This window comes from Apodemus sylvaticus, chromosome 4 (assembly GCF_947179515.1).
Source record: "Apodemus sylvaticus chromosome 4, mApoSyl1.1, whole genome shotgun sequence".
Classification (NCBI taxonomy): domain Eukaryota; kingdom Metazoa; phylum Chordata; class Mammalia; order Rodentia; family Muridae; genus Apodemus; species Apodemus sylvaticus.
The window spans coordinates 40,486,432-40,744,102 of NC_067475.1; the positions used below are offsets into that span (position 1 = coordinate 40,486,432).

The following is a 257,671-nucleotide window of genomic DNA, read 5'->3' on the forward strand; positions in this document are numbered from 1 at the left end:
GGTGGCGCCCCTTGTATGAGTTTCCCTTGCTTCCAGTGGGAATCCCAAGGCACTGACAGCAAATCCAAGGTCTTCAGGACACCTGTGCTCCACCCCACGAACTTCTAACAGAACCAGCTTGGGTAGAGTTGGAATGGAGCAGCCGGGCCACGCTGGGACCCTGGCACATCTGTTCTTCAGATGTGCAGCGTGCCATCGGTACCCTTTAAACAGAAAGCATCTACGTGGTGGTCTTTTAGAGAGCAAAAGCAGACAGAAAGGGAAAGAGAGAGAGAGAGAGAAAGCACAAAAAGCAAAATATCGCTATTATTATTTTCCATGGTAGATATGGATCTATTCTTTCTAAATCAGAAAACCTCAAAGTCAAATACTTGTGAGCTACAAAATACAGCAAAGGAAGTAGTAAAATACGTTGCTTGGCAAATAGAGAACTTTTTGATGAAATCACCCCTACACACAACTCATCTCCAGTCTACAGGTGACCTAAGGAATGGTTCATTAAATGAACTCAGTCTTCTGATTGTGACTAGAAGTCCCAAATCCACAATTTATCTTTACTTTATTTATTTATTATAATTAATTTATTTTAATTTATTTAAATCCATAAATTATCTTTAAATAATGTGTCAGCAGCGCTGGGCAGTGGTGGTGCACACCTTTAATCCCAGTACTTGGGAGGCAGAGGCTGGTGGATTTCTGAGTTCGAGGCCAGCCTGGTCTACAGTGTGTTCCAGGACAGCCAGGGCTATACAGAGAAACCCTGTCTCGAAAACAAACAAAAATAATAATAATGTATCAGCTAAAGCAAGCATGTACAATGAGCCACCTCTGGATATGTAGAAAGAACTATAGCTACACCCTAGGGCTATAAAGTGATTACATTGAAACAGAAGCTAAAATAATTTATTTGTGAATACACACAGAGTGAAAAATCTATAAGCATAATACAAAATAGGTCTAGTGAAAACCAGTGCTGCCAAGGACAGCTGTAATATTGTCTTCTGTCCACGTGCTACTTCTAAGACATCGCTATGAAACACCTTCTCTCAGGTGATGGGGGCCACATCTCCTCCCCTTTAACTTGAGTGGGTCTTTATAATTTCCCAAAGTCATGGCTTTAGGAAATGGTGAATACATGGTAAATCGCCTCTGCATGTGGGCTGTAAATCAGCCATACTGTTCTGCCTTGTTCCTGTAGCCCAGAGGCACAGAAGTGAACTGACTTCCCTATACAGGAGGAAGCGAGGGGGTGCTAGATCAGTAAAGAGTGTCTTATTTCAGAACGTGGCATTAAGACAAGTATTCGAAGCAAAACCACTTAAAATTTGCCTCACAACAGGAATAAGAGTGGCCAAGCAAGGGGCATGTTATGCTAATTTCTCATTATGAGCTCTTTGCTATCATATAATTTTATGCTATTTGCATATATTAACAACTGATTCATTAATGGAGCACTTATTTCCACAGTAAGCAGAATGTAAGATTAGAATATACTGGTTGCAGGATAAAATATGAAATATATGAAAGCAGAATAAAAATGAAGCGGCAATTAGATGTTATCTCTAGGTCCTTGGATAACATTATTTTACATATGTATATATGTATATATGTGTACATGTGTATGTATGTGCGTGTGTGTATATGTATGTATATGTGTATGTATGTGTGTATGTGTATATGTGTATATATATATATATATGCAATCTTCAACGGTAGTACTTACTTTTATAATAAAATAATTCTGGAATATCATCCTCTTATGTTTCTCTTAGGACACAGGGAAAGTATTGTACGTGGTCAATAGTTAAGGTAGTTATTTAGGCCTCACTCAAGATGTCTGCCCCTCCCCAAACCATAGACCCCTCCAAGTCAGACCATCCATTGGGAAGTCGGTGTGAATAAACCTTAGGTTTCCTTCGTACTTCAAAACTCCTCATCTCCCTTCAACATCAGCCTCTCCAGGTCAGCAGCTGTGAGGTCAATCACCATGACAGATACCCGAGAGAAAGCCTTCCTGAGGTGGATACGTTCGCTGGCCTTGTGGTTTCAGAGAGTCTGGCCCATTGGCAGCTTTTGGTTCCTGGGACTGTGGTGAGACAGACCCTCACGGCTAAAGGGTGGCGCCGAGGGACATTGGTGGACAGGAGGCCGGAAGAGAGAAGCAGAAATGGGATCAGGTAAATAGCCTTGTCTCTCATCGTGTGACTCGATGACCTTTTCCTCCAGCTGGCCTCCACCTCCCAATAACACCATTATATTATAAATCCCACAAGGGGATTGATTGATCCACTGATTAGGTCAGAGCCCTGAAGAGCCAATCACTGTTGTTTTTTTGACACGGGGTCTGAGGATATGACTCACATTTGTTTAACATATGGGAGGCCTTAGGTTTGATTCCCTGTCACCACGAAAGAAAAAAGGGGGGGAAGTATATACATATATGTATATGTATGTGTATGTGTATGTGTATGTGTATGTGTATGTGAATGTGTATGTGTATGTGTATGTGAATGCGTATGCGTATGCGTATGCGAATGCGTATGTGTATGCATATGCGTATATGTATATGCATATGCTAAGCGTATGCGTGTGTATATGTATATGTGTATGTGTATGTGTATGTGAATGTGTATGTGTATGTGTATGTGAATATGTATGTGTATGTGTATATGTATATGCATATGCTAAGCGTATGCGTGTGTATATGTATGTATATGTGTATGTGTACATATATGTATATGTGCATATATGTATATGTGTATGTGTATATGCATATGTATACAGATTATCTTCCCAAACTTGACCGTCTCACACCCCTTTGGTGGTATCCCAGGACAGGAGTCTTTTAAGATGACAAGGAGCCCCTGTGGAGCTCAGCTCCCCTCTCAGCTACAGTGCTTAACCTCCTGTTTCCTCAGTGACTCACCGACAGTGTCTTGCTCCAGGCCCTTATCTCACTGGAGCCTAGGGCCTGGATCTCCTATCTCGTTTCCCCTCTCCTGGCCACCATGTCTTTTGAAGGTGCTGCCTCTGGTCACGTCTCCTTTAGAGGCTCACTCTATACCAGCAATAGCAGCCCCCTGCCTCAGTGCCACTGCCTTTCTTCCCATTCTTTCCCTCGGGAACTCAGATGAGGACCCCTGGGCCTCGCTCTTGCCGTCTGCTTTTCTCTCTCAAGGACCTGCCTCTGTCACACACACACTCCGGATCTCAGCTTGAGTTCATTCATTCATGATGCTGTCCTGTCCTAAGACCTACTGTGCACCCTGAGGAGCCCCAATTCCCCTTGGATCTCTTAAAATACTTTTAATGCACAGTTTTAGCCATGGTGGAGAGACCTACCGATGGCCGGGATGGTCATGTCTTCTGCCATTGTGACCGCTTGTGGTCTAATCGGGTGGCTTGTTAGAGCTGTAAATGTTCCGTTTCCATATCCCAGGCCTATATGAACCAGAATCCTGAAGGCAGGAGAGGTCACCCTTAGGCTCTGTCTCCTCTCCAGTATACCATGGGCTCTTCCTGTCCTGGGTCCTCTCTAGTAGCTGCTCCTGGCAGCAGCGTTTTCGTGTTAATGTTTTACTATGACTATCACCTGATGTAGGGTTTCTATTCCTGGGCAAATGTCATGACCAAGAAGCAAGTTGGGAAGAAAAGGGTTTATTCAGCTTACACTTCCACACTGCTGTTCATCACAAAAGGAAGTCAGGACAGGAACTCGCACAGGTCAGGAAGAAGGAGCTGATGCAGAGGCCATGGAGGGATGGTCCTTGCTGGCTTGTTTCCCCTGGCTTGCTCAGCCTGCTCTCTTATAGAACCCAGGACTACCAGCCCAGGGATGGCACCACCCACAAGGGGCCCTCCCCCCTTGATCATTCATTGAGAGAATGCACCACAGCTGGATCTCATGGAGGATCTCACTTCCCCAACTGAAGCTCCTTTCTCTGTGATAACTCCAGCCTGTGTCAAGTTGACACACAGAACCAGCCAGCACACCACCCATGCTCAGATTCTAGGAGCCGTATGTTCTGGAAGGACTAACCCAGAAACGCAGCAGGTAGCGGCTTTACCCACCATGCCTTCTGCCTTTACTCTCTACTGCACAGACCTTGGAGTGTTCCTTCTGACCCCAACTGCTCCATTCTGCATTTGTGGGGTGCAAGGGGCAAGGTCCCTGCTCTCCTGCCAAGTACAGGCACGTATTGCATTCAAAAACATGTGCAGTGGAGGTCCCTGCTTGTCAGGAGGTTCTCTTATCAGATAACTTTGCACACAGGTGCCCTGGCCAGCCCAGGGCAAAGGTCAGTGCTCTGCAGCGGGCCAAAGCCACACTTTACTAAGAGGCCTCTCTGTACTCCCTACCCCACTGAGGGAACGTTAGAACTCCAATCAAGTAGGACCAGGAGACTCAGCTCTTCAAGAATAAGATGACACACACCTTTCTTTGCGCGTGTGTAACTTTTATTTGGATATAAGTTTGAAGTTATAGAAAAGTTGCAAGTCTAGCATATGGAATTCCCATCCTCTCTTCCTATGTTCACAGTTTACATCTGCTTCTGAGTTTTATTCTTGGGTGGGGGTGGCAAGGTATCATTCAAAAACAGGTTAAGGGCATTATGCCCATTTCCCCCTAAATATTTTTGAGAGAAACATGTCAAAACACAGCACAGTTAACAACTTTTGGAAACATAATATTGACACTATCTAACCCACAGTCCAAATTAAGATGCTGTCAACCACCTCAATAACAACTTTTATGGCTATGGCTTTTTTCCCACCCAAGGACCCATTGAAACTATTCATTCATTATATCTAATTGCTCCATCTCTTTAATTTTCTTAAACGTGGAACTGCTATTCTTTAATTTTTTGCCCCTTGCTATTTTTGAAGGCTATCAGATGGTTGCCTAGTAGACTGATCTTTTTTACCTTGTATTTCAGGATTCAGTTTAGGTAAGCATTCTCTGAGAGGAAAAATCACCAAATAGCATTTTATCTGGTGAGAAAGCCCCTGAATGCTCTCTGAACCAATACCAGCAAAGTTAGCGGTGCTCTCTATAAACACTGCTTACAACCGCTTGTGGAGGGTGCCCTCCGCTGGCCATTCGCAGCACTGCAGCTGCAAAGTTCTAACAACAACCCCGAGGTATGACCCCAGGAATTATTCCTCCTTATTAACTTTGATTCCCTCACTGATAGAATGGGGATGTCTGTGTCTCCTCTGCTTCCCTTACAAATTTCAAGGTGGTTGAGTGTGAAAAGGATTTACAAAGATGGTCAGGTGTGTCACATTCAGGGTTATGTTTATGCTGGCTCCTATGACTTTTCTAAGGATCCACGATTGAGGTCCCTAGAGCGCCAAACCTGCTCTTCGTGATTCCCACTCACGACCTGAAAGCCCTCCAATGAGTTTGGGCTCTATGGACACCATGATAAGAGCCGTATCCCTGCTGAAGAATCCACGGACACAGGTCAAGGACATAGTGAACTGACTTTCAGTGTGTCTGTCCTAGCGGGCCCACTGCTGGTCTGCATACCAACCATTATACCCTTTGTTCACCGTGGTCACAACCTCCTGCTCTTCCCAGGTGGTAAGAGTGAAGGCACAAACCCTCTGACACCCACCAAACGTACCCTCTCGGCTGGTATTGTCCCCCAGTGTTTTCAGTGACTCTACAGCTGAGGAATTGGTTTTCAGGATGAGTAAAAATTCTCTTTATGCAGACTTCTGATTTTTGTCCATATTCCCCCCCCCACACACACACACACACACTTCTTGGAAGCCTAGGTCTCTGTGTACACAGTTTCTCCCTGGCTCCCTTCTTCCCTGGTTTAATAAATTATTTGTGGAGCACCAGCTATGCTCCAGGCGCTGCGGTGGGCGGCCGACATGGAGAACTGGAGGGACAATTTGCATCCATAAAGTGAATATAGTTATGGGGTGGCAGAGGCGAGCAGGGCAGCGATTTCATTACAGACAAATGTGGCCCCCCAACCCCGCCTCCTGAGGTGGGAGGGAGGCGAGGGTGGCCCTGCTTTGCTTCTTAAGCACAGAGCCACCACCTCCTCCTCCTCCCTCTCCTCCTCCTTCCTCTCCTCCTCATCTTCCTCCTCCTCCTCCTCCTCTTCCTCCTCCTCTCTGTGTTTATTTCCTACCTTCTCAGGACACAAGAGAGAGTTACTTCACAGGCTCCAGGGAGCTCAGAGAAGAAGAAATCAGCAGATTTAAGAAAGAGTGAATCAGCAGGGCGGTGGTGGCACATGCCTCGCACGCCTGTAATCCCAGCACTTGGGAGGCAGAGGCAGGCGGATTTCAGAGTTTGAGGCCAGCCTGGTCTACAGAGTGAGTTCCAGGACAGCCAGGGCTACACAGAGAAACCCTGTCTCGAAAAAACCAAATCCAAAGCACACACACACACACACACAAAGAGTGAATCTATTTCTCAACACAGAAATAACTCTCTCTAGAGGGGGGTTGTATCTGTTTTACATCTCAATTTTACCTTCAGAGCAGACGCATCTGGAGTAGTGAACTTGACCTGTTTTCCCACCTACGGGCCCTTCATGTTTTAGGGTCCTTGGTGTTCTCAGGATGTGGTGGAAGCACATGGAATTAGTGACGTGAGATGTTCACGGGGTGCAGTCTTACACACTGTGGGGGGGGGGGGGCGGTCAGTAGAGGTGTGCGGAATGGCTGAAGCCTCACCTTGTCATTTTGGAGCCACGGGAGGACGTGAGAGGGCAGCTTGGCTGGGGGGCAGGCAGAGCAGCAGACAGGCAAGGCCTACCCAGACCAGACAGAAGCCAGTCCTCACCCACCTGAGCGATTCCAAGGGCAGTTTCAGGCTGCTTCCACGCTATCTTCTGAGAAAATGAGGCAGGATGTGCTAGGGTGGGGGATGCCCAGGCGCCCCACACTCTTAGAGGAGAATCGGGGTGAAGGGGCTGTGAAGGGGGGCTGAGGGGGGCAGTGTTCGGGATGTAAATCAATTAATATATTGATTTTTTTAAAAGCCAAGAAGTATAGTTATGAAAAAATCAAATTTTAATAAAAGAAAAACTAAGGGAAAAAATTGTTTCTCAAAAACTAAGTGATGCAGAACATTGTAGGCCGTCCTTTGAGGGACATGGTGAACGGCCATTTTGGTTTGTTGGTGACGCCGGGGGTTGAACATAGTTTCTCTCACACATTAAGAAAGCAGTCTACACTGAGTGAGTCCTCTTGGCCCTGGCAGTTATTTGGAAAAGTATAGGAGAACTTTATCCATGAGAATAAAAAGCGTGTTGTCTCAGTCACTCCTATGAGCCCAGAATCCAGTGCCCCGTCTGCCACTAGATTATCGAGCAGAATTAGTCACAACGGGTACACGCCATGATGGAGTGTCTTCTATTAGAGTGACGTAATCTCCCTGAGAAGCTGAGAGAATTCTTTGGTGTGTTCTCCCAATAGATTCCCCCAATGATTGTTTAAATTTATGTTGTAGTTTCTAGCTTTACTTTCACTAGTGAGTAATTCATAATTCATAATATCCGTTGGATATGAAATCTGGCCCAGCAAGCAAGCGCTGGTCACACTGAAGGCGCTTCAGCTGCGGCCCAGCAAGCTCAAGGTATCCCACCAACATCTTAAGGAATCTGACAAAAACAAAGACAGAATCAAGTACCCCCAACTATCTAAGCTGTAATTATAAAAACAGGCACCGACCTGTCTTTTACCAAAGTCCTGAAATTGCCTCCAGGTGAGCAAACACTGTGAGAAATCGAAAGTGTGAAGCGCCAGAGACAAAAGGGACACTCACAAGAACAGAACCAGCTTGTCCGTCTGGAGCCTCGCAGGGACACACCTTCCTGGACTATTCCTCTGCCTTCTATCTGTTCCCTGGTCCCTACACATCCTGCTAAAGCAGCGTAGACGTGCTGACAGGAATCCCTGCTGCGGCTTTTGTGGTTTCCTTCCTGTGTAGGTTCTGTGAGGCTGACTTGGCCTGTGTGTGAGTAGGCACAGTGGCTGACATTACCCTCTTGTACTGGCTGGTTTTGTGTGTCACAGGCTGGAATTATCACAGAGAAAGGAACTTCAGTTGAGGAAGTGCCTCCATGAGATCCAGCTGTGGGGCATTTTCTCAATTAGTGATCAAGGAGGGAGGGCCCCTTGTGGGTGATATGCTCCCTGGGCTGGTAGTCTTGGGTTCTATAAGAAAGCAGGCTGAGCAAGCCAGGGGAAGCAAGCCAGTAAGTAACATCCCTCCATGGCCTCTGCATCAGCTCCTGCTTCCTGACCTGCTTGAGTTCCAGTCCTGACTTGCTTTGGTGATGAATGACAGTGTGGAAAGTGTAAGCTGAATAAACCTTTTCCTCCCCAACTTGCTTCTTGGTCATGATGTTTGTGCAGGAATAGAAACCCTGACTAAGACACCTCCGGTTCTAGAGGCTGAAAGTTCATGACTTGAGGTTCCTCTCAATCTCCCTCCCTCCTTTTGTCCCTCCCTCAGTTATTTTATAGATAAAGCCAAGGAGATTTTGAAGAGAGGAATCTGAAGTCAGGCTGCCTCTGCAGACGGCTCTCTGAGGCCTTGGGTCTTCCTGAGGCCTCAAGCCTTCCCTAGGCCTCCATGTCTCCCCTAGCAATAGTCACTCTTAATTCCTCCATTCTTTCCTTTTCTACCTGACTCTGGGGTGCTGCCTAGTCCAAGACCGACACCCTTCCATACACATTACAGATTCTCTTCCTCCTGCTCTCCAAAGTCCTTTACCATGTCACTGGGCTCAACTCCTCAGCCTCCGGCCTCCATCCTCCACAGATCCATCCACAGAGGCATCTTACCCTCCCACACCCAGCCAGGCAAGCCTTTCTCCCAGGTTTCCCTCCCCTCTCCCCTCTCTGCTTTCACACATACACTCTGCCCTCACTCTTCCCTAATCTCTAATCATCATGGTCTGCCAGGCCCAGGGAAACGTCCACGTTCCCCCAGACAGCTTCCCAGTCCACCCGGGCTGCAGCAGCTGCCCTCTTGTGAAGCAATGCTTCTTAGGCCTCGGGACTAGCTGCAAAGCCTGTGGGGTTTGGCACCCTGACCCCCTCGGACTTTGCTATTTAGTTAGATACTTAAGATCTACGTTCATGCCTGCCCTTGACTTCCCGGTGCTGTGCACTTGAGCTAACATACTGGTCAGTGACACTGCCATGCTGGTTTTTGGTTTGTGTCCCAGAGTCGAGTTGTCTGGCTTTGTACCCCAGTTCGGTCTGCGCTTTCTTACCTGTGATCATGGATTCTGAAAACAACTTCAGTCCTCGAGTGAGAACCTGTTCAGTGGGTCTAGTACTGCTACTTTTTAGCATTTGTCAACCGCCGTGGCCAGACTCTATTCTACAACGAGGGCAGCCTTTTCCAGTTGGAGGGTATGAGAATCCTCACCATCCGGTTTATATTCCAGAGCAGAGTCCAGGACAAGCCACAAAGCAGGTGTGTAGCAGTTTGAGGATGCTAGGTGCTGCGGAGGAGAACGAGGTCGCGAGACAAGAAACCGTGGTTTTTAAACACAGCCCAGTAACCTTGAGAGACAGGCCACAGCCTTCAGTAATTCTCTAAGTACTTACTTACTTAGGACTCAATAAGAGCTAGACAATGATTGCCTATTAGGCACTGTCGATGCTTCTGTAAATAGGAAAGCAGGGGCTGGAGATGTGACTCAGGACTTATGTACACTAACAGCCTCTCCACGAGGCCCAGGTTCAATTCTCAGGAAACAATTGTGACTTCATTTCCAGGGGGTCTGGTGTGGGCACATGTGCTGCACAGACATTTCTTCAGACAAAATACCCATACCCAGAGAATAAGGAAGAGTACCAATTAAATGTTACAATCATTTTAAGGAGAAGCGAACCAATTTGGCTTCGTGTTACAACTGGGTCTTCTGTGGGTTCTCTATGGGAAAATGACTTTGCTAATCAGTTCATGCGAGGAATCATCTTCCTTGGTCACCCCTCCCCCTCTGCTGTGATGCCCACTTGCTTTTAACTGTCCAAATATACATGCATGCCCAGAGAAGGATACAGAGGTTCTTTCATCATCCAGTCTCCCAGAAACTTCAGTCCTTTTTTCTCCTCTCTTTTGTTTCTCACTCTCTCAAGGATTAGCTAACCACTTGAGACGAGCTAAAACCCTCAGACATAATCTGTGTCTCGGAATGCGCCTTTGCAGTGTTTAGATCAGAGATTGTCAAGGCTAACGCTGGGACCCTTTAATACAGTTCCTCGTGTTGTGGTGACCTTTAACCATAAGATTATTTCCATCGCTAATTTTCATTACTATAATTTTGCTACTGTTTATGGATTGTAATGCAAATATCTGGGTTTTCCGATGGTCTTAGGTGACCCCTGAGAAACAGTCATTTAACCTGCCTCCCCGCGCCCTCCCTCTTCAACCCCACCAGCCCTGCCTCCAGGGCGTCCGAGGCCCGCAGGTTGAGAACTACTGGTACACAGGACCTCCCCACATGGCCGACAAGTTAGTTCTTTGAAACTTGAAACGCTTGATCCCAGCCCAGAACATCTTCACACAGTGAAGCTTAAGTTGTTACTAGAGGACTCAGAGTCCAGGCATCTCTGCAGAAACTGATAAGAACACCAAAATACATTTGTCCCCTCTACCCAGCAATTCTGCCATCAAATGTGGGATTTTCCGCAGCAAGCAGGACTTCAGGCCTCACCTTGGTTTCCTACAATTTAGCTTGGTTCTGACACTACCCACAGGTTAAGGGCTCTGCCTCACAAGGCTACTCCCCCCCCCCCCCCCCGCCCCAATCACACATGCTAAGTGCCTCAAATCTTGGGTAATTAGCTATGAATCAGGGCATCCCACAGGCCCTTCCTTAGCTCCATAATTTGCTAAAATGGCCCTCAAGGCTCAGGGAAACACTTGTCTTGCTATTACTGGTTTGTGATAGAGAATACAACTAATGATCGGTCAAATGAAGGAAGGGAGATAAGGCAAGGTATGCAGCTGGGCGGGCACACACCCTCCTGGGCACACACCCTCCTGGGCACCTGGGCATGCCCACAAACTCAGACCCATTGTTTCAGAATTTTACGGTAGTTTTGTGACGCAGGCAGGATTGGCATATTGCCTCCAAGTTCACTCATTGAACTCAGTCTCCAGTCCCACCTAAGAGGGTGGGGGATGGGACCGAAAGCTGAAAACTGCTAGTGACCACCATAAAGTGCATCTAGTCCTCCCTTCTCCAGTCAAGGTAGCTCATTAGCATACAAAAAGTCACACCTACCTCTCTACTGAACCCCAGGGTCTTTCAAGTGTCAGATACCAGAGAGACCAAGTAGGACAATGAAAGAAGCGTTTAGCACTGATCATGCCAAAACCTACAAGAGTCGCAGTAACTTCAGGGGGTGGGGCAGAGATCAAAACGTGTGCTTGTTACATCACAAGTGCCCAGCAGATGCTGAACCTTGTGACCATCTACTTCCTGGGGCGGGGAGGGTTCTCCTACACTGAAGAGTTTTTGATGGAGATTTCCCTAGACATTTTGCTAACCTGGAATCCTTTAAGGTTCAGAAAGTCTTGGTGTATCCTGCAAGAACCAAAACCTCCTTATTTTATCTAGGTGACCACTAAGGGGCACCAGAAGGGGCCTGGAGGAAGGGGAGCATGGCCAGACCTCTTGAATGTCTGTTTAGAGACAGCCCTTAGACATGGGCAGTGGTCAAGGAGGCTTCGGAGATGTCTGCGGTACACATCAAGCCACCCGCCCGTGTACACTGAAGAACAGCACCCTAAAGGCTGCGGAGAGGCTGGGGCGCAGCACCGTGGCAGAGAAGTTGCTTAGCATGCTTGCGGGTTTGGGTGAATCCCCCTAACACCGAAAAGGAAAACAAAAGTTAAAAAAAAAAAGAAGAGAGAGAGAGAGAGAGTTATAGGGCCTGTGTTTCAGTACACGGATCCTGGGGGCAGGGTGAAGAGTGAGGATTATTTGCGAAGTGTTCAAAGGTCTTTAGGACCGCCTGGCATTCGGCTGCCCCGGGCGTGTGTCCACAAACGCCCTTCTTTGAAAACGCTAATCATGGCCAGAGCTACGTGAGGGCTGGCATGCCCAGAGCGGTCCTGATGTGCTAGACAACTGTGCTGAGCACGCTACATACGCTCTAGCCCTCGCAATAATCTCATAATGGGAGCAAACAGGAGTAAACCATCACGATACGTGGACATGAAAATGGAAGATGTGGTAATGCAACCCATTACATCATATATTAACTAAAATGACAAAAACAGAAAAAAAAAAACAAAACAGAAAAAAAACCCACAATAAAGTAAATCCTGTGATCATTAATAAACTTGCTTTTACTATTTTACAGAAGAATCAATTGCTTTGCTGATAGCATTTAAAAATTTGGTTTGAACCAGGCGGTGGTAGCGCACGCCTATAATCCCAGCACTCTGGGAGGCAGAGGCAGGCAGATTCTGAGTTCGAGGCCAGCCTGGTCTACAGAGTGAGTTCCAGGACAGCCAGGGCTATATAGAGAAACCCTGTCTCGAAAAAACCAAATCCAAAAAACAAAAACAAAAAAAAAAATTTTGGTTTGAGGTCATCTAGCTCGTGAGCTTCAGAGTGGGAGTTTCCACCAGGGTCCGCCTCGGACTGGGTGTGCACACCGGAGGCAGCCACAGACGGTGTGGGAAGGCCTTGGGACGGTGTGAGCAGAAGAAAGCTGTCTGGGGCAGTAAGACAATCAATGATCAAAGGCTCGGCACTTCAGAGAACAGAGGGCTCAGGTCGTGCGGTGCGGTGCGGTGCGGTGCAGTGCGGTGAGGTGCGGTGCGGTGCGGTGCGGTGCGGTGGCTGGAGCTCACAGTTATGCGTAGTCGAAAGCTGGAGCTGCAGGCAGCCACCTGATGTTCGATGTCTTGTTACAAAGTAAGGTTTCTGTGCTGAAAGAGAAAGTTGCCTGTGACAGACACGGGTGGTGACCTATCATAAACCTCTCACCCTTCACTTCCTGGGCAACAGAGCTTTTTTTTTTTTATTTCAAGACAAGGTTTCTCTGTAGATCAGGCTGGCCTCAACTTACAGAGGTCTCCTGCTTCAGCAATCCAGGTGCTGGTATTAAAGGTGCACACCACTATTGTAAGCCGTTTGTTTTGTTTTGTTTAAAAACAGGAAATCTACACTGTCTTGGTTCTTGCTTCTCCGAGGCATCCACCAAGTAGCTGTTCCCTTGCCAGTGACTTCGGAAGACTTTAGCCGGTATAGCTGTTACTACAATCCGTTCTCTGGGAGGAAAACAATGTCTGTGCCTCCTCCCACTGTCAAACCGAGTACAAGCTCACCAAAGTTTCTCCAGGGAAACCTATGAGCTCATTAGGTGTACTTACAGAGCATTGGGTGAGGGGGCGCAGGCAGAAGCAGAGGTTACCTTAAAGTAGCCACTCTGGAAGGCCATCAGGGATGATGTAACCTGAGGCCACAGACCAAACCACCTCCCCCCTCTTCCCCTATACCTCACCCCTCCCCCACAGCCATATGCAATTAGGGAACAGCATACAGCTGGTTGGGAGAGGTGGCTGGATGTTCAAGTTGAGGGTCCCCATGCCCTCTGCCCCCACTTTCTTCTATGAGGGAAGTTGGGAGCAAATGTCCCGATGATGGTGGCAGTTTGGCTCAGTGGCTAACATTACATATAGTCATAAAGACAATGAGTCCTTGGATAAGGGTCTCGTTCCTGTTGCAGATTCATGGCGACAAAGCACCCCACCTCCTCCCAGGCCCTGTGATGTCCAGATACAGTAGCTACCCTGCCAGCTCAGACAGAGTCCATCCCAGGAATGCCAGAGCCAGGGGCAGGAAGGACTTGGGCTCCTGGCGATGGAATGGCCGATTGCCTCCTGGGGGTCACTGATCCTGAGTTACTTGTCATGTGAGATGACAAATCTTCGTGGTGGGGGGCAACGGTTTGAGCCTTCTGTTTCTTGGGACTCAAACTCATTGCGACTGAATATCATCCAAATGTTTTTTTAAGCAGGGAGTTCCGGGGTTGACGTGAGCCAGTTCTAAAGATTATTCCCCAAGAGAAGGTAAAACAAGAGAAGCTGCCAGAGGAGAAAAGTTAGGATTCTGGGTGAACAGACATCTGAACGCTTCCTTTCCCTTCACTGAAGGCATTTGTGTCTGGGAAACGGGAGAAGAAAGCACACAGAGGTGGTGTGTCAACCCCGCATAATCCTGTCAGAAGAGTCCTGACTGCGCTCTGTCCTTTGCCATCAGAGCTGAGCAGACCTGGTTCCGAGCAGCTTTGATCTGGTGGGGGTGGGGTGAAAAGAATCGAGCAAAGTGTATTGAATATGCATAAAATGCATCCCACTGCTTGCTGTCCATCCTCTCCTTAAAGGGTAACCTAGGCTACAGAGGCTGTGGGTGTGGCTTGGTGGCCGAGCACGGACCCAGCACTTGTGAGGGCCTAGGTTTGACCACCAGCACCATTTACTTTTGAAAAATCTCAGCAGTAATATTTGTCTAGAATGTAAGTGATCCTGGGTTTGATTCCCCAGCCCTGCTCAACACTGTAGTAAATACATACTCACACACACACACACATACACACATGCATGCATACATACATACAGACACACATGCATATAGACACACATACATACATATACACATGCATACACACATACACACATGCATACACACATACATACATGCATGCATACATGCACACATATACACATGCATGCATACATACACACATAGATACATGCATACATACATACACATACATACACATACACACATGCATACATACATATACATACATACATGCATGCATACATACATACATATATACATTCATACATACATATACACATGCATACATACACATATATACATGTATACAAATATGTATTCATTCATTCATACAGGTATGCAAGCATACATATATACATACATTCATACATACATATATGCATGCACACATACATATATACATGCATACATTCGTACATGCATGCATACATACATATATACATATACTCATACATACATGCATGTATATATTTGTACATACATAATATGCATTCATACATACATGCATGTATACATGCATACATACATAAATTCATATATATGTGCATATATACATACATGCATGCATATATATACATACATACATTTGTGCATATGCACATGCATACATACATTTGTGCATACATACATACATACATACATACATTTGTGCATATATACATACATACATACATACATACATACATACTCTACCCTCTCTCCCTTTGTTCTCTCACACCCTCCCAGCACAGGCCCTTCTTTCTTCCAGATCTTCCCCACCTACACTTCCTGGCTGTCATTCTCCCAGGCCTCTGTCACACTAACCTCATTGTCTTCAGTCCTTGGTTCTCAAATGACCCCACACCCATGTGTCCTCTGAAGCCCAAAGCACTTCCCAAGGCTCCCCTTCCTCTTTTCTTCTGTTTCATCCACACAAAAAAAATGCACCTACTCCGGATTCAAACAAGTCTCCCCTGGCGCTTTGTTCTGTGTGCCCAGGTAGCCTGGGGACATCCCCTTCCACAGAAGAACCATCCAAAGCAAACCTCTGTGCAAGGGGAGCTTTGTGGGCTTACTGTGGGCGAGCACCTGGCTTTGCTTGAAGCCATTGTCTTCATCCGCTCCCTACAATCCACCAAAGCTCACAAATACTAAGATCCCTCCGGGGCCTAGCCAACTCTGGCATGGAGTCTCTGGGAGATATGAATGTATGACACTGTCTCCACACACAATTGCCACAATTATATCTCCCACCGGCTTCAGGGCTACAGCCTCCCTTCCTGGGTTGTCATCCCTGGGTCAGCAGCCTTAGCCTGCTGGAGTGGGCCTGCAGTGCGGGTCGAGGCCCTGAGAGGGCGGCCTGTCCTACTGCGCTTTGTCCTCAGGAGCTGCCTGGTTGCAGCTTCCCTTTGCAAAATCTCTCTCCTTCCTGCCAGAGCGGGTGAGCCCTGGAGGCTCCTCCCTGCCAGATAAAAGCAGCACGTTTAAACCTCAGGCCTCAGGCCTCAGGCCCCGTCTGGGGGTGCAGCTGAGAGGCAGAGAGCTTGCTGAGTAAGCACAGGGCCCCGGGTCTGACCTCAGCTCTTCGCACCCGAGGAGATGACACATCAAATCTCTGCAGAGAGAAAACCAGGGCTCACCCCCACTCCCACCCCTCCCGGCACATTTCTGGCGTGAAAATGGAAAGCTCACAAGGCCCCGCTCCTCTGGCTCTGTGTTCTCTGCCTACCCCTTACCTTGAGCGTGAAAATGCCCCCTCCTTGGGCCCGAGCTACACCTCAGGCCCTTCTCCTGCCCAAACCCTCAGAGGAGGCGTGACCTGCCAGCTGACACTTTGTCAAACAGTTTCAGGCTGTGGGAGCGCGAGGTGGGCGGCACCTGACAGCTTCCCTCAGGGCACCGCCTTGTTCTGCCCTTTCTGCCCAGCTAACCTGCCCCTCCTATATCTGTGCCCCATTTTGGGAACCAACAAGAGCCTCCTTTCTGCCCTCGGTGATCCACTAGGCTAGGAGCTAGACCTGACCAGTGTCTCTGGCCACTGGTGTGGTGGTGGTGGCGGTAATGGGGACCCCGATGAAGAGACAGACCAATTTTAGCTTAGGGCTCTGCTCATCTTTTTTTAAAAAGTAAGAAGAAAACACTCTTTGCAACTCTTGAGATGTAGAAAAGGCCCAACAAAGGGAATTGAGTCTGGTGAGGGATGGGGGGGGGGCATGGAGGGAGGGCGAGGGAGAAAGGGAGGGAGGTGAGGTGAAGTCTCCTCTCTAAACAATGTCCTGTCACCTTAAGGACTCTAGAGCCGAAGATTCTGGAAGCTTCTCCAAAAAAATATCCAGGGAAGGGGATGAATGAGCACTGAGAAGGGCAGAGAGGAAAGGCCAGCGCTGCCTAGCGGGCCCTGCTGCTCCTGGGTGCCTGCCTCACTCTTGCAAACCCAGCTCCCCAGGCCCTGGATCCAGAGGCCTCCGCCCTCTGTCCTCACTTAGACAGTTTTCTCCTCTACACCTTGCTTTGTCCTATCCCGCCTTGACACCAGCGTGAATTTCTCCTGAGAACTCCCGCCATGGTCCCTTCCTCAGCCGGGTGGCCAGGCCTCTTCCTCACACTTCTCTCCCCCACAGTGTTTCCACCCTCGCAGCCACCAGTCCCTCACTTACAGGTATCCGCTTGGGCCGAGGGTGCTAGGTGCTGATCTTAAACTGGCCGAGACCCTTGGATTCTCACGGTGTCGGGTAGTATACAGTCCAGTGAGGGAGGAAGACACTCACAAAGGACAAATACCCTCCAGACAGTGGGTATTTGGAGAATCAAGATGCTACACGGATGTACAAGAAAGGATGGTGTGAGGGACCGGAGACTGGAAGACGTTTGGGACGGTCTCTCTCAGGAAGGAATGTTGAAGATGAAGCGTAATATGAGGCAACTAAGACCAGAAAGACAGGTGGAAGTGGCAGTGTGTGTGCATCAGTGTGTGTGTGTGTGTGTGAGTGTGTGTGTGTGTGTGTGTGTGTGTGAGTGTATGAGTGTGTGTGTGTGAGAGTATGTGTGTGAGTATGTGTGTGAGTGTGTGTGTGTGTGAGTGTGTGTGTGTATGTGTACATATTTGTGCATGTGAACGCCCTCATGCACATGCTTGACTGCATGCATTCATACCTTTGTGCATGTATGTTATGCTTGTATGCACATGAGTATTTGCATAAATATGTCTTGCGTTGGGAGTGAGGGCAGGAGTCCCTGGTCAGGATGGACATGTACGTGCCCAAAGCCTCCACAGGGAAAGAGACAGGAGAAACAGAGTGTGGCGGGACAATGTCCCCAGTGAGGGGATGTGAGCCAGGAGAGTTGGGAAGGAAGAGCTGGGAGGAGCCACAGAGGTCATGGCCGGTGTCAGCCCCAGAAAGATGGGCAGCGCTTCATTTTTATACTGAACCCCACAAAACACCCAGCCCAAACGGGTGCCTGGGGGTGTTCACTGAACTAATAAAGCAGCAAGAACAGTTTAATCGAGAAAAGTTCAAACAGGGGAAGGGGGTGTGATGAGTGGCATGAAACCTCCAAGCCACCTAGGTAGTTGTGTCGCCCTGAGAGCCGTGTCACCCCTTAGCTGGCAGCCAGGAAGTGCCATGTCTGTCTGGCTATCGTGGGGGCAGGTTTGCAATGAGACACAGATGGCATGATTTGACTTGGTCACATTTACTTGGACAATTGTGCCATTTATCTAAAGCAGGCTTCACTGGAGGGGAGGGGAGGGGAGGGGAGGGGAGGGAGTGGAGAGGGGAGGGAATGGAGAGGAGAGTGGAGGGAATGGAGAGGGGAGGGGTGAAGACACCTGACCTCTGCCAGGCTGGGATTTAACTTGGCAGAAGGTTTGGAGGAAGGGACAGAGACTAGTCAGGCTCCATCTTGGCAGCCAACTCACCGAGAGGGCCTCTTTCTGCTAGTCCCTCTTATAAACGTCAAAGGATGGAATCATCTTAGAGTTGTGGAGGAAGGAGAAGACTGAGAGGAGAGAAAGAGTGGGGATAGAAAAGAGGGGGGTAGGTGGGTAAGAGGGAAAGAAGGAGAGACCGAGTGGGGGAAGGAGATGGTCTTAATTATCTCATGTGGACTCTAAATTAAAGAGCTATCCCTAGACAAAGGGGCTACGGTGCCACTGGCTGTGCTTGGGATCACGTCTCACCCGGTAGCTAGAACCTAGAACAAATCAGCCAGAGTTGAGCTGAGTCCTTGTCATTGCGTTGTCTCCCAGTCTCTCTCCTCTCCTTTCTCCACCAGAACTCCTGACTTTTAGCCTGGTGAAGGATTACCCGGAGTAGTGATTGCATTTCCTAGGCTGCTGCCTCTGTGGTTAAGGTCTAAGCTGCAGTCTGTAAGCAGGGCGATCACGGACAACCTTGGAGAAGTCAGCTGAGAGCATTGACTCTCAGGCCCGGGGTGGTTCATCCCCTAAGTGGCATCCATCAGGTGCCTGTAGGCACTTCTGCTTGTCACACTAGGGAAAGTGGACAGTGTACTAGCATTTGGTGGGTAGAGGTCACGGGTGCTGCTAAGTGTCCTAAAATGTACAGGACAGCCCTTCAAGTGGGACAGGACGTGTGTATCTTGTTCCTTCCTCTATATATTAAGTGTAGATGTGATGGTTGGATTCTGGGCTGCTATCTTAGACCATGAGATAAAAGTCACATTAGTGATGGATAGGAGTCTAGGTTTCTGATGACCCTGAATTTACCGTACTAGTGATGAACGGCTTATTTCCAGATTATGCCTCCTAATCTAGAATAAAGGTCTAGGTCACATGCAGCTGAATCTGATACGCCATTCTTGCTACTTCTTTATTCCCCTCAACCTGAACCAGTCTCTTCCTGCTCCACTCTGGCCACTGGTCTCTTCTTGTAGTACTTCCAGGTTTTGTCTCTGTGTCTATTAAAGAGCTGTGATTCATTTATTTCTAGTTTGGTCTACTTTTGAGTTCTTATTCTTGTTCCAAGACCCATCTTACCGAATCTCTGAGACTCCCCACGTCCCACCCCTTTCCAGATCCACAGTCAATCAAACACCACCGTTCTCCATTAGCTGATCCTATCAGTAGGCTGTATCACATTGGTTTCAAGCTCTTCTTTGTAGCCTGGTTTGCCATGAGGAGCCATATGAGGGTCAACCCACCAACACAGAAGCCTGTCGGAAAGAAACTGGTCTAGCCCTTGTGCTGTGTGAGCACCTGCCAGCAAAGTATAGCCTGGGTTACTTTGTTCTTGAGTTAATGACTCCATCCATTCAACCAATGTATCAACAGCTCCATGAGTCATGTTTGAGGCTAGAGCAGAGAATCTATTGGGACAGTACCTTGAAGGTCTTACTGCTATTGTTATTGGTTTCCACAGGTTAAAAACAAACTCTTGCTTACTAGGAAAAATCTCAGGGAAACGGGAAAGACTGGCCCTTCCATTGCTGTACTGGAGATTTTGATAATATACTGAGCACTTTACACCTGCTACTGGGAAGATGAGTAACCTGAATGTCTCTGCCATTCTACAAATGAATTCAGTGATAACAGCCATAGCGTACAGAATTGAAGAAATCATTTGTGTTTAACTATGACTTTTAGAACACAGAGGGTCATCTCAGCCAGCATATCTCCTACTAGTTATGACTGTGTAACAAGAGGTCTTAAAGAATAAATAGAAGAGAATGGATTATTTTGGAAAGAGAGTGAGAAAGTACTAATGAAGTACCATGTCCTTCAAACTAACAGATAAAAGTTAAATCTACTTCCAAATTTCTGAATCGTGACTGTGCCTTATATGAAGATGGGAGTTTCTAGCTCAGTCAAAGTAATTATGGAAAGAATCAAGTCATTTCAACTGTCTTCCCTTTCAGTGTGTTGATTGGAGAAGAGGGAGACAAATATAAGTGCCAAGTTGTACCCCAGCAGGAGCTGGGCCAGGAGTGATGGCATCGCTTGGGATACGCGCACCAGGGGCTCACATCTTAAGCAGAACAACTGTGAGTTTGAGGCCAGCCTGGGATCCATAGTGAGAGCTTGACTGAAAAAAAAAGTAGGCTCTAATATTATCGATATAAACAGTGTGGAAGCCAGCCTCCAAGACTGGCCTCACCCGCTGCTCTTCCCAGCCTTTACGGTTCCCCATGTACTGTGGCATGGTGGATACGAGTGAGGGTTTGTGACTTCTGAGGCTAAGTCAAAGGGATATTGTACTTTCTTATTCTCTCTCTCTCTCTCTCTCTCTCTCTGTGTGTGTGTGTGTGTGTGTGTGTGTATGTGTGTGTGTGTATGTGTGTGTGTATTCCTACTTTCCTCTGTCAGATGGATCTCTCTAGCAGATGCATATAGACCCCTATAGAGATGTCTATATGGCAAGGAACCGATATCTCCTTCCAACAGCAGTGTGAGTCATCTAGAAGGCAGATTCCCAGCTTTAGTGAAATCTTCAGACAATTACTGTCCTAGACAACTTAGAGAGTCACCCGAAGCGGAACCCCTCAGCTAAGCTGCTCCTTGACCCACGGCAACAGAGACGATAGATTTTTGTTTCAAGCTGCTAAACCCTGGCATAGTCTGTGAACCAACACTAAATCACCGTTCTCGGCTGTGGCAGGCACGTCAGTGTGTCAGCACCCCAGCGCATCCTCCCGACAACCTGAGAAGTAGAAATGATCTTCTGTACCCAAGCAGGGCAACAGAAGCCCGTAGTCCCAGTATTTGAGAAGCTGAGACAGGGGCATTAAAAAGCTCAAACCCGGGCTGGAGAGATGGCTCAGCACTTAAAAGCACTGACCACACTCTTCTGAAGGTCCTGAGTTCAAATCCCAACAACCACTCGGTGGTTCACAACCATCCATAATGAGACCCGACACCCTCTTCTGGTGTGTCTGAAGACAGCTACAATGTACTTACATATAATAATAAATACATCTTTAGGGGGGAAAAAAAGTTCAAACCCAGCTTGGGCAACGTGGTGAAATCCAGGCCGACCTTTACTACAAAGAAATCCAATCTCAAAAACAATCAGGGACAGGCAAGACAGCAGTGGACAACGGTGCTTGCTGAGCAAACCTAATGAACTCAGTTTGATCCCCAGTGGGAGGGAGGAAGGATAAACGGAACTTCTCTCTCTTAAGATGTGGGGAAAAAAATTTTTTTCCCAGTGTCCTACAGCTACCAACTCACCCAGCCCATCATTGTGCCCGATCCCCACCCTAAGCCAGGCATGTCTGAGACATTCTCCTCCTCTTTTCCCACTCTCTTCAGAGACTAGCCAGGCTTCCTCAGCAATAACTGGTCTTAACTTTAATGATAAGATTATATGATCCCAGGGTGGGGAATGGATGAGGTTTGAAAACTGCCGCTGCCTGCAAAAGTCCAGTTCTTACATAACTTGCCTGAGCTTGGCGGAGACAGGGTAAAGCAAATGGTGTTTGAAAACTACAGCGAGTCGGGCTGAGCACGTGGAATGCTTGCCTAGCGCGCACAGCAGCCGGTTCATCCTCACCACCATGTACCAGTGGGCTTGGTGGTGCAAGGGCAGGCCTGTAGGACCAGCAGTTGGAAGGTGGAAGCAGAGGGTCAAAAGTTCAAGAGCATCTTGGGCTACATAGCCAGGTTAAGCCAGCACAGGAAACTATTTCAAAAACAAACCGAGAAGTGATTCTTAAGAAGCAGCTGCAAATGAAGGAATTTTAAAATGGATGTTACTTCTAGTTAGATTATAAAACCTAGCCAGGTGGTGGTGGATGTGACTCATGCCTTTAATTCTTGCTGGGAGGCAGATGTAGGTGCATCTCCGGGTTCAAGGTCAGCCTGGTCTACTAAGTGAATTTCAGGACAGCCAGGGCTACACAGAGAAACCCTGTCTCCAAAAAAGAAAAGGAAAGGAAAGGAAAAAGGAAAGGAAAGCAAAAGGGAAAGGAAAGGAAAAAGAAAGTGACATGATGACAAAAACTGAGACAAGGGTCTGCTGGGGTCATCTGTGAGGTCTGCTGGGGTCATCTGTGAAGTCTGCTGGGGTCATCTGTGAGGTCTGCTGGGGTCATCTTGGGGGTCTGCTGGGGTCATCTGTGAGGTCTGCTGGGTCATCTGCAAGGATCTGCTGAGATCATCTGTGAGGTCTGCTGGGGTCATCTTGGGGGTCTGGTGGGGTCATCTGTGAGGGTCTGCTGGGGTCATCTGTGAGGTCTGCTGGGGTCATCTGTGAGGTCTGCTGGGGTCATCTTGGGGGTCTGCTGGGGTCATCTGTGAGGTCTGCTGGGGTCATCTGTGAGGGCCTGCTGGGGTCATCTTGGGGGTCTGCGGGGGTCATCTTGGGGGTCTGCTGGGGTTATCTTGGGGGTCTGGTGGGGTCATCTATGAGGGTCTGCTAGGGTCATCTTGGGGGTCTGGTAGGGTCATCTGTGAGGGTCTGGTGGGGTCATCTATGAGGGTCTGCTGGGGTCATCTTGGGGGTCTGCTGGGATCATCTATGAGGGTCTGTGGGGGGTCATCTGTGGAACTCTGTGATAGAAATGTGGCAAGGGGAAACAGCTGGAAGCCCTGAAAGACAGCCCCTCTGGCTCTAGGATCTTCTTTACCATCATCTCCGGAGCCCGGGGAAGGTCGTGACCTAGTTGAAGCCCCGTGCTCCCTCTCGTCTGGCTCACCCCGCAGCTGCTCTACATCCTCTGTATCCGTAACCTAACGATGTACTGAAGGGTTCAGGTGAACATCATTAGTGATAGATGTCTCCTTCCTCAGCCAGCAACCTCCTTCCGGTACAGCGCAAGGGGCCACAATTCCTCTAAGACCATGGAGGGGCCGCAGGGAGGAGGATCAGATTAATTCTGACATTTGAGAGTGGAATCTTGATATCTGCATAATATGGATTTAGAGCTAAGAAGAGAAGCCCTAGCAAAATAATGAGTTTTAACACCTGACCCAGCAGCCATTTCCTGTGCTTCTCTGCGCTCTTTTGTCTGCCGGTGCTGGTTCCCAAGGCTCCTCCGGGAGAACAGGCAGAGCATGTGTCTCCATCAGTGATCCAGAGGCAGTATATCACCACCAAGAATTCCTGGAACGATTATTGCTCATGGAAATCGTTTCCCAGGGACCAGTAGGGCACTCTGGCTTATCTGGGTGCGATGCTTGTCTAGTCTGGAAGACCTAGGTCAGGCTGGGCCTTAGTAACAGCTCACTGGCCCTCTGACCACGCTAGCGCCTCGGTTTCCCACTGCCGACTGCACTAGGTCCACATTTAGTCTGAATCAAGCCTGCTCCAACTCCTCTGCCAAGCCTGGCCTGCACTCCTGTCTGCCACATTTCCCCTCCTCCCAGTCTCCCCTCCCCCACCCCATACCTTCCACTAGGATCCATTCACCTCCATTTTTCTGCTCTGCTCTCTCCTCTCCTCCTCCCCACTCCCCTCCCCTCCCCTCCTCTCATCTTTTCTCTCTCTGTCTCTCTCTGAATTTCTTTAAAATTGTGTGTTGGGGGTCAGAGATTAGAGGACAACTTTCAGAAGTCAGTTTTCACCTCCAGCCTGTGGGTCTTGAGAACTGAACTTGGATCCTCCTCAGGGTTGGCCACGGGTACAAGCTAAGCTTTCTCTTTGGCCTGATAACTACGTTTCTTCACCTTTGACATTTTTATTCTCTTCCCTTTATTTGCATCTTGATGCTGAGTATAGTTCAGTTGCTTGCCTGGCTGAAACTTAGCACTTTAATATTTTAGGAAAAAAGTTCCAACTCTGAAATGTTGCTCCAGGTTTTATCTGCCAAGACACTTGTCTTCCAAAGTCCTTTGGGGTGGTCTGCACCCTTGTGGGTGGGAATCATGTACTTGAATAAATGGAAACAATTAGCTGTTAAAACTTAAGAGAAAAACTTTGGGGGAAACCTTGAATTTGAATCCCAGTGTTTTCAGGCAGAGGAGGTAAGTGGTGACAGGCTCGGGGCATGCTGTGTCAGGAGGGGCAGGGAGGGGTATGGCAGGGGCACAGGGAGTTGCAACAAGTTTAACTGATGCTGTATCTGAACTCTGTTTCTCCAGGACCTGAGAGGTCTTGCTTTCTTGATTGACAGATGAGTTGATATATTGATATAACAATATCAAAGCCAGCTGTCACATTTACATTGCGCCAGGACTGAGGTAAATTTTTGCAAGCACTAGTCCTCACAGCATTGTTATAGTTTCTCAGAGCAGGAAAAGAAGGCTCAGAATCACAGGGCAGTGATGGTACACGCTTTTAATCCCAGCACTAGGCAGGCAGTTTTCTGAGTTCAAGGCCAGCCTGGTCACAGAGTGAGTTCCAGGACAGCCAGGGCTACACAGAGAAACCCTGTCTCGAAAAACAAAACAAAACAAAAACAAAACAAAACAAAAGATGAAAAAAAAAAAGACTCATAATCAAGTCTTGAAAACAAGAGATGGAGTCAAGAGCCGACCATCAGTTCATGAGCTCAAACTCCTACCACATATTTTGTTTCTTCTTTTTTTTTTTTTTTGAGACACTGCTTTCTAAGAATTTATCTTTTGCAAATTTTACAATCAATATAGTAGTCTGTACTTATTATTTGGGGATTCAAGCTAAAAGATACCCAATTGCAATTTGTTACTTTTCATATGTTACCTTACATATGAAATTTATATTTACATTATAGTTATGCTGCCTCATATCCATAGGCTACACATCTCCCAGGGAATGTGCAGTGTCCTTGATGATAAGTTTATACTTTACCTCTCATAGTAGGCCTGTGTCATACCAAATACTCACCAATGTTACCCTCTAGAGTAAAGCAAAGCCAATAAAAATGGCTAGCAACACAGATCTTCAGAGATTCAGGAGGATGCGGAAATGCATCCAAGCTCACCTAGAACAATGCAGCAACTTGGAAAGAATCCTTCCGGACAAACATGAAAATATTACTGCATACCCCTAACGCTATCTATGTATGGGGTTCGAACACCCAAACAAGAGATTGTTGTTGAGTTACAGTTGTCTTGTCCAGAGGGAGGCGAGATCTCTAGGGAAAGACAGAGCTGGGCTGTGGAAGGCGACTGTAGCCCATGCTCTGGCTCCCCCTGCTGACAGGAAGAGGTTGCTTTTGTCCTTGTAGGAGTTCTCGGTTCAGCTCTATCAATTGCAGTTTATTCTATATCCCCAGTCAGCCCCTGGTTTATAAAGGAGAACTAACTCCCATTAAATTATTCTCCTCACATAACAACCCAGTACACATGCCCGTTATTTTTCTAGGATAGCACACCTGACTCTGGGAAAGAGACGCAATAAATTGCTTGGCGGCAGAGAATCACCGCATATGTGCTGTACGACCTTGATTGTCTCAAACGCTTCACACAAACATGGTTTCCCCACAGTCTCTGCTAATTCTGTCTCAGTATTGTGGTTCACAGAGACAATGCTTAAACCTCAGCCAGCGGAAGGAATCAACCTTGAAATGATTACCTGCACATCTTTCCTTAGCATATGCTTCTGTTCTCTTCCTCAGGACGTTTGAGTCTGAGTCACACTGGCTAAGCACGTGGATGACGTCTCAGAATTACAGATTTTGCACCGATGCCTTCAGACAAAATTTCTGTGCATGTTTTTCCGCACAGATTGTTGAGAATCTTTTTCCCTACTTGAGCTGTAAACAAATCTAAGAACCACTGGAGCACTTAAGCTGTGACCAGTGCGTGGCACATTGCAGTCACCAGTAAAGATACTATTTATACATAGCTGGTTTTATTGTATTACTCTATTTTAAGGCGTATCGCCCATTTTAAGAGGCATAACAATGTTTAAGGAACGTGTTCTTATGGAATGAAATCAGCCTGGAATCAGACAGAACTCTGTCACTGTTTGCAGATGCAATTCACCGTCAGTGTCGTTTCATGCCCTTGCTGGGTGTGCCAAAAAGACAAGACTGATCACTTTCTTTGGGCCCTTTTTCAGAGTTGTGTTTGCAAGGGGCAATTTTGAGAGATGAGGTAATGTCTCCCTGCAGAACAAAGAACAGGCTTGCTTACCGCTGACCATAAAACATAGTTGTTTCTGAGCTCAGCCATCCTCTCCTATAATGAAAACCATTTTGTATGCAGGCATGCATCTGGGGCTCATATGCCTTGCTCCTCAGAGAATCTGAGTTCAGGGAACCAACATAAACATAAGACCCTGGCTACTGCTATTGTTGTCATGTGTTCTGTCAATATCGATAAAGCCGCGAAAGATAATGTATTTGGCCCGAAAGGTAAAATAAAGTCTGACTCTTCACAGTTTGTCTCAGTCGCCAGGGTATTCTTGTGTGATTTAACTGCGGTTTTCCTTTCTATAACGGGGACGCTGATACTTATTCCTTATCATAAAGATGCCCTCCCCCACTGAGAATTCCCTCTTCCCCTTTAGCGCACCAGTGCCAGGCAAGGACCCTATCCTTTGATGCCCAATTCTGCCTGGCCGGGACCACCCCGTGGGCACAGCCTGATGCTGGTTTGGTGCAGAGGTGTCAGCGTCAGGTCGCGCCACGCGAGTCCTGTGCAGGCGGGACCGGGAGAGCCGCACGCTGATTGGAGCCGGAGCCTGGGCTTTTGTCTGGCAGCGGCCGTCGCATAGCAACCGGGTTTTTATTTAGCTAGTTCTCTTCGCGGGGCTTCGGGGGTCGCGCTGATGGAGGTGGGGTGGGGAAGGAAAATGATGACCCACGGCTTCCCACGCCGCCGCCGCTCACCTTCATGGTGACCCCGCCCTTCGGAGCAAAGAGGTGGCGGGGTCCGGCGCTGGCACCGGGGTGGGGTGTGGGGACCCCGCCATCGCGCTCGGCCGCGCGCCCTGCAGCCGAGGCGCTCGCTCCCGTGCCGTCCGCCTCCGGAGGCCGCGCACTCGGACGCGCGTGGGGAGCGCGCGGGCGTCGGCGGCTGCGCGGCGGCCGCTTCTCGGCGGCGTAGCGGCTAAGCTCCCGGGAGGATGCCTCGGTGCGGGGCGCGTCGCCCCCCTCAGGCCACCAGAGCCCGGATGCCTCCGAAATTCGGCTCTGGGTCTGTGGGGAGCGAAATGCAACCCAAACCCCGTTTCCCCGAAGCCCCGCGCAGATAAACACGCACAAGCACGCACACAGACGTCGTCTCGGCCGGCAGGCGCAGCCGCAGGTCCCGCCCGGCGTGGGGCCCGAGACCGGTCGCCGCCTTCGCCGCGCAGCTCCCCGGGCGCCGCCGCTCGCCCTCGCCGCTCGCAGGTGCGACAGAAGTGCCCGGCCTCTCCGGCCCGGCGAAACGGCGCAACGGCCGGTCTGGGCCTGCAGCCTCGGCGGCCCGGGCCGGACCGGAGCGGCCGCCCGACACAGCGGGTAGGCGGGGCAGGCGGGGAGCGGGGGAGGGACAGGCGCGGCCGGCGACGGACGACGGGCTCCCGCTGCGCTCTCCGGACCCGCGGCCCGCAGCCGCCGCGCGGCCGTTCCGGGGCGGTTGGGCGCCCGCCGGCCTCGCCGTTACGGTTGGAGGTGTCTTAGGCGCGGCGGCCGAGCTCCGGCGACGGAGGCAACAGAGGTTGTATCGGCCTGGGAGCAGGGCCGGGGCCGCTGGCTTAATACGGCAGATGCGCGGAAACTCCAACAGGTGGCTCCGTGGCGCAATGGATAGCGCATTGGACTTCTAGAGGTTGAAGGCATTCAAAGGTTCCGGGTTCGAGTCCCGGCGGAGTCGCAATACTTTTGTCATGGAGAAATTATATTTGATTTCTGTCTTTTTTTTTTTTTTTCTTTATAATCTAACCAGCTTAACTCCCCGGCACAGCCACGAACCACTCCCGTTGCTTTCCGCAACCCTTAACTGGAGTTCCGGGAGCTCTCAGACCCATCAGCCGACGCGGGCCGATCCCAGTCCGCAGAACAGGGAGGGAGGCAGTAGAGAATCCAGGCGCACGACGTAGGCCTAAATGAAAGAGTAGGACAGACCTGGGCCTCGAGTGACATCCCCAGTGACATCTGGAGCTTGCCAGTGGCCGCCAGCAGGGTCGGAAAAAACGGAATTCGTAGGCTAATCCGAAGGCATTAGAAGCACACTACCGCCACACCCCACCACTCCTCCGGAATCTCGAGTGGATCCTGTAAAAAAAAAAAAAAAAGTAGATCTCTGTGGTCATTTCAGGATGCCATTTCGGTGTCTCTGGAATGGGGCCCAGAAATCTGCATTTCTAGGGCTGTCCGCTTTCTTCCTCGAGTTTTGTGCAAAGGTTGGAGTGGGCACGCTCTGCCTGCCAGCCAGAGGCAAGAGCTACTGTCTTGTCCCCTCCGCTTCACCAAGTGCCAATATGCGTAGGAATGAATGGAGTTTAAAAAAAAAAAAAGATGTATCGACATAAACCATAAAAAAAAAAATCAAAATTGTAGGTCAAGTCCCGATAAGAGTAGACATCCTTGGTATTCCTGTATCAGAGACTTGAAATTCTCTCTACAAGACAGTAGTGGATAATGGTGCGGCGGGCGGCGGGTGGCGGGCTTTAGACAATGCTTTCAAATTAAAAATGTTTTCAAATTTTAAAAAAATGCAGAAGTTAGCACTTTCTGCACACCAGTTAGCCTTCCTGATCATATATAATCTTATAAAACACACTTTTGCAGGCTATTTCACCTATTTCGGTTAATACAGGAAGATCTGCACTGTGCCATTGTATCCTGTTACAATAGCTAAATGACATTTAGCTATTTTCTCCTTGCAATCCTTGAGTGGACATCCTGTTCTTTGTGCCCAAATGTATCTTTACAGTAGATTCCTGGGAAGTTGTCCGGCCAGCCGGCTCCAACCTGTTCCAGCGCTCGTGATCTGGGCCTGCTTTGATAAGGCTCGGCAGAGTCTCCTCGTAGACTCAGCTCTCTCCAGCAGTGTGGGAGAGAGAATGCTTGTTTCCCAACACCCGAGCTCCCAAACACACAAAAACTAATCGAAGTTTTGAAGCCACTTCTTCACACACAGGGTAACTTGGACTTTCTTTTCTGTGATTTATCTGCTCTATCATTGAGCTGCTTCTCCTGTTGTGTCACTCACACCCACTTAGGATGACTACGATAGGATGTTTGTATTAGTTTGTAGTTCTTTACCTAGGAGAAAAGACAGCCTTATGCTTTTAATAAATGATATTTATTTTCAAGTCTACTTGTGTGCTTGTGAAACTTTTTCATCTCACAAAAAATTCATATATTGTATTTTACCAGTGTTTGCTAGCTTCTAAGTTTGAAGGCCCCCAGAGTGTTAATTTCCTTTTAATGGTTTTATTTTTAAACGGTCGCCCATCTGAAATAGCTTTTATAATGGGAGATCTGCCCCGGATTCTGGTGCTGAGCCTTGTGCCTTCTGTACTCATTTGAAATGCCACCTTCACCGCTGTCTAAAGCCCTGGACACATTTCACTTTCTGGATTTTCGAGTTTGCTGCATTTGTCTAAAATTTTTATGTGGTATTTTATAGTCTAGTGGGGTCAAGTCTTTTTAAAAAAAATATCTCCCTTGAATAATTATGAAATGTTCATTAGTATAATAATAAAGTAGCTTGGTCAAGGCTACGAATGCTGTGATTTATAAATTATAAATAAGTCCCCCTCGTTTGATAACATGGACTTGGGAAACAAGCATTCCACCACATTGTTGGGGAGACAAAGGGGAGCCTAGTCTCCAGGTGGGACATTAGAGATCTTTTTGTCTCTGCCGGAACAAGATAAATTTAAGTTCATTTTGACTCATGGTTTCAGAAGCTTTGAAAAAAGAACTACCAACTTGTCCAAAGAAACGAAGGCAAATTCTGGACCCTTTGTGTTTCATTACTGGCCTGCTCAGCAGCTTCGTCATAAAACAGTGGATTAGGCCAAAGGCCGGGATGTTTCCCCACCTAGCTCTTTTGACCTCACCGACTGAGAGCCCGAGGAGAATGAGGAAGTCAGGCAAGGAATCACACAAGGAGACGCTGTGCCTAAGGGAGCGAGCGTTCCGAAAGACTTATTGCGTAAGCCTCCAGAACACCTGGGCCGACACCTGGTCAGCATTTACTCTTAGCTGACTGAACTCACATAGCCAGGCAGTATACGATAGCTTCCTGCTAGCCTGAGAAATAGCACCTCTGACATGGATTCTGGGAACAGTTGCCTGGGTTACTTTGCAGAAACTTGAGTGAACTTTTGCTAAGATAGGAGTCTCCCGTGGAGCCTACAATACCTGCTGGATAAATAGAATAACAAGGTAAAATAAAAAGGCTTGGCGTCTGTCTTCCTATAGTGTCTGTCCTTTTGCTGTCTTAACTCCTGGATCAACTCCACATATTGATAAATGTTTACCATTTAAAGAAAATGTTGAGGTATAACTTGGCCTGTTGCCCGTTGGAGCTGCTGTTTCTCCTACCCTGCCCTTGTGTTTTCTAGGCAGCTTGTGTGTCTACAGTCTCTGCCCTGAGCCCAGAGCGCTTGGTGGATGAGTAACTGCAGTTTCCGAGCAAGCTCACCACCGAATAAAAGGGTAGTGTATGCGCGCAGAAGAAGCACGTCTTTCGGAAACATTTGGTACTCAATGGACAGGGACCAAACTTTAGTCTGTCCCAGAGAAGTCAAAAGCCACTCCTTTGCCAAGCGAGCGCCACAGCCTCCTTTTTGGTCAATGTCCTCCCTCTTTTACTCTTATTCTGAAGAGCCAATAAATGGAAGCTGTGCCTTGCTGTCCAGGTTCCTACCAGAAGCTTGGAGCCTGCTTGAAGGCTCAGATTTAGACTCTGAACTGCTCCTGAGGCTCAAGGCCTGCCTGTAAAAACACCTAGCCGGGCAGTGGTGGCGCACACCTGTAATCCCAGCACTCTGGGAGGCAGAGGCAGGCGGATTTCTGAGTTTGAGGCCAGCCTGGTCTATAGAGTGAGTTCCAGGACAGCCAGGGCTACACAGAGAAACCCTGTCTCAACAAAACCAAATCCCAAAAAACACCTTGTTTCAAAAGTCTGCAGAGGCCTGAAGATAGAGGCTCAGAGCCTGTATACCCACCACCCGGAAATGCAAAAAAGCAAATATTGTGACTTGGTCTCATTTTCTGTTGTTCCCAAACCATCCTGCTATCTAATCTCAGTTCACAGTTACTTGGCTTGGATGCTTCTGTGTCCGTGTTGAGTCAGAACACCATGAAACAGGTATGGAAGAGCACAGGTCACATCAGCAGACAGGAGGGCAGGGGTAGCAGAAGCAAGCTAATAGACCTCCCCAAAGCATGTTCTCATATACCCACTCTCAACAGGTCCTAAGTTTTCACAATCTGACAGTCCATCAAAGGATTAACCAATAGATGGCTCAGAGTCCTCAAGATACAATCTTTTCCCCAAAGCTCTGCATTTACATAGACATGCAGCCCAGCCTGCACTCACACTCTGGAGGACAAACTTAAACTTTTGACCCTCTTACCTCTGTGAGTGCCAGGGTTACAAGCGTGTATAACCAGTTCATGTGATGTTAGAAATCAAATCCAGGGCTCTGGGCATGCTGTGGGTTTCAGTCTGCATTGATGGCTTCTGTATTGAGGCTTCAGTGATTACTGGGCTCTCTGGAAGCGCACCTGTTAAGTTACTAAGCTGCGGGAGCCCGTCTGATAAGCTCCTGCAGGAATCTTTAGAGCTGGAGAAGCAGCTGGGTGTGGTTGGAGTGCTTTGTACTTTGATCATGGCCAAGCTGAAGATGTGAAAAGAAGGAAAATCTTAACCCTGAGGAGACAGAGGCAGGCGCTTCGGACTTCCTTAAGTGATCTGCTGCTTCTCCACACTTGGCTGTGGCAGTCAGTCCGACTTCGTTAGTCACTGAGTGAGTCAAGGTTTGGGGACATCACTAAACCAAGACAAAGTCACCCACTATTCAAATACAGATGGTCCCTTGCAGGTGTGACTTAAACTGATTACAGTGGAGAGAAAGCAACTTGGATTGCGCAGAAACTGCTTTGCATTGTTTTCCAGGGCTAGTGATTCTCGTCATGAGGGGCTTGTTACTAGGACTCTGATCTCCACCCCCACAGTTACCTGGCTACAGCCAGGTATGCCCCGCCCCACAGTTACCTGGCAACAGCAAGGTAGGTCTGGCCCACTATAAAGGGGGCTGCTTGCCCCTCCACTTTCTCTCTCTTGCCTCTCTTACTCTCTTAGCTTCTCCCTTGCCCTCTTGGACTCTTCCCTTCCCCCTTCCCCTCCGCCCCTCCACATTGTCATGGACGGCCTCTACTTCTCTACTTTCTCTTTCTCTCTGCCTTTCTCTGCCTCTACCACCCTCTTAACTCCGTTCCCATGTCCTAAATAAACACTATACTATACTATACTATACTATACTATACTATACTATACTATACTATACTATACTATACGGTCATGTGTCTGTTCCCTTGGGGAAGGGACGCCTCAGCATGGGCCCACTGAGGCACCCTCTCCCCCCACACTGCGGTAGGACATAATCTTAAGCCTATTTCTCTTTATGATCACAACACATTATCAGTTTGTACAAGTACAGAGTAACCTAAATGTTCTGAACACTTCAGGGAAACTAGGTAAGGCCTTGGTATACTACTTTCCACTTAAACTCTGTTTCTTAGAACAGAACCCCATCCTAAGTTGACATATCCTAAGTACTTGTAGGCCAGGATGCTAGGGAGCAACAGTAGAAGTTTCAGGCCGGTGAGATGGGTCAGTAGGTAAAGAAGCCTGTGGCCACGGTTGATGGACCCACATGGTGAAAGAGAACAACTCTCACAGTTGTCCTCTGAGCACCATGCAAGTGCCTGCACATGCCCTGACACACATCTACAAACCAAAGTGTGAGGGGAAGAAACCACAAGTTCCTACCTTCGTAACGGGACCACAGACTTAGTACAGCTGACACCATGACAGAAGTACAATTCAGGCCTTAAAATCCAGCACGTAGGCAGCAGCACCTGCCAAAAGAGAGCAAAGACCTACTCCACCGAGGTCTATAGTTCAGAAAAGCTCCTAAATATACTAACCTTGCTCTTTGGCTTCTGTAGTTCCACATCTGGGTGTTCTCGCTGAGGTGTGCCAACCCATATGGTTGTTATGTTTAAAGGTGGACTCTGAGAAAGGCTCAGCGCTGCACGAGAGTCCCCACACCCAGGGTAGTCACCAGCTGACTAATGAGTTTCTATGGCTTGAACCCATGCTGGAGCAGACTTCTCTGTGGATACTCTGAGTATCCACGCTTTCTTACAGTTACACTATGAAGACATCATTCTTTATGGTTTGGAATGGTTTTTGTTATTTGGGACAGCACTGCATATAAAACAAACTCATCATGTAGCTGAAGCTGACTCTCAGTGTCGGATCCTGACTCTAGCACCGCAGAGTGCTGGGATTTCAGGCTTGTACTACTACTCTGTTTTGGAAGATTCTAAATAAACTTTGAATGTTAATAGGCGGCTAACAGTTATTTTTAGGTGATGTCAGTTTACTTAATGGAATTATTTTGTTAAACATTGCCTCCGTTTACTATAAATTAAATGGAAAATGAAGGAACTTTCCGTTGTTGTAACTAAAATGTGATATTAAAGGAGGGGAGGTTCATTTTGGCTTTGCTCCATGAGTTGTAATCTGTGACGCCATAGCAAAAGCCCATTCCATACCAGGCGGGAAAGGCGTAGAACCAGAGCTAGCACCTCATGGCTGCAAAGAAAGGTGAAGAGGCCTGAGAGTCAGTTCTCTCTTGAAAGGACTTGTCCCCAAAGACAACTTCACTAGGCTCTCCTGATGGTCTCACCACATCACAGTAGCACCATAGGCCTTTGAGGTACATTTAAGACAAACTACAAGTTGCTTATAAGAAAAAGTTTTCAAAAAGTTGAAATCAATGCAAAGTATTAATGGAAATGTAACAAGTCAATACTCAAAATTACTTGTTTTGAAGCAAAGAATTGTTCAACCCTCTTCATAGGATAGAAAAATCATATAGCAACAGTTTGCCCCTTAAGTCTTAGTCAAGAAATGTTTACCAGGAGTCTCCTGGTAAGTGTGTCAGGAGACTTTACCTTTCTCCTCCCTGCAATTATCACACAGAGGCAACCCTCTTACTGTTTTAATAAAGGAAGCACAGATGCTAGGTTGCTTGCGACCCCCAAAGAGTGAAGGTAAAATGTTAAGATTTTATAGTTACTGAAATAAGGGGTCCAATAAATAGCACAAAGGAGCTACAACCAAGAAGCATTAATAGCATAGTAATAGCTGATCAATAGCATTGATCAGCACTTGTTGGATACCAGAAAGCAGGTCAGGTCGAATGCCTGCCTAGGCCACTGGATGAGGTAAAATCCTATTAGCCAATGAAAACCCTATTGTTTAATCCTGTTTTACTTAGAACAGAATGAGTCATTCCTCTGGTTTCAGTTGCTAAGGTAAACCAGCACTCTTGCATCTTCCTTTACCCCATATTTTCCAGGGAGGGTCTATGTCATCTCAGGCTAGAGGTTCACTTCTTTTTTCTGTACGAATCTTATGAGTTTGCTCCAGGAATACTTTTACCCACACAGCATAGCTTGCACACTGGCAGCAGGTATGCATAAGACTTGTCTGCATCCGCCACACACACACCTAGGCAGTTTTATAACATTTCCACATTTTTTGTTCATTTCAAAAAGTTTTAACACATTTATGTACTTTTTTTGGTTTTGTTTTTTGAGACAGGATTTCTGTGTAACCTTGGCTGTCCTAGAACTAGACCAGGCTGGCCTCGAACTCAGAAATCTGCCTGCCTCTGCCTCTCAAGTGCTGGGATTAAAGGTGTGCATGGCCACCACAGCCCAACTATGTACGTAATATTTAAATGTAGTAGTGCTCTGTCTGCACGTACAGACATGCCAGAAGGCATCAGATACTTTTACAAATGGCCACGAGCTACCAGGACTTCAGGAAGAACAGCATTTGTTTATCTTTTAATTTGCTACCTGGATATACCTTTTCTAAAAGTTATTATTTATTTTGTGTATGAGTACACTGTAGCTGTCTTCAGACACACCAAAAGTGGGCATCGGATTTCATTATAGATGGCTATGAGCCACCATGTGGTTGTTGAGAATTGAACTCAGGACCTCTGGAAGAGCAGCCAATGTTCTTAACCGCCAAGCCATCTCAGCAGCCCTCAAGAGTTCTTTAAACATAACTGATTATTATTTATTTATTATTTGGTTATTTATTTTCCTTAAATAACCAAATGCTGAAAATTGGACAAATATTAAAATAGTTGATATTCATTTTCCCTTTAACAGTCTAAAACCAGACATTTCATTTTATACACACACCTACTTTTATTCCAAGGGGCACACAACCGATTTTGTCAGTAAACTTTATTTCTAAATAGAAATCACTAAATATTTATACATATTTATATAAATTATGTGATAACCTTCAGCAAATCAAGATCTATAAAATGCTATGGTTTGCTTTGTAAATTTTAGTTGCGAAATTTCTTCTTTTTCCGGAACTTCTTTCCTTCTGCATTTGCTGCTTTTTCAGCCATGATTTCCGAATACTTCCTTCGATTAAATCTGAAAGAAAAAAAAAAAACCTTTATGCTCTAATCTAAAGCATGACATATCGAGTATATCATGTATTAGCAGTTAATACAGCTTTAGGGAGGAGGCTCAATCCCAGAATGCTTTGTACTGAATCCTCTTGTAGAAACCACATTGTTCCTAGGTGTCTGGAGGCCGAGGGCAGCAGTGGTCTCTGCCCTCAGTGTGGATTCCTTCACTTGGGCTCTGAGACTGTGTCTCCTTCTGGCTGGCTTTGAACCTCCCTCTGCTCTGGACTTTGAGCCGGGTGCAGAGGGCAGGTGGGAGAGGCAGGCAGAGGCAGTCCATCTCCCGAGTTCCAGGACAGCCAGAGCTATATAGTGAGGAGACACCCTGTCTCAAAACAAGACAAAAGCTAAAACCTTAAAAAACAAAGAGCAATAACTTTCAAAGTCTGCTCTCCAGATAAGCGGTCTGTTAAGAAGTTTTCCCAAGAACAGTAAGGCACTACTGCTCCTCGCCCTCGCTCTCGTGAGGGTGCAAGCGCAGTGGAGAGGGTAAATGCAGGTGGCTTGGCAGAGATAGACAGGAGGCTCTGGCTTCCTCACACCAAAGACCAAATTATTTCTGTTGTGGTAGTCTCATAAAAACATAGTCACCAAATGTTATCTACAAACTTATATGTACTTAAGAAAAACACACATATTACAAAACGTGAATTACCTCCTGAACTCAGAGTCAGCCAGCAGCTCTTCCACAATAGTCTTTTTCCTCTGTTTCTTGGGAATTCGTGAATGATAGAAGTCAGCTGGATTATCAACGATGGTTCCAACCTACGAAAAATTGAAGGAAATAAATCCTGAAGTACCTGGATGTTAAGTTGCTCCATATTTCAGTATAGATCTAAGGCTTTTTGTAGAAAGGAACAGAAAGCACAACCTATTTTAGACATGTATTAAAATTATGCTTTTTTTATAAAAGCAAAAATAAACAATATTAGCCACAACATTGGTACTACAGATATTTCCCTATTACAGTGTACAGTAGGTCCAATTTTTTTAAATTATATATATATATATATAATTTATATATATATATGAGTACACTGTTGCTGTCTTCAGACATACCAGAAGAGGGCATCAGATCCCATTACAAATTGTGAGCCAATCTCACAAATGTGGTTGCTGGGAATTAAACTCAGGACCTAAGAAAAGCAGTCAGTGCTCTTAGCCACTGAGCCAGCTCTCCAGCCCATAGGTCCAAATTTTATATACTTCAGTGCTAAACAGTAAATTCATGATGAATAACACAATATCATATAAACTGTGCTTTCTAATTAAATGATGTACATATAAATTCTACATGCCATTTTGATTTTAGAGGTTATAAACACTGCCTGCCTAGAACCTGTTTTAATAAAAGTCTTCATTTGTTCACTCAGCTGACTGCAGTTATAGGAGGGTTACTGTGTGCCAGGCACTATGCTTAGGAGATGGGAAACAAGGACCAAGATGACCTAGTCCGTGCCAGTGAGGGGTCACAACCCCAAGGCAGAGCCAGACACTGCAGAACCGAAAACATACATGGAACTCAACACTATACCTGTTTCTAAAGATATAATGACCTAGTTTACTAAAGGAGTTAAGAATGACAAACATGATATTTTAACTTGGCTCTATATAGTTCAAAGTTCACCAAGCAAACAAGGGAGAATAAAGGTCTAAGAACAGCAGAAACAGGGTAATATAAACCCCATTTGTCTCCATTTTAAGGACCAGGTCTGATTTCAAAAAAGTCCATAAGGTGCCAGCTTCAGGAATAGACCATACATCCCAGAAACTAGATCATAAGACTCCAGCTCCTTCTAGAAAGTTCCCCCAGTTCCCTATAAGAAGGCCTGCATGCCTTTGTCTGGGGTGGCCACTTTGGAGACCATGCCACCCCTGCATGTTGGATGTTTCTGCAGAACAAACAATCTTTATTTTTGCATACTGAGTCTGGGGTCTTCAGTGATTTTCAGACCCTTACAGCACAAGCCCTGAGCCAGCTGGGTGCTGAGCGTGGTAAAGGTTATGAAGGCTTGATAACAAAGAGTTGGCAAGTTAGTTTGGGTGCAGATTGTGATGGTCCAACGGAAGTGAGACAGAGTACCCCAAAAGTCACTAAGAATTACCCAGAGTTTCTCAGAAGTACAGCCTGAAAACAAATATTTAAGTAAATTACAGAACACAGACTGGCCACAATGAAGCCAGAGGGCAAGACAGTTAACTTATAACCCAAGTGAGCAGAAGAGGGGTGACAAGAGTGGAAGCGCTCATGGGAGACATCCACAAGCAGTGTTTGAACGCCTCTCTACCTTGCAGAGGAAAAGGAAGGCAAAGTGTCCTTTCTCCGCATCCTGAATGAACTTGTGCTCCTAGGTCAGTGCCATCAATCCACTCGGACACAGATCCTAGTGGTCCCAGCTGCCATGTGTGGCGTTGCCTCTTTATATGGAAGACCCGTTACAAATGAGGGCTATCTGAGTTGTGTTCTAGACAATATAGAACCTGCGAAGGCACTGACCACAGGCTTGGTATGCATGTGTAAATTCTTCCTTATTTAGTAGTAAACAGGACACTGCTAAGCCACTGTCCACAGAACACAACCACTATTCAGTACCCTACCTGGAAGTACTTGGGGAACCCATCTCTGTCGTTCTTCTTGTAGAACCGCTTTGGGTCCATGCTCGCTCTCATCTTCAAGGCTTTGAGATCGTTCTTCAGTTCCTCTGTTAGCTCTGGAGCTTTCATGCCAAACCAACCATTACCGGCTGTTTTTTGTCGCTCTTTCTGAAACACAAGTGTTAAAAAAAATTAAGGAAAACAAGGAGATTTGTTTTACTTTTATGTAGATGAAGAGTGTTGGATTTTCTGAGCATGTGGATGCTGGGAACCAAATTTGGTCTTCTGTAAGAGCAGCAAGTGTTCTTGACCACAGAGTCATCTCTCCAGCTCCCCAATAAACCCTCTGGATTTTGTAAGAGTACAGAGACTAATCTCCCCTTAGGCACACTGCCTACTGTGCTTTAAGGTAATCTCCTTTAAAATCATAAAACAGAAAATTATGTTAATTACCTGAGTGTGACAGTATATATCTGTGACCTCAATATTTGGGACAGATTGATGTTGGATGATTTTGAATTCAAACTACCAACCTGGGCTACTCTTTCTGGCTCTGGGTAGAGGAGAATTTACAAGAACTGGAACCATAACTCAGTTGGTGGAGTTCTTGCCCAGCAAACATGAATCCCTGGGGTTAATCTTTAGCAATGCATGAACTGGGCATGGTAATGAACACCTATAATCCAAATAGCCAGCCTAGGATATGTGAGACACTGTCTCAAACAAAACAAAACAAAACCCAAACCCCAATTTTACTGTAAGCATTAATCCCCAGGATACAGAAAGAAAGAAAGAAAGAAAGGAAGGAAGGAAGGAAGGAAGGAAGGAAGGAAGGAAGGAAGGAAGGAAGGAAGGAAGGGAAAGGAAAGAAAGGAAAGAAGGGAAAGAAAAGAAAGGAAAGAAAGAATTAAGTCAAAAAACCCAAAACATTTTTGGCATAGAATCAGTTTCATAAATGAAGGCTCCCTGGATGACTTGCAGGGAAAGGAACACAGCTTCCACTTTGTCTAAAAGAGCCCATACAAGAGAAAATGTTTTAAGTCATTTTAGAAGCTGGTATATAAACATTATTTAATTCAGTTACTTAAATCTTAAGGGTCTTAGAAACTATTTAACTTGAGAGTCTAGAACTTCATATTATGTCAAAAACAACAAAAAAACACACAAAAAAACCCCACAAAAAACCAAAAAACCCCTGCCATTCTTTTGAAAACTCTACCTAACATTTTGTTTCATTCATTCATCCAAAATTTAGTGCCTGCTGCATGCCAAAATTTAGTGCTGTATCAGCACCTTTTGACCTGTTTATTAGTTCAAACACTGAAACAACGCGGTTTGCATCCACTCCCCCATTTGGCAGACTAAGATCGGAGCTTTAGGCTGGCTGTAGTAACTCTATGCCATAGAGCACCTAACCCACAGCAATGTGTTTAGAAGCCAAATGATGTGGACGGTGACCCTGTATGCTGGCTGTCACTGTTTAAGGTATGTTTTCAAAGCTGTATTTGTGGGGCTCAGTGACAGGGCACATGCTTACAACATGTGCAAGAGTCCAGGGTTCACTTCCGAACAGAAATAAAAGACTTTATATGTGCCATTTGGCTGCAAAGACATAAACATAAAAAACCACATTAAACATGTTGATGAAAACACATTTTATGGCCCTAGTACCTAAGAACTTTGGTCCAATCTATAATAGACCAATCCATAGATAACGCTTAAATGTACAACTGCAGTATCACACAGCCTGAAAACACAAAGACGAAGCACATAGAAGCAATCTAAATATTAAGTCCCCACTTACCCTGCGCTGTTTCTGCAGTCGATGCTTTGACTCATTATACGGTGGGACACAATAGTTTTTTTCAAAATCAGGTGTAATGACAGCTTTCTGCAGAAGCTACAAAAATACAAAATAATTATTTTCTCTTTCCTCCCCATTTACACTTAGGCCTTCATATTTTATATAGGCAAATCTGCTAATCTACTCCTGCATTATTTTTGCACTTATCCTGCATGCTGCCCTCTGACCTTCTACATCACAGCACACGTGCCCACATACACATACACACAAAATACAAAAGGGGAGTGTTTAAAAAAATACAAGAAAATAGGACTCCCGGAAGTAAGTGGTGGATGAAAAAGAAAATAATCATCTTGATTAATTTATCTCAAGTAGCATCTCTTACAGATAAAACCCTATTCATAAAAATTAGGTATTCTAATAAGATGGAAAAAGAGCAGAACATATTGGTGTGGCATGGCCTTAGTAGGGACAGAATGACATGGTTTTTACCCTAGAGCAGGGCCAGCAGGCATGGACCTTCAACAATGGAGGACATAAGGCTTCTTTGTATAATGTACACGTTATGTTCCTGCTTCAAGGAAAGACGGGTTAATGTTAACGACTCCATGATAATCAGAATCCAGGAGGTGAGGGTGTGGTTAATGTCTCAGCAAAATGATAAATGCTAGGATCTTCAGGAGGGCCCTTAAGGCTGTGGAAAAGAACTCTAAAAACAAGAGTATGAAAATATATAATTTGTCAACCATGCAAAACATAAGGATGCCATATGCACTGTGAGGGGCTTCATGAATCGAAAGGAACAAAGGCAGCTGCAGTGTGAGCCAGCTTGTCAGACATACACTGAGAAAGGAAATAAAGGGATTTAGGGAGTGGTGATCACAGGAGATCCCACCCAGCTAGGGTTGGTTGGTTTGCTTGGCTGCTTTTGCTTATAAAGGCAGTCGGGTTACTGGGTTCAGGATCGGCCCAGGACAGAGCAAGGTTAGGACCTGGTGTAGTGAAAATGGTAATTCCAGGATGGAGTCCCACCCAGCTAGCATCTTCCGTGCTTAACAGAGGCCGGCTGAATTCTTCTGCAAAGTTAAAAGAAAACGTGGACTTGCTGTTTTCTAAGAATTAAGTGCTGGGGTTAACGAACGCTGAGTCACAGAATAATCAAAAGGAGACCTAGAGCGAATGATTGGATGATATGTAAAATAAAAGATTGGCTTACGATCTCCAAGATCATAGAGGTGAGCTATCCAGAGAATTTTTTAGAATATCAAAAGAGAACTACTTGGAGAACTGTCTTGGACAGAGCCTAGCAAGGGAAAGCTGTCTAGAGATGGCTGGAGAGCTCCAGGGAGAACTTAGAGAAAGGAGGCTGCAGAGCAGAGCATGGCTGCCATCTTGGACGCACAGTCTGACCTGGAGTCCTTTGTTTCTGCGGCTCCCAGACACCCCTTCTCTCAGAACCCCTCTCCAAGCCAAGGCTGGTTCTTGGCAAGAAAAGACCAATGTAGTTTTGCCTTAAGAAAAGTAGTCATTTTCCAAGGACTGGAGATGGGACAATTCATGTAGCTTACCTCGTTTTTCTTTTTCTCTTTGATCTGGGTTAGAGTTTTCTTGTGAGGCTGCATCTTGTCTACATTGAAATTAATATACAAGCCACCCAACTGCTTGATGTTTAGTCCAGGGTCTATGCTGCTACTTGTCAGCTTCAGACTAAAAGAGAAAAGATCACATAGACAAAGTAATTAAGACAAAATAGAAACCAGATTGCATGTTAAAAATCACACACAGATACAGAGCATCTTTTTTTTTTGTTTTGTCTTTCTGTTTTGTTTTCTTGTTTTGTTTTGTTTTTTTGTTTTTTGGATTTGGTTTTTTCGAGACAGGCTTTCTCTGTGTAGCCCTGGCTGTCCTGGAACTCACTCTGTAGACTAGGCTGGCCTCGAACTCATTAATCCGCCTGCCTCTGCCTCCCAGAGTGCTGGGATTACAGGCATGCGCCACCACCGCCCTGCGGATACAGAGCATCTTATCTTTAGAATGTAATTACTTAAATACTGAATAAACCTTTATCACATACATTCATTCAGAAGAGTCTGGGATAACTAATGAATCAACACCACCAGAGAAGACATCCAAACAGAGTCCCAAGATTTCATAAAATGATTAAGCATGTATCATATCCATAGATTTCATAAAAAAAACTTCAAGAAAAACAATTCAGTTCAACCTCAAATTGAAGGACAGTTCAGAAAAACCCACTATATCTCTAAACTCACAGCCTTGTCAGTCCCTAGAACTCACAGGGTGGAGACACCTGGATCTTGTAGGTTGTCCTCTTAACAATAAACAGCTTCAGAGACAGGGCATCTTTTTTGTTTGCTTCTCAAGACAGGGTTTGGTGCATGCCACCACTGTGGGGCACCTATTAACAGCCTTATACGGCTGCCTACATTTCTAGTGGCTAATGCCAAACAAAGCCTAATCTAGGAATACCAAGTTTTAAACAAGACAGCTACTAAAGAAAAAGCCTCAGCCGGGCGGTGGTGGTGCACGCCTGTAATCCCAGCACTCTGGGAGGCAGAGGCAAACAGATTTCTGAGTTCAAGGCCAGCCTGGTCTACAGAGTGAGTTCCAGGACAATTAGGGCTACACAGAGAAACCCTGTCTCGGAAAAAAAAAAGCCTCAAACATTAGAGCTTTCAACATAAAAATTATGTTCCTGTTTTTACTCTTTCGTACATTTATGTGTTTGTGTGTTTACATGTATGTATGTAATGTGCATGCACATATGCGCATCTAGAGTTGACTTCGGGATTCTTCCCTGATCACCTCCACCTTCTGTATTTAGGCAGGGTCTCTCTCTTGAACCCAAGGCTCACAGACAGGCAGTCTAGCTAGTGGGCTTGCTTGGAGAGCCCGTTTCTACCTCTGAAGCACTGACATTATAGGCAGGCCATCATGCTGATCAGTCATTTTACATGACTGCTGGGGATTTGAATCCAGTCTTCATACTTGCATGGCAAACTTTTTACCTCTAAGCCATTTCCCTACCCCCACAGATGATTTCTAACTGGTCACCAAAAGAACATTTTAGCTATCGCTAGTGAGATAAATACAACTGCCAAAAATCTCACAAATAAATCCAAGGGAGATGTCAGGTAGAACTCATCCACAATCTGATGTGTATACTAATATACTACTGTTTGTATCTCTATGGCAGATCAACCACTTGACAGATTTATCAAACCTGACTTGTAAATGGATGAATAAAGCTGCTCCCAGAACGGATAGGTTTATCTCCCTATTAGTTTTTGGTCACAGAAGTCCTTGAGACTCCACAAAACGACATATGCTATTACTATGACTCTTGGTTGCCCACCAAGAACAAGATGTTGAGACTGTACTGCTTAAGGTTATCACAGGCTTTTGATTGTAGGACATAGAAGTCAAACTGGAACTGAGCTAGAAACAACTTTCCTGTTGCAAACTTTTAGTGCTGGAAGGTACTATATAGGCTGCCTGGGAAGAAAAGCCATCATTGGCTTTACTCGGCGGCAGTGGATCTACATGTTATACTACTGACTACATGGTATACTATTGCCAGAGAAGTTATACCTGCCTATTCGTGTAACTGGGGTAACCAACCGCTTTCTAATTGGGTTTGAGGCCCACTTACTGAAATTCCTATCTGGTACTATAAAGCCTGTCAGCAGCCTGTGGTTGGTGAGATAGGCCCAGGTGGGGCATTTACTATTTTTGCTAGATATGATGAACCCATTAAAAATACTTTCTAAATGTTTAGGTTTATGCTTAGATAATGGTGAGCCAGGCTTCCCCTCTCCCACTTTTGGCAGTGGATAACAGTTACAACTAAGATTCAAAACTGGCCGAAGTGCTGAGAAGAATTGTCTTAAAATGGCCATTTCTAAATGGGACAGTTATGTCACCTCTTCCAAAAGAGGGGACTGAATGTATAAGTGGGAGGAAGGCAGGGAGCAGTGATGTGGAATACTGTCTTCTGGGTATGATGACATGGTAGCTACTCCCAGAACTCACAGCAGCTGTTGATTACCTGCACAAGACTGGAGCAGTCAGCATTTTGGATTTTTGTTTGTTTTTTAACTTTCGATTGATTCTCTCTGAGTTTCATATCAGGTACAGAGAGATGAGTGGGACTGAGGTGCATGAAGTGAAACTCACCAGTCCGAACTGTGTAATGGAAAGTCCAGGAGCTCACGAGGCCCCTTCTCTCCCTGAGGACCTACAGGCAGTTAGTGATGACTACAGACGGAGGAGAGGCATTTTCTTCAATAGTATAGCACTAGTGAGCTTCTCATGAGCTTGTAAATAACCCCTAATCCATAGTCCCATAAACATTAAACTCACTGGATCACCCACGTCCCCAGAAGACCTGGAAAGCAGAAAGAGGACTAGCTGTGGAAAGGGGCATCAGTGGGGATGCGAGTCTGAGGGGAGCTTAAACCTCAATCCGTTATATACACATAGGAAAACATTAGGTGAGACATTATTATAATACATGCTAATAAAAATGACTTTGGAGGTTGAGGTATACTCAGTGATAAAGGGCACGCCTGTCATGCTGCAGCCACAGGTTCTCCTCAGCATGACCTCTCCAATTTCCCTTCAAAGGTTATACTTACAGCTTGGACTTGGTGTTACTGAGTAAGTCTTCCTCATCACTAGACTCATCCTTATTCTCGTCACTGTCTGATGAGTCTTCTTCACTATTTTCTTCCTCTTTCTCCTCCTCCTCTTTTTCTTCCTCAATAGCAACTTCACTTGGAGCCTTGTCTTCTAGGTAAAAGTTTTTGTCAGCACTCAATCCAGGAGTTTTGTCAATTACAAACAGTGCACTATCACATGCAGCACCTTCACTTGGAGCCTTGTCTTCTAGGTAAAAGTTTTTGTCAGCACTCAATCCAGGAGTTTTGTCAATTACAAACAGTGCACTATCACATGCAGTATCTTCCAAGTCCTCAGTTGATGCCTCCTTTTGGCCACTGTTTTCCACAGAACACAAAGTGTCCCTTTCATTCTCACTGCTGTCAGACTGTTGGCTTTCATCACTACTAAGAAATAATAAAACAGGACTATCTGTATTCTGAGACACGTTGAGTTCAGACCCGCATGGCTTGGTATTACATTCAAGAGCAACGCCACTTTGGCTGTTGCTGTCCTCACTGACACCTGCACTTGTGGGCTCATTGCTATCACCACGATCACTGGACTGTGCCAAGTCACTCTTTCTTAAGCTGCCCTCTCTCTCCTCATCCCATTTTTTTATTTCTACAACTGCAAACCTGTGCTCTAATGATTTCATCAGAGCCTCCCTATCCGGACTTGAAAGCTGGGATGTGGGTATATTTGGGGTGCTTGAATGATTCTGAGACACTGACTGCTGAAGGCCACTGTCTTGAGCTTCAGAAAGACTCAGCTGGGAATCTTTCTCATTAATTACTTTTTCCTCTATTATTTTGGGGTCCTCTTCATCCAGACTCTCACAATTCTTCTTTCTGACTTCCGTAAGAGACACAACATCGGCTTGTTTTTCCACTTGGATATGCAAATTTTGATGGTTTTGGGTTGTCAGTTTTTTCTCTGAAATTCTGTGGATGGAATCATCAAAGTCATCATTATAAGTTTCATTATCAGAAATATTTGGCATATTTATCTGAGAAAGTGGTCTTGCTGATAACTGAGAGGCCTGTTTAGCATCTGAGTCCTCTGAATCCACACACATACCCACAATTTGCTTTTTATTTCCTGGTGTAATCTTAGTATCTTTTTTCTCAGCTTGGAACTGTAATTTCTTCTGCACATTCCTGGTTGTTCTCCTGGATGAGACCTCTAATGATGAGATGCAGGAGCACTCAGCATCAGATATAGTTTCCAAAGGTGACTCTTGGCTTGAATCTCTTTGAGATTTAGCCTTATTCCTGCTTCTTCTTTCTGTGGAAGGCACAATCATAGTAACCTCTGAAACATGAGACTCTGCTTCAGAAACAGAAACTCCTTCATCAACAGATTCATGTTGAGGGGTTACTTTCCGCCTTTTCCTAACACTGGGCTTTGGGGTGGGTGTAATTACAACCTGCCGTTTCCTAGTTACTCTTATAATGGGCTCTAACACAAAAGAAACCCCAGAAGCATGAGACTCAGGTTCAGAAGGCTCTCCATCAGAAATCAGTACAACGATCTCCGCTGGGCCTGTAGTTCTGCTGTTCTTGCTTCTAGCCGGGCCCGAGCTTTGAGCCCCAGCAGACTGTGATTCAGCAGTGCTGCCAGTGGATCCTGATTCTTTTTTGCTTTTTAGATGTGTCCTAGTTCTCCGAGGAACAGACCTCTGAAAACCAAAAACAAACACATTATAGTTTAGATAGGGCAGGGACAAGAGCAAAGGTGGCATGGCCTAAGGAGCAAAACTTAAGAAGGTACTAAACAAGGCCAAACTATTTCTTACTTGCCTCATCCTAGGCTTCAGAAAGCAGAACTAAAAAGAGAACTTTCTCTACTTAAAAAATGAGGGGGAATTTTTTAAATCATTTATAGAGGCTTAGGGAGCGGGAGAATTAAGTACTAAGAGAGCACGTGTTTAGTAGTGTATACGGTGATCCGATACTTGTCTGGATATTTACATATAGTAAAGGGCTGCTCTATAACCCTTACCACACAATCTAAAGAGCATGGCACCAGAAGACAATCAGAGGCTCTGAGAGACACCACTGCGGTCCTTCATGAGCCGAAGGATTATGTGCTGGGCCACTGCCAGACTCTCCACGTGAAAACGATGCTCCTTCCCATCCCCAAAACTACGCTCGATCGAGGTGGCTGGGGTTAACCTTCCCTGGCATTATCTCAACAGTAAACTTAAAAGGCCTAATCTGCGCAAGGCAAGCTACCTAAACTCTCGTAAGAGCCCTAAAAGACCCCGGGGCCCAACCAAGTTCCGAGCCGGCCCGACGCAGTACCACGCGCGCATGGCTCGGTTCCTCCTCGCTCTCCTCCGCCCCACCGAGCTGCTCTGCTTAGCGGCGAGGAGACCGGGAGAACCTGGGAGCCAGCTCACCTTCTGCTGGGAGCGTTTTTGGAGTTCGGTCCGAGACACCCCGGACCTGGTGACCACCATTTTTCCGATTCCGTATTCCCGGCAGTCAAAGCGGCTTCCTCTGTTCCGACGCTTCGGAAGTGCGTCAGAACAGGAACTCGCTTAGGATTCCCCGCGGAAACCGCGGCTCGGAAGAATCGTTCCTACCCGACTCCACTGCAGTTCTAGACAGACACCTCCGCCATAGGGCTAGTGCGGGTCTGCCGGGTGCCAAAGACCGATCATCCTCGAGTTCCGGGAGAGGGCTTCCTCGCCATTTAACACAAAATGGGTAGTCTCGTCATTTACTCTGCTTTCCATCTGTCTACCCCGGTGCAGTAATTGTGAGATCTTTAACGTGTTTATGAAGCCAAAGGACACTTTAGTCCTTTTCGAAAACAGTATTTTAATAACGAGTATTTTAATAATGTAATAAATAAGATTTCAAGTTCTTGGAGAATAATTAGAAAGCTGTGAGATTTAACTAAAATGTCTCGGAATTTGAAGTACTCTTCTTTAAAAGAAAAAAAAGTGAAAGAAATTGTGAAGGAGAGGGATAAAAGGTTTCGTCTTGTTTTTACAATGGAAGGAAGAGACTGGCCAGAATCAAGAGTTTTAGTTGTAGTTTTGTCTCGTTGAGACACGATCTCTCTACATAGCCTTGGCTGTCCTAGAACTCACTATGTAGACCAGCCTGATCCTGAACTCAGATTCCTTCGGCCTCCCAAGCGCTGGGATGCATGGGCCACCGCACCTGGCTGAGGTGTTTTAGTTTTGTTAGATGAAAGATGGAGAACTAGAATATGTTAAAAGGCCACAAAAGGGATTGAGGAGGGGATAAAGGAATTGGTTTTTTCAAGACAGGGTTTCTCTGTGTAGCTCTGGCTGTCCTGGAACTCTGTATGTAGACCAGGCTGGCCTCGAACTCAGAAATCCGCCTGCCTCTCAGAGTGCTGGAATTACAGGCGTGCCCCACCACCGCCTGGCTTTCCTTCACTTTTTAACACAAAATAATTTTCCCTAAAACTATTTCTTTCCTGGGCTGGAGAGATGGCTCAGCAGTTAAGAGCACTGGCTGCCCTTCCAGAGGTCCTGAGTTCAACCACATGGTGGCTCACAACCATCTTTAATCGGAATCCAGTGCCCTCTTCTGGTGCGTTTGAAGACAGCAACAGTGTACTCACATACATAAAATGAATAAATAAATCTTTAAAAAATTTTTTTCTTTCCGTGGATACATTACTTCTCTATTAGGTATCCCCTCTTCATTCCCCTCGGAGCCAGGTACACGTAGTGACCCAAGTTTTGATTATTAGAGGTTGTCTTAAAACACTAGACTCAGGCTTACTTAGTAAGGTGGGGGTTTTGGTTTTTTGTTTTCATTTTTTGTTTATTTTTCCTGGAGAACTGTGGTCTCCGGTTTTTCATATAGCCATTGTGTGCCTTGAGGAAACAACCTATCTTTAGGAGTGAGGTAAGGGTGAATAAGTGAGTAAGAGTTCCTACTCATCTGTGGAACTTGAAGACACAGGCTAGGCTTAGTGAAAAACCCTATGACAAGTGCGGCTGTTACTTTTCAGTTTAGGCCTTAAAGGGTTCTCTCTGCCATCTGGTGGTTGGGGGTGGGGGTCACTGCACGATGTGAATGCAGTGAGGACTATTTCTGGCCAAAATAGTCAGTGAGAGACTGAGGTCTTTATTTTGAAGAACTGTCTAGGAGAGGATACTGTTTAAGAATGGAATTATGTCATATGCTAAATGTACACGTGACTTTACAAGAAATGCCAAAGCCAGGCATGGTAGTACATGGCTTAAAACCTCAGTACTTGCAATGCTTAGACTGGAGGACCCAGGCCAGTCTGAGCTACAGAACAAAACTGTGTCTCAAACAAGCAATAAAGGAAATGCCTGGGTAATTTCCATAGTGACAGTTCTAGTCTCACCAGCATCTGAGTGACATCTGCAACATGTTCTCATTAACACTTGTCAATCTTTACATTTTTCATTAGTGACATCTCACTGTAGTTTAACCTGCATTTCCATGATAATAATATTAATACTGATCATCTTTTAACAGTCTTCTTGGTTAAACAGTTTTGAGGTAGGGTGTTTTTTTGGGTCTGGGGTTTTTTTTTGTTTTTGTTTTTGTCTTTTTGAGAAAAGACTATATTGATTTTTCATATATTTTTATTAGGCATTCTTACTAAATTATAAGATCTCTACAGAAATTCAGAAATTTTTGTCCAGTGTCTTATTTTTCAAATATTTGCAAGTTTTTTGTTTTTGTATTTTCTTTCTAAAGAAGCCAAATAGGGTGATGGTGGTGCACATCTTTAGTCCCAGTGGTTGAGAGGCAGAGGCAGGTGGATCTCTGGATTCAAGGCCATCCTGGTCTACACAGTGAGCTCTAGGATAGCCAGAGCTACAGAGAGATACCCTGTCTTGATCAATGAACCAGCAAACAAAAGAAGTCAAGGAAACAGTTTTAATTTTAAGTTCCTTTGTGTTCATCAGCATATTATTTTGGAATTAATGTTTTTGTGAGGAAGCTTTAAAGTTTTAATTTCCTTGCTTTGTTATGACACTACTAACACTAAATAATAATAAATAATAAAGAGAAAATGTTATAAAAAACTAGAGAGAGGACAAATTGCTGCCAGGAAGAACAGTCCAGATGTCTATCTGCAAGAACGAGCGTTCTCTGCAAGTAGATGGAGTGTTCTCCTAAGGTGCTGCGGGAAACTACCTGGGAATTAAGTAAATGATCATTTGAGCGTGGGTTATGTAACTCAGCGGGAAAGTCCCTGCTGTGCAGTTGTGGGGGCCCAGGGTTCAATCTCCAGCACCATTACAAATAAAGATTGACTATGAAATGCATTTTTAGACAAACAGAACCAACAATGGTTACTGCATGTGCTAGTCAGATGTCTGATACTATGACAAAATTCTGACCTAACTTCAAAGACTTACTTTGGCTAACAGTTCAAAGGTTGTAGTCCATGTCACTTGTCTCTGTCCCTTTAGGCTGACAGCAAGACAAAATATGGTGGAGTATGTGACAGCAGAGCTGTTCCCCGCATGAAAGATGAGATGTATACAGGAAGAGGGGCCAGGGCCCTACCCCTCTTCAGGAATTCTCATGGCCTAACTTCCACTAGGCCCCACTTCCTGAAGTTTCTACCACATCCCCACACCACCATCAGCTGAGGACCAAGTCTCCAATACATGACCCTTTGTGGGACATTTAAGACCCAAACTGTAACACTACTCCCAAGATGATGGTCAAACAAATTACTAAGGATATAAGGGGGAAACGTCAATTTAATGAGCACAGTGCAAAAATCAGGATTGATCAAAGAAAGGGAAAAAGCACTCACAGTAATAATTAAGATATATGAACCATCTTAAAATAATGGGAGGTGAACATACCCAAACCATTATCTTGCATGATGTTTCCTATCCGTTTTGAGGCAGTGAGAGGCCAGTGATTGGAGGGGAGAGAGGAGGAGCTAAGGAGGGAGAGAGGCTCAGTGGATGCACAAGTGCAGGAGATGGAGACATGGATATCCAGATGGCTTCAGACATATTTCTGGTGTTTTGGAGAGGTTAGAAATATTGGGATAAGACTTTATCATTGTAAATTGGCATTATGAAATTGGGAGTTTCTTATACATAAATATATTTGGTTAACTATTCAAGTTTAAGAGTCATGCTTTATCAGATACTTGGAAGGAGTGGGTGCTGGGCAGAAGCCTGGGACTCCCACCGGTTAGAGTCTATGGCGGGGAGGAAACACAGCTGGGATGCTGTGAGAGCTAGCTGGAATAGACCGGCTCAGCGGCGACAGTGAGAGCTGCCCTGAATGAGACCCGCTGGGACTTGGTGCAGAAGCTTGGTGGGGTGATACAAATTTATAATTAACACTAGAACTATATATGACATACATGCTAACAAAACACATTTTAACTTTCTTGCAATGCACAGTCAACCATATCCTAACTTTGTGTGTGTGTGTGGGGGGGGGTAAAGGGGGTGTTAACAAGCTTTAGTAGTCTCTTCTACATTACGTTTCCAACCTTACCCAACAGACCATCAAGCCTTTTGTATGCGTAGCTGTGTCCATGTACTTGTATGCCCATACACGCATGCACAGACCAGAGGTCTGCACTGTCTCTATTTCTCTAATACACGCCAGCCACCACAGTGTTTTTTGAGATATTTTTTGAGTGGACCTGAAGCTCTGGTCGGCAGAGCTGACTGCTTCCCACCACTCGACTGCCATGCCTGGCTTTCTCTGTGGCTACTGGGGATCCAAACTCACATCCTCCTGCATGTGGGGTATCCATGGTGCCACCTCCTGCCCCAGAGTAAGATTTAGAAGATGCTTTCATTGTACTGACATGCTTACCTATAAATTACTCATCATTTCATAAAATATTTACAAATCAGGCAGAGGAATCTCTACCCACAATGCTCAGCAGCACACCTTGTCCCAACCTGATTCTAAAAGCTGATTTCTTAGGAAGCCTTCTTCCACATCCCCCAGCCTTTCCCTCACTTCTACCATCAACCACGAGAGCCTTTCTGCTTGTGCCTCCTGTCCTCCCTGTGGATAAACTGTGAACTCTGAAGGACTGTTGATGTGCCCATCTGTAGGATCTTGCACACAGCACACTGCTGACTGAATGAATGGCTTTATGGTTTAGATATTTTTCAAATAACTCATTTATTTTCAAATCATAGTGTTTGAATTTTAAATGGTTCAAAATCACTGTGTTTTTAGGATGTTCCCATTATTCACACAATCCAAATTAAAAACACAATTCACATTTTAAGTAATATAAGCAAAATAGAAATTATCTTTAACAATGCCTTATATTTTGTTTTACTATACTACTATAGACATATAATTATTTAATCACTTCCATTTTCTGCTTCCCTCAATGTGAAAACTATAAAAATATTGTTACATAGTTTTGAAAACTCAAACTCTGCCATATTCCTTCATCAATTTTATGTTGAAAGAGAGGGAGTTGATTTTGAAGCATTGGAAATTAGTGTTGGAAAAATAGGTTTAGTCAAAAGCTGGCATATTTGCAAATAATAAAACAAATTGCACAAGTGATCTGAATTCATTTAAAAGCTTCCCAGTTCTGTGTACATTTGGCAGAAGGATGGACTGCCAGCCAGCATCCATCAGTGATCAGCGCTAACATTTCAAAGACAAAGGACCTGGTGGGAAGTCTAGGAGGAAAACACTTAAAGACACATAATGTCTTAAGATGAGCCTTAGAACTCTTATCTCTGAAAAGCAAGGTCCACATTTTAGTTACCACTTGGCCCTGATATAGAAAAGTCTGAAGTATTCAAAGTAGACAAAATAAGCTTCATGGTTTTCACAGAAAATCTGAACTGCCTATGCAATACAGAATAAGTTTTCACTTTACATTTATATATTTTAAGAATAATTCATAATTTATTTTTAAATTATACTGTTTAAATTCAAATAGTTCAGATTTAATGTGGTGCTTCAGGTCCTAGATTCTCCCATCATTGACAACCAAATGAAAGCATGAACTCAGATGTCCACGTGACCCCTTCTCAGGACTGAACATCTATTAGCTCGAGCTGATTCACGTTCTCGCTCTCCTCACTCCTAACTGGATGCTGTATTCGTGTTGTGCTAACAATATTCTTGACAGGGGCAGAGTGCGATGGCACACGCCTGTAATCCCAGCGCTAGAGAGGCGGCAGCAGGCAAATCTCTACTGGAGGCCAGTCTGGTCTATACAGCAAGCTCCAGAACAACCAGTCTACACAGAGACCCTGTCCCAAAATACAAACAAAAAAGTTCTTCAGCCTTTGAACCTAGCTTGTGAGACCTGGTCCTTGGGATGTCTACAATTGCTCTGGTGGAATTTAAGGTAAACAGGAGGGATGAGTACCAGGTCGGAGTGCTACTGGATACAGTGCCACTCCACTTTGGGAATGGAGTAACTTAAAACCTTTTTAAATGTTTACTTAGAAAGTATTCACAAAATCTTCCTACTCTGGGTCACTGCATTCAAATATATCTTTCATACACACCACTGATAACTTAGCTTTTCATATTTATTTATTTATTTCCCCCTTTCCTTTCTCCCCCTTGTTCCAGCCTCTGCTCGCTCCACCCCTCCATCTCCTCCAAGCCCTGCTCGCTCCACCCCTCCATCTCCTCCAAGCCCTGCTCGCTCCACCCCTCCATCTCCTCCAAGCCCTGCTCGCTCCACCCCTCCATCTCCTCCAAGCCCTGCTCGCTCCACCCCTCCATCTCCTCCAAGCCCTGCTCGCTCCACCCCTCCATCTCCTCCAAGCCCTGCTCGCTCCACCCCTCCATCTCCTCCAAGCCCTGCTCGCTCCGGCCTTAGCTCTTCATTTTAAAGCAGTTATTTGGGGAGTATTTTTGATATACATAGATAGATAGATAGATAGATAGATAGATAGATAGATAGATAGATAGATAGATAGATAGATATGCATGTATGTATGTATGTATGTATGTATGTATGTATATAGATGGGTGTGTGTGTGTGTGTGTGTGTGTGTGTGTGTGTATTTTGCCTGTGTGTATATATGTGTACCATGTATGTCAGAAGACACTAGACCCTGCAGAGCTGGACTCACAGATGTTCATGAGTCACTCTCATGAGTGACTAGGACCTGAACCTCAACCCTCTGCAAAAGCAGCAAATGCTCATAACCACTGAGCCATCTCTTCAGCCCTGAAAAGACTCATTTTTAAAGGTTATCCAATAATGTAAGGATTTGGAGTAAAACAATAAAATCATTTTAAAATTCCATACACACAAAATTTCTTCTGTATCCCTTCACAAAATGAACCTATAATTGTATTTCCTTCCCTGTTGAGATTTGATGTCATCACAAACACCTGGATACCTCAGCACAGGAAGGTTTTGTTTGGTTTTCTTACATCCTTAAAGTAACTCTTCAAAAAAAAATTTTGTGTGCATATCTTGGGTTTTAAAAACAATATAGGAGATGTTAAAGTTTTCCTTCAGAGTAGCTCAGATACCTCACTGCACAGATTTTAAATACAACATATATTTAAAGATATATGCTATATGAAAACACACACATTTCCAAATTTAACCATTGCCTATATATTTAGCATTCTATACAATCAATATAATTATAGGCTTTCATTTCAAATTCTCTTTTAGTAGGCAAATCCGTTGTTTTCACATAATTCTAATTGAAAATACCATCCAATCAGTAATCAAAAAGTCTTACTTAGGAAAAAGATCTACTACTGTATGGGCTTAACATAGAACTCTAATTCTTTTCTCTATATTGAAATTTTCTGAGCAAAATTAGTTTTACAAAGGTTAATGGTTTAAAAATATTGGCAGCCGGGCAGTGGTGGTGCACGCCTGTAATCCCAGCACTTGGGAGGCAGAAGCAGGCGGATTTCTGAGTTTGAGGCCAGCCTGGTCTACAGAGTGAGTTCCAGGACAGCCAGGGATACACAGAGAAACCTGGTCTTGAAAAAAAAAACAGAAATAAATAAATAAATTTAAAAAATAAAAATAAAAATATTAGCATACAAGATACTTTTTTTTTTAAAGAAAAACTGAAACTGGGTTACAGACACACATTTATAGATTAAGACCCTTTAGTGTGCTACAGGTAAGGATCATAGCCTCTTTGCAATTCCTTCCTTGTCAGTAACTGGTAGGTACAGAGATCAAAAGTTTTACTTGGCTGATTCCTAATTCATCTCTCTGGGGCCCACAGAGCTAAGCATGTGGTGTGAGTCCAACCGACGTTGTGAATATTCCTGAAGGAGCGTCAGCACACTGAGAGTGCGTGAAGCGGGCCGAAGAATCTGAAGATGACAGCAATGGCTGCTGTTATGAAACTCCTTAAAGAATCAAGCCTCCTCCTCAGATACACTCTACCTCTGTAGGTAAGAGGTGGGAAAAACATAACCCAGGCACAGCTACGCTGTAAGCAAGAACACACAGATTAAATTTCCATTCGTGGATCAAAGAATGAATTTTATTTACATTTCTAGTAGACTGCTATGGTTACTCAGATTATTTTGCCAATGACAGGGAAAAAAATCTAGTATGTTTAAACAACTGTAATGCAATTGCTTAGTTATAGAAGTATAGAGTAAGAAGCAATTAATGAATTTTTGGAAATAAAAAATATGTATATACATCACCCTGATGCCTAAGCCAAAATATATCTTAAAACAAATTTTCTTGATTTCTATTACTCATAAAAATAAAGGAAATATATTGCAAGTATTTTTCTTTATAGACGATTTCAGTTAGAAAACAAGAGTTTAATGGACAGAACACAATGGTCCCTGTGAGTGTGCTGCAGCAGAGGCAGGAGTACTCAACACTCAGCACTGCCAAGCAACTGTGTTCACACCTCGGGGACGCTTCTTGTAATTGGGAGCTAGATTTTTTTTTTTACACATCTCAATTTTATCATGAATTTTTATCTTATGTTCCTGATAAATACAAGGTGGCTGAGTTGTGGGCTTGAGCTGTCGTTAGGAACCCCTTCTTTTGGCCTGCAGAATGTAGCCCTTTGACTTGATGATCCCTCTGCTTTTCACGATGACCGAGTACCTCAGCAGCCACAGCGGCACCCACTCCTGGGCTGCAATGTCAGGGATGCTTTCTTGAAGAGCTTCCTGGAAACTCGCCTCAGAGAGCAGCTCTAAAACAACAACCCAACAGGTCAGGTCTGAAGACAGAAGCTCCTTACTATGTAAGCAAGCATTTAAACACAGCCTAGCTGACCCCAGCGCCAGGGACTAGCGGCTGGTGGGACAGCTGCCTGGTGTGCACTTGGTTTTGTTTAGCTCTGAAGGCACAGCAGTGCCTCAGCACTTGGGGACAGTGGCAGGAGGGTCAGAAGGAAAGTCATTTGTGGCTACATAGTGACCTCCAGCCCAGCATGGCTACAGAAGAGCCTATTTCAAGAAACACAACAAAACTGAATGTATGTGTTTCCTAGTCTATTTTAACTCATAACTTCTGATTGAGACTAGAATTTGCACAACCATACAAGAAATATACAAGAGAGTAACAAGAAAATAAAACATTCCTAACCCTATCTACAGTATTTTATTACTGTGTATTTCATCAACATTTTTTTTTTCTGGATATGTATGTTCATTTACATACACACGAGAGAGTCACACAATAGTATACTTAATTACAGGGAAAAATATTAATAAGTGCAAAAAGGTGTAACTACAGGAGGACTTGAAGTCCCACTATTCAACCCCCCATTAGTTATTAGATATATGTTGTAACCTACTCCTCATCACTGGCAAAAGGAAATCTACTTTTTTCTATTACGTTGAACTTTTGCTTTGGCCACAGCACAATACTTAAGTATATTCATCAGAGCATTACGTCCATTGCTTTCTTAAAACAAAACAAAACAAAAACAAAAATATGCCATCTAAAGAAATAGTTTTGTTCATGTCTCTTGCATAGGACCCTGCCAAATGGTTTACAACTCCACCATTGCAGAGACAAAGATAAAGACATGTATGTATTAAATTTGCAATAATATTTCCATTTAACAGCATTGTACCTTTATCATAGCACACACTTAAAATTAATTTCAACATTTGTTATCTTTTTCTTAAAATGTGTATGTATAATGCTGGGGATCAAAGCCAGGCCCCACATGCTAGATAAGCATTCTATCACTGGCTTGCACCTCCAGCCCACTAAACAGTTTGTCTCCCAAAAGCTCAGGATCAAAGCTTAAAGATGAAAATATTAGTCTTACCTTTTGGGTCATTATGAGTCAGCAGCTGTATGTCAAACTGTTTAGCAAATGCAGTCAGATCTGGTGGCATCACGCAGCAGGAGGCAAGATTAACTTGATTACTATTGGGTTTTACCTAAAAATGGAAATAAAGTGAGCTGTATTAAATTATGTTACACAGAAAATACAAAGCGAAAGCATCAAGTTAATATTCACGGTTGCTAGGAAACACACCCAGCTTACGAGTCCATCAACAGAACTCGTGAAGAGAAACTGATAAACACAATGGAGTCTGAGCTCCATAAAGGAACTGAGACCATATTGGCAGGAAGAGAAACAAACTGAGAAATTATTATGTGGACTGAAAAGTCAGACTCAAAAAGGTAAGACTGCATGCTTATCTGATATGTGGGACTTTCAATATAAGACTATGTATATGTGTATGTGTCTAGGTCATGAAGCTAGAAAGGAGAGGAAGAAATCTTGAGGGGTGGAAAGGGAATGGAATACAATGAGGAGAAAGGAAGAGGCCCACAGGGAGAGTGGAGAGAGGAGACTCAATTTGAATGTGGCACAGTGACATATGTATGGAAATGCTGTATTGAAGCCTACTGCTTTGCACGTGTGGTTAGACAATGAACTTTGTGCCTTTAGCTGCACACGTGTATATACTGGTGCATGTCAAAGCCAGAGGTTGGTATCAGGTATCTTCCTCAATTACTGTCTAGCATATTTTGTGAGAGGGTCTTTCACTGAACCTGGCACTAACTAACTCAGAAAGACTGGCCGGCCATCCGTCAATCCCTGGGGACTCTCCCTGTCTTAGCCTCTTCCGGCGCTGATGTCAGAGGCAGGCATTGCCTGGCTAGCTAATTTTATGTGTGCTTTCTGGTGCTAGGAATTGAACTCAGGTTCTCATGCTAATGCAAGCACCTTACTGAGCCATTTCCCTAACCCCTACTTATTTTTTTTTAAAAGATTTATTTATTATTGTATGTAAGTACACTGTAGCTATCTTCAGACACTCCAGAAGAGGGAGTCAGATCTTGTTACAGATGGTTGAGAGCCACCATGTGGTTGCTGGGATTTGAACTTGGGACCTTCAGAAGAGCAGTCAGTGCTCTTAACCGCTGAGTCATCTCTCCAGCCCCAATATTTTTTTTTTAAAGAGAGCAATAAATTTTAGAATATAAAAGTATATTTGACAATTCTCCATTGTCAAATACTTTTGTATGACCATCTGTATTAATATATGCCTTCTTAATCCATGTTAGTAATAACAAGGAAAGAAGCTCTAGGATGGGAGAAAAGCCAACAGAGAATTACACTTACTGTCAAGATTCAAAATAAAGCCTCCTGTAAACATTAGCAATCTAGCACATCTGCCTCTGAAGCAGCTATTCTAAGGGTAATAATGGTTTAACAACAGGGAAAATATCTTCAAGGTAGACACTGAATGCCAAGGTATGATCTGTGGCTACTAATGCGGCATTCAGGGAGACTCATTCCTTCTCTAGCTGCACTGGCTAACTGGTCTATATTTCCTGGATCACTACACCTCCAGCTGCACTGGCTAACTGGTCTACATTTCCTGTATCACTACACCTCCAGCTGCTTCTTGGCCACCTATCACTACCACGTCAGGAAGAGAAAGGACAGTGTTTCCTACGGTCCTCCTGCTTGTCACGGTTCTGAAAGGTCTGAGGAAGCAGCTGAAAATGAAGTAAAAGGAATAAAGACAAGATACAGAAAGTAAAGGCTACCGTGCTGCTAACCTCCCTCATAATTTTGTAGGTTATTAGAACAAGAGTAGGGGGGCAAGGGTTTTATGATACCTTCCCATATCATGTTCTATAAACTAAGTCTAATCATCTTTGTGGACTAGAAAAAATATGTAGCAGTGTCACGCTCGGACGTGCTTACCTGAGCCCACTGATACAGCTGCTCCAGCTGCGTTTTGTCTAGGTCAGACGTGCCTATAGCAACAATTTTCTTGCTCTGAACTAAGTTTTCTAATTCCTCCCAGTAAGGCTGCAAATGCTCCAAGGAAAGATTAACTCCATCTTCAATCGGAGGCGAAGCCATGATCACAGAGTCCAGCTGTGCAACCCCAAGGACTGAGCAGGCTGCAGGAAGGGAAGGCACAAAGAGACCGAGAGAATGGTACATACGAAAACAGTTATTACTGCCTTCAACAGGGCCCGCTCACCAACCACTTCTGGTGATAGATTTCTGCATAATTTGTCATTTAGGACACGTCTGCAAGTGCCCACTCACTTGCTTCTCTGCAGCAGACCAGTGGCTGTCTGACCACATTCCTTCATTTTTAACTAACCAGCTGCTGAGAATGATTCCAAAGTATTTGTATTTTGCTGTCTCTGATTATAGTATTTCATCTATAGTGTAATACTTAAAGGGATAATAATGATTAAAGAATAACTCTCTCCTCATACAGATAACATTAAATACATCTTTTACATTTCTATCAAAATATCACTGTAAGTGAAGACTTACTCTATTCAAGTCTTAAAAAATTAGGTTAGAATTTTAAACAGTAAAATTGAAATCAGCTCATTTATCTAGATTGGTTATGACTAATTCACGTAAAAAAATAAAAAATCCATTATTATGAAAAACATAAATTTTTGCTTACCCATGTCAACTGCGCTCCTAGTTGATGATGAAGAATTCGATCCTACGATGAACAGTTTTGCTAGAAAACAAAAAGATTGATTAGTGTGCATAGCCACACTTACTGTGCAGGATTACCTTGATAGGACTTGGCTTTCTCTTCCTAGTTTTGTAATTGTATAGGTCTACTTTAAGTCAGATACATACACTTTAACTCCCAATTTTAAATTACAGGCTAAGTGTTAACATGTCTGTTTCTCAAGAATAAAACAATTCCATGTATTACAGGGCAGGGTAAATAAACAGGACCTGAAATGCTTTTAATGTCTATTTTATAGGCTTAGCATAATAGAGCATGTTTTAAAAAGATTTACTTTATGTGAGTACACTGTCCTATAGCTGTCTTCAGACACACCAGAAAAGATCCCATTACAAATGGTTGTGAGCCACCATGTAGTTGCTGGGAATTGAACTCTGGACCTTTGGAAGAGTAGTCAATGTTCTTAACCACTGAGCCATTTCTCCAGCCCCATAATGAAGCATTTTACATGCCTTCTACAATAAGCCAAATGTAAGAAAGCCTCAAAGTGTGCAATAAGAAGAAAACTGAAGGAAAAAAAAAGCATTAAAAAAGTATCTTTTAAAAATTAAAAATTTTAAAAATGTAAATGTCAAATGAGTGCAGGTGTTGTCGGGCATCAGGATGGGAGCTGCCTCTGCCTGGCGTGAGTGCGGGGAAAGCGACTCCAGTCCTCTGCAAGGAATCTGCCCTTCACTGCTGAGCCAGCTCTCCAGCCCCATTTGGTTTATCTTTGTGTGTTAAATATTTTGACTGTGTTATCTTATAGTTTTCTTAGTAATAACGTGCGTATTACACAAATGAGGAAGATCAATAAAAACAGAAAGAGCAAGCAGACGGCACGCAGTCCCATGGCTCAACATTTCTATGCAGTCATTTCTTGGTTACCCCTCAGTGGAAACACAAACAACCCTGGGAGGCAGAGCTTTTGCCTTACATCGTGAAGCCCTGGGTTTGATGCTCCTCCCCTCGCCACAAATAAAATCCTCTCACTACCAATCCCTGGTCCCTAAGTTTTGCCATCTGAAATGGCCTTCTCTCTTCCTCTTTGAAAGATGGGGTACTCTGAGATTGAAAGAGAAAAGCTTCTTAGGGTTTATTCCTATTAAATTCTCTAATGGCACAGGAATGGAGGACAACGTGGAGGAGGCCCAAGGCAATGATGAATTACTACCATCAACCACACAAAAATGCTGGCTTTACTTCCTTTCCTGCACAAGCATCAACGTGAAGTTAATAGAAGAATCAGGCTTTGGAGTCAGGCACACCTTCATAGCCTGCCGTTTCATCAATTCACTCGCTGAGAGAAAGCTTTCCCTTTTTTCCTTTTTACCTGGTGGCGTCTCAGCTGTTGCCAGGCCAGGCCAGGTGAAGCTTCTGGTCTCCCTGTCCCAGCCTCCCACGTAGCTAAAATTACTGTTGTGTGAAACTACTTCACCCAGGTCTGAGCTAACTTTAAAGTTACTTAACATCCTGGGCAGTAGAGAGAATAAACCTTCTTGGTACATTTGTTTGATGACTATATGAAGAACTATAATCATAAGGGACCATTCAGTGCTTCACATAAAGCACAACTCAACAGATGGTATTATGATTGGAATGAACATGTCCATCTCAATATGTTAATAAATAATAGCTATCCATCATTACTTTGTGGCAAGTACTGCCCTAGCTACGTGCATTTCATCAGTATTATAAAGAAGCCTGTGAAATAATTGTATCCCACTGTATAGATAAACAAATTGAGGCTCAGAGAGGTTGAACACTTGCTAATCCTAGATTATTTTAGTCAGTAATCTACACATGCAGGAACCTAAATCTAGGCAAGATTTTAATGACTCTGCTATGCTATGTAAGCCAAGAACAGAAATTGTTAACTTTCACTGCTGCTTCTGAAATGTAGCAGTCACTGACATATGCTGATGTATATAATACGAATATGCACTGTCTGTCTTGTTGCCCAGACAACCTTCTGTACTTCCGGGCAACCCCAGCACTGCATACCACTCTCCCAGGAAGGGAAGGTTTATGTTTGCCTTCACAGACACTGTTCCTGACTGTTCCCTTTATCCTTTCTGTTTTCCCACCTGAATCATTCTATTGCTGAGTACTCACAGATCACACAAAAACAGTAAGGTTCACCCTGACTGCATGGCACTCAGCGTGGACATCCTGTGACTCCCCCTAAGACATGGCATTACATTATGGTAGAGTCTGTTTTCCACACTAGTGACTAAGTCATTCACTACAGAAGGATTTCCCCTCTCCTCCCCTATCCACTGCTCAGGAGAGTGTACTATAGAGAGCGGGAGCTTACCAGAAACTTTCATTTCTTCTCTTTCATCGGGATTTATCTTCTCCACTGCATGGGACATGGTGCATTCCAAAACATCTGGAAACTCCTGCAGGAAACACAACATACAATGGACATAAAATTAGCACTGTTGATTGTACTGTCCTAAGCACTTCAGAAGCAAAGAACTCATGGACAAGATTCTTTGTGAGGTCTATTAGACTACAAGTGTAGTACATATATAAAGGTTAAATATGTGTGTGTATGTTTCTATTCTCTGGAGTAAAAAGGTCTCATTTTAACCAGTTGTTCAAAAGTATTAATGACAAAAAATAAAAATCATAAACAAGTAGAAGAGCACAGAGTTGGCACAGAAGTAGGTTTACTTTAAAATTAATCAATGAAAATTACCTGTCTTGAATAAAGACATGCTAAAATCTTTTTAAAACCTTCTGTATCAATTACCAACCATCTTAGTTCTATTGCTGAGAGGCCATGACCAAGGCAAATGTTTTCTTATAAGAGAAAACATTTAGTTGGGGGCTTGCTTACAGTTCTGGAGGTACAATCATGATTCTCATGGCAGGAGGCAGACAGGCATGGCATTGGAGCAGTAATGATAGCTTTACATCCTGATCCACAGGCAGCAGGCGGAGGAAACACACTGCAGCTGGCATGGGGTTTTGCAACGTCCACACCCACACACACTTGTATCAGAAATTGTGTATTAGGAAATAATCCAACAAAAATTCAAAGGCCTTCTATCTCAGTGAAATTCCACTGGTGTGGGGCATGCAGACATATTCCTTATAAGGTGAAGAATAAGTTATTGCACCTGGCCTTCCCACCACCAAGAAAGAGGTCAACATGTAGTAGGCTTAGGTGGAACCTGGGGACAGCACATTACTCATTTTAGGCATGTGACTTTGGCCCATATACTAAGACAAGAAGAGCTGCTAGCTTTGTCCAGGGCCTGGAACAGGAGAAGGCTCTTCAACAGGTCCAGGTTGCTGTGCAGGCCGCTTTACCACTTGGATCATATGATCTGCAAACCCAGATTGTCAGATTGAGGCGTCAGTGGCAGATAGGAATGCTATTTGGAGACTTTAGCAGGCCCCTATAGGTCGAACAACAGAGGAGATCCTTAGGATTTTAGAGCAAGGCTCTACCATCATCTGCAGACTATTCTTAGTTTGCTTTGGACCTTAATAGTAACTGAATATTTTACAATGGGCCACCAAATTTCCATGAGACCTGAACTGCCCATCATGAACTTAGTATTATCTGCCCCACCAAACCATGAAGTAGGACATGCACAGAGGCAATCCATTATCAGATGTAAGTGGTATATTTATGATCGGACGGAGCAGCTCCTAATGGCACAAGCAAGTTACATCAAGAAGTTGCCCAAATGTCTATGGTTTCTGCTTTTGTTCCAGTGCCTTCTGCTCCCAAACATGGACCTTTAGGCTCACAGGGTGAGCCCTATGATAAACGGACAGGCAGAGACACCAGACCTGGGCTTACGAAACTCAAAGCCTGCTCTCCAGTGGCATACCTCATCCAGCAAGCCTGAATCTCCTAATCCTTCCCAGTAAACATAGGAGCTGGGGGGGGGGGGGGGCATTCTCATTCAAACCACCACAGCAATTTAAACAAACAAGCAAGCAAACAAAACATCTGATCTTTCTTTGCTATTTCAAAGTTATCAAGTTTTAACCTGTTAAGGTAACATAGCTGCATTTTCCTCAATAGATCTTTAAAAAAAAAAAAAGAAAGGAAGAGAGAGCATTGTAGGTTCACAGCAATACTGAGCAGGAAGAACAGCGAGTTCTCATTCACCTCTGCTCCCCCACTATCAGCACCCCATCAGAGTGCTGTGCTGGAATCATTCAGAATGCTCCCTCTCCAGACTGACTTCTTTCGTTTAGCGATACACATTTCAGGTTCCTTCAAGTCTTTTCTGGCGTGATAGCTCTTTGTTTTTCAGGACTCAGTAATATCTCATTGCCTAGTTGCACCACAGTTTTTGTGTCCATTTGTCTACTGAAAAACATCTAAGTTACTTCAAACTGTTGTCAATTATTAATAAAGCTAGCACAAACATCCACGTAGAGCATTGTATGCATAAATACTCAAGTCCTTTGACAGTAGTATATTCAGTTTTGTAATTGCAGATATTTTATTCTAAAATATTTTATTTTCTCTAGTATAATTTTTAAAAAGGCAGGGGCTATCCCAATGAATGATCTATTAGAATAATGGTCAAAGGATCAACAGAATCTAGCACTCAGAAACATACTACTTAACTTTTAACAAAGCAGCAGTGTCTTTCTTAAGGTCTCCCCACACATTACAATACCTACCACAATTCAGTACAGGGTGTTGGAAAGTCAGGCACAGAGAGAAGAGACAGTTAATGTCACATAAGCAGACAACCAATTTCTGTACAGCAGCTATATGGCTTGAATGAGAATCCCCCCCCCCCCCCAATAGGCTTGTTGTTTACTGGGAAGGATTAGGAGATACTGGGAAGGATTAGGAGATTCCAGCTTGGGGCTGGAGAGATGGCTCAGTGGTTAAGAGCACTGACTGCTCTTCCAAAGATCCTGAGTTCAAATCCCAGCAACCAAATGGTGGCTCACAACTATCCGTAACAAGATCTGAAGGCCTCTTCTGGAGTGTCTGAAGACAGCTACAGTGTACTTAAATAAATAAATCTTTAAAAAAAAAAAAAAAAAAAAAAAGGAGATTCGGGCTTGCTGGATGAGGTATGCCCCTGGAAAGTGGGCTTTGAGGTCTCATAAGCCCAGGCCCAGTATCTCTGTCAGTTTATCATAGGGCTCACCCTTTGAACCTAAACATCCATGTTTGGGAGCAGAAGGCACTGTAACAGAAGTAGAAACCATAGACATTTGGGCAATTTCTATATGCCCAAAGAAACCAGTATTTCCAGCTGCACTGGCTGGTTTTGTGTGTCAACTTGACACAAATTAGTTATCAGACAAGAAGGAGCCTCAGCTGAGCGAATGCCTCCATGAGACCCAGCTGTAAATTATTTTCTCAATTAGTGACCAGGAAGGGAGGGACCAGGCCACTGTGGACGGTGCCACTGCCTCAGGCGGTGGTCCTGGGTTCTATAAGCAAGTTGAGCAAGCTATAGGAAGCAAGGCAGCAGCAGCACTGCCTCCATGGAGACACCAGGTCCTGCCTCCAGGTTCCAGCCCTACTTGAGCTCCTGTCCTGCCTTCCTTTGGTGATGAACAGCAATGTGGAAGTATAAGCCAAATAAACCTTTTCTCCCCAACTTACTGTTTGGTCATAGAAACCCTAAGACATCAGCATGTGTTTTTTGTTTGAAACAGGATCCTACTATGTAGCCAAGGCTACTCTAGAACTTTTGTTATAGCCCAGACTGGCTTCAAACTCAATCCTCTTGCCTCAAGCTTCCTAAGGGCTGGGATTACAGACATGTACCATGATGCCTGGCTGCTCTTCCATACTTTTAAAGTAGTATATGACTAAAGACAAGCAGCTGCAGAGAGTTATTGTCTCTGTTAACTTTTTTGAAAACAGCCCTGCACTGACATTTAAAGTCCTTACTGTTTCACGAAGAACTGACATTTAAAGAATCATTCCTAGCTGTAATATTGGAGTGCTATTCGAACAACCAAGGCTGATAATCATTTTTATACTAGACCAAACAGTAACTAGAATAAAACACTGATGTTTTATCCAGGAAAGTGCAGTGGGAACTAAGCAGGAGAAAACTAGATAAGGAATGAACTAGAGAGCAGATCAGATACTCTGCTTTATGCTCAAGCCTACTGGACCTGACCAACATTTCAGCAAAGAGCCACAGAGCGTATGGCCAACTGCCTGCCGGGCCTTATTCAGCAAACTGGAAATTAATTTCACATCCGCTTAGGACTGCAGAATTGCTGCATTCACACGGCACTCACCCTGACCAAATCAGGACTGATTTGGGAACTCCATTCATTCAAGGTCTTCTGGATACAGTCTCGAAGCTGCAAAAAGAAGCATTTTCAAAGTTGATCAACAGCTCTTCACACCTAGTACTTCAGTAAAGATGCATTAGTAAGTGGAGGAGGGAAAGAGGTAGTAATAGAAAACACCATACAAGCCCATGTTCATTAAGACTTTTTGTTTCCTACACCATAAACAAACCTTGTTTTGTTCTCTCTCTCTCTCTCTCTATTTTTTTTTCTTTTTTGGTCTTTTTTTTCCAAGACAGGGTTTCTCTGTGTAGCCCTGGCTGTCCTGGAACTCACTCTGTAGATCAGGCTGGCCCCGAACTCAGAGATCCAACTGCCTCTGCCTCCCAAGTGCTGGGATTAAAGGTGTGAGCCACCACAGCCTGGCCAAAAAAAATGATTTTTTTTTCCGAGACAGGGTTTCTCTGTATAGCCCTGGCTGTCCTAGAATTCACTGTGTAGAGCAGGCTAGCTTCAAACTCAGAGAGACCTACCAGCTTCTCCCTCCTGAATGCCCCTTTAAGGCATAGATCACCATTCTTGACCCTTGACTCCTTGGCTAAAAGTAGTAGTCTAATTATTTTGATGGTGATTTTGTGTTGTAGAGAGCCCTGGGCCTGTATTTTGATGCTAATTCCACTCCTCCTTGGAGGGGCTGCAGATTAGTAGCCTGGTGAACCTTCTCCCCACCTTAACTTTTCAAAAAAAGGCTTCAGCCAATGATTGGGCAAGAGGAAGGGGGAGGAGCTGGGAGTCTAGGGGAGGAGCCACGGGGAAAACCAGGAGAGAAAGGAGCTGGGGGAGGGGGAATCAACAGAGACAACAGAGAGAAGCTCGAAGCTGGAGGCCTGGAGAGACCGCAAGTGAAATGGGACAATATAGATGGGAATCGAGTAGAGTAGTGGGAGATCTGACCAATCTAGGCTTGTAGCTTGTTCTGTTAACTGATTGAGTTGAGATTTCTTTTACTGGGGAATTGGGTTGGGAACAAAGTGCAACAATTTTGTACCAGTGACATTTTAAGACATTAAAGTATTCATAATTTATTATTACATATACAATTATATGCCTGTAATGGCTCCAAGCTACAATCCCAACACCCAGGAGGTGGACGCAGGAGTACAAGTTCTGAACTAAAGCACTGAGAACTATGCATGGAGAGTCTGAACAAAATTCACGGAAATCACTTTTCACTATGTCACAGTAACGGGCTGCAGAAAGGGCTCAGCAGTTAAGGGCATGTGTAGCTCCTGAAAGGCCCCAGGTTCAATTCCCAGCACCTACACCAGGCAGCTAACAACCAGCAGCATCTTCAGTACCAGAGCACCCAACATGCATTTCTGGTCTAGGCACCTGCATGCACGTGGTGCACGTAAGACAAGCAACACATGCATGCTATACATAAATAAAAACAAGGTTTTAAAAAACAGCAAAGAATGGCCAGAGCAACTTCTACCTAGACTCACCTGTGTTAAATTATTAAAAATTCAAACCTAGGACTGTAGAGATGACTCATTGGCTAAAGCTCTGGCTATTCTTCAGAGGACCAAAGCGAGGCTCAATTCCCAGGACCCACAAGCAGCTCACAACTGTCTATTAACTCCAGTCTCTGATGATCCAACACCCTCTTCTGGCCTCCATGGGCACCAGGCATGCAAGTGGTGCCCTGACACATATGCAGATAAAACACACATATACATTTTTTTAAAAAAAAACAAATCAATCTTGGTTTGGCTCAGTAATGGAGCAGTTGCCGAGCGTCCCTGAGGCCAGCCTCTGGTTCAGTCCCCAGCACCAGAACTCAGCAGTCAACCTGCCCAATCAGAGATCTGCCAAACACTCTCTTAAGAACAGCTAGAACTAGCTGGGCAGGTGGCACACGCCTGTAATCCCAGCACTCTGGGAGGCAGAGGTAGGTGAATTTCTGAGTTTGAGGCCAGCCTGGTCTACAGAGTGAGTTCCAGGACAGCCAGAGCTACACAGAGAAACCCTGTCTTGAAAAAACCAAATCCAAAAAAACCAAAACAAAAAACAAAAAATGAACGAACGAACAGCCAGCACCTTCCTTTTAACATCCCAAGTAACTGCTGTATAATTCTACAGTCTGAAAACCACTAGCATGGATCTACTTGCAACACTGACAATCCAGAAGTTATTTCCTAACACATAGGATACACTTCTTAATTTACCTTCACTTTTTTTTTTTATAAAATATTTTTATTTTAACATCACTGCATGTTATAAAATACACATCTGTATTTATCTCAATGTCAGCAATAGTAGTCTCATATAAGATGCACATTTATTTAATGAAGACCTAGATATACATAACAAAAAAATTATAAAATGCTATTTATCACTATACACCAAGCATGCTAGGGCTACTGTTCTTTTTGTTTTTGTTTTGTTTTGTTTTTTCTAGACAGGGTTTCTCTGTGTAGCTCTGGCTGTCCTGGAACTTACTCTGTAGACCAGGCTGGCCTTGAACTCAGAAATCCGCCTGCTTCTGCCTCCCAAGTGCTGGGATTACAGGCGTGTGCCACTACTGCTTGGCTGGGGCTACTGTTCTATTAGGGAAAATACACCATTTCATTATTCACTAAGCTTTTTTTTAAGCTTTTTTTAAAATTAGATTTATTCATTTGATTTTATGTATTTTGCCTCTATGCGTGTATGTGCACCATGTATCTGCTTAGGAGATCAGAATAAGCACTGGATCCCTTGGAACTGGAGTTGCAAATGGTTGTGAACCACCAAGTGGGTGCTGGGAATCAAACCCAGTCCTCTGCAAGTACAACAAATGCTCTTAACTGCTGAGCCATCTCTCCAACTCCTCTCTAAACTAAAAAACAGAAAAATAACAAAACACATCATTGCATTCCTTTACTGTGTGGGAGTAGTCAAAGGACAGCTTTTAAGAATCAAATCTCGGTCGGGCAGTAGTGGCACACGCCTGTAATCCCAGCACTCTGAGAGGCAGAGGCAGGCGGATTTCGGGAGTTCAAGGCCACCCTGGTCTACAGTGAGTTCCAGGACAGCCAGGGCTACACAGAGAAACCATGTCTTGAAAAAAACCAAATCCAAAAAAAAAAACAAAACAAACAAACAAAAACAAACAAACAAACAAAAAAACAAAAACCAACCCCCCAAAAAAAACAAACCAAAAAATCCCCCCAAAACAAACAAACAAACAAACAAAAAGAATCAAATCTCTCCTACCATCTAGGTCTTAGGAATCAAGCTCAGGTTGTCGGCCTACAGGCAAGTGCCTGCTTAACCCATCTTGGTAACCTGACCCTAAATTTATTTTTTATCACTAATTAACCAACTCTGGCACAACCAGTGATTAACAACCAATCTCTGCTTTAAAGATAACCAAGGGCACAGTGGTTCACATTCTTAACCAAGGGCACAGTGGCTCACATTCTGCGAGCAGTCAGTGACCAAGAAACTAAAAGCCCGACTGCAAAGGCACTTTCTTACAGCAGTGACTCACTATCTCACTATGATAATGAGTCTTTGAACTCACTGTGACTGCTTATGATCTGATAAAGACTGATACAACGCGTATCTTACCACTTCTTAGTACAGATAGTTACAAGGGGCAAGAGGGTACCCAGGCAAGGTAACAGAGCCACTAAGTCAAGTTCTGTAGTCTGCAATAGTACTTCATGTGCCATTTACAACTCCCCTGGACTCAAGTCACAAGATCTGCACTGCTAGGCAAAGCACAGTTAAGTTAAACTGGTCAGATAGAAATTACAAGTCAATGTATTCTTTTGTTGCTTATTCTTTTTGAAGTTTTGGAGTTCTTTGTTTTGTTTTTAGTTTCATTACTATGTTTTTCAAAATAAAATCCGTCTCTGGTATTTCTCTCCCCCTTATTCCCAGTCTCTCTCCCTCCACCCTCAGCTCCTCTCCAGAGTTTCTGATGCACATGACCTTTGACCTTCTCCTTTGTCAGCTCCTCAGGTCCCCACAAAGGCCATCTAGTTCAGTCTATACTCATCCTCACAGCTCCTTATTTACACAGCCTGTGCTTGTGAATAAGTCAATATTCTCTTACAAATAAGCAGCAGGACTGAGTAGAGCTTAACAATTCTACGAGCAGTACTTTAATTCAAATCTTGGAAATGGTCTAAGGTGTTTTTCCCTGGTAAGATGACTAGTTTACATATTAGGGCTCTGCTGATGAATTCCCCGATCCAAGATATTAATTTAACTTCAAAGTAGTAGCCCCTTTTCTGAAACTATTTCTTTAATCAATCTTTCTGAACAAATTACAGAAGATTTCCAAAGTTCATTACTTAAAAAATTCATTAGCGGGGGCTAGAGAGATAACTCAGCGGTTAAAAGCACTGACTGCTCTTCCGAAGGTCCTGAGTTCAAATCCCAGCAACCACATGGTGGCTCACAACCATCTGTAATGAAATCTGACACCCTCTTCTGGTGGGTCTGGAGACAGCTACAGTGTACTTACATATAATAAATAAATATTTAAAAAAAAAGAAGAAGAAGAAATTCATTAGCTTTACCATAAAAATAGTGATTTTTAATCTTATAAATTACACATCACCTATAGTGCCCGGTATTTTTCATTTCCTGTTGTCTCTACTCTTACAATACTCATATATTATCACTAAAGATAAATATCACCACAGCTGAGTCAGTCATTAGATCTGGAATTATGTAACAACTTAAAAAACAAAATAACTATCATGTGCAGCAGGGCAATGGTGGCACATACCTTTAATCCCAGCACTTGGGAGGCAGAGGCGGGCGGATCTAAGAGGCCAGCCTGGTTGTCAACGTTAGTTCCAAGACAGCCAGGACTACACCAGGATTTGTTTGAAACCCTGTCTCAAACAAACAACAACAAAACTATCACACAGTTCAAATGTCAAATGCCATCATGGCTGTCCTTTGGGGGCTAAGGAGTTGTTTCGTCTGACCGAGCCCAGGCGGACACCCAAGAACATCCATTTATAGGTGACCACCACCAAGCCCAGTTTTCCTGTCCAACTTCTTGCACTGCCACACTACAATGCTGTCACCTACAAAAGGCAGGCTGCAGATTCACACAACAGAGTTACAAATAAGTGTTCTGAGTATACATACAGTTGTGTTTTGGGCCACATGTTTGGGGAGCTTGAGGGATGGTTCATTGGTTGAGAGCACTGGTGTTCTTTAGGAAAACCAGGATTCAATTCCCAATGCCCACGTGGCAGCTCACAACCATGGGTAACTCCAGTCTCAAGAGTTATACCTTCTTCTGGCTTCAATGGGCACCAGGTATACATGTATGTACAGACATGTACAGGCTAACCACCCACACACTAAAATAAAAAGAAAACAAGTAAATGAACTCCTTCAACATGTGAATTTGTTTTAGTTAGGGCATTTTTTTGTTACATAAGTATATAAAATACATAAATATACAAAATACATAAATGTATAAAAAATTAAATAAAGTAAATTTTAGGGACTAGAAAGATGGCTCAGTGGTTAAGAGGACTGACTGCTCTCTCAGAGGTCCCCAGGTCAATTCCCAGCACCCATTTGATAGTTTACAACTGTCTATAACACCAATAGCTAATACTCTCACACAGACATGCCTGCAGACAAAACACCAATGCACATAAAATAAAATAAAAAAATAAAATCAAAATAAATAAGTTCTAAAAATCAAAAAATAAGAATCTATAAGAAAAAATGATCAGTCCTTGAAAAACAATAGTGGTTATTTTTGTTGTTTTCCAGTTTCCTTAATCTCTGCGGTGAAGTTGAGCTGTTTTAAACAGCTCACCCCACTTTGATCTCTGGTTGTTCTTTATGCAGGCTGAGGGTATGGGTCACCGGATGAAGCACTTGCCAGACAAGCATGAGGACCTGAACTCAGATCCCAGCACCTCCTGAAAAGCCAGGCACAGCGGTGGGTGGCAGCAGGTAGTCCTGGGGCCCGAGGGCAAAGGCACGGGCCTGTCTCGCCAGTCCCCGAGCTCTGGGCTCAGTGAGACACCCTGCCTAAAAGAAGAGTGTAACAGGGGAAAATATCAGACAGCAACCTCTGACCTTGGAGCTCACCCACAGAAGAGAAGTCTGTGTACAAACAGAACACAGCCCCTGCATTCTAATGATCTACTGCAGTGTCCTTACAATGCACGACATGTCTTCCTCAATGTTTCTTGCTTTAGTTTTCATCCTACTCTTTTTTTGTTTTGTTTTGTTTTTTTGTTTTTTTCGAGACAGGGTTTCTCTGTGTAGCCCTGGCTGTACTGAAACTCACTTTGTAGACCTGGCCTCAAACTCAGAAATCCGCCTGCCTCTGCCTCCCAAGTGCTGGGATTAAAGGCGTGCACCATCACCGCCTGGCACTCATCCTACTCTTTAAAAAGTCAATTATACTTTTATTTTATGATCTGGAACTTTCACTGTAGACCAGGCTGGCTTCAAACTCAGAGACCCTCCTGCCTCTCTGCCTCCTGAGTGCTGGGACTAAAGGCCTGGCAACCATCCTCACCTTAAAAAGTCAATTTGTACAAAGTGCAACAGGATAGAAAAAGCATCTCCCACACAGTATGCAAGGGTTAGTAATATCCTTTCAACGCAGCCTGTTTCTAATATGTTGCTACACACAGAAACTGACACATCTGGACTGAATGAATAAAATGCATTATTTTCAGTCAAAAAACACTGAACGCCTCTCTGATGGTGACAGTTGAAAGATGCACTGAAATTCTCAAAGAATAAAAACAAACAAGCGTTGAAAGCCACTACGTGGTGTGGTGAGATAAGGCGCACACCCGCACTCGTGGCCAATGCTGGACCTGACTCAGTGCTGGGAAGAACTATGGCTCTCAGAACCAGCATACCTGTGAAACAGGCAAAGCGGGCAGTTCAAACAAACGGACCAACTGAGCTGGAACCCGAGCTCGGGCCAGGCTAGGAGTTTGATCCCTGAATCTGACCAGTGCAGGCTCTCAACTCATAATTAGAAGGATTCCAGGTGCTGCGGTATAGCCTGCCTCATTGAAAGAGCAGAAGCTTGCCTCTGGTCACAGATACTAACATTACAAGATGGCATAACTTAGGAAATGTAGTCTTTAGTCAGGATTTGTTTACCTTTCTGATGATCCAGTTGATAAAAAGCTCGTGTGCAGAGTATTTTCACACACCATCTTTTACTTACCACAACTACTTGATGAGAGGGTATCCCTCAAGGTTAAAGTTATTGCTAGGAAAAGTCTCAAAGTCATATAGCTGCTAAGCGCAAATGTTTCTTTCCAACGCATAATACTGGCACATCTGTTTTGTTTCTTAAGAAGTAAACGTGTTCCATATTATGGAACTCTGCATTTAGTTGCACTGTCCATGGAGAACTACTGCCTCAAGAATGGCCCATTAACACAAAAGTAACCCTTTTTAATTCTAGATTTATCTCTGTCACTTCCAACTAGTAATTAGGGTTTTTTGTTGTTGGTGGTGTTTTGTTTTTGTGGGGATAAGGGTTGGGGGTTGAGACAGGGTAGCCCTGGCTGTCCTGGAGTTCAATATACAGACCAGGCTGGCCTCGAACTATGAGATCCTACTGTCATTGCCTCCCCGGGGCTGGGATTAAAGTACCACCGTGCCCCTCTTTAATGGTTAGTTTTGAAGCAAATAAAATGTTAACTTCTAGTAAGTATTTGTCCCAAATCCAAATCCAGCACAATAGAGAAAGCAAGGTCAACGATATCAAAGTTAAGCGTATTGTTAGTTCATCTACCAAGCACTAAACTAATATTCCTTTATCCGGCTAAGGAAGAGGGAAGAAAATGAAGACGCGGGGCTGCAGTGGCTCTGTCCAGCCAGACAGGGGACCCGGTGAACCTCAGAGTTGCGCGGTCAACTGCGACCGGCGGAGGCGCCCCTCGCCCCGCAGTGGCACCTGCCAATTCGGGATGGTACCCAGCTCGCCGCGGTACCTCCGGGGATAGCCTCCGGGGCGGATCGAGCCCGGGAGAGCCCTGCTCGTCCCCACCGCGAGGAGACCCTCAGCCCCCGGGGCTCGGCCCCACCACCGTGCTCACCTCCTCGCTGTGCGTGGACGGGCACTTTTTCCGCAGGCGGCCCCAGTTGAGCAGGTTCCCGGTCTGCAGGTGCAGGGTGCTGGCCCGCGCCAGCAGCGCCCCGGCCGCGCGACTGTCGGTGCCCATGGCAGCTGCCGCCCGAGGGGATCGGGCAGCGCCGGGGCCGCGGAGAGAGAGGGCGGGCGAGCGGGCGGGAAGACGGCTGCCTCGCAGGGCACGGCGGTGCCCCAGGCCCCAGAGGCGAGCGCGAGGCTGCCGACTCCGCGCGGCCACAGCCCGGTGTGCGCTCGGGCCCGAGGAGGCCGGGCGGCGACCGAGAGGCGGTCCCGGAGGGAGGAACGGAAGGAGGGAGGGAGGGAGGCGCTGGCGCCGACGGTCGCTGCGGCTTCTGCGGCCGCCGCTCGAGCCGCCGCCGGAACGCCGGAGCTGTTTCCTGGAAGACAATGACTAAGCAGAAACCTCACCCGAGAAAGTGCTTCGTAACCGTTACTCGTCCCGCGGCGGGCCAGGGGCGGGGCGCGGAGGGCCGGCGGGGCTCAAGGCCCGCGGGTGACTGGCCCTTGGCCTGCGGCGGGCGTGGCGCCGGGCGGCCGGGCGCGGGCGGCGCCGCGGGGAGAGCAGCGCGCGGACGGGCGCCCCCTGCCGGTCTGCGGCCGGAGCACGGCCTACGCCGGCCGCCGGCTCCTCGTGAGAGTTGACGGAGCGGGGAACGCCGCTCAGCCAATGGCCGCCGCGCTGCGGCCCTGGACACGCCCTCTTCGGCAGGACAGCCAGAGGTCCGTCCTCCCAGGCTTGGAGAGCCTGCCTGCTTCTGGGTTTTTTTTGTTTTTGTTGTTGTTGTTGTTGTTTTGTTTTGTTTTGTTTTCCGAGACGGGGTTTCTCTGTATAGCCCTGGCTGTCCTGGAACTCACTCTGTAGACCAGGCTGGCCTCGAACTCAGAAATCCGCCTGCCTCTGCCTCCCAGAGTGCTGGGATTACAGGCGTGTGCCACCAAGCCTGCCTGCTTCTGTTTCCGACGTGAATTAGCGAGTGCCCCCTTCCCTGCGCCCTGCCCTTCTTTTTCTTTTTTCTTTCTTTTTCTTTTTTCTTTTTTTCTTTGTTTTGTTTTGTACTAGAACCTCCCCCCCACACACACCCACCAAAACTGATTTTTCCTCCCAGTGTGTTAATTTACCTATTTGCTGGCACTGTATGAAATTAGAGAGTGCAACTTTAATTTTTCCCTTTCAGAAGCCTAATCCTTCAAGAGAGAGACCTAAGCCCATGGATGGAACTTAAACAGTAAAAATACCACAGGGCAGTTAGTTTTCAGGTAACTTAAGCATAAGGAACAGATGATAACAGAGGATGCTTTATGACTCACACTTTTACAAGCTGTGATTCTTCACCATTCCGGGTGGGGTGGGCTGGGTATAATAGCAAACTGACCATGTATTAAGTTTTTCACGGGAAACTTAAACTTTAGTTGAAACAAGTCAGGTATGTTAGAGCCAAATAAGGTTTTCATTATAAGGGAGCAAAAATCTTTCCAAAAGAAAAATGAATCTGAATCGTTAAACTAGTAAGAAATACGAAAGGCTAGATCCTTCCAGAAAAAGTGAGACTGATGTTGAGTACATATTTGTGCACCTCCAATGAGCAAAAGTCCCTGGAGGAGAAGAGGTTTCCCAGAAGCAGTCCCTCACATGGCCTTACTAAATATAAACAACTGATTCTTTTTGCTGATTTTTTTGTGGTCATTGTGAGACTTTTGATTATATTCTCTTGCATCCATGTAAATATTTGGTCATGGTTAGTGACTTAGTGGTCATGGTTCCTAAACTCATTTCTCTCTCTAAAATGATCTCTCCAAGATCCTAGGATCGTTTTTTTAAAAATCGGTTTAGCCTCCAGGTAGTGTTGGTACACTCCTTTAATCCCAGCCCTTGGGAGGCAGAGGCAGGTCCATCTCCGTGAATTCATGGCCAGCCTGGTCTACAGAGGGAGTCCCAGAGCTATGCAGAGAGACTGTCTCAAAACAAACATATAAAAATATTGTTTATGTGAATGTATGTTTTCCTCTATGAATTTCTGTTCAGGGTCCCTGGAGGCCACAGGACATGAGATCCTCGGTTGGCAGGTAGGTGTGATGAGTCAGTAAGAGAAGGTTGGTGAGGTTTTAGCTCAGTATCTGGCTTGTAATAAATGCTCAGTGAGTGAGGTCTATCACTCATGTGCTAGGGTCGGAAGCGTACACGTGCCTTCTGACCATGAGCATCTCTCGTCCTCAAAATTGTTGTCCTGTTCTACTCTCTCCTGTTACAACCTAGCTGTCGCAGGTTGACAGACTCATAACAGGAATACCCAGCAGGCTTCACATTATGTTTCTGAGATTTACATATGTAGACCCTTAGAGACCATGTGTGGTAGCACACACAGTTCCTCCACTCAGCAGGTGGAGGCCGGCTGGTACTACCACTCTGGAAATCAGTCTGGCAGTTCCTCGGAAAACTGGGAATGATACTTCTGGAGGATCCTGCTATACCACTCCTGGGCATATACCCAGAGGATTCCCCCCGCATGTAATAAAGACACATGCTCCACAATGTTCATAGCAGCCCTATTTATAATAGCCAGAAGCTGGAAAGAACACAAATGTCCCTCGATGGAGGAATGGATACAGAAAATGCGGTATATTTACACAATGGAGTACTATTCAGCCATTAGAAAAAAAATGAATTCATGAAATTCTTAGACAAATGGATGGAACTGGAGAACATCATCCTAAGTGAGGTAACCCAGTCTCAAAAGATCACTCATGGTATGCACTCACTGATAAACAGACACAATGCACACATCAAATGATGCCAAAGAAGAAGGAAGGAGAGGCCCCTGGTCCTGGAAAGGCTCAGTGCAGCAGTATAGGGGGATACCAGGACAGGGAAGAGAGAATGGGTGGATTGGGGAACTAGGGGGAGGGAAGAAGGCCTATGGGGCTTTTGGGGATGGGGGGATTCAGGAAAGGGAAAATCACTTAAAATATAAATAAAGAATATATAGAATAAAAAAAATTAAATTAAAAAAAAAGGAATCCTGTTAGCCTGGGCCTGCTTCAAAACAACCAACGACAGGCGGTCGGAGGAACCTAAGGGCTTTACTGGTCCAAATTACAGGTAATTTAAATTCTTGAATGTGTCTGTGCATGATTTATATGCCTTACATATTTTACTTAATGATACTGTTGCTGAAGAGAAGCGTAATCTACATTTCCTCTGGGTGCAAAAGAAAGGAATACAAACCAGAAGAACTCGGTTGCAGAGTCATTGTGAGTCTCCTCTTTTGTCCCGGGGAGAGCAGAAGAACTCAGTTGCAGAGTCATTGTGAGTCTCCTCTTTTGTCCCAGGGAGAGCGAGCTAGTCTTCCTCCTCACAGGTGTACTGTGAGCTTTGTTTGCAGGAGCCTTAATCCCCTCCTGTGTAAATAGGAGGAGTCACTAACACCCAGTGCCTCTGGATTCTTTTCATTTACCTTGACTTCGGTAGGATCTCATAGCACTGCTAGCACTTTCCTTCCAAACCCTGTTCCTCTGCCTGGCCTGTGACAAGCTCTGTCACTCTGAAAGCCTAACCAACTCACGAGTTCTAAGAATTTAGATCAAAGGAGACAAGAAAAAAAAAAATCCATGGAGAATTCATCGCTGTAGAAATAGATAACACTTTCCACCCAGTTTTTGTTTGGGGATTTTTCTTTTTGTTTTGTTTTTGAGAACAAACAACATCTGAGGATTTAAATTCCTGTTGTCAATAGTGCAAGAACCATCAAACAGCAGTCTTTTCTGACTGGCAACCATCCTGATCCTTCTCACCCAGTGAAATCTTTGATTCATATAAGGTCTGCTGCTCTGTCCTAGGGCTTGGTGGCCTGGAGCAGTGACCCCTTTCTGTTTGGAGCCCTGACACCTTTCCGACTTTCCATTTCCCGTGGGCCAGCTCTTTCCAGACTAGCCCACTAAGATTGTGAGCTCTGATCCCAGTCCGTGGGGAAAGCACACACTCACCACCTTCCTCGGAATAAAAACTGCCCCGGTGTGTTCTCTCTTCCTGAGTATACCCTATTGATCAAGAGCAAAGCGTTGCCCAGATGCTTCAGCTGGAACAATGATTTTTTTTTTCTTTTGTGACCCTGAATTTAATTCTAGCATTAGGAGGCTACCTGATGTATTTTTCTTATAAGGTAGATTGAAATTCTCTCTCTCTCTCTTTTTTTTTTTTTTTTTTTTTTGTTTTAACTCAATTGCTGTGATTTCGTTTCCATGCCTAGGAGTCACTAAGTGACATCATCTTAAGGATGTGGTCTGTGACAGAGCTAGGCAAGTGCCACGAAATGGATTGGGACTGACAACAGGAGAAAGGCCCGTTCCTTGAGCAGCGGTACCCTTCACTGGCACGAACAAGAGTGTGTCTAAGGAAGGACCAAAAGGAGGCTTTGGGTTTGGTGTCTGAGGACTACTGTACCCTTGAGTAAGGTAGAATTGACAGAACCAAAAAACTTTCAAAACATCTTTACTTAAACTGCCACTCAGCAGATATTTCTCAAGTATCCAGGATTTGTCAGTGTGAGGCTATGCAGGCAAATTGCCAGTAAGTGCACAGTGCTCCCTGTTCTGTTGTAACTTGCAGTCCAATGCCAGTCATAGAACAGACGCAAGGCAAATTATCCTGTAGTTGTTGCTACAAAGGAAAGGTACAGATATGTTAAACCCACAAGTGATTTGTCAAATTACAGTAGGAAATGACTTGATCTGGAGTCCTGCAAGAAGACTTTGGGCATTATCTAGCATGGCTTAATGAGAACCACAGTGAATAAAGGATCAGAAGATGTGTCAAAATAGTGTGTGAGCCTTCATCTTGCCCTGGTTAGAAAGGAGACAATAACACTGCCATGACAGTGCTAACAAGCACTAAGACCGAGTAAAGAAAAACAGTCTTTCCCAAGAAAAGAATTGGGGGTTGAAAAGGAAACTGGTGCGACAGGACAATGTGAGGGTTGGGATTGAAAAGGAAAATTTGGGGAGCTGGAGAGATAGCTCAGTGGTTAAGAGCATTGACTGTTCTTCCAGAGGTCCTGAGTTCCATTCCCAGCAACCACATGGTGGTTCACAGCCATCTGTAAGGGGATCTGATGCTGTCTTCTGGTGTGTCTGAAGAGAGCAATGGTGGACTCATATACATTAAATAAATAAATAATCTTAAAAAAAAAATCAATCTCTAGCAGGGCAATGGAGGCGCAGGTCTTTAATCCCAGCACTTGGGAGACAGATGTAGGTGGATTTCTGAGTTCGAGGCCATCCTGGTCTACAAAGTGAGTTCAGGACAGCCAGGGCTACACAGAGAAACCCTGTCTCAAAAAACCAACCAAACAAACAAACAAAAAATCTCTAAGAAAAAAAAGAAAAAAAAGGAAAGGAAAATTTGTCAATAATCCCACATGTTTGCATGCAAAAAAACTGATAACCATTAATGAACCCATTGTCTAGTGCAGTGGTGTAAGACTGACCAGAGAGCTGCTGTGTTATCATATCTGCCAGTATTAAAATGGTGGCATACACCGTTAATCCCAGCACTCAGAAGGCAGATGCAGGTAGATCTCTTCTGAGTTCAAGGCCAGTCTGGTTTACAGAGTGAGTTCCAGGACAGCCAGGGCTACAGAGAGAAACCCTGTCTCAAAAAACAAACAAACAACAAGAAACATAGTTGTTGAGACTGTGAATAATAGACAATTTAAGACAGTGGGAGGGGGTTGATTGGGGAAAGGGGAGGGGAGGGGGCTTATGGGACTTTCTCGGAGGGGGGAACCAGGAAAGGGGAAATAATTTGAAATGTAAGTAAAGAATATATCTAATAAAAGTCATGTATTTTTAAAAAATAGTTGTCTTTGAGTAGTATAGATTTTTTTCTTCTATTTTCTGCACATTCCAGTATGTTACAATAAAATTAGATTATTTTTATAATTGAGATATGGGGCAGGCCAGATGGCTCAGCAAGTAAAACATTTAGCATTAAGTCTGACAACATGACCCATGCATGCCTTTGATCCCAGCACTCAGGAAGCAGACTTCTAGGCTAACCTGGTCTACAGATCTAGCTCCAGGAAAACAAGGGTTACACAGAGAAACCCTGTTTGAAAAAAACGAACGAACAAACAAACACAAACAACATTCCTTAAAGCAAAGACTATTTGCAGACTAATTGTCTTAGTCAGGGTTTCTATTCCTGCACAAACATCATGACCAAGAAGTAAGTTGGGGAGGCAAGGGTTTATTCAGCTTACAGTTCTGCATTGCTGTTCATCATGAAAGGAAATTAGGACTAGAACTCAAGCAGAGCAGGAGCTGATGCAGAGGCCATGGAGGGATGTTACTTACTGGCTTGCTTCCCCTGGCTTGCTCAGCCTGCTCTCTTATAGAACCCAAGACTACCAGTCCAGGGATGGCACCACCCACAATGGGTCCCACCCCCCCTTGATCACTAATTGAGAAAATGCCCCACAGCTGGATCTCATGGAGGCACGCCCCCAACTGAAGCTCTTTTCTCTGTGATAACTCCAACCTGTGTCAAGTTGACACACAAAACCAGCCAGTACACTAATTAATATTGATTAATAATTAATATTGAGTAATTTTGTCTTTCATTGCTGTAACAAAATTCCTAAAACAAAGAAGAGAAAGTGTTCTGGGCATGTCAACTCATTCATTCACAGCACTAGAGAAACTGAGGCAATCAGATCTTTGAGTTCAAGACCAGCCTGGTCTAAAAGTGAGTTCTAGGCCAACCAGGGATATACAGTATAGGTAGGGGGGAAGAGGGGTGGGGGAGAGATTATTACCATAAACTGTATTCAGTGGTGAAGGAAATTGATAAAGGAATATGGTGAAGGAAATTGGTGAAGGAATATGGAAACTTGGATTCTAGATTCCATGAATAGGGTTTCGCTCCAAGATGAACACAAAATCAGAAAATATATTTGCCATTAAATGAAGAATAGTTATCATTCACTAGCGAGAACCACAGGCTGCCAGAACCAGAATCCAGAGTCATAGCCAGGGCAGAGATGGTCCCCTGAGCAGAGGGACCTCAGGCACTCACTCTAGGAAGGTTTAGAATCTCATTTGCAAAGTGACTGAGTTGAATTGCATGATACTATTTCCTATGGCTAGCTTGCTTTCCCCAAAGAAAGACTCTTTTCAATAACTGGTACTTGAGGACACAAAGTTTATAAAGGGGCTATATTCATGAGTATTAAAAGATATAAGCTGGGCTGGAGAGATGGCTCAGTGGCTAAGAGCACTGACTGCTCTTCTGAACGTCCTGAGAACATATCCCAGGAACCACACGGTGGCTCGCAACCATCTGTAACAAGATCTGACGCCCTCTTCTGGAATGTCTGAAGACAGCTACAGTGTCCTTACATATAATAAATAAATAAACTTAAAAAAAAAGATATAAGCTATGTCCTGTTATTTAGAGGTGCAATAAGAAATTGCTTGTATTAGAAGGTATTGAATTGAGATGTTAACATTCGCACATTGAACGGCTCCTGATGTGGATCACCAAGTATAATTTGAATGCTAAGAAGTAGAGATTGTCAGCAGTATGTGTCCAGGTAGATTGTCTTGACTTGGGGAAGACAAAGACTGGAAATCTGTTTTTTTTACTTTAGTTTAGATTTATTTATTTATTTCATGTATGTGAGTACACAGTCACTCTCTCCAGACATACTAGAAAAGAGCATCGGATCCCATTACAGATGGCTGTGAGCCACCATGTGGTTGCTAGGAATTGAACTCAGGACCTCTTGAAAAGCAGTCAGTGCTCTTAACCTCTGAGTCATTTCTCTGGCCCTGGAACACTACTTTTAAAACAAATCTACAAGTATCTCTTATAATCTCTGAAAAATGTTGATTTTTTTTTTTTTTTTTGAGACAGAGTTTCTCTGTATAGCCCTGGCTGTCCTGGAACTCACTCTGTAGACCAGGCTGGCCTCGAACTCAGAAATCTGCCTGCCTCTGCCTCCCAGAGTACTGGGATTACAGGCATGTGCCACCACCGCCCAGCTAAAGCTGTTGATTTTGCATATATACTTTCTTGACATCTGTTTATAGACTTGCTAAGGGGTCTGTCTTGCACAGCATTTTCCCTTAAATACGTATATCGTATATCTTCTGAGTCACGTGTGGTGGTACATGCCTATAGTCCTAGCTATTTGACAAAATAAGGCAAGAACATCACTTGAATTACAGATGAGCTTAGGCAATGTAACAGGACATTAACAGGGAAAAACTAGGTTTTAGAATTAATGATGTGTGTATACACGCATGTGTGGAGGGGGTCTGAGTATGAATCCATACCACAGTGCACATGCAGATGTCAGGAGGCGGTGCTACGCCCCAGTTCTCTCTCTATTTCACATGTGTTCTGGGGATCAAGCTCATGTTGTCAGACTTATGTGCTAAATGTTTTACTTGCTGAGCCGTCTGGCCTGCCCCATATCTCGATTATAAAAATAATCTAATTTTATTGTAACATATCTGGAATGTGCAGAAAATAGAAGAAAAAAATCTATACTACTCAAAGACAACTAATTTTTTAAATGCATGTCTTAAATGACCATTATTCATAGTCTCAACAATTATGTTTCTTGTTGTTGTTGTTGTTTGTTTGTTTGTTTGTTTGTTTGTTTTTTATTGTTTTTCTAGACTGGGTTTCTCTGTGTAGCCATGCCTGTCCTGGAACTCTCTGTAAACCAGGCTGGCCTTGAACTCAGAAGAGATCTATCTGCCTCTGCCTCTGCCTCTGCCTCTGCCTCTGCCTCTGCCTCCTGAGTGCTGGGATTAAAGGTATATGCCACCACCACCCAGAAACAGCCATGTTTCTTAAGTTTGACATCTTAACAGATATCTCCTCATACTATTAAAATTATTTTTAGGTGATGTTTTTCTTTAAGACAAGGCCTTACTATGTGGTGTCCATATTGCCCAGGCTAACTTTGAACTCCCAATTGTCCTGACTTGGTTTCCTTAGCATGAGGGATTACACTGACCCAGTGCCTCCTGGTAGAATGCTTGCCTACCACACCTGAGGCCCTGGGTTTGATTCCAGGAACTGCTAAAGAAAGACAGTTTAAAAGGAACCAGAGGAGCTGGGCAGCCAGCATCTGACTTTGCAAGAACATTTTAAAGCTTAAAGTTAAAGTCGCTGGGTGACAACTCCACCTTTCTTATGATAATACCCTATTCACCATAGAAAAGACGGAAAAGCAGACAAGAAAAAGAAAGCAAAGAATAGAATTCTACCATCAGAGACAGGGACTCTCACTGGGACCTGGACTCCTGGTTAGGCTGACTGGCCAGTGAACCCCAAAGATCCTCCTGTGTCTGCCTCCCTGCCCTGAGGTGGCAATGCATGTCACTGTGCCTGCTTCTCTACATGAATGCAGGACTGAACTCACTCTAGCCTTGTACCGTGAGCTCTTTACTAGGTGAACTACCATCCCCTGCCCGCGCTTGAGTTCTTAGTAGATTCAATTAGGGCTAGAGGAGCAACCCTGACAGTGCCAGAGCGGTTGTCTTTTCTCTTGTTTACACATCTTGGTAATGGTTTAAACAAAGGGTTCCTTCCTCAAGCCAAAACTTGTTTGACAATCATAGATTCAGATGAATTACAAAATCCCTTTCCTCCCATTATCCCTGGATAAAAATCCCTTTGTTTTGTTTTGTTTTGCTTTGCTTTGTTTAATTAAGAAAGAAGTTTTATTGGCCTTCTAAGAAAAATTATTACTTGCTGGGAAAATTTTCTTCCCCTTTAGTTTCTTTAAAACTTGACATTTTTTTAAATTTCTTTTTTGTTTTTTTGTTTTTTTGTTTTTTTTTTCTGAGACAAGGTTTCTCTGTATAGCCCTGGCTGTCCTCAAACTCAGAAATCTGCCTGCCTCTGCCTCCCAGAGTGCTGGGATTACAGGCGTGCGCCACCACCGCCTGGCAAAACTTGACATTTAATCACAGATCCAGCGGACTCCTGGGCACCCTCTATGTGCACAGCTCACTTTGCTCATCGTCCTTCAGGTGTTTACTCTGTTCAAGCTGAGATTTGCTGGCTGGTCCTACAACACAGCTCTGTGGCGATCTCATCTTGAAGATCGGCAGATTGTTGTAGGTTGAGGCCAGGCCCTAACTTGTCTTTTGTGAGTTTAGTGGAGAGAGAAACAATGCGTGTTGGCAGGACCTATCTGAACATTTGCCATGAAAGCAATTGTTCTTTAAAAAAATAAAATTTGGCCAGCAGATGAAAACTGAGCAAATTATTAGGCAGCTTTTCTGTGTAATGCAGAGGGGTGAAAAGCATCAGCCATGCTGTGTCCCAGGGAGCCCGTAGCAAAATTCATCCAAGAAACCAGTAGGTTAACCTACTGCTTAGAGAAGCTTGCATGATTGTTTGCCACCCTTGCTGGAGATGGATGTAGTTTAGACTTGACCTTTGATAGATGAGTCTGAATTCTCTGGAATTATAGATTGATGATTAAGTGGATACAGTGTCATGATTGGAATATCAACTGTCTTCCACAGGCTTGTGGTGTTCTGAATGCTTGGTCCCCAGCTGGGGGTACTGGTTTGGAAGGTTGTGTTCATTTGGGGAGGTGGGGGTTAGTAGGAAGAAGTAGGTGGCCAGGGCCAGGCCTTTGTGGGTGTCTTGTTCCTTTGGACTGAACATTCTGAAATCATAAAGTAAATCTTTCCTCCTTTTAAATTGTTTTCTAAGGCATTTTAGTCACAATGCCAAGCAAACAAAATCAGAAGGCACATTACAAATCCTGATGTCACGGTTCTTAATGAGTCGAGTTTTGTGCGGACATATCATAGAAAGCTAGCACTCTTTCCTCTGTGTCTTTGCAAGCCATCCGGAACATTTTCCTCCCTGCCATTGCATCCCCTTCCTATTATTAACTGATTTTTTAAAATCCTCGTTTAGGATGTAAATCTTTGGGAAACCTCCTCCTGGGTTACACATGCCTCTCTGTGTCTTCCTAAAACAGCCTGCATGTACTGTTAGGAGAAGCGCACATTCGTTATCATATTAGTCCTGCTCATTCTTGCTAACTTGTGTGGTCGAGATGACCCTACAAGTGACTTATACACAGATCTTGGTGCTGGCTGTCACCACCGATGTGCTTTACATCCGGGAGCTTATGTGGTTCTTGCTGAGCTCCAGCCCCAGCAGGGTTGAACCTGAGGGAGGACATGTGGAATATGGGGAAGGAAGACTTTGCCCAGGAGACACAGCTCACACACCGGCTCAGAGACAGCTGAGGTCACCTTCATTTATGTATCTGTTTTATCACAGCTGAAAAGGTTTCACATTCATTTTCTCATTTTCCATGTACAATCTCTTTTAAGAACTTCCTATGTTTGACAATAATGCGCACACTGTACTTTTCCCTTCCTTCTCAGTTTCTGTGGTTTCCTGTAACCCAAGAACTGTATGAAGAAAGAAGAAACACAGCTTCAGCAAGCAGTTAATATCTAACTCAGCACATTGGTCCCAAGTGGTTGTTAGCAATTGTGGTTACAGTATAGAGAAATGATAGACTACATACCAAGGAAATTCTCATTTAATTATTAGCATCTAGCACCTCCCATATCCTAATCAACAGATCTACTTCTTCTAATGCCCAGTGGTCTCAGGAAATTTCCCAATGCCCAGTGGCCTCAGGAAATTGGGAACCTGAGTCAGTCCTTCATCTTGCTTGGCACACGTCTGAATGTTCCTTTTAGGTCTTGGAGCCAATGATCCAGCAAGACCTTTCTAACTGTCTGATAACCATCTAACATTTTTGAGGGGAACAGGTTGGTGGGCAAATTGTTGCTCAAACTAAGTTCCTACTGGAAGAGAACATCAGGACCTTAGCTGATGTACCCAGGCCAGGGCCTTATGTTGACTCAACCGCATCACCATCATTAATAGAGGAGTAGTGACTTGTTCCATTTCCACAATCCTCAGAAACAAACAAGAATGGATCATAGTCCGAGCTTTCATTTTTCTGATTCTGGGGAAATAGCTGTCACAGACAAAGTGAAAGTACAGACTTCCGATAGCAAAGACAAGAACACAAATACAAGGTAAAAGTGAACTAAGCATTCCCTTGGGAAAGGCCAGGAGATTCTGCATGAGTATCGCTGAAGGTCCTTGCCATGTGGGGGCCCACTTCCTCACGCCTTCTGTGAGGAGAGCCATCTTCATTGCACTCATGCACTTTTCCTGACAGAGGCTGGGCCACCTCTAGGTTTTCATCACTTCAAGAAAGTTACCGCTGCCACCGCTACACTATGCTACAGAATGGTATTGCCAGGGCCTTCTATCTAACAAGCTGGGACTGTGATCCAGGTAATGTCTTCAGAGTCTGTAATGTCAAACCAGATGCCTCTCCATCGCAAAGAGTTTTCATAGAACTTAACAATCCCAGTGGTGAGACTTGCCTGGCACTTAGCAGGCATTAATGCATATTCACTGAAAGAGTGGATGGAGCACAGGCCGCCTCAGGAGAATATGGGCCTGTTACAGAGACAGGATATGAAATCAGGCATAGATTTTAGGACAGTTTCTGAGCTGAGGTCCTCTGAGGAACAGAAAGTCCGGCTGTCTGGGAGCTGAATATGTGGGTTCTATGTTCAACCAGAAGGCTCTGACTTCACAGTTGGAACACTTGGTTGTAACTGATACCCAAGGGATTTTTTGAATCTTTTTTGAATCTTGAACAAGTCACTCAAAACACTGTACTTTGTTTTTTGGGTTTTTTGTTTTTGTTTTTGTTTGTTTTTTGGATTTGGTTTTTTTGAGACAGGGTTTCTCTGTATAGCTCTGGGTGTCCTGGAACTCACTCTGTAATCAGGCTGGCCTCGAACTCAGAAATCTGCCTGCCTCTGCCTCCCAGAGTGCTGGGATTACTGCGTGCGCCACCGCTGCCACCACCACCACCACCACCCCCCATCCCACCCCCACCCCCCGGCCAACACTCTACTTTTAAGAGAAAAATATATTTGATTTGTAAAAGAAGTTGATTAAAAAACAAAAACAAAATCTCCGCAAAATGACAAAATAAAATGTGTCATTCAACAAACTATTCAAAGCACAAGAAAAGATCAACTTCTTTTTGGAAAGGATTTTGAGAGTCTAAAGAGCTTTCCTAGCAGAAATATCATGAACTGGCCCAGTTCTCCATGCCCCAGATATCAGAAAACATGTCTACAGGGCTGGCCAAGAAGAACTTCGTGGGGGGCCACCTGCCTGCTCTGCTGCTCTCTCCCAGAGAGCTGGGCCCTGGCTGCAGTTCTCGGCACACAGTCATGATGTTCCCATAGATCTCAACATACAGGTTAGATGCCCTGCAGCTTCCCTGCCCATAGGTTCCTGCCTTCTTCCCTTCCCATGGCCCCTTTACATCCTTCTCCTTGATTCATTGAATGTCTGTCTGTCTGTCTGTCTGTCTGTCTCTCTCTCTCTCTCTCTCACACACACACACACAGAACTAAAAACCCACCACTCACTAATCTCTCTGTGGGAAAATGCCTTTGTGATCTGTTTAAACTCAGTCTCTGACATAAGATCATGGAACTTGCTTGGGACCTCTGCTTCTGCCAGTTTGTTTTTACTTGTTTGTTTGTTTTTTGTTTTTTTTGCTTGTTTGTTTTTTGGTGTTTTGTTTGGGGGAGTTTGTTTGATTGGGGGGGGGATGTTTTGGGGTTTTTTGTTTGGTTGTTTGGTTTTAGAGACATGATTTCTCTATATGGCCCTGGCTGTCCTGGAACTCACTCTGTAGACCAAGCTGGCCTCAAACTTAGAAATCTGCCTGCCTCTGCCTCCTGAGTTCTGGGATTATAGGCGTGCACCACCATGCCCAGCTTCAATTTACTTTTATTATATAACGTTTCTGAGCTGTAAGTTTTCCATATGTCACAGAGGGAGGTCACAAAGAGTAATTTTGTGGTGTGGGGTTGTCATGAGAGTAAGGAAAGACAGTGGGCATGTAAGGCAGTGGGCATGGGGTGGGGCCAGTGGCAGACATACCCAAACCCTCCGGGGCCAGTCCCCTGCGTCAGGGCTCCAGGAGCCTGCCTTTGCCTCTGAGTCTCTGTGGTACTCCCAGGGTGACCCTGGATGGAGTTAATGGTGGCCTTGCCACGCACTCTGTTGAGCAGACACAGCCACAATGAGGCTGGCCAGAGACTGGAGTTACTAATCTAGTCTTTGTGTCTGTCCGCTGGCAATAAGGAGGATTCTTTCTGGGCTACAGGATAGAATGTGCCAGAGCAGCTTAATATTGGTTTATTTATTAACCAAGTCAGGGAAACTTTAGCTGGGGACCCTAACTTATCTTTGGGTCGTTAATCTTCTTACCCCGCTGCCCACTGCCAGCTCCATCTAGAGCCTTTAGGTTTTTCTAAACACCCAAAACCAAAGCCAATCCAAACAGAACGGTAAAGTTTATTGGCCCCCGTGCTGGCATGGACAACTGAGGTCCTGCCTCTTCATTCCAGATGCCACCCTTTGTCACATGCCTGGATGCTGCTCCCAGCCTCCTGATATCCCTGCCCCCACCCCGAGGCTACAGGGTTGTTTTTTTGTTTTTTTTTTAATGGGATTAAAATGTAACTACCGCAAAGGTTCCGGCTATGAGTAAGCAAACACTTGCCAAGGCAGAGAGCTCCTGCCAACTTAAACCCAGGGCCTGGGATGAGGGTCACCTGATCAATAGGCTGGTGCTGTCAGGGTGGAGAGACCATAGGGTGGGCTGCCGGGAAGCTGAGCTTTGTGCTGCCTCTGCCTGCGGTCAAGGGATTGGCCGTCTTCGCAGAGCGCTCTGTGTTACCTTTCTCATCACTGAATTCTTCATTGTCAAGAACTCTGAGGGGGTGGGTAGAGTGCCATGAAAAGACCCCGAATCCTGTGGGGCGCCACCAGGATCTGCTCTTCATAAAAACTGACTGGTGAAGGTACACGACGGAATTCTTGTGAAACTAGATGCTCCTGTTCTCGGGCAAGAGCCTCAAGATGCTGGGTGGGGAGCAGCATGCAGTCAAGAAGAAAATGAGTGGCAGAGGTGATGCAAGCAGACAAGAACTGCCAACACTCGCCCTCTTCTTCGCTCGCTGAGAGGAGTCGGAGCTAATAAATGTGTGGCTTCCACAGGGACTCTAGGCTACTGACAATCCTAGTACCATGGGCTGGTAATTGTTTGCTATTGGAAGAAACATGGCCCAAGAAAGGCCCAAACGTTGGCCAATGCAACCATGGTTACTTCATGTCAGAGAAAAGTGGTTCCTACCCAGTCTAGAACTGCTTGTTTGTAAAACCACCAACTGTGGGGACCTTTGTGAGCTTTTGCCCTGTAACATAGGATGTGACTGTATGTATGTATATTTACATATATGTGTATATATAAAATTATATACGAGTATATATAAGTATAGGTATAAGTATAAGTATGTGTATGTGTATATGTATATACACACATCCCATGTATCTGCACAGTGTCCCTGAAGGTGTGAAAAAGACACTGGGTCTCCAGGAACTGGAGCTGCAGGCTGCCAGCTGCCCGATACGGGTGCTGGGACGCGAACCAGGTCCTCAGGAGAGCAGCAAATGCTCTGGACTGTGGAACCATCTCTCCAGATGTATCCACTTGCTTTCTAAATGCGCCACAGAATTCCTTTTTATGCTTATGCTTAAAAGGATTTGTTGGGGTTAGTCTTGTGTGTTGTGTATTCAGAAGCTGACTTCTGTGTCCCTCTCCAGACAGCAACCTGATCCTGGAGCACTGTATAACCTCCATATGGTAATGCTCCCCACTAATCCCTGATTGGTCAATAAATGGCTGGGGCTTGTGACTGGGCAGAAAGGAAAGGAAAGCGGGACTTAAAATCAAGAGAGGGGTCTTGAGAGAGGCCACTCAGGAGGAGAGAGAAGACGGATAGAGGAGGAGGCCGCCATCAGGCAGGATGGACCAGAAGCACGTGGCCAGGAAGAAGTCTGCCCGTAGTCACACATGGGGCAGAGCTAGGCCGGTAAGACTCAAACAGCAATAATATGGGTGTAGCTTTAGATTTTTCAAACCCTACTTTTTTTTTTTAAAGATTTTTTATTTATTTATTATATGTAAGTATACTGTAGCTGTTTTCAGACACTCCAGAAGAGGGCATCAGATCCCATTACAGATGGTTGTGAGCCACCATGTGGTTGCTGGGAATTGAACTCAGGACCTCTGGAAGAGCAGTTGGTGTTCTTAACCGCTGAGCCATCTCTCCAGCCCTCAAACCCTCCTTTTAATGGTGGTGCCTAGATGCTTTAACCTCTTTTCTAGCCCACCACCCACCAGAGGTCGTGGAAAAGAAACATTATTGTGGGGGAAGTGGACCTGTTTAGAAATCGTTCTTTGGAGCAAATCCCATCTGCGTTGTCAGGATGTCAGCAGTTCAGGTCACAGGAGTCAGCGGTGACAGCTCGATCACTTGAAAATATGTCAGGAACATTTGAGTAGTCCAGTTCTATAGTGTCAGGGTAGCAAACAGGAATCAGCAGCGGTGGCACAGCCTAGAAAAATAGTCAGTCGTCAGCCAAACTGGCAGGACTCAGCAGGAGGAACGAGGAATCAGGACCACCAGGGACACCTTTGCTGTGCCTCTCTCAACAAAGCAGAGATCTGCAAATCTGACAGACCAGGAAGCGTTGTCCGCTGAGTCCTATTTATCCTCCCTCCAATCATCACGTCCCCCACAAGTCTTCCCTCACCTTATGTCCCGCCTCAGCACATGAGTCTGTCTCAGCTGTCTCACTCTGCCAATAGGCCCGAGCTCTCCATTGAAGAATGGCAGTGCCGTCCAGTGTCACACACCATCTGTTGGGTCCTTCTTAACACCACGCATCCTCTCACCTGTGTCTGCTTCAGCAAAAAGTTCCTTCACGTGTCTGCTCAGCGAAACATCCTTTTACCAGTGTCTGTTTTGGGGAAATGATCCTTCCCGTGTTTGCCTTAGTGAAACACCCTCTCACTGTGTCTGCCTCAGGTTTCAGGAAGACACTCCTTCACGTGCCTGCCCCCCAGCAAAACACCGTCTGATACAACTGACTCTCCAAAGAATCCAGAAGTTTCCTCTTCACCCGGGATGGGATGTAGGTTAGAATTCACTTAGAACCTGTCCAGCAATAGTGCAAACAGCTTGTAAAAATAAGACCAAGTTTCTGTATCTTTTATTCAGGAGCTGTGTGGAATAGAGTGGGGTACACCCCATAAAATAACTTTAACAAGGATTTCCCCCTTCCCCTTCTTCAGTTGGATCCTTATTGGTTGGAATGCCATGACGTTGACCCTGTGTGTGTGGAGGTGGTGGTGTGGTATATGTACATGTGTGTGTTCAGGCTCGTGCACGCATGTGCGCATGGAATTAAGGAGCTCAAGGAAGAAAATGAAAAGGTAATCAAATTCAGGTGCTTTGCATAGCTGTAAGGAGATGTTTCAATGTAACTCAGCTACAGGGACCTGATAAGAAATCCTTCCCCTCTGAGATAGGGACTACGTAGCCCCGATGGGCCTGGAACTCACAATCCCCCTGCCTCGGCCTCCTGCATCCTGAGATACAACCCCTGGACGAATTGGGAGGCGACCAACACAGATTGTGGGAAGTAGACGTTGACCAGTTTATTCAAAAGAGATCCCCTGAGACTCAACATTGGAGCAGAGAACCCAGGGAGACCCAGATGGCAAAGGTTACCAATACACAATGAACAAATGGCTCCCCGCCACGTCTGCCTGGAACTCACAGCCATTTCTGCTTATCAAAGTCTAGAGACGAGAGCATGGGGAGACGCTACTGAAGTCTAGAGACGAGAGCATGGGGAGACACTACTGAAGTCTAGAGACGAGAGCATGGGGAGACGCTACTGAAGTCTAGAGACGAGAGCATGGGGAGACGCTACTGAAGTCTAGAGACGAGAGCATGGGGAGACACCACCTATGGCACGGACATTAATCTTCCACAGACTTTTCTGAGACTTGGACACAGAAAAGTAGAGTTACAACCAAGGATTAGACATGTGGAGACATGCAAGCCCTGCTTTGGGGTGCTTCCAGAGGGGCAAGGGCAATGCCACAGGAAATGACTGGACATACAGTATGAGAAGTTTTTTGAAGTCCAGAGGATAATGTATTGGAGGAGGGCGTAGAGAGGAAGCAGGAAGTTCTTCTTTCTGTTGTATTCACTTCTGGGATGTTCACGTTTTAATGAGGAACATGTATGTTTTCAGGTACCTCATAAGAAGGTATTCTCATTCAGAAAACAAAAGCTACACAGGCTACAGCTTCTGCTTCCAGGGTCTGAGCCTTTCTCTGCAGTGAGGCTCAAGCAGGAGCCCACAATTATGTAGCACATGGCAGACTCTTGAAGGGGAGTGAAGTCCAAAGCAGAGGGAGACTCACAAGCTCGCCTAGCTCCAGAGTCTGAAATGCAATCACACCCAGGGGTAAAACTTGGTTTGGTGACCATTGTGAGGTGCCACGGTGAACTATCATTACATAGACACCCTGCTTCCCGCGCTCTACCCGAGCGCACACCTTCAACGGTAGTCCGCCAGCGATATAGAGGTTCTCATGATGGACTAAGTCTTATGCCCTGCTGCTGTCATGAAAACATCTGCTCTTGTCAGAGGCTCACGTGTGATCTGCCCCACGTTCCTCCCTACCCCTGGCCCCTTTCAGCTCTCCAGTCAGCCACTCCACTAGGTGCAATCACGTTGTAATCTGGAGTTCCTTGATCCACACTTATCCTGTGACTCATTCCCTCACTATCTCTGTGCCACTGCCCTTTGCAGAGTCCTCCCCGGGTGTCCTCTGAGTTAAACACCCTCAGCTCTGCTCCCCGGAACACACTGGGGTCACCCTAGGAAGCATCCATATAGAGTGGTCCCCTGACTGCCTGCAGAGACCCTCCCCACCACCCCAATCACACTGCGGCTTCTTGTTGGCCAGGGCTGTAGTATTTACCACGGTTGCCTCTGCTTCTGGGCAAAAGGCTCATAAAACATGTGCTCAATGAATAAGGTGTTGGCCTGGCATCCTTGTCAAGTCAGGCACAGGATATTGTACTACACTCTCCCCTCCCTGCTCTTCACCTAGAAGGGCAACTGTCTTCTACTGAAAACTTGCCCATGGGAAGCTGGCTGGAATCTCGGAGGCTGGAGACTCCCAGCATGCAATTCTCAGTCGGTCCTCTAGGGATGAATAAGGGCTGCACAGACCAGCTAAATAGGTTCGAGGACTGAGGTTCTTGTCTGTGACTGTGGAAATCCTGCTACCTTGCAAGCCTGAATGTCCCCAGAGTAAAATACAGGGCTGGGTCACTTGCTGGCTAAGACCCCGGGAAGAGGGGAGGCGGTAGATGACTGGCTAACCTGAATATAGCACAGGGGCTTGCACTGAACCCGGAGCTCTATCGTGGACACAGTCCAATCCAAATACTCCTGCCTGAAACAAGCTATCTATACATACACCATATGCATAGAGAGAAACAGGGTTCCCCTCTCTGTATAACCCTGGCTGTTCCAGTCTAGGCTGGTCCCAGATCCACAGAGATCCTTCTGCCTCTGCCTCCTCCTGAACTGGGATCAAAGTCATAGGTCACCTTGCTGGGCTTAAATAAATGAAGAAATCCTAAAATCGAGATAGAGAGAAGAAACCAAAGGGTCTCCGCTCAGCCTCTTGATTATTCTAGCCATACTCACCGGAGCTCAGGGTAACAGCGTGCTTCAGCCATAAAACGGGATCCCTACAGAGATCCCTACAGAGTCACAGACACTCTTCTTTGTCATCCTAGGAAGGACGGTCTGTTGGGACAGTGTGTCTTGCTTTCAGCAAACAACTTTAGGAAGGAGAGAGATGTGGGTTAGAGACATCGGGACAAAATTGTGGTGCAATAATTTCATTCCTAAGCCCTCACCCCACCACCATAGAGAGTCACCACCAGCTTTTCCTTCTGATAGATCCCTCAGTTTCCCAAGGGGAAGAGACTGCCCCTCTCTATGAGCGCTAGTAAATGCAGTTCTATCTGCTGAACGTCAGACACCTTCTTCTGCCTTCTGTCCCTTTACACTGGCTCAGAACTCTAACACGGAGAGCCAGGAAAACAGAATTTTAAGACGTAATTCCTGTCCTTCGGGGTTGTAGAATGTTACTTTTAACATTCTGGCTCAGAGGTTAAGAGCACTGCCTGCTCTTCCAGAGGTCCTGAGTTCAATTCCCAGCAACCACATGGTGGCTCACAACCATCTATAACGGCCTCTGGTGTGTCTGAAGACAACAACAGTGTACTCACATACATAAAATAAATAAATAAATAAATCTTTAAAAAAAAGTTCTGTCCTTGGGGCTGGAGAGATGGCTCAGCGGTTAGAAGCACTGACTGCTTTTCCAGAGGTTCTGAGTTCAAGTCCCAGCAACCACATGGTAGCTCACAACCATCTGTAATGGGATCAGATGCCCTCTTCTAGTGTGTCTGAGGACAGTGACAGTATACTCACATAAAATAAATAAAATAAAATAAAATAAAATAAAAGTTCTGCCCACTTTCAGAAGAGGTGAGGCCTCCTGTGGAAGAGTCTTATGAAGCTGAGACAGAGGCTGATCCCTGAGCACCAGAAGACCTGGAACTTGAGGTGGATGGAGGTTGGAAGATCAAATAAAATGGACATTACCTTGCCTTCTCTGTTATCAGCTAGTGTCCAGTGAGTGGCCTGGCTTTCTTACTGGGAATGACCAGGTTAAAAGAAGACTAAAATGTGTAAAACTCTAACTCCATGGTATAGGCATGCCTACACTGCGGCCCATGGACTACATGAAGCCGTAGATCGATAGTAGATCGATATAAATGTAGTCAAACACAAGATTGTAACTTACTTACAACATTATGAGATTATGATTTATTTTCTTTTATACCTTCTATTCGGTAACTTGATCACATAGGTCTCTGGTAAAGGGTTGAAAAACTGGTATGCAGTTTCAAAAAGTGGACGTACAGGCTTGGTTGGAAAGCCCTTGTTGTAGCCAACACAAAATAGTTATTGATTTATTTAATCATTGACGGCAAAAAAGTAGACTACGTGAATCCAACTGGGTTTGGCTCTCTCTCATAATATAATTGGTATTTCTCAGTAAATAGCTTTACTGAGACCCAAATACCTCCTGGACTTGTGTTAACAAGCGCAGGTTCTGTCCTGCTAGGAGCTCCGGAGCCCAGACTTGACCAAACAGAGATCCGTGGGCTCCAGGCTCTGTGCTTCTCCGGACAGCCCATCCTTCAGAAAACAGAGTCCCCTCCAGAGGATCCTGTGCTAAAGCTCTCACAACCAGCAACCTTCACTGCACACATACTACATTTATATTTGGAATATAAAAGATCTAAAAAAAAAAAATAGTTCATTCTCAGAGGCCTCTGGTTAGCAGATTTTCTTTCAGAGGCAGTCCTAAACTCTGCAGCCCCGGAGGGTTTGGGGAGGATTATCAAAGGATTAGGGCCTCTTGCTGAGCGAGCAGGTACTCAGGGAACTTTCTGCCAGAGTGACTTTTCTGAAACAGATCTGATCATGCTACCTCCAGCTGTGTTTGGAAAAGTTACCCCGCCCTGCCAATTATCTGCAGCACCCTGAGAAGGGAGGGGCGGCGGGGAAAAAAATACAGATTCCTGACTTTACTCTCTGACCTGTTGAATCTGACCATCTTCATGCGGAGCTCTCGGGAATCTGCTGTTAACACAACCGTCCCCGTCCCCCCCTTATTCTTCAATACAGTTTAAGAAGTAAAGTACACACGGTAGGATAAAGCCCAGCTCAGAGCCTGGCAGGATGCGGTTCTTTGTCACCTCCTGTGCGCTGGAGGAACCCGTGAAACCCACGACTCTACGTCTAGCCGCACGATGCGCCTCGGATAGCTTGTCTTTCTTACCCTTGTGGTTTAGAACAGCTTCCGTGCCATCGCCCAGTTCCCCCTCCCTCTTGTTACTCTTTTGCTCGTAATAACTGGCTTAGCTCTCCATTTCGTCTAGATTAGGTGTCTGCTCTCCACTTACCTCACACACACACATGGAATCACAACCATTCCGCCTGTCCTTCCTTTCTTCTCCAGCTGGACTGGAGAAGTCCACATACGCCCCACAGAATGGAAGCCATGTCTTACGGTTGGCTGCTTCTTGGCCCCACGTAAGAGCTTAGAGACAGGTGGGAAGGAGTCACGATCTGGTTAGAGGCCCCAGAGCTTCCTGATCTCAAATTCTGGTCTCTAAAAAACAAGGCACTAATACACAAGAAACAAACACAAGCTGCCAGAAAAACCACGGACAGTTTACTACAAATTAATCTGGACAGTAATTTCTGGGAGAAATTACAAATAGAGGTGTTATTAGCAATAAAGCTATACTCAGAACCAGTGTTGCACCGGTAGGACAGAAAGCAGGGGTCTGATCAACACTGGTAAAGGTGACGTCAGTTGAAGTTCTTAGCAGGATGGGGGTGAGATGGGCAGGGGGGAGCTACAAAAAGATTCTCTGAGGCCAAATGACTAAACGTCTTTGTTATGGAAAAGAGTAGAGCCAATCCTACACCAAGGATTCTGCTCTGTGGCTTGTAGTCCAATGCAATGGTGGGGGGGGGGGATCCAAATGGCTTTGATTTTGTGTAAATACCATCTTGAAGTAAATATAGAAGCACGCCTAATCCAATGGAAATGGTAGTTAAGCTAGTTGTTAAGAACAAAAGAATAATAACTAGGGAGAGGGAGGAGGGGTCTTGTAAGCAGACAGACAGATAGACAGACAGACAGACAGGCAGGCAGGCGTCATGAGGTGTGCTGCTTGGTTAGAAGTGGGAGGTTGCAGGCCAGAGCCACAGTCTCTTGGGCCACTTTGGATCAATCCTTCCACTGTCCACCTCTGCATCAGACTTAGTATCCTTGTGACTGCCAAAGTCTTCAAAAATGTATCCCAAGAAACCGGGCGGTGGTGGCACACGCCTGTAATCCCAGCACTCTGGGAGGCAGAGGCAGGCGGATTTCTGAGTTCCAGGCCAGCCTGGTCTACAAAGTGAGTTCCAGGCCAGCCAGGGCTACACAGAGAAACCCTGTCTCGGAAAAACCAAATCCAAAAAAAAAAAAAAAAAAAAAATGTATCCACAATCCAAACACTAAGAAGGTCATCAGATGGCGTCTGCCACCTAGAGCCGTTTCCAGGCCTGCTGCACCCCACCCACCCATGGTTCCCACTCGTGTATTCCAAAAGCCCTTTGATTTATGACTTTGATCTGTAACTAATAAATGACACCTCTCAAGAAACCTCTTCTGTGGTGTCCGGGGAAACCTGAATCCTGGGCCGTGATCTCTTATATTTGGCTCCAGAATAAAATCTTTTATTCCCTTCAAGGTGAGAGTTGTGAGGGTTTTGTTTTTGTTTGTGTTTTGCTTGTTATTTTTTGGGGGGTTTTGTGTTTGGTTGGTTTTTGTTTTTTGAAAGGGGCAGTGTTCCTAAGACCATTAATCACACCAAGTCCTGAAGCAGTGAGAGGCCCATGGTTACATAAAACACCATCGCCAAGAGTGGGGACTCAGAAAATTTGGGCCAAGAACAGTGAAGAAATGAACAAGGCGGGACCAGCACTGCCCTGCAGGGCTCCTGGGCCAACTCAGCAGAGCTCATAATGAGGGTTTATAATGAAGGCCTTGTTTGGGGCTGTCAATTAACCTGAAGATCTGGGTGTTCCTGGCAACATATGCCTATGGGTGGGAAGGCATGGAGGTTAAGAATCTCTTGGGAAAAAAAAAAATCCCAGCCTCCTCTCTCTGACTTGCTATTGATCATTTACAAAATGGCCACCACCCATCTTGCTGCTCTGACTGACCATAAACAGCCCTTTCTTTCCTGTTGCTTTCTTGAAATGAAGTCGGATCATGTAACAGCAAGCCAGTGAATTTGCTTGTGTGAAGCCACAGTAACACTTCTAAGGCTACAAGCCTTTCTGGGGTCTGCAAGAGCCTTGGAGAGAAAACATCTCTCTGGCCTTCCCCAGAATACCACCTCCTGTTTTATTTTTCAGGCTTTTCGATCTTGCACCAAGAGCCTGCGCCTGCCCTTCCTGAGCTGGCTGAATCCGCTCCCAGAGGCATGGGCATTCGTAGTTGACTCCAAGAGTCTCACTTCTCTCAGAGCTTTTGTAGGTCTTTTTGTCGTGTTCTTCTGTCTTGGCCTGTACCTGCAGGCTTTCTCCCCTCAGGCAGAGGTCAACGGAAACAATGCCTGTTCCATGGATTTCTGGTGGAACTAGGAGGATCCCGTGAAAGCTTGCGGTCTGGTTCCCCTCCTCCTCTCAGAAGTAGGTGTACCCGCTGCTGTGCCAGGTTTCCCGGAGGCCCCGTCAGCATCAGTTCAGCTTTTCATCCATCCTACCCTACCCAGCCAGTCCCACCGTTTGTTTCTTCCCAGTGTTGCAAGGGCTGCCATTGTCCAGACTCTCCCTTCGCTGCAGTAGGAATGCCAGCTTCTGTGCAGAGCCTGACTAGTAGACACATGTAGTGCTGGCCCTCCTTCAGGTGCTGCCTATCTCTACCATTCTTCCTCATTAAAAGAGAGCAAAGTGTGGATGTGGGCTGGAGACAGGACTGGGGCTGTTAGGACCTGAGTCTGACCATGGCTCTGGCATTAAGTTTCCTGTTGCCCTCAGGTTAGTAAGTGTGTGTGTGTGTGTGTGTGTGTGTGTGTTTGCTGGTTCTACTTAGCTAATTAGTAGCTTATATTGTTTCTTGAAAACATGTTAAATATTGCTGAAAATGCTAAATATTGAAAATATCCTTAACCATATAGATATGTTGTTTGGCAGTTTCCAAATTCTTTTGTCTTCATCTGGTTTATAACGGCCAGGGCCAGATATCTCTGTTTTTTTTTTTGTTTTTTTTTTTTTAAAGATTTATTTATTATTATATGTAAATACACCATAGCTGTCTTCAGACAAACCAGAAGAGGCCGTCAGATCTCATTACAGATGGTTGTGAGCCACCATATGGTTGCTGGGATTTGAACTCAGGACCTTCGGAAGAACAGTCAGTGCTCCTCACCACTGAGGCATCTCTCCAGCCCCCAGATATCTCTGTTTACAATTGTCAGAGCACCTTCAACTAGCCAGTTCACTTTTCCATAGCAAAATAGGATGATCATCAGGCACGGACATTCATTCATCGCGGCTGTTTCAACAATTCACAAGCAAATCCAAGAATGTGGTTATGAAAGCCAAGGCCTGTTGCCAAAGGATGATTGTGTATGTGTGCGCTGCTGGTAGATCACGTGCTGTGTTATGCAACATCTGACCATTGATCCCTGGATGCCACCCAAAGAGTGGCTGGATGCCTAGGGAGCTGCCTATAGCCTTGGTGGGCACTAGAAGAGTCTTTGGAGTTTCAATTCTGTTTGTAAACAGTCTCTCTGCTCCCCCCATCTCTGACAAGGCCCAGCTGGTCTTCTGGCCTGGTGGTCTTGCTCATGGTGCCCAGGCAAAGTCCTCTGAATGGGCCAGTGAGAAGCCAGCTCCAAGCTTGCCCTGGGGACTCTGGATGCTCCTAAGAGCTCTGTGGTATGCTATGGGGCAGTATGTTTTGAATGCAGCAAATTCAGCTTGCTCCGCTGGACTTTAACAAGCTAGGCAGCTCATTAATGGGGAAAAAAAAAACCTTAGGCACATTACATTTGAGCTGAACAAAAGATCTAGTTATTATCAGATATCTCTCGGGATAAAGGCAGTTTGCAGAGTTCTACTCAACAATTTGGCAGAAAACAGAAGTGACATAGAGAAAGAACCCGTTTGGATGCAGGTCGACAGCTTTGGCAGGTTGGACATGCTTTATTGGTTTGCAGGCAATGATTGACTAAATGCTTATCTGCTATGATTGGCCAAGACTCAGCTACTTGTTGAAGAATGCATTCTCAAATTAGGTTACAGTTCATCTGGATATTTCTAAGTTATACTTTGCTACATAAAAATGCAGCATTGTGATACATGCAATCTGTCATTTGCTTCTCAGGTCAAAACCCTGTGCACCAACTTATTTGGCTTCAGGATGGAGTATACGTGAATTTATAATACAAGATTACTTGAATGATTCTCTATGTTTTCTTCACATTTTTACTATTTTTGTTTGTTTTTTTCATGATAGAGTTTCTCTGTGTAGCCCTGGCTGTCCTGGATCTCTCTCTGTCTCTGTCTCTGTCTCTGTCTGTCTCTGTCTCTGTCTCTGTCTCTCTCTCTCTCTCTCTCTCTCTCTCCCAGGCTGGCCTCAAACTCACAGAGATCTTCCTGTCTCTGTCTCTGCCTCTGCCTCTGCCTCTGCCTCTGCCTCTGCCTCCCAAGTGCTTAGATAAAAGGCACGCATTACCATGCTGGGTCCTATTTTTACCATCCTAATCATACAGACCATTATTGAACAAAGGATGGTGGTATGCAAATCTTCAAGATTCTCAGGCTTGACTATAACATATCAGGGAGGCTGAGACAGGAGGATTGAGGCCTCAAGGTTGAGGCCAGCTGGGGCTATATAGTGGATTCCAGGACAACCTAAGCTACATAGTAAAATTCTATCTCAAAAGCAAACAAAGTAAAATAAAGTAAAAATGAAGAATATTCCCCTACTGAAGGAGTCTAACACACCTTCTTCCTTTCAAGGTTGGTGCTAGTTTTGACTCCGGATAGCTGTAGGCTCTGGTTATGGGAAGTGTGATCATACACACACACACACACACACACACACACACCACACACACACACAAATGTACACACACACACAAATGTACACATACACACACAAATGTACACATACACACACACAAATGTACACACATACACACATACACACACACACTGGTGATTCAGTCAGTGATAGGCCACGTATATGATGGACCCTTAAGATTAGACAGGAGCTGGAAAACTCCTGGCTCCCAGTGATCTCACAGTCATTCTAAGATTGCAGCAGAAAACATGACTTACATATTTGTGGTGATGCTGGTACGAACACCCCAATGCTGGATCCATCAAATAAAAATAGAAAACCGCAATTATGTAATGTACTAATACTTGGCAATGATAACACATGACTATACTACTGTTTCATGCATTTGGTATAATATCCTTTTCATTGTTGTTTTTGCAGGTGCTGTTCTACACTGGAAAAGAAAGCTTCCTGTAAAACAGTGGGCTGTGTTAGATCGGCAGCGGCCCCCATGTCTCCTCGGTTGCATGTCTCTGGATCGCAATGTTCCCACCACGCTGGATTTCATCTTGTATCACTCACCAGGACCTCAAAACCCACTGCTAATTTCACCATCAAGAGACCAAGAGGAATGGCGGACTTGGAAAGAGAATTAACATCAGTAAGGACTACGGAAGTGGGAAATCAGGAACAGATGCTGAGTGCCAGTCAGACATGTCCCATTCGATCAAAACCGTCATCTTGATGAAAATCAAAGCAATGGGAACCATTAACTAATCTGCTTCACAGAAGGCAACAGGACTAAAAAAGAGCCCACCATGGCCTCTACCATGTAAGGAGAAGCACCCAGTGATCTGGACTAAAGACCAGGCATGGAAACCTATCCCTGTCAGCACCGTGGCAATCATAGCCAAATCGCAAAGGTGATCTCAGCGTTGGAAGAGAAGGCTAGAGCAAGCAATGATTCTGGGTTTGCTATTAACACTCGGTGAATTACGAGACTTTTTTTTTTTTTAAGGAATTATTCACTATGTAATGTGTACAGAATGTCAAGTCTCTGCATACCAACGTGAAGACAGTTGAAGAAATTTGGAAACTCTGGGTTGGATGACTTCAGGGAAAAATTATTTACTAGAGCAAATGTTTAACATAGATAAAAATCCTCTGTTTTGGAAATGAAGGCCTGACGGGACTTTCACCTTCAGGAGGGCGTGTCAAAGCTGGGTCTAAGGCTTCCAAAGACACATCACAGTCTGGCTTGAGGGCGCGGACGCAGGCCACATGTTGAAACCCTTTGTGATCTGGCAGAGGGAGTTTCCCCAAGGCTTTCCAGCGAGCATGCCACTGCACCCACACTGCCAGTGTGCGGCAGGAATAGCAAGTCACAGTAACTCAGCTCTTCTCCCATGATGCTCTCTTGGATGGTCATGCCTGCAAAGCAGAGAAAGATCTCTCAAGGATTTCTCTGAATAACAAATTGTGAATAATGTCCCCACACCTCTTCTCTTCTCCTCTTCTCTTGCTCCCTTACCCTCTTCCCCTCTGTCCCTTCTCCCCTCACCTCCCCCCATGTGCTCATGGCCTGCCTCTACTCCCCCCCCTCAATCTCTCTCTCTCTCTCAATCTCTTTCTCTCTCTCTCTCTCTCTCTGCCTTTCTCTGTTTCTACTACCCCCTCACCTCCCCTTCCCATGTCCTAAATAAACATTATTCTATGCTTTTAAAAAATGTCCCCACACATTGTCCCCTTGCTGGCACTCACATCACAATAACAATGCTATATCCCCACCCCACCCCCATACAGCACTCTCTGCTTTGCCCAAGCCATCGCTGTAACACAAAGACACAGATGCATCCTTGGGAGATGAAAACATCCACGAGTGGATCGAAACTTGCTTGGATTTGAGGTGATCTCATCAAGGTCTGTAAGGAGGGATCTGAAGAAAGACAAGGGCTTTGCCCATGGCTTTAAAGGGCTCACCAAGGATGAGTAGCTTGCAAAATTCTAGCAGCAAACTTGACCTGGGCATGGCTGAGGATGGCATCTAGGATCTCCCGAGGAAGTGACTAACGAAGAGTGGTTGGCACAAGAGGGACACGAGGCTGAAGAAGAGACAAGAAAATAGAAACGAAGGGAACCAAAGAACAGTCAAAAGGTAAAGTCCAAGCAGAGTCGCAGAAGTTTCTGTAGCCCTCAATAATCCTCAAACGTTTGGAAACATGACACCAAGACCGAACATTTTCATCAGCGGAGAGGAATGCTCAAGGTGTGCCGTTTGTTTAAAAGCGAATCTGCAGCCGGGCAGTGGTGGTGCACACCTTTAATCCCAGCACTTGGGAGGCAGAGGCAGGCGGATTTCTGAGTTCAAGGCCAGCCTGGTCTACAGAGTGAGCTCCAGGACAGCCAGGGCTACACAGAGAAACCCTGTCTCGAAAAAAAAACAAAAAACAAAACAAAACAAAACAAAACAAAACAACAAAAAAAAAAAAAAGCGAATCTGCGGCAGGGAGATGGGGGACACCGGAAGCAGAGCTTCTTGGGCTGCCCTGTGGCTTTCTGTATTTTCCCGTGACAGCAATGGCTTGCACACAGCAGAGAGTGGTGTTTGAGGAAAGATATCATTTCGATATTGCACTGCGAGCACATGGCCAGTAAAGGGGTGAGGTGTGTGGCAGCATCATCAAGAGAGGAAAACCTTGAGAGATGTTTCTCAAGCAATGCTCTCTGCTTGGCTGGCATGGTGCCTCGAGAAAGCGTCTTGGGAGAAGAGCCAGACACCATGTTCCCATTGCATCTTATTGATAGTCCCTAATAAGAGTGTCAGGAAAGGCCTCATGAGAGGTCCCAGCAGAAGGCATTGTGGTCCTAGGAGGTGACAGCTCTGTGTGGGTTATTACCCAGAAGGCTCTCTGGTGAGAAGAACTGTGGAGGTCAAGAACTCTAGTAGTCTACCCTGTGGAGCTCCAGTCTTATGTCTTGATAACCAGATTTTTTTAAAAAGTAAAATAGTAAAATAATAAAAAGTTTAGTTGGCTGTGGTAGTTCATGCTAGTAAATCCAGTACTCGGGGACAGAGGCAGAAGGATCAGGAATTCAAATTTATTAGTGACTACATATTGAGTCTGAGGCTATCCTGAACTACATGAGAGCCTGGCTTTTTTTTTTTCTTTAAGTAGAAAAAAAAAACTTATAGAGTAAGGGTGTAAAGAAACTATTTTTGTGCAACTCTATGCCTTTGTGCTTTTATTAGTGTTTTTAAAAGTTGAAGGGTTAGGGCTGGAGAGATGGCTCAGCGGTTAAGAGCACTGTCTGCTCTTCCAGAGGTCCTGACTTCAGTTCCTAACAATGAATTCCTAGCAATGAGCCACGTGGTGGCTCACAACCGTCTGTAATGGGATCTGATGCCCTCTTCTGGTGTGTCTGAAGACAGCTACAGTGTACTCACATACATGAGATAAATTAAATCTTTAAAAAAAAAGAGAGAGTTGAATGTTTAAAAAAGGTTTTAGTGGAAAAAAAGCTACTGTTTGATAAGATGGATTCATTATTGGATAATAATAATAATAATAATAATAATAATAATAAAATAAGAAAGAAAACCAAGTGTGTCCTAAATGTAGGGTGTCTATAAAGCCTATAGAAGTGCAGAATTCCTGAACCCCCAGTTCACCCACCCACTCATCTCTCCCTGACACTTCAGGTTTGGCAGCCTCTCTGCCTGCTGAGTTCCTGAAAGCTTCAGACCGAGTTTTCCCAGTGTCCTTTCTGTTTATACAAACACACCCTCACCCAGGTCTTACATTTGCCTGCAGTACTGAGACAGTAACATGCTGTACCTAGGGGAAAATTAGGCTAGTCCAAGCAGTCTAGGTTCTTTATAGACTACCCCACGTAGGTTTTTATAAAAATGCTCTATGATAGTCATACAACAATATTGCCTACTGATGAATTTCTCAAGAGTGTATCCACTCAATACATAATAGAATATTTCAGGACAAGTACTGAGAGAGACAAAACTGAGGAGTAACGTCTAAAACAGTGTGTGTGTGTGTGTGTGTGCACATGTGTATGTAGGGAGGACCCAGGTTGCTGACCCAACATGCCCCACTGTGACTGCAAAACCGGATGTTTAATCAGATGGTTTAAATTTGTTTTGCCCATGAGTTCACACGGCTTCTGAGCGAAGTCCAGCGATAAATCACTTTTCCATAGTCCATTTATTCTCAGCCTTTCTAATGCTGTGACCCTTTAGTACAGTTTCCTCATGTTGTGGTGACTCCCCAACCATAAAATTATTTTGTTGCTGCTTCATAACTGTAATTTTGCTACTGTAATGAACTATAATGTAAATATCTGATATGCAGGACATCCGATATGCAACCACTATGACAGGGACGTTTGATCCCCTCAAAGGGGTTGCATCTCACAGGTTGAGAAGCACTGCTTTATAGCATGCTGCTAAGGTACAGAACCACACACAGTAAGAAAAGAAAAAACAAAATGGACTTAGTTCAGTGCACACTCAAACCCTCATAAATATTCCAATTATGGGCTGGGCTGCGGTCAGTAGCAAGGCAGTTGCCTAGCACATCTATCTATGTTCTGGTCTGGATTTCTAGGACTGAGTAAGGGAAAAACAAGGCAAAACAAAACAAAAATGTCATTGTTACGAAATACAGAAAATCTATCTATGAGGTACCTATAAACAAGGCATGGTCTTTCTTTCTTTCTTTCTTTCTTTCTTTCTTTCTTTCTTTCTTTCTTTCCTTCCTTCCTTCCTTCCTTTCTTTCTTCCTTCCTTCCTTCCTTTCTTCCTTTCTTCTTTCTTCTTTCTTTCTTTCTTTCTTTCCTTTCTTCTTTCTTTCTTTCTTTTTCTTTCTTTCTCTTTCTTTCTTTCTTTCTTTCTTTCTTTCTTTCTTTCTTTCTTTCTTTCTTTCTTTCTTTCTTTCTTTCTTTCTTTCTTTCTTTCTTTCTTTCTTTCTTTCTTTTCCAGACAGGGTTTCTCTGTGTAGCCCTGGCTGTCCTAGAACTCACTCTGTAGTCCAGGCTGGCCTTGAACTCAGAAATCTGCCTGCCTCTGCCTCCCAAGTGCTGGGATTAAAGGTGTGTGCCACCACCGCCCAGCTATAGTTTTTTTTTGTTGTTGTTGTTGTTGTTGTTGTTGTTGTTGTTGTTGTTTTTAAGGCACGGTGTTTCTGAGCATTATATAACCAAGATCCGAGACTCAGGACTGATGGCTGAGTGATTGCTTATATGATGTCACTGGACCGAGTTGGTTCATCATCCAGAGAAAGGCAACAAAGAGGCAGTCCAAGATTCGACATTCTAGATTGCGATCAGAAGGAGGCAGGGGAAGAGTTTTAGGAGTTGCTAGTCTACTGACTGGAAAAGGATATTTGTATTTTAACAGACTTTGCATTGAACGTGAGGACTTGTAAATAAGGTTTATTCCTAAGCCACCTACCTTGGATGAAACTTCTGGCAATCGGGTTGCTTCGGACGGCACTCTTAAATAATTTAGACATGCCTGAGCTGCATGATCTAACTGACAGTATAAGGACTATGCGTCCCCAGGCCCTGGTATAAAAGCTTGTGATTATCCTATACGGACCAAAAAGGTTAGCACAACAAGACAGGTTCAAAACTAGGGTCAGAGGCCAATGTCACTTGGCTAAAGGGCTACCATGATTCTCTTCCTAGAACAAAGGCTGTGGTTCTTTCTAGTGAGAAAGATGAGGCTGCCGAGAAAACACGTAGGGCCCAGAACCTCCATCATCCCACAAGTCCAAAAGAGCCTGTGATTGTCTTTTGGTTATAAGCCAGAGAAAACTTTTGGGATGCTCAGTCCTCATTCAGTGCTGGGGTTGGGGAGTGGGGGTGGGAGGTTGGGGGTGGGAGTAGGAGTGGAGGGGTGAGGGAGAATGGTGGCTTCAGTGAAATTTTGGGTCATTGCAGTTTGGGTGTGCTGTTGACCGTTCCGGGAAATGGCAAGACTGACTTTCTCAACTGGGATTCCAAAGAAGAGCAAGCCAAGTTCAGTAACTATGAACTATTTTGAATTGGGGGCACATGGGACAATAAAGCAGTCGAGGGTTAGGGTGATAGGAAATCTCTGTCTCACAGTTGGTTTTATTATCTGTTTGTGTACATGTTTGTGTGCGTGTGCATGTGCATGTGTGTGTACAGACAGGTATGTGCACTCACCTCGAGTACTGGGCCAAACAATAATATTAGGTGTCTCAACTGCTCTCCACCTTATTGTTTGAGACAGGCTTTTCCTGAACTGAAGCTTACCAGTTTGACTAGGTTGGCTGGCTAACAAGCCCCAGACATCCCCCTGTCTCTGTCTCCCCAGCACTGGGGTTACGGGCTCACACACCCACACATAGCTCTTTTACAAGAGTCCCAGATTCTTGAAAGGTTTCTGGTGTCCTGTGTAGACCCAGAGCATCACATTCAGACCCTCATGCTGATACAGCAAACACTTCAGCCTCTGACACATCTCTTACCATTTTATTACCCATTAATCTTGGCTAGATCTTTAAGTTCATCTATTATTTTTCAAGGAGTAAGACTAGAAGATTAAGCACTGGTATATGAAAGTCTAAGTATTTATTTAGTTACATGCTTTATAAACAGTGGCAATTCTTGAATTTCTTTAGACTTTAATGGATACCAGAGGCAAAGGTTTAAAACAATCCATTTGGATTTCAAATGAATAGAAACCCCAGATTTTTGAGCTTTCTGTATCAACTCGGGAAGATTCCCATTTAAGCCTAAAGCTTGGGATGTCATTTTGATCTATTGATTTCTGCCATTAGAGAAACATTTAAAATGAGGTTTAAGAGAACTGGGAAAACTCTGATATTTCTTCATCTGAGGAGAAATTTCTATGCCCCTTTGGCTCGGGAGGTAAGTCTCATCCTAACATGTTTACAGGAATAATATTATATAATGCAACATGCGATTTTATGTGTGTGACCCCAGTTGGGCTGGTTCAGGGAAGGACTCTCCTTGCACTTGACTTGACACCTCTGCCACAGAAATGCGCTGAGAAGTTTGTTCACTTAGTAGAATGAGTTTAGAGTAGAAAAAATGTTTAGAGTCTTCACCAGGACTTTGCAGAAGACCCGTCCCCAGCACACCCCCATTTATTTTAACTTTCGTTTTTCTATGCTCATTTAAAGATATTATGTGGAACAACTCAGCAGAGAATCCCCGAGATCCCTGAACGCTGATTGTCTCACGGGCTCCCCCTAGTGGACGGGGACAACAGTAGTTAGTTCCGGAACAGTTTAGTTCCGGAAGGAGGGGGCTCATTGGTAGACGCACAAAAGCAGATCATTTATCCTTCCTCTTCCTGATTGTTTGCAATGAAGGTAGGTGTGTGTGTGTGTGTGTGTGTGTGTGTGTGTGTGTGTGTGTGTGTGTAAAAGAAAGAAGAGAAAAAAACCTTTTCTTAGGACCTCATTGTAGACAAGAAGGTCCTTTTGGTCTTGGCCCCTCCCTATATGGTCGGCCTCTTAGATTTTATTATTATTATTATTATTATTATTATTATTATTATTATTATAGAATCCTCTCAAAATACTCAGCTAAGATCCACAAATTCGGGGCTGCGGAAAGAGCTCAGTCTGCTGTTTGAGCAGAAAGATCTGAGTCTCATCTCCAGAGCCGTTGTCAAGAAGCCAGGCCTGGTGGCGCATGCTCAGAATCCCAGCGCTGGGGAGGCGGAGACCCGTAGATGCCTGGGGCTAGCCCACCCCTGGGAGCCTGCTTGGTTCACTCTGCACCAGTGCGAGGGTCAAGTGATGGAAGGAGAGAAGCCACTCCCAAAGGCTGGTCCTTGACCTCAGTGCACTCCGGCAGGTCAGAGGACAGATATAAAATCTCCGTATATCATGTGAGCGCCAGGGATCGAATTCAAGTCTTCCGGCTTGGCGCCTTTTAGCACCGGGCTATCCTGTCAGCCAGTGAGGAGTGCGACAGAGCCTCGGGAGGCGCTTCAGGACAGCAGACCTCTTGCCAAGTGGTACAGCTCTTTTGACAGAAGCTCTCAGATGACGCAGTAGTTCTCGCACCCCTTTAATCTGGATTCTTATGTACAGTTTTGGGGTGGGTCAGGGTCTGGTAGCAGGTACTTCTCATTGGCTTGGTCTGAGAGCTTGGAGATACCTTATCTGCATGTGGGAGGGCTTGGTACTCTTCCTACGTGACTGATGGCCACACACCTCTGGGGGTGGGGGGTTGTGGGAGGCTGTAGCTGCGACAGGAGCCAGGGGTCCAAGGGGCATGGCCGAACACCTGCCGTCCCACGCAGGCAGACGAACACCTGCCGTCACCTACTGGGCCTCCAGAACCAGGCTGTCTGTGCCTGCCCCACAGCTCACTGCCCCACAGGTAGCAACGGACTGAATGAACAGTGTGATGTAATCAAGGCTGTAAACATGTATAATGTCCTCCATTCTCTGCTTAAGATTTGTTTTTCTGTTCAGGAGGGAACTGATCCATTCAATCTTTTAGATATCTCTGTATACCAATTAAAATGCACCATGTTTTTGTGTGTGTCTTTGAACCACTTTTTGCTAATATATCTAAGTAGCCAGTTTTATCAAATCGAAATGCCTCCATTATGATGATTTGTTTGTTTGTTTTTTGAAAAAGGGTCTCTCTGTGGAACCCTGGCTGTCCCAGAACTCACAGAGATCAGCCTGCCTCTACCTCTCCAATGCTGGGATTAAAGGTGTGCACCACATCTGGACCATAATGATAATATTTGTGCAATTCAATCTCTTGTAAGAGCAAGACATTTTTCTTTCTTTCTTTTTTTGTTTTTGTTTCTGTTTTTGTTTTGTTTTTGAGACAGGGTTTCTCTGTGTAGCTCTGGCTGTCCTGGAACTCATTCTGTAGACCAGGCTGGCCTTGAACTCAGAAATCTGCCTGCCTCTGCCTCCTAAGGGCTGGGATTACAGGCGTGTGCCACCACCACCCGGCCAACATTTTTCTCAATCTACAAAAAGTTTAGGTCTAAAATTCTTACAGATTAAATTATCTGGAATCCCAGATAATAGCTCTGATTAAATAAACCCATTATCAAAATGTTCATAGCTGAGATTTCTAACTGGATCTAATCCAACTAGTATTATATGTAATTCACTGTAGACCCAGTCTAATCTAAGGATTACTTAAATCAATCAAAACAGTTCAAAACATAGGTTTGTGGGGGGGTTCATAATCCAAGAGTGAACTCACCCCTGACCTCTAGTCACTGGGAGAGAGAAGCCAAGGATGCAGTGGGCCCTGGTCCAGAGCCCTGCTCCATCAGCACCCCTGCAATTCTACCTGCAATCCCACCTCTGACTCCTCTCTCTTAGGAAGAAAAAGACACACTCAACCGGAGTTAATTGAGCAGACAAAAGGCAGACGAATCAGGTGGTACAGGTGAACCAGAGAGCGCTACCACACTGTTAGAAAATGCTGCTGAAAGACAAAGAAATAGCCTGGTGACATACAGTTTGGTATGTCCCTTAAATGGACATATTTCCTCAGTTTGTAGTCTGTGGTTGGCAGAAAACTTGTGATTAGCCAGGTTTCAGCCACTAGTTTGAGACTATATTGTCTTATTAGGTTAATTTAATGTAAAGCTAGCTTGATTTAACTTTAGATATTTGAGCCTCTTGGGAGGGAGCAGGTGAGATCACACTTAAGCATGGCTTGCTCCCTTACTAAGCCAGGTGCCTTCTTCGGAGCTCACCCTGTATCTATTGATGTTCATACACAAGGATCTGCAGGCATGCTCCAGCCTCGGCTTCCTCTATACCAGTGGTTCTCAACCTTCCTAATGCCGCAACCCTTTAAAATACAGACTTCATGTTGTGGTGACAGCCCAACCATAACATTATTTTTTGTTGCTATTTCATATCTATAATTTTTCTACTGTTATGAACTTTAGTGTAACTATTTGATATATAGGATATCTGATATTTGACCCCCAAAGAGGTCACAGGCCACAGGTTGAGATCCACTGGTCTAGTGTCATGTATCGGGGCTGCTGAGTGAATGAAAAGGATGTTTCTGACATTCTCTGTCAACAAAGCTATTGATAGGGGACACTCACTGATTTGAGCCACTACTCTGTGTGCTGTGTTTCTGGGTGTTGTGCCCATTTTGTGAACCCCAAAAGACCACCAAGGAGTCAATTCTGATGCAATTGCACTAGGATCTTTATTACAAGCTCCATCTTTGGCTACATCGCCATCTCTGATGCAGCAGAATGGGAGGGTGAAGCCCAGAGCTCTCAGCGGAACCAGATTTTATAGGAAATGGCGAGCACATCTGATTGGGGGCCATTACAGAATTTTGTTGTCCTTTAACATAATTGGCTGGTGCTGGGAGCCAAACTATAATCTTAACTTCTGCTCTCCTCCTGATTGGTGGTTGTTAGGAAGTGGAGTGTCAGGGGCCAGGCTTGTAACCTGGAAACTAATGCGAGGTGTAGGTTTGTTGGGGAGTAACCTGAAAACTGGTTCTAGGTGCTGGCTCTTGGTTAACTCAAGTCCAACCTTAGGTCAGGTTCTCCAAGATGGAGTCTGAACCCAAGATCTGGTCTCCCATGAGCATGCCTGTTCCACATACATCACACCAATCAGGGACCCAGAGTCCTTCCAACTGTGCTCTGGCATGCTGAGTCATCAGGATGTTTATGGTTGAGGCTGGGCCTCTAGATTACAGAGCCGGGAAAGGGGACTTGAGGGGCACTTCTGCCCGGACCTTGCACGCATCTCTTCCACTCTTTAGCTAGGGAGAACACTTAGTGCAAGTTTGAGAAATGCAGTTCTTATTTTTAAAGATTTATCTATCATATATGTGTGTGTGTGTGTTCTATCTCATGCACACCAGAAAAGGGAATCAAATCTTACTACAGATGGTTGTGAGCCACCATGTAGTTCCTTGGAAATAGTTCTACCTGAAGACCCAGCTATACCACTCTTGGACATATATCAAAAAAGATGCTCCACTATATCACAAGGACACATGCTCCACTATGTTCACAGCAGCCTTATTTGTAATAGTCAGAAACTAGAAACAACTCAGATGCCCCTCAACCAAAGAATGGATACAGAAAATGTGGTTCAGATGACTCCTGTTACTCTCCAAGTATAAATTCTCTGATGCTCTGAATAAAGTTAGCGATCGCATAGGACTTTAGTCTGCCTTGTTCTTAGACCTGCTCTTCCCGATTCGCACTGTCAATAGAGTGGTGAACAGAGGTGGCTTCTTTATAGAGACATGCTAGGTGTAATAATCTACCAAGACTCATCCCCGCTCAGCCACGCCCCTTCGCCTCCTATCTTAATTGTACCTGATGAGTAGGCACTCAAATATGCCATGCAGAAAAGATGTCAGACTTACATGCAGGAAATATCTGTGGAGAGTCTTTACATGCATTACCAGGTGGTGCTTTCCTTAGCTCAACCTTATGAAGACATTGATGCATGATATTACAGCTCAGCTGAAGGAATTGGAATCCTATTAGAACTAGTATGGCTGTGTGACTCATATAAGCTCAGCCCTCTGAGAAAGTCAGAAACTGTACCAGAGGCTGAAACTAATGACCTTGTGTCGAGCAGGGGATTAATGAGCAGAAGAGCTCATCAGGAGACTGCTTTTTATTCCTCCTCCCAAATAACACCTACACATCCACACCCCTCCCACTCCACAAAACCACATCCACTCAGAATGAAAATATCAATATCACTAAGGCCAAAGCCACTAGTCAGAGGTCTGGATGAAAAGGTGACCATTCCAATAGGTCAGTTTTGCCATCAGGAGTTCGGGTGAGTCAGTGAATTTTGGGTTCTTTCTGAAAGAGCCTTCTCCAGCTCACTGTGGACTCCTGGTGTGTTTATCTTCTGCTGCTGTGGGGTTGTTTATGTTAGCCAGTTGTTCAGGTGATCCTGTGGGCAAAGGCTCCTGTGTCTCCAGCCGTCTCGACTTCCCGCCAAGCTACATGGAAAAAGCAACATGGAAGGGAATGAGACCCGTGGGAGATGACTTGGACACTTCTCACCCTGAGCTTCTGGAGCAATAAACTTTTAGATTCAAAAGAGTTTCTGGAGGGAGCTCAGCTGAAGGAATTGGAATCCTATCAGAATACCAAGTGGCCTGCCCCAATTTCTTATCTGTAAATCTAAGATTCATGGATTTGTTACAGAGGCTTACATGCCTCTGTGTGTGTGTGTGTTTACATCTTAGAATAAAGTTACACCCTTGGTACTCTTTCCAATGGATGTTTTGGAGACCACGTTCCCCACTCCCATGCTGGGCTCCAAACCTAGGCTCTTATATTAGTCAAGGGCTTCTAACATTGAGCTAAATCTCCAGCCCTGGGTGTCTTCTTTAACTTGAGAAGGTTACCATCACCTTGATGGCTTAACAGCCAAGAAATTATATTTTGAGTTCTTCCCTGAGCCTAGACTTTTCTTTGTCTCATTTGGTCAGAGCTGGCCCTTTGAAGAAGGATCATTTGACTGGGATATATGGATATATATCATGAAGAGAGATTCAACTGGCATTCATGATAATGAGTGTAGACCAAATTTGTGCACCAAATCTGGAGAAATGGTTCTAATATTAGCTTTGAGGTGGGTGACAGGGAAGGAGAGGGTTGGAGTTGGGCCCTTCCAATCTATGCAAAATGTGGCTTGTCTAATTATCTAGACATCCCCCCCCCACACACACACACTCCAACCCCCACCTCCTCCAAGAGACAGGCTTTCTCTGTATAGCCCTGGCTATTTCTGTATATATAACCTGGCTATCTTGAAACTTGCTCTATGGATCAGGCTGGCTTCAAACTCACAGAAGTCCTCCTACCTCTGCCTCCTCAGTGCTAGGATTAAAGGTGTGCGCTGCCACCTCCAGAAAGAAGCCAACAATTGCATGTAGGGATGAAAAAGACTCTTGAGTTCTGGGTTGTTTTTTTTTCTTTTTTAATTTTTAATTTTTTGGTTTTTATTTATTACACAGGGTTTCTCTGCATAGCCCTGGCTGCCCTGGAACTCTGGTCTGTAGATCAGGCTGGCCTCAAACTCAGAAATCTGCCTAACTCTGCCTCCCAAGTACTGGGATTAAAGGCATGTGCCACCACTGCCTGGCGAAATCCCTTTTCAAAAAGAAAAGATGTTAAAGCTTTATTTCCCAAAGAGTTCCTGTACCTCCAAACCAGTTTCTTGATTGCAAGAAAAGCCAAATCCAGCTGAAGACCAAGTTTCTACAAGGATCTCAAGGCTGCAGGGACTTTAAACACATAGGAATATAACAGAATAAACATGAAATGGGGGAACCTCTATATATGAAAATAAGAAGCATTGTTCTGAGTTGCTCCTGATTGTCTAAAGTCAATATGATGGGTATAAAATGATTGGCCTGTTTAGTAGATTTCTAGGGAACAGATCCTCTGTCGCCAATTCTAGCAAGACCCTGACACGCAACTGTTTCCACAAAACAGACTGAGAATGTATCAAGCCAATCCCAAGAGACATTTGCTAAGACCAGGTCTTTTTGGAGAGCTTTAAAACATCCTTGATAAGTAGATTTCCAGATAATAAAACTTCAGTTCAGTGCTCAAGAACAGGAGCTATGAGGCCGTCCCTCTGTGTGACTTCCAGAAGCTGGCTTTCCTGCTTGAACAAGGGGGGATGTTCTCTAGATCTTCTTGAGATAATTCACCTGTTACTTGTTTTCAGAGTACTTTAAGGAAAATCATCTTAAGTGGTGGACTGTAGGTAAGAACTTAATTCCTATCTGTTTTATACAGATTTATATATAATGCCATATAAGGGATTTTTGTGATGTTTTATGAGGGTATGTCATTAAGTCAGCATTAGATTTTAAATAAAACATTCATTATAAAATGATAATTTAACTGATGTGTTACAGTAGGTTCTCAGACATTGGTAAGAAACAAAGTGATGAACACGGTAATAGCATAATCACAGCCAATGAGAGGGAGAGGTTGGAATACCAGTCCACATCATAGGCCATGAGCACCCCAACCTGCTCTAGAGGTTATCTGGTGTCAGCTCTGTAGGAGGGACTGCACCTTTGGCTATGGCAGCAAACACTTGTAATCCCAACCCTCAGGAGGGCTGAGGCAGAAAGATCATGGCCTTGGAGCCAGCCTAGACTACACAGTGAGATCCAGTCAACAAACAAACAAACAAATAGAATGCCATGGTATGGGGAAGGGACCACTGGTAGTTCTCAGAATTAATTTTGCTATCTATGTATCCTCTGTTATTAAAAGGACACATGACTGTAAGTGACTCTCAGAAAGTAACTTTTTCAACCCGTATCAGCAGCAACTGTAAGATGGAGAAATGAGAGACAACAGTTAGAAGATTGACAAAAGTAAGCTGTCCTGGACAGGCATTCAGGGCCCTCTGGAGGGCGACAGAGACAAAGTCGAACTTGCCAACGGCCATGGGGTGGTGACACGTTTATTAGAAGCATGCCTTTGGAAAGACATGATTTGGCTTTTCTTGCAATCAAGAAATTGGTTTGGAGGAATGGAGCTGGAAATAAGGGTTTTCACATCTGTTCTTTTTTTAAAAAAAAATTCCTTGAGTTGATTTGATTTGCTGTTCAGTCGTCCGGACAGAATGGCCGAGTTACTTGTTCTTGTGAAGTCTCACGAGTAAGCCCAGCCATCTGGCTGCTCACATTGACCCCGCTCCTTTCTCTAGCATCCTTTCCACCTGGGAAACTGGGTGATGAGTGTCTCCTGGTGTGGGCACTGTGCCAGGGCAGGACAGGAAGTCCATCCTGGCTTTCTCTTGGGCCAGAACTTGTACCTTCTGTCACTTTCTATCACTTCTTCCTTACCATCTTGATACTCCCATGAAGAGCAAAAAATCCACCGTTCAAACATTGGCTCCAACCAGACATGTCTACGACTGAAGCACAGAATCCCAGCTCTGATCCCTTTAAGCTCAAAAGTGTGACCAAGAAGTGTTGTCAATATCTCAACAGCTAAGACGTTTCAATATTCTTTCTTTCCCTGCTTATTCCTAAAACTTGAAGTTTGGAAATGTTGGGGGTTTATGCTGTTAGCAAAACATGCGTGGAACAATTTCTTTCAAAAATCATCCTTGGAGTTGTGAGGTGGTATCCCTGGATAAAGGCATGCGCCTTCAAGCCTGACAACGTGAGTTGGAACCACACGCATAGATAAACGTTTTTAAAATGTGATTCACCCACACCATCCAAACAGTTTTCAGATGACGGTGGGGAGCCACTCGGCTACTGGGTTAAGTGTTCAAGTGAGACCAGCTCCTCATAGAGAACCCCTGGGCCCAAGCAAGGAGGATTGTGGGTATGATCCGGGGAGGTGGAGACGTGGCTTGGACAGGCTCTCTGCAGAGCCTCACCTGAGCCTAGGAGCACCTCAGGCCCGATTAGTCAGCAAGGCCCCGAGCTAAGGCCCTACCTCAGCAGTGATTAAGAGAGAACAGTTGAAATACCTTGGCTTGCCAGCTGGCTCCAGCAGCCCGAGGGTGCAGAGGGAGGTCATAGGTCTCAGTCTGCTGTTTAGCAAAGTTAACAAACACCTGCAGGCAAGAGAAAAGTAAGTCTAAGTTTCCAGAAAGATGGGACCCCACAACTATGTGCTTTGCTCTGGGTTTCCCACAGTTGACGGACAGCCAGGCCAGTATAGCATGTTTCCTTCTGTGGGTAGTCACAGGCCTCCGCAGTCGTGCCCTGGACGACGCTCGATTCTTAGACTCCTGAGCCTAGGGGTGGCTGGAGAGTTCAAAGGGCACTGGACATGAGAAATTGGGATAACTAAGGCAGCTGGCAGGGTCCAGGCTCTCTAAAAACAACTGCGCAAAGACAACTGCTCTCTGCTGTGTTCTTTGTGCTACAAGCAGTACGGCCAGAGCTCCTGCAGAAGGAATCCTATGTGACTGTTGTTGATGTTTTGTCTAAGCTCCACCCCATACCTACCTGGCAATAGCCCCCAGGTATGCCCCGCCCCAGAGATCTGGCCCACTATAAGAGGGGCTACTTGTCCCTCCTTTCCCTCTTTGCTCTCTGCTCTCCCACATTCTCTCACCTCTCTGCCCCTTTGGCTCTTCCCCACTCCATGTGGTCATGGCCAGCCTCTACTCCACTTCTCTCTCTCTCTCTTTCTCTCCCCCCCTTTCTCTACCACTGACTCCCATCCCCTACTCTGAATAAACTCTATTCTATACTATGCCTATTCTATACTATGCCTGTGTGTGTGTGTGGTCCCTCAGGGGCAGAGGTGCCCAGGCAAGGGCCTGCCTGGACACCTTCCCCCATGCTGCCTAGTCACACTCCCCTCACCCCCCATACTCCCCCTTTTGAAGCCCCCTTCAACTGTCACCTGCCTAAGAGTGGCACGAGGTCTCTAGAGGTAAACACTTGCCTACTTCCTTTGTTTTACCAAATGGTCTTTAAGGATGTCCATTCAAAACAAAACAAAACAAAACAACAACAGCAACAACAACAACAAAAGAAATTTTAAAAGGGCCAATCCCTCAACAACCCAGGAAAACCTCAAATGTTCACTAATGAATGAACAGCTAGGCAAAATGTGGATATAAGTGAATATTCCTCAGTCTTAAAGGGAAAGCAATTCTGAACATGGTACGGTGTGGGCACGAACCCTTGGATCATTATGTCAGTCACAAAATGATAACTACTCTTCACTTATATGAGCAACCGAGTAGTCAGGTTCGTAAATAACAGAAGGACCTGAACAAGGAGACACCAGTAGACTTGCTAATGTGGATTGTAGGGGAGCTCTGGTGGCACCAGCCCTACACAGAGAACACATCTAAGGAATGCCGAGGGAGAGCATAGCAAGACAAAAACAGACATATAAGTAACATTACAAGGACTGACGGGGTTGAATTTATATGTTTAGGAATATGTGTGTGTGAGCGTGTGTGTATCTATATAACTATAGAGAGACAATAGATAGTGAAGGGAGTTGGGACTTTTCAGAATCCATAGTTGAGGCAGCAAGCAGACTTAGAGCCTGGGCACGCCAGACAAGCTTGAAGCAAGGTTGTGGTTGAGTCATTCCACAAACAGACCGTCCATAAAAGATAAGGGGCGTGCCTGGGAAATCTCCTATGGGTCATACACCATCTGGACTGGAGTCTCCTGTCTCCTGTCTCCTGTCCCTTGGATGCAGTTTACTAATGTCAAAGTGACCTTCCTGCTAACAAACAGAAACCGCCCTCCTACATTGCTGACGGCCCGATCTGCACGTATGCCAAAAAAACCCACCCTGCATGCCAGAATCCCCCGCCAATGTTTAAATCAGCAAATCATGTGTAACTGCGCCAAAACCCCCTGTCTTTTCCTATATAAACCCCTAACTTTTGAGCCTCAGGGTCGACTCCTCTGTCTCCTGTGTGAGTTATGTGTCAGCCTGGAGCGCTGATAATAAACTGCTCCATGAGTTTGCACCAAGTCGGTCTCTCGCGTTTCCTTGGGTGTACGCTATCCCGAAAATGGAGTCGGGGTCTCCACAAAAGGAGGTCCTACAATAGATAGATAGATAGATAGATAGATAGATAGATAGATAGATAGATAGATAGTTGGGGCTGATAGATGGATAGACAGACAGATGATAGATAGATACCAACAATTTTTTAGAAAGAAAGTAGATGGAGCCAGACATGTTAACACATGTAATTCCGGCACTAGGGAAGCTGAAACAGGCTTACCCAGGTCCTGGGTTACACACAACGAAATCTTCAAAAGTAAAGTGAAATGGTAACTGCCAGGGACTGTCTGGGGTAAAAAGAGTGGGAATGTGCTGTTTGGAAGACAGTATTCAGTGACACAAGATGAGAAGAGTAAAGATGAACTATGGAGACAGCTCAGCCATGCTAGTGTGGAGACCAGAGTTCAGATCCCCAGGACCCGCATAAATGCCTGGTAAGTATGACAAACTATAATTATAGCCTTGGGAGGTGGAGACAGGAGGTCTCTGGAACAAGCTGGCTCACAAGAGCATCCATATTGTTGGAAAGCTCTGAGATTGATTGAGAGACCCTGCCTCAAAGATCAGGAGGAAGAGCAATCGAGGAAGAGCAATCGAGGAAGAGCAATCCAGGAAGATTGCCAATGTCAGCCTTAGGCCTCTACATGCATATGCACAAATGCACACATGTACCTGCACACATGCAAACATGTACACGAAAACATACATGAACATACACACACACATACACACACGGAACATCACATTCAAACCAATAAATAAATACCTACATAAAAAGCAAATGTTTGTCAAAACTCACTGAGTCATACAACTAAATTTGTCTATTTGTTCTTTTCAAGTTACACACGACAAAGCTGATTTGGAAAGAAAAAGAAATCAGCTACCACCATAAAACAGCAAGCACAAAATATAAGAAGAAAATGAAGCAAAAATAGTCAATGAAGTTTGTAGATGACTAAAAATATTCGGATTCTGTCTAAGCTCTGTTCCCTCTGTTCCCATTAATTAAATACTTCATATTTCCCCTTCTTGCTCTGCCACTGTCCTAATATTATCTGAGTTCCTATAAATTTGCCTAACTCTAATAAAACATTCCACTCTATAATCCAACTTTTCCAACTTTTTAATCTTGTTTGTTCTGCTCCACTGTTCATGTGGCTAACTCATGTTGTTATCTCTTTTATAAACTAATACGCTGTAGAAAATGTATTCAGATCTACCTCTCCTGAACCAAATAGGCTCCATCCAGATAAGTATATCTGCCTAACCTATTCCAGAGGGTGGGATTCCTCTGGGTTCCAAATGTACATCTTAAGAAAAAAATGTCTTTCTCCCAGACATACTTAATCTTAATCTCTACCTATAATAATGTGTTTCAACATCTTGTCAAGTCCAGGTGCTTAATAGATCCAGGACAGCTCTAGAGAAGCATCCTTCAGATGTTCTATCTACTGTGACAGACACAGACGCTTCTACTGGACCTATTTCTTCTGACCTATCATCAGATGTCTCCACAGACCCTGGACAGCAAAGAAATAGCCAACTCTCCTAAGACTGGGCCAACACCCCCATTCCCACCCCTCTAGGTTCCCCAGAGACACACATTGCCCCCAACGGCAGCAGGAAGCAGCCAGATATCACGACAGTCCTGTTCCTGCTTCACCATCTCCTCTTTCTAATTTTTGGTTTTTTAATTAAACCAAAATGGGGAATGTTAATAGAGCCTAGATTCTGTCTAAGCTCTATCCCACAGTTACCTGGCAATAGCCAGGTATGTCTGGCCCACTATTAAAGGGGCTGCTTGTCCCCTCCCCTCTTACTCTCTTACTCCTGTTTTCTGCTTGCTTCTCTCTTTCCTTCTTAGGTTCTTCTCTCTCTCCCCTCACCCCTCTCTCCACGTGGTCAAGGCCGGCCTCTATTTCTCTACTCTCTCCCTCTCTCTGCCTTTCTCTGCCTCTACTACCCTCTTAACTCCCCTCCCCATGCCCTAAATAAACTCTATTCTATACTATACCAAAGAGAGACATGTATCTGGTCCCTCAGAGGGAAGGAAGGGAGGCCTTGGCATGGGCACGCTGAGGCACCCCCTTCCCCCATACCTCACCACACTCCCTTAGAACATATATATTAATACCCCTTTATTTTTTTATAATCACAACAAAAATGGTGTTGGAAGAGCATGCCAGACTTGAAGGGACAGATACTAAGAGCGAGGATACCCTGCCCATCTTCCACGTTACCACTGGCCCTTAGTACCCTGGGAGGACTTGCCTGGTCCAGTGTGGTCTGGGTGACCGAGTACTCCTCGATGAGCAGGCTGTCCTTGTGGGAAATGAGCAGCTGGAAGATCCTGGCCAGGGAGGACGAGGGGACCTGGAACTGGAGCATGCTGTGGTGTCTCTCCCTCTGCACGCTGCCGGGGAAGTTGCCCTGGAAGAACTGCTCCACAGGATTCAGATCGGGAAGCAAGTCGTCCTTTGGGGATTTGATTTTCATTGTGACAATGTAGCCGTCTCCAAATCTACAAGTGTACAGTGTGTACAGTACTGTAAGAGCTAAGGCGATCCCCAGACAAAGAACACACTCATCGGGCACAATAAGGATTAAAAGCACACAGCATTGACTATCTAAATGTTTAAAACTAGGAGAAAAAAAAAAGAATGTTTGCCATCAGTTTCTGGAGGTCTAAATGCCTGTGTGGTGAACTTGGATGAACATACTTGAAGTCCGAGGTGATTGTGGCCCCTGTGGAGATCCTAGGCCCACCCATAAAGACATAAGGCTAGAGCTCTCGGCTCTATGTGGTGAAGATTGAATGGCTTTTATATCATTTTCCAAGGAAGAACAAAGGTGTGGGAAGGCACTACTTCCTGAGGAAAGTTCATGAAGGGTGTGGAGCTTTGTCATGGTCTAGATATGACACACTGCCTGAAGGTCCGTGTATTAGAGGCCTGGTCCTCCCTGCAGCACTGACCAGAGAGAGGTAGGACCTTAAGGGGTGATTTGATCATGAGGGGCTCTTACATTATCAATGGATGATTCAGAGGTGGGACCAGCTGAAGCAAGCAGATCATGGGGACATGTTTTTGAAAGATGTCTGTGTGCATGTGCACACATGTATGTGTGCGTGTGTTTCTCCCACTCTCCTAGAATCTACTAAGGTAAACAGGCTTCTTTCTCTACCACACATTACTACCACCATTTTTATCATCATGGTGTTCTATCCCAGGCTCAAATCAATAGAGCCAGGAGCCTTCCTCCTCCTCCTCTTCCTCCTCATCCTCTTCCTCCTCTTCTTCCTCTTCCTCCTCTTCCTCCTCCTCTTACTCTTCCTCCTCTTCCTCCTCCTCTTCTTCCTTTTCCTCCTCTTTCTCCTCCTCCCTTTCTTTGTGAATATTTATATAATGAATATGTATATATGCAGTGGCCTACCTGTATATATGCCTCCAGGGCAGAAGAGGGCACAAGATCTCATTATAGATGGCTATGAGCCACCATGTGGTTGGCAGGAATTGAACTCAGGACCTCTGGAAGAGTGCTCTTAACCTCTGTGCCATCTCTCCAGCCCCCGCCTTTCCTTCTTGATGTCACGTTTTTTCTCTCTGGTATTTTGCTACAGTGATATAAAGCAGACTAACAATCACACTCCTTCCTACTCCTCCCTAGGTTTGCTGGTCTCCCTATGTGGATTAAGAGTGGTCCATCAGAAAGAGTGTGAATCATTGGCTAGTGACTGTGAGAACCTATGCTGGGGCACATCGTATCCGCTGAAGTTCACTGGAGAACTTCCTCTGTGAACTAGGGCTGACTCTACAGTAAGAAGCTATTAGCCATCCAGTTTCAGGAAGTTAGCCGTTCCTTCACATGGGAGCACCCTACGCCTTACCTAGGCTATCATGAGGATATTGAGGAATGAGGGGAAATGTGGAGGAATGTTCTCTAGCAGCTAAGCATGGCGTTAACTGGAGTTGCTGACACGGGCCTGGTGACCTCACATGCTGATGTTTTCATAGCTATCTGTGTAGTCTCCACATGGTGGTAACTGAAGAAATAAATCAGGATCAAAAACCCTTTTGCCAAATTCACCATACATATTAGATCTTCCCACCCATGTGGAGGATGGTGGACCCTGTGACACATGTTTCATGAGCTCCTTAAGATTTGAGCTCAGCACAAATCAGCGACATTCTCTGTTACACTAACAGCTAGCTTGATAGCCTGCATCCTGGGTTTCTCATAAGCATGTTAAATATATTCTAGTTTCCCCGGGAAAGGTTGACAACTATAAATCTGCTCTTCTCCTGACATATTAGGATGTGAGGAAAGATGATGTTACAATATCTCATTTTAATGAATTGCTAGCTTTATCTTATAAGTTATAAATAATAGGAATTATTTTTAACCATTTATAAGTTTATGGCCACAAGGTAATATTGCTCAAGATTAGTTTGTTATATGACATATGGTCATTTTTTTCAAACCCAACCACATATAATATTCTATAAAGAAAAACTGGTTCTCCAGCTCTTTGGCCTCTTATTCATTCCTACATTGGTTGTAGGCCCTCACAAAATGTGCCATGAGGCCTGGATCTGTAGGGAAATGTGGGCTGATACTGGGTGGATGACAGTGGCCGTCCCCCATCCTAGCCAGGCTCTGTAAATGTCTCACTGAGAACTCTGCTATCCAGAGACTCCTGTGCCCTTCCAAGCACAAGCAATTAGCCCAGTATAGAACATCTCATCAGCTTTCTCCATCTGCCTCTAAAGAGTCTGGCCTGGCCATCACGAGCCAATCCCTGAGGAATGATTAGGCAAGTGTCCCAAATGTCCACGATGAACTCAAGGCCTGGATGAACCCACGGAATGTAGTAAAAGGCAGGCCCCTCCGTCTGCTTACTTGTACTTGAGGTGTTGGATGGTGCCCAGACACTGAAAGGTGCCCTTCACCATGATGGCCAGCCGCGTACACAGTGCTTCACATTCTTCCATGCTATGAAGCAGGAGAGAGGACGTGAGACGGAAGGCGGGGTGGGGGGGCTCCTCCCTCCCTCCACCTCCCTGGGGATCTCTTGCCTGTGGGAGGTGAGAACCACAGCCCTCCCTTCTCTGATGATGCTCACGATGGTGTTCCACAGCATACGGCGTGCCTGGGGATCCATCCCTGTGGTGGGCTCATCCTGTGGAGTGGGAGAGAAAACAGGGAGATGTGGACGGGGAGTTGGTCTTTCTCCATCACTGCCTCCTTCTTGGGCTAACACATCATCCCAGCAAGGCAGGCAGAACCATGTTTTGTCGGCCATAAAGGCAGGATGGAACCAGAGAGAACAGAAATATGGTATATGCCTAGAGGTCCATGTCAGCTGTGAGTGACTTAAGGTTAAGGCAATAGAAATAAATAGGATAATAATACGAACAATAACAATAATTAATAAAGACAGTAGTAGCATTATCCTTAGGAAGGGACAGGGGAGGGAGATAGCCCAAGTAACTTTACAGTCCCCTCTATGTCCTGTGTCATTTAAAACTCAGAGTGCATGGACTTAGAGACTCTACTGTAGTCCAGTTCATGAAAGGGTCCCTTGGAACCTCTGATTCAAGTAGATGCTCCAGTCCACACGGACTTCCTCATCCTAATTTCTAACCAGACAGCAACAGTCCCTGGAGCTGACAGGGCTTTCCCATTTGCTCCTGGCCCCTGAAGAGCCTTCCCAGGCACTGAAGGCTAGGCTGTGCTGGGACCAAACACTTGGTTAATTTGCCTTAAAGAGACAACATGTGAGTGATCCAGATGAAAATAATTTGTTGTCTTTCTAAAGCTGCAAGCCCTGAGTTAATTTTCCCAACTCAGGGCACGCAGGGACATTTCCATCCTGCAGCGTCTGATGCCCTCACCAGCAGCAGCAGGGGCGGGCAGCCAGTGAGCGCTATGGCCGTGGAGAGTTTCCTCTTATTGCCTCCACTGTAGGTGCCGGCCAGGCGGTCGGCGTACAGAGACAAGCCCAGGCTCCGGATGCCCCAGTTGGCAACCTAGGAAGGAGAAGAAATTTCAGTCGGTGGATGATGAACATGTAAGAGGCCCAGGCCCAGGCATGGTTCCAGGCTGCGGTCCCAGACATCATCCTGCCAGATGCAGATCTGTTGTGTGGGCCATCTGCTGGCCGGTATCCACCAGCACATACTTTAAGGTGAGAAGGTAGCGTTTCTTGACTGTTGGTTTCACTAGTGTGGCTTCCTTGGAAAGAGCCTTCAGCCTTCCAAAGACTACACATCTCACCAAGAGTCCTAAGGTCTCTTTGAGAAGACAGTGCACCCCACACCCCAAACCCATTGGCTCTAACCCCAAAGCAGGGACAAGCATGCAAGTATGAGTGTGGGGGTGGGGTGGGGTGGGGGGTTATGTGTGTGCGTGCTAGCACAAGCATGCACCTACATTCACACCCAGGAACACACTGGGAAAATGTTCTGAGGCAAGCTCACCCTGTAGGCAGCTCTGCAACTCACTTCCCTTCTTTAGCCCTATACTCAGACGTCACTTCCTGTGAGCCTCTCCTGAACCAGCCACTCTATAGACAAGCACAAACCTCATCCCAATAACTGTCTTTTGCTTAATTTTCCTCTCAGAACTTGCTGCTCTCTGACTCACTGAATAGTTTATGTGCTCTGTTGTTATCCTTCTACTAGGATGCAGTCTCCATCTTCAACTTGTTATTTGGAAATGGTTTGAAGCACCCTCTCCCACACCCAATGTGTGTGTGTGTGTGTGTGTGTATGTGTATGTGTATGTGTGTGTGTGTGTGTGTGTGTGTCCTGCACCAGCCTCAGCACACATGTGAGGGACAGGAGACAACCTTGGATGCTGTTCCTCCTCCTCCTCTTTGAGACAGGGTCTCTTCCTTGCTCACTGCTGTGTATAACAGGCTAGGTGGCCGGTGAGCTTTGAGCATACTCCTGCTCCCTCCCCATCCGGCCGTTAGGAGCACTGGGTTTGCAGGCATGCACCACCATACCTGACTGTACCTAGACCTGGGGATTCAAACTCAGGTCCTCACATGAGTGCTTTACCCACGTAGTCATGTTTCTTTAGCACTCTGTGATCAGGGACATTTCCACAGACTTTGATATCCAAAACATGTAATCCCTCTTTCCCCAGCCAGGGGACCCAGGGAAAAGAGTCAGGGAGAGGGAGTTCAAGGATCTAGGGAAGAAGGGCCATGAAAGAGGTGGAGGAAGAGGAGGAGGAGGAGGAGAAGAAGGAGGAGGAAGAAGAGGGGGAGGAGGTTGCCAAGGGAGTTCTCATGAGCACAGACAACTACAGCAGAGTGATCCTGGAGAGACTGCATGCAGCTAACCTGGGTGTGTGGCTGGGAAGTAGCTAGGGAGTGGAGAGTCAGGAATATCTGCTCAGTTATTGTGCTTACAGCTTGTTGAATAAATCTGTAAGTCTCCGCCTCAATTATTTGGGAGCTAGCCAGGTTAGAAAAAACTGCCACTTCTAAATTTCATCCTATATTGATTGATGGGCTAAAGGACAAATGCATGTATCACCAGATGGACTCCAGGGCAAGAATTTACTGTGTGTGTGCTCATTTTGTTTACTGCTATATCCCGCGTCTAGGTCAGTACTTGGCGCACAGTAGACATGACCATTTGCTGGAATGGGTGGAGAGTGTGCCATTTTCTGTCTCTAAATGATTGTACTCCATAATGTAGGCACACGGTTTGCCATTCTTCCACATGGCCACAACAAACTTCTCTCTCACCTTCTCGATTTCCTCTGATGGCACACCCCGCAGCCTGGCATAGAGGTAAAGATGTTCTCGGCCTGTGAGCAGGTCATCAATCGCATCAAACTGAGGACAGTAGCCCATGTTTTGATGGACATCAGAAATATTAGTTAAAATGCTGTAAGAAGAAAGAGGAATTAGTTTACTTCATGGAGGGGGTGACCAGAGATCAGGGGCTGGAGAGCCTTTGGCCAAGGGGCAAGACCTTCTCCATTTTAGAAACACACAGAATTTGGAAATCAAAGTGGTGATCCCTTAGCTAGAAACATGAACTTCCGGAGTGCTGAGCTTGAAATAGTTGGAGTCTTCCATAGCTAAGATGAACTGAATACCTGCCACTTGAGTGAGTAGGTTGGATCTCTTGGCTTGAGGACTTAGAAGCAAAGGTTTAAGAAATGATCAATGAATCATCAGTGGATCTTAATCCCTTCCAGACATTTAGGGGTAAACTGGAAAAGGTGATACCTCCCAGTGGAAGTAAACATCATTCTCTGTATTTATTCACAGATAAAGAGGGATATCAGATAACTATCTAGAGAAAGGAAGATGTCGAGTAGCAGAATACATTTCTATCTTCTCCATCTGATTAAACCCTTATCAATACCCTACTAGAAAGTACCTTGACTGGAACGACAACAAAAACCTGTGCATAGAGCACTTTGTCCAGTCACCTTTGTCTAACCACTCACAGATTAGAGCTTATAATAAAGTATAATAGCTATAACAGGATAGGATACAGAGAGTCCAGGGCAGTTCCCTATTGTGACAAAGGTCACTCAAGGTATAGGTAGGTCAGTTGAAACCATGCGGGGAAACAAGGAAGGAACTTTTCCAGGTCCACAGGAGTTATCCCACCTGCAGGCCCCAGTTTTAAATCTTTGCTTTCTCTCTAAATCACAGCTCTGTTTTACCTTAGGACAGCAGACAGTGTCTCATCTATACTAAATAAAACAGGTAGCGTCTAGTAGCTTCCCATAATATCTGCCACCGAGCCCTCTCACCATAATTCCTGTTGTTACCACAGTATTTGCTTGGTGGCAAATAGCTGGGTGGAAGATGAAGTGTACTCAGCCATGACCTGGCCTCATCTTTGTCAGTGCATTTGCTTCAGACCCACCAGATACAGCCATGGAGGGCTGGGATCCCAGATTCATCTTATCAGAGTCCCAGAGGTATGTGCAAGAAGCCCCCTTCTTGCTGGGCTGTGTTGAGCAGGGCTCTTGGGTAAAGGAAGGGAATCTTAGTCAAGCAGATGTCAGGGAGCTGCCAACAATGTCTGTCTCCACTAACAAACCATCACGGAGTGCTGTGAACACACACTCTGTGCGTGGATGCTACTTTTCAGAAGAAGCCAGCAAAGAGGCAAACCATTCTCTTCCCTGCTCCTGTGGGACAAGGGACCCTGCCAGGAAGAAGCTTGGTACAGTTGAGCAGTTTCAGAGTCTCTGGCACCCAGGCACCCACCTGAGATGGTAGGCAGCTCTTGGCTCCCTACTAGATTCCAGGCCTGGAATGTGTGCCTTGTGGAAATATGACTTGTGGTCACGGAGCCAAAAACAGAGTTCTCCATGTTAATAAGGTCCTGAGGATTTAGCCAGTAAGCTTCCCTTCCTAGACATCCCTCCAGAAAAAAGTATTTAATCTCTGGTCCACCCTGAGGAGTTGATATGTATCTATTCTCCACAATGAACAGTTAATAAGCAGTATGGGTAAACACAGACTGTCTCTTTCATCAAGAACCCCAGTGGGGAGCATAGAGAATGCCTTTGATGGCTAAGTCTCCTGCAGAAGGCCTCTCTGTGCTCCCAGACAACCATCCCTAAGCTAAAGACTTTTGCTGATGAACTAAGCCAGAGTTTCGACTCCCCTGCCCCCGGGGTTGTTGTCATAGCCCTCAGCCCACGGCCCCTCGGCTCATTCCCAACTCTATACAACTCAGCGGGAGCCGGAATGTCCAGGAGTTTGGGAGCCTCTGGTCCGAGCCTTGTTGCCTTGTCACTTCATTGCCTACTTCTCTGTGTGGCACCCCCACTGTGACTGGATGCCCAGAAACCTGGGAACCACGGCTTCAGCCTCCCACATCCTAGGCTGTGTCTTCCCAGGCCCTGAGAGGTGTCTTGGCACTTCGATATAAAGCCCAGCACCCAACAGCAGAGGCAAATGGTAAATGCAGTCCAGTGGTGATGCCCAGCACCCCAGCGGCAGGGTGGAACACGGACCCCCCAGGCTCTGCTGCACAGAGTAGAAGACTGCTTAAACTCACATTGTTATAGAGGCCAATAGTCATTCTCCAGAAGCCAAAAACACAGGCTAACTTTCTCTTGGTCAACTTTCCTTGTTCTGATGAGAACAAGAATTGGCATGCAAATGGCTAATGGTGATGAGGTTCTCCTGAAGTCCCTTAGATGAGGACCTCCATTGGGAGAAACTCAACCCAGAGAAAGGAAGTATCAACCTAGGAGTTCTTAATCTGGGATCCAGAGGCTGCAGTGGGATCAAAGATATACCCCAGAGCTCAGTAAATCCTTCAAATCCCTTTGTATGCTGTCAGGAAGGAGTGAAAAGGAGGGTGTGGAATTTTCTTACAGAGGAAGAAAGTGCAGGGCTCATCAGTTGTTCAAAGGAGTCTATAGCCCAAGGAGATGAGAAGCATTGACTTAGTGTTTTACAGAACTTTCTGGGAATTCATGCTAAGAGCACTCTCTCAACCATTACATTTTAGTTGTTTTTTTCTTCTAGTGTATCTATGTCTTGTGTATTGTTGAATCACATTCTGTGGGAGGTCCTCTTCTCTGCATAGATCTTTCTGGACCTCAGCGCTATACCGGCATAGGACCCTGGATGGCTTTTCATATGCTAAGACAAGGACATGGTTCGTGGGGGACACCCGACAACAGGAAGGGCAGAGCACTCACCTCTTGCCTGCTATGGTAGCATCCCCTGATGTCACTGTGGTGTCCCCGGTGAGCATCTTGAAGGTGGTGGTTTTGCCTGCACCATTCACTCCCAGGAGGCCAAAGCACTAGGAGAAAACAGAGAACGGGGGCTGTCCTAATGAGCAAAGACATCTTCATCGCCAGACCCCAGGTCACTGTGAGAGCTGGGAGAGACGTCTTACACCCGGCTGCCATTACTGAGATTATTGGTCATGCGTGGCTATCAACACAAAACGCATCTAATCCTAACCAACATGGACACTCATTGTGGAAAACACTGGCTTTGAAGATTGAGAACAAGAACCATAAAGAAAAATGAAAAACTCTCTCAGTAACGTTTTACATTAATTACGCATCAAAATTGTGTTTTAGGTATATTGTGCAAAATAAAAATAGTAAATTTAATGTTCCCCACCCCCGCCACCATATCTACTAGAAAGTTTGACTTTCATTGGATTTCTACTGTCCAGCTGTGCTTAGAGGGAGAATACTCGTGGTAGAGGGCTGATTTTTCTCAAGAGCTATCTCATGTCCGTCAGTACGGTACCCACCTCTCCAGGGCGGACTCCGACACATAACCGATCTACTGCTGGGCTGGAAGAGCCTGAATAAACCTGTCAAATTCAAAGAAACTGGGCTGAAGACCAAGACGAGGGTAGAGCAGTGAGTGAGTAGGGGCCTTCCCAACAGGGCGGGCCAGAGAAGGGAGAGCAAAAGGCAGCACGGAGTGGTTTAGAAGAAAACCGTAAACACTACGAGGCTGCACAGGAACATGGCACTGGGAGAGGAGCCACAGCACAGAGAGGTGTGCAGGCTGAGTCACACCATGCATGAACAGGACAGAGAGCAGGTGCCAGTGCTCAGTTGGAGAAGCTCTTCTGGAGATCCCGAGGTACCCATGATGAACAGCGGGGACAGTGTCATGGGAAATGGGTGCTCCTGGGAGGCAAGTGACAGTACAGACAGAGATGGCGTGGGGTTGTACGGGACAGCATGATGGTCCTGTGCCATCTGTGTGCTCAGCCTGCAAAGCCAAGAAAACAACGCCCACACCTGCGCCTCACCTTGGTGAGTTCGTTTAGCTTTAAGATGTCCGTTTTATTTCCCCCGCTCATAACTCTTTGTCTTTCTTCAGCCACATCATCATCTTCATCAAAAATGGGCTCCCTAGCAGGCTCGGCGATCCTGGAGGAAGGGGCATGGGTGGGATCGTGCTGGGTGTGCAGAACCCGTCACACTGTCCTTCTTGCCCACTGTCCTTTCCGTTCCTCCACTTTGACTCCTCTGGACTTCTTTCCTCTAAGTCTAGTCTAAAAATGGTTCCTGTCAGAAGGGACCCTAGGCAGGAAGGTCAAGCGCTTGTCGAAGTCCTTTCTGGGCTGCCGCCCTGCCTTTTCATGCCTGATCTTGTGCTTGTCTCTGGACCTCTCTGAGCCTTGTCTTCTTCAACCACATGAAGGGGAGAGAAGGCTATCTATCTCAGGGTGGTGGGAAGATGAAGTCTCAATGAAGCCCGAGGAGAGACTCGGGAGCCAGCATTATATAATTAAAACTTGCTCTATGGCAAGTGAAATGTATGCGAGCTATTAACTACTAACCTTCCATCTTCCCCCAGCCTTCCTTACCGATGTGATGTCAAGGTAGCTTTGGCATTTTATTAATCCATGCTCCCAAATCTTTCTTGGTCCAAGCTGTAGGCTCCAAGCCTAACCTCTTCGAGCTCCTCTGTCCTGAAGGCAGGACCCATAAGCCTTTGACTTTTTTTTTTAAGTTGTACTCACTCCTCCGCCAACCGCTGGTACCTGCTCCTGGTCTCCACCTCACGTGGGCCATTCCCACCTGCTGGCCTCAGCGTGTTCTCTTGCTCCTGCTCTGCCAACAGAATCCTCCCCATCTTTAAAGGCACAGACCCTTCTCTGAAAATCTTTTTGACTACCTACATCTAGAAAGTCCAACCTTTTGGCACCAACATACGATGTTGTCGTCTACAAGTGTGTTAGGATGTGTTCATAGCTATCCTTGGATGCAAGAGGCCTGTAGGCTGTAAGGTAGACGTGCGGGACCCAGGGCTCCAGTCCTTCTTTCCTCCCTTACTGACTTCATCTGACCCATCACTAAGTCTTGTCTAAAGACCTTTCTACTCTATCATCTCCCAATGCCTCCATCTATATCCAGGTCACTGATGTCTCTTTGCCTATCAGTGTAGACTCCTATGTCACCTCCCAGCATGGCAAGGTGATGTCACCACCCTGGTTAAAACACTCCAGGGATTTCATGTTGTTCTTGGGTCCCAAGTCATCAAGATGAGGAGTATTTCCTGACCCAACACTGTGCCCTCTGCGCTCACCCCGTACCACTTCATCTTCCTGTTCCACGGCTCCCTGGATGTCCTCCCATTCCATTTTCCAGTCTTACGCCCCGGGGTTGCCATATTTTTGTGCAGGTCATACCTAGCACAGTCATATCTAATGGGAACAGCAAATCACCAAGCCAGCTCAGCTCCCTGACGAAGATCAGCAAGGCTGAGCTGAGTGGTTCGATCATCGTCTTGCTGTCTTCTACTTTACACCATGATCTCCATGTGTTGTGTGCTTGGGGGCTTTTAATATTTGTACAACGTGGGATATTGGATTGAAGAAAAACTTCTTGTGAATCATTTACACCTCCTCCCAGGAGCACTGCTTCTAAGTTTCCCTGGGAAAGTCCTGGGCATATTATCCCTTCCATCTTTAGGGAGATATCCTTATCTGACCTTACTTGAAGATCTTCCTTACACCCTAAAGGTTATGACTCAAAGATGCCGGAGATCCCTTTACAAGGCTCTGACTCTAAGATACATCTGCCCCTGTACTTAGGAACAAGATAATCAGGACAAAGTAAACTTTAAAAGGTAAACAAGATTTGGTGGGCTAGAAAGTTTGGCAGTAGATTAGATTAAAAGCCTCTTACTATACGCTTAGGCAATTAATTATGTGCCATTTAAGATTGGGACTGTGTATGGTACGCCTCTTGAGGAAAAGATACAGCAACAAAGTTAGCCTGGCTGGAGTTACCCCTGCCCTAGACAGGGACTTACACTGATGGACAAGGAAGAGTAAGGATAACAATAAAAGAATAAAATATTCAGACCTTCCCTTCTTAGAAACGTTAGCTCATGCAGAGCCATTGTGGTGACATATGACTAAGGAATAAAAAGAATGCCAAGATTAGACATGTAAATGAATCCTACAAAGATATAACATATACACATTGTATTACAGCAGAAATTGAATGATGACTGCAGTAGCTTTGGCCTGAATACTTTTATTGGACCTAATGACAATTAATACCCTGACCATTAAGAGTTAGTAATACAGTGCTCGGGACTGGACAATCTGCCCAGGCTGGTTTGGAGATTTTTTTTTTTTTTGTCTAGTGCCCTTGAAACAATAAGATTCTTAAATATTGGGTTATGGAGGTGATGAGTGAAAATGATTGTAAAAAATAACTCTGGTCTGTCACTGGTTATCAACGATGACTAAACTTATGACCAAGAGGAAGTTAAAACACTTGTCCAGGGACAAAAATGATATGGTCTATGTTTTGGAACAAAATGAATCTATCCATGCCTACTGCAGGATATAGTCAGGCAGGCTTCAAGATTCTCCAGCCCTGGCTGACTCACTCCTCCCTAGAGGACTCCTTATCTCCACTGTGGGACCTAGCCATAGCTGGGGCCATCTCCTAGCACATGTCTTCTACCAAAAGCATCCTTTCTCCCTCCCCTCCACTCTCTTTGCTTGTTAATGATCTGCATGGGTGTGGCTGTTGGGTGTCTGGAAGCCAGGCCTTTGTGATGCTCTTTAGGACTCATTGGTATCGGTATCAGTGTCTAAAGCTAATGACTTCGTGGTAATCAACTCTCTCTTCCTCTTCTCTTCTAAACCCTAGGTCCAACACAGCAAAGGACTAAGAGGCCTACAGATAGCCTCTCACAGTCTGACCCGTACCTAGAAGCACTGCTGACTGTTTTATTCCACTGTTTTATTGGATTTATTTTCCTTCTTAGTCTTCTCAACCCTGCGACTAGAGAAGTAGGTCATTTATAATACAGTTCTGGAACTGTTTATTTACAAATGATCAGACATACCCTGAGAGGAAGAAAGGCTAAGAAACAGAGCATTGTCACAAAAGACTCTTAGGCCTGGGTGAGTGCAGCACAGGACCTGGGGTGTAGCCCTCTGAAGGGGTGCATTCCTGAAATGAAGATCAGGTCAGCAGGAAGCAGGCAGGCTGGGAAGAGCCTGGAGAAGTGTGGCTGGACAGGAGCATAAACCTGCTGACCTGACCTTTGAGGTGTCCTAGTGTGCTAGTGTTGGTGGTTATCTACACTCAGGAATGGAGGTTGAATTGCTTTTCTCACTTCTCTATGGACCCCTGGCTGCCCTCACCTGGCGCAAGGTCCCAGTGTTATTCCTTGTCCCCCCCTGCCCCGCCCTGCCCTCACTCAATGTTCTAACTAGCAAGGGAGCTTGCTTTGTCTCACTTCTCGTGGATCGAAACTGTGCTTCCCAGAGTAGTGGCTACTCCACCGTGATCCTTATTTGCCGTTTCATCGTCTAGTGTTAAGTATGTAGTAGTTATACAAGAAATAATAGTGATTAAAACTAAACCATTGTATTTCTAAAAGTTTGAAGTTAGGACTCTTCTCTAATTGGAATGGACCTGTTTTAACCCGTCTCTGCCTGTTGTGTGCAGAACAAGCTGGGCCTTGAGAATGGGGAGAACAAAATACAGAATGCAGTTGCTGAGAACCACGCTGAGGTGAAGCCAGGGCTAGAAACACCGCACTAAGCCACGGCATCTCGGGGTCCAGTAAGACTCACCACCTTGTGAGGAAAAAGTGGTGCTGGATGAGCAGGGTCAGAAGGAAGTACACCACCCCTTCTACTGCCATAGCAACCAGGTTCTTCCCAATCAGGTCCCACTGGAATGGGTTTGCAGAGTACTCCTCACCTGAGAACAGAAGCAAGAATAAAGTCTGCATCAGGTTGCCTGTCAGGCTCACTGATGAAGACGGGATCATGACCCCTGTGCCCAGGCCTGATGTGAGAGGCTCAATGAGACCCAATCAAGTTCCTCGTGGCTCCCCAGGTCAGCATATGGGAAGGTAAAATCCTGTGCTTGGCCCCACCCGTGGCTCTTGGCCATAGAACAGGAGCACCCTAACCCCTTCTAGGCGGCTGGTCTAGCTTGATGTCTGACCTGCATGTAGGTGCCCTTCCCAGCCTCTAGGCTGCAGGTCTGACATCAGAACCCTTGTAACTTTCCCAGCATGAATGGATCCACGGTTGTGACCCACAGACCTAGAATGCTACCCACCAAACTGGGCATAGACGTCTGTCACAGCTTGGCTCAGTGCCAGGTCGATGAGGCCCCTGCCCAGGCAGAAGTGGGGGAAGACAATGAGCAACTTCCTCAACATGGCATTGAACCTGAGCAGCGTCTGAGAAAGAAAAGTGAGGCTGTTAGGAGTGTGGAGGCTGAGGCCACCTGTCCCCTCGTGAGCAGGTAGGCACTGATGGCTTCACAGAGCAAGGCCAGGCACTCTGGTCTTCTGGCGGGGGCCCAGTGCAGATGTGTGGCCACCTTCTGAACTGTAAAGAACTAGTGAGAAAAGGGAAGGCTGGGAACACAGACGCCCCCCCCCCCCCCAGGAAGCTGGAATTCTGGAAATACAGGCATAGCATAGCATGGCATAGCATAGCATAGCATAGCATAGCATAGCATAGCATAGCATAGCATGGCATAGCATAGACATGGCCATAGCATAGCCATAATCATAGCCAAAGCCATAGTATAGCATAGCATAGCATAACATAGCATACCATAGTCATAGGCATAACCACAGCCATAGCCATACCCATAGCATAGCCATAGCAGCCACAGCCACAGCCATAGCATAGCCATAGCCATAGCATAGCATAGCATAGCCATTGCCATAGCATAGCCACAGCAGCCACAGCCACAGCCATAGCATAGCCATAGCATAGCCATAGCATAGCACAGCATAGCATAGCGTAGTATAGCATAGCATAGCATAGATTACATAGCAGGACTCAGAGACAGTCATCAAAAGTAAAGATAAGCAGCCCTGTAGCCACCTACTCCCCTCTTTTTAAAGGCTTCTGTCTGGCATCTCCTTCTGGACAAAGAAGCACAGGGTGTAGACAAGACAAGGACCTAATATCTTGTAAAACAGAGTTATTTGGCACCAGGGTCTCCTAATCCTGTCCTTAGGATTTCTTTGGGAAATCATTTGTGACACAATCTGTTTCTTATATAAAATCACCTGACTGTGTCATTGTATATATGTCTGTGTACACACACACACACGCGCGCACACACACACACACACACACACACACACGCTCGCGCGTGTGCATGTGTGTGTGTGTGTGTGTGTGAATGCGCATGCTTTCTACCTTTATTCTAAAAAGTTAGACTCATGAGTGAATCCATGTAGTTTAAAGAAGAGGCTTACAAAGCCATGGCACTCACAGCATATAAGTCAAGACTCGAGAGTAGGGAGTCGTGCTTGGTGAGGGTGGGGGAGACAGCCCTGCTCACCCAGGCACGTGCATCTCCATACACAGTGTCCTCATGGCTCTGGGGACTGCTTTATCAGCTTGAACATCGCACTAACTAAACCAAGAAGCCGAGAAGGTTCTGCTCACCCGGTTATTCTCAAATAACTCCAGGACAAAAGTGATGGCACTGCTGTTGATGCCGATGAACAGGTTCGCACAAGACAAAGCCACATAGGCCGTGCTGGGGACTTCAAACAGGAAGGATGCTGGATACATCATAGGGATGACCGCCCATCTGTGTGAGATGACACAGCTCAGAGGGAGAGAGTTCTGGGTCCCACCCCATCAGACATACCTATAAATACTAGGGGACACGTTTGGACTGGCCAGGGCCCCAGGGAAAGAGAGGGAACACTCCATTCCTTGGTCTCTGTGCCATAGCTTCAAACCAAGTTGGTGATGCCTGCCCGAGCCATATCATGGGCTTTGTGAGGGATGAATGAGGCAGGAACTTTGTGTGAACTTCATGAGCTGTAAAGCCCAGAGGCCACCCACAGTGATGCTCTCTACTCTAGGTGAGGCAGAACGGAAGGTCCCAAGCTCATCTTCACAGTTGATTTCATAGTTCACAGTTAAGCTGGCTTCTGAGTCCACTCTCAAGAGAGATAAACAGAGACCATGGTTCTAGGGCAGAGATCATTGTTCTAGGGCAGAGACCATTGTTTTGGTAAGACTCCCCTCTCTACATGATGAAGCACTAGGCATCATTCCTTCCTTATTTATAGGTGATAAATGCATTCTTTGCCACAGTTAAACCTAGAACAAGTGGTAGTCCCAGGATACAAAGCTGCCCGCTGTGCTCTGTAAATTGACTGGATTCAGTCCCTGTGTCATCTTCTAGGGGTCGTGTTATGGCTTGGAATCTCAACTGTACACAGATAATTCTTGGCCACATGGAGGGAAACACCACTCTGGACAGCTTGCCTACAGAGGGAATAGAATTCACAACTAGGGAGGAAGTAGGGACTGAGACCCAGACTTTGGTCAAGGCCACAGTTGAAAGTGAAGAGAATTCAGACTATGTGGCATGTATCTCTTTATCCTTAATTGGACTAAGACTCCTGATTAGCTACCATAGAAGCTTCTTGGGCTGGAGGCTAACCCTGTGTGTGCTACCACTACAAGACAACCCAAGCTTGCTATCAGAAACTAGTATCTCCTCCCCTGGCCCAGATGACTTACCCATACAGCATGAGCAGAGCTACAAGCGCAGGAAGATTGTCTGTGGATGTGTAGGCTTTCTTTTGAAACCCAACGAAGATGCCCACCACCAGTCCCGCACTCACAGCGTAATTCATCTTGAAGAGAGGAGACAGTAAGACACTGAACCTCTATGACCTAGGAACGAGGCTCCTCCAACTCTTGTGGACTTGGCTTTAGTCCACTTGTCTAAATAGATTTGGTTAACAGATACAGAGTTAAGACCTAGGTCAAGCTGGTCATAGCTCTCCTAAGATCCTAAGATCTCTTTTCTACCCCTGTTCAAAGACCTCCATCCTTGCAAAGGGTATATATGAACTTCTTTCTGATCTCTTACTCTCTTACTAATTGGTTGCAAAGTCCTGATTGTTATTCTTTCTAAACATGTCTCCAAAATTTAGAAAAACTTAAAATATAGCTTTTGTCTCTGAGCAACTCACATGGGTGGGGATAAGTCTTCTAAACAATGCAGTTCTGAAGGCATTATTAGGTCAGGCTTGGCGAGATGGGTGGGATGGTAAGATTAGGTCTCCACCAGGGTGAAAGCCTGGTAAGGGTGAGGAAGGCACACAGGGTGCCTGGAGTGGGTGCCAGAGGCCCTGTTGAGACAGACAAGCACAAGGAACAGCTTGGCAGCCTGTGGCACCGCTTGGCTTGGGCTATACACACAACCATTTCCAAATAAGATTTGTTAGCAACTTCAGATTCTGGCTTATATCAAATTGCTTGCAACCCTAGTTCATCAAAACAGAAACATCTGCATTCCACCTGTTAGCAAGTAAGCTCTTCCTCCTCTTGAACCCCAAGAAATAACAGGGGCCCTTGATGGCCTCACGCATTTGGCCTGCTGCCAATCTTGACAGTGTATTTCTCATCTGTTCTATTGCATACTTTACATAAAATTTCTTTGCTATTTTGCAGTCAGTTCTTCTTTAAGATGTGCTCATTTTTATTTTACATGAATGAGTGTTTTTTGCCTGAATGCACACCTTTGCACTGTGTGCATGCAGTGTGCTAACTGCATCAGATCCTCTGGAATTGGAGTTACAGATGGTTGTTAGCCAACGTGTGGGTACAGAGAACTGAACCTAGGACCTCTGCACGAGCAGCAAGCACTCTTAACCACTGAGCCCTCTCTCCATCCCCTGTGTAGAGTTCTATTTCATTCTTACATAAGGAGCCGAGAACCTGAGAGCACCCACTCCAGACTCTGACCCGTAACACCATGGGGTGAAAAACATCTGTTTAGGAAGCTGGTCCACAGGGGACAGCTGAAGCAGGAAGAGGAGGGGGTACTCCTACAGAAAGGGGACCAGGGCAGAGATGGGGCACTTACTACAGGTGTATATATCACTGTTACGTAACCAATTGAGGGTGGTCAATTTCTTACTTGGAGAACAGAATTATGAGCATGGAAAGTCAGAAAGCTAGCATGACGTCTTTGGCAGTAGACTTGAGTTAGAGGTGAGCATTGCAGTTAGTGACTAGAGAGAGAACACTGGTGTAAATCTGTGCATGTGCAAATGTCTTCTCTGGTTCTATCTACTTAGAAGGCTGGCAATCAGCATTATCTTGATGGCAATGTACAAGTCTGGCGCCCAGACTTTAGTTCATGAAAGCTACTTCCTACTGCGATGAACCAGGATCCCTTGGGAAAACATCTGGCTCCAGGGGAGTTGCAGCATGAGCCTGGGGTCTCTTGCACAGCCAGAGGCAGTGAGGTGCTCCAGGAAAATGGACGCAAGTCAATAGCGCACAAAGGGCGGCTTGAAGGAGTGCCTACTGGCCACACCATTGACTGTTTCTGTATTAAACTAAGTAATAATTGTATCATGATATAATCCACTAATTAACAAGAACTATGATTACATATATGCATATACAGATAATGAACAAAGGGTAAGTTTGTTAACAAACCAGTTATTTGTGCATCTTCAAAGTACCGCTTAAATTCTCATTAATAACAAAGGAGTAAAGAATAATTCTTCTGGTGGAGAAGCTGGGTAAACACCTCCGAAAGTGACAAAGTGAACACCTTCAGAACTAGAACAAGTAGAAATCAGATGAAAATTGAAGAGTGCAAGGAGAGCCCAGCTTCTGCATCTGATACTGCTGCCAAGGACTCATCGCCTCAGTCTGGTTGTGAGGAACCTCAGGTGACCCATAATTGGAGGACACCCTGCCAAATAAGTGCCCTGTAACCTTCCAGTGGGTCGAGGTCATGTGTGTCAAGGGGAGGAGCAGGAACTGTTTGGGGTTGACAGAGACAAAAGAGACAGCATGAGCTAGTGCAAGGCGTTGGTATGGAGGCGTGTTCTTGTTTGTAAAAGTACACACCAGAGGGGTGTGTGTCTATGTGTGTATGAAAGAAAGACAGAGAGGACCCAGACAGACAGAGAGACAGACAGACAGACAGACAGACAGACACACACACACACACACACACACACACACACACACACACACATACACACAAAACCCCTTTCAGCCCCTGTCTCCTGGGAAGCATCCTAGAGACTGAGGATGTATGTGGTTGTGTAAAAGATGTCAAGCAACAGGAGCAGGCAGCCTTCCTCAGAAAGTCTGGGAGGAGGAAAGTTCCCACTTGGGAGGACTCAGTCGAGCTGGCCAAACATAAGAGTTCCCCCTCTGTGGTGAGACGTAGGTCTCCACAGCAGCTGCTCCCCTGGGATAAATGCTGAAACTGGTTCCTTGACCAAGATCTCCAAAGGGTGTCACAGATATGGCGTCAGGAGCAGTGGCTCTAAGAATATGGGTTCCAAGCCCTAGAGGGGCTGAAAATCACGGAAAGGGACTAAGGACAAGGTGACACCTCAGGGATGGAGAGGGCTGGACAGAATTACAGGACTGACGGCAGCTGCCAAGGAGCATCTGAACAAAGAGTCAATAAATTGCTTCATTCTTTTGAAAAAAAGAGAGAAAGAAAAAAAGAAGGAAAGAAAGAAAGAAAGAGAGAAAGAGAAAGGAAGGAAAGAAAGAAAGGAAGGAAGGAAAGAAAGGGAGGGAGGGAGGGAGGAAGGAAGGAAGGAAGGGGGGAGGGAGGGAGGGAGGGAGGGAGGGAGGAAGGAAGGAAGGAAGGAAGGAAAGAAAGAAAGAAAGAAAGAAAGAAAGAAAGAAAGAAAGAAAGAAAGAAAGAAAGAAAGAAAGAAAGAAAGAAAAAAAGAAAGAAAGAAAGAAAAACTTTCAGCTAACTCCAAAAGTTCCAAGCTGTACTCGCCACTTCCGTGGATCTACACTGTTTCAACAGATGACACATAAAAGACAGGGATTTACAGGGACACGGGTGTGCTGAATGTGTGATATAAACAGTTCACTGTTACTTCATCAATGACTCCCCCACCCCAGTGTCTTCTTGTGCATATGAGGGCAATGAGCACCTTCATTCTAGACCATAGAGCTCAGGTGTCACAATGACCCTGTCACAGCCGGCTATAAATCTCTAGAGTGGCAGAAAGCCTGCCCATGCTGTAGCCAACACCTTCTGATCCTTGGGGAAAAAAAAATAGCCTGCTGACTATTCTGCCAGCGCCACCTCTACCCAAGATGTCCGCCCATCTTCCAGGCTCCCAGACCTCACTGTGTATCCATAGATATATACATAGGCTAGGCCCAAGTATAAGTTATATACCTCATCTTTAAAATGGTAAAAACAGGGCAGAAAAAATAGCTCAAAGGTAAAGAGCACGTACTGTTCTTACTAAGGATCCATGATGGGTCCCCAGTATATTTGTTACAGTTAACAACTGACTGCAACTCCAGTTTTAGGGGATCTGATGCTCTCTTTTGGGCATCAAGAATGCACCAAGCATGCATGCGGTGCATGCATACACATATGCAAACACTCACATGCCTAAACATACACAAAATAAAAATAAATACATCTTAAAATAGTAAAATACTCAACACTTTGAACAGTTAGCTTTTTAAGGTAGGCAAGCCCAACTTCTTTCCTCTTAAAATCACAACCCAAAGAGAAGCTTATAGCTCTTGAGATTCCCATGCACCACCGGGTGTCTTTTTATGCAGACAGAAGAAAAGGGAAAGAATTCAGCCGCTGGTGAAGTTTCCCGGTTTTGAACTGTTAAGTGACAGCTAGGTAATAAGTTGACTAAGGTCAAAGGAATTGCATCATCTGGAATCCTTAGAGTCAGCATCATTAGCAAAACCCACAGGGAGAAGGTGCTGGTCTCCATGAGCCGACATGTTTTATCATTATGTAGTTTTTGTAATGTTAAGATAAAACGAAGATCCCAGGGCCCTGGTATAGTGATAACATGCCTTCCACACCAGAACTTGGGTGGCAGAGGCAGGTGGATCTCTGTGATACATCTGGTCTACCTGATGTACCTATTGAGATCCAAGCTAGCCAGGGCTGCATAAGTGAGATCCTTGTTTCAAAAAAATAAGACAAGGAGCAGAAGAGATGGCTCAGCAGTTAAGAACACTGGCTGCCCTTCCAGAGGTTCTGAGTGCAATTCCCAGCACCCACATGGTGGCTCACAACTGTCCATAATGGAATTTGATGCCCTCTCCTAGTGTGCTACAGTGTGCTCACATAAATAAAATAAATATATCTTTTATTTTAAATATAAAATATTTAAATTTAAAAATAAATTTAAAAATTTAAAAATAAATTAAATAATATAAATTTAAAAATAAATATATCTTTTATTACAAAACAAAAAGACTTAAAGATCTTATTCTTCAAGACAAGAAAAGATGGGTTGGTGTCCTAATGACCCTGTCACATGATAACTAGACTCTTAACAGTTCCTTTTGACCCTGTGGCCTGTAATAACGCATACAGCATTTTAATCTCTCTCTGGCCCCACCAACCTTGATTGTTGTCTGCTGTTGATCTGATGATTTCTTTTTTTTTTTTTTAATTTTCCTTAACATGGTAACTGATACAATACAGTGAAGATCTGGTCCCTTAAAACAATTATTGTGTGAGTATGAGTGCATGATATGTATGTATGGGTATACACAGCGCAAACACATACATGTGCGGAGGCAGAGAACACAGTTTTGGAGCACTTCTCTGCCTCTGGCTTTATGTGGGTTCTGTGGATTAAACTCGGGTCATTAGGCTTGGGTTGCAAAGCACCTTTACCTGCTGAGCCATCTCAGCCCAGAAAAACTATGTTAATTTTGTTACTGTAACAAAGTAACCAGAAAGACCTGGTTACTTTAAAGAAGTCAAATAAGATTTCTGTGCAGTGTTGCCAGATTCAGCAAAATAAAATATGGAATACCCGATTAAATTTGAATTTATGATAAATAACCAACAATGTTTGTTTGTTTGTTTGTTTGTTTGTTTGTTTGTTTTTTGGATTTGGTTTTTTCCAAGACAGGGTTTCTCTGTATAGCCCTGGCTGTCCTGGAACTCACTCTGTAGACCAGGCTGGCCTTGAACTCAGAAATCTGCCTGCCTCTGCCTCCCAGAGTGCTGGGATTACAGGGGTGTGTCACCACCGCCCAGCTAACCAATAATTTTTAGAATAAGTATGCTACCATGTAATAAGTCGCAGTGGGATATACTCAATATTTACACAATGAGTTGTTTATTGTTTATCCTGAGATTCAGAGCTGGTGGATAGCCTGTATTTAGCCTATCACAAGGGAGTTCTACCTTCCCCTTCGGGAGTGGGGGTGGGGACAGGGGTGGGGGCGGGGAGGTTGAAACTGGGCCCAAGAAGGGAATGTTAGATATTCAGTATTACCTGCTCAGACCCATGCTACTGGCAGAAAGATCAGTGGCTATTACTGTGTTCAGTGGTTTTCTCAAGGGTTGATTTCCAATTGGCTTTTTAAGATGTCAAGAGATAGCAGCCAGGAGACCGTATTCCCAGCAGCCCTGGCAATGCAAAATCCCTCCCTGCCCAGTCCTGCCCTGGGCCTCTGGAGGTTAGGGAAGGCCTGGTACTCACAATATCCCAGAGGAAGTTGGTCAACCAGTAGGTGGTGGGGCTCACACCGCTGATAAACTGCAAGTGTTTAGCTTTTGTCACTCTCTCCTGGATCAGGTAAAGGACAAAGCTGGCTGGAACGAAGGACATGGCGAAAATCACACATATGGCGACCACGGCATCCACGGAAGTAGTCAGACTGCAGCAGGACCAGAGATAGGGAAGGTCAGAAACCCAGAGCAGGTATGGATCACACTCTGGGTAGTACGTCTCCAACACCACGTTATGTCCTTAAACCTGCGTCTCTAGCCTGAAGCTTATCATCCCACAGAACTGCCTTAATCAAGGTTAAGTGCATAGTGTTGTGGGCTGCTTTTTAGATTCATGAGTATATTTCTTTTCATTACATTTCTACTTATATGTTATGGTATACATAAGTGAACATGTGTAGCAATTCTGAGTTCTTCTTAGCTCTGAGTTTTTCTACAGACTCAGTTTCCTGCAGGCGCAGACAGGCTTAGGTTCTACGAAATCACATGCCCGGGGAAATGATCACATGAAACTCAAGGGCTACGAGGCTGGTTATGTAAGACTAGTCTCTGGAACCACACAGAAGGCATTTGGCTTGGGAGCAGGTAGACACTGAATCCTGCCTGAGCCCCAGGAGGTTCCCATAGCTTCCCAGAAGTTTGCCCTTTCAAAATACTTGCAGGTTCTCCTCTGTAGGCCTCAAATAGAGCAAATGGCTTAACACAGCCAAGATCAATGTTCTTCCTGCCTGAAGCGGAGACATATGAGCTCAATCTTGAGGAAAGCAAACAGCTCTGAGGGAAATCAGCAGAATCCAGAATTACAGGGAAACGAAGGAGCCTCAGGGAACCCTCCAGGCCCTGGCATGTTCTTTGTGGACTGGCAGGGAGATTAGTAGTATAATTCTAGAATAACTTGTTATCAAGGGCTCAAAATGAGTGGTCATAAAGTGTAAGTTTACTTTCCAAATAAATGGAAAGGGGGAAAGAACAGCCAAGCAATTTGGTCCAGGAACATTTGAAACCAGTACGTTCATATGAGCCCAGTTAAACATTACCACCCAGCCCTGCACTTCACAACATGAAGGGGATGAGAAGAAGAAGAGGAAGAGGAAGAGGAGGAAGGGAAGGGGAAGGGGAAGATGAGGAGGAGGAGGAGGAGGAGAAGAAGAGGAAGAGGAAGAGGAAGAGGAAGAGGAAGAAGAAGAAGAAGAAGAAGAAGAAGAAGAAGAAGAAGAAGAAGAAGAAGAAGAAACCTCCCCCTTTGGTTTCCAGAGAGAGAGAGAGAGAGAGAGAGAGAGAGAGAGAGAGAGAGAGAGAGAGAAGATGGAAAGACGCTGAGAACAGCTCACACTGTGATCTCTGAGAGCTGCTCCTTGGTCAGGTTCAGAGGCTGGCTGATAACGGTGATTCCATACTCCTCAGGGTCCCTGTCCTTGGGCAGGCTGGCCCGTAAGATTGCGTTGTGAGCCACATTCAGAAAGCTAACCAGTGCATGCCAACCCTTGTTGTTAAACCATACCTAGAGGGTAGAGACAGGCTGATTGGGTGGGCCTGGCCACAACGCAGGCCATCTGAGAGGGGGCTCTAACAGGCTGTTTAAAGGGAAAGCTACTAGCAGCAAAATGAGCATGCGCGAGGTGGAGGACGGGCTTGGCGAGCGAGCGTTCTGCATTTCCGCAGGTGGAATGAAATTTAATTATGCAGGGTTCAAAACAGTCAAATAATGAGCTCACAGGAATTCTTAGCGTCAGGTCAGGTCAGGTCAGGTACCTTAATGTTGTCTTTGGTTTCAAGATGTTTGAGGAAATCTAACATTTCTTTGGAGGCCTCTCTGGTGACAGGACCCTTGAACAGCACAACAAACAAGAATTTTTTTTTTCTCTTTCCCTCCTTCTGTAGATCTTAAAATAATTTCCATCTCTTAATATTTAAACAAGTCAAAAATTCATCCGAAAGTCTTACATACCGCGCTCACATTCATCATCTGGCCAAGGTCTCTTAAAAAGCCAACCAGTGCTTCCCCGCTGATGGGGATAGCAGGGAGCTGTCCTCCGATGGAAATTCCTCCATACCTACAAGGCAGGAAGAGAGCCCCTGTCAATGCTGTGATGCTCCTACCCGGTAAGCGGTAAGCGCCATCTCAGCCATCTCAGCTTCCGTAGGGGATGTGGATGTGGGGGAATTGCCTGTCTATCAAACAACATTGTCCCACCTTTCTCCTTTTCTCTAAATTTAAAAGCAAATAAACCCACATTCTAGATTCCACATATGACAGAAAGCATATGTCTCTCTAAACCGGGCCCATTTTGATTAATGTGTTGCTCTCTGGTTTCATGCCTTTTTCTGAAAACGACAGGATTTGAATCTTCTCTATGGTGAGGGCATATAACCTCACACATTACATTTTCTCTAACAAGCACCCAGGTGGATTCCTTAGCTTGGCTGTTGCAAACAGTGCCTCAGTAAACCTGGATGTGCGAGTATCTGTTGTACGTTAACACATGTTCCTTTGGAAGTATATCAGGAGTGGTATAGTCCAGGCCTGGATCTACTCTTAGTTTTTGGAGGAATTTCTACACTGATTTCCATAGTGGCTGGATGTGCATCCCCACAGATGGTGTGTAAGGGTTCCTTTCCCTCTGTATCCTCAACAGCGTTTGTAGCCATCTGTCTTCTTCATGACAGCCACCGACTGGAATTTCAGTGTACTTTTGACTTCTGGGAACTCAGGATGTTGAATACCTTTCATGCATTTATTGACCACTTTGTATTTCTTTTAAGGAAGGTCTGTTCATTTTATTTGTCTATTTATTAGTTTATTTGTTCTTTTGGTATTTAACTGTATGCACTCTTTATATATTGTGAGTGTTAGTCCCTTGTTGGATGAAGTGCTGGTAAAATTTTTCTTCCATTCTGGGAAGGGTATCCCTTCCCTGTGGTAGTTATTTTCTTTGCTGTAGAGAAGTCTTCAATCTGCTCTTCTTTCTTGAAGTGTCAGAACCTCTTTGCCTGTGTTTATATCTCTAAGTAGTCTCCCTTTTGTAGTTTTGAAGTTTCTGGACTTACCTTAAGACATATTTCTACTTGTATTAACTAATTATTTTAACATGAATTAAGTTACCATTTTGAATTAAATGTTGGGAGAGGAGGAGCTGGTTTCCTCTGCCTGTATGTGGATAATTAGGCAGCCCAGCACCATCTGAAGATGCCTTTAAGGAATCTTTTTATCCAGTATACTTTTTGGCACCATTGTCAAGAACCAAGTGGCTGTAACTGTGTGGGTTTATGGGTAAGTTCTCTATTTTACCCCAACTGGTCAATGCGTTGATTTTTTTAAATTTCTTTTGAGATTATAGTATAATGACATCATTTCTTCCTTCCCTTTCCTCCCTCCAAAATGTTCCATATGCCCTTCCTTACTCTCAAATTCATGGCCTCTTTTTCCATTAATCATTACATACAAATGCACATATCTGAGCCAGTATTGCCATGAGCTAAAGTCTGAAGGCGGGTGTGTGATATCTTCAGCATTGCCCATGTTGTACATGATTATCTTAACTATTTAGCATCCTTTTTTATGCTTCTGTGCATATTTCAGGTCCTTTTTCTATTTCTTTAAAAAATACTTTACATTTATTTATTTATCAAGGCAGGGGAATGCATAAATGTGGAGGTCAGGAGACAACTGGCAAGAGCCAGTTCATTTTTTTTTTTTTACAATCAGTTCTTGGTTTTACAGTCTGGATCCAGGGGATTGAACTCAGGTCATCAGGGTTAGTAGCAAGGGCCTTAGCCTTCTGAGCCATCGCACCAGCGGTTTTTTTCTTTTCTTTCTTGCTTTCTTTCTTTCTTTCTTTCTTGTTTGTTTTGTTTTTTTTATTTTGTTTTGTTTTCGAGACAGGGTTTCTCTGTGTGGTCCTGGCTGTCCTGGAACTCACTCTGTAGAACAGGCTGGCCTTGAACTCAGAAATCCACCTTCGTCTGCCTCCCAGAGTGCTGGGATTACAGGCGTGCGAGACCATGCCCGGCTGCACCAGCGTTTTCTAATTCCTGTGAAGAATGTCATCTTCAGCATGTTGTTGGAGATCATCAGGATTGAGGCCTGCCCCCTCGCACAGCTGTAGCCGGTTTTGTTCCGTGCCTGCCAGCTGCTTCCTATTGGTGCTGTAATATGCCTGCCAGCCATCGACACAGAAAAATATCTTGACTCAGAGCAGGGTCATGCTGACCACATACTCTGTTATGTACAGTATGTTATAAGGTTTGTTAATCTTAAAAAATTCCCCAGCTGCAGCCTTTACCCAGGACCAAGCAAGATAGGGGTCGGCTTGAACCGTTATGTGTAAATTACTAAGGAAATGTGGAAAAAAAAAAAAAAGACCAGCCAGGCTATAGACACCCCCTCCCCGTATCTGCATATGAGCTCATGGCGGGTTTTCTACTTTTAGCCTTAATAAGTCGGCCCTGAGAAATGTCCAGCACACAGCTTTCAGCTCTCCAGCCTGAGCTGTTCTCCTGGTTAGTGTTTGGGCATATGTTTAGTAAACCACTCCTTTCTGACTGAAATTAGTGTTCCTGTGGTTTGCAGGGCAACTCCTGAACCCCAACAATGGGCATGTTGATGGGGGTCCCTGGTGTGTTGATGGGGTCACTGGCATACTGATGGAGATTGTGTCGAATCTGTAGATTGTTTTGAGTAGTATCAGCATTTTTATTGCTCTCAAGTCTGTTGCTCTAAATTCACACTTTGAGACAGTTTTGCTGTATTGCTCAAGCCTTTAGACTCTTGTACTCAAGTGACTTGTTCTGGCCTCCCAGTTACTGGAACTAGAAACAAAGGCCACTGTATCCAGATTGAAACCAGTGTTTGTTTGTGTTTGTTTTGTTTTTGAGACAACGGTTCTTCGCGTAACAGCCCTGGCTGCCCTGGCTAGACTAGTCTCCATAGACTAGTCTGGCCTCAGACTCTCAGAGATCCTCCTGCCTCTGCCTCTTGAGTGCTGGGATTAAAGGCATGTGCCACGGCAGCCCAGCTTAAGCTGGTTTTTAATTCTTTCCCATTTCTGTTCCAAGATGATGTCTGGACTTTTATCCTGGGATAATTCCATCTTCTTCATAGTTTCCCTAAAAGTCGTGTCCTGTCTATGCCAAGCTCTGCGTGCTTCAGGCTTCCTCCAAGTCCCTTTGCTGTGGCACCTGCTGGCTTCTCTCAAGGCTCTCTTCCCTTTTATAAACACCTAGCTAATTCCTGCTCGTTTCCCCTGGGTTAGACCTTTTTAATGTTTTCCTTGACTTTACTGTGAGCCCAACTTGTGATTTCTCTTTTGGGTCTCCTCTGCCCTTTGCAGGTACTTCTGGCACTGTCCAAGACCACCATTCGTTGCTCTCTGTGTCTCTTAGTCCCATGCCTGGCTTAGGCAGTCCAACTATCTTCTACCTCAACTCCTGTCTGTCTGTCTGTCTGTCTGTCTTTCTTTTTTGAGGGGGCATGGAGGCAGAGTTTCCCTATATATCCCTGGGTCCTGGGACTCACTCTGTAGAGAAGGCTGGTCTTGAACTTACAGAAATCTGCCTGCCTCTGTCTCCCATGTGCTAGAACTAAAGGTATGTGCCACCACTGCCTGTCAACTCTTTTCTTTCTTAACTTGGGTCCCCACCTTTAGAGCTACCTTCTTATGATTTTTATAAAAGATGAAAACATTAGTCTGAGTGTGTCAATGATTGGCAGGAGGAAAGCAAGTTCTCCAACAGACAAAATTAAGTCCCACCCACTCTAAGACCAAGTCCCACAGTAACATCATGCCCCGCCCATTAGTGACTGAGCCACGCCCACTCTAAGGCTAAGTCCCGCCCACCAGTGACTGATAAAGCAAGACACAAATTGTTATTTCTCAAGGTCTTGACCTGTTCCTTTGTTTCCACTTTCTGATTCAGCAACTCCCAACCCCCCCAGTTCCCTCTATGGGATATTTCTAAAAACAGGATTTTACTGTTGTGGTCTTGAAGCTATCCAGAAAAAAAACAGCCAGTACTAGCCTTGCACTGCCCTTGTTTCTGGCATGCCTAAAGACCCATTCTGTGAGGAATGCTATTAACACTTTGGTGGACCACACTGACTCTCTAGATTGCTTTGCAGGGGCAGAAACCAGATGCAGAAGACCTCCTTCTAGAGGCTAATTCCTGAGGGAGGCTGGGAGATACCTCATTTCTAGAACATACCTAGAAGATTCTCTGAACCTCTGAAACCACTCACGCCTCCAGAATGCTGGAAGAACAGGGTAGGTTCTAGAGCTGGATCAAATCCTTTACAACTTAATTTCTCATTAAAAAAAAGTAATAGGGTGTTTTGTTTTGTTTTTGCCAGGCACGGTGGTGCACACTTTTAATCCCAGCACTTGGGAGGCAGAAGCAGGTGGATCTCTGTGAGTTCAAGGCCAGCTTGATCTATATGGTGAACCCCAGGACCATAAGTTTCTGGTGTCTGTCTCATGGGACAGACAGGATCTCCCATAAGACAGCATTTTGAAATCTTTCCAGGTCAGCACTGTAGAACTGACTCAGGAAAGAGTGCTGCCTACTAAACTGAGTTCCTCAGGTCCCCCGAAAAGGCCAATCCCCCAGCCTTAGTCAGCGCTGCCCTAACATGTTTAACTTTAAAAAAAAAAAAAAGAGATTGCTGCATAATTCATGGAATCATATTATCTCTACCCCCCAACATCAACTAATTTAATGATCTAGCAGTCACACCTAGAAATTAACTATTTCCACCCCCACATAGGTTCTTACCTCTGTTCATTGACCCAGAATTTGCTCTTTAAGCTGAAAGCCAAAATAAAATCATGTAACTACCATAAGAATAGCATTAGCATTACATTTTCTTTCTAGTCATTGGGGTATCTTAGCCCTAGGGGTGTTTTTGCATTTCTTGATATCTAAGCAATGTAGTGTGGAAGCTGGCGTGCCTAAAGACCCAGGCGATCTCTACACAGACCAAAGACCATTATGTTCCAGCCCTGGCTCTCCCAGTTGCATTTAGCACACTGGACTTTCTAATTAGTCCTTTGTCAGGCCTCATGCTGGACCACTGAGCCCAGTCTGGACCTGGAAAACATGGCCAACAATCACACCAGTGTGGAGTAAATCCTGAGTCCTCCCTCCTTTATAGTGTACAAGAAATTCTAATAATCACTTGTATCCTTGGGAGGAGTTCTGACTTTTGGGCATTTGGAGGTAAAATAATGTGGGAAGGGAACTCTAGTATCCGGAGTTCAAGCTGGCCCTGGACTGCCACTGTCCATCTGTCCATCTAAGTAAAATATCAGAATTTCCATAATGCAAATTTTCTACTGAGCCAGGTTTGGAGTGGTTGTTGTATATTGAGTTCACGAATAAACACGGCCTCGGTTTTCACTTTTTGGATGCTCTCTTCCGCTCACCACTAGCATGGCCCCGCCCTCTTGGTGGCCCTGCCCTCTTGGTGGCCCCGCCCTCTTGGTGGCCCTGCCCTCTTGGTGGCCCCGCCCTCTTGGTGGCCCCGCCCTCCTGGCGGCTGCTCCTCCCATCTGCTATGCTCCAGCTCTTAGGTCCGTCTATCACTTATCCAGACTCTGGCATGGAAGGCAACTGTAAGTACTATTGACATTAGACGGCATGCTTCCTGTGAGAGCCACAGACCACATAGAGACTAGATCACGTGTTCTTAAGGATCTTCCTGGTGGGATGCTTTTGTTAACCTGCCTGCCTGCCGTTTGTGCAGAGGCTGCTGCTGGCATTCCAGCCCAGGCTGGGCTTGATAAGAACAGCAGCAGAGCTGGGAGTTCTGGATAGCAAAGTGTCTGTGGATGTGTTCAAGAGTGGTGGTGACAGGTGATAATGAGGGTGACAACCGCTGTCCCCAGCTAGTGCCTGAGTTGGCAGGGACCCAGACGTGGGTCCTTCTCTTTCCCCTTTCAATCTCCCTCTCTTTCTTTCTTCCTCCACTTTTTTTAAAAGACTTATTTTTTTTAAATGCACATTGGTGTTTTACCTGCTTGTATGTCTGTGTGAGGGAGGCTGCATCCTTTGGAACTAGAGTTACAAACAGTTGTGAGCCACCATGTGGGTGCTGGGAATTGAACCCTGGTCCTCTGGGAGAGCAGCCGCTGCTCTTAATGCTGAGCCCTCTCTCCAGCTCTCTTCCTCCATGTTTACTCCTCAACTCCCCTCCTCTTCTCCCCACCCCCTACAAACTTTATCTTTCTTAACTCACTAAGATATAAGACTTCCTGGGCTAGAGAGAAGGCTCAGCCATTAAGAGCACTGATTGCTCTTCCAGAGGTCCTGAGTTCAATTCCCAGCAAACCACATGGTGGCTCACAACCATCTGTACTGGGATCTGCTGCCCTCTTCTGGTGTATGTCTGAAGACAGCTACAGTGTTCTCATATAAATAAAATAAATAAATCTTTAAAAAAAAAAGATATGACTTCCTTATTGAATACATTTTTTTTTGGTGACATTTGCAACAGTGCCTGGGATAAACTTTGGCTACTTATCTTAAACAGAGAAAGAAACAAAGCACTTAGTCGTGAGTTGCCCCTTATGGGTGCCCACCTCAGTTATTTTTCTGCTGTGAGACCCTCACACTCAGCTGCCACCTCACAGTCAACAGCAGGAAACTGACTCTCTGTCACGGTTGATGTTGTCACTACGGAGCCAAGATTACAAGTGTGACGGGGCCACCTACCTGCTTCTTATGAGAGCAGGGTACGTTTTTACCAAGTAGTCGGAGATGTTCCTGTTCGTGAGGTCTTGTAGGACTTCAGAGCTGCGCTGTGTCCTCTGGGACAAAGAGACACAGTCAAGATCTGGGGATGGAGACTTTAGAGTTTGTGAAACTACTGTCCTTCTCCAAAAATTATTATGGATTCGGATATGAGGAGACACTCAAAGCAGCCATGGCAGCTTTCCAGTTCCTGCATCAGTGACGTGAGAGTCGCCATTGGTCCCCAGGCCCCCTTTTTATCTCAATCTGCCCATTGCCAGAGAGCTTAAATGCAAAATGAATCTCCAACACATTGGTGTCCTCCATTCTGATCCTGTTACCCCAATCTCAGTCATCAACCACCTAGACCTTGCCTAGACCTTTCCAGAACCTTTCATACTGCTTCCATGACTCTGCCCTCGAACCCCTACATTCTGCTCTGCACCCACTGTTGATTGAGTTTTAAAGATAAAGATCATTCATCTGTCATCTCCAGCACCTGCCCAGCGCTCATCACTCAGGAAACATCGCTTTGCCTGAATCGACTCACTGTCCCAACACTATCCCATGTATGAAAACACCTCTGTGAAGGCAGAGGCCTTCTCTACTTCACACCCCCCAGTACCCAGCATGCAGCTATCAAATTATATATGATACCCTGCTCTCATAATGAGAAAAAAAATCTGGGAGTAGAAGGTAATCAAGAGATTCCAGGCGAATTCAAAAGTGCTAGATTTTGGCCACCAGGTGGCAATGTCACACAGTGTTGAGATTCTTGGGTTAGTCGATGGCATAGGTCAGTCCAGGACCTTGAGCGAAAGCATCCATTTCCTCTAGATCCACGTGAGACCTCTTTTAGTTCATTGCTTCCTCATGCTCCTCTGCTAGGTGAAGCAGCGGCCCCTGAGTGGCCGCAGTGTGCTGGGGACCGCGGTGGACGCTCTGCATGTGTGATCCCACGGCTTTCAGCAACAGCTTTCACAGAAGAGAAGAAAAGTGGGCCAACTTGCATGTGGCTGGCCTAAGATCAGGTCCTGAATCTGGCCATAGAGCTGTCTATTACCTGTTCCTCAAATTGGCCATAGACCCTAACCAAGCAACCGTGCTAGCAGCAGCCGCAGATGCCTGACAGAGTTTGTGAGGGACTGTTTTCTAAAACGTCTGTCAGACACAACATTCCTGCTTTATCTCTCTGGAGAGTAGAAGTCAGGGGTGGGGCACATCCATATCAAGGCCTTGTGGAAGGAATGTTGGACATCTGCAGGAAGGGACATCTGCAGCCCTGACTCTCTGGAGTCAATACCTCTCCCACTTTCCCTTCGCCACCAGCTAGCTCTTTGGCTTTCTTTCATTCTTTTCTTTTCTTTTCTTTTCTTTTCTTTTCTTTTCTTTCTTTCTTTTTGTTTTTTTTTTTTTGTTTGTTTGTGTTTTGGATTTGGTTTTTTCAAGACATGGTTTCTCTGTGTAGCCCTGGCTGTCCTGGAACTTACCCTGTACACCAGGCTGGCCTCAAACTCAGAAATCCGCCTGCCTCTGCCTCCCAGAGTGCTGGGATTAAAGGCATGAGCCACCACCGCCCTGCCGAGCTAGCTCTTTCTTTCTGCACTTCTTCCTGTCTAAATGGGAAGGTGCTAAACAAGGGTGAGTGGCCGTGAAGACGTGTATACCTATGTGTACATGTGTGTGTATGCAGGCGCAGGTGCTTTTTTGCAGGCGGGGTCTATATAGAGATGTGACATTCAGTTTTGCTCAGGAGACGTGACTGCCAATGAGGAAAGGCTGGGGTGAAGCACACAAGTTGCAGACTTGCTCTGCCTCTTGCAGGATGTCTAGCATCTCCCTAAGGACCATGGACCAATGGTGCTCTGAAGGTACATTTCTAAGTGAGACAGGCAGCTCTGAGCCTAGCATTCATTTAAGAATGAATATTCTTAAATATCCTGTGTATTCGAGGTCTGATGGTTTCTTTTCCCAGCCCAGCTCCTACGGAGCCAGGGATACCTGCAATGTGGCAATGCAGATGTCACCCAAAGGGACAAAGACTGGTGCAGGAGCTTCCGAGCCAACAGCTGTGATACATGCTACCGTAAAGTTAATTGTCCCATGTGTCTTCTTCCTGATGCTATTGTTGTGACTTTCCCCGGGGGCACAGACTGTGCAGAATTACGGTGATAGTCCCCAGTCTCTGTTGATGCTGGGTGCTGTCCGTGACAGCTAAGTGGAAGGGCTGTGCGGTCCCTCTGGAAGTCTTCCCTGCACACTCCTGAACCATCTGCTGCGTTCTTTTCTTCATCTACTCTACTGCCTAACAAGATTGTTCTCAACACTCTGCCTGGAGAGCTGGAGGCCTGTGGGGCTCAGAGGGACAACAGAAAAGAACTTCATAGCCACCCATGTTAACTTTTACACAGCAGAGAGCCAGCCCGTATCCGGGTTTAGCCACAGTTAGCTTAGGGTGGCCATTGCTCGAGCTGCCTCTAGTCCTAAATAGTTCATTACCCACAGTATTTCTTCGAATCCTCCTGACAATGCTATAAAGTAAGTGTTGCTCTTCTCAACACCAGGAGAGAAAACGAAGAGGGCTCAGAGGCTAAAAAACAAACCACGACTCCCTAACCCCATGCCTGAACCTTTCTCCTAAAACACATGGACTCTTTGGGAATCATCCATCCACGCACATAGCTCTAGACAAAGCACTGCTCAGGTCAATCAATGCCACTCTTGCAAAAGATAAGTTGCTGGCTGTGTGTTTTCATGTGTGTTACATACATTGTCCATAGGCACACTGCTTCTTTCTCATCCTTCCTGCCCCATCCCACCCCTCCCTTCCTTTCCCCTCCCCTCCCCTCCCTTCCCCTCTCCCCTTCGGAGAGCACAACTCCTTGGCCGCCCGCTCCAGCTGGGCCAGAACCCCGCAGATCTCCACAGACATCAGCTGGTACACAGATCAGCATACCTGCTTCCCCTGTGATGACTATCAAACCCAGGGCCTTATCACGCAGACAGTCCACCCAACCTCCCCAGTAAACTTAATTAAAGCTGTTAATCCATATGTAAACATACATCACAACATTACTTACAACGGAGAGATATTTAAATCTAAATGATCGACGACCATGGGAAATAATTTGAAATCAATCGCAACACAGGATTAGTCGGCAGTTGTTAAAATGATGCAGGTACCTGTGGGGGCGGGAGCCCCCCGGCACCCTCCGGGCACTCGGGGAGCATGGTGAGCCTCTCCCTGGTGCTGCACTTGCAGGAGGGGGAGGGGTGGGCTGGTGTCCATTTCTGCTTCTGCAACAGGTGGGTGATGTCTGGGGACACGGAAGGTGTCTTCCAAGAGGTGGCGTTGCGGCATGGGTACTCCCTCACGGAGAACGAGAAAATACCCCAGTCAATCCCGATACTTAATCCACCTCCCCACTGGGATAAAGGAAGACTTGGTGGCAATCTCTTTCTCTGCTTTTCTCTTCCTTGCAGTCAGGAATTTCCCTCCTGGGGATTAGCGTCTGCTTAAGGACTATCAGAACTGGGCTCCTGCTAACAAAGCATGGACTAGGGACTAATTTGTGGACTTTTTTCTAGTAGCTGTTGAGAGAGGAAAAAAAAATAGCGGGAGAGTCTGAAGTGTTCCCATGTTGCTCTTTAACAGTAGCTTTGGCGAAGATTGGATTAAGAAGGCGCTACAATATACTGAGCTCTGAATTCCTGGTGGATTTCAACCATCTTCCAGAACTCTCTTTTCCAGAGTTACACAATGATTGAGAGCTGGCCATAGAAGTAATTCGTGCCATCCAAGGTTCAATTATATAATAGCACACCCTTCATCTTCTTCCATCCCAGTTTAAGTCTTTTTCCAAATGAGTTTGGGCAAATAATGTCAAACAATAGAACACTTCTACATTAAGACACAGAGCTGTCATGGAGGGAGGCTTCCTAGCATGAGAGGAGCTGGGTAAGAGCCGATCAGACTCACAGACATGACTCATATACCACAGGGCAGGATTGAGGGGCCCCTCCCAACACTGCCTGGCTGGCCTTGGGGGTCTCCTAGGGGAAGCCGTTGGTGTTAGCTCAGGACTTACGGAAGCCACTCTTCCTTTAGGCAACGGTTGCCAAAACCTGGCCTGTTGAGAAGGACATCGGCCAGCACTTCAAGGTGTTCATTGTTGGGTTCATCCATGCTAGAGAGAGAAAGAGGCTCACGGTAGTCAGACTCGGAAAGGACGGACAAAGCACACTAACTCGTATATAAATGTTTGCTGAATGTGTATTCCACACCAGGCATGCTTGTGAGGCACTGAACACTGACTTAGAATGGTTTGGGAGCCCCTGGAAGTGGGGTATCTTACACACACACCTAGAAGTCTGATGGCAGATCTATGCCTCAAAAAGATGGCGCTCCAACCCCCTTTCCCAGGCCTCACATCCTCTTGCCTTACCCACCTTCCCTCCACTGGGTACCGCATTGCTAAGCAGCGGCTGCTACTTTTTTTTTAAAAGCTTCCCTTTTAAGAACAGCACCAAGACTCTTTCCACCTTGGAGCACCTTCCAGGGAAGCAGGGCGATCAGGACCCTTCTAGCAGGCATACAGTCCAGGAATATCACATGTTAAAGGGATAACAGTGATTTCTGGGATGAATCTACGCACCTGAAGAAGGTGTATTGATGTCCGTACATCCAGGGGTGAAGGGTCAAAGCTGGAAACTCACCAAACGGAGGCACAATGACTGACAGCATCAGAGCCAGGAACACAAACGTGGCAGGGAGAACAATCTGTAGGAGAAGAGCCGTGAAGACACAGCGGTGACACACACACACACACACACACACACACACACACACACGCACGCACGCACGCACGCAGGTCGGCATCCAGTGCACATATATGCACACATACCCACACACACATGCAGCACAGACATTCTTGTAAGTATCCTCCACTCCGTATTCAGACACTGGTAGTGAAGGACAGGCTTCTGGGGGGGTAGCACAGGCAAACATAAAAGGCGATGCATGTAGAAGGAGAGAGAATGCTGATTCCTGTGCTCGTACGAGAGCAGAATATATGCCAGGCTCAGCCAGCGCCTAACGGAAGCTTAGAGAAGGACTCACATCACCTGCTTCTCTCTGACCCAAAGCTCCTCGTTTGAGTGGAAACTACAGAGAGGACGAGGCACAGCTGAGCTGGTGCACAGGGTTGGCTCAGCCTGCCCGAGGTCCTGAAGTCAATCTGTAGCACCAACAGAATGAAGCTTAATGGTACAAGTCTCTAATGCCAACACTCGGGAGGTGGGGGCAGGAAGATCCGAAGTTCAAGGTCATTCTTAGGACTAGAGAATTAACTAGGTGTTAAAAGCACTGGCTGCTTTTCCAGAGGACCCAGGTTCAAGTCCCAGCTCCCACATGATGGTGATTCACTACCATCTGTAATGGGATTGATTCTCTCTCCTGGCACGCATGTGTACATACAGTCAGGACACATGCATATATATATATATATATAAAATATATAAATAAATAAGTCTTAACAAAAATTAAAAAAAAAAAGGTCATGTTTAGCTACATAACAAGTTTGAGGTCAGCCTGGGGTATATGAGACCCTGTCTTAAAAGAGGACAATGGCCTCTTTTTTTTTTTTTTTTTTTTTTTGTCATGAGAAAAATGAATGAGGGCTGAAGAGATGGCTCAGTGGTTGAGAGCACTGACTGCTCTTCCGAAGGTCCTGAGTTCAATTCCCAGCAACCACATGGTGGTTCACAGCCATCTGTAATAAGATCTGATGCCCTATTCTGGAGTGTCTGAAGACAGCTACAGTGTACTTACATATAATAATAAATAAATCTTTAAAAAAATAAAAAGAAAAATGAATGAAACATATAACTGTACCTTTCATGGTGAGAATGGAAACAATAGTGGAAAATGTGATACTATCCTATTTTGACTCTGAGTGAGGCTCAGTCCTTACAAAGAGGACTTGCAAATCCCAGAATCAAAATAAAGGTTTGGCAGCGAAGAAATATAGCTGATAGAAGGTCAAGCAAGTGTCCTGGGAAGTGTCTGACCTCCCCACCCCCTACACCACAAATATTCCTGAGAAGATGGAAAGGCGGGATCAGACCCACAGACACCCCCACCCACCCACCCAGGGAGAGAACTGATCAAGCCCCCCTTGCTGGTCACAGTGGGGTACCTGAGCCACAAAGTCCTTGCGGCTGCGGACCGTGTGATGGAATCGCTTGACTAGCAGCGCCTGCACGTGTTGAAGAATCAGCCGAGCGCCTGTGTTGAGTGGGACACCGGGGTCCTCCGGCTCTGGGGAAGGCTGGCCCTTGGGAGGATCCACTTGTCCAGCGGGACAGGTATGTGAGGCCTGGGGATGCTGCCTGAGCTTCTCGGTGGGAGTCAAGCAAGGGTGCTGGAGACCGACTTGTTCCCTCTTCTGCTGAGTGCCACCTAAGGGATATTGGATCAATAATTAGAAGCAGACAAGTATAAGAGATATTGTCATATGCATGTTTCCCTCCAACATCAGTTACTCTACATTCAGAGAAACAACAGGACATTGATGGAGGCTTATAACCTTTCTGATTTTTGTTTGCGGCGAGGTCTCACGCTAACCTCTCTGAGCCTGGCCACCTGTATGGCGGGAGGTGGTGGAATGGGGAATCCTAGCTCGGTAAGTAAGGTCCATGAGTCTGTGTGGCTTCAGACTCTTCCTCCAGCCTCAGCAAGCTCACTCGTTTTTCTCCAGATGGACCAGGTCCATGTCCTACCTGCCTCATGACATTATCGTGATGTCAAGTAACACAGTGACAGCAGGTGCTTTGTCAAGCATAAGACCAGTGAAGCCTAAATTAAGAGGCCCCCATGATTGTTACCATGGGGGTCTTCCTATGTCTTGATCATAGATCACATGCTGTACAAAGACTTGGCATGCATTATTTATTTAATTCTCTCAGTGATTCTAAAAGGTAGATGATATTTTATTAATATTATTATTATTATTATTATTTTACATGTGGGAAAACTGAGGTATAAAAAGGCTAAGTACCTTCCCCAAAGTCTTTTAGATATCAAGTTACGACCCTCAGGTTTGATGCAAGGTCTACTGTGCTCTATGGCTAAACGCTGAACATCTACCCCCGACTGTCTCTGAAATACCCAACACTATGCCCATACTGACCAATCTCTGAGGTCTGACTTATTGTTCTGACAGGCTAATTATTAAAAAGGAGCATGCTGTGCAGGTAAAAAGTCCCTACTTTTTAAACCTATGCAGCTTGTGGTATACTTTAATGTGTTTTCATTCTTGTCTTGATTAATGTGAATCTTTGGGCTTTAGATGAGTTGAGCGAATTCAACTTCCATCTGCAAAGAACTTAAAAGAGTTCTTTGACCTCCAGAGTAAGCTACTCCTACCTTCTGCAGAGGACTCACCCCTCCCCCTTCTGCCAGGATGACCACCCCAGTAGGCCTACCACATGACCACATATGGGCCGGTACATATGGACGTTGGTAATTCTAGGCATGGCTGATAGATACATGCTTGGTCACGTAGACCCACATTATCTAGGGAGGTAGCAACAGTAGCAGAAATTCCACAGGGAGGAAACACTGCAGAGGAAGACGTTATGGTGTGCCACACTGGATAGGAGGAGGGGCTAGCAACCCAGGGCAGCGACAGAGAACTGTTTGTCTCTGAGCAGGAGAGAGGGCCCGGTCGGCCTATTTTAGCAGAATGGGTGCATGCCTCTTGTTCTATTGGAAGTGATTTGTGTCAATGTGACAGGGTGACCTTTCTTGTACTTCCATCCCCGCAGAAGTAAGTCGGCAACACCCATAATGCTTTGTGTGGCCACAAGGAATCATGTAAAGGGTCTAGGCTGACACACATTGAAGAGAAAAGGCCAGGATTCACAGGAATTCTGGTCCCTACCATTTCAAAGTCCACCAGTTACTGACAAAGAGCTTAAGAGTGTTTTTATCTTGATCTCAGAGGGGCCAGAAGACTGTGGCTGGCATCTGGCTTATATTAACTGTCAGCATTATCTCTAAGAACTCTCTGCTGGCCATGCCTCATGCAGACAAGCCTGGATCAGAAGCCGGGTAGAGAGGAGGGGAACAGTGGTGACATGACAGAAAAAAAGGAGACCAGGGCGTGACTTTGGGGGGGGGGGGGGAACGGGGATCTACCAGTCTGGCATGGATAAGAACTCTGATCCATCAAGAATGTCCCTACCTAACCAGATTCGATCTCTTACCCACAGGCACCAAGAACACAAAATGTATTACTTGGGGCTCTGGCACTAGGAAGGGTGATTGGCTACTTTGTTACTTTTCCTGTAGATTTTCTAAGATCAAGTCTGGGGAAACAGGAGACAAGCCACTGGGTCCGGCGCCATACATACCTACAAACATAGAGCCCAATCCAGAATCTTCTGTGACCTTCAGGAAAATCTGTTGAGACACAAGAGAGGATTTGGTTCAGGTGCTCCTGCTTCTAGGACAATCTGAACCTAGTACCACTGTGCTGGGCACTGTTTCCCTGTGGGAAGAAATATATTCTAACTATCTGAGGACACAGTCTTCAATAAATGCAAAGGCATGAGCCCATGGTGACCACAGCTGCAGAAAATATGTATGTGTGTGGACCGAGGTAGGGGCAAGCCAGCTGAAGACAGTTGCTACACTGGGTGGAGAATGGAGGCTTTTGCTTTTGTAAGGTTTTGCTTTAGTGTGAGGCTTTTGCACGAGCTGCCACTTCTGGCACTCGACAGAGACCAACTTCAATCTCCTGCCTCACCTCTTCCAGGGGAGTGTCAGAAATTCCAAAGCTGCTGAGCCCCAGGTCAGCCAGAGTCTCCTCCAGCTCTCGGAAGAGGCTGGCATATGCTCTCTGCTTGAAATTCTTGTTTGGAAGGAGGAAGATAAGCTCTTGACCAATGCATTCCACCAGCCTTGCCTCTGGAACATGGTGGCACACCAAATCCGTCAGCTCCTTCACATCTCCTGGGATGACAGGAAAAAAAAAAGACCGATGTCAACTCCAGTCCGTCTATTCTAGAACCTGGAAGATTGGGGGGTTTCCTGGGGCTCATATTCTCTTCTACACCTCACTGGAGAAAGGGGCAGAGAGCTACTGCCACCCCTGCCTCTCCCTCTCCCCCTCTGCCGCCCCTTCTCTATGTCTCTTCCTGTCTCTGTGTCTGTCTCTCTGTCATATCTATATGTGTATGAATGAGTGTGTGGTGTGAGTGTGTAAGTGTGTAAGTGTGTGGTGTGTGTGTGGTAAGTGTGTGAGTGTGTGGTGTGTGTATGTGTGTGGTGTGTGTGTATGGTGTGAGTGTGTGGTGAGTGTGTGTGTGGTGTTGTGTGATGTGAATGTGTGAGTGTGGTGTGTGTGTGTGTGTGGTGTGGTGTGAGTGTGTGTGGTGTGAGTATGTAAGTGTGTGGTGTGTTGTGGTGAGTGTGTGTGGTGTGTGTATGTGTGTGATATGTGTGTGGTATGAGTGTGTAAGTATGGTGTGAATGTGAGTGTGTAAGTGTGTGGTGAGTGTGGTGAGTGTGTAAGTGTATGGTGTGTGTGTGTATGTGTGTGGTGTGAGTATGTGAGTATGTAAGTGTGGTGTGTGTGTGGTGTGAGTGTGTGAGTGTGTAAGTGTGGTGTGTGTGTGTGTGTGTGGTGTGCTTCTGTTTATCTGTTTATTGAGACAGAGTTTTATCCTACGGCCCCGTCTTAGCCCATAACTCGGGTTGGTACAGGCTGGTCCTCCTGAGTGCTGGGGTTAGAGGTGTGAACCACACACTTGGCTCTTGGTATCATGCCATCTCTTTTAGATTCGATACTCAGCAAGTCTATTTTTAGCTTTGTTGACTCTATGACAAACACACTCCAGGTGGTGCAACCTGAGGGAAGGCCAGTCTCTTGTTCAGTCAGACGTGCTATTGCCTGAAAAAACACTCCATTGGGTGAGTCCTCTCTCAGTTCCTCATCTGTGGAAGGGGAAAACAGCCGTGCCCACTCTGAGACTGTTTGTGTGGATGGGGCGGGCGAGCTAATGCACCCACAGTGCTAACCAAAGTGCCACTTAGCTGTCACTGCACCCCTGACCATCAGCCCAGGAGGAGAGCTCACCACTGCTGCTGCTTCTCCCTCACAGGAAACTTAGGACTTAAGTCGTTTTCCTCTTCCTTGTATGGCCCAAGCAAGCTCTAGGCCAAGACCCAGGCCTAGAAGAGAAGGCAAGCCTCCTTCCTAATCCATGCCCATGCCTACTTCAACTACTTGGAGAGCCACACCATTTCCCCTTGGGCAGTACCTGTCCTCTCAAACAGAACGAGACTCAATAACCAGCCCCCGCAGAAGGAGGCTGAGAAGCCCTGGAGAGGATGATGGCACACGGAGTGGGGTGGGTAGCAGGAGTGTTTATCTGAGGCTGGCCTTGAACTCACAGTCCTCTTGGGTAGCCTCCTGAGTGCTGGGATTATAGGTACATGTTAGGCTAATCCCAGTGAGTGCTGCTATTCAGCTCAGTTTTCTGTAAGGGTCAGCATCACCCAGGGGAGCCTCCTCTTTCCATTGGTTGGAATACTTCACAGCTCCCCACTGAGAGCCTGTGGAGCTATGGAAGACACACACCTGCAAACGATGTGATTGTCTTTAGTCCTAGATGATCTCATACTGGGACCGGAGAGTTCTTTACTGGAGGAAACAGCTCTGCCCCAGTAGCTTGTAGGGGTCACACACATTGTTCTCTTAGGAAGGAAGTGGGACCCAGTCACTGGATTCCCAGGGACATTGTCAGCCTCTCAGAAGTGTCCATCTGGCAGGGAGGTCAGTGGTGAGTCATTCAGGGCTGTGTGAGTGGTGAGTGGGGGGGGGGGTGTGAGTGGTGTGTGTGGGGGTGTGTGAGTGAAAAGCCAGTGGGGGAGGTGACTGGAAATGAAGGAACCCTCCCTAGTTGGGGGCAGAGCTATCTACAGTCCTTCTCACCAGGGCAGAATGCCCTTTCTACACACACACACACACACACACACACACACAATCATGCCAGCCAAAGACACATTCCAACTTGATTTTGATGATAATTTTTTGTAGTTATTAAACACTTTAAACATCAATGTCTTGAGACCAAAATTCCAAGGAGACATTTTCAGCAACACAGGAGATAACTCACAGCAAGATAAGCAAGACAGGAGATTCAGAGACACAACACTAAAGAAATGCTTCAGCGGTTCACAGAGAACAGGAGAGTAAATTCTGGGGGTAGAACCGCAGGCCTTTCCTTTGGGTCTTTGCTATGTGAGACAGGGTTTCACTGTGTCACCCCGGATGGCCTAGAACTCACAGAGATCTGCCCACCCCTGCCTCTGCTGGGATTAAGGCTGTGTGCTAATGCGCTTCCTCCCAGTTCCCCCTCATCCCCTAGGACTTATGCATAGCACATCAATACTTAGAATCTTTTAAGGTTTAGGGGGAAATGTGTTAAACAGGAAACTTTCTTGGCTAAGCACAGGCTTTCCTCCATTCATAAAGTTGAGTCGGCACCTAAGTTTAATTTTCCTTTTATATAGAATTTCAGGCCCTGTGGCCTTCCCCTTGCAAAGGAGTCTGAGGCACAGAGGTAGGCGGGAGCCGAGGGTGAAAGGGGTCCTTAGGGAGCTCTTAGGACCCCGAGGTCAGATCTGACAGGCGAGCTTATTTACCGTCTCTCTCTGGTGACAGTGAGAGGCCTCTGAGAGAGAATATATCCTTAAATTCCAGGGAGGCTCACTGGGAGCCTGGGCAGGATGAGGGGAATGTGTGACATTGCACAAAGGCGCCATGCATCCTTTCCTGCATCCTTCAGACCCACAAGCTAGGACTCTCCATGCAGGGATGGAGCAGTGGCTCAGCAGTCAGGAGCACCCACTGTTCTTACAGGAGGCCGGGTTCAGTTCCTGGCACCCACATGACAGCTCACAGCTACCTGTAACTGGAGTTTCAGAGATGCCAATGCCCTCTTCCGGCGTCTGCAGGCACCACACACAGATGACTCATGTCCATATACGCAAGCAAACAACCATACACACAAAATAAAAATAATAAATGAAACGCTAAAAGAGAGAGAGAGCCAGAGAGCGCCTCAACACACTTGGAGGAGGGGGTGTGTCTACACCGTTCCAGGGCAGGAGGAGTGTAAAAACCAAGGCTTAACATGAGTAAGGGCAGGGAACGAACAAGGTGGATTCCCCGTTAGTCAGAGGGTGCTTCAGGGGCTGGAGAGATGGCTCAGTGGTTAAGAGCACTGGCTGCTCATCCAGAGGACCTGAGTTCAATTCCCAGCAACCACATGGTGGCTCACAACCATCTACAATGGGGATCTGATGCCCTGTTCTGGTTGTATCTGAAGACAGCGACAGTGTACTCACATGCATAAAATAAATTAATTAATTAAAGAGAGGGGGGCGATTAGGTACAAGTAACTTTAAAATCATGTTAGGAATGAGAAACAGGCTCTGAGGAAAAGCTGAACAGCCGCAGGACACCAGGCTTCCAAGCACAGCACTTGTTCTCTCTGCTGAGAGTATCACCGCAGGGAGCACCAACAACACAGTGATGGTTGGTCACTGAACCAGGGCTGAGATTCAACCAGCCCGGCTCTTACCATCCAGGACTTGTTCTTCGGCTATCTCATCGACTCGGGCTGGGCACCTGGTAGAGAACCCCTTTGAAGTACAGCTGCAGGGCCCCTGCAACAGACGGACAGAAACGACGGACAAGATACAGATCGTGTCAACGATAGCATCGTCACGGTGCCGACTGCTGTCACCACCGAGCGTCTGTCTCTCATCGCCAGCATTGTTTTTTTCTTCGCTGTTTAATCTATTAATTCATCTGAGCACGTTGAGGGTGGAGCTGCTTGACTTTTTACCCCAGAGGGAGAACCTCAAAGCATCCCTCTGCCTCTGCCTTGTCATTAATCATGCGGCTGCTAGAGAGACATTCTGCTCCCCTCCCAAGCCCTCTGGACACCAGGCTGTGAAAATCCACCAGGACAGGAAAACCCACAGTATCCATTACACTGGAGACATAAATAGCACGGCCGCATAACACTTGTGACAACCTGAATGTGCGGGACACCTGTTCTCAAGGAGCCCAGGGAATATTCTCAACACTCCGTCTCATTTGTCTCCACTACACCCCTACGAAGCAGAAGCCAGCACCATCCGCTTCGTTTTCCACGCAAGGAAAGACAACAGCAAAGAATGAAATCACTTGATTAGGATGACACAAGAGACAGCCTCGTTCTAAGGACATGCCCAGTGGTCTCTGCCAGCTGCCCCTCGCCCCCCACATCAGTTTTAGCGTATAGTCTCCAAGGATATCTCTCATTAGATTTCATTTACTCCTAGAATTCAGGTTTAATTGGGGAGCATGAATGTTTGGATGAAGGAGAAACAGCTTATTTGTTTGTTTTGTTTTGTTTTTTGTTTTTGTTTTTGAAGACAGGGTTTCTCTGTATAGCCCTGGCTGTCCTGGAACTCACTCTGTAGACCAGGCTGGCCTCGAACTCAGAAATCCTCCTTCCTCTGCCTCCCAAGTGCTGGGATTAAAGGCGTGCACCACCAGGGCAAGATGCTCCCCTGGTAGACCACAGTACACATGTGTGTACCCTCCCAACCCCTCTGGTTATTTAAAATCAGTTATGCCTGGTGTGTGTGGGGGAGCATCTCTGGATGGTAGTTTAGAATACAATTACTGACATCTGCAATAACCCAGAAGTGAGCTGACCCCACCAATTAAAGTCCAGTGGGCAGTTATATCTGGGGCAGCAGCCCCACACCGCCTGCCCCTTCTCGCCCAAGCTGGGCTCCTTCCCTGGGCAGACACGTACCTCACAGCCACCTCTTTGGCTCTGGATGTTTTTCATCTTGCGAACCAAGGTCAAGTAGAAGCCTGTGCCAAAGCAGTTCTTGAGGAAGAGAGGAGTTCCAGAACAGTAGAGTCTTCCCTGAGAAATGATGGCAATGCGGTCGCCGAGGAGGTCAGCCTCATCCATGTGGTGAGTGGACATGATGATGGTTCTGCCTGTGAGGAGGAGGTCAGGGTGCTTACCAGGCAACCTGGATAGAATCTATAGCAACCTCCAGGTTACGTGGTCCCCAGAACTTGGAGTTAATAAATAAAAACAGAGTAGCTAATTCTACAGCAAGCATAACGGAGTAAGATGATGGCAACCGATATATCCTAACATCCTGCAAATTGCAAAGCACTGTCACATAGTGTCTCTGCACTGTGTCTCAGGTACGAGTCAAACAATCTGACGTGTGTGGGACGCGCTCCTCTCTGCTGTCACTGTACGTGTCACGAACAGTCTTCATATTGTTAAACACCACTCATGTACTTTGTGAGAGCACACACAGCGCTTTCTCATTAAATGGAACTGTTATTAAAACGAGGTGATGAGAAATTTTTTAAATTATTTATTTATTTTATGTATGTGAGTACACTGTAGCTGTCTTCAGGCATCTGATCCCATTACAGATGGTTGTGAGCCACCACGTGGGTGCCAGGATGAACTCATGACCTTTGGAAGAGCAGTCAGTGCTCTTACCCGCTAAGCTATCTCTCCAGCCCCTTGGATAGACAAGAGCCCATTTTAAGGCGCTTTCTGAGGTAGCCTTCTGCTGTCCTGGACATCCAGTTCCATGTTCCTAACACCTGATCTCAGGAGGTCACACAACAGCTAGGGAGCTTCTTGCGGTGCCTTTAGGTCCCTTTAGCCAGAGGACAATTTCACTTTTCCAGATTGGAGGACTACAGGTAGGAAGACATTTTTGTTTTGTTTTGTTGAGACAGGGCTTTGTATAGCCCAGGCTTGCCTTTAGCTTTCCATGAAGGTGAGACTAATCTTGAATTTCTGTTCTACCTGCCTCTATCTCCTCACTGCTTGGATTGTTTTCATGTATTAGGCCTGGTTTGTGAGTGGGTGGGGGCGACCCCCAGGCTTTGCGCATGCTTTGTAAACACTCCCAACCCAACTGGATTGTTTCAGCAATAGGCCACTTCTCTCCTGGAACAGCCTGGACAAGAGCGTGGGGTCCTGAGCAATGGGCCTCACCTGAGCGATACTTCAGGAGCAGGTCCCAGATGGAGCGTCTGGAGTAGGGGTCCACCCCAGAGGTGGGCTCATCCAGGACCACCACCTTGGAATCTCCCACAAAAGCAATGGCAACAGACAGCTTCCGCTGCATGCCACCTGGAGGCAGAAAGGAGAGATGATGACGGGGTACCACAGACATCTTGGCATGGGGAAGAGGAAGGCCCAGAGGTGCTCACACATGGGAGGTTCTTTAACTCTAGCTACAGTTAGATAGTGCCGCCATAGCTACGCCTACACTGGCGGAAGTCATAGTACCACCCAGGCGCCATCAATGCTGAAAGGCCACCCCTGGCTTGAGCACCTGACCATCTGAAAATTGTGCCTTTAGCGTTACACAAATGTTAGGAGCTCTCCCGTTATAAGGCCCTACCCCAGTGGTTCTCAGCCTTCCTAACACTGCGACCCTTCATGCTGTGGTGAGTTCCCCCCACCCCCACCATAAAATTATTTCCGTTGCTACCTCATAACTGTGATTTTGCTACCCTTATGAATCATAATGTAAAAATCTGATATACAGGGTATCGGACAGGTGGGGGGTCATGACCTACAGGTTGAGAATTCTGTTCTGCTACCCCAACCTTCTGCTAAGGTGCATTGGCAGGCAACGGATGCTCCGGATGTGGCCCTATCTCCTCCCAGTCCCCAGCACCTGAAAGGTCCTGTGCTTCTTCATTCCTCTTGTGGTGGAGGCCCGTGTCTTCTAACATGGCTTCCGCCTCAAGCTGGGCCTCCTCCCAGGACCTCCCTTTCAGCTGGGCATAGAACAAGATATGCTCTGCCACCGTGAGGCTGTGGGAACAGGGCCAGGAGAGGGACAACAGGGCTAAGCAATTTCTTTTTTTTTTTTCTTCTTTTTTTTGGTTTTTCGAGACAGGGTTTCTCTGTGTAGCCCTGGCTGTCCTGGAACTCACTCTGTAGACCAGGCTGGCCTCGAACTCAGAAACCCACCTGCCTCTGCCTCCCAGAGTGCTGAGATTACAGGCGTGCGCCACCACCACCCGGCTAAGGGCTAAGCAATTTCATTTCAGGCAATTCACCTTGGAAAGTAAAGATGACTCTGAAGAGTTAGCAATCAGAAATTTCATCATGGTATTATTTGTGATATAAAAGTGAAACGGTCAACCAGTCCCGCCCAAAGATTTAATGACAAAAATTACTTCAACAGTTCATTCGTACCAAGGAACCGTATGTAAACATTACTTCTTAAAGGAATATGCAATCGCATGGAAAAAATGTTCCCAACACCTTAGATTTAAAAAGCGGTTATGGAGCTGGAGAGATGGCTCAGCGGTTAAGAGCTCTGGTTGCCTTTACAGAGAACCTGGGATTGAGCCCCAGCATGCACACAGTGGCTCACAGCTGTCTGTAATTCCAGGTCCGGCGTACCTGATATCCTCTTCTCAGGCACTAGGAATACATGTAGTGCACAGATACTCAGGAAAAACACCCACATTTTCAAAAACTGGGGTTACAAAATTGTACGTGTGATTTTACTCTCCCTTATAATTCTTAAGTCTTTGCGTATGTCTACACACGCAGAGAAATGTCTGGAGTCATATCTGGAGGTGTTGACAGCGATTGCCTCTGGGTGCCGAAAGGACTGGGGACAGTTTTTTTTCTTTTTATCTGTCTTCTTCTCTTCACCCCCCCTCTTTCTCTCTGCAAAGACTAGAGTCAGGATGTAAAATATGTTTCAATTAGAAAGAAAGAGTCAGGGAAGAGAGAGAAAAGAGGGAGGGGAGGAGGAGGGAATGGAGAAAGGAGAAGGAAGAAAATGGTAGAAGAAAGGGAGAAAAGATAGAAAACTCAAGCAAGCCAGCATGAAAGCCCCTCCCCTGGCATGAAAGCCCCTCCCCTGGCATAAAAGCCCCTCCCCTGACATGAAAGCCCCTCCCCTGGCATGAAAGCCCCTCCCCTGGCATGAAAGCCCCTCCCCTAGTATGAAAGCCCCTCCCCCCTAGCATGAAAGTTCTTCCCCTCCCAGGGCTGTCTTTAGCACCAGAGGTCAGCATGGAAAGGGGATGATATATCTTCTCTTTCTGGTTTCTGCCAGCAAGAATTTGGGGGCAAGTAAGGGAAAGTGTCATAAAGAAGTCCTGTCCCTCCTCTGGCTGGGGACATCTCAGCTCTGATCACCAGGAGCACTGCCTCACATTTTGGAGGGCCCAAGGCTTGGACTGGTGAAGACCAGTCAAAGCCTGCTAAGTTAAGCTGGAAAGATGTGTGTTGGGGGGTGGGGTGAGAACAGGATACAGGTGGCTTGGTGTTACTATTGTTCCGATGAAACACCATGACCAAAACAACTTGGGGAGGAAAGGGTTTATTCAGCTTACACTTCATCATCAAAGAAAGTCAAGACAGGAACTCAAGCAGGGCAGGAACCTGGAGGCAGGAGCTGATGCAGAGGCCGTGGAGGGGCGCTGCTCACCGGCTTGCTCCCCATGGCTTGCTCAGCTTGCTTTCTTATAGACCCCAGGACCATCAGCCCGGGGTTGGCACCACCACAATAGAATGTTCCCTCCCCCATCAATCACTGATTAATAAAATCCCCACAGGCCTGCCTATAGCCTGAACTTATGGGGGCATTTTCCTCAGTTGAGAGTCCCTCCTCTCCAGACGACTCTAGCTTGTGTCAAGTTAACATAAAACTAGCCAGCACACAACAGGGGTTTCTGACAGATATTTTGTTTTCCTGTGGTGCTGGGAGTAGAACTCAGGGTGATGGACAGGTCAGGCAAGAACTCTACCAGAGAGCCCCACCCCTGCCCAGGAGTACCTCAACTCTAATTCACTTACTGATGAAACAGGATGTTATGCTGAGGACACATGCCCAGGCTCTGGCGTACTGCATCCAGGCTGGTTTCGATGTCCTTTCCCCCTATGACCACAGTTCCTGACGTCGGTGGCAACAGACCTGTCAGGATGGACCTGCCAAACACGGGGTTAAGTGGCAGATGAGAGGGCAACCCCACACAGGTCAGGAGGAGGCTTGTAGTGACCCCCTGCCCCATCTCTCTATCAAGCTCAAACCCGCAGAAGCTGAGGGGCCTAGAACATTTCCACACAGGGTTTACTTAGCACCAGTGCCTTGCTTCAGGTCCTAGTGTCTGGGACCACAAGGGCCTTTTCTTCTCTACTTTTTATTTCCTAGTGCTCCCAGGCTGGTATCAAGAGCCTCAGGGGTTCCCAGCCTCAGACTCCCCATCCTCACTCAGTCACCAGTGCAGCCATGCAGTGGCCAGTTGTAGTGTCCATTATGATAGTCTGTCAGAGTGGTATTCACGGATGTGGTCAGTTATAGTGTTCACTGTTGTTTTACTCTGTGGTCAGCGGTAGTGTCCACTGTGAAGGTCTGTCACAGTGGTCCTTTGGTGGCTATTGATGTGGCCAGCCATTGTGGTGATTGTCACGGTCACAGTTGTGGTCAGTTAAAGGGTTTAGGGGCCAGCCCCACTGCTCTGCCTGGGCGCACAGCCCTTGACTGTGGAGAAGTCTCTTGTAGACTTTACAAAGCCCAGGTGATGCTAGTGAGAAGCTGGACACACTTTAAAAAAACAAAAAAAAAAAAAAACAAGCAAACAAACAAACCAAAAAACAAACAAACAAACAGACAAAAAAAAAAAAAAAAAAAAAAAAAAACCACCAGGCACCAGCACAAAGTAAAACTTAAAAATGTTATGTTATGCCCAGCATTAGGCAGCACTTGTGTTCCGACCCCGGGGGAAGCTGAATTTCTGTACAGAGTGAAGTCATGTGTTTGTCTTCCAGAGGTCCAGGGGTCTTGCATGAAGCTTCCTGTTCTCTCACCACGTGAATTAGCAAGGAGATAGCCCTAGGATGCCACACCCAGCTCCGTCCTGATAAAATCGCACGCTATCAGAACCTGGACTTAGAAGCTGAAATCTTTGTTGATCAACCACTAGAGGGAAACAGCACCAAGCCCAATGGCACCAGCCCCGCATTCCGTTCCCATTGAAAAGCCCGGGAGCACATTCCAGAGCAGGGTGTACACCGCTGTTCCTTCCCGGGGCTCTGTAAGCCAAGGATTTGATGGCTGCTGTCACGTGGCTTGCTGACCCCCCCATCCCCCACCCCCCACCCCCCACCCCTCCTCCACGGGCCCGCCCGGAGGTCCGCACCGCAGCCCGGACTGCCTGTTCTCAGCAGGTGGCGCTCCGGTCCCTTCCAGAACTAAAGGATGGAGGGAGAAGTCCACCCAGAGCCTCAAAGTTTCCTGCCCTTGGCCTTCTGCCAAGCAGCGAGTCTACGCCACTGGTCACCGCACACTTTCTCAGAAATGTAACCAGCCCCCATGAGTGGTCCCGTTAGAGAGCACTAAAGCATCCGAATTATAAATTGCTAGGAAAAGAAGTGCTACGTGAAAACAGACGTGTTCTAGTCCCGGGGCATGGGCAGCCATGACTTTATCCTCGCTGAGGGAGGTGTGTAAGGTGGGAGACATGGGGTTAAGGAGGGGACTTAGGGTGTTAGAAACAAGCCCGAGATTGTGTTGAGAGGACCTGGCTAATACACCTACTGAGCCATCCAACTCAGTAGCTTCAGGAGAGTCACTTAAACTCTGAATGTCCAAGGGGACAATAACTCATTCCATCTTCTCTTAGATTTTAAATAAAATATACATGAGTGGATTTTCATGCTTAGGAGAATCTTTTTCTTTTTTTTTATCGCCAAGCAGTTGGGTGTGGTGTGTGTTCGAGACAGGGCCTCTTTGTGTAGTTCTGACTATCCTGGAACTCACTGGGCAGACCAAGATGACCTTGAGCCCATAGAGTTCCCCAGCCTCTGCCTCCCAGGTGCTGGCATTAAAGGCGTCTATCACCGCACTCTGCTTTCCCGAGAGATTTGGGATCAGAAAAAAATAGTGTTTGTTTGTCTGTTTGTTTGTTTCCTCGAAAATTCAGTGAGGAAGAGCAGACTGAAGCTATTGGGAGAACGAAGACAGGAATGATGGATGGGGTGGGATGGGAGACAGCCTCTTTGCCAGAGAACTCACAAGGTGGTGGTTTTCCCTGCTCCGTTGTGACCCAGGAATGCGGTGATTTGGTTCTCATAGAAAGTGATGTTAAGGCGGTCCACAGCTGGCCGGCCACAGGGCTCAAAAACCTTGACCAGGTTCTTCACGCACACACCAGGCACCAACCCTGGAAGCTCCCGTTCAAAGAAGGAGCCTGGGAGGGAGGAGCACAGTGTGGAAACAGCACGTGTTAATGACTCCGTGCACACACGAAGGGCACACACGGCTTTCTCAGGCCTGTGTGTAACTTCACCCGCCCGCATGGCCACAGCTTTGTGAAGATCAAAACAGTAGAAGTGATAGTTGCACTGGCCATAGATTTCACACTTAACTGTGAGTTAGGCACTGTTTCCAATGCTTTCCAACAACTGCCTCATGTACACATAAAATAGTCCTATAAGTAGATATTACTAGGCTCTTTTCAATAGCTTAGAAAGCCCAAGTCTCTCGCCAGGCAGTGGTGGCGCACACCTTTCGTCCCAGCACTTGGGAGGCAGAAGCAGGCGAAACTCTGAGTTCGAGGCCAGCCTGGTCTACAGAGTGAGCTCCAGGACAGCCGGGGCTACACAGAGAAACCCTGTATTGAAACAAACAAACAAACAAACAAAAAAGAAAAAAGAAAGTCCAAGACTGAAAGACATCATGTGTTCTATCAAGGCCATGTGGCTTATGCTAGCAAGTACGCCCAGAGCCCATACCATCTAAAACAGCCCCTGTCCATATACTGAGGTAACCCCAAGTTCCATCTTTGCGTCCAGGCTGTCTATAGGATCTTCATAGGTTTCTGGCACCAGCTCTTTCTCCTCAGGCTGCTTGACAACCTACTCTTCCTCCCTGTGACTCCTTCCTCCCTATGCTTCCTGCCCTCTCCAGTATCCAGTATCTACTCTCCCCCTCCCCCAACACCCCTCCCCCAATACCCCAACTCCTGTTGCATTGTCAGCCCTCCCAGCCCCAACTAAAGCTGAGATGAAACCAGCATCCTCTGCTCCGCTCCTTTTAACCTTAGCATACCCCCCTGGGAGGAGGATCTTCTAGAGGTACTCCAGTCTGCAAAAGAGCTCTGTGAGGATTCACGTCTCCAACATCAGTTTTGCAAAGTGGTACCCGAGGGGCGCCTGGAGGCTGGCCCCTCTCGGGCCAACGTCAGGCTAAATCAGAGTCTGTGTGCCTCTCTAAGCCCAAGTAATGCGTACAGTCAGGGATGAGATACCTTAGGGGAATTGTTCGAGACTGAAGACAAAGCAGCAAAGGCCAGGGAAAAGAGTCTGATGCACCCTGCCCGTCAGCCCAGGAGTGACTAGGTAACTTCCACCACAGGAAAGGCTTTTGATGATTGTGGTGAATTGGCTCTGGGTTTGTAAACCTTGAGGGGAGTGCGGTCAGCTCTGCTAGACTCTTCCTCCTTACTGCGATTATTTTTGTCTTTCCTTGTAGCTCATATCCGCTCGAGTTCCAGTGACCCAAGTCATTGTTCTGACTAAATCCTCGGAAGTCAGCACATTCGTGCAAATCACTTGGGATTTGCCTAACAAGGGCACAAACACACTACAGACCTGGGATCTGCTTTCTCCAGGAAATATGCACTAATGTCTGGGTTGGACCATTCATTCTCCTCGTGTGCAGCTGGACATCAGATGTAACACCAGTCAAGAGAGGGAGTCAGCTTCCTGGCCTCCGTGTTGCCCATCTTGTGGTTTGGCTCTGACACTACTGAAGCTTTCTACATCGGTTCTGTTCTGCTCTTTTGGGGGGTGTGCTGAGGGGGTTACCATTCATTCCTTCTGGGTGCTCCGGATCCTCCATTTCCTCTGTTAAGGGTTCGGTCTTTTCCAGAGCCCTTTCTTCTCTGGTCGAACACCCTGAACCAACCAGACGCCCATGTTACTCTTCAGGAGAGACAGGAAAGAAGAGGAGGGGTAGAGGGAACGATGCCTTGCCCACCACCGGGGTGGGACAGCTCCCTCAGGAAGTGGAGCCATCGCTGCTATGAGATCAGTCTCTTGCATGGCCTCCAGCTCTGACCTGCTGCCAGGCTGTGAGGCACTCAAATCTGATTGTGCCAATTTCGCAGGGCCCAGGGGGACTTTTTAAGTCGAAGCCTTGAAGCTGGAGGGTTTTGATTTACTCTGTTTGTTTTTAGGAGGAGCTGAGACTCAAACTGAAAACCCCCTGCTTGGTAGACAAGCACTCTTCCACCAGGCCACGTTCTCAGCCCTCACCAATTCCTTTGAATGTGGCAGACTTCCCACGTCAGAAATTGTAATAAAAACAAAAACAAAAACAAGCTGGCCAGTGGTGGCGCTTGCTTTAACCCCAGGACTCAGGAGGCAGAGACAGGTGGATCTCTGAGTTCAAGACCAGCCTGGTCTAGGTCTACAAAGCAAGTTCCAGGACAGCCAGGGCTACACAGAAAAACCCTGCCTTGAAAGTTGTTGTTCCCCGCCCCCCCCCCCCCCCCACTTAGGGAAAAAAATTTAGACAAATCAAAAAACTGACCTCAGCATTAACTTTGGAATAGGTTCGTTTTCTTTAGCCTACCACCTGGTTCTTTTTGCTCCAACTAAAACATATCAGTCATGGGACCCTTGAGCAAAGGGTCAATCCATCTATAGCGCTATGGTGGGTAGCTAGCTTAAATCTGAGTTTGAAAGACAGCTCCCTTTAAAGGGCCATCTATTTGGGCATTCAGAAATCTTAGGGTAATACCATGGTGGAGCCATGGAGGGTAACACATGGGTGTGTGTGGGATTCTTCTCTCTCTCTCTCTCTCTCTCTCTCTCTCTCTCTCTCACACACACACACACACATACACACACACACACCACAGATTTTATTTTTTAATGGCATTTGGTCTAAGGGAGAGTCAAGGACATCCTGGAAAAGGAAGAGACAGAAAGGCAACCCAGCCAGAAAGGAAGCAGGGAGAGAAGGAAGCCTCTAGCACCAAGGCCTTAGGGCGAACTCCTGGGAGTAACCTCCAGTCTGCCAGGGGCTCTAGGTTTGTAGGCTAAGAGAGAGCAGCAGGCTGAGGCCTAGTGGTCTGAAGCGTGCTGTCTGCTGTGCTTCTGTCTCCACTTCCTGATGTTTTGACTTTATTTATTCCACAATTCCTGAGGTCAACGCGTCAGCTATCATACTGCCTGGCTATCCACTGTCCTCACATGTAACAAAACAGCAAGAACAAATCTCTTTCTAAATAACCACTGGAGTGACACTCTCCTCGTAAAATGTCCTCAGCTGTTCTAGATTTTGCCCCAATGTCCAGTGGGATTTCAGTAGGAAATTGAAGTCTCTCTGGCTCTCCATTTCTTCAACGATGCAAAGAGGGGTTGGGGGGGGGGGGTGACTCAGCTGCTCTCTGATCTCAGTGTGAGGGATTATATTTATTCTAGCATATGAAACAGATGAAAAGTATTTCACGTCTGTCAGCGAAAGTGTATGTGTCTCATTTTCAAGGAACACGTTTCTCAAGATTTTTTTTTAACTTGAATAGCAGAGTATCTCTTAGGATAGTGGGGCTGGGCGTGGGGAGAACATGAGCCCCTAGTTCACTAACATTAGTAACATTCCAGGGATGTTAAATATACCTATTTAAGATAGATTGATAACTTTATTATAGTGGACATTTAAAAGTTTATAAATAAACACACAGAACAATATAATGGGAAAATATTGGCCTGTCAAAATACTGTTTTGTTAACTATTAAAAATATATATAAAGAAAAATACTTGGGGCGGAGGAGACCCTCAAAATACCAACCAAACAAAAATTTATACAAGCTTTTTAAAGGCTTCAGGTTAAATGCCTTAACCTGGTATTAAAGTTAAACTAAATACCTTTGTTAGTGCTTAAAGGCTAAATCGTACCCCAGGCCACAGTAATTCAAAGTGAAGTGTGGACAGGGGAAGGGTGAGCTCTGACCCTGGAAAGCAGTGTTTTTTTCTTTCATAGCCTCCCAGTTCTAGGAGAGAATATAGCTCTAGAGAAATGGTTCCCAACCTGGGACCCAGACCCCTTGGGCAACTCTATCTCCAAAAATATTTACATTACAATTCATAATAGTGACAATATTACAATTATGAAGTCACAATGAAAATCATTTTATGGTTGGGGTCACCACAGCACAAGGAATTGTGTTAAAGGGACACAGCATTAGAAAGGTTGAGAACCACGCTCCAGAGTTTCTCTGCCTTCTCAGAACTCCAAGACGATGGTATGAGGTTTTCCTTCTGACTTCTAGAAACTTCTAGGCCTCCTGTTTTGTTTAGGAAGGAGGATAAATTGTACTTAGGAGGCATTGTCAGCCAATGTCCCTTTTGCCTTCTTCAACCATAAGAAAGCCTTGGAGATGAACAGAGCAGCCTCGGCCTCATCTTCAGAGAGGGAGTTACTGTGTTTGGAGAATGTGGAGAGGAAGGAGGCAGCAAAAGCTGAAGGGAAGCTCCCTTCATAAGTCCTAGATCTCTGCTTTAGAAGTTGGGAAAAGGTGTTGGGCTTCAGAAACAGTGCACCCTTTGCAACGAGTATCTAATCCTCCAGGACCAACTGTGAATTTTCTGCCTTTCACTCTGGGTCTGGGATTCATCAAAAAGGTAAGCTTGAGGAGGCTGTGACACTGTGGCATCCTGCACCCACGGCAGGCAGCTCTAGCAGGAATCACTAGCAGGGTGACAAAGGGCTGTACATCTTACACCTACCCCAAGAAGGAGTTTCTGTCCTGAAACTGCTGTTCTGTTGTTTTCATTTTTGTTTTGTTTTGCTTGATTTGTTGAGTTTGTTTGTTTTATATAAGTACCCTGTTGCTGTTTTCAGACACACCAGAAGAGGGCATCAGATCCCACAACAGATGCTTGTGAGCCACCACATGGTTGCTGGGAACTGAACTCAGGACCTCTGAAAGATCAGTTAGTGTCTTAACCACTGAGCCATCTCTCCAGCTCAGGGTTTTTCTGTATAGCCCTGGCTGTCCTGGAACTTGCTCTATAGACCAGGCTGGCCTTGAACTCACAGAGACCCTCTTGCTTCTGCATCTCAGGTGCTAGTATTAAAGGTGTGTATTGCCACTGCCCGACTGTTTTAATTAAAACAAAGCAAAACAAACTTACCTTCACCTCCAAGCCAGTAAGACTCCTGTAGAAGGAAGTACCAGGGAAGTGGGGTCCCATAGTCTCCTGAAAGCAGGAAAACAAAGAGAAAACAGTGAACCCCACCCCACCACATCATACAGGTCCCACAGACACCCTTCTAAATCTCAAATTATAGTTACAGGTATTCAGAGTGACAAGCCAGGCTCCTTTCAATAAGATTCGATTCAAAATACCATGGGGTTTTTCTTTGGGCGTCACCAGCAACACTAACTAGGATGATATTGGTTGACATCAGTTTTCCAAGAAATAAATGTTTTTAAAGAATTAAATCATGTCATTTTTTTTTTTTAGCAGTTACCAGAAAACAGTACTTGTTGCTGATTGCAAATATTTGCTGGACTCTACTTATAGAAGAGGCATATTGTACACAGTCCATGTATTACATCATTGATTTTGGAAAGCAACCTTAAGAACTGGATATTAATATTGGTCTGAAGGATGCTGAAACTGAAGTACACTAACGTTGAGCCATCTGCCACTCAGCTAATTAAAGGAAAACACAAGAATTCTAACCCAGGCAATCTGGTTATAATACCAACACTCTTAACTCCCCCACCCTGGCCCACTGGGTACAGCTGTATTTTAAGGAGAAAAGGTTCCCAGCCTTTTAGTTCAGTTCTCATTGTCACTTTCTCCCCTCTTTAAAATGTTGATTTTTTTTTAAAATAAAAATGTGGACACTACTTATTTTTCCCCTATATGTTCATCAGTTTTTAAATCGTGTGTGGGTGTGTATACCTACATGTGAGTGCATGTATGTGAGTGTAGGTGCCCTCTGAGACCTAAAGAGTCAGATCTCATGGAGCTGGAGTTGTAGACTGTTGTGAGTCACCTGATGTGGGTTCTCAGAACTGTTTGCGTTCTCTGGAAGAACAACAAGTGCTCTTAATTGCTGAGTGATCTCTTTAGCCCTTCTCTCAAGTCTGTTGGTTTGTTTGTGTGTGTGTGTGTGTGTGTGTGTGTGTTTATTTACTTGGTGCATGTGCACACGCTGGCACAGGCAGGGCAGTCGGAGGGAGGATGACCTAAGTCGTTCGTTCTCCTTTTAGACTTTGTTTAAGACAGTCTGCCCTCCCCCTATTTCTGCCGCTGTTCCTGTTCTCCCGACTCTCCCACCATTTCCCATAGAAGTGCTGGGATTACAAATGTGCTTTGTGCATCAATCTTTTTAATTCGGCTTTGAAAACTGAACTCAGGTCATCAAAGGTAGTGACTGATTCTGCCCACTGAGTCATGTCCCCAGCCCACGTGGGCCTTCTCTGCCCTCCATACTAAGACAGATCCCAGGATCTCATGCACGCTAATCAAACGTTCCAACACTGAGCTATATCTTCAGCCCTGTTCTAAACACCCTGGTTCCCAGACGTGTCCACACATAGGGGCTGCTCAGTAAATACTTGTTGATGACATGAGAGCTTTAGCTTGGATAAACTAACGCACAGATTCCTATTCCAACACAACTAATTTCCACTTATCAGCCCTCTGTCCAGTGACACGGGGAGATGGAACCAAGAAGCCAGACAGGCTGACCCGAGTTCTGGATATTCTCAGAATGGACTTAAATGGTGGGTGAAAGAGAATTGCATTGGGTTTAAGAAAACACACACTTAGTATCCAAGCACTAACAGAAAACAAGACACCAGCATCTCAACCTTATAGCTCAAAATGTGGCCTTGTTTGGAAGGCAACCCCCAGAAGCTTGGTTTTGTGGGGGAACACAGCCTTCCTAATGGCTTCACTGTTGGTTTCTAGCTTTCAATGAGATAACAAAAACTCTATTATTTTTTTAAAAGAATTATTTGTTTAAATCAGATTCCATTACAGATGGTTGCGAGCTACCATGTGGTTGCTGGAAATTGAACTCAGGACCTGTGGAATAGCTGTCGAAACTCTTATTATTTTAAGGTCCTTATTATGGCAACTCTAGAAAAACCATCATCCTTCATTGGAAACTCAGACTCAAACTTCTGGACCTCACCTGGCCACCTTTTCCCATTCAGGGTTCTTGTACCTTTGTTGTTGTTTGATTGATCCAGGTTGTTGTTTGTGACAAGATCTCACTGTACAACCCAGGCTGCACTTGAGGTTCCAGCCTACCCCAGCTGGTCCCAGCTGCTTATTTCTGAGAACCATCAGCTTGTTCCTACCAGGGACCAGGACTAGCGTCTCTCTCCCCGTCTGCTTTTGGCCACAGTGTCAAGAGATAGACCCAGATGTTGTTGTACAGTGAAGGCTCCTGGTTGACATGGAGACCATTCGATGAAAACAGGACTTGCCTAGCTATAGATAATGCTAATTTGAAGGAAAAAAAAAAAACTAAGTTTCTGCCAAATGGCAGCTCTTGATCCAGCAGCTGGTTTTTCTGTGCTTCAGGTTAGTGCGTGTCTACCAAGTGCCAAGCACCAGCCAGGGCTTCCAGACTGTCACAGGGAAAGAAACAGGTTATGCCCATGCTCTTGAGGGCTTATAGCCTAGGAAGGGCGGTAAATCAATATACGAATACGTAAGGTTACATCATGTCAGGTGGTGATGGGCGCTTTTTAAAATGTAGGCTAAAGAGTCAGGGCCACAGAGGGAATGCTGGCCATACAATGATAAAGATCTAGCAGTCTTCAGTCCAGAAAGATCACCGAGACAAGGTGACATTTGAACAGGGACCTGAGCAAAGTGCGGAAGAGAGCCTGAAGATAGGAGGGGTAGCCTGGGGAAAAGACACGGCCAGTGAAAACAGCAGGTGTGGAGGTCGCACAGAGAAGTGAGCTCAGTGTGTTGAACACGAGTGGGGAGGTCACGGGGGCTGGAGCAGAGCCATCGGGGAGAAGGGAAGGGCGGGAAAGGTTGAGGCAGGCTGGGCTCCAACACTGGCTTTTACTCTGAAGGAGGAGAAAGGACCACGAAGGGATTTGAACAGAGGTGTTGACACCATCTGGTCTGGGATTGCAAAAGGCACCATCTGCACACAGTGAGGAGAGCACAGCTGTAGGAGATTTCAGCTGTGGAGGGAGGCTTGGAGTAAGAAAGTGGATCAGGGGTGACAAGGAAGCAGGATCCAGACTTGTTCTCTCTCTCTCTCTCTCTCTCTCTCTCTCTCTCTCTCTCTCTCTCTCTCTCTCTCTCCTCCTTCTCCTCATCCCTCATCCTCTTTCTCCTCTTCCTCTTCTTCTTCCTCCTTCTCCCTCTCACTCCCTCTCCTTCCCTCTCCCTCCTCCCTCTCCCTGACTCTCTGTGTGAGGTGTGTGTGCATGTACACATGTTCACACATGTACTGGGTACACATGCAGAGGCTAGACAGGTTGTCTCCCTCTGTTCCCTCCCACCTGATCCACTGAGGCAGGAGCATTTACTGAAAGGGAAGCAGTTCTGGCAGGGCTGGCTAAAGCGTTCTTGGGATCCACTTGTCTCTACATCTACAGGCTCTTGCAGACATGCTCAGTTTTTATGTGGGTTCTGGGGACTCGAACCCAGGTCCTCATGCTTGCACAGTAAGTATTTTTTACCCTGCTGAGCCATCTCTCGCCCCAGCTCTAATTCTAGACCTGTTTTACAGTGGAAATGATAATTTACTGGTGGAGTTTTAACTTCTAGATGTAAATTCTAATTTACATTACAGCCCTGAGAGTTTATATTCAAATAGTCTAGAGGGGATCAAGTTTAAGCTAAAAGGTTGGGCCAAACCTCTGCATCTGAAGAATCTAATTCCCTTGACCACGGGGACATAGAGCAGCCTGACTTGTCCTGGCTTACCTGGAAAAACCTGGTCAAGGTACCAAGCAAGTAGGCCGTACAGAGCGGCATCGAGAAGCATCATCTTCATGGACAACAGGAAACTGAACTCGTCCCCTTCCAGGGGACTCTTCCCAATGTTGCTCCACTGCAGCCCCAGGCCTTGCTCTTCAAAGCGGACCAGGTACTCAGTGCCAAACCCAAATGCCACAGGAGAGAGAAGGCTCTGCAATGAAAAGAGGCGATGGGGGCTGGAGAGATGGCTCAGCGGTTAAGAGCACTGACTGCTCTCCCAAGGGTGCTGAGTTCAAATCCCAGCAACCACATGGTGGCTCACAACCATCCGTAATGAGATCTGATGCCATTTTCTGGGGTGTCTGAAGACAGCTACAGTGTACTTACATATAATAAATAAATAAATCTTTAAAAAAGAAAAAAAAAAAAAAAAGAGGCGATGGGGTCCAGAGGTCTACAAGGCAGGGGAGGGACAAGGACCAAAGATGGCTGTGTTGAGTCTGACAGCAAGGCTACTCGCAGAGGGCTTAAAGTGCTCTTCTCTTGGGAAGAGAATCCTGGAACTGTTTGGCAGACCTCAAACACTCCTACCTAATACCTCCAGAGCCACCTCACACCTGCTCAGCAGAAGAAAACGAGGCAGTAATGGGAAGATAAAGAAACGATAAAATACAAGACTCCAAAGGAAGGACGCTCCTCCGCCCCTCCTGTTCTTCCGTCGCCTTCCCCTCTCCCTTCCACTCTCAAAAGACCACACAGTTCTGGGCAGAAGGAAGATGCCAAACTGATCTACTCTGTGAGACTCTCAAAGGAAGGGGGCTCGAGGGCATCATTTTCCTGTAGCCATCGAGGGCTCTAGGCCTCCTCTTAGGTTCTCTGCAGAAACTAGTTCAGTGGTTAGAAAGGGTGCAGAGGGAAGGCGGAAGAGGAAGGCCCCTGCGAGCGCCCCTGCCAAGCCGTCATGGGTGGCCCCTGACTCCCCAGCGCGCATACTTGCCTTTGATGAGAGTTTCTCTGTAATTTGGAAGACCCTGGATAGAGTTCAGACTATCTCTAAGCCAAAGGAAAAAAAAAATTCTCTTGCTATATGCACACACACACACACACACACACACACACACACAATTAACTCAACCCAGCTCTTATCTGTGCTTGCCAGACCTGAAGCTTCCTGGTAGGTCCCAGCAGCTAGCTGTGGCTTCCCAGTACCATGTAACAACCCTACGATTACCAAAATTGCCCAGCTCTGCCCACAGCCTGAGTCACAAGAGTTTCTTATTATTATCCATTGTGATCGTCTTAGAAAACTGAGCGCTATAAATAGTGGTAATTAACTTCTTATTTAACATAAGAGGCAGATGCCCCAGAGTTGGGAGTCCTGAGAACAGGTTCTTCTAGCAGAGAGGCAGGCAGTAGTCCTTACTGGCGTTAACACCGAGACTGGTGGATGCTGGAGGGGCAGAAAACTGTCCCCTTCAGGGCTGAGGCTGATTAGGCCCGGCTAATGAGAGGGTAGAAATGGCCCACTTGGAAACAATTAGAGAAAAGGCCTATATTCATTTGGGAATCCTGAACTAAGAAGTCTCTCAAGCCATCAGAAGTCAGCTTCGAGTCTTCTCTTGGCCAGAGAGACTAATGGTAAGGGAAGGGGCTCATTTCTGCATCCTTTTTGCATACACTGCGAGAGTACAGGAAAGACACTGAGACTGATTCAATTTCTTTTGGAATAATGAGCCCCATTTTAATTATTGCAAACATCTTTCTGAGTAGACAGTAAGAGGACCAGCTTCCTCTCATCTGATGCTTTCCAAACAGGAAGAAAAGGAGGGTGGAGGGAAGGGGCCACCTGGTTCTCCTCTCATGCAGAAACAAGGGAAGCATCACTCGGTTTCCCCAGTTTCCTGGGGCTCACTAGTCAAGCAAGCGTTGGGAGGCACAACTGCCACATTGCTTGGGGTGTAGGCTGCGTTCACTCTGGTTCCTAAACCTTTGGCTGTGTCTCAGCCTCTCAAAGAGGCTTTGTCAAAAGGCAAAGTGGAGCATCTTAGAGACCAGGCCAAGAGGCTGCATCATAATCTGCATCCTAGGCTGGTGGTAGGGGCCTCACCACAGTCGTCTTCAGGTCTGCCGTCATCCGGTCCTGCCAGGCAGAGCACAGAATGTGTGGTAGGTAGAGGGTGAAGTAGATGACCCCACTGCAGGCTGCTGCAAGGCTGGCCTTGGAAAAGAAAGTACTGAGCAGAAAGCACTGCATGATGGTCGCGGTGGCAAAGGCCAATAGGAAGAGGAAGAGAATGAAGGGATCGCTGTAATGGAGGATCCTTCCATGCTGAAACCAAAGAGACCGTGTATCAGTAATTCTCACCCGTGCCCAGGGGCTGGGTTCCACTGGGGGGGCGGGGCGGGGCGGGGCGGGGGCGGGGCTTCCTTGCTTGGTGATGGGGGGGGGGGGGGGATGCCTCCGAACGTTCCTCTGCTCTAGAAGGAGCTCCTGCCCGCCAGTCGCTAGTCCTTAAATTTCCACACGAACACCCTAAAGCACTGACTTCTTTTGTCTTACCCATGCCCATTAGTAAACACTAACATTTTATTTCAAAAAAATGTTTCAACTGGGAAACCCTTAGGCTGAGCCAGCTACAGTGTTCTGGGCTCCTAAACCAGTAAACCAAAACCCAACTGCTCAGTAATTTAACCCAGTCAATAATCGCCATCTGATCTCTAAGTGGGGACTTTAACCAATCAAGATTATCCCCAGTCCGTTAGTGAAGTCCTGATCCACATGTTGTCTAGAGTTGGCTCGTTCACGAGCCACGGATACTTGGTGCTGGAAAGCTGGTCAAAAGCCCGTGATAACAGGCCCAGTGGTAAGAAGCGACTATCATTTTGGTAAGAGATCATTTGATCAAACGGTGTTCCAAATAGCCATGTCTGTACCCACAGATTTGGGTTGCCCTTAACTTTGGTCTGATAGGCTTCCCTTATTATGGGCAGTGGTTGCTGCGGAGACACACATAACTGGCCATAGTGCCGAGTCTAAATAACTCCGAGGACGGGTGGGTTATCTCAGTCAACCTCCCACCAGCCAAGGTTCAGGGAACTTCATGGCCGAGAGCATGTGAGGAATGGAAGGCTGGCAGACCGGGAGAAGCGTGGACACGATGCAGTGTGGTACACATTAACTCACAGCGCGGGTGTCACCTGCACAAGACAGAGCCAGTCAACAGACCAGCACTTACCGGGAGGGACCCAGAGGCTCCACCCCATCAGAAGAGCAATTCGCAGCTGACTGCTACTGAGGGCAAGAGCGTCTTCCTGACTGTTCTTTGGGCATTTGGCTTCGGTGGGTTGTTCATACCCCAGTGGGTGGTTTATACATCCGTGTGCACTCAGGTATCACTAAGTGGACTCAGGGGTTATCACATAAAAAAGGAGGACATGAAACGGGGGGGGGGGGGAGACACATGGAATGGGGGGACCCTAAGGATGACTGAAGGTGATTGGGAGTATGTGGATATTATCAATATACTTTGTAGGAATGTATTAAACTTTCAAAGAATAAAAATATTAAAAAATAAAAATATCCCACTGTGACTACGTTTATCTTTTAGCAGTAATTACAAATCAACTCAGCAAGTGCATGATGGGAAGGAGTTAGCGGTCAAGCAAAGAGGAAGACCTGACTGAGTGTTAGGTCTCGCAGTACGCCGCAACAATAAAGAAGAGACCCACTCCAAACAAGTCTGACCCTTTGCCTGGGGCTCAGCTTGCTGACTGAGGTTTGCCACTCTCTCAGATGGAGATGTCAATAATGGAGCTAGGGCCTTGGGAAGTGGACTGGTCTTCTTCACCCAGGAGTGCTTTCCACGGAACCTACGTACAGGACTTGGCACCTTTCCCATTGTCTCCATAGAAAATAGGAACAAACTAGTGACTTTTCTGAACAAGTCCGATTACATTGTAGGGCAGGCAGTCTAAGAGGCTCAACTGTATTAGGCCTTCTGCACGCCCACTCTTCCAGCTAAGCCCCTGTAAAAAGGTCAGCCCCTTCCGTCCAACCAAATTCTGCATTCCCAAATACGCTTAGATCTTATCATTCTTTTCTCGGGGAACACAAAGGTACAGGAATTCTGAGAGCAGTTTCTCAGGCTTCAGAGCAGAGTCAGTACTCAGTAGGCTGCCTTAGTTCAGTGGGACATAGTTGAGTTGTGGTGTAATGGGGACCACAGTCAAGTCACACAGCGTGGCACCCTGAGGCCCAGAGGCCTCCTGCTCTGCTTCCTGCATTGATCTTCTGTGTTCCTCCATCTTATGGAATTGCCTTGTATCATGAATGGGCTGTGACCTATGAATAAGAATTTCCCTGAATCACCGCTTTCCTCTCAATAGAAAGGAAAGAGGTCAATTAGCGATGTCTGTCTCCAGCCCGTGAGAGCCAAGTGGAACTAATGTGCATCTTATCTGCTGCAGCCGCCGTCTCTCCTTCATGCTCTCGTGCCTGTTGGGCTTCGAGAGAGCCGACTGAAAGCCGGAAGAAGAGGAAGTATGAGGACGGGAGGGATGGCAGGGAGCTCTTAATAGAACCTAAGTCTGAGGACATCTTTTAAAAAAAAGGCCGCAGCTGGACTGGAGGGCGCTTACTGCTGTCTGTAGCATAAATTCAACCTTCAATCCAGAGCGAGCGAAGCCCTGCGCACACCTAGACTGTGGGCTTCGGCGGATGCCGGTCACTCATCCTCAGGGCTCCTCCTCGCTTCCTCCAGCCATTTTCCTTTCTGTTCCTTGTGGACTGAACAACAGTGGAGCCCTCCCATTGTCTCAGCTCCCCGCTTCTTTCCTGTACAGCAGAGCTGGGGAGGAAGGGATATGAAAAAAAAAAGGTGGGGGTGGGGTGGGGAGTCATTCAAAGGAAAACCTTATTTTGGTGCGGAGCGCTCCGTTTCCGTCATTATTGGAACAGCGCTCTGGTTCCCACAAGGAGAAGTGTCTTTGTGCTAGAAGCTCTCGGTGGACACTCTTTACCTCACGTTCCAAGGGCTTTGAAGTCCTAAAACCTCATTCTTAGGCAGGCAGTTCTCGGCGCCCCTTATCAGTAAGAAGGCAGCCATTCAGCCAGATGTTTACTCACTGACTCTTTTAATTGTAAAGATACAAATCACCTACTGGTGAAAGAGGTGTGGGGCAGAGCAGCAGAGGGCCTCTGGAGGATAAGAGGGGGCAGCCCCACCTCACCTCTTGTAGCTCTGGTATTCTTTGTAGGCATCAAGCCACAGTTGGGTGGGGTGAGGTTGTTTGAATAGAATGGCCTCCACCTCGGCCTTTGGTGTAAGGGAAGTCTAAGGTGGGTTTTGATTGACACCACAGCCCACTGGGTCATCGTGTCATAGCAAAGATAGAATACGCTAGGTTAAGGGCATTTTAATAGAAAACAAGGGGGGTTGGATTAAATGGATGTGTGTTAGTTGGCTAGCACATATGATGGGGCGTTCTTAGATCAGGTAGCCGTGGTCCAACATGGAACGGGGGACACTCATCTCCATGAGGAGTCTGCACATCCTCATGGTACTCAATATGACGAAGCTAAGCACACTGGCTCAGACTACAACAGAAGCCAACTTCCAGCCAAGAAAACATCAAAAATACCAAGCTAAATACCAAGCGTGTATACTCATATTCCAACATGTCCCCCAAAAACCTGCTTCTATGAAGGAGCTAAAAATAGAAAATATATAGGGTAGCAATATACTGTGAAAGAATGCTATAGTTTCAATTCTACCTTAATAAAAACAAAACAAAACACTCCTTATCACTGAGAAAAGACAGGCTCCAAATTCCATCCTTTAAAACAGAGTCTTTGGATAATATGTTTTATAAAGTGACAGCATTATATTAATATATGATATTATATATTAGCAGGCCATGTTGAGCCTCTCCCCCCTTCCCCCAAGGTATCAGTCATATGACAGGTCTAGTATAAAAGAAAGTTTATTTGGGACGTGGGAAGGGGGTCTGAGGAAGGGAGGAAAGCAGAGAAAGAAAGGCAGAGGACAGAAAAAGAGGAGAAAGAAGGAATGAGGCCATCTGGGAACATGTGGGGAAAGAGGAAGAAAATAGAAACAGAGGGGGGAGAGAAAGAGAGAAAGGGGGGAGAGAGAGACAGAGAGAGAGGGGAGAGAAAGAGAGAGAGAGACAGAGAGAAAGAGGGGAGAGAAAGACAGAGAGAAAGAGAGGGGGAGAGAAAGAGAGACAGACAGAAAGGGGAGAGAAACAGAGAGGGGGGAGAGAAAGAGAAGAGAGAGAGGGGAGAGAAAGAGAGACACAGAAGGAGAGAGAGAAAGAGAGAGAGAGAGAGAGAGAGAGAGAGAGAGAATGGAGAGACCTTTTATACTAGGTAACTGTTGGGCAGAACCTAGAGGAAACGCTAACACTGGAGATCCTTGCAGGCAGAAAGATGTTTCTTGGTGAAGCTAATGGCCTGGCCATGAGGACGATTGACAGATTACCTGTCCGGATCTCCTCCCCTCACACCACCAATAGCGTTTGCCACATTCTATCTGTAGCCAGATATCAGCAATGGTGATTCTAGGAAACACTCCCTTTAAACTCATTTCTATCTTTGAAAGAAGAGGCGACCTCTGAACACAGGACAGTTATATACTGGGCTTTGCTAATCGCAGACTCCATGTGGTCATGAAATGGACTGGAAAACCTACGTAGAGACAGTGAGTGAGTCCCTTAGGCAAGAAGAAGGAGATGGAAAGATATCAGGATACAATGGCTCCTTCTGGGTGGGTGGGTGGGCAGGGAACTGAGGGTCCTGGCTCTCTAAGGTCCTACCTTGCTTGAAAGACGGGGAATTACCCATCTTGCTATCTTTAATGCTCTGCTAACTAGTCCAAGCTTATGCTCATTAACAGGAGGAGAGCAGAAACAATGAAACCATTTAGAAAACTGTGACGGTCTTCGGCTTACCATGATGAACAGCGTCAGGAGGAAGATACTCATCGACATGATGGAGAAGCTGTCAAGGAACCAGGTACACCAAATCACAGCATTGGAGACACCTTGGTTTTTCAAGGTCTCCTTCAGCCTCAGCTCCTTTTCCAAGACAATGCCCTTCACAGTCATGGAGACAGAGTAGATCCATGCCAGCACCATGAAGACAGGGAAACAGCGATTCAAGATGATCATGAAGCTAAAGGGAGAGGAAAAAGCAGAACAGAGCCAGCTGTACCCGATAGAGACAATGGAAATATTTATTGAACCGAGAGTTGAGAATGATGCCCGAAGAAAAGGAAAGCAGAAAAATAAATCATTGGACTCTCACTAGGTTGAACTCTCTTAGATACCCTTCCCATTTGCCATGTCTTTCTTTAAGGCAAGACAGTGCGGTTCTGGACAGCCCAGATGGATGCTCTATAAGTAAAGTGTAGGACTAAAACCACACTATCTCTGGCATATAGTATAGATCTTCAACATAAAGGCTTGTGGGAAAGACTGTAGACCTGATGGTATAGGTTGTGATCTGAACAGGGCAATGGTCTAATAGCCATTGATTCCAACAGCCTATCTGGGATAGGCTCTCAGCAAGCAGGACAGATTTGACACGATGGAGCCGCATTAGGGTAAGCTTTACAGGGTTTCCCTGTGAATAATGCCCTGGTAAAAGCCCTTGGGATTATTATCTATTGAAACTGTTGGGTGTTGTCGAAGGAAGGGCCCAATGCCAGCGTAGGAGGATAGTTTCACTCAAAATGGCCCTAGGGAGGAACCAACCAAAAACCAAGCACTTCTGGGGCTGGCCGCCAGAGGGCTCTCCCATACTGAACGACTCCAGTTCCCACAGGTTCTCCACACTTAAGCGTTTTCCTGCCAGTCCCTCCCCTCTGACCCTGAAAGTGGACCCGGGCTCTTGCCCTTGGCGCTACTTCCCACCTCGGCCTCTTATCCAAAGGTACCGTACTAACTTCTGAACTGGCACCGTAATCTCTGCGGTCTTCTGCAGAGCTGGAGACCTGATGGGGCCACAGTGCCGAGAGCCGCTTTCCTTCCTGCACATTGGGGTTTGCTTTACAATCTCTCCAGCTGGCAACTGGACTCCTTTCTCCACGTTTTACGGTCTCTGCTTCCCGGACCCCACTGCCACACACAGCCATGCTACGGGGGTAATTTTTCCTGTGTTCTCAATACCCCAGGAGTTAAATTCCTAAGCTATAGGTCAGGGAGTGTTTCTAACCCCATCTACCATAATAAGCCTTCTAAACACCTCTCCCCTGTTTCCACCACTCCAAAATCTATTTTCAACAGAAGAGCAGGCTGTTTGCTTAGCATGGCCAAAGGCTGGGCAGGCATTAGGATGGGAGTGGTCAGAGACGGAGGCCAGAGCTCATCCAACACATTCCTCTACCTTTTCACCAAACACACACATCATAGGAATGTTAATTAGGGAAGGAGCTGCGTTATTTCGAGACTCCTAGGTACCGGACTGACTTGCCACGCAGTCTGAATCTGCTGATCTGGCAATCACTGGGAAAACGCCTTGACCAGAACCCTTCCACATACCAAACATACTACGAAGTGGAAATTTAAACAGCAGGCATCCCCCTCCAACCTCACTCCTACTGTTTTAATCTCCAATTTCCCTTTTGTACCCCCAACATCCCCATCATTTTGTTTTCCCCTCTGCTTCTGTCTGGAGTGCAGAGCCAGCATCTTCTTCCGTCAGAACCCTATTCTTCCCCAATCTGGCCCTCATCCCTGGGGTTCCTCCAGGAGACACCGAAGCCTTAAGAGCACCCCTGTCAGCTCATCAGCTCAGGGAGGAAGACGGAGGGCTGGGACTCACGAGTCATCCACAAAGCAGGGATAGGGCATCTGCTGGAGATAGACTCCAATTGGAGGCTCTGCCCGGCTCTGACTCCTTACAATTCCTTGCTCGACCATGTCCTGTAGATAGGCAAAGCCTCCCCAGATGTACCGGAAATCTTCCACAGGATCCGCTCTGGGACCAGAATCCCAGTACCTAAGAAGGCACAGGATGAAAGGGAAAGACTGTAAGTGGGAATGGGTAACTCGCTCACGTCACAAGCCCAGGTTACCCCACAACTCAGTCCCTTGACACATTTCCCTCAAGCAGTTGTTTTCAACTGTATTAAACGGTTGCGGCAACCGTTTAACACAGTTCCTTGTGCCGTGATGACCCCGCCCCCAAGCATAAAATTATTTTCGTTGCTAGTTCATAACAGTACCAAGATAATGTAACTATCTGTGTTTTCTGATGGTCTTGGGTCAGACCTGTGAAAGGACTGTGATCCACAAGTTGAGAAATGATGTCCTAAATGCTTCCCAGACTCTTCAGCTCTGCTTTGGGTTACAGTGCTAACTCCGATAGCCATGACTCAGGAGGCAACTGCTTCCCTCTCCCTGGATCTGCACAAATCCTACTTTTACCCTTAATCCTCTACTCTCTACCAAGTACAATTCACCATGAATTTTGGAGAAACGCTTCAAGGCTGAACCATCACCTGTCTTTGATCTTATTGGTCTTCTCCACCACGTCTATGTCCATCCGAATCTTGTACTTCACGTGGGGAGGTAGGGAGCTGGTCCAGGGATACATGTCAGGGAATACCACGCCGGCCCAGAACCTGTTCTCCTCCAGGAGAGACAGGGCTCGTTGGGTGAGCTGAACCTCGTCGTCATAACTTTCAAACTTATCCAGGACCAGACACTGCAAACGACCACAAAGGCAGAGAGTCTGAGACTTGATTGCAAACAAAAAGGCAGAAGAAATTCTACCACCCAAGGGATGGGCCCTCCACAGAAAGACCTATACACCAAATATGTATTTAACTACAGGGTCTGCTGTTAATTTCTTCATGTGCCTAGGCCAGGGGTGGGGGTGGGGGTGTGCAAGGGCCTTGGAAATCATGACAGGCTCTTGTCACTGAAGAGTTAACAGAGACCGAGCTGCCCAGCTGTCCAAGACGGTCCAAATATGCAAGTCCTCAAAATGACTCAAGGTTCTCACTCCCAGCGTGGGGAGACGAGGGAGTGGGGTCATGGTAGACACGGGCTGCTTTGAAGATCAGAAAGCCTGAGGATAAAAGAGTTTTAGAGAGAGAGACATTCCTGGCAGTGAACCTTCCTGGCCCTCTCCAAACACACAGGCTATCCAGCTGAGGGACAAACCAGGAAGAGGAAAGCAAAGAAATAGATGGACAAACGATTTCATCCGAGAGATCATTTTCCTTTACAGCTTCACGGCGAGAAAGTGGAATCATCCCAATATCTCTTCTCTCCACTTGAGAGAGAGATCTATAAAAGAACAAAACTAAGAATTTCTTTTAAATGGAGGATTGAGAGATTGCCCACTTGTACAGACTTGCCGAAGTAATTATGTTGTACTGGTATTCGTTTTACACTGGCGGCTTTGCGTCCACAATTCTTAGAATGTAACTCACAAGAGGTCAGACGGCCTTGTCTCGATTAATTTGTTCGATGAATATTTACAGAGTATATGCAACGTGCCAGAGCCTGCTAGGCTCTCGGGTACAAGGAGAGAAGATGGCAATCTCTTCCTGAGACAGGCTCAAACCCAGTGAGGGAGGGATTGTAGTGGACCAATGAGTGAGTGTGGACAGCGGGCAGAGGAAGGAAAATGGAGGTCAGCTTGGCCCCGAGGAACAGCACTGTGGCCTTAGGGGACCTGTAAGAATACAGCAGTGATTCTCATCATTTGCCCCTCAAGCTTTGGAGCACGGGCTGGCTTTGAAAAAGACACCAAAGGCTTTATTTCAAAATCTTGAGAAGCTCAAATTTGCCAGCCTTGATGCTGCATGTGTGGCTGTCCCTCTGTGCTCTGAACAAAATCTACGAATCCCAGACTCATGAAAAACTAGCAGCTATTTAAAAAAAAAAAAAAAGTCTTTTTTTTTTTTTTTTGCTGTGATGCAACTAGGGTATAATTTTTGAGGAAAAAAAACTGATATAAACAAATACGGTGTTAATAATGTGACTTCCACAAGCATCAGAATCATTCTCTTTGAACCTTATGTCTTAATACACTGGAATAAACAGCTGATGTTTTCAGCGATATTGTTGACTCCTGTGTTGACGTGGGGGCTCCATCCTGGCTGTTTAATCAGGCAGCTGATTCATAGTCATGTTTCCTGATGTGTTTTCCTAGATGGGGACCTTGATACTCTGAAAACACAGAATTTAGCAGGTTCTCAAATGCCTACATCTATTTTAAAACCTCAGAGCTGGTTTCCTCCTCACCACCTTGGGAAGAGACACTGCACAGTGTTTGGGGCCACAGTCCTCTCCGCCACCCCCTCTTCCTGTGGCTTCTGCTGCCCTTGTTGCTATTTGAGCTGTGCCCAACCTCGGAGGTTCATTCTGAGGCTCACAAGAGGCAGTGTTTGTAAAAGGCCTCACGCCAAGGTTAAAAACCAGGGGTAGAATGCTCACCTAACACACACAAGGCCCTGGGTTTGCTTTCCAACATGGCAAAAGCATAACAAAAAAATAAACATTAACTACAAATATTGATGGTTTACTTCATGCCCGTAACCGGTCCAAGAGCGTTATTCATATGAACACATTTCATCCCCAACATCACATGAAGGCCAATTACTGTGGTCATTTAAAGCCCACAAAATACACTGAAACAAACTTCCCCTGGGGGCAGAATCTCTTTTCATCCCCAACAGTACACTGCACTGTCTCACAAATAATGAGGGCTTTATAAATACCATTTTACTCTTGTTTTTGTAAAATATCTTTGGACATCAACCATCAAGCGACTTTCAAGTTCCTGCCAGGTTAGCCTTCATGAAGGGCAGTTGTTCACCAGAGGAGGAGAGCAGTTATTTTCTTCAAATGATCTGTGTGAGGACACAGACGGTCCTGAGCTAATCCACAGTGCTCCATCTGTCCAGAACAATGCTATGGCTGCAAGCCAAGGCCACCTGGGCAAGGGGAGGTAGAGAAGATGGTATCTATTAGCTGTCCTAAAATGGGTGCTTTCAGCTGCTGTTGCTTAGAGGAAGATTTTATAAAACCAAACACGAATATCACGTCACCCTCACCAAACTTTCTTTGTGAGGTCAGAAGGAAGAAACTGCTTTGAATGTTGAGTCAGGTATGATTCAAAATGTATTCTCACTGGGAGGCCCTCTGCCTCTGGGCAAGTGACCTCACTCCCTCCTGATACTTAACACTAATCCCCAAAGTTAAGCCTTGGCTGGTGGGCTTGTATATTGGAATATGTATGTGCTATAAGAGGCCGAACTAATGACAAATTCCTCAGCAGAGGCCCTGGACTGGATGTATCTAGTCTATTGCGACAGGCTTGTCAGGTACAACATACTGGGTTCTAATGAGGCCATGGAGTCTTTTTTTTAAATGCTGTCATGTTCTGTGTCATCATGGGGATTAGGAAAGTGTGATAGGGCAACAAGATTGGCTAAAGTAAAGTGCTCAACAGAAACCCAGCACACCTATTTGGGAAAGGGAATAAAATCAGTATCCCATGCCCACAGAAGTGAACTTTGAACAAATGTCACAGCAGGAACTCAGAATCTCAGTGACAACCAGGACAATGCTCTCCAACAGCCAATGAAGCGGAGATCTATCAGCACAAAGGGGTCTCCTAGTTCTGTCCCCCCACTTCTCCCCTCAGCTTCCTGCCACCAAGTGAAGCTCACAGTGACCAGCTTCCGGAAAGAGAACCCACCCTGTTAGTACCTGAGACCTGCGAGACCTGTGATGTCATATTGGTGACAATTAGCACAGGGTGACTATAGGCCTGTTGCCAAGGCAACAGCCACCAAATACCCAGAATTCAATGGCCCACCTTTACCTGTAATTTATGTCATCACCCGTATATAATTGGGTAGCGTTTCTCCTCTCTCTTTTTCTTTTCCTTCCTTCTTCCCACCCACTACACCTTTCCCCATCTTAAATAAAGCCCCATGTGGAACTGTTTGGCCTGGTGTGACCTCCTTGTGGCCCACATCTCTGCCACATCCCCGTGGCCCATGCTGCGGGCAAACAGGTGACCTGCACAGCATGCAGGTAGATGAACTGCATGGAAAAACCAACACATCCTGCTGGAAGAGAAAGAAAGGCTGGATGGAGCACCTGTGCCCAGGCCCTGGCCATAAGACAATTTGTTTTCATTTGTTGACACAGCTAAACAGAGCATCACCTTGGAGAAGTTTGGGGGGGAAGCAAGCCACTTCTTCAGCTGTGAACTCTTGGTATCCAGCTCGCAAACATTAAGTCATAGATTCATGGAATTATCTATTGCGTGGTAAACTGTGTCTAGTGGAGGCCATGAGGAAACATCCTTCTTTTCATTTGAACTTGATAATCAAAGGCACACTGTGCTGACAGTTGCGCATAAATAGCCATATTTTCATACTTTGACCATGAAACCTCAAAGGCATCTAGGTCGGTCTTTGGAGATAAGGGAGGCATTGAGGCTTTTTAATCCTGCCTTACATCTCTCTAAAACAGCTGATAAGCTCTAGCAAAAACCTCCTGTGGGCCTGATAGCCTTCATGCAGACACCTGGGGCTCCTTTTGAAAAACACCATGGAAGTGGGCAAACATCCCAGAATTAATTTCCTGGCAGATGTAAACTGCAGCCTTCAAGATTTATTTCCAAGTACATGGAAAAAGGCACAGTGTAAAATCACTTTGGGCTATTTGGGTTGTTTGGGTCGGTGAATTAGAAGCAAGGTGCTGTAATAAATAGTATTGTGTATATACCAGGCTTCTGTGTGAACAGGCTTCTGAAACATTCACTCACAAAGAGTGAGGAAATGCATTGTGGCTAAGCAATAAAGACGCAGGAAATACATGTGATAAAAAGTGTTTCTAGGCTGGGCGGTGGTGGCGCACGCCTGTAATCCCAGCACTCTGGGAGGCAGAGGCAGGTGGATTTCTGAGTTCGAGGCCAGCCTGGTCTACAGAGTGAGTTCCAGGACAGCCAGGGCTACACAGAGAAACCCTGTCTCAACAAAAACCAAATCCAAAAAAAAAAAAAGTGTTTCTAAAATAGAAAATGGATGGATGGATGGATGAGTGAGTGGGTGTGTGGGTAGAAGGATGGATGGATGGATGGATGGATAGATAGATAGATAGATAAATAGATGCAGTATTGAAATAAATAAAAAGGCCAGGTGGAAGGACAAGGACTCACAAGAGTGCAAAGCCACCAGGACAACTCTTTCTACCCAGCTGTTCCAATGAAAGTCACCATCACTTGACTAATAACTTCCCAACACTTTAGCTCTCCCAGTTTCCTGTTCCATTGTTCCAACAACACCTGGAGGTGATACTGTGTTGAATAATAATGAGGCTATATGTATACACTGACCAGTAGGACCACTCTGTATCATAAACACTGAGTTCTGTGCACTAGTAGTTGTTACCTGAATAGCTTGGGTTATCCTCATCTTTCAGATAGATGTATAGCTATGTTGTCCCTGTATATAGATGTTAAAGAGTGTGTCTTATCACACACAGAGTGATGCTTTTATGAGCCATGCTGGCCAAGTCCAGACACCACCAGTTGCAGGATATTTGATCACACTCACACAATGAACCCTGAAATTGTATTATTTACTGGAGGGGAAAAAACAAACAAACAAACAAACAAACAAACAAAAACCCTTGTTTCTAGTTGTGGTGCGGCTCAGCCCTTAGCACACACCTTTAATCCCTCTGGCTGGATTACAGACATGCCCAAGCAATGAAGGTAAAGTGAGTTTGTAGAAGGAAGCACCATCACCATTAGTGATGTCTAATTGAGTGGCAGACAAACTGACGAATCAGAGAAAGAGTTGACAGAATGGGCTATGCCCAACTCTCACAGAAACAGACAGGAAATAGAGGTGCAAGGGAGAGTAAAAGAGGAGGCAGTTTTACCCAGAGAGTTTTTTCCTTAAAAAAGACTTATTTATTTATTATATGTAAGTTCACTGTAGTTGTCTTCAGACACTCCAGAAGAGAGAATCAGATCTTGTTACAGATGGTTGTGAGCCACCATGTGGTTGCTGGGATTTGAACTCGGGACCTTCAGAAGAGCAATCAGTGATCCTAACTGCTGAGCTATCTTTCCAGTCCTACCCAGAGAGTTTTACAGAGAGAGGTTGAAGAGAGAACACTCTAGACAAAGGTGAAGATAGAAGGAGACAGAGAATGAACAGGAGCCAGGAGATTAGAATAGAGCAGTAGAGTTAGTTTTAGGCTAAGCCAAGCAGAAAGTCAGAGGCCAAGAGAGAAGCGACTGAATCAGTTGGCATGGAGAAGGGTTTGACCCAGAACAGCTGAGCTGAACCAGTTGGAGTTCAGCAAGAACTAGAACAAGTGAGCTTATTCAGCAGTGAGTCTCAGAGGCTGAAAACTTTGTAGGCCTAAAGCAGATTGTATGGAGGCTGGATGCTTCCAGGACTAAGCCTGGGTTGGCAGACTGAGGCAGAAAGCCCTGGCGACAATTACATCAGATGTCAATCAGCATTTATCAATGTCAAATCTATTCTCTGCTCAGTCCCTGCTCCCTGTGATCTCGTCCAGTAGGGTTCACACCTCTGTGTCTCATTTAAACTTTTTTTTTCTGCCTAAAATTATCTTTCTGGTTTTCTTAGCCAGTGGATTTAACCTTTAAGGCTCAGCACAAACATTATTTTCTGCTTAGGTTTAGAGTTTATCGGTGACTACTTTATGGCACTAGAGACCTACTCAGGAAGGCTGAGAAGTCAAAATGACAAACGAGATGGAGTTTGAGCCCTTGAAGTGGGCGAGCCAGTATAGGTCCGGTGTGGACAAGTCTTGATTGGTCTCCTGTGGAAGGAATAAGGCCTAGAGAAGAAGGCTTGGAACCCAACTGAGACCTGACCTGTGGATGTGGGCGTGGCCAGCCAGGGCTGCACAGCAAGTAGGGGAAAGCCTCACTCTCCAAGCTGACAGGTCTGGGGATGGGAAAGAGCTGTGGAGGCGTTCACCTCCACAGTGGTGAGACAGTCCTGAGGGCTGGTCAGCCATATTTCACAGCGGGCTTGGGTTTAAGCAATTATCTCCTCGGAGAGGATGTGGGAGCTGACCAGAAGCAGCAAGAGCCTGGAGGCCTAGTGAGGGGCTAGGGGAGATGACGGGTCTCTACAAGCAGCCACATGTGAGGAGGGAGAAGAAAGAGAGAATGTGGAAGCGCTGTCAGGACTTGGACGACTTGTACATTTGCTTTTGTATTTTTACAGAGTGAGCTTGTGGGCAGTCAAGGGTTAACGGTAATTACTAGTCCTTTCTAGGTCAGTTCATGTAATTGCCTACGTGAAAGAATGAACCCCGGCCTTTTTGAGTTCTCATTTTAATCTGGTTGTTTTTAAGGGAAAAAAAAGGAGAGAGAGATAGACTAACTCATCTCAAATACTGTAAAAATAATTTCTATCTTTATTGGATTCAATACGTAATTTGAGCAAATAATACTTTAGAGTTGCTGGACCTTGTATGATGGGGGGGAGGGAGAAAATCACTACTGAAGTCAGTGCAGATTGGGTTAGAACCCTGAAGTCCCCACTTCCCTGCTGTGACGTGGAAGGGAGTCAAGTCTCTTAGAGGCTTTCCCTTAAACCCTACACAGTGACAACAATTATGGCGACCTGGTACACAGGAGAAGACACATGTCTAGCACAGCCCTGTCCCCTGGGCCCACACACATCTCTCTCTTCCACCCATGTCCAAGCCTACCTCCACCTGCTGGCTTTTCTCTGGGGAGTTCTAGTTTGGTTTTTTTGAGATAGATCAAAGAGGCATTAAACAGAGTGATTGTGGGTTGCTTAGGACCTAATTCATGGCCCTTGAGATAATAATTGCTCTTGTGATATAGATTTCTGTCCCCTGTCTGACTCTCCCACAATACCTTCCCAGTCTCTGGGGTCATTGAGTTAACAGAGGAGAGCAACACCGGTACCCAGCCAATATTTGCACATCTAATTCTACAACACATTACACAATCTGGCCTCATTTCTCTATCCAATTTCCCCCTTAAGTTAGCCTGAAAAATAGACTTCCTTAGAACATCATGGTTGGGTGGTGGTGGTATGTGGCCAGAAATATCAAAGGTGCCAAGGAAAAGTAGTCAAAAAAAAAAGTCTGATAATTCAAGAAAATAAACACCATCCAATTCAGAAAGTTATGTACACACACTGGCTGAACTGATAGCCAAAGAAAAGCAGTTAGTGACTACATGGTTTTTTTCTCAAGACTTAGCAAAAGGTAGCTGTTACTGATTAAAGTACAATTTTATGCTTTGATTAGAGGTATTTTTATTTTAAAGTTTGGCTGAATTCAGCTTCCTGATATGAAACTTAAGACCTGAAATTCAAATGTACTAAGAAATTTAAATCCACTGTGAACTGTAAATAGTATTTGATTTATGCTAGGCCTAACCTTTTGCTGAGCAACAACAAAAAAGAAATTGAAGAGGAGAAGTATAAATATTTATTTCAACTAAAGGGTAATCAGAGGGATAACTTGTCTTTTTTTGGTTTTTTGCTTTTTTGAGACAGGGTTTCTCTGTGTAGCCCTGGCTGCCCTGGGAACTCACTCTGTAGACCAGGCTGGCCTGGAACTCAGAAATCCACCTGCCTCTGCCTCCTGAGTGCTGGGATTAAAGGCATGAGCCACGGCTGCCAGCCTTAATTTGTTGATTATTGTAATTGTGTTTTTCTATGGAAAACATGTGGATGGAGACTTATATATGTTATGAATAAAATGTTCATGCATATGAATTTATGATGTTTACTTAAACATGGGTCAGCAAAATGGCTCAGTAGATAAAGTCACTTGCTACCAAGCCTGAAAACCTGGATTGAACCCTAGAAGCCCATATGGTAGAAGGAGAGAAATCATTCTACAAGCTGTCCTCTGACTTCCACACATGTCACGGCACACCTTACACACCCCCTACCATACACACACAAAGTAAATAATAAACAAACCAACATACCACCCCCCATAAATTATTACCTATAAAGTCCTCACTTAACTTCAGGCCCCCTAGATTTGGAGACGTGGGTAATAGGACAGTGTCTGGGAATAGCCTCTCCACATGGAAGAGATGTGGACGTCCTCAAATGTCACTAGCATGGCTGTTTCTAGACAACTGTCCACCTTCTAACCAAGAGGTCTGTCTCACTTTACACTTTATTTCTCAGGACCAGCAGAAAGCCAGCAATTAGCGATGGGATGAGGGCGAGTGCACAGAAAGCTTTAGCCAGAAGGTAGCTGGAGGATAAGAACAGTTCTCGGCCTCTGGGTCACTGTCCAAGGCCAGCATGCCCCAGAGCTGTCCTCCTAGGCTCTGGAAACAGACAGACCCAACTGTGACTCTAAGCCACGCATCACACCACACTGGGACTAAGCCACACAACAGCATGGGAAGCCTTGACTAACGCTTAGGTGTTTCAAGTATAAGATAAGGTACACATTCTTCACTTGGTTCGTGGTTCCCAGCAGTGGCTGCCGTGTGTACATGCTCTTCGTGTGAGCCTAGAGTGTCTCAAGTCATCTCCACAGCCACTCTGAAGAGGAATTGGGCCTACCCCACCTTCTAGGTGAAGAGTCCCCACAGCCTAGCATTTACACACAGGTCTGACGAATGTGCTAAGTGCTCTGACTCCTTGCTCGCTCTCTTGGCCTGTCCCCCACCATGACCTTGTATTGCTACTTAGAATTGTACATACAAGAAAAATCAAGCCTTAGAGTGTCAAATTTCTCAGAATGACTCATATGAAGCAGAGGTTCCTATCCATAAGCCCTGTGGGACAGGTAGGACAGTCCTATGTGAGGCTGTTTAACCTGGACCCGCAAGACAGATTCAGGAGAGTGGATATCTTTCATGTTGCTCCCTCCATGGGAGAGGCCTCATCCTAAGCAGGAAGGAAGGGATTCAGCCCTTCTAGTCACTAAGAAGAAAATCTACTGAATCACTCTGGCTTCCCATAATGAGGAAAGGCTTAAAGATGTCTTCTTTGTTCTCGGAGCTTCTGTTACTTTTCAGTATCACAATTCAGTGTCCCATTCTTATAGGTAACAGAATTCATTTGCCCAGTTTTCCATAAATGTTTGCTTTCTGTTTTTAGAACAGGCACGATGTAGGCTCCTAGATTGGCTCATGAGGAACTGTTCCAAACTCGTTAGCACAAGTCCCATGGTGGAAAAGGAGGTAGGACCAAGCTGGCATTCCTAAATAAGGCATAGGTGGCAACACACTAGCTTTCCTGTCCTGGAGAAACCTTTAGACCCATCAGAGAGGGTTTCCATGGCAAGCATGCTACTCGTGGTTCTCAAGGCTCCTCCAGATAGCCCAAGAGCAGATGCTCAAAACCTGAGGTAACCGCTGTGGCCCCCTGTCCTTCACTGACTGTCTCTCCCACACCAACTTCTCCTTCCTGTCCCCTAACTCCATGCTTCCCCGACCCCCAAGGGCAAGATGATAAGAAACTGAGTCATCACCACTGCCTTTATCAAAAGCCTTGTAGGGGTCCCCACGGGGGAGGCCACCGACTCTTGGCCACAGTGTATGCCAGAGCCCCAGGGAAGTCACAATGACCAGCTGCTTCATGAGCTCAGAGCGTGCCACCAGCTGGGGGCTAGATTCCGCTCAGACCAGGTTAATTCGTTCTTCGATTAAGATTTGACAGTGATTAATGCTTCCTATATGACAGTGTCTTGCATGAAATAGCTCATTTAATTCTCAGAACAAGCCAAGTGTCAGGTAAATACTCCTTAAATCCGCAGCTCACAGCTATGGAGACTGAGGATCAAACAGTAAATTGAGTCTCGCAAAATCTCAACCCGGAGACTTCGTTCTTAAGTGTTTAACAGAATGACACCTATTAAGCATCTATTGCTATTGTATTAAATACAGATGCTTAGAAAAAAACAATTCCTTTAGGGCCAGGGAGATAGCTCAGCTTGGAGGGTGTGGAAGGAAGGAAGGAAGGAAGGAAGGAAGGAAGGAAGGAAGGAAGGAAGGAAAGGAAGGGAAGGGGAAGGGAAGGGAGGGGAAGGGAGGGGAAGGGAGGGGAAGGGAGGGGAAGGGAGGGGAAGGGAGGGGAAGGAAAGGGAAGGAAAGGAAGGAAGGAACTTTTCATACATGATACAAAGTCAAGTCAAAGACAAAAATTATTCTTCATATACCTCACAAAACCTTTGTTGAGAACCAGTATAGGAATGCCAGGCATAGCCACACCCATGCACAGGCTTTGTCTCCTAAGATTAAGACAACAGGGCAGCGGTAGCAGTGGTGGGCCTGGGGATGGGGGCTTAACTACAAGAGAGGAAGAGATCAGTTGGTAACCGCCAATGGGGCAGCAAGCTGCTCCCCCTCCCCCCGCCCAGATCTGTAAATATACGTGCAATATCAGGGCAATAAAGGGAAATTCTGAGTCAACTGGTCTGGGTCGATGCTCTCAGAATGTGTTTTATAAGAAGCATCCGAGGTCATTATTGTCTCTGGTAAGAGGGGGACTGCTTCACGCTGGAGCTTTGGCCACCATGCTTCCTCCGTACCAGCCGAGAAGTTACCTCAGGAGCATGCGCAGTGATGTCAATGTCCAGGATTCCAGAGAAGGAGGTCTGAGGGAAATGCTGTGGCCCCAGAGCAGCGGGAGTCCTCAAGAGCAGCCAAGAACACATAAAGCCAGGCCTTTTCTCACCAGTGAGTAATTCCTAGGACTCGCCATCTGGGACGGAAGAGCTCACTCCTACAGGTCTCAGACGGACTCCCTTTCCTGGTTCTAGAAGCACCTTCAGCCTCCTAATGGCCTTAGATTTTTGGAGGTTGAGGCCCAGCCCACTGGGTGTGGTCAGCCTTTAGATGTGAAAATCTTGGAGGCTGAGAGATTGAGATCTGAAGATGACTGAAATGTGCCCACTAACTCCAGGTAACCCGTCTCGATGGCCAAGCTAGAGATGGGCACACAGACAGCTCACTCTACTTGAACTTGAACAGGGGTCTGAGAGATATGAGAGGAGGGCTACAGATCACAAAGGAGTGAATTTCTAAGCCTATGAGACAGCAGAAGGAATACCCGAGGGCAAAGTCTCAAACTGCAGCTATGTAGGACGGAGAGATGTACCTCCCTGTTTGTGAGGCCCTGGGTTCTATCCCCAGCACCACAATGAAAACAAACAAGAATAAACAGGTAGGTGGTGGCAAAAGAAAAAGTCACTGCAGGCTTGAGCAGACACCCATTTCATCTTCTTTTGGGACAATGCTTCCCTCACTTCATAGGAATCTTGCTTAAAGTGGCCCACAGCGGCTTGTGTTCCAGGCCTCCCAGTCAGAAGTACTCCCCTCCCCCAGGCACTAAGACCCAGAAGTCTGATGGAGTGGGGCGTGGGAGGGGGCCCTTTGGGGGTATTGCTTATGCTGTGAGAAGGGTGTTCCCCTCCTTCTGTGGAATTTTCTGGTGTAAGGATGAGGGCTGAGGGCTGTCAGCAGCTGAGGCATTACCCATGGAGCGAAACAGGCCGGATGCTTCTGTGTTGAGTCATTCGGACTTTAAACATTTGAGTGATGCAAGCAGATGTGTGTTTGGAATGTGATGCTGGTGTCTGTGTCGAGGGATGCCTGGATTAACAGAGAGCAAAGCCTGGAATCCAGGGAGAAAGCTGCTCGGACAGGCTGGTACAAGGCCTCTTAGGCCTCCCAGAGCCCAGAGAGCAAGACTTGAGAGATAATTGGGAAGTGGAAAACAGACAGAGCACCATGACTGGGCGTGACAGGGGAAGAAAGAGGTCATCAGGGCTGGCTCTGAATTCAGGCACACCCAAATTTGGACTCTCTTTGGTATTCCTAATGGCTGTGATATCTTATTCAACCTCTTTAAGCTTTGGCTTCTATGTCTACATACTGGCAGCAATAACACTACATACTTCATGGGATTGCGGGGGCATGAGATAAGGCATGTGGATACAAAAACACATAGCCAAGAAATGGCACCAAGTAACACTCGGTCTAGAACAACTCTCTCTGGCAGTGAAGGAGAAAGGAAAATTAAAGATGGCCCTGAAGTTCTTGGCTTAAGAATCTGAGAAAAGGCTGCTGAAATTAATTGGCATCAGAAGTGCAGGACTTTACTAGGAAAGGAGGATGTGAGTTTATTTTTGGCACATGTTGAATCTTACATGCCCTTAAGACTTTGGGGTCGGGATGTTCAGAAATCAAGGAGACTCAGACTCAAAGTTTGGTGGACACTGGCCAACAGAAGGTCATCGGAACAATGGCAGACAGGAGCTATCTGGGAATGGATGTGTGCTGAAAGGGAAAAGGAGGGAGCCAGGGAGTCGTGAAGTAAGAGAGATGTGAAGACAGTTGCATGAAGTCTAGAGGAGAAGATGCGCTCAGACAACCATGGAACCCTTCCGTCTTTGTGGGAAGGCTGAAAGACGGAATCCAACGCCAGCTGCCTGGCTGACAGGTCTCTAGCCTCACCCATGACATTATCTTTAAGAGGTTTACTATGGTCCTCAGGTGGACTGCTGCCTCTTACCTCAAGGTATTGATTAGCCAGGCGTAGGAAGCGGTCTGTGATGTTGAATATATCCCTCCAGTCAAAGCTGGTCATGTCATCAGCCTGGTTCTCTCGGGGACCGTTAGGGAAGAAGTTTAATATGGCTTCAGTGGTAATGCCTTCTTCTCCCAGCTGCCTATTTATGAAGTCTTTCACGGTTGGGTGCTGCAGGGTATCCTGGGGAAGAAAAAAAACATAGTCTTAGAAATTAAGAATTCCACAGGCTCTTTGGCCTCATTCTCAGACCTGGACAGTTTCTAATGATGACTGACTGAGGCTCACTGAACAAGCTGGTAGGGCTTCAACTTCTATCATTTTCTTCAAACACAGGGGCCTCTAGAGCAGAGGGGCGAGGCAGAGTATGGGAGGGGCGAGGCAGAGTATGGGAGGGGTGAGGCAGAGTATGGGAGGGGTGAGGCAGAGTATGGGAGGGGTATTGCTGAGCATGTGAAAAACAATACAGAAGATTTCCTTTTTATGACTTTCTGTTTTGTTCTCATTTTAGTTGCCTTGCTATTGAGAACTCTTGCCTCTTGTGCTTTACAAAATTGCAAATGAAGCCAGACAGACACAAGTGACCATTTTGGCAGTATAGAGCTGGCCTCTTCAGGAAACATCTTTTTGAACCTGAGGCCTTCAAGTGAATTCATGGGAAAAATACTGACCTTGTGGCAACTTAAATTGTCCCACAGAACTTAAGAAGCATATTCCCCGCCCAACACCAGTGATGCCACTTGGTGACATTTCCAGGCTCTGTCTGCCACAGCGTGGCCCGGCTGGAGGCGGAATGAGCTGTCTCCAAGCCCTCCCCTTCCGATGTCGGGAGCATCCTTACTCGGATCATGGTCATCTGTGTGCTCTTCTCAAAGAAGTGCCAGATCTGGGGCCCCACCTCCTCCCAGGCTTTGACCAACTTCCGAACTCGATCCAGTTCTTCAAAAGTTGAGTTGGCCTAAAATAAGACACAGAAAGAAACTGTTAGAACCTTTGCTTCTGTCTTTTCAGTCCTCACCATCAACTTTTAAGGTGCTATATTAAGGCAAAATTCTTTCTCCTCCTCCTCTTCTTCTTTTTATAATAATAACTTATTATTATTTTAAGTATATGGGTGTTTTGTCTTCATGTACACCCATATGTACCACAAGCGAGCTGCCATGTGGGTGCTAGGAATCGAACCCTGGTCCTCTGGAAGAGTAGCCATCTTAACAGCTGAGCCATCTCTCCAACCCATAAGGGGCTTCTTAGCAGTGCTTTTCCTTTCCTAGAATATTGCCATTCCTCAGACTCCAGGATTGACAGAATCTGATTTGTTAGTATCTCAGAGATATGTGCAATAATGATGTTACTGATTCCAAGCCTTGTTAAGTTATACTCGGGATCCTGGTGAGCAAATATTTATCCTCCCCATCTTTGCCTGTTTTAGGAAGCCAGGGATCAAAAAATGCTGAACATTTCCATTATGGATATAAGGCCCACAGTGGGAAAGAAAAGTCCATTGCAGGCTGCTTCTGAGAGGGTGGGTCCAGGCAGGGCACAGGAGCGAGCGAGGCATTCCCACTATGGGGGAGGAAACCCAGGAAGCCATTTAGGGGAAAATAAGCCAGGGGCAGTCATTGACAGGAGCCTATTTAAATACACACACACACACACATGCATACACACTATACACACCACACACACATGCACACACACTACATACACATGCACACACATACTACATATATACATGCACGCGCACTACACACACATGCACAGATGCACTACATATATACACATACTACACACACAAACACACACAAACACACACATGCACACACTACATATACACATGCACATACTACATACACACATGCATGCGCGCACACACTATACACATGCACACATGCACTACACATATACACATACTACACACATACAGATACATACTACACACACATGCACACACTGCACACACACACTATATACACACATGCACACACACTACACACATGCACACACACACTACATATATACATATACTATACACAGACACATACTACACACACATGCACACACACTGCACACACATGCACACACACTACATACACATGCACACACACTACACACATATGCACACACACTACATATATATATACACACACTATACACATACAGACACACACATGCACACACACCACATACACACATGCACACACACTACATATATACACACACTACACACACAGACACACATACACACTTCACACAGAGACACACACACTACACACATGGGCACACACATGCACACACACTACATGCATGCATACACACTACATACACACATGCACACATACTACACACACATTCACACACACACTATATATATACACACTACACACATGCATACACACTATACACACATGCACACACTACATACACACATGCACACACACTACATATATATACACACACTACACATGCTATACACACATGCACACACACTACACACACATGAATATACACTATACACACAGACACACACACTACACACACTACACACTCATGCACACATATACTACACACACACACGAATACACACTATACACACAGACACACACACTACACACACTACACACTCATGCACACATACACTACATGCACACACACTACACACACATATGCACACATACTACAAATATACACCACACACACACACACACACACACACACACACACACACACACACGCACGCACGCATGCACGCACATGCACACACCATTGTCTTCTGGGAGGTCTGAGGCATAAGAAAGACACCAGCTGGGATCTTACATTCTTCAGTAGCCTCCGAGCAGCAGGGGAATCTGGAGTAAAGAGGATTTTTCCCATTAGCAAAGGCTTTGCTGCCCTCCAGGCTATTTTGGTTAAAGGGTTTGACTCCAGGCTCTGGATCAATGAATTACAAAAGGATGCTGTCAAGAGAGAAGGGACATTTTTCAAAGCTCCCCACTGCTCATAACTAAACAAGGTCATTAGTGCATCAAGGACATGCCTATCTCTCATTCAATTCCAAACTGGATGGTTTGAGAAATAATCTAAATTATTAGGCTGGACCCCACTAATAACAAGTTCATCGTTCGTGAGAGAACGCCACAGGGCCCTTGATAATAGCCTCCACGCTGAGTCGAAGGACAGGCTTGCTCTTGTGATTTATTCCGCTTAGAAGAGAGAAGCTGAGGAGCCTGCTTGGGATTTTTACGAGAGACCAAAGAGAGTGAAAGCCTAAATCTTCCCCACCCCACCCCACCCCTGCAACCTCAGCTGTAGTTGCAAATAACTCCACATCTACTAACTCCTCTTCCTTGCATGCAGCTGTCTCGGCATTCAACTCCTCTTGCTGTGTCTCTTGCTGCCTTTTTGTAATTTCAGAGTCCAGCTCAGCCCAAGATAGTGAAGTCGAGGCAGAAGCTCGCCAGGGGCTGGAGGCAGAAGCTCGCCAGGGGCTGGCCAGCCCTGCTGGCTGCCGTGAAGCCATTGGCCTGAGCTCTGTGGTAACTGCACGGCCTTCTCCTTCATCACTCTTCTCTGCTCTGGAACGTGGCCCCAGCTCAGTTACATCAGTGGGAACTGTCCCCTCTTTTCCCTTTCCAAGTGGGCTTGGGTGCCTTCCATGGCTCCTGTCCAGTCTTCTATGAGCACCATCGCCTCTACGAGGGGAAGGAGAATTTCTGCGAGAAATCTCTTTGCCCAAGTCCACTTAACAAGAGCAAGGAGAATCAACCCTGGGACTGGGGTTTTCTTCGAAGTGTTAACCCAGTGGTCTCAACCTTCCTAAAGATGCAACCCTTTAATATAGTTGCTGGTGTTGTGGTGACCCCACGCCCTAACCATAAAATTATATTCATTGCTATTTAATTAACTGTAGTTTTGTTACTCTTATGAATCATAATGTAAGTATCTGTGTTTTTCGATGGTTTTGTGGGGGTCACAACCCAAAGGTTGAGAATCACCGTGTTAACCTATCTTTGTGTCTGAGTGTGTGTGTGTGTTTGAACATGAGTGCTCGTGTGTGCAGTGTGTATGCGCATGTACGCATGTGTGTGGAGGTCAGAGGGCAGCCTGAGGTGAGCCGTCCTCCTTTTACCACTACCCTGGAACTTGGTAAATCAGTCGACCCCAAAGCCCAGTATCTTCTTGTCTCAACTTCAGCTGTGATTACAAGTAGCGACACATCTGGCTTTGTTCTTTCTTTGTTTTGTTTCTTAGTGGATTCTGGGGATTGAACTCTGGTCCTCGTGTTTGTGCATCAAGAACTTTACCAGCTGAGCTATCTGCCCAGCTTCCCCACATCCCCCACCTGTCATCTTAATCGACACCAGAGGCCAATTTGCGTATAGGACTCAGAAGACTTACTTGTTCTTTTGTCGTAAGAATAAGTAGGATCTTTCCTTGTGGAATCAATCCCCAGGAAGGCTTTATAGTTATTGTCTTCATACCAGTTAAAGGAGAACACTCGAGAGCCTCCTCCCTCTGGGTACCCACACAGGAGGTCAGACAGGATGCCCATCAGCTGTGTGAAGGTCTCAGGACCACCGTTCTGCAGGAGAGGTCTGGTTACCCACAGCAAGTCTTGGACGCTTGGCCGATGGATAAACTAGGATAGGAGAAAGGACTTTAAATAATCTTTTTTAAAAATTATTTATTTTATTTCACATGCCTGGGTATTTGCTGGCATAATCTGTATGTCATATATATTGGTGTGTGGCCTGCATGCGTGTCTGTATGAGGGTGTTAGATCCCCTAGAACTGAAGTTACAGATTTCTGTGACCTGCCATGTGGGTGCTGGGAATTGCATGTGGGTTCTCTCAAAAAGCAGCCATTGCTCTTAACTGCTGAGCCATCATTGCAACTCCGACTGTGAAAAATCTTAAAGTGGACAGAATGAAGGCCATTTTCCTTATTTAAAAGGAAACATAAATATTCTTAGTAATTCTTAGCCGGGCGGTGGTGGCGCATGCCTTTAATCCCAGCACTTGGGAGGTAGAGCTCAGAGGATTTCTGAGTTGAAGGCTAGCCTGGTCTACAGAGTGAGTTCCAGGACAGCCAGGGCTACACAGAGAAACACTGTCTGTGGGGTTGGGGGTGGGGGGGAGCAATTCTTAATTCAACTGCAGAAGGAAAAAAAAAAACCCTGCCGTCATTTATTTGGGGACAAGCAAGAACACAAAATATGCTAATAACTGTCTGCTTTTCTTTGATTGGGTTCCTTAGGATTGCGTCCTTGGAAAAATGCAAAGACTATATCACCATAAGCTAATCATTGTCCTGTTGTGGAAGTGCAAAGCCATGGCAAATTTCTTTGATTGAAAACTTTAGAATGTGGTATTCTATAATCCTTTTTAAGGTTTATTTTCATTTATGTGTACATGTGTGTCTTTTGTCTGTGTCTATATGTACAGAGCGCATGCAGATGACTGCAGTTGTCAGGAGGGGCTGTCGGTTCCTGGAACTGGGATTGCAGGTCTACAGGCAGCTGCTTTCTGGATGCTTGGAGCTGATCTCTGGTCCTCTGAAGAGTGCTCTTAACCGCGGAGCCACCTCCCTGGCTCCTCAAATATCTTCTTATTAACTTAATTTTATCACATGTCAGTGATTGCAGCCAACTGAAATGTGTGGTTTGTTCTCTCTCCTTCCCACCCTACCCCCATTCGAGCTCGAGAGTGTGCATGTATGCGTGTGTGTGTGTGTGTGTGTGTGTGTGTGTGTGCGTGCGTGTGCGTGGGCACGTGTATGTGTATGTCTGTATGTGTGTGTGTGTTAAGATTCAAACAAAGAACAGAAGATGTCTCACTTATTGGGTGAAAATTTTCAAATCCTATGTCCACTAAGAGGAACCTGGTGTTCTTCTCATCTCTCTGTGTGGTGTCATGGTATCCGTGGTTTCATCTTTGAAAAGTAGATCTATGATGCTGAGAAGTCTAGGGGACACTGGCAAGTGGCACCAGTGTCCTGGTTCCCATCAGGTCACTTGGCTTTATTTTAGGGAAAATATAAAATAAAAACAATGCCGGGTTTATTCCCTAACCACACCTTCGTAGTCACATTCTAAGGAACTTGGAAATTAAAACCATTAGGATCCAACCAGGCGTGACGGAAAACATTCTCCCACTTCTATCAGCGATGTTTACCTGTGGTCGCTCTCTTTGTACACTTGCCAACACTTGCTCTCTGAAACTGATGAGCACTGTGTGGAATCCACACAGTGAGTCACATTTATAATCACAGTCTACGCCTCAGTAAGAAAGTCAGAATCTTAGATTGCTTCAACAACAGTGGGTCTTATGACCAGAAGGGGTTATTATCATTATTCTGGTGCTTAGGTAATCAAAGCTCTCAGAAATAAAGGGCTGTACTGGGGTCAAATGTTCTGATATCAAAATAAACTGAGCCATCTTGCTTTAACCTGGCTCACAAATGCTAAGACCTCTTATCTCAATAGGCAAGGAATCTTCCAGAGCACCCACACACAGAATCAAAAGTGTTGATATGGTTTGGGGAGCTATTGACAGTCTCTGCCGACTTTACCACTATTACACAGATCTGAATTTTTTAAGTACTAGAAAGAGAAAAAAAAATGTTAGAGACTCCGACTGCAGCAGCAGGTGGCTGGCAGGACCAACGGGGCCTTCTCCCGCTCTCCCTGCCAAACAGGGCTTCTGCTTTGCCATGATTGAGCTTAATTTTATAAACACAGATTCCCAGCATGTTATTTTCCAAGTCGGCTGAGCCTAAGGCAGCTGGGAAAGTCAAAGGGGAAAAGTCTGGGGGAAAAACAAAACAAAAGATTTTCCGTTTCACTCCCCCTTGCATTAGTATAGTCATCACATGTAAAGAGATGCCTTTCTCTTCTCCCTTGACTGTATATTCAATAAGGCTGTGACTGTATCTGTCTAGCCTCTTCCCGGCTCCGTCAGCAATGCAATCAACTCTTTTTTTTTTTTTTTTTGGATTTTTTTTTTTTTTCCGAGACAGGGTTTCTCTGTGTAGTCCTGGCTGTCCTGAAACTCACTCTGTAGACCAGGCTGGCCTCGAACTCAGAAATCCGCCTGCCTCTGCCTCCCAAGTGCTGGGATTAAAGGTGTGCCACCACTGCCCGGCAGCAATCAACTCTTAAGTGGAGGAACCAATCTCCACATTTGAGAAGTCTTATGGAATCAGATATTACCTAAGCTGTATACGTATGTCATAAAACAACAGGAAACAGTCACTCTGCAGGGATCAAGTGAATCCATGGGGTAAAGCACTGAAGACTGTGGCCATCAGCACAATAATAAGGCGCCGGGTAAGTATTTGCTATTGTTGTGGGTGGCACGTTGCTTACTGCACCACTTAGTCCTAGAAAGCCTTAGATACAGTTGCAAGCCCGTGAAGAATCATGCAACAGCAGACAAGCTGTGGGTTCCACTGCTACTTATGTTGTGATGTAGCATCAAGAGAATGGTTATTTTCTTTCCCCTTGTGCCTAGGAGCACAGATGGGATAGGACATGAGCTAATGCCATTAAACCACTGCATCAGAAGAGCAAATGAATTTCTCCGTAACAGGCAAGAGGTACAATGGAATTATTACTTGATATAAAGAGTGGGTGAAAACAGTGTGAAGGCAATAAAACTGTGGTTAATGACATTGGGCCTCTTACCTTTTGCATTTTTGGTGACAGATCAGATAATATTCCTCCCCAAAATCTCAAGTTGATTCCTTGAGAGCTGCTGTCAAGGAGTGTGGGGAGCTGGAATCAACAGGAAAAAAATTTTAAATGTAGGTACAGGCCTAAGGAGATGGCTTAGTCCATGAACTGTTTGCCCCATAAACATGGAGACATGAATTTGATCCCCAGCACCCATATACAATCCTGTGCGGTGGCACAAACATGTAATCCCGGTGCTGGGGAGGTAGAGACAGGGGGATCCTCAGGACCTGCTATCCATCCAGTCTAGACAAGTCCAGTGAGTGAGCTCTAGGCCAGAGAGCCCTGTCTCAAAAAACAAGATGAAGAGCAGCTAAGACACCTGAGGTCAGTTTCCAGCTGCACATGTATGTGCACACAGACACATCTATACAGGTATACACACACAAACATCTACACAAAAATATGTTTTACACACAGACACATACATGCACATATTCACATATACATACACAGACACACATGCATAATAAACCCACATACACACATACATATACATACATATACACACATACACACATACATACACATACACATTCACATATACACACGTACATATACAGACACACACATACATATATACACATATACACACATATACACATTCACATATACATACACATACATACATATACACACATACATACACATACATATACACAGACACATACATATACACACATACACACTCACACATACACACATACACACTCACATATACACATATATACACGCTCACATATACACACATACACACATATATATATACACACATACACACTCACACATTCACACATACATATACACAGACACACAAACATACACACATACACACTCACATATACACACATACATATACACAGAAACACACATACATATACACACATATACACGCTCAAATATACACACATACACACATACATATACACACACACTCACATATTCATACATACATACTCACATATACACAGACACACATACATATACACACATACACATGCATGCGTGCGCACGCATACACACACACACACACACACACTCACATAAAAGTACTATCTGATTTTTGTACATGTTTGCAAGCTACATTTTCCTCTACAACTATAGTTTTGTAAGGTCGCTTTCAGAAACAAAATTCTTTAACCTGATCCAGAAAAATCAAAGGCTCCTATTCCACATTTTCCTGCTGAGCTAGTCAATTACAGACAGCCTCATGGTGACAGAAAATACACCGGAGTGGTTCTGATTGCTGGTTTAGTGACACCAGACAGGACTCCCAGAGGAGGGGAGACACAGTCTAGCTGGTGGAGTGCGCAGACCGGTGATGCGCAGGGCGGCTGTCTGTTCACCTCCAGGCTCTGCAGGGCCTGCCGCCAGCACCCCTTCAGTGCTCACGTCTGTCCTGTCTGTGTCCTTTCTGGCCCATCAATTCCATCTCTTTTCTTTTAAAGCTACAGTTCACAGGAGTAAGAGGTCCCCTGGTCCATTCTCCGGTCGAGAGCAGCACTTGGGTAACGCTTGCCCATGGAACGGCTAGGACACTGAGTATCTTCCATGTTGATCATGAATACCGAAGTTCTCAGTTTTGGGGCTCTGCAGCCGTAAAGCCTGATTTGAATACCTTGAAGACCACAGTTCAGATCCCGGTCACCTTTATTTGTCACAGGTTCAGAATGGAATTGAATCACTGATTGGCTACACTAAAAGTCTTTCAGATCTGAGTTCAAAGCTTGAACGTCATCCTCGCTCAGGTATTAGATCACAAGCCACAGCTCTTTCGTCCTGCGGGCTGCCTCTCCCGAGTGGCGCTGGACTGCTCTAGTCTGCACCAGCACCTTAGATGCAGGCAGTTAAGCACGGAGCTCCTGTCTGCCCTGTCTCCTTGCCTTTTTGCTTCCATGGTAGGCCTGCCTTTATGTTTTATGCCCTCAGCTCTGACCATTGAGATGAGGCAGGCACCCATCCTGCGGGGATTTCTTTATAAACTGCTTGTAAATAGCTTGAATGGTAATGGATGCTTTAATCCCCATTTTTGCTATAGGCTGATGGGGTTGAGTTCAGTGGGTAGGAAAGAGGAAGGATGAAAACAAATCACAGGTCAGTGAATACCCTCACTGATCTTGTCTATCTGCTCTCCTAAAGACTAGGAAAGATAAGTAGGGACATATTACTATTATTACTGCTATCATTATTATTGTCATCATTATTTTATTTTTAGACACACCCTCTCTACATAGCCCTGTCTGTCATAGAACTCATTATGCAGACCAGGCTGCCTACCTCTGTCTCCTGAGTGCTGACGTTAAAGGCATGTACTACCACACACAGCTATCTTTGTGTGTGTGTGTGTGTGTGTGTGTGTGTGTGTGTGTCTTTCTATTACATCAATGATTTTCAACCTGTGGGTCGTGACCCCTTTGAGGATCGAATATCAGATATCCTATATATCATGTATTTACACTATGAGTCATAACAGTAGCAAAATTACAGTTATGAAGTAGTAATGAAATAATGTTATGACTGGGAGTCACCACAACATGAGGAGCTGTATTGAAGGGTCTCAGCATTAGGGAGCTCAAGAACAACCATGCTAGATTATGAACTCCTAAAACATAGAAAAAGGCTTCGTTTTTTACATCCTCAGCATGATTCACATAGGCAATCCGTGAATGCGTGTTGTAGGAAAGAAACAGAATCTCCTGAGATTTTTCGGTTCCGAGAGCGGTAGGTATCTCTGCCGAGGAGGCAGTAGACTGTCCCACTATTATTGGGAAGGTGACCCTTGAGCTGACAAGGGTCTGAGGTTGTTGAAAGGGTGAACGGAGGACAGCATCTTGTGCACAGAGGGGGTGGGGCGCCTGCAACCAGGTGGAGAGAGGAATTCGAAGCCAGCCAGGGAGTCAGCCAGGGTAGATAGCCAGATAAAAGCAAGATTAGGGATCTGGAGGGGCAGAAGCCCGGGGCCAGGGCGTGGGGTGCATTTTTGTGTCTGGTCAACACTTTTTTTTTTTAATAATTTAATTTTATGTGTTATGGTGTTTTGCCTGCATGTACATCTGTGTGAAGATGTCGGGGTCTCCTGGAACTGGAGCTGAGGATAGTAATGAGTTGCCATGTGGGGGGCTGGGAATTGAACCCAGGGCCTCTGGAAGAGCAGCCAGTGTTCTAAACCACTGAGCCATCTCTCCAGTCCAACACTTTCTTGTTTAAGTCTTGCTAATAATTGCATAATAATCGATCAATCATACATTTGCTAAGCGCTGATGTCATTTGACCCCTTTGGAGGTCAAATGACACTCTCACAGGGGTCACATATCAGACATCTTGCATATCGGATATTTACATTGCGATTCATAACAGTAGAGAAATTACAGTTATGAAGGAGCAATGAAATAATTTTATGGTGGGGGTCACCACAACGAGAGGAACCAGATTAAAGGGTTGAGCGTTAGGAAGGTTGAGAACCGCTGCTCTGGTGTGTGCTTGGGGGCCCAGCTGTATTTCCTTCCTACTTATTTCCCACAAGGATGATAAATCCTGAGGGACTTGTGGTTTGGAGAAGCCATTTACATCTCAGACCAAACCAGGCTCCCAGCAGCCTCCCTCGGAGTCTGCTCACCAGCTTTCTAACTGTGTGGCTATAAATTATAAGATAACTTCCCCAGGGCTCACTTCTTCCTTGAATTCTCTCCCCGTTATCAATTCCACTTCATAAGACCTGTTCCTGCCAAAAGAACCAGAAGAGACTGTGACTTTATTTGAATTTGGAAACATTTCCAGAAAAAGGGTCAAGGACCAAAGTGGCAAATACTACGATTACATCCGTCCCAGACACCTATATTAGCAAGTTCTCTTAATATTTCAAATAACTTTGCGTCATCATTGGGGTTGGCACTGATAACCTGAGATCAAGGTCTGATTAGACTTCTTAAGGACTACTGGATATACAAATAGGGTTGCAGCGTGTGTTTCTGTTACTTGTGGTCAGTCTGAGTGGCCCCTGAGCAGTGAATCCCTACATAAGAAAGTGATACAAGGCCCTCGTTGGAGGCTCCTCAAGACCTCTGCTAAGATTCTTCTTCTTTTTTTTTTTTTTTAGATTTATTTAATTATATGTGAGTACACTGTAACTATACTTCAGACACTAAGGCGTCGGATCTCATTACGGATGGTTGTGAGCCACCATGTGGTTGCTGGGATTTGAATTCAGGACCTTTGGAAAAGAAGTCAGTGCTCTTAACCACTGAGCCAGCTCTCCAGTCGTCCCGTCCCCTTCCCCCCCCCCCCCCCCCCCCCCCCCCCCCCGTTAAGATTCTTGAAAGATGCCGGGGAGTGGTGGCACATTCCCACATTCCTTTAATCTCAGCACTTGGGAGGCAGAGGCAGGAGGATTTCTGAGTTCCAGATCAGCCTGGTCTACAGAATGAGTTCTAGGACAGCCAGAACCATACAGAGGAAACCCAGTCTCAAAAAACCAAAAACAAACAAAAAAGATTCTTGAAAGACAAAATATATTCCCTTGGATCTGCTACCTGTTTTCCAGGGTGAAATAAAGCCCCTTAAACATCTTGATAGTATTCACTGATTCAGTAGCTGTCATTTCATCAGCATAGGAAAGAATTGGTTTATGATTGATGGATTTTTTTTCTCTAACTCAAAGGAGCTGATCTGAAAACAATATTCATTTCTAAGCAGAACATATACACCCAATGAGTGGGTACTTAGAATCAGGTTAAAGGTGTCTTTGTGAGGATAACATGGTCTCTGGGAGCCAGTGAAAGATTCTGGACTCGGGGATGGGTAGCTTGTCTTGAAAGCATCTAGACCAAAAGTTAAGAGCGAGTGAGGCTGCGGACAGACCGACGCTGTGGGCAGACAGCCCTGCGTGCTGGGTTCCTTTCCCAACAGCTGCTACAGGAAGCCCAGGTTTATCCGGGAGGGAAGTAGTTGCTCAGCAACTGGGTGACTGGATTTAAAGCATGTTTGTTGCAGCCTGACAGTTGTTAAGCATTGGATAAAAAGAGAGGAAACTGCTTTGGTGGTGAGGGGGCAACCAGGAGAGGCGCCCTGCATGCTAGGAAATGCGTCATGAGTGGAGAATTCAGACTCAGTGACATGGGGTGGGGGACATGCCAACTGTCTCCACAGGGAGGTCATCCAGACAGGCTGTCTCCCTTCTGACACTGGGAGGAACAGCGTCTGAAGGTCTAAAGCAGAGGGTGGGCTCTGGGTTATGTGAACAGACAAGTTACGGGACTTTCCTTAGTGCGACAGAAACTAGGCCTCATTCCCTCCTGACAGCCTTTGCCCTAGTCTGTTTCTGATGAAAGCAAAACTGAGCTTGGAATCCAGAAGGGGCAGGCAGCGAAAGGTTATTCCATGGGATAGAACTTCCTCTAGTTCCGGGGGTCTGAGAAAGGAGGGAGGGGCCACTGTAGAACATAGTGTGTTCTCCCCATCACCTGCCATGCCCCTCTTCCTTAGTGTCTGTGTGTGTGTCTGTGTATAATGTTTGTATGTGTGTGGTGTGTGTATATGTATGTGTGTTGTGTATGTGTATATGTGGAGTGTTATATATGTGTATATGTGGAGTGTATGTGTGTATATATGTGTGTGTCTGTATATCTGTCTCTGTGTGTGTGGTGTTTATATGTGTGTGTGTGTGGTATGCGTTTGTGTGTATGTGTGTGTATGTCTGTATATCTGTCTATGTGTGTGTGGTGTATATATGTGTGTGGTATGCATTTGTGTGTATGTGTGTGTCTGTGTATATGTATGTGTATGTCTGTATATATGTCTATGTGTGTGTGGTATATATATGTGTGTCTGTGTGTGTATGAATATGTGTGTGTGGTATATGTATGTATGGTGTATATGTATATGTGTGTGTGGTATGTGTATATGTGTGTGTAATGTATATGTGTGTGGTATACATGTATGTGTATCTGTGTGTGTATGTATATGTGTGTGGTATACATGTATGTGTATCTGTGTGTGTGTATGTATATGTGTGTGGTGTGTGTATGTGTGTGTATGTGTGTGTATGTATATGTGTGTGGTGTGTGTGTATAGTGTGTGGGTATATATATTGTGTGTGTGGTATATGTATATTTTGTATATGTGTGTATGTACAGGCCAAGGACAACTTCAGGGGCCATTCCTCAGGCACCATTCAACCTTTAATGAATGAATGAGTAAATGAATCAATTTTGAATTTTGAGACGTGATCTTGAACTGGCATAGAGCTTACTAAGTATGCTAGGCTGGCTGGCCAGTGAGCCCTAGGGATACACGGTCCCCTGCCCCAGTGCAGGGATCTACAAGCGCATTCTCCCATATCTAGCTTTTCCATGAGGTTCTAGGTATTGAACACAAGCCGGCCACTTTACTGACTGAGACACTGACTGACTAGCTCCCCCAGCCCACGCTTTCGCTTTGGTATAAGCAAAATGCCTTTGGTTTCAAAGTGTGTCTCCCATCTTTTCTCTAATACAAATCTCACTGCAAGCCCATGATGGATGTAGAATGGGCCTTACTGTCAAATCTCACAAGTGTGGAAGAAATGGTCCTCTATAAACAACAGCAAGATGTGTCTCTTAGTCAGGGTTTCTATTCCTGCACAAACATCATGACCAAGAAGCAAGTTGGGGAGGAAAGGGTTTATTCAGCTTACACTTTCCACATTGCTGTTGATCACCAAAGGAAGTCAGGACTGGAACTCAAGCAGGCCAGGAAGCAGGAGCTGATGCAGAGGCCATGTCTTACTGGCTTGCTTCCCTGGCTTACCCAGCCTGCTCTCTTATAGAACCCAGGAATACCAGCCCAGAGATGGCACCACCCACAAGGGGCCCTCCCCACTTGATCACTAATTGAGAAAATGTCCCACAGCCGGATCTCATGGAGGCACTTCCCCAGCTGAAGCTCCTTTCTCTGTGATAACTCCAACCTGTGTCAAGTTGACACACAAAACCAGCCAGTACAAGTTTTTTAGACAGTTTCCAGAAAGCCCTGTCTGGGCCACTGGGGGATGCCTGTGTGTGCAGGTGGCCCAGGACTCTGGTCCTCTACCACTGGTCCCACACTCAAGAGCCAGTGCTGAGGAGTTTTTGAAAAGAGCCAAAGTCAATGACAATACGGCTTTCTGCACCCTGCCTGTACCCAGAAAGAAGAAACACCTGGCCGGCTCTGAGGCTGGGCTGCAGGTAGCAGCAGCTTGGGGGTCCTAGAAGTTAGCTGAAACTGTGCTGGACCCCAGGTGTGAGGTCACATCTGTGTTGTGATTTTTCTACCTGTCACCCTGAGTTCTGCAGCTTAGTATATACTGGGTTACAATGACATGGGGTTCTCCCTCATGACTGAATTCTGCTGCTGTTCTAATTTCATAATATGGGAGTGAGCTTTCTACCTCGTACAGCTAGGTCTTAGCTGTGATCCCCTTGTGTGCCCAAACAGACAGTCTCAGCATCTGCAGTATCTGCCTTGTCAGAGCTGGGACACGTGTGGGTCCTGTGGTCCTGTCACTGTCCTGAGCGGTCTTAGTCTGTGTATAATAGATTCTGTGTACATACACTTTCCTGTACGTGCCTCTGGGGGGGAGGGGACAGAGCTTTGTCATCTACATTCCCAGTTTAAACTTTTCGAGTGACTTCAACTCTTGAAAACAAAAAAGAACATCTTACTTTGGATGTGAGACCCACTGGGGTACTTGTGTATTAGTTGTAGGTAGGAAAGAAATTTCATGGCAAGAACTTTTAACCCGGGCTCTGACTCCACTGGCTCCCATGAGTCTCTACCCCATCATGCCTGTGGGGACTTACATTCCCTAGGGAAAGGCTTAGAGCTGGTGTCAGATTCTCAAACTTGATTCTAATCCATAAAACAATTCAGAGCTACTGTTCTGCAGAGAACTGAAGTATCAGGAGTCAAAATCCTTCCAAAAGCCAATTTACACTGGAAGGTACCTGTTATCTAACAAGTGGATATCACATATCGCAAGGACGTGATCTATATTGAATGAACACAGGCACAGATGCCAGACCCCGCCACCCCAACCAGCAGCTGTCCCAGGGACTGGCTTCTGTCCCAAGTCACTTTAGCTCTTGACAATCAGGGATTCTTTCTTCCTCAATCTATAAAGTCACATCTGGTGTGTCAAGAAAACAAATCCTAGCTTACTGTATATATCTACAGCCTAAAGGAAATCAAGACAAACAAATGATAAGATCATTAACCCCAGGCATGTTAAAAGACCTCTCTTCTATTTCCTTCTTTACTGAAATCTATTTGCCAAGGGGACCCTCACCACAATAATCACTGACTTGGTGGTAGATGTTGACAGGGGTGGAGGGTGGGGGTGACAGACTACAAATACTGTAAGCCAAATACTTCTAGTGTGGCTTAATGGTTTTTAAAACTTTCTGAGTTTTGTTTCTGCCTGCCATGTATCCCTACACACACACACACACACACACACAGCTCCCAAACACACTGCCCCCAATCCCCCACCCCCCTTCAACACACATACACTGCTGCTTGCACTGGAATTTGATTTCTCTTTTCTTCCCAAAGTAGGAGAAATTTAGGTAGACATAGCAATCCAGAGGGAGGGAAAGAGAGAGGGGGGGAGGGGGGGGAGGAGGGAAGGAGGGAGGAACTATATCATGGAGGTAAAGTCACTAATGAGACATTATTGTTAAACCCTGGAGATGTGGGGTTTCCCCCAGAGAATTGTGCATAGCAAAAAGCCAGTTGAAAATTGGAACACGTAGTTGAAATTTAACAAACTGCAGGCCAGTGACCCCAGGGAGCAGAAAGCAAGGCCAACTCTCACCAGGCGATGCGATGCGCAGTCCGCCCCCTGTTTATTCCGGGTGACTCAGGAATTCAGGGAGCAGAGCCAAGAGAGAAGCGGTTCATGGGCAGCGGCATGAAGTCAGGACCCCCAAGACCGGGCCTTTTCTTCTCTGGAACTCAGTGTTCAGCCAGTGAAGGGTCACAGGGACAGGAGTGCCACAGAGACAGCAGAGTAAAAGCCACAGCAGCGTAGAGATTGAGGGAGAGGAAAACAAGAAGGCGAACTGTGCTATGGCAGGAACCTTGACAGAGGGGAACACTGTGATCCCAAAAGCCCGCTTTCCTCCATCCACAGCCACGGAGACTGAGACGGGGAAGGGAGCGGGAAACTTAAGATTTCCCAGCAGAACGGCGGTCTTAGCGTCTGCCTCCTCTCCCAGGCCGAGTTTCCACAAATAAACATCCACAGACAAGGGGCAGATTTGCTTCTCAGCAAGATTTCAATGCAGTGCACCCGAGTCCAGTCCGAGCGAAAACAGGAAGGCCGGAGGGGTGGGGTGGGGTAGAAAACGGAATGGAGGAGGGGCGGAGGGGCCTGCAACCTGGGCAGATCAGATGGGAAGCCTCCAACCCCTCACCGAAACCGACCGAAGTACGAAAGGGATGCACAGTTGTTTTTGTTTTTGTTTTTGCTTTTCAATGAGGTTTGAACGTGTTAGGTATCTGGCAGCAGTGATGCCCTGGGCCCAGCTCTGGGTTTCAAGTTGTCTGCTGTTAGCCTGAAAAAGTCCCAGGTTGGAGGTGAATCCAAGAAAGGCTAAACCATGAAGAAATTACAGCCACCTGATTTGTTGTGCTTCCCAACTCGTATGAAAATGATGGTGTGTGTGTGTGTGAGAGAGAGAGAGAGAGAGACAGAGACAGAGACAGAGACAGAAACAGAGACAGAAACAGAGAGAGACACGCACCGAGAGAGACACACACACCCAGAGACTGTGTGACTGGCTTGGCTAGAGCAAGGCCCAGAGAACTGCTTTTGGATTATTTGAAGATGACAACATTCAGTTCTGACCTCTAAAGGAAAGAGGAAAAACACAGCTGGCCCCAGTCGGCCTAACTCCCACTTGGTCCCCCAGCTCCACAGATTCCCACAGGGGTCTGGAGGTTGCTCCCACCCTGCCCCCATCCTCTGTACCCAGCAGGGGCAGGTGCCGGTCACAGTGGCTTACTGAGATTTTTTTTCCCCCTCTTTCTTTGTTAATGAGAACTGACTTGGCATTTAATAAAACCTTATTTATACAAGGGCTACGTGTGCACAAGAAACAACCCAGGAGAAGGGCCGGCCGAGCGTCCCCTCACTCCCACCCCGGGCCGGAATGACAGTGGCTGAGTGCCAACCAGCTGCAACAACAGCCCGGCCACAGAGGCTAGCCGCGTTCCTCCAGGGGGCCACCGGGTCTGCCCTGGCCACCCCGTGCCTGCCTGGAGATCATTTTCCTAAAACCACTCCCAGGACGGGAAAAGGAAACAATGAAAGCAAAATCTCACTTAATGCTTGCTAGTTCTTTTGAGTTCTTTATTAGTAATTTATTGGCTTTGATTTGGTTTAGCTGCCCTGTTCGTTTGTACCGGCGAAGGCACATTTCAAGGGCACCAGACGACTAGACGGGGTGTTTACACTTTGTTAGGAGCCCCACGTGTTCTACTTTACGCAATTCTTTCCTCCCTGAAGCGGACCCAGGGCCAAAGAGGATGGCGGGCAGGGAGGTCTGCGCAGGTCACCTGATGCCTCCCACTGGGGTGTGTTCCTCTGCCCCGCCCACCTGCCTTTGCCTCCTTAGCTCTCTTTAAGAGAAAGGGCGGGCAGAGCACCGCTGAAGCACCACACGGAGCTCTTGAGGCCCAGAGGTGTTTGGGTTACGCCTATAACTGTTTCGTCTATCGAAACTGAGCCTGGAAAGTCAAACTCCTTTGTTCCGGTTGATAATTTTTGACCCTGGCTGGAATATGGAATTATCTGCAAAGATCTTGAAAATAACCCGGTAACCTGTACTAACTGACTCAGGATCTCCAGACTCTGGAGTTAGAAGTGTACCTTGTTTTGTTTTTCTTTTTGAGACAGGGTCTCATTTAGTCTAGCCTGGCCTTAGACGCCTCCTGAAGCCAAGGGTGACCTTAAAATTCTATCCTTGTGCCTCCAAACTCCCCACGCACAGGATTAGAGGTGTACACTACCGTGGTTAGTTTTTTTACAGTGCTGGGGATCGAACCCAGGGCCTCGTAGGCACATTAGGTAAGTATCGACAACTGAACAGTATCCCCAGCCCCTGGTTATGTAGCTGTTGAAGCTATCCCGGTGATTCTGAGGACTGCCGCTCTCAGGGTCAAGCATCCTCTGTGCTGAGCTTTCTCCGCTGAGGAGCTTTGAACAGGTTGGTTGGATTGTTTGTGAGCTGAGTGAGAGTAGGAGACTCAGTGTTGGCCCCTGCGGGTGCCTGCTGCATCTGCACAGAGCAGGAACATCTAAGTCAGTGAGGGAGATGAGTACAACTTCTGATTTCTAAACCCAATGAAAAGCAGAAGAAAGGTGTGGTGGTTTGAATAGGAATGGTCACCATAAATTCATGCGTCTGAATGCTTGGCCGTAGGGCGTGCCACTATTAGGAGGTGAGGCCTTGTTGGAGGAAGTGTGTCACTGTGGGGGCCAGTTTTGAGGACTCCTATGCTCAAGCTAGGCCCAGTGTGGAATCCAGTCTCCTCCTGGCTGCCTTCAGATCAAGATACAGAACTCGCAGCTCCTCCTCCAGCACCATGTCCGCCTGGATGCTGCTGTGAACGTGACCCATCTGTGATGCTAATGGACTAAACCTCTGACACTGGACGGCTGCCTCAGATAACTGTCGTCCTTTAAAAGAGTTGCCTTCGTCTTAGTGTCTCTTCAGCAATAAAAACAAACTAGGAAGGTTTTCTGGTCTTGTTTGATGATCAGTGGCCCCAGTAAGGGCCTAGTTTGTATCTTGAGTGTCGCTCAAAGACCCATCTGTTAAAGGCATGCTCTCCAACTTTTGCCTTGATGACAATGGACTGAACCTCTGAACCTATAAGACAGCCCCAATTAAATGTTGTCTTTTATAAAACTTGCATTGGTCATGGTAAAACCCTAAGACACCTCTCTACCTTTTCCTACTATTTTATACACAAGTATATCCAACCTATGGCCCACAGGCTGCGGATTCCAAGATAGCTATGTAGGAATGCCAATACCCTGTAGATGGCAAGGTCATATTACAGTGTCAAAAGGTTGGACACCCTGGAAGTATCATAATTGTTGTCTAGATGAACATTAGAACCAGGTCAGAGTCAGTGTCCTGCCTGTAACCATGAGCTGGGAACTCACTAATCTGCAGAGGATAGAGAGTATTCTTTTCACATTTGGAGTGGATATACACCTACCACATCCCATGCTCAAGGGCAAACCTAACTCCTTTCCCTTGCTATCTTCTAGAAGAACTAGGATTCTGGAGTATGCTCAAGGCTGTCACAAGCATCACACACACACCTTCCTTAATTGTCAGTTCTCCAATGCCCTGCCTGCTCCCAGGAACCGCCTCCCAAGGAAGATGCATGGAACGCTTTCCTTACCACACGGAAGAGTTTGAAGAAGTCCACATCGGCATACAGAGTGTCTTCTATCCACTGTAGGGTGACCTGGGAGAGGGGACACAGGGCCTCGCGTACAGTCTGTGCCCCCCAATGCTGGCTGAAGATGATAAAGCGCCGCAAGAGGGCCTCGCTGCAGGCGATGTCTGTCAGTTCCAAGTCTGGGACTCCATAAGCAAACTGCAGGGGTGAGAAAAGATGCTAGAGAACTCCTTGTAGGAAAACATTACCGCCCTCCTGAACAAGGGTACCACATCCTGCCCCACGGCCCTGATGACCAGACCACATTCCATGGCAAAGGGGATGGACAGAGCAGACGGAGTATGTCTGCTAACTAGTTGGTTTAACACACACAGATTAGCTGGGTGGTGATGGCGGCGCATGCCTTTGATCCCAATAGAGGCAGATGGGTCTGTGAATTAGAGGCCACCCCGGTCTACAGAGGGAGTTCCAGGGCAGCCAGAGCTACACAGAGAAAAAAATAAAAACAAACAAAACTCCAAAAACACAGATTAATTTGAGTCATCCGGGTGGGCTTAATGACGTTGGGAGGAGGCAGAAGAAAAGCTGTGTGGTACTGTGCTGTGAGAAGAAAGGTTTGGTTTGGCAGGCCACTGCTCGTCTTGTACATGGAGGAAACCTCCATCCAACGAGTGTGCACATCCCGTAGACAGTGGGTAAGATGAGAAAATAGGTTTTCCTTTAGACATTCCAGTGAAGAATGTGACTTAATGCTTAATGGCACCCTGACTTTCAGAGTCGTCTTCTTCTTCTTCTTCTTCTTCTTCTTCTTCTTCTTCTTCTTCTTCTTCTTCTTCTTCTTCTTCTTCTCCTGCTCCTCCTCTTCCTTCTTCTCCTAGATTTATTTATTTTTATTTATATGAGTACACTGTAGCTGTCTTCAGACACACCAGAAGAATGTGCATCAGACCCCATTACAGATGGTTGTGAGCCACCATGTGGTTGCTGGGAATTGAACTCAGGACCTCTGGAAGAACAGTCAGTGCTCTTAACCGCTGAGCTATCTCTCCAGCCCATGACTTTCAGACTTCTGACCTGAAGAATCATAAGATAATAAGCCCGTGTTGCCTTAAACCTTCACATTCATGGTTATCTGTTACAGCAGTAATAAAAATTCAAACCCTACCTCACACCTCACTTTATCAGAAAGCCTTGTAAAGATTGAGAGATTTTCTTGGAAAAGGATGCTAAGGTGCTATCAAGACCTTCTCCCAATGGCTGAAGTAGAGGAGTAGTGAAAACATTTATAGTGACATTGACCAACTTCTCACTAGAATTACCACATAAAAATATAAGACAGAACCGGGCGGTGGTGGTGCACACCTATAATCCCAGCGCTCTGGGAGGCAGAGGTAGGTGGATTTCTGAGTTCAAGGCCAGCCTGGTCTATAGAGTGAACTCCAGGACAGCCAGGGCTACACAGAGAAACCCTGTCTCGGAAAAAAAAAAAAAAACAAATCCAAAAAACCAATAAATAAATAAATAAAATAAAATAATAATAAAAAAAAATAAGATGGGGCAAAAGAGATAGCCCAGTGGTTAAGAGCACTGGCAGCTCTTCCGGAGGTCCTGAGTTCAATCCCGCCACCCACATGTCAGCTCACAACTGTCTGTAACTCCAGTTCCATGAGATGAGGCATTCTCACACAGACATACATGCATGCAAAACACCAATGCATATTAAAACAACAACAACAACAAAATAAACCTTAAAAAATATACGATGGCCAGATCAGTTTGATTTTGATTTTGTTATTGGTTTTTTTTTTTGTTTGTTTTTTGTTTGTTTGATTATTTGAAGCAGGGCCTCACCTTAGCCTGGACTGACCTGAAACTTATTCTGTAGCTTAGGTAATTTTCCTATATCTGTCTCATTTCCAATCTCGGTCTCCTGACATTACGGGAACAAGCCACCATACCTGACACAGTTAAATTTGAATTACAGCCACACAACAAATAACTTTTAGTATGTATCAAATAAATTCCAAATGGGGCATAATTTATTTTGCTGAAATTTTGTTATTTTCTAAAATTCAGAATCAAATATATAACTTATATTTTATCCACAACCCTTGGCCTAGATAGCACATATCCCACACCCCTGAGAAGCTCACAAACGAAGGCTTGGAACACCATGACTGTGATGCCCTCCACAACTAAGATCGAAAGGAAGAGGCCCCAACCCTGGTCAAAGCTTCTTGGTCTCTGGGAGTGTTCCCTGGCACCCAGAGTTCCAGTCTCTGTACCACAGAACGAATTCATAAGACTAGGCCCTGAAGACATCATGTAACTCCTAATCACACAGACCTCCACACTGGAAAACAGAGCAGGCCCAGGCTCTGTCACCCTCACAGAAGCATGAAGATCACACTGGTCCCTCCTTGAGGTACAGGCTGATGATGGTAGATCAGCTATTGATCAGTCTGGGGGCCTGTAATAGGGGTGTTCCCACAGATCATTCTGCCTCTGCCCCCACATTCTGTATCTCTGGGCAAAACCCTATCCTCTCTCTAGCCAGAAGCTGAAACCTTTTTCATAAGCTCACTTTGTCTGGTGTCTCATACTCCAGATGAAGGAGCTAATGAAAGGGTCCAGGCAACAACACACATACATAGGGATTCTTAGCTAATGTCCTAGTTTTCCCTCCATTGCTGGGATGAAACTCCATGACCAAAAAGCAACTTGGGGAGGAAAAGGTGCATTTCATTTCACAGTTTACAGCCCATCAGGAGGGGAAGTCAGGACAGGCACTCAAGGCAGGAAGTTGGAGAAGGGAACTGAAGCAGAGGCCATGGAAGAGTGCTGCTTACTAGCTTGCTCTCCGTGGTTTGCTCTATAACTTTCTTAGACACTCCAGGACCACCTGGTAACCCCAAGGCTGGGATTGCCTACAGCGGGTTGGGCCCTTCCACATCAATCAGCAATTAAGAAAATGCCCACAGGCTTGCTTACAGGCTAGTATGACTGGGACTGTCTTAATTAAGGTCACTGTTGCTGGGATGAAACACCATGACCAAAGTCACTTGGGGAGGAGAGGGTTTATTAGGTTTATGCCTTCTCATCCCTGTTTATCACCGAAGAAAGTCAGAACAGGAACTCAAACAGAGCAGGAACCTGGAGACAGGAGCTGATGCAGAGGCCACGGAGGGGTGCTGCCTACTGGCTTGTTCATTGTGGCTTGCTCAGCCTGCTTCTTTTAGAACCCAAGACCACCAGCCAAGGGGTGGCACTACCCACCATGTACTGAGAATCCTCTTCATCAGTCACTAATTAAGAAAACACCCTACAGGCTCAGCTACAACCTGTTCTTTCTTCCTTCCTTCCTTCCTTCCTTTCTTCCTTCCTTTCCTTTCCTTTTTCTTTCCTTATTTTATGTAAGCACATTGTAGCTGTCTTCAGTCACTCCAGAAGAGGACATCAGATCTCATTATAGATGGTTGTGAGCTACCATGTGGTTGCTGGGATTTGAACTCAGGACTTTCGGAAGAGCAATCAGTGCTCTTAACCACTGAGCCATCATCTCTCCAGCCCTAGAGAGCTTTTCAAAGCTCAGGAAGCCTGTGTTATTCACCTCTAGATCCCCAGTTGCCATAGGAGTTTTCAAGGCTGGACAGATGGGAATGGATCAGAACCGGACTCTTCTCCTTGTTCAATGATTTCCTAGAAGAAAGCAGTATTGAGATGCCCTCCGGGGCTGTACCAGGAAGAAAGGACCGGAGGGAAACTACTGATGGTAATGAGCAAACAGTTCCTGCTTAGTAAAGATGGTTAATCACAGCAAGTTCCAGGGGCCATGTTAGGTAAAGGTCACAGAACTTAGATGGGGTGGAAATCAAGATGAGAGGGGAGGGCTGGGAGAGCGGCTGAGACACCAGGTGGCCTGCAGTGAGTGGCCTCTCAGGAGTGACAGGAAAGCTGATCTGAGAGCATTGGCTACTTGGGTCAGGAGCTGGTAGCACAACCTGGTGACCTGGCCCCCTGTCTTCCCCATAAAGAGCCTCAGTCCTGGTGCCAAGAGGGCAGCAGCCACTTGAACTCCCAAGGTCATGGCTTTACACGCTCAAAGGAAACTTCCCCTAAATTCCAACCCTTATCTCGGCCTCCCTTTTATTACCAACTGGAAATTGTCACAGGCATTGCTGGGACTGGGGTTTTACGAGCTGTAGAAAAAGCAAACGGGAAAACTGGGCTGTCGGGGCTGATGACAACTCCCTGTGATGAAGATGGAAGGCAGACCGTGCCAGGCAGCCAGCCCAGCCGCTCGGCCTTGTCAGGAACTGACTCTCCTTTGCCTGTCTGCTTCCAGGGATAATCCTAGAGTCTGGATGATCAGAAAGCAGGCGTGGGCTCCTCCATCGTGGGGTGAGGAACCAGTATAAAACCCCTTTCATCCCACCAGGTGGGAAGGGTCTCCTCCCTTATCCCCGGACCCAGATGCCAGCATCCTGTGTAGACCTTTCTCTCAAGAACGACTCACACTCTGAAACTCCCAACTTATGTTTTGGTCTCCCCTGGAGGGTCTCCCGGGCAGGGGTCCTGTCTATCAAGAGCAATGGCCCTCCAGCCTGAGCTTGTAGTCTCCCGGGAAGTTTGCCAATACAAACAGCCCTATACCTAAAAGTTTGGACTCAACTGAGCTGGCAGGGCCAGGAAACTTGCATTTCTAACAGGAATTCCTCCTGTGCCACTGACGCTAATGGTCACTGGGCTGTGAGAGCCAGCCCAGTTTATTATGTCGGAATCACGGGACTAGGCGTGGGAGGTACTTCATCACACTTGGGCTCTGGGGAGTTTTAGTTATAGAAGTTTGTGTAGGAGAATTATCACTAGATGCCTCAGTTTCCCCCGTGTTTTTGTTCCATTTCAGGATTACTGTAAGGAACAAAGAAGCAAATAGATGTGAAAGTCACAGATTTGTGTAATTATTAACATAATAATTATAATAATAGACAATAACATAATAACAATAATAGGAAATTATTAACACGAATAAAATACATTTATGGGGGGATCAGAAATGTCTAGAATGATCTGGAAAGCAAGTGGCCCAGGAATACCGAGGTGGCCCTTCTGCCCTTGTTAGATGTGGTAACTCTTAGAGTCAGCCTCTATCCACCCTGTTTTTTAAGAGTCATTTTAATGATATGTCTGTATGTATATCTTTCTGTGTAGAGATGTGCTCACATGAGTGCAGGTGCCCAAGGAGGCCAGAAATGTTGGAGTCCCCAGAAGCTGGAGTTACAGGAGGCTGTAAGCCAACTGACGGGGGAACTGGAAACCACACTTGGGCCCCGCCTTCGTCCTTGTTCTATATAGACACCCTGTAAGCTGGAGAAACACATGACCAAGGCAGCTGTTATAAAAGAAAGCATTTAATTGGGCGCGCACAATGTTGTTTAAAGTTTCCGAGGTTAGTCATTATTCTGGTGGGAAAGATGGTGGGCACTCACCGGACTGGAGCAGTAGCTAAGAGCTACATTCTGATCTGCAGGTAGGAAGAGAGAGACTGGGCCTGGCTTTTGAAACCTCAAAACCCACCCACGGTGATGAATTTCCTCCAACAAGGCCATACCTAAAGCTTCTAATCCTTTCAGGGTTTTTTTGTTTGTTTGTTTGTTTGTTCTTGTTTTGTTTTTTCAAGACAGGGTTTCTCTGTGTAGCCCTGGCTGTCCTGAAACTCACTCTGGAGACCAGGCTGGCCTCGACTCAGAAATCCGCCTGCCTCTGCCTCCCAAGTGCTGGGATTAAAGGCGTGTGCCACCACAGCCCGGCTTCAAAGGGTTTTCACAAGCTGGTGACTAAACATTCAAATACTGGAGGCTATGACGGCCATTGTTATTCAAACCACCTCACTGAGCAGTGTGTGCTTTTAACCTTTTAACCACTAAGCCATTTCTCTAGCCCCTAACACACACACACACACACACACACACACACACACACACGCACACGCACACGCACACGCACACGCACACGCACACGCACATGCACACACACGCAGAAAGAGAGAGTTCTTGCTTGGCTGGAGCTCTTCCCTTAAGTGCTTGCAGGCCAGCTTTCTCCTTAGTAAGGATACTCTTGTCCTCACATAATGTCTCCCAACAGCCAGGAGACACAAGGGAGTCTCTGTTTACATTGACCCTCCCGTGGGATGGCTGTCCTGAGTCACAGGCTTTGCCTATCTGGCCCACACTGCTCCAGTACTTATAGCTGGATTTGATTAGTAAATAAATGGTCAGATTCCCCTACTCTCCAGGGTAGGTTCAGCCTCATGATTGCTCTACTTCCTACAAGTTTCAAAAAACCAGGGGAGTCTTTTGGGTACCAGTGATCCTGTGAGGAGGTGCTTGTTGACTCAATAGCCCCAGACATGCCCCTGAATGTGGAGCATGAGTTGCAAATTCTGAACATGGAAGCAAAAGAGAAAGGAATCCAGAAAACCTTTATCTTTCTCAGGCTCCGTCCTTCCCCCTCTTCCACGGGCCTCACCTACCTGTTCCACACGAACTTGGGAGTTGACCAGGAGGTGGGCAACTGAGTCAGACAGGCCAATGTTTTTCGTGAGAAATAGTGTCAGTGTCTCTTCATCCTTTAGGATGTCTCGGAGTTGCAGTCCTCTCCCTGCATGTGAATGAAAGAAGAGAAAGTTGAAGGGAGATGGGTCAAAATAAGAACCACAGCTAGAACTGGCTGGAAATGTTTCTGCTTGGCTCGTAGAAGAAGGCTGTGTTCTTGGCTTCCTTGGGAACTCTGGGAGGTTGAGGCTCTTGCCAGTATCTGCCACCTAGCCAGTCCCACTGAAGAGCCCTGGCACCATACAGTGTGAAGGCACAGAGGGAGGGAAAAGTCAACCTACGGTGGGTTGGGGCACAGAGCGCTTTTTAGACTTGGACTGAGACAATGTCTTTCAAGAGAGTGAAGGGTAAGGAACTACGGCAGTGGAATTTTGTCTCTTGAGGAATATTTGGTGATATCTAGAGGCATCTTGGGGCAGTGTGAGTGGAGAGAGGCCAGCGGCATTGCTAAGCATTCATAGTGGACAGCCCAATGCAGTGGTCACATGGCTCCCCAAAGAGTCATCTCCCTGTCAAATGTCAGTGGTGCTAAGCCTGGGAACCCTGCTCTACCCATGTACAGAAAATTCGTGTTGATAACTTCCTGCAAAATAGAAGGACAAACAAAATCAGTTAAAAGTTACTAAAAATAAGTGGCTTTTCTACATGCAGATAACATGCTGGGACAGAAGTCAGGAAGCTGAAGAAGATACTAGAAGATGGACCATCTCCCATGACGCTGGATTGCAGAATTCATATGGTGAAAATGGCTGTAACAGCTGCCTATAAGTTTAACTTCGTTCCCATAAAAATTCGAATTACATTCTTCACATAATTAGAAGAAAAAAAAAAGACCAATAATCCAGAGTTTCATTATGTAAGCAAAAGGACCTTGGTTGGCAAGATGGTTCAAAGTGCTTGCCACCACGCTCACAGCCTGAGGGGTATCTTTGCTGTTGTTTTGTTTATTGGTGACAGAGTTTCTGTGTAACCCTGGCTGTCCTGGAACTCTCCCTGTAGACCAGACTGGCCTGGAATTCAGAAATTCATCTGCTTCTGCCTCCAGAGTGCTGGGACCAAAGGCGTGCACCACCACCGCCTGCCTCAAAAAAGAATTTTTGGGGGAGGGGGGGTTGGATTTGTTTTTTTTTTCCAGACAGGGTTTCTCTGTGTAGCCCTGGCTGTCCTGGAACTCACTCTGTAGACCAGGCTGGCCTCGAACTCAGAGATCCGCCTGCCTCTGCCTCCCAGAGTGCTGGGTTTACAGGTGTGAGCCACCACCGCCCGGCAAAAAAGAATTTTTTTAAGCTAAGGAAAAAAGTCCCTGTTTCTGAACTGGAGGTGTCCAATCTGTTCTCACTGCGGCTGTGGTGGTGAGAATTCTTCTGTGGTTCCCGTTAACTCAGCTCAGGGTTGAAGCTCTGGGTATGGGCATGGACAGGGCAATTTAAGAGCAGTCTCTCCAACTTCACTCAAAACCTTTTAAAAGCAGGAATTCTTTCTCAAGGAGGCATAAAGGACCCTTTCCTGTGAAGGTGTCCCTGGGCAAGTGATGAGCCTCTCTCTGTGTGATCATGGCCACCATATAGACTAGATGTTGCAGGGGCAACAAGAGGTAAAGGAATCTGAAGCACTTAATGTGCTGAAAGTAGTTAGACTCAATAACATGCTTATTCCGACAGCATTAATATTATCCCCACCCCTCCTGGAGGATTCACACCAGCACTGGCCTCTTCTGTTGCTTCCTGGGCAGGTATCAGAATCAAACGGACTACTGCTACAGCTTACAGGATATTGACCAGAGCAGAGTCCACAGGCCCAGCTTCTAGAAGTCATCTCATTATGAAGGCAAAGCCCTGGATATGTAATGTCATCGTGGCCCACGTTCTCCAGGTGTCTGGTGACCTGCTAAGCTCTGAGTATTTCTCCAAGGGTCATGCTCTCCCGATACCGTTCTCCCTGTGATTCCAGCTCTCTCCCAAACCTTTCCATGTCCAGGCAAGTGCCTGACAACCTCCATCACTGTTCCAGGGCTGTGAGGCTCCCGTATGGCGGCGTGACTAGATCCACACTGCCAAGGATAACTCCCTATTGCAGGGCAGAGGTCAAGCCCAAACATCTGCCACCGTCTAAGGTAGCAGCAACTGTCCCTGATGTTTCCGTACAGCAGCCTCTTGTCAGGGTAGATGTCTTTGAGAGCTGGGCCAGGGAGTAGCCCACTATCACGCTCCTTTGCAGAGGAAACTTCCAAAGACTTTGTAAGAACCTGAAGGTAGGTGCCCATGGAGCAGCAGGGCCTAGGAGAAGGTACTGTGTCCAGTCTTTGTGTTCCTTTCCTTTGGGTAACCTACAGATCTTGTCTTTTTCCAAACAGCTCCGTGTTTCCCTACCCCTGGGGTGTCAGCTCAACTGTTCTCTTTAGACACAGACTCACAGGCCCTCACTGTAGTATTCTGCACATGGTAGCATGCATAATGCATATACAGGCGTGCACGGGTGGGTTTTTCTCTTCTTTTTTTCTTTCTTTCTTTTTTTTTTACACCCCTTATTCTATCTAGCCATACGAATCCCAGGGGTAAGACCTCAAGGTCATATTCATTCTCTCCCTCCCTCTCTCTCTCTTTTTTTTTCTCTTTTACTCAGCTTTAAGGCCTGACCTAGTAGCAAGGCCTCAATAAATGTCTGTTGAATGACTCCAGGCACTCAATAAATACCTGTGCTCTTATCCTGAGAGTGAAACCCCACTCTGTAGCTGTTTATTTTTTAGTTACTCTTTAACACACTCAGCTGCCGCTGCATACAAACGCCTTGGGAGAAGGGGTGAGACAGAGAGTCATTTTGCCCGGGTATCACACAACTGTGGCCTGGCTGGGTCAAGGTTGGGAAGGGAGGAGAAGGGCAGGGACACGGAGGAGCACACACCTGAGGAGGGCGTGGGGGCTACCCTGCCAGCAGTGTGGGGCCCAGGGTCTGAGTGACAGGGTGATACCAGACAAGCCCTTCCTTAGATTCCTGAGGGAGAAGTGTGAAGTGGGGAGGGGGGCGGAGGGAGGGGTTGCTGGGGAGAGAAAAACTACATTTTCATTTAAAATGCGGTTCTACTTGTTCTCCACCCTGGGAAGATTGGAGGCTGAGGGTAATGGGGCGGAGGGTGAGGCTTCCGGAACAGGGTTTTAAAGATGAGACCACAGAGCCGGCCGGGGATAGGGGGCTATGTCTGTCTGCAGCTGGTGGCTCCCCATTAATCCTCCCCTGCTGAGAATGCAACCCTACAGGTTTGCTGTGGGAGGAAAGTGCTGTCTGGGTCAGCACAGGCATACTTTCCCAGGAGACTGAGAACCCCACAGGCAAAAGTCTCAGTGGCTGCAGCTGTCCACCCAGCTCTGAGACTGAGACCCTCAGCGTAACTTCAGACTCTAGCGTTCACCTTGTCCAACACCACAGAGCCTCTTCCCGCCATCTTGACTAGATGTCAGAGCCTGGCCCAGAATTCCTCCCATGAACCACATCATTTACTTAGCTCTGGTCTCTAGATCCCTGTTAGTTTCTGTCCCCAGTTTCAGGGGAACCCTAGAAGGCCACCCTGATCCCCTGTCCCCCAGCCATGCTCCCTTTAGGAGAGTCCCCCACAGCTGGAGAGCCTGCAGAAAGAACCACTTGCATGTCCAGGCTTAGAACGTGGCGATTTGGGTTATCCTAGACAATGCAGCAACCACAGAGAGCTTCTGCCTGGGATGAGTTCTCTTCCACTCCCTGCAGTCAGACTCAGGTTCACAGTCAGACACGGCAGTGCCAAGTCCAGTTAATGGCAACCCTTCTGAATGAAAGGAGGAAAGTCACCCTGAGGTCAAGACCGTGGCTGTCTATCTTATCTGTTTGCTTAGCCTTGGACAAAACGTCTTTGTGGTCGGCAAGATTTGCCCCTCTAGTTTTTTTATGACTAAAAGGCGAATAGGGACTGGACATTTGGCTCATGCTTATAACTCCGGCACTTTGGGAAGGGGAGGGGGAGGATTGCTACAAGTTCTAGACAAGTCTGAGCTACATTAGTTCTAGGCTGTCTAAGCTAAGAATGGACCCATCTCAAAAACTGAGAGAGAGAGAGAGAGAGAGAGAGAGAGAGAGAGAGAGAGAGAGAGGAGAGAGAGAGAATGCTGGCTGTTTCTACCTTCTAGAGTCCTTCAGACTTGAGCTAACTGAAATAAGTGCTTTTACAGAAGAGCAAAGACTATTGTAGATATTTATAATCTAGGCTGTAGAAATGTCCGCCAGCAATATGTTCTCTACTGCTTTGGAAGTAACTAATTTGTGTAAGCAATCCTAACACCGCGATCTGAGCATACTTCTGGTCCAGGCTGCAAAGGCAGGAAGATGGGGGGAGGGGAAGATTCTGTTTCCAGTCTTTTCCCCTGCTGAGCCCCCGCCCCCCCCCCATGTCCTCAAAGCCCTCTGCTTCCCCGTATGGTGAGGGGCATCATTGTCTACCATTGTCTCTCGGGGGCCCTTTGGGCAGGCACTCAACAGCACCCATCTTTCTATTCCAGAGAGACTCACCGTAGGAGCCAAATGTGTGCTGAGGGTAAAGGAGTTGGACCCCAAGCTCAGGTGAGGAGGGCCAGCTGGTCACACTAGCCTAACTTGACTGTAACTCAGATAAAAGCTGCTCTATCTGGCTGCTCTCACCCCTCGGCTTCCCCTGGTAGTCCTTTCCTTGCCCTAGTCATCCTCCGAGGGCAATCTTTACAGTCACCACCTCTGTCTTAAGGGCACACATCCGTCTACCAGCGGCTACCTCTGAACTCTGGTGCTGGAAATGTCTTCACCCACTAGCGGGCATTTCTTGAAAGACCCCGTCTACCCACGGGCCTGGGGCAGCTCCTGGATGTCCTGGAATGTCACCTCCTCAGCCTCTGAATTACAGACGCTCAGGCAACAGTTTTCAATTGCCACAGCTTGTCCCCACAGGTGTCTTAGTGAAGCTGACACACCCATGCAAAGTTCAGGGAAGACTTTTAGGATCTGGTGCTGTCTTCGAAGTTGGATTTTGTCCCCACCCCACCTGAATTTCCCCTGAGGCTATGAGACAGTTCTGCCTCATCTCTTTGTGGTTCCTCATTGTAAGTGCTTCTCCCACCTGGATGTCTGATTCATTACTTACTTCATTACTTACTTAATTTTTTTTTTTTTTTTTTTTGAGACGGGTTTCTGTGTGAAGCCCCTGGCTGTCCTTGAATTCTCTTTGTAACCTGGGTAAGCCTGGAACTCGCACAGATCTGGCTGCTTCTGCATCCATCTAGCCTTGTCTGTCTGACTGTCTGCCTGTCTATTTTAGCGTGCATTTGTATTTTGCCTTCATGTTTGTCTGTAGGAGGGCATCAGATGCCCTGGAACTGGAGTTACAAGCAGTTGTGAGCTGCCTTGTAGGTGCTGGGAATTGAACCAGGGTCCTCTGGAGGAACAGCCAGAGCTCTTAATCCCTGAACTGTCTCTCCATTCCTGGGATGTCTGATTCTTGCTATCTTTCAACCTGTGTCTGTGTCAGCTCACAGCTGATTCCTCATTTCCTTCACCTCTTCCTCACAGACACTGCCCTCTCCTCTTCATTTTGCTACATCCACCTCTGTGATACCCATCCCACCTGACTCTCTTTGACATCCTAAATTCAAACACTCTGACTACAGCCATCAGTCCTTCCATCTCATCCTTTTTCCCATCAGTTAAACAGGATCCTAGAACTGATCCAAGCATTTCAATTCCCCCTAGCTAATCCTGGTGTTAATAGCATCTCATAAAAGCTCAATGCAGCCCAGACAAAATGCACACAGTACAACTTCCGCCTTTCATTGCTACGGCCTCCTTGATCTACTCTAGTGCTTCCTTACAATCCCTCCACCTCAGGCTGGAGAGATGGCTCAGTGGTTAAGAGCACTGACTGCTCTTCCAGAGGTCCTGAGTTCAATTCCCAGCAACCACATGGTGGCTCACAACCATCTGTAATGGGATCCGATGCCTTCTTCTGGTGTGTGTCTAGAGACAGCTACAGCATACATAAATAAAAAAGATGAGATAATACTTAGAAACTTAAAAAAACAAAACCAAAAAAACGATCCCTCCACCTCACATCCTGTTCTCAACAGGTCCTCCTGCTTCGGTCTGGATGCTAAATATTGTTGGAAATGTACATTAAAATGTCTTTGTGTGCGTTTACGAGGCACATGCTCATGCGTGTACACATGCATGTGTCTATGTGTTAATGCAAGTGCACACATGCCACAGCATGCATGTGAAGGTTAAAGGACAACTGCTTTTAGTTCACTGGTGTGTAAGACAGGGTAGCTAGTCTATGAGCTTCTGGGGATTCTCCTGTTTCACCTTCCTACCTCACCACAGGAATGCTGGGATTATAGGCACGTGTCTTTGGCATCTTTCCCCACGGAATCTCCCCACTCGTTACTAGATCTCAGTTTCTGGTATACCTGACGCTAGAGACAAGTACAGAATGGGAACACTGACACACAGGTTACCTGCGAATCTCTCAGGGTGAGTCCGCAGGGTGTCCATGAGTTGGGACAAGGTGCGGAGCTCTGTCCAAACCTGGCCAAGGTGCTGGGCCTCTGGTGTGTCCACGAAGAGCTCTTGAAAATCTCGATATACTCTTGCCAAGCTGTAGAAAGCAAAAATATATTTCTATTCATGATTTTAAAAATATGTTTAATATTTATAGTTTTAAACAAAAATACTCATAAACAAATAGCTATCATTTTCATAATAATATAGTAACAGTCTTGTGCTACTTTTACATTGTTGCTTGACTTAGCATAGCCTCGATTGATGGATATTTATGATTCTAACACTAACAGAGATGATGAGTAATTTGCTCCGAATTCAAGTTGGGGCAGGGCAAGGTCACCTTAAACCCCATTTTCTCTGGTTTGTTGTTTCTAAGGGTGTTTGTAGATACTACCAGCGAGTCTTGCCAGCCTTTACCCAATTCTCTGACCTCCCCACTACCCACCCTTAGAGATGGGACCTGACACCATGCTGTATCACCAAGGTCCTCCCTGTGCATACCCATCAAGGCTCACTGGACAGGGAGAAAGAAGATGGACAACCTGATGTTCAGCTTTGTGGGCTAAAAAATGCACTGGGTAAGCCATATCCCAAGACTCTACTTCATAAGCGCTGATGACAGTTTCAGGAGAGGATGTGGGATTTGTTATTTTCTTCCAAGAAGTAAACTTTCATTGCAAACCTGACTTTGTGCTTCCTTACAATGGTTCTTGACGTTCTTCACAGGCCTTAGAGGGCTAAAGAAGGCTTTGGAGGAAACAGAGATGGCTACAGGTGGCCTGTGGGAGAGGGTGAAGGAGGGAATGGAGTCCTTCTACCTAAGCAGACGGATGACCATAAGTAGTGGACATTTGACAGCCAGGGCTGCTGCTAGATTCTAGGTCACCTCTTGGACATAAAGATGAAGAAATCATGTCCAGGTGCCTTAAGTTTGAAGGTTTTCCCCAGGTGTCCTGCTGTTCGTAGACTATTTCAGGTAGGAAGCTGCCCCTACCTCACACTCTTTGGAGCCCTCCCCATTCTGCAGGGGGTACACACACTCCCACATGGGAAGAGAGCAGATGGGGGGGTGGGAGGGTGAGGGGGGGACAAGTTTCTCCCTGTAGGTTGGAATCTCGGAATCTTGGCACTTACATGCAGTTGTTATAGTTTGATACCGTCCCAGGAGCCTCTCCAGGGGTGGGGTTTTGAAAACAAGGGTTGTTCATATTGCAGAAAATCCCCTGGAGCCAAGGTAACAGTCCTGCTGAAGGCATTGCCTTGTTGGGAAAATGGCCTTAAGACAGGAAATGAAAACAAGAAGGAGTTAGTCACAGAGGCCAAACAGACCAGAAGCACAGACTCTTGGACGCTCTGTCTCTCCCCTTGTTTATGAAGCAGGAGCATCTAACAAAGTTTAGGCCCCCGGGTTGTGTACTGGAGCTCAATGGCAGATAAGAACACAGACTAATGGTCTCCAAGGGCAGTAGTTCTCACCCCGTGGGTCACGACCCCTCTTTTAGGGTGTGGGGTGTCAAACGACCTTTTCACAGGGGTCGTCTAAAGCCATCAAAAAAACACAGATATTTACATTATGATTTATAACAGTAGCAAAATTACCATTACGAAGTATGAATGAAAATAATTTTATGGTTTGGGGAGGTCATCACCACAACATGAGGAGCTGTATTAAAGGGTCACAGCATGAGGAAGGCTATGTCCTGTCCTAGGAGCTCTGGGGAACTGAGGAAGGGGAACTGAGACTGCAAAATAACCTCCTGGAGGGAAATAAAGACTTGGGCTCAGGGCACAGTAAGGGTGGAGGCTGTGTGCTCCTGGGAGTGGCGGGAGGGAGGGACAAGGGTTTTCTGGGCTTCCATGCCAGCTGCCTAGAGGGACAAGACACCAGCCTGGCCAGAAAACACAGGCAGCCTTCCAAAGAAGCTACTATACAAAACAGACCCACAGGAGGCTCGCAGATGCCTCGAAGCTCCAGGGAATAATATTTATTAAGTGTGATTCTGTGCTTTCCCCTTTTCCCCGTCCCCTCTCCCCACACCATGTAAAACAGCTCCCCAAATCAGTCATCCTGGAAAACAGATCTAAATTTGTAAGATAGGTAAGTTTAGACAAACAACAACACAGTCAAAAAACAAACAAACAAACAAACAAAACCTGTCTATACAGGGCTGAGTTTGATTTCCAGGACTGCCAAATGAAAGAAATGAATAAGCAAATAGTGCGTTCTTCCAGTGCTCCACTACAATCGGGGTTGGCTTATGCTCCACACATTTTAAGACACTCGAATTTGTAGAGCACTGGGGAACTTGGTCTATACATTGTAGCCTCTGAAATGGCAACTTGGTCTATACATTGTAGCCTCTGAAATGGCAACGGATGTGATACCCCCATTCCAACCCACAAGCTTCCAAAAGGGAACGATGTCCTGTATTCTGGGGTCATACTCACATTCATGTTGACTATAGAGCGGGTTGGCATTCCTCAGCCAGATTAACATCAAGAATAAAGACAAAGGCCACACGAGTTCCACTACAAAGCGAATCTGGAAAAGGGAGAATAAAAATAGAAAATGCTAAGAGACGTGAGGAGATATATAACCAGAGAAGGTCTTCCTCTGTGCACTGTCTGAGCACCAAGACTGGGCTGTTGTGTAATCATAGCCCAGGTAACACTTCAGGCAATCACAGATCACATATCCCACACTGGCCTGGTAAGTCATGACGGAGTTGAAAAAGCCCCATTACTATCTTAACATTGTAGTGTCTGTGGTGACTTCATATCACAGGGACAAAGAGTAGAGCAGAGACTGAAAGAAAGGCCATCCAGAGACTGTCCTACCTGGGGATCCATCCCATATGCAGCCACCAAATCCAGACATTATTGCCGATACCAAGAAGTGCTTGCTGACAGGAGCCCGGTACAGCTATCTGAGAGGCTCTGCCTTACTGATATAGATGCGGATGCTTGCAAACCATTAGATTGAGCACAAGGACCCCAATGGAGGAGTTAGGGAAGGGACTGAAGGAGCTGAAGGGGTTTGCAATCTCATAGGAAGAACAACAATATCAACTAACCAGACCCCTAGAGCTCCCAGGCACTAAACCACCAACCAAAGAATACACGTGGAGGGACCCATGGGTCCAGCCACACATGTAACAGAGGATGGCCTTATCTGACATCAATGGGAAGGCACGCCTTTGGACCTGTGAAGGCTCAATGCTACAGTGTAGAAGAATGCTAGGGCGGGAAGGTGGGAGTGGGTGGGTGAGTGGGTAAGCATCCTCACAGAAGCAGGTGGGAGAGATGTGGGATAGAGAGTTTGCAGAGGGGAAACTGGGAGGGGAGATAACATTTGGAATATAAATAAATAAAATAACCAGTAAAATTTTTTTAAAAGAACTACAGCACATACAATTATGTCCAGCAATGACAGTAGCGATTATGTGACTCTTACAGGCTTATGCATTTACTGTGTTTAAAAATCATCAGTTGAGCCGGGCAGTGGTGGCTCACACCTGTAATCCCAGCTCTCTGGGAGGCAGAGGCAGGCGGATCTCTGAGTTCGAGGCCAGCCTGGTCTACAGAGTGAGTTCCAGGACAGCCAGGGCTACACAGAGAAACCCTGTCTCGAAAAAAAACAAATCCAAAAAAATCATCAGTTGAGAGAGAACATTTACTCATAACAAACAAACTAGCAGAAACCAGAAGCTTGAGGCGAAGTGTGTTGGCACACATCTGTACCCGCAGTGCTTGGGCAGCGGAAGCAGGAGTCCATGGCCAGTACAGAAGATAGAGCACCGCTGAGGCTGCCCTGTCTCAGAAACAAAAATTCACTGGTAAGAAGTCAGCTGTAAAACCAGCAGCACCCCTCTCATATCGAGTTCACTGTCTCTCTCCCTTGCGTCATTTTGTCTCGTTCTTGCTTTAATCTTGTGTTTATTATGACTCCAGGAGCCATAGACCACACTATTCATAAATAGACACATAGCTATGTCGCCTGGTTGTGTAGGAGGTCGTGCAGTAGGTAGGTTTGGTGATGAAATGATCAAATAAGGCATTCACCAGAATACGTCCCATTGCTAAGAGTAGCCGGACTAGTTACCTAAAGGACTTCCTTCTTCCGTCCTCTCTCCTACAGGGCCTCCTGCCTGGTTCACTACATCAACCAAATTCTGTGTCCATCTGCCCTGTGCCTGTGTTTACTCCTGAAAATAATATCGACACCAGACGGCCATGAGAGACCTCAGACTTCAGGGCTTGGCAGACAGTACTGTGCAAGAATGAATACCAATTCTTTCTTCTCCTTTCTATTTTTTTGGCCTTTCAAGACAGGGTTTCTCTGTGTAGGCCTGGCTGTCCTAGAACTTTCCCTGTAGACTAGCCTGGCCTCCAACTCACAGAGATCCACCTGCCTCTGCCTCCCGAGTGCTGGGATTGAAGACGTGCGCCTCTGCACGCTGCCCCCGCCACCACCACCTGGTTAAGGATACAGATTCTGATAAGCTCTTGTGTAATGCTGGTACCTCAGACAGTAAACATCTCGTGATCTCTCATTCTGTGGGTAATTGAAGAGACCTGCAGATGTCAGGTGACTTGCATACTATCACTACAGGAAGCAGAATCCAGCCTCCTGCCTCAATGGCCTTCTTCCTACCCTTTCCCACTGTCTTGCCTTCGGGCGCACGGTAGATGTTGCCTGAAGGTAGCCATTGAATTAATGAATGAACTAGGGAGCAAATGACTCTGAAATACTGTGCCCCCAAGCAAAGTCAACAGAAATCCAGTTGGTCAACATTTTTTTCTTTCAATAAGGTCCATCATTTAAGGGAATCGGAAATACTGCCCCGGTTCCTCCCTTCCCACAACCAGAAGAGGTGCTGGTCTCAACCTATCATAAAAGGTTGGTATTCGGATGCTCTAGGTTTAAAGTCAGAGTTCTCTGGACCCCAAAAGGACAGGTGCTTGAGATTGGTGCGGCTCGCATCCCTGCACGGTGGGAGGGCAGAGATGAGGAAATATGAACCGAAATTAGGGACCTAGACATGAATTGGGGAATTAGGAATTAGACATCCTAGCAGGTAGAGGCTCCATGAATGTATAACGAACCCATAAACGCTGCTTAAAAAACACAAAACAAACAAAAACCAGGAGTCTGCTGGCAGCCATGTTCTAACATATCTGAAAATTGGTGGTAGGTAATAGATCAGATGTTGAGGGAAAGGAAATATGTTTACAGTTACACGGTCACTTTTTAAAAAGACTTTACTCAACACAGGTTGGAGGAAGCACACATACAACTACAGCAAGACAGAAGAACAACAGGCTTCTTTCTCTTAAGGTGCTCAGTTTCCAGAGCGCTCCCATACCTTTTCCTGCAAGGTTACAAAACACCCAAATTGGGCAATTCCCACCTGGTGTTTAAGGAGACTGCCCCAGGAATACTTGCTAGCAATTAAGATCACTGGTAATTGTCCACAGGAAGGGCACATCCCAAGGACTCCCTGGCCTAACCCTGCCTGTTACTATCTATCCTGGTTCCTAGACCAACACTCTCAGGTCCTCCACTGTGACCCCAGCAACCCACGTGTAAGGCAGGAGCCACAGGAAGTTCTCATCAGCTTTCTCTGGAATGTGTAAGTCTCAGTCAAGCTGGGCCTAGGGTGCTTCTCCCTGAAGCTGGTGTTGACACAGGGATGCAGGTCATCAACACTCTAAAGCGTTTATAACACACTGCACCCCACAAAGGCACGTATAGAAGCTCCCCCTCCCCCATTCCAGATCGTCCTGTAAGGGTGGTGGGGGAACGGGTTTGGCAAGATCGCAGAGTGACAGGTGCAAGCGCTGAAACCGGAAGTTACTCTCAGTGTCTTCTCCAAGGAGATGATGAGACAACCAGGCCGGAGACTTCGCACGTGACTCCTCCCAAGACAACTGCTTGTAATGCTGGCTCTCCATCAAAGCTTGCATGCCTTTGCGCTGCGTCTGCCTGTGGGTTGTATAGATGCTGCATACCACCTGTGCCGATCTGAGAATGCGAGGATTTGGGTTTCAACCACTGTCGGGCTGGCTCAATTTCTGTCAGTTTTCTCATCTACGAAATGGGGAATGTTGTTTTGTCCTATAGTGTACAATGAGAATTAGTAACAGGCTACTCTGGGGCCAAGTACTGGGGTTTATGACACTGGGAAACTTCTGAACCTCTCCATGCCACAGGGACGCAGCTGTCAAAAAGAAGCTGTACCAGGTCATGTCTCCAATTGCAATCATGAAATATGTTTATCATGCCCAACCCAGAAAGTAGAGCCTGGCACACAGGCCCTTTATTATCGTCTCATAGAGTCATTGCAAGGGCCACAGGAGCTCAGTGGGTGACAGCAGGTTACAGACAGATGGTGGAAGAAATACGATGAAAATTAACAGCAGCCTCTCGGCCCCTCCCCCGCTCGGCATCGCCGGCCATCTTTGAGATGCACGGGGTGGGTGGGGGAGGGAGAGGAGGGGCTGGTGGTTTTCCTCTGCCTGGGATCTGGAGCACCGCAGCATTCACCCGCCACTCTGCACAAAAACTACCTGCCGTCCTTTCTCCACTTAGCCGAGCCAAGTGGGTCCTCCCGGCAGCCTCTTCCCCTCCCCCAGAATCAGCACCACCAGCCCAGAAGGACATTACCCTTGCTGCTCAAGTGTACACAGGCATGCCCTGGGGAGAAATTCCACATTATAATAAAAAACATGTCTCCAGAGTCCCCCTCCCCACTTTAAACATGTCTGTAACTTTAATTAAGCCCAGTCCGAGCTTAGAAGCCCCCCACCCCCACCCCTGGAATGTTTCTTAAACTAAACTGGTATTTCCTTGTTCTCTCCTCCCTTTCCCCTCCCCCCACCTCTTTACCATTCCGCCTATGTGGGGGAGGAAAGGTTCCTGGCCTGGGCAGAGTTGTGCTTGTTGTTTTAAAACAGCCAGTTGGGTTTTCTCCTTCCCTCTCTGTTTTCAATTTAAAAGAGAGGTGGTCAGAACTTGAGATCAATTGCAGGGATCCTCCCTTCTGGCCTGAGAATCCAGACTCGACTCAAACCTGGCCCCGTGCCACCCAGAGCTTCGCACGCTTGCAGCTGGTGCCGGCTTCCCGGTGCCCCTATGTTCTTTTCGCCTAATGCTGAGCCAGCACTAAAGGCCACAGCAATACCGGATACCAGGCACACACCTCCACACCTCTAGAGTTTAGGACATGAACCTATTTATTTATTTATTTATTTATTTATTTATTTATTTATTTATTTTGGAGGCAGAGTTTCACTGTGTAGCCCTGCCTGTCCTGGAACTCACTCTGTAAACCAGGCTGACTGCCTCTGACTCCCCGAGTGCTGGGATTAAAGGCGTGGGCCACCACCACCTGGCGCTGTGAACCCCTGTTCACAGCCTGTTTTGATGACTCCTCAAGCCTTCACCAAACATTCCGTCCTCTGCAGGACGACCTAGGGACAACGAGGGAGTCTAGGATATGAATGCTCGGGTGTAAGAAAAACTGACTGGCGCTAATTTGCTTTGCAAGTCCTCTCAACCAAAGTGGGCAGATGTGATCTTGGACAGAGTCTTCGGGAGGCAGGGATGTGAGTTAAGATCCTGAGAACTCTCCCCGAATTCCCAGCCCCTCCTCCATCCCACGCTTCCTTCCACTCCCTCCGATAGGACTCCACCCACTTCTGCTCAGGAATCACAGGGCAGCCTCCTCCTGCCCGGCACGTTCCACCAGGGCAAGGACTGTGCCCCGTCCCCCTTCAGGCAGGTCAGACGTGCACTCAGGCTAGAGCTGCAATATTAGTTTACATTTACTGCCCTGGTCGGTGATAAATTAATTACCCAGTCATTCTGTCTTTGTGATATCTGTGACTAGTCCGTTAGTCAGGGCAGTGGAGTTTGATGATCACATACATCTGCCATCCGGAAGTCACACATGGTTTAATCCCTGGGCCAAGCCGTGCTAACCCTGAGGAATCCTCAGTCACTTCATTAGTACCCACAGGGATAACTGTTTCCTGCATCATTGGTACCCACAGGGATAACTGAAACCTCTCAGTCCTTAGCGAGAGGGGAAAATGATGTAACTAATTTAGTACCATGCCAGGCAGGTACTTTGTAACATCGAATAAGGGCTAACAGAAGATGGGAAATGAAGGAAGGGCAGCAGGCACTTGAAGACTCCCTTCCTGCATCTTGAGGGGATGAAACAGAGGAGGATGAAGAGAGAACCTTGGTATCTATCCATTGCCATTGTTTTACAGGTCAGCCATGCCACACTCTGTAGCCACCATTTTCCTAGAGAGTGCAGGCCTTTCCAGAAGATCCAAGTGCCTTGAAAGGACCTACAGATCCCCTCACAGAGCTACTGGGGGTTTAGAAAACTAACCCAGACATCCTGGATACATTAGCTATCTCGAGGTACCGGGGAGATCTGTTTCCAGGCCACGAAGGTGATACCACCGGCGGGCGGGTGTCCAGGCTTGAGTGAGACAGGGTTCGCAGTATGAATGTCTCCACCCCCTGGGGAAGCACACAGTGAGCAGGAAAGCCCCATCCCCCAACAGGAATCCACTGGCCAATGCCAGGGAAAGGCTCAGTTTCCTGAGTCCTGTCTCTGGAAACCCCGTTGGCTAGCCACAGCAATGGGAACGTTGCTGTCAGCAGCCGTGGTGCGAGGGGAGGGGCGAGGAGGAGATACGGGATGGGGTGGGCTGGGCATATTGGATTTCCCTGGCAATCTGCAGAGTATTTGCACCCTGGGAGCAGAAACTGAATTGTCTCATCTATCACTGGGAACTTAGCTGCTGGCACACTGCCTGGTGACTATTATTTCTTGCCCGAATGAATGACTGGACGCGATGAAGTTAACAATGAGGCTTGATCAGGTTTTGACAGCGTTTTCATTCAGGAAGGGGAATTTCTGGAAGGGATTGGGCCTTTGGTTACTGTTAGCACTTGGTCCCTGGGGGGATCCCAAATAACCTCAAGGCTAATTTGAAACGACACCAGCTTGGTCAGGGAAAAGCGGCCAGCTGTAGGACAATGGTGTCCCCGTGGGTGAGCTCAAAACTGGAGTGTGGCACCGCCACCTTCACAGAACCTTAGCGATTTCCTCTCCTCCCCCAGCTGCCTGCTGTGTGCTTAGCTGACCGTGTTCATCTCCCTCTGACCAAACCTGCCCAAGGTGCCGCCCCGGTCTTCACCCGCCCCGCCCCGCCCCGCCCCACCGCCTGGTCCCATTTTTTCCTAACGTTCGCTTGGAATACCCAGGAGAGGCCTAGGCCACCAACAGAAACCTACCACAAACCATCCTCTTCCCCATCGCCTGTCTCCTTCCCTGCCCTCTTCACGAGGCCCAGCTTTCTTTTCTCCTGTTAATGTGTGTGTGCACATACGTGTGTTAGGGTGTGTGCGGAGGCCGGAGTTCAGCAAGGATATCTTCCTCAATCCTGGGCTCCATAATTTAATCTCAGCCCTTCCCACTTCACACAGCAATTCACCCCCACCCCACCCCCATCAGCTCCTTAGGCCATTTCATGTTTTGAGGACCCTGCAGGGTTCTGGGACACCCATTCCTTCCTAACTTCTCTTCTTTCTCCTCTCCCCCCCCCTCCTCCTCCTCCTCCTCCTCCTCCTCCTCCTCCTTCTTCTTTTCTCTCTCTCTCTCTCTCTCTCTCTCTCTCTCTCTCTCTCTCTCTCTCTCGGATCTCACGTATCCCAGACTGACTTTGAACGCACTCATTATACAACCAAGGATGACCTTGAGTTTCTGATCCTTTTGCCAGGTACCATGCCCAGTTTATGTGGTATTGGGGATCGAATCCAAGTCTCAGTGTGCGCTCCGCAAGCCCTCTTCCAGCCAAGGCACATTCTCAGCCCCATCTTGTTATGAATCTGCATTTGTACCTTATCTCTCCACAGAAAAACAATGGAGGAACCATTTGTAGCAGTTCTGGAGGGGCTCTGCCCTCCTGCAGCTCACACCAGCATTTCTCCTGGGATATTTGGCCTACACGGTGTTACTTTATATTACTCTGGATACTCAAAACATACTTCAGGTTTTCCCCGGCCGTCATAGAAACCAGCTGCGGGAGCGTGCTTGGTACACCTTTAAAGCCTTAGTCCAGTCCAGCCATGACTGGTCACAGAAGAGGTTTAGGAAAATCTGTAGTTAATAACACTTTCTGAACCTATAACACAGTTGGAAGATGCAAAGTTATTTTTCCACCGAACAGAATTGTGGTCGGCGAAACTGTGACTTCTCTGGGAATTTACATCCCAGTTCCAGGAACGTCAACGAGTAAAAACACCCCGCGCTCTAGCGTTAAGGAAAATCGTTCTTTCTGAGCTGAGTTGGGACCGCAGGTGTCAGAGCTGGAGGGGTGGGGAGCGGTAGTGCATCCCGATGCTGGGCAGGGGACAGAACAGCTTTCACGTAGTCAAGGACAACAGAAGGGTGTCATCCCGTGGGAGCGCACCTGGTCACTGAGCAGCTAAAGGTGGCCTCAGAACTAAAGGGCAAATTACCTCTCCTCTCCGCCTCCCCTCCTCCCTGCCCCCTCCTCCCACCCCACTCCTCCACCCTGCTCCCGGTTTTTACCTTTTGCCTTTTCCTCAGAGTCCAGTTCTTCCAAAGCAGAAGCTGTATCTGTCTGAGGAAGCCCATACTGGACCACCCCAGCACCGGGGGGTCACCCCAGCTGGGCTCGGGCAAGCACCGGACACAAAGGCCGCTGGGACCTCGGCCAGCTCAGCCTGCTGTGTCCTTCTGGTGATTAAAGGCTGCATTTCCCCTTCAAGCATAATCCCTTCTAATTACCTGTAAGCCCTTTTGTCAGGGAAAGGAGACGGGCTTCAGTTTCTTTTTAGAGGGAGAAAAGCCCTAAATACACAAGTGCGGGGCACGGAGGATACTGAAATGGGTCGTGGAACGGGAAACTGAGCGCTTCAGGTACCCTCCTCCATCCGATGTCAGAGGGGCTCCTGCGGCTTCTGAGGAAGATGCTCTGGATAGCTCTGAATTTTAAGTTTGGGACAATTCCCTTTGCGTACTTGGAGGCTGGACTTTTGCCTCCCAGTGCTCTAACGCGGGGCAAGATCCTGATTTAATGTGCTTCTCCTTAATGAGGAAGAGCTAAAGTAAACCGCTCTCTTTCGGCCTTTTGCTTTGCCCTATGATAACTTCAAGTCGAATCAACCAGTACTGGCGGCTTGGTATAATCCAAACTCAGCAGGACAGTAGCGAAGTCTGTCACGGTGCTTGTTTGCACAGTGCTTGTGAGCAATCTAGCTCAGCGGGGGTGGGGGTGGGGATGTTGCTAGACCAAGGGGCGATGCCGCTGTGATTCCGAGGACCCCCAAACATGTCTCCCTGGTACTTCCCCATGGACGTTTTGTCCCCGCCTCCTCAAATCCCAGGAATATTTTCTCTTTGAAGAGCCCTAGACGTGAAGACCTCCAGAGGACGGAGCGAGAGCCAGGGATGGACGCTAATTCGGTCTGTTTGTTAATACAGGGCATGATGTTGTATAGCCTAAGAATGTAGGGGCAGACACGAGGGCTTGGTGAAGCTTCCAATTACAGAGTGAGTTTCTGCTTTGGATGTTTAAAAGGTTCCTTGGAGGTAGTGGCATTTACTATAGGCTTTGATCAATGCAAAATAACATTTTACCTATAGTACATTTAGGACTTATAAACTGTACACTGCCTTTGCATACCGTGTTCATATTATTCTGAGGTAGCTACTGCTCAGTTTTACAGGGAAGCAATCTGAAACCTCGTGAGATTAAGTACTTGGCTAATTGTTACTCATGACAGTGCTGAGTTACTGAACTAAGTAGCTCACTAAAATTCCCTCGAGAGACAGGGAGGCAGGAATAGCTTATCCTCCTCAGGAAAACCACAAGGAAGAAGGACAGCGCCGATGAGCTACTGAAGAAAGAGACTGTAAAAGGAGACAGAGACCAGGCTCAGAAACTCATGATGATGATTGATTCAACATTGATTAAATGAGCAAATAGGAGGCAATCTCCAAGCGGTTCACAAATGCAGGGCATCCCCAAACAGAAGCAAGCTCTGGACAGAGTCATCAAGCACTTCTTACATGTGGGAGTGTGGTTTCTATCATCCAGGAAGAGAGGGAAAAAAAAAATACACTAATCCAGTTCCTACCAAAGACAGTGTGTGAGGCAGGCTGATTGAGAGAGGGAGTGACAGCGGTCACAGAAGAGAAGGGAGCGCTTGGGCGACTGGAAGCAAAGAGACACAGCAGATGAATGACTGGAAGTCAGTGGTGAAGAGGGAAAGGTCACCTAGGAAGATTGGGACTTGGAGCCTGATTGGATGGACACGCCCTTCTGTGAGAGGAAGGGCAGTGGGGGCCGATTAAGTGGGTAGGTGGAGGTTTACATTCGATTCTGATAATTATTTTTTTAGCAATTTCTATTTTTGAATATTTATTTATCTATTTTATGCATGCGATAGATACCATAGCTATCTTCAGACACCCCAGAAGAGGGCATCAGATTCTATTGCAGATGGTTGTGAGCCACCATGTGGTTGCTGGGAATTGAACTTAGGACCTCTGGAAAAGCAGTCAGTGCTCTTAACCGCTGAGCCATCTCTCTAGCCCTGATTCTGATATGTTTAAAGTTAGTGTTTTGAGACAGTTCTAGGCTGGTCTGGAACTGGATATATAACTGAAGATGACCTTCAATTCCTGATCCTCCGGCCTCCACCTCCCAAGTTTTGGGATGCCAGGCCTGAGCTACCCCATCCAGGTCGAGGTGAAGTCCCTCTGAGGAGCAATGCGCTGGGTCTGGAGTCATAAGCCTACTTTTAGGATGGAGACGTAGACTTGAGACTCGTCAGCATGTAGATGGATGACTACGTGCTAGGCATGATTGATCGGGTTGCCAATGGCAGATTTTTGGAAAGCATGTGAGGTTATAGTGGGTCAGAGACAGCTAGTGATGGACTAGATCTTCTTCCAATTACCAAGGATGGGAAAAAAGTTATAGCCACCGGATTATCAGCTATGTAAACTGTCTCCTATTATAACTTAAATAGTCTACTTTTAATTGAATTAGAGAGGGATGTGTTTAACTAATGGTGCTCACTCTGCTATAACTTTGTTGGTAACAATCAGGTAGCATCATTCCTCTCGGGCTGCAGATCCTCTTGCCTGAACAAATGTTGGCTGAAATGAACTGTTTCTCCTTTTCACTATGAAATATATATAACATAAAGTTGCCATGTCATTCAGTTTAAAGTATATAGTTCAACACTGTTAAGAACATGTCCCTTGCCGGACGGTGGTGGCACATCCCTTTAATCCCAGCACCCTGGAAGGCAGAGGCAGGTGGATCTCTGTGAGTTTGAGGCCAGTCTTGTCTACTGAGCCAGTTGTAAGACAGCCAGGGAGGGCTACCAAAAAAAAAAAAAAAAAAAAAATCCTATTCTGAAAAACCAACTAACCAACCAACCAACCACCAACCAACCAACCAACCAACCACCAACCAACCAACCAACCACCAACCAACCAACCAACCAACCACCAACCAACCAACCACCAATGAACCAACCACCAACCACCAACCAACCAACCACCAACCAACCAACCAACCACCAACCAACCAACCAACCACCAACCAACCAACCAACCAACCAACCACCAACCAACCAACCACCAACCAACCACCAACGAACCAACCACCAACCACCAACCAACCAACCAACCACCAACCAACCACCAACCACCAACCAACCAACCAACCAACCACCAACCAACCAATCAACCAACCAACCAACCAACAACAACCAACCAACAACCAACCAACAACTAACCAAACAACCAACCAACCACAAACCAACCAACCATAGATGAATGTGTCCCCTATTCATCCATCTCAATAAACTACCTTTTACTTTATAATATTAAAACTCTGTGCCCATTGAATAATAACTCCTCCTTCCTCTCTTCCTACAGACCATGGAAACCACCATTCCCACTTCTTTCATTTCAGTGGAATCACACAATATTTGCTATTTTTATGTCTGTCTGACTGTGTTAATGGTTATCTATGCTGCAATGTGTCTTAACCACTACCATAACTATCGGATAAACAATAGATTTTCTCTTTTCCCTCATCGGTGTGGGGCAGTGAAAGACTAAGAACAAGATTCTGACAGACTCCATGTGACACTTCCTGGCCTATACAGTGCCTTCAGTATGTGTGTACTCACACCAGCAAAGAAGTAAAGGCTACTTGTAGTCTTTTATAAGATCGCTGGTCCCACTCCCCAGACCTCTGTTCTCATGATTAATCCTTCCCAAAAGCTCAGACTTCTAGAACTATCGTACTAGGGGGTAAGGTTTCAATTCATGGATTTTCAAAGGCCACACACATTCAAGCTATAGAGCATGAGTCCAAATTTCTTTCCTTAAAGCCAAAAGGCATTTTATTGCATGTATATACCATTGTATTGACCTGTATATTATTGTATCCTTCCCTCAGCCTTGAGCAGCTAAATCAGACCTTGTTTGTCACTGTCGTCTAGCCCACCTAGGGTGGAGTCTTTCGATCTAGGTGAAGTCTATTGTTCTGTCACATCTATAGCTTCTTGTAAGAAGCCACTATCTGTTGAGCAACTGGCTTGTTCTGTTGATGAGACCTTGGCAAAACGGGGATGGGTCTTCCCCCTATGTATTTCAGAGTTAAGATATTAAACATTGAGCCTTGATCAGGAAGAACTTCGTCTTGACTTTGTTAGTTCTTTTGACCATCCGTTCTCTGTCAGCCCCAGCTCTCTTTCCAGGTGCACCCAGTTTGCCCAAAGCAGCTAGACAGTTACAGTCTACATTTTGACCAATGGGAGTAGTGCTGCTGTATTACAAATATCACGGTATATAGCACAGGCTAGCACAGGCCCTGAGGCTGTGGTCCCAGAACAACACGAGTGACTTCAAGGGGACATTAAAGGACACTTAGAAAGGATGAGAAGTGCAACAGTGTCCCAGCCCCAGCCACGCCCCCAGCCAGCTACCGCTAGACATGACTGTGCTTCTGCTTCTCAGGCAGTTTAGCTGTAAGATCCCAGTGCTAATGTGGCTTCCCTTTGCCTGAACACATTCGTGTTTGGCTCCTATCACTTATTACAAAGATTCTTGACTAATGAAAGTTATATTAACCATGATAATATGCATATCTTCCACATAGATTAGATGCACGCATACATACACTTTCAGATTGTAGTCCTGCATAGGTCTATGATCATGGTATTAATGTAAAGGGGGGAAATTCTATAAAGTGTTAGGGAGTTCTATAAAGTCTTAGGGAGAAAAGCCTTGCTGGACAGTGGTGGCGCACGCCTGTAATCCCAGCACTCTGGGAGGCAGAGGCAGGAGGATTTCTGAATTCGAGGCCAGCCTGGTCTAAATGGTGCTAAATTTCAGGTTTAACAAGTTCCAGTGCTACTTAATACGCAGTAGGTGACCACAAATAGCAAAGATGAAATATACATTTCAAAAAGCCAGAAGAGATTCTGAATGTTCTTCACCATCAAGAAATGATAAAAGGAGAGTTGCTTAGTTTGTGGGGTGACCGCCTGCCCTGGCTTTGACCCTCGGCACCGTGTAAAGCTGAGTGTGTCAGAGCACCCCTGTAATCCAGCACTAAAGAGGGAGAGGAAGATCAGATGTTCAAGGGCACCTATGGCTGATCAGTGAGTTCGAGGCCAACCTTGGCTGCATAATGAGTTTAAGGCAAGCTTTGGCTAAAAGGCCAGCCTTGGCTACGCAAAATGCTATCAAGAAAGAAGGAAGAGGAAAAGTAGTGGTGGGAGAAATGGTAAAGGTTTGAAGAGACAGCTATGCAGATGAACTTAATGTGACTGAAACACTACATGGTGTATACCTGTACAGAAAGACAGCGTGGGCCTGCATATACACATCCAATGTTTACATTTGTACACTAATTTGGAAAAATGTAAAGATAAATTAATTTTAAATTTTAAGGAAGTAGAACTCTCAAATAGTCAATTTTATCAATTCTTGCACATAACAAGACAGAGCCGACAAACTAGTTGTAATAGATTGACAGAACAGTAAATAAAGCGAGGTATGGCAGGCTCGCGGTCGGTGCACTGTGATCCAGGACTGAAGCACGGTCTTAGACCGTGTTCTGTTAGCTGAGATGTGGTGAGGACACCAAGTGCAAGAGAGCATTCCTCATCAAGTGTGCTTGATGTGTGCATCCCACAGTGGACGGAGAGGATTGATTCCAGCATTGTCCTGTGACCTCCACACATGTGCTCTGCTACACAAACATACACATACACACTCATGCTCATACTAAGACTCACACACCACACATACACACACTCACACATACCCACAGACAGACAGACACACACTCATACTTACACTCACACACACCACACACACTCATACACATTCACATACCACATACACATTCACACACACAGAGACATACACACATATTCTCATATACACCACACACATATACACACCACACACTCAGATGCATGCTCGCATACACACTTACACACATACTTACATTCACACACACCGTACACACACTCACACATACATACTCACACAGACATACAGACATTCATGCTTACACTCAAACCACACTCACACATACCACACACACTCACACACCACATACACATTCTCGCACACACATACACAGACATATACACATACTCTTATATATACCACACACACACAACATACACACACATTCAACATACACATACCACTAATAATACATTTTAAAATAATTTAATTATAGAAAGTAACTCAGTGCTTTGGTAGCTGATGAATCAAACAAATGCAATATTTGTTTCCAACTTTGAATTTTGTTTCAGATGTGCTTATCAGTCACTGAGTGCTAACAGAATTCCTTGCATGGGCCTCAGAGTGAAAATATAAACATACTTTCCCTTTGCGTTTAGAAGTAGAAGCAATACCACATAGTTTATCATCAGAGAGAAGTGACAAATGCTTCAGAACCATTTGGCAGAGAGCAGAGGATTTTTTTTTTCCCTAAAAACATAATCTCTAAAAGTCCCATAAGAAAGAGCATCTTTGGAGAAGAAACAAAAAATCATGAAGATGTGGGTATTACTTTTATTTCCTCAGGACAGCATAGCATGCATCACTATGGTTTTCTAGCTATATTATTGCATTAAAAATACCACTTTTCTTAGAACATTACACTAAATTAAAGCAATCACTGATTATCGAGCACAGGAAGGGCAGGACACCCAAACAGTTCTGTATGGATGCCCTGCAAATGCTATCCCAGAAGGCAACAGTAACCTGTATCTGTGTCACCCCATTTCATTGTTTAATCAGCCTTGTCTGTTCTCGTACCTGACGTGGTCTTTGGTTTTGTGGGTGTTGTTGTGTATGTTGTATGCATGTGTGTATATAGATGAGTAGGTGTGTACACGTGTATGAGAATGGACATAGACATGCTCACGTCATGGGTTATATCAGGTGTCTTCCTCAATGACCCGATACTCTACTTTTTGAGACCTGGTCTCTCACTGACATGGATTTGCTGATTTAACTGTGACATGTTTATACTGAGCCTTGGTGCTTAGAGCCATTTTGGATTACTTTGATTTGGCCCGTCATTAAGACAAGAATGGTAGGTCCATTTTCTGCTTAGTCTTGCTAAGCATATTTGCAATGATATTGATAAAGTCCAGGTACAATTACTAATTGTTATGAAACAAAAAATGAATGATCAGGGCTTTGCCATGTAAGCCTGCGGGCATGTTTAATCCCCAGAACACACTTTTAAACTGTTAAATGTGGTATAATCTCAGCACTGGGGAAGGGAAGAAAGACAGACCCCTGGGGTTTGTTAGTTAGCTGGCAGATCCTACATGGTGAGTTTCAGGCCCACAGACACGAGATCGGGGGAAAAAAAAGTGGGCAATGCTGGATAAATGACACCTCAGCTTTTTCTTTGTCACCACCAGGATTTGCACACATGTGCACCTACTCACAAACATGTGTCCATGTGTACGTACACACACACACACACACACACACACACACACAAGAAATTAATGACCAAACAGATGTAGTTTAAGGACTCTAGACATTGTACAAAATTTATTGGTTCTATCAGCAGAAAAAAAAGATTTTTTTACCGATGAATCACTCCTATAAGAATTTTGTACATCACAAGAAAATAATTTAATCTCGCCTGAAAAGATTCTGGACTTCCAGATTTTTGTTATTGTTGAGTTAAAATGCAGATAGAAAACTTTAGGTTATAAAAACTGCATTTGATAAAATAAAAAAAAATGCACCTGAACATTCCATGAGCTTCTTTCTTATCTCCTGATAAGAAAGAAGCTTTTCTTTACTGTTTTTACCTCTAAACAGCCTTTGACCATCTCATCCTCCAAATTTCCAGACTCCTCTGGGCAACTCCACAGGGGAAGATATCTCAGGAGATGGAAGGAGCCATCCTTCTCAAACAAAACAAAACAAAACAAACCAGGCATATATTTCTTCACAACATTCTTTTTGTTTGTTTGTTTTTTGTGTTTTGGAGACAGGGTTTCTCTCTATAGCCCTGGCTGTCCTGGAACTCACTCTGTAGCCCAGGCTGGCCTCAAACTCAGAAATCCACCTGCCTCTGCCTCCCGAGTGCTGGGATTACAGGTGTGTGCCACCGCTGCCCGGCTACATTTTTTAAAAAGCAAAATCCAGAGACTTTATAAATGTCCATTACAGAAGTATGGATGAACAAACTATAGTGCATTCTATTTTTTTGTTGTTGTTTGTTTTGTGTTGTGTATGTGTGTGCATATGTGTGCATACCCGTGTACATGTATAATACATATACACACAACTATACATATACTACATATGCATACATGAAGTGGAAACCTAAGGGTTCTTTTGGGAAGTCAGTTGCGTTGGATGGCGTTTTGCTGGGGCAAACACGTGAAGGAGCGTTTCCCTGAAGCAGACACTGGTGAAAGAATGTTTTGCTAAAGCATGCACATGAAAGGACAGGGGAGGAAGTATTCTTCCCTGACAACATGCAGGTATCGGTCTGTAGTACAATGCATAGCTGAGCTCCATATTGGACTCCACAGAGAGAAACACACCAAAACTCTTCTGGTGGTATTCTAGTGGTGTGACGCTTCCTTGTACCCATTAGCAGAATGATGTCAGCTGACACAGACTCATGTGGAGTTTTGCTAAGTCAGATTCACCTGTTGAGGTGGGACCTTTGGAGGACGTGTCATGTTTGGAGGGAGTATAAACAGGACTCAATGGACAGCGATGGGGGCTGGGCTTGGCTTGTAGTACAACCAGCTGAGCAACGCTTGTTGGTCTTTCATCTTAGCTGATCTTTACTTCGATGAGAGAGGCGCAGCCGGGAACTTGTGGTGTTCCTGCAGACTCTGGTCCCTCTTGCTGACCTGGGCCAATTTGGCTGAGGCCTGGCCATTCCTGCTAGGTCATGCTGCCGCTGCTGTGATCCCAGCATTACTCAATTGGACTGCTGGTGTATCTGTGAAGGGTTTGCAAATGGATCAAGCTGCTGCTGCCAACCTGTGAACTGCGGATTTCCTGACAATGCAGATGGAATTTGAACATTTCTAAAGAGGTCCACTTCCCCCATATCCTTTCTTTTCCACCACCTCTGGTGAGTGGTGAGCTAGAAGGGAGGTTAAAGCACTTAAGAACCATCATTAAAAATAGGTTTGGAAAAAAATAAAGTTACACATACACATATATACATCTATGCATTTTTTTGGGCATGTCTCATGTGCTGTGGCACATGGGAGAGCTCAGAGAATGATTCACAAGAATCAGTTCTCTCCTTCCACCATGCAGGCTCAGGAATCAAACTCAAGTCATCAGTCTTGGCAGCAAGCACCTTTGCCTGCCAAACCATGGTGTCAGCCCTAACGGGTGTGTTCTTTCCATCAGTTCTCTTACAACAATGAGGACAAGCTAGAACTTTAAAATACACGTGGACACTTCCTGCACTCTAAGCCAACAAAGCATAAAGTAAATCGTTTATAGCCTGGATTCGCATAAACACAGGCAGACCTCATCTGTGGTGCTGGAAGGACGTGGTAGTGACTTTTGGAGGAAGCCCAGTAGCTAGTGGGTACCTGGTGGGTTTCTAGGGGTGCTAGGCACTCTCCGCCACCTGTCCTGGGCACCTGTCTCATGGGCATGCTCAGTTTGTGAATTCAACTCATGTGCATGTATGTGATGTTTAACAGGCTGTTTAAGCTTCAGGTCAAGGAAGAAACACCACTAGAGGCTGCTGAACCGGGGGATGGAGAGACTGTCGGGGAAAGTCTGAAAGGAGGAATTTCTCTGGACACCATGGAAAGAGGAACATGTTAAGGAGGAAGAGGAGGAGGAGGAGGAAGTCCATGACACCAAGTGACTCAAGAAAGAGTCAAGAAGGGTAAAGGTAAACTGCCCATCAGATCTCACAGCTGACCATGAAAAGAATAGTTTTGACA

General features: G+C 46.0%; 3 protein-coding genes and 1 non-coding gene across 4 annotated transcripts; 1 reads left to right on the top strand and 3 right to left on the bottom strand.

Annotated features, from left to right (window-relative positions):
- The first annotated feature begins 28,172 nt into the window (after positions 1 to 28,172).
- Positions 28,173 to 28,257, top strand: Trnar-ucu (transfer RNA arginine (anticodon UCU)). Its single transcript is given in 2 exon segments — positions 28,173 to 28,209; positions 28,222 to 28,257. It is a non-coding gene; the product is annotated as a tRNA-Arg (tRNA).
- A 7,616-nt stretch (positions 28,258 to 35,873) lies between these two features.
- Positions 35,874 to 47,942, bottom strand: Dnttip2 (deoxynucleotidyltransferase terminal interacting protein 2). Its single transcript, XM_052179320.1, has 7 exons — positions 47,620 to 47,942; positions 45,194 to 46,896; positions 42,104 to 42,242; positions 40,536 to 40,631; positions 38,735 to 38,899; positions 36,792 to 36,901; positions 35,874 to 36,101 (listed from the first exon to the last, which is right to left on the bottom strand). Exons 1-7 carry the CDS (start codon positions 47,677 to 47,679, stop codon positions 36,008 to 36,010), a joined length of 2,367 nt encoding a protein of 788 aa, XP_052035280.1. The 5' UTR covers positions 47,680 to 47,942; the 3' UTR covers positions 35,874 to 36,007.
- Positions 47,943 to 55,667: 7,725 nt separating this feature from the next.
- On the bottom strand, positions 55,668 to 74,916 carry Gclm (glutamate-cysteine ligase modifier subunit). Its single transcript, XM_052179321.1, has 7 exons — positions 74,509 to 74,916; positions 66,407 to 66,472; positions 62,469 to 62,553; positions 60,095 to 60,154; positions 59,365 to 59,567; positions 57,463 to 57,577; positions 55,668 to 56,373 (listed from the first exon to the last, which is right to left on the bottom strand). The coding sequence occupies exons 1-7, from the start codon at positions 74,632 to 74,634 to the stop codon at positions 56,204 to 56,206; spliced, it is 825 nt and encodes a 274-aa protein (XP_052035281.1). The 5' UTR covers positions 74,635 to 74,916; the 3' UTR covers positions 55,668 to 56,203.
- A 36,629-nt stretch (positions 74,917 to 111,545) lies between these two features.
- Abca4 (ATP binding cassette subfamily A member 4) lies at positions 111,546 to 243,555 on the bottom strand. The gene is made up of 49 exons (XM_052180905.1): positions 243,511 to 243,555; positions 239,457 to 239,647; positions 237,060 to 237,199; positions 230,475 to 230,602; positions 223,943 to 224,140; positions 211,463 to 211,552; positions 208,176 to 208,416; positions 206,595 to 206,734; positions 204,622 to 204,738; positions 203,766 to 203,963; positions 190,719 to 190,924; positions 190,040 to 190,216; positions 188,167 to 188,389; positions 183,305 to 183,526; positions 181,204 to 181,408; positions 177,418 to 177,483; positions 174,081 to 174,170; positions 172,288 to 172,462; positions 170,070 to 170,201; positions 167,923 to 168,062; positions 167,232 to 167,369; positions 166,005 to 166,198; positions 164,775 to 164,859; positions 160,931 to 161,136; positions 160,536 to 160,584; positions 158,318 to 158,580; positions 156,776 to 156,900; positions 156,209 to 156,307; positions 155,304 to 155,490; positions 152,103 to 152,197; positions 150,165 to 150,197; positions 145,345 to 145,450; positions 145,149 to 145,223; positions 144,728 to 144,897; positions 143,368 to 143,545; positions 137,399 to 137,514; positions 136,304 to 136,451; positions 134,949 to 135,072; positions 134,453 to 134,582; positions 130,652 to 130,772; positions 130,139 to 130,201; positions 129,567 to 129,673; positions 126,628 to 126,769; positions 124,760 to 124,894; positions 123,941 to 124,044; positions 123,765 to 123,857; positions 121,137 to 121,386; positions 116,845 to 116,931; positions 111,546 to 113,326 (listed from the first exon to the last, which is right to left on the bottom strand). Exons 1-49 carry the CDS (start codon positions 243,553 to 243,555, stop codon positions 113,204 to 113,206), a joined length of 6,870 nt encoding a protein of 2,289 aa, XP_052036865.1. The 3' UTR covers positions 111,546 to 113,203.
- Positions 243,556 to 257,671: the final 14,116 nt, after the last annotated feature.

Excerpts from the sequence above, each read along its gene's own strand:
- Abca4 (XM_052180905.1), bottom strand. The coding sequence starts at position 243,555 with ATGCCGAGCGGGGGAGGGGCCGAGAGGCTGCTGTTAATTTTCATC. Across the intron at positions 211,553-223,942 it reads TCTTCAAACTCTTCCGTGTG|CTCCCCACACTCCTTGACAG; the intron begins GTAAGGAAAGCG and ends TGTTGATTCCAG. Across the intron at positions 160,585-160,930 it reads CTGACACTCCCCTGGAAGAG|ATTTTCCTGAAGGTCACAGA; the intron begins GTGAGGCAGGAG and ends GTGTCTCAACAG.
- Gclm (XM_052179321.1), bottom strand. The coding sequence starts at position 74,634 with ATGGGCACCGACAGTCGCGCGGCCGGGGCGCTGCTGGCGCGGGCCAGC. Across the intron at positions 66,473-74,508 it reads CGTCCACGCACAGCGAGGAG|CTTCGAGACTGTATCCAGAA; the intron begins GTGAGCACGGTG and ends TTCTTTTTGCAG. Across the intron at positions 62,554-66,406 it reads TCAGTCCTGATTTGGTCAGG|GAGTTTCCAGATGTTTTGGA; the intron begins GTGAGTGCCGTG and ends TGTTTCCTGCAG.
- Dnttip2 (XM_052179320.1), bottom strand. The coding sequence starts at position 47,679 with ATGGTGGTCACCAGGTCCGGGGTGTCTCGGACCGAACTCCAAAAACGC. Across the intron at positions 46,897-47,619 it reads AAAAACGCTCCCAGCAGAAG|AGGTCTGTTCCTCGGAGAAC; the intron begins GTGAGCTGGCTC and ends TTTGGTTTTCAG. Across the intron at positions 36,902-38,734 it reads GGTTCCCCAAGTACTTCCAG|GTTGGAACCATCGTTGATAA; the intron begins GTAGGGTACTGA and ends AATTTTTCGTAG.